Consider the following 280544-nt stretch of genomic DNA (forward strand, 5'->3'; position numbering starts at 1 on the left):
ATCACAAACATGTTTCTGTTGCCTGAAATTAGAAAAAAAGATGCTTTATTTGTTATTTTTCTCATAATCTGGTCAGTCTGACAGAGATTTATTCTATTATTCAGTAAATCAAGTTCTGAATAGAAGCTTTCAGGAGCTGGTGGGACAGCTTTCCTCTTAGCAACATAAAGACACCTGAATTTAAACACATTTGACCAGTATGTGAGAATGTAAACATGTCTCAACATGTAGACTTAGTAGCCGGAAAATAATATGTGAAACTTTTGAGCAACAGGCTAAATTAGTGTGTCAATGTCACACAAAGGTCAATATTTATAGTCTCAAACAACGCCACTGTGTCACTGGACTCTATTAAACAAAATCTCCACAGACGCCTAAAAATCCTCTCTGATCTAAAATAGACAGAATCTGCTTTCCAGAGGTGAGGTGTAATAAAGTAGGCCAAGGACTGCCACAGAAAATAGACTGAACACTGAAACTGGCCTGGATCAAATCAGGTCTTTGAGAGAAAATTAAAAAAGGAGGTTAACTAGAATCTTCGAAGTCACGGGTGTCCCCGGGGAGTAATGTGAGGAAGAGGCCCCATGTGCACTGATAGGTGCAGGAGACTCAGTAGTAGAGGTGCAGCGATCTCATCATTTTACCAGACAGGACACTGCACGCAAATGCTAGCTGGCAAATAATCACTGTGTCAATGTCAAAGAAGAGAAACTGTGGTATTCAGGGAAAAAAATTTTTACAACCTAAAAATGGCTGAAGATACACCTTGTCTGTCAGCATTTTGTTGCTAATTTAGTATTGTGGCACTGCTAATACTGTTGGCTTCTGCATTATACGTTTCTTGTGTTTACCCCACTTTTTTTAGTAACTTTTTTATAAAAGCATCTGGTAAATGATTAAAAATAAACAAAGAAAGTCATTGGCAACAGGTTTGGCCTGAGACACGATCACATATCGGAAAGTGTGTTTGTTTCAGCCGCAGGTCTAGAGTTTCACCGAACATCAGAACCTGTTTTTGTTAACCTGCAGCGTGTTGGCAGAGTTTTCAGCTGTTCAATGTAATGAGAACTGATGAGAATTAGCTGACAAGAAAAAAAACGGGAAAACCCCATCCACAAATTTAAAAAGAAGCTTATAATCACCTAAGGCTGCGTTTATTTGATGCACTAAAACAGTATATTGCAGTTTAAAATAACTGTTTTTGTTATAATCTATTTTAAAATGTAATTTATTCCTGTGTTGGCAAAGCTGAATTTTCAACAGTCATTACTCCAATCTTCAGTTCCTTCTGTTCAGGAAACATTTCTTATCAAGTTTGAAAGTAGTTGTGTTTCTTAAAGGTGCCCTAGAATTAAATATTGAATTTATATTGGCATAGTTAAATAACAAGAGTTCAGTACATGGAAAAGACATACATTGAGTTTCAAACCCCATTGCTTCCTCCTTTTTATATAAATCTCATTTGTTTAAAAGACTTCCGGAAAACACGCAGATCTCAACATAACACCGACTGTTACGTAACAGTCGGGATCATTAATATGTATGACCCCAATATTTGCATATGCCAGCTCATGTACAAGGCATTAGACAAGGAAAGGCAGTATTAACGTCTGGATCTGTGCACAGACAAGGTAAGCCAGCAAGAACAACAGCGAAAAATGGCAAATGGAGCAATAATAACTGACATGATCCATGATAGCATGATATTTTTAGTGATATTTGTAAATTGTCTTTCTAAATGTTTCATTAGCATGTTGCTAATGTACTGTTAAATGAGGTTAAAGTTACCATCGTTTCTTACTGTATTCACGGAGACAAGAGCCGTCGCTATTTTCAGGTTTAAACACTTGCAGTCTGTATAATTCATAAACACAACTTCATTCTTTATAAATCTCTCCAACAGTGTAGCATTAGCCGTTAGCCACAGAGCATAGCCTCAAACTCATACAGAATCAAACGTAAACATCAAAATAAATACTTTACTCACATAATTCGAAGCATGCATACAGCATGCATGACGAACTTCTTGTAAAGATCCATTTGAGGGTTATATCAGCTGTGTGAACTTTGTAAATGCGCTGTAATATAGTCGAGAGCTCGTGTGGCAGGGAGCACGCGATTTAAAGGGGCGGCGCTGCCAAAATCAGTGTATAGTTAATGATACTCCAAAATAGGCAGTTAAAAAAATTAATAAAAAAAAATCTATGGGGTATTTTGAGCTGAAACTTCACAGACACATTCAGGAGACACCTTAGACTTATATTACATCTTGTGAAAAAGCATTCTTGGGCACCTTTAATATTTTTGTTGAAACTGTGGCCGTTTACACCTGGTATTAAGATGCGTTTTGGTTGATCAGATAACAAGTGAACGACGCTAAACAGGGTCTAAAACGTTTTGAGCTTGTCCACTTTTGACCACTTCCAGAGTCGAAAAAGGATTTGACCGGATTGCTTTCGTAGTGTAAACGCTCGTGGTCGAATGCGTTCGAACAGCCATAAAAGACCACCTACTGACCTAATACGTAAACATTATGAGCAGCCCGCTAGTCAGATGGGATTTAACCTTTTAAGTTTGCTTTTAAGATGATAAATGTACCAAGCACAATGTTCTCTCACCATTCCCAATTTCTAACACGCACTCACAGTGTTCAGCGTGGTCTTGCGGCTATCAGAGCTGAAATGAAAACTGCTGCTCTCCGTAGGTTTTTCTGTCGTCTCCTTTCGTGTTCATACGCAAGTAGCCCGAGCTTATTTTGTTCAATAGATTGAAAGATCTGTAAAAGCTCATACTTTACCCACCCATTTACCCTCCCCTCAAAAAAAGCAGGACAGAAGTGGACAAAAGAGACGGATTAAAACACCTGGTGAGGTTTAAACAGGTATGTGTCTCCCTCCTCTACTTGTGATCCGATTGACTAAAACACATTGTAAAGGGTTAGTTCACCCAAAAATGAAAATTCTGTCATTAATTATTTACCCTCATGTCCTTGCACACCCGTAAGACCTTCGTTCATCTTCGAAACACAAATTAAGATATTTTTGATGATGAACGAAGGTCTTACGGGTGAGTGATTAATGACAGAATTTTCATTTTTGGGTGAACTAACCCTATAATACCAGGTGTAAACAGGGCCACACTATGACACTTTCAAAGCATTCTATGATAATTAAAAATTTCAAAAGAACAGAATTTATATGAAATAGAGTGAATTCCTATGAATTCCTATTAATTTTCAAACTTAGTTTTGAACGGTAAAGTAAATGTTATACTTGTTAAGACTGTAGAGAATACTGCCCCCTGCGGTTGCTGATCATCATCACATTGAACAAAATACATGAATTATAATGCGTTTTAACCATTTATTTCCCGTCTTGCGCACAAACAACAAGCAGACAGAATTGCCTTATTTGACAAATTGAAAACACAAGTACACAAGTTTCTTTCATCCAAAAGAAATCATGAAACTGCAAGACTGACCTGAATCAAAGCAAACTTGCAGTGTTTACTATGGTTAAAACTATAAATGAAACCCTGCAGTCAGAATGAAAAAGTAGCACACATATTTTACCGGTTACTTGACATGTACAGAACATACCTTAGTACGTTCAGTGCGTGATAAAACGCCCTATATTACAGCTCTACTCACCCATTAGCATAATGATCAGACTATAACTCTGATATGAAAACATTTGTACTGTAAACTAGTGTATCACTTAAGGGAGGTTAATTTTAAGTAGTTGTGGGTTTAAATTATGTTGTGAAGATAACTACAATTAGTACTAAAAGTATGGAGGAGCTGGAAGATTGTGAAGTTTGAGGAAAGGTTTGGGATTAAAAACACCAAACATCTCTTCTAATGCAATGTCAAACAGATGGGGAAAGGCTGCAGGCATGTCCAAACAAGAATGTGAAAGAAATGAAAAGCACATTTTGAGTTTGATTCCCACTTTAGTGAGCGATCATGGCACAAAAGCAGTGTATGTATTAAAACAGCTTCTTGTTACACTTTGCAAATGGAAAAAAAGCATCCTTCATCATCATATAAAACATGAAGCATTCTCAAAACTGGCTTACAGTCACACCCAGCACCACATCACACATGCTATTCAGATTTTACAGAAACATTTACAACCTGCCTGACAAGCAAAAACCAAAAATAGTTCTTTTTCCCCCACCCCATGTACTTCCTGAAGATAAACCACACAAAATATGAATTCAAACTTATGTTACATTGTTTGCTGAACCACATCAGTCTTCTGGCACAATATACACTTCAAAAGTCTGTAGGGTAGAAGGGGAAAAAAAAAAAATCACAGAGCGCTAATTACAAGTGAATGCAATCCGAAATCTTCAGTGCACATGCACACACAAAAACCCTTTAAATAGAAGAGCGTCTTGTTTAGTCTCTAAACGGAGGCAAAAGCACGTCAGTACCGTAACATCAGATGCTTCAAGTATAACAGGGTTGTATGAGGAAACGTGTAAGGCAAGAGATACACTTCTACAGCTCCAAACTACACATCTACAAAACGACAAATTGGAACTGGGCTCCTTCGGGAATCTTCTGTTGTTTCATGGCTTGAATAATATGATGTGAAATTTCAACTGCACACTTGTTGATAAAGGATCTGAAGATATTAATGTCCTATTGAAGTTAACAAAACAATGATGGTGAAACAGGAAGTAGTGCTCGGATTTCACAAAATCTATGATGGAACGATGAAGGCTGAGTGATCACTGATCTGTTGAGAATAAAGGCTATCCTTAATGGACCCTTATGTGCGCACACACACACACACACACATTACAAACTTGGTCGCTCATTGCCAGCTGGAGTGTGTATGTGCGTGTGCTGACGATAACTGCTTCCTTTCCTTCCAGATGTGTCACAACAGCACAGCATTGTGGGAGCACTGAGGAACGCAGATTAACTCCATTTAGGCTTTATGGGGTTTCCATGGCATCGGTCCACAGGCACAGGCCTATTGACCCAGTAGGGAAGAAAAGGAATAAAAGTTTTCACAGCCATGTTTTATTCTCTCAGCTTTGTATCTTTGTAACTTTAAACCAAAGAGAAAAGCAATCCATGCTTCAGCCTTACATAGAGAATCTGCTGAGAGGGTCTGGATGATAGATTATTTCCTCACACTGATGTCATCATCCTTCAGAATGAACTTCTTCCTCAATGCTTCAGATATAAGAGAGGCAGAATCTTCCTCCCTCAGTGAGGTGCATCCACGGTTATATCTAAATAAACATTAACATTATTCACTATTTATTAATAATATAAATAATAATAATGATGACAGGTTTTAAAGGGATAGTTCACCCAAAAATGAAAATTTGATGTTTATCTGCTCACCCCCAGGGCATCCAAGATGTAGGTGACTTTGTTTCTTCAATAGAACACAAATGATTTTTAACTCGAACCATTCTTTCTCAAGAACTGTCATCCTCTTCCTTCTGTCAGCCGTATAATGCGAGTGAATGGTAACACAATCTATAAGAGTCAAAAAATATGCATAGACAAATGCTAATTAAACCCTGCAGCTCATGACGACACATTGATGTCCTAAGACACGAAACGATCGGTTTGTGCGATAAACCGAACAGTATTTATATAATTTTCTACCTCTAATACACCACTATGTCCAACTGCATTCAGCATTCGCTTAGTGAGGTCTGATCGCGCTCTGACAGCGGAAGTGATGTCTAGCTCTCATTGAAGTATATGCGCGAGACATCACTGCCGTTGTCAGAGCGCGATCAGACATCACTAAGCGAATGCTGAATGCAGTTGGACATAGTGGTGTATTAGAGGTCAAAAATGATATAAATACTGTTCGGTTTATCGCACAAACCAATCGTTTCGTGTCTTAGGACATCAATGTGTCGTCATGAGCTGCAGGGTTTAATTTGCATTTGTCTATGCATATTTTTTGACTCTTATAGATTGTGTTACCATTCACTCGCATTATACGGCTGACAGACGGCAACGGTTGGAGTTAAAAATCATCATTTGTGTTCTACTGAAGAAACAAAGTCACCTACATCTTGGATGCCCTGGGGTTAAGCAGATACACATCAAATTTTAATTTTTGGGTGAACTATCCCTTTAACATGCCATCACTATTCATTAAAATAATAATTATAAATTTAACACGCAAAATTCAATTACATTTTTTATGAATGATATAAATATAAATAAAATAAGAATAGGCATTAAAACACCATTACTATTGATTTATAATAATTATTATTATGATTATTATTATAAATACAAATCAATAGTAATGGTAAAAATAATATCTATTATTATTATGATTATTAGTTACAAAACACAACAGCACCTACTATATTAAAGAATTAGTTCACTTCAGAATTCAAATTTCCTGATAATTTACTCACCCCCATGTTATCCAAGATGTTTGTCTTTCTTTCTTCAGTCGAAAAAATTTCGATTCCAGGATTTCTCTCCATATAGTGGACTTCAACGGCTACCAACGGGTTGAAAGTCCAAATTACAGTTTCAGTGCAGCTTCAAAGGGCTCTACACGATCCCAGACAAGGAATAAGGGTCTTATCTAGTGAAACGATCAGTCATTTTCTTAAAGAAACCAAAACAAGAAACAATTTATATACTTTTTAACCACAAATGCTCGTCTTGCACTAGCTCTGTGATGCGCCACTCATTACGTAATCATGTTGGAAAGTCAAATGTCAGTCATTCGCCCTACAGTGGTACTTCCGCCTACATCACGTGTGACCTTTCCAACATGATTACGTAATGCGTTATGTATTGCAGAGCTAGTGCAAGATGAGCATTTGTGGTTAAAAGTATCTAAATTTATATTTTTTTAGAAAATGACCAATCATTTTGCTAGATAAAGCCCTTTTTCCTTGGCTGGGATCATGTAGAGCCCTTTGAAACTGCAATTTGGATCTTCAACCCGTTGGTAGCCGATGAAGTCCACTATATGGAGAAAAATCTTGCAGTTTTCCTCAAAAACCATTTCTTTTCGACTGAAGAAAGACAAACATCTTGGATGACATGGGGGTGAGTAAATTATCAGGAAATTTGAATTCTGAAGTGAACTAATCCTTTAATAATAAAGAGAAAAATTTTAAGCTCTCATGGTTCAAAAGTTATTAGCATGAATGTGAGTGCAACTTCGGACAGTTGGTGGCGCTAGTGGGATTGGGTTAGAGCAGAGGTGTCCAAACTCGGTCCTGGAGGGCCACTGTCCTGCACAGTTTAAACTTGCCTCAACACACCCGCCTGGAAGTTTCTAGTATGCCTAAAAAAACCTTGGTTAGCTGGTTCAGGTGTGTCTTATTGGGGCTGGAGCTAAACTCTGCTGGACAGTGGCTCTCCAGGAGCAGGACTGGACACCCCTGGTTTAGGGACTCTAAATTTGCTATGGTAACAGATCAGACTGTCCTCTATCTGTGTGCCAAATTTCATAACTGTCATGCAAGCATTTCTATGGGCTACCATAGACTCGAGAGATGTAGTAGTAGAATAGTAGTTGTAATAATATAATATTAACACAACTTCCCATCTCATATATGGTGTAAAAAGAAAAGGCCTTTACAGAAGAATAAAAACAATTTCTGCATTGTCAGTGTTATGTTGGTGTTGAAACAGCACTCACCTGTCCTTGCTCATCTTCATGCGGTTCATATCTTTCAGGATGTCCATGACATCGGCAAAGCTTGTTGATTTTGAAAGTGACACAGTGTCTTCCTCTGGCTCCCGGAAGTCCATAGTAGGGCGATCAAGATCAAAAGTTGCAGATGCTGTCATGGAAACTGGCGGCACAGGATCAGGTACCAGCTCTGACACCTCCTCCTCTTCATCCTCTTCCTCTTCTTCTTCTTCCTCTTCTGTGACATCACTAATGACAAAGGAGGCTGTGGGAGCAGGCTGGTAAGCAGCAGTCTCAAAAGGAGCCATGGAGAAGCCCACACTAGTGTCGTCAGGGGACAGCAGGTCAGGGGTGATTGGGTTCGAATCTGATGATGAGTCAATTTTTATGATGAAGCACTACAGGTCAAAACATTTTCAAGCAAATACATCAAATTGACTACTAAATTTCTGCTGCAGCAGACAAGTCTTAATTTTGAGTCTAAAGTAGGGCTGGGCGATATATCGCATGCGATTGTCACGCGCATTTCATCAGTAAAGCCGGTTCCCTGATTACCGCTAAATCGCCATCACCTGCTTTCAAATGGAGCGGCATTTAATAGACAGAGCCGTAGTTCACCGACAAGCTACGCAATATCGCGTTCATTTTCGCAGATGAATCGCCTCCGATAATGAACGCGATATTGCGTGGCTTGTCGGTGATCTACGGCTCTGTCTATTAAATGCCGCTCCATTTGAAAGCAGGTGATGGCGATTTAGCGGTAATCAGGAAACCGGCTTTACTGATGAAATGCGCGTGACAATCGCATGCGATATATCGCCCAGCCCTAGTCTAAAGGCAAAATTCCTCTTAAGTGTTAACTTGCCAATGTCAAAAACACTAGAACCCAATAGAAACTAAAAGCTTTAGTCAAATACCGAACCTGATTCTGCAGCAACAATCTTGGCGATTTGGGCTCGGAGTCGACTCAGCTCATCTTGTAAAGCTGTGGTGCGGTTTAGAGCGGTTACACCTGGTTTCCTCAGACCCTCGACTCTCCTGCCTTCTCGTCTGAAGTTGGGCACAGACGAGTTTCTGTGCATAACCAGCAGCGGTGTTGGCCTCCACTCATGCCTCAGGGGACGTGTGTCGCTCCTGACAAACAGCAAGACAGCATTGGGATAAATTAATTATTTTAATATTATAAACTGTGGATCTAACACTAAATCCTACAAAACACCATTAAAAATGCAGTCAAATAGGAAATCCGGTGCACTATATGAAGCTACATGCACCAGCAAGACAGACTTACCTGACTCTGGCATACGTCTCCTCCTCATCATCTGCAATCCAGGCAATATCTGCCAGTGTAGGCACCAGTGGACCGTCCAGAGAGCGCATTGGAGGAAGGCCTGGGAGTTCCTGGAGAACATGCAGAAAACAGCCATACCTTTACTTTTTATCCCTGTTATGGCCCCATCTTCCACTTCTTACCTGTTGGGGGCAGTATGACCTCATCATGTGATTGGCCAGAGATGTCACTGTTAATTTTTTCAATTTATGGGTAGAGAGTTTAAAAGTTTGTAGTAATCTGCTCACCAGTGCTTCCTCTGGTGGAGCATAATTCTCCAGAGTAGTCTTTTGCTCCAATTTGTTTTCTTTTAGTTTGTTTATTATTTATCAACATTCATAACCCTATTGGGTTATTATTTTCTCTCTTTAAGTCCCTAAACATGATGTTATAGTTTTGTAATAGATGATCTTCTGCATAAATAAATAATCTTGCAATTTAAACAATTTGTTTGCATGTGACGGTCGGGAACGAGCTGGCCACGACATCTCTTATAAAGTTATTTTTGACTGATTTCATTTTTTTATACAAATATTTCCTCAATCTGAGTGGATTTTTTTTTCTTCAATATTTTATCTAAACAAACAAAAAACTGGACTTCATTCGATGAGTCTAAGTCATCATTAAAAAAAAAGTTACACCAACTTAATGGGAAAGACCCTAATGCAGAGCTTTTTTTTTAAATGTGTTGAATATATCAGCCCCAATGTTGAATATAAATACAGATATGGGACTATAAAACATTTAGAGTGCAAAAACTTGCACACCCACCCATCTACTGCAAAAATTATGCTTCAAAATGATTAAAAGATAAATATACCACATTTTAACACATAATAGTCAGATAATGTCTAAATAAATATCCAAATATATATTTCCTAAGCATAAAATCTCAAATTCTTGTGCAACGGGTGGGTGCATACTAGAACACTTCAGCCATCTACTGGCCATTACTGTCAAAACATGATTTTACTCTGACATGAAGTCATGTTATATTTCTGTTTTCAACAGATGGCTGCAATCTGGCCCAAATACATGATTAATTGTTGATTTACTTTGGCCTGGTTTCACAGACAGGGCTTAGATCAAGCCAGGATTAGATGTTAGTTCAATTAGGACATTAAAAGTAGCTTTTATAAACATGCCTTAGAAGAAGAAAAAAACATTACTGATGTGCATCTCGAGACAAAACAATGGCACTGACATATTTTAAGATCAGTTGCTTTCAGTTAAAACAGCTCATAATTTTATTGCTACTACTTCAGGGAAATTTATTTTTTTATTTATTTATTTTTTTTTAAAAGCTACACTCTTACTGTTCCTTCTCAACAAAAGTTTGACTTTTTTCCTGAAAAGCTAAGGAGGGTTAACTTACAACACTTCACTTTTCAATCTTTAACTCAACCACCTAATTATTAGTATGCATGAAAGCATATGCTTGTTTATATGAACAATTTTATTCCCATACCTGGAAACAAGCCCTGGGACCGGGTTTAAGTGGCAGTGTAGAGCCGATTCGTCTCACCACACTACGAGTTGATCCATGTGGTTTATTTTGCCAAATAGGGATTACCTCCTGAAGAGCAAGTAAACAAAAAAAACAAGTATTCTAAAAATATATAAACAGTGACAGAACATAAATAAAATGTCTCTGTTTATTTACTTACTGCTTCAGTCTCCATTTTTCTGAAAGTGTAGAAAGAAAGCACCCCAACAGCCTTGGATTGTATAGTGGTGTTTTGATTATTAATATTATAGCACACTGAACATGTTCATCTGGGATGAGGGGTTCCTATGCCTTGAAAAATGTGCAAGAAAAACATAAAATATTCTATTATTTAGGTGCAACACCACTGTAAATGCTGATCAAGAGATCATGTACAGTATAAAAGAGCACAGTGAATGATGTTTTTTTTTGCAGTTGCTGCAGACTGATTGCCTTCTTTTGTGTTAGTTTGTGTAAATCAAGTGAAAAGTAAATAGTGTGCAGTGCAAGCAAAGGTGTTTTATGACGCACAATCGCTCTACAGGATAATTATCTATATACATAACTTAAGCAATCAAAACAATAAATCAATAACTTGAACAGATAAGTACAGCAATGAAATTATAAATAAAAGTAAATAAATAAAATGGGCAATTAAATGACCAGACGATTATGGTAGATATAGTAGAGAAGAGTAACAGTGCAAATTGGGAACTTTAATAAATGCAATAAAATGTAAACAAGGTAAACAAATCAAAGTGACCCTCATTCCTTCTTTTAGCATCACAGCTAACAAACGACCTCATGATGTACTGCCGCTAATTATGCATTTAGAAAACATATAATACATACCGTGTGTGGTCAGATTAGTTCAGTTTATTTTTTCTGCACTGGTGCAGATTACTATGGTTTACTATGTGTCGTGAATGTCTGGGCTTCCTTTCTCCCTGTTCCGTTAGCCGTTTAGCTGTTAGCCAAGCGCGCCCCCGGCTAATTTTGCAAGCGGTGCATGAGTCGGAAGTGCGTTAGTAACACCGTGCTGTGATTGGTTCGAACGCTGCATATATTAACTCAGAAGGGAGTTTTAAATGCAAAATAAAAGTCATCTTGCACATAAAGTTAAAATCAAAGTACACCGCTTTGAAACGAAACGAATATATGTATATACATTTAAATAGATATTAGATTTATAGGCGTGCACAATTCTAAATACAGACGAATTTGGTTTATTTACACTACTATATACGTAATAAATAAAATAAAAGTCCCCTTGCAGATGGAAGTTAATATACCTGCTAAGCCATACTGCACTTAAACAAATGTAGATTTACAAATTCACATATATAGAGGGGGATATTTTCAGCTGGTACATTCTACAACGACATTTCGATTGTAATTGTGAATTTAAGCGAAAGTACGAGTTTAACCGAGCGGTCCTGTGCTCTTATCTAATGACTGGTGACAGATTCACTGCAGAGGCATCAAAACACATGACAGCGCATCATGCGGAGCGTCCCGATCAGCTGGACGTTATATGGGTTTATTGAAGACCAAGGTAAGATGAATGCACATATATTAGATTATTGTATTTAAAGTTTAGTGCCAAGTTTAGAGAAACAGATAAAACACCAGCACAATGAGTGGTCCATCAGTGGATACTGCTGAAGAATTTTAATCGGGACAGATAATGATGATCTATCAAGGATTCCGAAAAGATATTGTTCATTAATATTGTATATATATCTATTATTGTGGCTTCTAGACACAGAAGTGTGACATTGTGATGCATTTCGGGCCTGCAGCAGCACGTAGAAAATATCAACAATCCTCCTCTTGTGCTGTTTTGGGCCTGATTTTTGCTTCGACATTAAATGACTGAATTCTTAAAGCAGCAGTGAGCATCTGTTTTAGATGCTTTTTAAAAAATCTTAGATGAACCACATAATCACTGGACCTGGGTATTGGCTGTAATATTAGGCACAAGTAGGACAATTTGCATGAAACTGCCTATCTGTCTTTTGTTTGAAATGAATCCTGAATATTAAATGGCTGAATGTGGACCAAAAGAGTTTGTCAACAAAGCTTTATTGGCATGATTTTCAACCTTTACAAAATTGCTGAATCATATATATAGTAACTAAAGTATTAAAATAATACAGAAAATAAAATATTAGTAAATAAAGAAATACAATGAATGATAAAACTAAATAAAAAAGACAAAATATAATACAATTATATAATATTTATAGTTTATATTAAAATATATACTTTTTAATATTTATTACACATAATATTTATTGTGTGTGTGTGTAAAGTAAACCATCCATTACAGACGCCCCTTCCTCTCATATCGCAGGTTTCATGTAGAGTGCAGAGAATGCTGATGAGGATGGAGAGAAGGAAGAGGAAGAATTCCAAATGCCGACACAGCAGCGGGCGATCGTTCCATCACTGATTCCTGTACTGCAAATGTGTTAACGTTTGTTTTTTTTTGTTGTTTTTTTAACTGGTCAATTCTCAGTCTCGGCAGTGAGATCTCATGGATCACAGAGTTCAGAGAGACAAGTGCAGGGCCAGCTACTTTGGAAATGTTAAGAATAGGTAAGGTTTGGCTGTGTCTAAAGGAATAACAGATCAAAGAGAAATCATCAATGTGTAGCTTAAGCTCATAAAGAGACCTATGTCATCTTGTCTTTAGACTGGGATCAAAGCTGCCGGCTGGAATTTCACAGCCTCCAGGCTTCATTACTGCCCAATGTTCTGGTATGCTGGGGAAAAGTGTTGGTGAGGAGTGTGTCAAAGGACATCACCAAATCCGAAACCCCAAACTAAGGCAGTACTATCTAAAGGGTAAGTGAATGACCATCGACAATGATTGACAGTTAGCTTCTTATTTGTAAGGCACCTAACCACACACCTCTACAGAAATAGTGTTTAGTTATAGTGACTTTTTTTTTTAAAATATGGAAAATTAAGTTAGAAACATGAATGAAATTCAGTACTGCATAAAGGGTTTACACTACTGTTCAAAACATTTTGGGTCAGTAGGACTTTTTTTTTTTTTTTTAAGAAATTAACACATTTATTCAACAAGGATTCATTAAATTGATCAAGAAGATTGAAAACTTTGAAGTGACAGTAAAGACATTTATAGGAGTATTTGTTTCAAATAAACTTTCTATTCATCAAAGAATCCTGAAAAAAAAAAATCACCATTCTCACAAACACAACTGTTTTCAACATTGAAAATAATGTTTCTTGATCACCAAATAAGTATATTAGAATGATTTCTGAAGGAGACTGGTCAGCTTTGTCATCACAGGAATAAATTACATTTTAAAATATATTGAAATACAAAACAGTTATTTTAAATTGTAATAATATTTCACAATATTACTGATAAATGAATGCAGCCTTAGTGATACGGCAGTGTAAAGCCAATCTTGGAGTTTGTACGTACATTCAAAAAAATCCCATGTGACATTATTTAAAGGATTTGTTCACTTTAAAATGAAATTTACCCCAAGCTTTATTCACCCTCAAGCCATACTAGGTGTATATGACTTTCTTCTTTCTGATGAACACAATCAGAGATAGAGTGCACAGCATAAATGAGTACACCTCCTCTGAAACATCTGAAAGTCAGCAATTACTCAATTACTTAGAAGACATGTTAGGGTTCATTAGAGATATAATGTTCCAGCAAGCCTGCTTAATCAATTACCAAAGAAGCATGTCAAAATTATTCAGGAAAATAAGATTTTCTTATCAAGATGATACAATGTTGTGTAGCAAAAATGAGTACACCATCCTAAAAGTTACACCAGAATTTTTTTATTTCGTTTTATTTAGTAAGTTTAAGGCAATGTTTGATCAACAGGTAAGTATGTTGAACCAAAACATTTAAAGAGAAGTAATATCTTGACAATTAAAAGTGTTATAAAGCCCACTGAATCATTCTCAGACTTAATGCTGACAACAGTGGAACCACTTGGGAGATAACTGTCAGGAGACTTATTTCTTAGCACAAAAGAGGACAGTGCTACAAGAGGATTACCAAATCATTGTTTTAAGTGTGAAAATATAGCAAAAGTAACACAGAAATTCAAAAACTATGTACTTGTGACAAGGCCCCTGAAATAATCAGGCCTTCATTTAGTGATGAGGGATTTTTTTGCTACACAAAGAGCAGGAAAAATACTAAGCGAGTGTCTCAGAGCCAGCAAAAGCTATGAAAAGAGTGACTGTTTATCTCACAGAGTAAGATACAGCCTGCAGAAATGACTTGCATGGTGGTTGTTCTCACTGAAACTACAGTACCTACTGTAGCCAAAGCACAATAAAGTCAGTTAGCCATTTCCAAAGCCCATATTTACAAAATATAGATTCTGGGAATCAATACTCTGGTCTCATGAGACCAAATTAATCATTTTGGATCTAACAGCATCCAAAATGTTATGGTGTTGCTAGAGGAGGAGTACAGTGAAAAGTTCAGTGGTAGTAAAGCTCTTATATAGGAATGTATGAGTGCTGAAGCTGTGAGGGAGTTGTGCTTTATCAATGCTGTCATGAATCCCCACACCACTGTGTAATTTAATACACAAACTTGCAACAGAAGATGTTACCCTTTCCTCATTCCCTGCATTGTTGGGCATTTTTTCAACATGACAATGAGGATATGCATTCTCCCAAGTTGAAAAACCTTCTGTGGACATGTATTGCACTCAATCTTATCACTCTTGAGCATCTGTGGGGGATTCTGTGGAGACGAGTTGAGCAACACTCCCCATTAAAGATCAGGGCATTTAAAGAGCTCATCATCCAGGAGTTAAACAGGACAGATGTGACAATTTGTCATGAGCTTGTACACGGAAAAATCTTAACTGACGCGACGTCAGTTATGCTTTCTTCCTAAGTTGAATATGGAAGGCGGTCTGGCGGAAGCTAGATATTTTACTTTATAACTTTTTAAAAATGGGTATTTTTCATACACAAATGTATCGCTTCGCTTGGTCAGGATATTTATTAATATATCTCTGATTCTGTTCATCTGAAAGAAGAAAGTCATATACCTAGGATGGCTTGAGGATGAGTAAAGCTTGGGGTAATTTCCATTTTAAAGTGAATTAATCCTTTAAATTTTTGTGAATAACATACTTAGATTCAACTGTGACACAAACACTGGTTTAAAATTACAGTTTCTGCTTACTAAACATGCTCAGTGTGTTTGTAGTTAAAAAAGCTGATGAAACAAACAGAAATAAATACATCTGCTTTCACTCTAGTTACTTGAGATGCAGTTTGAACTGTTTTTGCATCTATCTTCATAGAGGCGGCATTTCCAGTCAAAGATCCAACAACAAAGACTTTGGAGTCATGCAGAAACAATGAACATGGAGTGAGTAAAGTTTTTAAGCTTATTTCCACACTCCATTGCCTTCATGTTCCTTTTGATATATGATAGAAGTCTCCATAAATATAACTGCCAGCATTGTCATACCCTGCTGTCATATACTGATAACTTTAGAACAAAGGTTACTGAAACACCCCATGCTGTCTAGTCAAGCTTTAAAATATATCTAATGAAAGCTCAAATTTGAATGGATATTTCAAGGATAACATGGAAACTTTACAGCAAGTATAATGAGAAAATGTCGACTACGAAGGCTTTGGTAACTAATATTTTATTATTTAAAATTAATTCATAAACTGAATAATAAACTAGGCTAATTTGATGACTTAGCCAAATGTTTTTGTTCTATATCTGTCTTTTCTCTCTTTTCTTTTTATCTCTTAAGTTTGATGTCCATTTAGTTTCTTGTGTGCAGTAAAGGAAATATTGTTTGAATTGTATTCCACAGAGACACCCTTGAAAATACAGTTTATAGCGTCTGTCATTTTCCAAGCTTCACCAGATGAAATGTTTTACAAGAGCATAAACAGCCCTCAGATTCTCAATTTGACTTAATTTCGTCAGTTTGTTCATTTGGAAACAAACTGACATTAGTTTGCTATTAAGTTTGCTGGGTCTAAACAGTTTCAGAATAAAATATTGTCGGGGTGCTGAACATTGGACTGTAGGTTTAAAGATAAAACTATGCAAATCATTAGATACCAGTATAAGAACAACAGACTTTTGTGTGGATTTGTGATTTACATGTTATCTACCAATATTTGCATGTCTGGAATGAAGAATTTGAGTTAGAGTTAGTTAGAGTTTGGATGAACCGACATTACACTGTGCACAGGGTTCATTGATATGTGTGACATTTATGGAACAAAAGAAGTCCACCTTTCAGTTTATGGAAAGAATAAATTAAGAAATAGAGGTCAGAATTGTTTTTACAGAGGTTTTCTTTCATGTTATCCCTATGTACTTTTAATCATGCATATTAAATAATATGTAATTCTTAATTTTATTAAACAATACCTTTCAAAAGTTTTAATATTTTTGAAAGAAGTCTCTTATGCTTACTAAAATACAGTAAAAACAGTAATGCATCTTTGTGAAAAGCTCCTAGTTTCTGGCTGCTGTGACTAAATCCGGTCATCTGATGTCACAGGACTATGAATAAGGAAATAAGGGGGTGTACAGCAGTGTGGAAGACAGGAAGGGAAATGAAACTGCTGTCAGTGTGACTATGTCTTTCCTTATGAACCACCTTAAACAGTTACCCAAGAACAAGGTCTCAACTTCTACGGCGACAGCTTCTGATCTACATCCAAGACAAGAGCAGAACCTCAATCCCGCGCTGGATATTGGTGTTGTGGGAACTGCGACTCTTGTGTCCCCTTCCACAGATGCGGAATATGACAAACTGACGGTGAGAGAGTACAACATTGTGTGTTTGCAACTTAATGCATGAGGGTGTAACTATAGTAAACAGCTTGACAAATCTCAACACAGCTAGTTTGTTGGAATAATTCATAGTTTAAGCGCTCTTTGCTGCCAGTCAAACTGTAATGTAGTGACTCTTTTACTGTTTTGTGTGATATTTATTCATCGCTCGTAGGATGTGGAGGCAGTTCCTTTACCTGATGGAAATGTGTGTCTATTGGCTCTTCCATCTGAATGCTCTCAGGGGGAGGGGCCAGCTGCAGTGTCTTGCCTCAAACTGTTCTCCCGTTACATAACAGACAGAAAGGTGACAATGTTATGTTTATGTTATGCTGTTATATATTCCCATTATATTTCATAAAATGCAGCATATTCAACTTCAGTTCTGACTCTCCATTTGGCTTGTCTCACTAGGGTGTGGTCTCTGGAATATTGCTGGTGACGTCCAGTAAGATCTTCTTTGACCCTCAGAAGTCTCACCCACTTGTTCAGGAGAATGGCTGTGAAGAATATGTATTCTCCTGCTCTGTGGATGATGTCGCCTCAGTGTCCTTCTACACAGATATCTCTCACATTCACTTCAGCAAGACCGCATACAGGTGCTTCCTACTTCACTGTTTGGATATATATATATATATATATATATATATATATATATATATATATATATATATATATATATATATACTGTATGTATGTATGTGTGTGTGTGTGTGTGTGTGTGTATATATATATATATATATATATATATATATATATATATATATATATATATATATATATATATACATACATATATATGGTTTGTATGTCTCTCTATTACAGTCTAGTGCTGTTAATATATAATATATATAACATATAAAGCAAATAGTTGAGATTAACAGAGATTAACAGAATGAAATAGTAATATGTACAAAAATGTATTACATTACAGCTGTAGTCCGTAAGTTTTGCCTCTTTGTCGCCATCTCTGTTTGAAACCTGCAATTGCAGTTATTTGCGGAATTCTCATCTTTACGTGGGTTGTGCCTCGGCACGGCTCCTCAGCGCAGATGAATCTAATGTTTGCTGTCAGTCACCACATCGGTGTGGATACTATATTTCTATATGTCATGGAAGTATGACCAAAATAAGAATTTTCACTGGAAAATGTAATTAACATGTCTGCCACTTTTGTTCTGACCAACTGAGAAAAAAGCATTACAATAAATTGCGCTGCCAATGTTGATTAAATCTAATGATCGCTTAGCTCAGATCACGTCAAACTGTGCAAATTATTATTATTGTTATGCTTTGTTCTCAAATTGTTAATGTTAACAACATAAGCAATGCGTGACTGTGTATTTAGTGTGTATTAGCTTTACCTGTAGATTTCAATTTCTGTAGCCGCTCCGCAGTCCAAAGTCTTTTGCTTTTGACTACGGGTGAATCTCCAGTTGTCACTGATGATTGTCATTTGGACCTTTTTGGATTACAATCTGCCATCAAAATGATAAGTTTAATTATTGCAGCTGCTGTGAGAAAAGGCTTGCCACCTGCAGCATCCTCCACATGCCATATAGCCTTCTAGCTGGGACTCCTTCTCTATGTAAACAGACGTGACATAATAACGCAAAGACAAACGGCTGCATGCTCGAATTTCCCGCGGAAACCCACACTGATTTTATTATAAAACATTATTACAAGCTTACCGTTGTGAATCGGGCTAAGGTAAGGAGATAGTTTTGAACACTGGCTGGTTATGTACTTGCTAAAAATTGATTTTGGATCATCTTTAACCAAAAAAAGTTATGGACTGCAGCTTTAAACATATTTAATTTTAATTTTGACAGCCCTGAAAATACATTTTGTAATATACAATGTAATTATAAAATGTAATTTATAATGTAATGTGTAATAGAGTGTGTGTGTGTGTGTGTGTGTATATATGTAAATATATATTATATACACACACACACAAATAAATAAAATATGTGACGATTTGTTGTATGCCCATCAGCACCCTCTGGGCAACTGAATTTTGGTTGTTAATTAAACAGTGCAAAAAAACTAGCCTTGCCATCATGCACTGCACATGCAGCACAGACACATTGATCTTATTTTTCTTCTAGACCTAAAAGTTGTAAGTCATCAAAGAGCAAAACACACAGCCACAAGAAAACCTGCCAGTCAGCATTAGAGGCCATTCCTGCTCCTGAGTCCTCCATTTCACATGATCTGACAGTGACTCTGGATGCTGAAGAAGAGGATGAGGTAGTTGGAGAGACTGGGGACATGGCCGAAGCTGAGAGGCAGCTGACTTTGGAGTCTGGGGGAATGCTAACAGCTGCTGCTGCTACTTTCTGTTGTGGAGGACCAGACAGTGTTCAGAGAGGAAACAAAGAATATGAACACACAGACAAATCCGAACAGCGATCAGATTTGGAAAGGCAGCTTTTAGGTAATCAAGAGTTTTACTTAAGAACTTTGACATTTAACTTCATGTACTGACAACTCGGGTAATTCACTTGGTCGTCTTTCTTCACTCATTAGGTCCTTGCACTTCTAAATCTAGTAGTGGAATAAACAGATCTCTGATGTTTGTGAGAATTCGACAAAAACTGCAGCATGGGAAGAAAAGGGTTTTCTCTAAAACTAAAATTCTTTCCAGAGACGCCTGGTTCACCATGCAGCAGGAAAGGTACTTAAACCTAGACTACATAGCCTACTTAAAATGAACAGTGAAACATGGCAGAACGTTTTAATGTTACGCTGACAATGTCATAGTGCAAGCTGCTTCATCTCACTTTCTTCTTCCTTCTCTCTTTCTGCCTGTCATTTTGTGCTGTAGCTCAGACGAGCTGTACGCTTACCTGAGCCAGCATCGACCAGACCTGTGCATCCTGGAGGGAGGTGAGGAGGACGAAGCAGAGCGTGATGAAGAGGATTTTGTGCTTCTCGATGAGGAGGAGCAGGAGGAGGAGGAGGGGTCTCCACGAGAAGGCCAGGCCGGGGAGGACTGGGAGGTCAGTTATTTATTAAATGTATGGATTATACAAATAGATTGAGAGAATACACATTAAAAGATCAGGAAAAACAATCAAACTGAAGTGAAAAGAAAAATGCCTGTTTTGGTTGGAATATGCAGGGGATGTTTCCCACTCACTTTAATGATGCTAAAACTCATCCCCTGCAATTTGCATGTGTAAATGTAGACATAGTAATTAGTTGGTCGAGCTCTTAAAAGATGAGATAATTGCTCAACCATGTTCATGGACTTGTAGTGTTGCTTCTATGATAACCAGGTCACCCACACCCTGCAGTGTCTCAATCACGGTTAAAGATCAAGATCTTGAAGCCTAAAAAACAAAACAAAAAAATCTTTCAGTTTTTTCCATACACTACCTTTCAAAAGCTTAAACTGATCAAAAGTGACAGTAAAAAACATTTATAATGTTACAAAAGATTTGTAAAATAAATGCTGATCTTTTGAACTTTCTAGTCATCAAATAATCCTGAAAAAAATGTATCACGGTTTCCACAAAAATATGAAGCAGCACAACTGTTTTCAACATTGATAATAATGTTTCTTGAGCAGCAAATCAGCGTATTAGACTAGGTGAGTTCGATTTAATGGGTTAGATAGTCAGTATTGGCTTACGCTGTACATGTGAGCAGCATGACGCATGAGTGTGATGTGAATGCAGGAGTCGGTCAATAATGAGTCGTTGTTCTGACGTAGAATATGGAAGCGCTGCACTGTGTTTACAATGTCAACAGTGTAGGAGACTGACATAGAAGAGAAGAAACTGTTGAATAAAGTCTTTATTTTTTTATTTTTTTGCGCACAAAAATTATTCTCGTCGCTTCATAACATTAAGGTTGAACCACTGTAGTCACATGGACTATTTTAACAATGTCTTTAGTGCCTTTCTGGGCCTTGAAAGATGCAATGCCGTTGCTGCCTATGTGTGGTTCAGATACCCTCAGATTTCATCAAAAATATCTTAATTTGTGTTCCGAAGATGAACAAAGGTCTTGCGGGTTTGAAACGGCATGAGGGTGAGTAATTAATGACAGAATTTTCATTTTTGGGTGAACTAAACCTTTAATGGGGTGCCACGCAGACCGATCGGTGCTTGACAAACGCAATGCATTCTGGTTAGAAAGTTTGCCTGACTTTGTGCCATCAAATTACTGCGAGAGCAAGATGAGACCAGCCGCCTCGGTCAGGTGCTACAGTTGCCTCAAATCGGCCTCATGATCTCTGATTGTGACACAGCTGTTTCATGATTGGCCGGATTCACTGAAGACAACGATCACGTGTGTTTTGTGTTAATTCTGACACATTCAGCTTAGGTGATGCTCACAAATTTGTGTTTTTATAAAAGTAAAAACTCTTTTCATGTAACCTTAATGTTATGTAATCTTTATCAAAAATAAAACTGATAAAAAAATATAGACCCACTTTATTGGTATTTAAATAGTATAGGCTTTATGCCTGTACATATATGGTGCTGTTTTAAGCAGTACATAAAGTATTGAATGAAAAGTGTTTTTGCTGCTTCATGAAAATGTTTAAAACGTCTGTGTATTGGACAAATATTGCATCTAATCTATATGTGATGTGTGATAAAGTAAGAAAACACCTCGTGAGTGTCACTACGGGAAGTAGAAAGTGTCCGACTTCACATCTTCGTTTTAAACTCCTTCCCATCTGACCGTCGGTGGAAGCCTAATATAGTTCAATTCAAACACGCTTTATGATTTCTAAAGGATCACGTGACACTGAAGACTGCAGTAAGAGCTGCTGAAAATTCAGCTTTGCCATCACAGGAATAAATTACATTTTAAAATATATTATAATAAAAAATAATCTTAAAAAAAAAAAAAAAAAAAAAAAAAATCTTACCAACCCCACTCTTTTAAAAAGTAGTTTAAGTCTTTATGTTAATATGCAATGTAAATAATTTTTAGCTTCATCTGTTATGTTTTAGATCTTGTGGTTTAGTTATTACATTTATTACATTAACCAGCCACCTTGAGTATTAAAGGGATAGTTCACCCCAAAATGAAAATTCTGTCATCATTTACTCACCCTCGAGTTGTTCCAGACATGTAAAAATATATTTGTTCTGTTGAACACAAAGGAAGATAGTTTGAAGAATGTGTTAAACTGAATAGTTTTGGGGCACCATTGACTTCCATAGTAATTTTTTTTTTCCTACTATGGAAGTTAATGGTGCCCCAAAGTGGCCTGGTTACAAACTTTCATCAAAATATCTCCCTTTGTGTTCAACAGAACAAAGACATTTATACAAGTTTGGAACAACACGAGGGTGAGTAAATGATGATAGAATTTTCATTTTTGGGTGAACTATCCCTTTAAGTCATATTTGCACAAATATGTTCGTGAATTCATTTAATATGAATAAAGATGTTGAACATTCATAAGGTTTTCACACATCTACATGGAAATGTGTATCTCTTCAGCACAGTTATGTTTGTTGGCAGTAGTGTTGTTTTGGTGGCACTGAACAGCTTTTTTTCTGTAGAGTAGAACACGGTGAACTTTATAAAAGGATTGTAGTTGGAATTTTTATTGTTAGTGTAGTGGGATAGTTAAAGATGTGTGGGCATTCACAACTCACCTGTTGTAAAAATATGTGTCTGTGTCGTACAGAAATGAATAATATTCCTAAAATAGATAGATATGACTGGTCTCTTCATCCAAGTATTTATATCTTTGTAAGAAAAAGATGTTTACAGCGCCACCAGCTGTGTCCGTCCAGCACTGCCTCCAACAACAAACACTCGCGCGCGGCAGTGACGTCATCATAGTGTCGCGCGCGTTGGCACCGCAAAGCTTCGCGCGTTCATACGTCTCAAATTTTCGTTGAAAATGAATAACTTCGAGAAAATAGTGGCGGACAAAGTCCGTCAACACAGGTACCTCTATGATCCGAAGATGCGCGATCATGCTGACATTCAAATGATTAAAGATGCATGGAAAGAGATCGCCGTCGCCACGGGAAAAGACGAGGTAGATTGTCGTAAAGCGTGGAAAAATTTAAGAGACAAGTTTGTGAGGATCAAGAAGAGGGTCTACACAAGAAACATTGAGTCAAGTCCATACACGATCATGACAGAGCTGGGATGGTTATGCCAATTTGTTAAACATCGGGAAAGAGGCCCAAATGTAAAGGTAAGAAACAATTTTTTCTATATAACTTACATAAATGAATGTATGTTGGCATCCTAGCTAGGTGCTATGCCGTTATTTTGTGGCTCGCACTGATAAAAAGTTTACCATGTTGTCTTGGAAAAAAAATTAAAATCCATGCAGCCACACCGGTTGTAAATCCGTTTTTAATTTAAAACTGGCTAGAAATGAATGAAAAATATATTGGTAGATTGTATATATGTTTGTAAAATATGTCTATTGTTCAGTACGTTTACAACGTGTGTCTTTAAGACCTAAATGTAACTATTGTTTCTTCATTAAGGATATATATAAAGTGGTCTCCGTTGAAGAACAAATGAAGACAAACAGCTTCCCAACCTCTCCGGCATCAGGAACATCAGAGACTGCAACTTCTGGCAACCCTTCTTCACCCCTGTCCCTCATGCCATCATCGCCACATCTCCCCACTCTTCCACCCTGTCCGTCACCCAAACGCAGCCCCTCGCCCTGTTCAATTTCAGCTTATCCTGTCCCAAGCATCTCATCCTGTTCCAATGCCTCACCATCTTCTACTGACATAATGCCTAAGAGAATGTCTACCACTGAAGAAGCCTTACTGAAGATACTGGAGCAGCTGGACTGGGAGAGGGAGAGGGCCATGCAGCAGGACACTGAAGATTTCAGATTTGCTGCTGTCATTGCTGACATGTTGTCAAAAATTGATCCTCAGCAGAAGCCTGAGGTTAAATTCAAGATCCATCAAGTCCTCTATGAAGCTGTGCTAAAAACCAAAACATAGACGGCATAATGTTTTAACTGAGACTATATTTATATATATAATTTCACAGATTTGTTTGTGTAGTACCTTATTGTATATTGAATAAAAATGTCAAAATTCAACTGGAGTTTGAATTTATTAATACAAAAGTTCTTGTAAAGACTATTCTGTGTATAGTCTATAATACTAAAATGGGAACACAAAATGAACATGCAGGTCAAAGAATATTGTAGATTTTCATGCAATATTAGATGAGATCCATCAGACACTGAATCTGAATTAGCAATTTGGTTTAAACCTGTCCAGTGTTTCACGTTATTAAACTAGAAACTACAGTAGTTGAACGTGCATTCATTACTGACCGGTGTCTAAAGTGCAATATAACTGGGATGAATAAGAGTCAGCATAATGGAAATGTATTGAACAGTAGTGTTTTTATACATAGCAGCGTTAAAAGTGTGTGTAAAGGTCATATTTATAGGAACAGCATATTGAATGGTTCTGTTATGTGACCTAACCCTTTAACGCAACATGATGACTTTAACATCGTTAACCACATGGCACAATATGCTGCTCTATATTTAAATAGCTGGTTAGCGTTCACTATAGCGGTTTGCAGCGTGCTTGTCAGAGTTCCTCTGAAACCCTCCACCTTCCCTAGCTCCACCTGTATAGATCTGCTATGGATAAATTTATATATACAATTTGTGCAGCAGCAGTATGCCTTACATGCTCACTGCAGCGTATCAATTTATGTATTGGCAGTAGCAAATTCCTGTACTTGACCTGCAGAAGCAGTAATAATCAACAGAAGCAGCAATATCAGCAGCAGCATAGCAGAACTGCTCAAATACATTAATATGTCATATCCATTACCATGCTAAAAATCTTCAGTTGTTACAATAGAAATGTCTTTTTGTCACTTTTGATCAACTTACTAAATAAAAGTATTAAGATCTTACTGAACCCAAACATTTGATTGGTGAGTTATACTCCTATTCCTCCTGTACAGATGGTGTCAGTGGAGGAGAGTGGGCCGAAAGCTTCTGTCTCTACTGAACCAGAAGGTTTGAGTAACATACTGAAACAGAGTGTCGTACTGGATGCCCAACAAGTTAGAGAGGTCAGTACGCATACACTTCAGATTCAGTAGACATGAACACTTATGCAGAAGTCATGCAGTTTTGGAAAATGAAGACTTGATCTCATTCTGGTGGCCCAGTGTGTTTAAAGTGGAGTAAAATACATTATATTGCCAAAGGTTTTGGGACGCCTGCCTTTACGTGCACATGAACTTTAATGACATCCCATTCTTAATCCGTAGGGTTTAATATGGAGTTGGCCCACCCTTTGCAGCTATAACAGCCTCAACTCTTCTGGGAAGGCTTTCCACAAGGTTTAGGAGTGTGTTTATGGGAATTTTTGACCATTCTTCTAGAAGCGCATTTGTGAGGTCAGGCAGTGATGTTGACTGGCTCGCAGTCTCCGCTCTAATTCATCCCAAAGGCGTTCTGTCGGGTTGAGGTCAGACCAGTCAAGTTCCTCCGCACCAAACTTGCTCATCCATGTCTTTATGGGCCTTGCTTTGTGCACTGGTGCGCAGTCATGTTGGAACAGGAAGGGGCCATCCCCAAACTGTTCCCACAAAGTTGGGAGCATGAAATTGTCCAAAATGTCTTGGTATGCTGAAGCATTAAATGTTCCTTTCACTGGAACTAAGGGTCAAGCCCAACCCCTGAAAAACAACCCCACACCATAATCCCCCCTCCACCAAACTTTACACTTGGCACAATGCAGTCAGGCAAGTACCGTTCTCCTGGCAACTGCCAAACCCAGACTCATCCATCGGATTGCCAGACAGAGAAGCGTGATTCGTCACTCCAGAGAACACGTCCCCACTGCTCTAGAGTCCAGTGGCGGTGTGCTTTACATCACTGCATCCAACTCTTTGCATTGCACTTGGTTATGTAAGGCTTGGATGCAGCTGCTCAGCAGCTGCTCAGCCATGGAAACCCATTCAATGAAGCTCTCTACACACTGTTCTTGAGCTAATCTGAAGGCCACACAAAGTTTGGAGGTCTGTAGCTATTGACTCTGCAGAAAGTTGGCGACTTCTGTGCACTGGGTGCACCTCAGCATGCGCTTCCCCCGCTCTGTAATTTTACGTGGCCTACCACTTCGTGGCTGAGTTGCTGTTGTTCCTAACTGCTTCCACTTTGTTATGATACCACTAACAGTTGAGCGTTGAATATTTAGTAGTTAGGAAATTTCACGAATGGACTTATTGCACAGGTGGCAACCTATCACAATACCACGCTTGAATTCACTGAGCTCCTGAGAGTGACAAATGTTTGTAGAAGCAGTCTGCATGCCTAGGTGCTTGAATTTATACACCTGTGGCCATGGAATTGATTGGAACACCTGAATTCAATGATTTGGAGGGGTGTCCCAATACTTTTGGCAATATAGTGTATGTAGCTTGTGTCTTCTCTCAGATCTCAAGAGAGCTGCCTCCACGTACGATCGGACGCACGTGGCAGCTGTCCTACAGCACGGACAAACATGGGGCAAGTCTCAAGACTCTTTACAGAAAGCTCAGCACTACCGACTCACCTGTGCTGATTCTCATCAAGGACCACAACCAGCAGGTCATTTATTATTTCACAGCTCTGATCAGAGTGGACATCTGAGGGTCAAGGGTCACTGTTCATTTGATTTAAAAAAAAAAAAAAAAAAAAAAAAGTACCTGCAATTCATCAATATAAGTTAAAATATTCATTCCACTTGTAATTTTGATCCAAGTTGGATGTTTTGTTTTGTACATGTGTATTGTTATTTGAGTGGTTTTAATTTTCCCTTTAGATTTTTGGAAGCTTTCTCTCACACCCTCTACATCCTAGTGATGCATTTTATGGCACTGGAGAGACATTCCTGTTCCTGTCTCACCCACGCTTTAAAGTAATTCCAATAAAGACATTTGAGTGAATTTATTATCACTGAGAGAAACAAATGGAATTCTTAATGGGATTTTCTTTTAAACACGATCTCTGACATTATTTTTGTTTCATTTAAGTGTTTCCGATGGACTGGAGAAAACTCTTTTTTCATCAAAGGGGATTTGGACTCTTTTGCCATTGGAGGAGGAAGGTACATATTAATGTTCTGCAAGATGCCTTTATAACGCAGAGCTTTATATTTCTTATCTTCAATTTTAGACTTGGTACGACTAAAACGTGCAAATGTCATTTGTAAAAGTGAACTTCATTTGTCTCTTTTCATTTCAGTGGTCACTTTGGTCTATGGGTGGATGAGAGGTTGTTCTTGGGCAGAAGCAACCCCTGTTTCACCTTTAATAACTGCAGCCTGTCCGAGACAAACGACTTCACTATTTTGGAGTTGGAAGCCTGGACATTCGGCTGACACGTGTTGTAAATAATCCAAAACATCATGATTTAGTGGGAAATATGGCCATTAAGAAATAAACTAATCATCCAGTTTACTGACACTTGTAAATGAAAGGAAAGAGATCCTGGAAACTGTGAATATTCTTCCTGAAGTGAAGTCACTGGAAGAGTTTAGCACCAGTGGATGGAAGCTCACCTGTCTTTACCATCATGATGAAAAATCTCATAGTTTCATCTCGCGATTAAGATGCATATTAATTTCAGTGTTTAAATGAGTGCACTTCATCGTACAAGATATAATGTTGTCTCAAGGTGAATTCTGGGACAGAATTACCTGAACAGTATGTGATTATACTAGTGAGGTTGATCATGTACTGTAGCATTAGTTACAGAGTGAACTTTTTTTATCCGTGTTAATTTAGGACTCAACACAAATAATCCACACCCTGACTAAATGGCACTGATTAAAGCCCTGCCTGCTGTTAGTAAGCAAAGCATCAGCTATAAACAGTGGCTTAGACATTAAACTCACAGCTACACTTTTACACATGGAAAAGGTTTCACATCACTCAAGTCAAAACAAAACCAAGACTGAAATGACTTTGGGTTAAATACCACAGACGTAAATGTCACCCAAACCTCAGAGTTGCATGTTTCATGTCTTGAGAGACTTTTGGTGTCAATTCTTTCTTAGACATTCACAAACTCTTAAGCACTCCTGTGAATGGGTTCCTAGCCTGTAGGAAAACCTTCTTCTTGTAAATAACTCTTACAAAGTTAATAACATCAAAGATATCTGTACAAACGACGGCTCTGAAAATGTCAAAACTTTAAGTATAGTCATACAAGACCAATGCAATATTTACACATGTGAAACGCAGTCACTTAGTACTGAAAGTGTTCATTAACTTGTTACCTAATAAACATAAAATTAACAATAACACTTTTATTTATAAAAAGCATGTTGTATTTATTTGACAATGGTAGAGAAACTGCATTTACACAAACCTGCTGTTATGTCATACATGCACTACCATTCAAAAGTTTGGGGTCTGTACAACTCAATTCAGCAAGGAATTGATTAAAACTAACAGTAAAGACATTTATAATGCTACAAAAGATTTCTGTTGAACTTTCTACTCAAAGAATCCTGAAAAAATGTGTCATGGTTTCTACAAAAATATTAGGCAGCATAACTGTTTTCAACAATCAACATATTAGAATGATTTCTGAAAGATCATGTGACACTGAAGACTGGAGTAAGGCCTGCTGAATATTTATCACAGAAATAAGTTACATTTTAAAATATATTAAACTAAAAAACCGTTATTTTAAATTGTAATATTTCACAATTTTATTTTTTACTATATTTTTGATCAAATAAATGCAGCCTTTGTGAACATAAGAGACTGTGTGAAAAAAAAATGACATACCAAAACTTTTGAACAGTAGTGCAAAAGTTAATTCAGCTTCAGTTGTACCATTTTGTAGACAAGACAGTGATTACTATGACAAGATACATTATAAATCTATTCTAGTGTTCGTTCCGGTTTCTACTCTGGTCTTCAGCTTAAAGGGTTCGTTCACCCAAAAATGAAAATTCTGTCATTTATTACTCACCCTCATGCCGTTCCACACCCGTAAGACCTTCATTAATCTTCAGAACACAAATTAAGACATTTTTATTGAATCTTCAGAGCGTTATGAATCTTTTGTGTCGAATCGTGATTTGGATCACGTGTCAAACCGCTGAAATCATGTGACTTTGGCGGTCCGAACCCCTGATTCATAATGCTCCGAAGCTTCCTGAAGCAGTGTTTTGAAATTGGCCATCACTATATAAGTCGTTATTTTGTTTTTTTTGGTGCACCAAAAATATTCTCGTTGCTTTATAATATTAATATTGAACCACTGTACTCACATGAACCGATTTAAATATGTTTTTAGTACATTAATGGATATTGAGAGAGGAAATGTCATTGCTGGCTATGAAGGCCTCACTAAGCCATTGAATTTCAACAAAAATATCTTAATTTGTGTTCTGAAGATTAACAAAGGGCTTATGGGTGTGGAACGCCATGAGGGTTTCATTTTTGGGTGAACTAACCCTTTAAATATGGTAGAAAAAAAAAAAACAGAAGTGAGTGCATGTGAGCTATTCGCATTTTATTTAATTTTTAAAAGAGACAAAAAAAATTGTGACGTTTCTAACTAGCCATTATGCATCTTCACCCTTAGACAAAAGTGGATTTCAGATGTAATATATCAGAGCCCATGGCAGCTTTCCTGCAGCTGTGTAGATGAGCTGAAATACAAAGGCTTTGCTTTGTGTATATTTTAGCTTAGTGCCAGTATTCTGTTGAGAGAGAAAAGCAGGCGTTGCTTCCACAGACTTAAACAACAACATCAGGCCTGGCCTCACCCAGATTGGGCTTTCAGACAAGACCATCACAAACTGCCTAATTGAGGAAGCCACAGCCAGCACTATTCTGTCTCCTACAGAACCATCTGGAATAACAAAAAATGATGCAGCAAAACATAAGTGGCTTTATGTGCAATGAAACAAAAGTATAAAAGTGGTTTTATCAGTAATAATCTATAATGCTGTTTTCACTCATTAATCTGAGCAATAGATCAGATTATTGACATTCGTCACTCAGAAAGTGTTAAATTTGCACATAAACGGCAAATTTCTATATAAAAATATGACTTAATTGAGATTGTGTATAGCTAACACCCTGGTTTCACTGGGGTGAAAAACCACATTCTTGTGACCCTAATGACAAGTGACAACATGTGTCACACTAAGGACCATGTCCAAGAAGATGTGGTCACCAGCTGCCTTCTGAATTATGAAAATACATCAGCTCCTCCGCATACCGTTCCTCAAACGTTCCTCCACGGGGGAGCAGAGCTGATATCAGCACTTCCTTTCTTTTCCCTCATATACTCCCTTCGATTCTCAGATGTGCACTGATTTTTCTGGAAACAGTCTTTAATCAGTTTTATGATTCCAGGTAAGGTCTGGCCTTTTCAAGTCCTTCCTGAAGGAAGCGGATGTATGTGGAGGTTGAGGGATCCTCAAAACCCGCTGAGAAACTGAGAGCTGGCCCCTCTTCCTCCTCAGGTTTCATGGATGTCTGGTCCAGGAAATTATTAGCATTGATGTGATGGACCTGGAGAAGTTACAGTGATATTCATCTAAGCAACTTGAACAAGAGAGGTTGGCACAGTCCGAATAAGCTGGTTAAGAAATCTAAAGCATACTCACCACAGTGCCGTTAGGCAGCGCCACCATCATCTCCACTGGAAAAGTATACATTTCCAAATGCAAACGAGCCTTTTCACTCAAATCCAGATTCTTTTTATCACCCTAAATGAAGAAAAAGCACTTAATTAGCACTGATGTATGTCTAAATTTGTAAGTTTTCATTTTGGCTTTATAACATACATCAGCTAAAAAACCCAAACTCCTCACCTGCAGATCCTCCAGCTCTTTGACTAGAGACCAGCTGCTGATGAAGCTCTGGTTGAGTAAGGCCAGAACGGGCGAACTCTCGAGGACTGTCTCTCGAAGAGTCCGCCCTGAACCTACAGGAGATAAGGAGAAACAGAAGTGTACAGAATGCAAATCAGAGAAACATCTAATATAGTTAAAAGAGCTTGAGTACTCTAGCTTTAAAACACACTCTGACCAATTATTAACATTGCCAACTAGGGATGCCCCGAAATAAAAATTATGGGCTGAAATCAAAAATTCTGGATGCACTTGGCCAAAAACTTAAACCAAAAAAGCTTTTTAAAAATTATATGAGCATATATTTTTGGCTGTTTTTACTCAACTGGCAAAAAAACGAAGATACCATTTTATGCCGGTAATTTTTGGCTGCCAAAATTTCAGTGCATCCCTAATGCTTAGCCTTATGGCCGGATTTAGCTCTTCCAGCAGTATGTATGCTTTGTTATAGCCGATTATGGGTGTCTTACCTCAGCAAGACTGGTCATCCAGGGCTCCCCAGAGCAGGATGGAGTGAACCAGCTTTTTCTCAGCATCAGCTCTGCTAAAGGCCTCACTGAATGGTAAATATGGCACCTTCCAAAGAGAAGACCCAGAATGCAATTACATTTTGAGTAAAAATTATGGGCTCAGAAAGCATTTTCATTTAGAAAATAGATACTCTTAAAAATAAAGGTTCTTTATTTGCATCTATGGTTCCATGAAAAACTTTTAAAGGTCCCGTTCTTCGTGATCCCATGTTTCAAACTTTAGTGTGTAATGTTGTTGTTAGAGTATAAATAAAATCTGTAAAATTTTAAAGCTCAAAGTTCAATGCCAGATATTTTATTTAACAGAAGTCGCCTACATCGAACGGCCAGTTTGGACTACATCCCTCTACTTCCTTCTTTAATGACGTCACTAAAACAGTTTTTTGACTAACCTCCGCCCACAGGAATACACAAGAGTTGCGTTTGTAGAGTGTGTTTGTCGCCATGTCGTCGAAACGCTGTTATTTTCATCCGCAGTCCAATCACCGGGTCTGATTCCGGCTCAAATTGATAGGGTAAAATTAAAGAGATGTTTACAATAACACTGAGCGCGTGCATCTCCACGTTATGGTAAGAGGCGTGACCTTTCCGGGCAAGGTTCGCTAAGATGCTGTCGAATCACAACACAGGAACCGCTGGCACAATCAGAACTCGTTACGTATTTCTGAAGGAGGGACTTCATAGAACAAGGAAGTCATCAGCCCGTTTTTATGACAGTGGAAACAGCGGTATACAGATAAGTAAAATTATGTGAAAAATACTGTGTTTTTTTACACGCGAAACATGAACACATGTTATATTGCACACTATAAACACAATCAAAGCTTCAAAAAAAAAAAAACACGAAAAACGGGACCTTTAACATCCATGGAACATTTCTATTGCACAAAAGGTTCTTTATAGTGGAAAAAGGTTCTTTAGATTATTAAAATTTCACTCTAAGAAACAAAAATGGTTGTTTTACGAACTGTTCACGGAATGGTTTGTAGGGTGAATTTCATGGTGACTTTAAAGAACATTCATGAAGTATTCTGCAGACTCTTAAGAACTGATTTCAGGTGTTTAAGTATGAATTTGTAATACAAAAAGAGGTTGTGGATTGTAGTAAGGGACTCACCTTTTTAAATGGGTACATTGTGACCTCCAAATGTCTTGATGCTTCTTCTCTGCTCAGCTCTGCACTCCAGACAATCTCCTCGAACACAAACTGAATGGGCTCACCTCCCTCCCGTCGGCTGTCAATCATGTTCCCTTGTTCGTCATAGATCACTGAGGGAGTGGAGGGTCCTGCTGCCTTGAGCTCCATCTGTAAACATATGGCCCATTTACTTGTATCATGTTTCAGCTAATCATGCATGCCATGATGACAGTACAAAAATGCTTTAAGCTTTGATTCATCAACGACAAGTTAAACTGATTGAAAAGCATGCAGCAAAATGTCAGTGGAAGCAGATTCAGCATTATGAATAATTATAAATCAAAACCCTCTGAACGTGTTGTGCACCATCATTAGCTCTAACCTGAGGAAGGTATCCAATATCCACCTCCATGTTACTGCTCTCGCTGGCGCCATACAGCCACTCCATGTCCACATTCAGAGTTCTGCCATATAAAAACACACACTCAACTGAGGCCGCATGATAATGGTTAAATGGATAATAATTATTTTACTCAGAAATTATTATTATTAATCATGATTTATTGTCATTTGAGATTTTTTTTTTTTACATTTCATTAGAATTATTGCACCTACACGCAAGCACAAATCAAGAGAACATCAACTCATATGCATGGGTTATTTTACCTCATCTAGTTTCCAGATTTATTATATTTATCATATGAATATAACACTCTCTCTACATTATGAAAAACTAAAACTATTCCTAAAATTAATTCAAAATTACGTTAATGTTTTTCTATAAGCATGAAAGTTTGTGGAGACTTGTTACTAATGCAAAATAATGGTAAAGTCAAATGAAAACAACTTTTTCAGGAAAAATACCCAGTAAACAAAAAACAAAACAAATGCACAGGCGATTATGCTTAATCGAGAAAAACAGAAATTGTGATGATGATTAAAATAAGATTAACGACACGGCCCTACACTCGACACCTGAAAAGTGCTTATTCTTGCAGTTAGGAATAGTGGAGGGAAGACTGACTTGTCATTTGGGACGTAGAGGTGAAACTCTCGGATATGAGAAGCATCTTTGGAGAGGATGATGTTACCAGCAAACTGCCCAGGAGTGAACCAGAATGGAAAGTTGGGAACATCATTTAGCTGGAACTCTGCATGGATTCTGTAATTAGTAACACAATACCATGAGAATCGGTTGGAGGCTCACAGTTAAAATAAAGTTAAAACAGAAGTTACAATCAGATGTTCTGTGAGTTACATACACAGTAGATTTCTACTGGATTTAAAGAAAATCCCATTTATTATGGATGACTAAAGGCTTATTCTAGCATGGCAGCGTGTTTTTATTAACTCACCTGAAAACAATGTCATAATAAAAGTCACTAGCAGCCCGTATACAAGCCACAACTCCCTGTGGAGCAAAGCGGGATTTCACAAAGGGCCGCGGGTGGAACATGCTCAACAGAGAGTGGATCAGCACCTGCAGAGAAATTAAACAATCACATCATCCATTAACTAAAGAGATCGAATCAATCTCCTTCTTGATCAAAATACCCTTTACAATGTCAGATTACCCATTACTCAACAATTTGGTTTGGATCCAATTAAAATGGTTTAGTAGGTGTGATTCAACTCAAGCATCTAAACTCACTGAACTAATTTCACAATTTTAAGGTTTATTTGTACCTCTTTGCCTCGTGGAGTGGGAGGATGATAACGGTTATTGGGAAGATAGCCAGTGAAAATGTTCAGTTCGCTGGGAACAATCCACCAAGTGTCACCCAGGGCAGATTTACTACTGGGTGGCAGGAAGACCTTGAACTGACTGGCATAAAATGTGGATGAAGGAATAGCTGGACGTTTCCAAGATCGCAGCCCACTAAGAGAGCTATGTGAAACCTGATGAGAAAAACACTGCAATGAATTTACCTTATAAACACATTTTGAGTATGTTCCTTGTAATGGGTCCACATTATATAAATTAACAAATTTAATTTTAATAATAATTAACAAATACATTTGAATAATTTCTTATTAGTTTGAATTGTTCATTTGTTCAATTGTTCATTGAATTGTTCATATAACTGGTAAAAATAATATATATATATATATATATATATATATATATATATATATATATATTTTTTTTTTTTTTTTTTAAATATATTTTTGAAATCATCACCCAGTGTTTATATCCTTGTTTAGTGACAAATGTACAAATAATGTAGTCTAATGTTAAAATTACCCCTAGAAAGCCATCTCTGCTCTTAGTCATGCTTTCCAGCAGTAACGGCTGCATTTTAGCATGCAGGGTCAGCGTCTCTCCATTTGGGTCATGTGGTATCTCCTCTTCAAACTCTGGAGGAGGTGCCACACCTTCAGGCAACAGAGATTGACATCAGGCATTACAACAATGAAAAATGCATTGCTTTAAAGTGTCATGAAACCCCCCACCCTGTTTTAACCTGGTCATTTACTCAGTTTTGATGAAGATTAAAGAAATGGGCGTGTAAAGCTGTGTAGAGGGTGGGAAGAGGGGAAAAAGCAACCAATAAAAGAGTTTTCTATAGTGATGGAGACTGACCTTGAAGCATGTCATTTCTGCTTCAATAGAATATATCTGCCTGTGAAAGGATGTTAATGCTCTGCAAGAACACAGAGAGGGCAAATAATACCTGTGAGTTTTTCTGCAATAGGTTTGAATTCCTCTGGACTGAGATAAAGGTCATGATCAGTATCCAGGGATGAGAAGAAAAAGAGTCCATCTGCTCCCAGTGCCTTCAATCCTTCCTCCTACAACAGATACATTCCAAACAGAAAAGAAACCTCAGCAATTTCACATTTGTCACACACATGCTGCTCCCATTAATGAAAAAAAATGATGGTAAAACAGGCTAATTTTGCAGTTTGTTCTTTTGAACAGTTTGTAAGAACCGATAATGTCTTCCCGTGGTCCCGGACATCCTGACATTTTATTTCTTGTTTTAATAAGATGCATTTTTTTTATTCATTGTCTATTGCAATTAAATTTCACATCCCAGCTGTTTTTACATGTTTTAATAAAATAGTATTGATTGATTTTCATATTTATTAACTTTTACATGACTTAAAGGGATAGTTCACCCAAAAATGTCAATTCTGTCATCATTTACTCACCCTCAAGTTGTTCCAAACCTGTATAGCCTAAGTTTTTTTGCACTGCTGTACACAGAAGAAGATATTTGGAAGAATGTTTTTAACCAAGAAGATCTCGCCCTCGCCGAACCATTAGAAAGCACAGCTGAATTCTTGCCCCAAGGCTACAAGACACAATGATGGCTGCGTCGATTTATTTTTAACTGAATTCCTGACATACTTTTTATGTTGTGTCTGGGTTTATTATCAGTCTAAGAAGGAGGGGAGCCTGGAGAATATGTAGGAAGCGGCACAGAATTAACAGTGATATGAGGGAAAAGGGGGGTTGGTGTTCTAACAATCTTGCCCAGCTGTGGCAATTACCCAACCCTTGTAAAACAGTGGGCAGCTGAAGCGCCAGATGTAAGTTTACGGTTCGCAAATAACAAAAGAGGACGTGGCAAAGATAGTGCAAGTCTGTACTGCAAAATCCTTTTAACAAATATTAGAAGAGGAATGTTTAAAGCTAAAACCTATTGCATTTTAGCCAACTACAAACACAACAAACAGATACATTAAGACAATCACGCAGTATCCCTCATGGCTCTGATAAGCATCCCTCCTTCACGGGTCAAACGCAATGAATCCTGAAATAAACTGGTATTAACTTACATGTCGTTTCACAAGCTGGATGTCCTGGTAATATTTAATGCAAAAGCCGATGAAAGGAACAGCAGCTATTATAAATAAACTGGAGAGCTGCTTGAAACGTGAGCGGGCGCGTCTGTTAGATGGAGTCGCGCGATCTTCATGCTCTCCAGCAGTAGTTTTATCCACGTCTGCGGCCATACTCTAATAAATGTCTCTGTCTAGTCTGTAAATCACTACTGGGCCACAAAAACAGCCCAGGGTGAAATTAAAACTCTTCAGTGAAATCACACTGACACTGTAGCCATGGGTTCGTCTCCAGTGTACGGTGAGCCGTTACATTGTAGCGGTGCTGTAGGAAATCACTCCTGCTTCTCCTACTAACTAGTGGAGCACGTCTCTCGGTCTTAAAGGGCCAGTGCGCACATTATAACTCTTTGGGTGTGTGTTCAAATCTACTGAGCTGCCTATTTACACAACATTCGGAACGTGGCAATGATGCCGAATATGCTGTCTAGATAGGCAGCTGAGTAGGTTTTGAATCACAGCATATAATGCATGACCATAATTATACGGTTCGGGGCCAAAGAATGTACTGACTCTGTCTAATACAGCTAAATATTCGAGTAATGTCCATGGTAAGGGCATTTCAACCACAGGCAGGCTAGACATGTACACTGAGTTACGTTTAGTTAATACTAAGGGAGAACAGAAGAATTAGGTCAATAATATTAGCTAGAATTAGGAAGAAAGCATTTGTGATTAGGTTAAAATTTGGTAAATTTGGATAAGGGGACAAACCATGGGGAAATTTGAGCTGTAGTGCATGGTTAAGATATCTCTGGATTACAGTCAGGACACTTTCCAAAGGGGGAAATTTGAACTGCGTTGCATAGATAAGATATCTCCGGAAGGGGGATTAGGGCTGTGTGGTGCAGTTTGAGGTGTCTTGGCAAAAGGGGAGATTGAAACTTTGTTTATCAGTTTGAAGTGCCTTAACAGGTAGCAGTCCTGTCGTGTGAGGAAGATCCATTCAGATCCACTCTGACAGACAACAACAACAACAAAAAAACACCCGAAGACTTCCTAGCTCATCCATCCAGATAGCAAAATTCTCTGTTTTTACTGTTATTTCTATTCCTTATGTTCTATTTTTATTCTTCTTCTTTATGTAAAGCACTTTGAATTACCATTGTGTATGAAATGTGCTATACAAATAAAATTGCCTTGCCTTGCCTTACATAACATACATAGAGTCCATTCCAACTGTGGTAATTCCAACAATAAAACCATAATGTAGGGTCCAACACTCTTTAATCAATACATTTCCATGTTTCTTCCATGACAGATCAGATTTTTAACAAATAATTTAGAGTTTGCTGGCATGGAATTTATTTTATATTGTTCATTTAAATGCCATTGTTCCAGAAGGGCACATAACAAATAAACTAAAACATAGTGAATAGGTGATAAATGACATTGGTGCAGTGTAACAGTGGAGAGGTTTCTAAACTACATTTGAGACAAGTCATTAATGGTTTTATCATTTTATTTCAGCTCTCTTTAGGCACATTTAATTAGTATATATACATAGTAAACATAGTGAGGCTTACAGTCCCAGAAGGTTGCTTTTTTTAAGCCGACTTTAACAACTTGATTTCACAACAGTGTATGAAAGTAGTCAGCTGTTCCAGGACTTCTCCAAAATCAAACAGGGTCTAAATTTACAGAGAATTGTCAATGAATATTCAAAAATATCAACTTATTTGAACTTGTTTCTTCCTTAACTTGTAATATAACTGACACACACACACACACACACAGATATATATATATAGTCTATATTATATATATATATATATATATATATATATAGTCTATATATATAGAGAGAGGTTTAAATGTAGTTAAATGAAGTTTTTCCATCTCCATAAGTTAATTTCAGCTCTGAAAGAGGTTAAATTGTTGGTCTGAGTCCAGACCTAATGGTTTTACTCAGAAGAGTCCATAGATAGATAGAAAGAAGTCATCTTTCAGTTCATATCCTCTTCGACCTGCTGTGTGTGAACCTCTATGTTGGTTTTGGGTGGGATGTAAGAGCCCATTCCTGCTGCCCGATCTGCCTCAGCCTGTGTATATGGCTCTTCCCTCAGCTTCTTCAATCTTATAAAAAAAAATAATAATTAGGAAGGAAGTCTGAACAACCAGGGATTCGTTATGTAGCATCATTCTAAATCTAAATGGGGAAACCCAAACATAAATTTGTTGGGTTATGAAGGTAAATGTATTTTATATATGATCCAAAGATTCAACAAAAGAGAAGAGGAAGATGTTATCAAAGCTCTGCTCACCGTTTTTTATGAACTTTGGTCTTGAAATGCTCTTTCATGGTTTTCAAATCAACAAAATATCTCCTGCAAAAAAACATTTCAGATGAAAAGCTGAATATTATGTGTGCATCTGTTGTGTTTTCAGTGGTGTTGAGGAGTGACTTACGAGCAGTGCAGACAGTAATGCTGGGCACTGCCTGTAACATCATAATCGACATCTTGCTTTAGTAACTTGGCAGCATTTGCAGGGATCATGTCTGCATGGATCTGGTCAATGTCCTTTGTCCTGCGCTTGGTCTTCCAGATCTTGGCAACACTCTTCTTTTTGTGGTTTCCTACCTGTTTGGACTTACCCATGATCTGAAAACAAGAGGAGAATATAGTCAAGTTTAGGGAGTTTTGAATTTCTTGATAAATTAATATCTTCAGCTTCTCCAAAAGACAACATCATTACACTAAAGATGTCATTACAACTCAAATCTGCCGTCTGAACCTTACCTTTCACCTGTCAACAGAAAAGATTAACTATCAAATTCCAGAACAACACATTTATTTAAAAAATAAAAAGTTACAATTTAAGCTCCAGTCTGAAAATGAGCAAAATGGAGTCTTTCCTGAAAGAGAAAATCAGTTCGTGTGACACTGATATCACTCCCAAAGAACAGTAATCATATTCAACAAAAACAAAACATCCATCCACTCAAACATGTTTACATTATTTCTATCTCGTCATAGCGCACTTTCAGCAAGTTGTCATTATGAATTATAAATCTGTAAAGCAGAAGTGAATGTGTATATTTATTACTTTACTCACGCTAACACGCAGCTGCCTCACTATACACACACGTTGGACACCCGCTAGAATAACTTCCGGGTCGACACTCGGCAGAGTGCTCGTGTAATGTGCGCGTTCACCTCTGATGGGCAGTACAGACAGCAGCACGCGACTCAAAAACAACCAGACGAAGCAGATAGTTGTTGCGTCGTTGCTATGGCGATTCTGGCGCAACCATCCGTAGTAACTTGGTGTTAAGAGTTTTTTATTAAAGCTTTTACTAAAACCAATTAAATACAGCATCATGTCTGGTAAATATATTCATAATATAGACTACTATAATATATATTCTGAATATAAATACTTGTTACTTGCTGAACAACTTAAACTTGTTTTTTGTTTGTTTGTTTTGTTTTTTGTTGTTACATATATAAAAGTCTTCTTAATTTAACTTTGCTACTTTTTTTGCAGAGACTACAACACTTAAAATCTCTTACATTTTCCCAAATGGAGACAAATATGGTGAGTTAGCTGTCAGCTTTTGATATGTCTGTGAATTTTCACTATTGTTTCATTAAGCTCATTAAGAAGATGTGTATTTGTGGTTAGAGGGCGAGTGCTCTCGTACTTCAGATGGTGTGGTAATAAGAAAAGGGTCTGGCACACAGACATCAGCCTCTGGACTTACATACACTGGGGAATGGGGCAATGATAAGGTGTGTGTGGGATATGATTTTTTTCTTCTTCTTTTAAATATTAATTAAAAATACTTAAATAAGTGAATCAGTCTAAAGCACTAAAGCTTTGTGCTGGACGAAAAGTCAGTGACATACTGGAGCTTCAGTCATCTGATCTCCTTTCACAGCCTACTATTTTTATGCATTTATATCAGTTTTGAGCGCATTACGCAGCAAACTGCATTAAATGTAAAATTATGTCTTGTTTGCTGTTGTTGTGGCCTGCAGATGAATGGCACAGGAACTCTCACACACCCGTCAGGAGCAATTTACAGTGGCCTGTTCAGAGACAACATGTATCACGGCAAAGGAACTTACACATTTCCAGATGGGACAAAATACACTGGAACCTTCAGCAACAACAGGTGATAATATATAAAATCAGTCTCAATGACAACCTGGTGTTATATGCAAACATATGCAAAGCAGGAATTGCCATTACTTTTTATTTTCATGAGAAAAGCTCAGTTTAAGTCAGAAAATAAACATTTTAAAAAAATGTTTTTGCAGATTAGACGGTGATGGGGAGTTTACAGATTCACAAGGACTTGTGTGGACTGGGAAGTTCCATAACAAAGCAGCACTGGGACTGAAGCTCAAAGTCAACATGTGACATGCACAGATATACACAGAAGCACACCATTTAAATGAATACACTTTACATTTTCTGTCCTTTTTTTGAATTAGATGGCACTCACTAAAAAGTACTGCACTGATTTAATCACTGGACCAAACTGAACTTTAAAAGATAATTACACTGAATTATTAAATAGCGAGAGTAAAATATGAGCATCTTATGAAGTGAGCATTTGAGTCAACCTAAGGCAAACACTAAGAATTAACGCCTGTGAAACACACAGCTTGCAGCCTTTAGGCATTGATGTGATCTGTTAAACAGATGAAATGACTTCAGTTCCAGCGGCATCCACCGAACATCAAGAACACAAGTTCCCACACACTGCACTTTAGAAAGAATCACTACTTTGTTTTGTGCGAGGGGTGAGAGAAATGTGATTCTCTGTGTACTGTTCGGCATTGGTGGAGCGCATCTCCAAAATACACGAGCACGCACAAGCAGCCGAGCTCATGACTGTGGTGAGAAGTCAGGAGTTGTGTAAGAGCGTGAAGCTCAATTTCCTGTCCTCTGGAGTGAGAATGTGTTTACTGTGGATCAGGAGAGCCCTGCAGTCCACTTCTAATCCTGCTTTAAATAAACCTGAAGCTCCAGTGCGTTTGATTAGACTTTAAACTGAATAACTTCTTGAGGTTTTTTATTTATTGCTTTCATTGTTTTACCTTAATTAAATCTGGTATGACTCGATGTTCACTTCTGAGTTTATGACAATAATTTTTTTTGTGGGTGTTTTTGTTCATAAGTGTAGCGGATCCTTTCCAGAGCTCATACAGAGTTCATTGTAAAATAGAAAATTGGTCTTAAAGGTTGAAGAGGAAATTGAATCGTCTGATTTTGAGCCATAAAAATGCTAACAGCCTCTCCCTTCATCAATCCACTTACTGTAAAACAAGGCCTCTTTTTGTCTTCGACTTCATCAGACTCACATGTTTCAAAGAGGAGGGGAAGAGATAGGTGGGACAGATGAGAGAGTGAGAAAGAAAGAAAAGTAATAGAAAGACAAAGTCACTGAGTCAGAGAGCTCTCATGTCATTTCTAAACATTTCTAAACATAGAAGTGACATTTCATCAGCTTGTAAAATTGTCGGTTTGAGCAAAGAAACTCTACTAGGAAGATTTTAAACCACTGAGGATCTGAAACAACAATCCTGGATTTGGACCTGGAAGACCATCAGATCATGGAGAATGGCAAAATAGAGGGTAAACAATCTTTTCTCTTGAATCTGAAGAAATGCTCAAAACTTCCATCATGCTTCTGTATTCACATAAGTAATTGATCATTAACAGTGACGTCCACTTCAGAGTTCAGGTCTCTTTCTTGTATAGGTGCATGTTTCTGTCAGCTTTTGTGTGATAAAGACTGTGTTTCTGTATGAAAGTGTATGTTTGTGTTCTTGCAGGTACAGGTAACGACATAGATGCCATAGACCTTCAGGTAATCTAAATTGATCTCTCTCTTATTTGAAAAAGATTTTAAAAATAGTGACAAAACAGATTTTCAGTTCACCACCTGTTTTAAGTACATTGTTTAAATTGCTTATTCCAATCACACACACTCGCACAGATTACTACTGTTAAGAAAGTAAAAGTCATTGAATGTCAATGAATTGCTAATAGGAAGAGTGTGACTGAACTCACATTTAGTTTGACTCTCCCTAATGCTATTGAGACTGACCTGAAGCTCCTGTTTAACCTTCATCTCTTTTTTTTCCCTTCTGACTTCTCTGGTTTCGTCTCTTAGTCTGGTGACCTCTGACTCCTTGTTTCAGATGCAGGCAATGTGGATGGAGCTAAAATCAGGAGTTGGAAGCGTGGTCGAAGATTTTTCCACCCTACGGCAAACCTACAGCCGACTGGAGGAGAAAGTCTCCACCTATCAGCAAGAAACTAATGACAAGATCCTGTCTCTCAGAAACACACTCAACACAATACAGGTTCTAACACATGTTATGTGACTTAAAACAAATGGATAAACACACTACCGTTCAAATTTTGGGTCAGTAAGATAAAGTAAAAAATAAATCAATACTTTATTTGGCAAGGATTCATTATATTGATAAAAAAAAAAAAAACACTTCTGAACTTTATATTCATCAAAGCTGAAAAAACTATCATTGTTTCTACAAAAGTGTTGAGCTGTTTTGAACACTGATAATTATAAGAAATGTTTTCTGAGTGCCAAATCAGCATATTAGAATGATTTCTGAAGGATCATGTGACACTAATGGCTAATGGTATGGTCATTTATCACAGGAATAAATTACAATATAAAATATAGAAAACATAAATTAGATAATAGTATAATACATAATAATATTTCGCAATTTAACTGTTTTTACTCTATTTTTGGTATAAAAAATGCAGCCTTATTAAGCATAAGAGTCTTAGAGACTTACATTTTTTTTTTTTTTTTAAATGTACCTATCCCTAACTTTTGAATGGTTGTGTCATTTTTACAGAATAAATTAATCTATTTTTATAAATTAAATTATAACAAAAAAATTATATTAAAATAGTTAAAATATATTGCAGTGCTTTTCTAGAATTCATTTTTTTCATGTTTTGTTTTTTCATTTAAAAATGTTGCTCATATGTTGGTTATATTGTGTGTGCAGGAAGACATGAGTACAGCTCAAACGCAGCTCTCTGAGGTCCGGAGCAACCAAAAAGACCTACAGAGGGACCTGGACCTCATGCAGAGCACACAATACAGGTCATACACAGTGTCTGTTAAATTGCTTAATATTCTTTTACAATTTATGCCACAGTATGTTAAACATCACATTAAAAGTAATATAGCAAGCTTGGCTTTCAGCCTGCATTCAAAATATAAAAACGTGCTGGATGATTGACAGGAAAGGCTCAAGGGGTTCATTGGATGGCCACGCCTCTCTGACCAGCCAAACAGAACTCAGTCTGATTCAGCATTACATCAGTAGCCTGTCAGCCAGTTCGAGTGAGTATAACAATTAAGAGACGGATGTCTAATGAATGATTTTTTTGGACTATAAACATGTCTAACAACCATGAGCTAGTTGGAAATGATTGCATGATGGTGTATAAGATTGTGTTTGTTTGGTTAGACTCTTTTCCTGAGCATGACGGTCAAAAGAAGTCTCCAGTTTGGAGGGAGAAAAAAAACAGCAGAGATCTGAAAGAACAAAACAACTCTACTATAAGTGAGTGATATACAGCTTCTATTTTGCATTTGTCTTAACAATGACTGAAGTGAAAAGAACTGAACAATGAACAAACAGTTTTGAAATCATGTCTTTTTTCAGCTCAGAGGCAGACGGCAGCGCTGGAGCTTTTGGAGTCTGAAAGAGTGTATGTGTCATATCTCTCACTCCTGTTAAAGGCCAACATCAGTTTTAACGGCTCAGAGAACATCAACCTCAAAGATAAACGGTAACTATGTATCATTCTCACACGTTTAGCGTCATCTCAGAGTCAAAAGGTGGCCAGATTTATCACAATTCATCCTACTGAAGTATGCAGATCTTCACACAAACGACTCCTGCAATTAGACAAGAACAGTGATGAACAGGGACTCTAAATTGAATTTGTCTGTTGTGAAACAGGATAGTATAAAGCAGATTTTGGTACTCCACATACACAACTACATATTTTCTTCTCTCATCTGTTGTTGATTTTAGTATTTACACATTTGATGAAGAGAATATAATGTAAAACAGTGTTTTGAGGCGCATCATGCTGATTTTCTTATTTTCTTTTTCTCTCTCTCTCTCTCTCTCTCTCTCTCTCTCAGGCCTTTTCCTCCATCTCTGCGTTTCTTGATTCAGCAGCATCTGGAACTCCTGCACCTCCTCCAGGAGAGAGTTCTTAAGAGCCACTGGCAAGGCATCATGGGAGATGTATTTTTAAGGCTTACTAGCAAAGAAGTAAAGTATTATAATGAGTGAAAATGAGCTACAGTTAAAATTCTACCTTCTCCTATAGCTCACTATGTAAGATCAAATGTGTTTCTTGCAGAGCGATTTTCTGGACCATTATGTATCGTATCTACGGGACTTGCCAGAATGTTTGACGGTTGTTAGTCTGTTTTCCTCTTCAAAATCAGGCAGCTTACTGGAGGTATGCATACATAAACTACACAATATGTTTTATATTTAATAAATACAAATATAAAAAGGCTTAACACCTAGTATTTTTGAAGATGCTGATATTTGAGGCACATAGCGGCAGATCTAATAGTATTATGTCAGAGAAATTACGTTGTTTTTATGAATGACCTTATTTTTGCTTTCATTTTTTCCAGCTGTCAGGTTGATTTAGTCATGTTAAATAATAATAACATTAATGGAATAATAATTACAAAAAAATAAAAATGATAAATTAATAAATTATTCTAATTATATTAATCAAATATTATAAATATATAGTTTAATAAATATATAATAATAAATTATGTTTATTTAATATTTACAAATTTAAATTTTATGATAATAATATATAATAATAGAACATAGAAATCATATTTTAGATAGTTTTTTTTAACTAAATCCATCCAATTTATATGTTACCACATGAAGTGCTTGTTTAGTTTACCTGGCAAAAATTTAGATGAATCTACATAGCTGTTTTCTGATTTGCTGTATGCGTTCGAATTCAGAGTGACATCACAGGGGATGAGACACGTCCATCGCTGCACTCTCTGCTTTTACAGCCTGTCCAACGTATCCCAGAATACCATACACTCCTGCAGGTAGTCAGACTCATCTTTATTGTCATACTAACAGCATTGTATATTCATATGTTGTGAATGTTTGATGAAGTGACACTTGTGAAATCACCTGGGTCGAGTATTGCTAGATAAAAACTGTCCAATCAGGAAAATGTATGCTGTATCTATGTGTCGATTTGTATGTGTTTTACAGAGTCTTCTGCAGCAGACAGAGTCAGAGCATCCAGACTATTACCTGTTACTCGTGTCTGTGCAACAACTTCGAACTTTCATGACCCAGTACAGCCATTTACTGCAACACAACCAGGAGCTCCTCACACACGGTCATGCCCTGCGTGAAAACACACATAACCTGTGTACACACCAACAGGAGCGCCCCTCACACACCCGAAAAGAGCTAAGCAGGTAAGTGCAAAAGAACAAATATGTGTGTTATTGTGTTATAAGACTTACTGGCTCTTGTTTTTCATGTCAGGTCTACAGTGAGACAGCTGTATAAAGTTGACTATGAGAAAAATTACAGCAGCAACAGTGCACAAAAGTGAGTACATAGACGCACCAACCAATATATTTTATAAAATGATCTCTCTGTGAATTTATGGGTGTTTCTTCAACTTCAGACTTTTTTTTTTACCATGTCTTCATTCATTTGGTACTTTTTAAATGCCTTTTTTTTAACCTCTTTCACAGAGCTAATATAATAATGTATATATAAGCTAATATTAAAATCTATCATAAATATATTAATTATATTTAAAACTATGATCATTTAAACAAAGAGTGAAAAATATAAACTATTGTATTGTGTATTGTATTAAAATATTTTTTTTTAAATAAAAAAAGTCTGTCCCACATTTGTGGGGTCATTTATAACACAGACAATTTTCCTGCTAAATATTCTCTCCAAAGTTAGTGAACTACTAAACAAGAGTATTGTGAGACATACACTACCTTTCAAAGGTTTAGGATTTAACATTTAACATTTTTTTTTTAAAGGAACTAATCCTTTTATTCATCAAGGATGCATTAATTTGTTTTTATTATGTTTTACATATTAAGGCTACTGTTTTTACTGTATTTTGAACCAAATAATTGCAGTCTGAATAAGCATTAGAGACTTTAATGTCTCTTTCAAAAACATAAAATAATTTTACCTATCCTAAACTTTTGAATATTAGGGTATGCATGAAATCTTGTTTCCACCAATGAATAAAATAAGGTAGTTGCCACTTTTTAATATGACAATTCTGACTTTTCTCTCGCAATTGCGACTTTTTTCTCAGAATTGTGATATATAAACAATTCTGCAATTCTGAGATATAAACTCGCAATTCTGACTAAGTTATAAAGTCAGAATTTTAAGACAAACTTGCAATTACGAGTTATAAAGTCAGAATTGTGAGATATAAACTCGAAATTGCAAGTTATAAAGTCAAAATTGAGCTTTTTTCTCATAATTGGACTTTATATCTCACAATTCTGAGAAAAAAAAAGTCAGAATTGTGAAATAAAAAGTTGCAATAAGATTTTGTATTTTTTTATTCTGGAAGAATCAAGCTTCCGTAGGTATGTTAAGAAAATAATGAGAAAAAGTGCTTGTAATTGAAGAAACATCCTTAATCATCTCCAATTTGTCTTTCTTTGTAAGTGATCCCTCTCGACGTAACAAACGCTACCCTGACTATGAAGCGGTACCCTATCGCTATGATCCAGAAATCCCATCCCCTGTCTCCTTCCTGTCCGACTCTGACTCTCGCCACAAAGCTGTCTCAGTTCCTCTGCGCAGCATTCCAGAGACGGAGGGAGCAGGATCTGCCCTCTCTGATGCACTGGGTACACTCTTTCCCTACGGAACTGGAGACTATCGCTGCTCAAGCCCGTCTCATTCCTCTGACTCCAGCATTGATATTGCCTTTGTGCGCTGTAGTCCTTCCAGTAGCCCACCTCGACAATCCCACAGTAGGGGACGAAGTGCTGGGGGTGTTGTTTATAGGCCCAACAGGACCTGTGTGTCACCTGACTCTGCAGACATTGTGAGACCACGCCCTCTACAGGCAGTGCAGAGAAAGAGCAAATCACTGAATGGCCTTCAAATGGACAGTATTGATAGCCACACCCACCAGATGAAAAACCCCACCCACCCGAGGCTGGAGCGTCAATCAAGTGGCAAATCAAGACTGAGACCCAGCAGTCCAAAACACAGATACGAGACACACACTGACACAGAGGAGCCGCCACGACTAACAAATCAAAAGGTACACATTCACACACATTTATATACTAAAGGATTATTTTATTTTCAAATGAAAATTAGCCCAAGCTTTACTCACCCTCAAGCCATCCTAGGTGTATATGACTTTATTCTTTCAGATGAACACAATCAGAGATATATTAATAAATATCCTGACGCATCCGAGCTTTATAATGGCAGTGAGCGGGATCAACGAGTATGAAGCTGAAGAAAGTGCCTCCATCCACCATAAATGCGTACTCCACACGGCTCTGGGGGGTTAATAAAGGCCTTCTGAAGCGAAGCTATACGTTTGTGTAAAAAAAATATCCATATTTAACAAGTTATGAAGTAAAATATCTAGCTTCCGCCAGACCGCCTTCTGTATTCAAGTTACGAAGAAAGTGTAAAATGGTGTTTCCGTAAGTTGAATAGGGAAGGCGTAGGATGTAGCACAAGCTTTTTGAACTGCAAGAGTTTTACACTTTCTTCGTACGTTGAATACAGAAGGCTGTCTGGCGGAAGCTAGATATTTTACTTCATAACTTGTTAAATATGGATTGTTTTTTACACAAATGCATCACTTCGCTTCAGAAGGCCTTTATTATCCCCCCGGAGCCATGTGGAGTACACGTTTATGATGGATGGATGCGAATGGAAGCTTTTTCTTCAGCTCATACTTGTTGACCCCATTCACTGCCATTATAAAGCTCAGATGCATCAGGATATTTATTAATATTTCTGTGATTATGTTCATCAGAAAGACATATACACCTAGGATGGCTTGAGGGTGAGTAAAGCTTGGGCTAATTTTCATTTGAAAGTGTACTAATCCTTTAACACTCAAACACACACTCATGCATATTAGCCATGGCAACCAACGACAAAAAGTAAAATTGTCCATAAAAATTGAGAATTAAAATGACGTTATTTGAATTATTAAGCTTTTATTTAATTGAGAGTGGGTGGAAGCTCATTTTGCTTGCTCTTCAGGATCCTAGAAGCCTGGTGTGGGAGGAGCTCAAATTGAGGGGTGTGTCTGATGACTATGACCACTCCCCCTTGAGTGAACGTGGTAGGAAAGAAGGAAAAGGATTTAGGAACTCCTTCAAAAAGCTCTTTAAGAAAAAGTAAGTTAATAAGAATATACACACGGCTTCTTTGCGTACACATACTGTACTCACATTTAAAGCTGCTGTAGGTAACTTTTGTAAAAAAAATTTTTTTACATATTTGTTAAACCTGACATTATATGAGACAGATAATCTGTGAAAAAATCAAGCTCCACTGGCTCCTCCCAGTGGTCCTATTACCATTTGCAGAAATACACCGCTCCCGGTAAGAAACAACCAATCAGAGCCAGGAGGAGTGTTTTAGCAGTGTCAATCAATCAAGCTCGCGTGCGTGCGCGCTGATCACACCCCTCTCATGCACAGTGTACTAGTGATGGGATTTATGGCTCTTTGAGGGGATCCGGATCTTCGCGATCCGTTCCTTTCAAAGAGCCGTTCAAAAGAACGGCTCTTTTGGCTCTTTTTAAATATTTAGTCAGTTTTAAGAAGCCAGCTTGGGGGCATCTCAGTTTATCCTGGAAATAATCACTGGGAGGAATGATGAGGTGAGATTTGTAGTCAAATAATTAAAACTCGGATATCACACACCAATATCTGAGTTTGAATTATTCTGAAATATTGATTATTACCTCATTTGTCATGTGTGGACTATATTCCATAGGGTTGCACAAATCCCTCTGCTTAGAGAGTGACATCACTATTTTGGATTTACCTTTAGTACAAAGTGTGTGTGTGTGTGTGTGTGTGTGTAAAGCTACGTTGACTTTTGTTATTCATACAATACCTACTCACAAATAAACATCAAAAACAAAGCCGGCTGCAATGAATTTCTGTGCAAAACAGCTTTTACTACAAACACTTCCACACAAGAACATTGTTATCACACAAGAACATTTTGATAGAAAACAAAAAATATTTAAAGTAGATAAAATTAGAATAAATAAAATGGAAATGTCTACATACTACAAACTATTACTACTGTAAACTTTGCAAATAGGACATCAGCCCCTTCAACTTCCGCTCCTACCCAATGACAGAGGAACGCAGGGTTTTTTTCCACTGGAGTACTCACGTGAAGGATGCGTGCACAACTAATAACTAATATCTGCGCTGGGTGCGCCCCTCCCCCTATAACTGTTCTGTCTCGCGGAGGAGCTCATTTGTGTGCATCTGTGTGAAACACGCATAGGAAAAAAGAACGACAGAAAGAACGGCTCCCCTCCAGCCGCGACTCGGCTCCCATCGTTCATGTTTATGAGCCGTTCAAAAGAATCGGTTCGTTCGCGAACGTCACAACTCTACAGTGTACAGCCGTTCAAATTCAAGATTACCGGTGTGCCGCAGCTTTGCTTATGGCGGACAAACAATCCAAACTGCCAATTCCTCGAGTGGCACCTGCTCATAAAATAAAGACGGGTAAACGGAAAAAGACAGATGACGATGATAAAAAAGCCAAAAAGAAAGAATTAGATAGAGCCCAAAATAAAACGAGGGTAAATATCGGAGCGACTTTTCCGAGGTGGAGGGAGCTATCCCTGCTTGATTTGTTTACTTTTTTAAGAACTACACAACTAAGATAATTTCAAAACAGGACTGACAAATTATGTATGGCGTGGTTTCTTGTAGATTTCAGGGTGGTCCTTTGCATATAACATCGTTTTATTTCGCCATAAGCAAAGCTGCGGCACACCGGTAATCTTGAATTTGAACGCCTGTACACTGTGCATGAGAGGGGTGTGATCAGCGCGCACGCGAGCTTGATTGATTGACACTGCTAAGACACTCCTCCTGGCTCTGATTGGTTGTTTCTTACCGGGAGCGGTGTATTTCTGCAAATAGCAATAGGACCACTGGGAGGAGCCAGAGGAGCTTGATTTTTTTCACAGATTATCTGTCTCATATTCTACTGTCAGGACATAATGTCAGGTTTAACAAATATGTAAAAAATATTTTTTTACAAAAGTTACCTACAGCAGCTTTAAAGCCATGATACTTTGAATATGTGTCTCAGGTCTGGTGGTGACGGAAAGGAAAAGGCAACAGTAAAAGCTGAGTGTCAGAGCAGTGGAGATCTGGAGTCCACCAAAGCCCCTCACACAGGAGACATCGACAGAGGAACTGCTGTCTAAACTGATTTGCAGTAGTCGTTCTCAACTGGTTTTGCTTCAGGGCACAGATTTTACAATGAACATCAAGGGGTCACCCAACACACTTTTTGGTCTTTAGTGTTTGGTCTCTAAATATCTATTAAATGTCAATAGTTTAATGCTTTTGACAACCAGCAATTCAAAGAACAAAACATGGTCGGCACAATGCTTATTCTAGTTGCAAGTAAACCTGTGTTTAACATGGGTTTCTTTTGTGGTTTATTACACACAAGCCATCCAAATTAGATAAATTTGTGCAAAATACTGTAGAATTTGATTGGAAGCAAAACCTTTGCAATCAGCAACAAATGGGAAGTGTTTTCTCCTCCCTCTTAGGATTGTTAGAATAGGGCTATGGTTGAGAAGCACTGTATTTCTCACAAAACACACTCAAAAGAAAATGTGCTAAAGCTGCTTGATAAAATTACTGAATGTTTCTGACATAGCACACAAAATATTTTGCATGATGAATCAATTTTCAATATAATTTTGGGAAACATCTTGCATTGTTGATTCAAGTATATACTCAAACATACAAACAAATAGGCATACTTATCCATCTCTTGTTCAGTTTATGCTGGGCTGCACTGACAGAATGCAAAACTATATCTGATAAAATGATAAACGATATAATAACTATTTAATAAGTCAATTTAACGTAATTACAATAATTACTCATAAATAAAAATGTTATAAATACATGATGTATACTTTCTAAATAAAATAAACAAATAATAAAACAATCAAATGTCACATGTATATACATTTAAATGGAACATAAATGGGAATAAAGCAAAAATAGTAATATTTTAAGATAAAATTATTCTTGAGTACAAGTGTATGTATGTATGACAACAATAACACCATTCAGTTGCATCTTTTTGCACCTTGGTTTAATGTGTTAAATCTCATAAAAGAGTTTCACATTTGAAACAAAATATTGGCTTTATACAGTCTGTAAAACTCAAATTATTTTACACTATATACAAAACATGTGCATCACATTACACAAGAGAACAATGCTGTAGTGGACATGGAGTAGTTTGACACACGCTATGTACTTAAAGCATCCAAAAATCACATTTGTGACTCTTTTAAACAAACCAAGTAAAAGGTTACTGAAGATTAGGCTCAGACATGGTTTCATTCGGGTCTTGACAAAATCAGGACCATGGACCATGTGACAAGACCAGGGTTCAAAACTGCCGTTACTCTACAGATACTCTATTTGAAGTAGTGTTTTTTTTTTCTTTATAATGGCGCATGATCTTATGTAAAGTTTATAAATGCATGTTAGAGGTAGAGACGACATGCTAAATTTGCGCATTCAGCTAAACAAAACATGATTTTGTTATTTTGAAACAAAAAAGGAACAATTAGTTTTCAGATATGACACCATAAAAACTGATGCTAGAAAGCTTCACAGACAGCTACATTCTAGAAAGAGCTCTTTTTCTGACTTCCCCTTTTATATTTACACATACTGCATTCATAAGACATTGTTATCTCTAATCGGTTTTCAGTGAGCCTGATAAATAGGTTTTTCTTTGTCTGTTATACTCTACTATTGACATCACAGCCTGTAAGTACGCACTCACTCATTAACACACACGGCACGCTGAGAAAAGCACACATGAGCAAACGTATTGTGCAAACCTTCAATAACAGTGCTTGGTAATGAAAATATGACACTTGGCTTTTCTGCATAAATAATGAAACATAAAATCTCTAAAATCACTCATTAAGTGGCTCATGATGATACTAAACATGATGCTGTTACAGTATAGGGCAGCACAGACAGTCTAAGAACATACAATTTATATCTATGTATATATATATATATATATGGTAATGGTATTGCGATCTGACACCACCTCAGTACTTTTCTGTACAGGAAATGAGGAATTAAGGATATTGCTATAGTCTAAATGAATTAGAATGAGGGGGTCATGAATGACATACTTTGTAGGATGAAAAAAAATATATTAGCTGCACTTAATTTCATCATTCAATGCTTAACTTAGTATAATATAGAAATAACTGCTCTAAGGTTCCACTGTCTGTTCCTGTGCTGTTAATAATGAAATATGGATCTAATGGGACTGGTGTGGCCACATAAATTGGCACATAAGTGAATTTTTGTGTGCAAAATACAGTCATTTAAATAGGAATTGTGATTGCCAATTTCTTGTGAGGGCAAAATATTTCCGCAAGCAGAGTTCACATCGGGTTCACATAAATGCGACCCTGGACCACAAAACCAGTCATAAGTCACATGGGTATATTTGTAGAAATAGCCAACAATACATTGCATGGGTCAAAATAACCGATTTTTCTTTTATGCTAAAATTCATTAGGATATTAAGTAAAGATCAGTGAAGATATTTTGTAAATTTATACCGTAAATATATCAAAATTTATTTTTGTGAGTGGATATGCATTGCTAAGGACTTCACTTGGACAACTTTAATACTTTGATTTTTTTGCACCCTCAGATTCCACATTTTCAAATAGTTGTATCTCGACCAATCCTAACAAACCATACATCAATGGAAAGCTTATTTATTCAGCTTTCAGATGATGTATAAATCTCAATTTAAAAAAAAAAATGGACCCTTATGACTGGTTTTGTGGTCCAGGGTCACAAATTGGCCCCATCGACCAGCAGAAAGCTGCTTCTGTGTGAGCAGTGCTTCATGCATCACTTTTATTGGACCTTTTTGCCCACAAAATTTCGCTAATGTGACTGCACTTTTGAGATAAAAAAGAGACATTATAAGATTGAATGAAGAGAAAGAGGTGAAGAAGAAAAAAACAGCGAGTTAGTTAGATATACAGGTGTTGTACTGAATTCTGTGACCCTAGTAGGCACTGTATTGAGCTAATCCTAACCCTACGGTCGCTACATTATATGTACGGTCACATAATTAAGTGGGTCACAGAATTCGATATAACACCGGTTCACACAGAGCACATATTTGTGTTCCACTGGGGTGTTTTGAAATTGTTTTTCTATGTAAACAATTGTGAACTGTATTAGTACGACACCGAGAGGAGCTGTTTACGGGACTGCGTCACTGCAGTACTGAAAGCTACGAAGCCAACGAGATGGTACAACACCTGCAAATCATGCCAGATATAAAAGCCAGGTAATTTGTTTCATCTTTTAGTAGACTGTCGTGTTTTTACATAAGTTATCTCAGTCATACAGAACTGATGGTTGTGTATCAAGGTGTCTCTGTTGAGTTTAGTTTGCACTGTGTTTGTGTATCGAAATGCATTTATAGTAAGGTTATGCAGTTTGCCAGTAGAAAAAGAAATTCCAGCCAAAAATTTTAAACCGTTACTATACCAAAGATTCAATGTATTACTGTAGAATTGGAATTTAAGTTAGTAGATTTGTTAATGTTACCATTACATGCTTTGCAAATCTATGACGGTCTACCTACGTCTGCTTGTGCTGCGTTCACACCTTGTCGTAATGGGGGTTGTGCGTAACAAACTTCCAAATTGCGAAAAACAGGTTGCATCACTTCTGGTTCAGGTCTTTTGTATGTGAATGAACGGAATGAACGCGGCGCCAGTTTCGTTTTTTTCCGTAACTTGAATAGGGAAGGCGTAGGACATTCAGCGTAAGCGTTATGAAGAATGCGGAAGCGGAAAGTACGTTCAAGGCGATATTTTGTTTATAAAGCATAAACGGTTGTATTTTTTTCGAAAATGACCGATTGATTCGCTAGATAAGACCCTTATTACTCATCTGGTATCGTTTAAAGCCCTTGAAGCTGCACTGAAACTGTAATTTTGACCTTCAATCTGTTGGTAGCCATTGAAATCCACTGTAAGGAGAAAAATCCTGGAATGTTTTCCTCAGAAACCTTCATTTCTTTTAGACTGACGAAAGAAAGACATGAACATCTTGGATGACATGGGGGTGAGTAAATTTATCAGGAAAAGTGTATTTAAAAGTGGACTAATCCTTTAAATAAAGAGCTGTTTTACTGAAGATGACTTCAGTAAAGATGACTGATATCTAAAAGTTTTTTATTTGTATTCTTACTAACATTCGGATATTAAAATTGAATAAACTGCAAACAATAAAAATAACTAACTAGGTTAGTTGATTACTTTAAAAGTCCATAGATATCGGCGTCAGTTCATACTGCTGTTGACACTTTCTCCAATAAGTGGATGCGATGAGACCTGTTTTGCTTGATAATGTGATGTTCGACAAAGCCTTTCTTTGTAATTTCGAGATCAAATCTTGATCGAAGCCGTTCACATCCTCGGACTGGGCATTATGCGGATATATGGCAATACTATTGACTAATTACAAGTTCTACAAGGACGTGAACACTTTTTACAAATTGGAATCTCGTAATTACGACATGGCGTGAACGCACCTTTGTACTAAGGTATCGATTTTGTATCAATACAAGGTTACAGGGGCTGGTATCATACTGAACCAAAAATCTGTAGTGTTTTATTTCAGCTATGTTTGTGTAAGTTTTTCTGTAGCGTTGTGTTCTGTAGTTTATAAATGAAAATGAGGTGTACAAGTCTCAGGAATTTGAACTTGGTTGCGTGCATTAAGTAGTGTGTGTTAAGGCAGTGTGTTTTCAGTAGCTGTTCTCGTGGCCTGCGAGGATGTACAGATTACTCTGAGCCGTGGGGTCTTCCGTCGGTTTGCTTTCCAACACCACCACTCTGAGAAAGACAGAGAAATTTTATGAGAACCGTTCCGACTGTGGCTCTGGTGTGGTCTAGTGTGTGTGTTGGTGAGCTCTCACCTGTCTGCACCCAGCAGCCTGTAGGTTCGTGAGTTATCAGCGATCTCCTGAGTGATCTAAAGCAGAGAACATTGGTTACCAATATATTACATACCTATTGTCTAAAGGTGCAGTTACATTTACCATTGTTCTTTGAAAATTTGTGGCAAAAATCCAGCCATTGCAATATGAATCTGCGTAATGTGAAGTTTCGCATGAGAGTTAAAAAGTTCTCTGCACAGATTTTGCTTATGCTTAAGTTGGTTACATGAATTTGCTGGATTTAACAACAGAAATTTGCTTGGTTTGATAGTAACTTAGTGCTTCTATTGTTCAATGGACAGACTTTTTTTGCCTGCAAAATTTTGCTAATGTAACCGCACCTTAAAAGCTAAGAGCACTAGCTACCAGCTATAAATGTATAATCTAGTTCTCACAGGCATATCATACCTCACTGTTTTTAAAGCTTCGCCCCTGCATTCCATGCTTCCAGAATGCCAAAACACTGTCCTGCAGACACACTTGAAAAAAGACAAATAAATTATTATTATTAATCAAAGCACACAATGACTTCTCCTCTCAGTCTTGATTTAATTAACTTGTTTAAAACTTCATTTAGTTCTTACCTATTGCCTCAATCTGGAAGTTAAAGGTAAGTTCAGTTGACAACTTCCTGTTGGATTTTAACCTGCCCTGTAAATTCACCAATTTTATACACCCTGCAAAATATAGAAACAAATTGTAATGTAGTAACATCTTCCCAGAGATGGAACTGCTGGATACAAAAAAAATCAAGAGCTTATGCAAATGCTTGTTTGAACATGAATCTGTGCTACAGGTGCTGACAAATATGGAGAGAAAAACAATCCTGTGTGATTTCAGCAACCATCATAGCTTCATCAGGTTAAATGTACATGTGATTTTATCACACTGTCTAAAACTAGCCCTTAACTGATAAAAAACATCTTTACCACACAGCTTAAAGTGGTATTGCTTTCATAAAACTATTATAATTAGAATAATCAATTTTTCCAAATGATATTGTTAATTAGTGTATATAAATACATACATATTACGAATGTACAGTGCACAGCATAAATGAGTACACCCCCTCTGAACAAATACAAAAAATGTATTTTCTTTATGATCACTAATACAAATCATGGAAAGATGGCAAAGCTAAAATTTATTAAACATATACATAATAAAAACTGAGAAATATATGTCATTAATAGCCATAAAATAAGTAAATTAGCCAATTTAGTTTAAATTAAGGATTGCAGAAATGAGTACACCCTAGATTTCATTCAACAAATGTATAATATTGTAGCACTTAGTATGCCCTCCATAATTTTGAATGTACTGCTCTGACCCTTCTTGGCACAGTGTGTACAAGTTCATGACAAATTGTCACATCTGTCCTGTTTAACTCCTGGATGATGAGCTTCTTAAATGCCCTGATCTTTAATGGGGAGTGTTGCTCAACTCGTCTCCACAGAATCCCCCACAGGTGCTCAAGAGTGATAAGATTGAGTGCAATACATGTCCACAGAAGTTTTTTCAGCTTGGGAGAATTGTCATGTTGAAAAAATGCCCAACAATGCAGGGAATGAGGAAAGGGTAACATCTTCTGTTTCAAGGTTGTGTATTAAATTACACAGTGGTGTGGGAATTCATGACAGCATTGATAAAGCACAACTCCCTCACACCTTCAGCACTCATACATTCCTATATAAGAGCTTTACTACCACTGAACTTTACTGTGGGAACCAGGCACTTCTCACTGTACTCCTCCTCTAGCAACACCATCCCATTTTGGATGCTATTGATTTATTCTCATGAGACCAGAGTATTGATTCCCAGAATCTATATTTTGTAAATATGGGCCTTGGAAATGGTTAATGACTTTATTGTGCTTTGACAGTAGGTAGTTCCAGTAAGAACAACCACCATGCAAGTCATTTCTGCAGGCTGTATCTTACTCTGTGAGATAAACAGTCACTCTTTTCATAGCTTTTGCTGGCTCTGAGACACTCGCTTGGTATTTCTCCTGCTCTTTGTGTAGCAAAAAAATCCCTCATCACTAAATGAAAGCTTAAAATGAAGGCCTGATTATTTCAGGGGCCTTGTCACAAGTACATTGTTTTTGAATTTCTGTGTTACTTTTGCTATATTTTCACACTTAAAACAATGATTTGGTAATCCTCTTCTACCACTGTCCTGATTTGTGCTAAGAAATACGTCTCCTGACAGTTCTCTCCCAAGTGCTTCCATTGTTGTCAGCATTAAGTCTGAGAATGATTCAGTGGGCTATATGACACTTTTAATTGTCAAGAAATTTTTTATAATTTTGACATGCTTCTTTGGTAATTGATTAAGCAGGCTTGCTGGAACATTATATCTCTAAAGAACCCTAACATGTCTTCTAAGTAATTGAGTAATTGCTGACTTTCAGAAGTTTCAGAGGGGGTGTACTCATTTATGCTGTGCACTGTAAATATCATGTATTTCATTATAATTGCTATTATATTTAAATAGAATTAATTATTATTTTAAATAGAAACATTATTTCATAAGTATTATTATATTTTTTATTATAATAAAAACAAATATATTTGATTTACTTACGATCTAAACACACTAGGACAGTGTCTCTCTCCAGCTGAGTCACGTGAATGACACATGTCTGAGGAGTTTCTGGAAACACATAACACAACAAGGGTTCATACAAGACCCAAGAGCAACACTCTAAAAGCTCCAAACATTTTTTAGCAATCCAAACGTTTTGAACTGAGACACAGTGAGACTCCGTGATACTGACCGGGCTCTGTGAACGCAGGGGTGGCAGCATTGGGATCAACAGTGCCAAATGTAACCACCTGATCGGGGTGGCTTCCTTTACTGACTGCCACACAAACCAGTGGATAATGCTGCTCAGGAACCACCAACATCTCAAAGACTTCTAATGGACACGGCAGGGTGAGGTCTATGCTCTGAACAGACACAAATACATAGGATTATACTAGGTAGATTCACATTATTTCTCAGTGTTATTTCTCTTTATCTCACTTACCTTTATCAACATGAAGCGCTGCATGGCTTCCACCCATTCAAATAGCATTACGCTGGACTGGAAAGCTCCACATAAGTACTTGTGACCCGTGTATGGGTTTCGCACTATAGATACACAAACAGAAGCATGTTGACTGTATTTGTGCAAAGAATATTTACTATTTATGTGCAAATACTAAAAATGTGCAGTGTTCTGACCATATATATGAATGAATCTATACTGACCTACACAGCATTTCTGACAACCCCTTGTTTCTGGTATTTTATTGGACACGGTAAACTTTCTGAAAGAAAGGCATTACCATGATAGTACTAAAATGCAAAATGATGAGATTTAATAGGATGTGCATTTAACATATATTTACATTTTTGTATAGCAATACATTGCTATACAAAAATAAAAAGATTCTAAATAGATTAGTCTGAAACATACCGTGGGATGATTTTGTCAGGGAGTTTGTGTGTTGGTATGGCAACAGGTAACTTCTGCATCTGTCGAGCTTGCTCAAAGAGCCCCGTCAGGTTGTAAGAGTACAGCTGAGATGCTTTACCTGTGGAACACACACACACATGTACATAAAATTACATTATAGTAAAGCTAAAACATTAAAATATCCTTCAAAAGCATGCAAATCTTTTCATTACTGGTTTTATCTCACCTGATATAGAAAGCAGCCAGTTGTTCATTACATACACCCATGTGCACCTCCGTGGAACCAGCTGCATGTGATTCAATGAAAATAAATATTCCATTGACACGTTATTCTCAAAATCAAAATTCAATGACTGTTCCTTGTGATTAAATAAATTATCATTACTTTTTAAAGCAAATACATAAATATTGATTATATACTTATACAAACCCGATTCCAAAAAAGTTGGGACACTGTACAAATTGTGAATAAAAAGGAATGCAATAATTTACAAATCTCAAACTTATATTTTATTCACAATAGAATATAGATAAAATATCAAATGTTGAAAGTGAGACATTCATGCCAAATATTGGCTCATTTTGGATTTCATGAAAGCTACACATTCCAAAAAAGTTGGGACAGGTAGCAATAAGAGGCCAGAAAAGTTAAATGTACATATAAGGAACAGCTGGAGGACCAATTTGCAACTTATTAGGTCAATCGGCAACATGATTGGGTATAAAAAGAGCCTCTGAGAGTGGCAGTGTCTCTCAGAAGTTAAGATGGGCAGAGGATCACCAATTCCCCCAATGCTACGGTGAAAAATAGCGGCGCAATATCAGAAAGGAGTTTCTCAGAGTATAAAGTTATCATCATCTACAGTGCATAATATCATACAAAGATTCAGAGAATCTGGAACAATCTCTGTGCATAAGGGTCAAGGCCGGAAAACCATACTGGATGCCCGTGATCTTCGGGCCCTTAGACGGCACTGCATCACATACAGGAATGCTACTGTAATGGAAATCACAACATGGGCTCAGGAATACTTCCAGAAAACATTGTTGGTGAACACAATCCACAGTGCCATTCTCTGTTGCCGTCTAAAACTCTATAGGTCAAAAAGAAGCCATATCTAAACATGATCCAGAAGAGCAGGCATTTTCTCTGGGCTAAGGCTCATTTAAAATGAACTGTGGCAAAGTGGAAAACTGTTCTGTGGTCAAACGAATCAAAATTTGAAGTTCTTTTTGGAAAACTGGGACGCCATGTCATCCGGACTAAAGAGGACAAGGACAACCCAAGTTGTTATCAGCGCTCAGTTCAGAAGCCTGCATCTCTGATGGTATGGGGTTGCATGAGTGCGTGTGGCATGGGCAGCTTACACATCTGGAAAGGCACCATCAATGCTGAAAGGTATATCCAAGTTCTAGAACAACATATGCTCCAATCCAGACGTCGTCTCTTTCAGGGAAGACCTTGCATTTTCCAACATGACAATGCCAGACCACATACTGCATCAATTACAACATCATGGCTGCGTAGAAGAAGGATCCAGGTACTGAAATGGCCAGCCTGCAGTCCAGATCTTTCACCCATAGAAAACATTTGGCGCATCAAAGAGGAAGATGCGACAAAGAAGACCTAAGACAGTTGAGCAACTAGAAGCCTGTATTAGACAAGAATGGGACAACATTCCTATTCCTAAACTTGAGCAACTTGTCTCCTCAGTCTCCAGACGTTTGCAGACTGTTATAAAAAGAAGAGGGGATGCCACATAGTGGTAAACATGGCCTTGTCCCAACTTTTTTGAGATGTGTTGATGCCATGAAATTTAAAATCAACTTATCTTTCCCTTAAAATGATACATTTTCTCAGTTTAAACATTTCATATGTCATCTAAGTTGTATTCTGAATAAAATATTGAAATTTGAAACTTCCACATCATTGCATTCTGTTTTGTGCAGTGTCCCAACTTTTTTGGAATCAGGTTTGTATATATATTTATATATTTTATATATATAAATCAATTTATATTATTATACATTTTATAAATATTGATTACATATTTTTAGCATTTTGACTATATTACACTGATGAGCCAAAACATTATGACCAGTCACAGGTGAAGCGAATATCGTTAATCATCTCCTAACAAGGCCACATATTAAGGTCTGGGTATGGGCAGGAATAAAAGGATGAAAGATTTGACAAGGGCCAAATTGTTACGGAAAGCTGACTGGGTCAGAGTATCTCTGAAACGGCAAGGCATGCGAGTTGCTCCCGATCATTAGTTTTGACAGTTTACCAACAGTGGTCTGTGGACAAACCACAAACCGGCAACAGGTAACCCAAAGCTCAGAAAATTTTAATTATGTTTATGGGAGTAATGCATCAAAACACACTCTGCTGTGTATGGGGCTGCAGCCACAGACCAATCAGAGGGCCTATGGTGACCTATATGTCCACTATCAAAAGTGCCTACAATGGGCAACGAGCGTCGAAACTGGACCTTGGAGCAGTGAAAGAAGATTTCCCAGTCCGATGAGTCCCGTTTTCTTTTACATCAGGTGTCTGCACATCAATGATTTGCTAGGAAACCCTGGGTCCGCCCATTCATGTGGATGTAAATTTGACATGTGCCCTTCATGACACCTCTTTCAGCAGGTTTAAGCGACAAACTGCACACATTGTTCAGGAATGGTTTGAGGAACATGATGAAGAGTTCAAGGTGTTGCCCCGGCCTCCAAATTCTTCTCAATTTTAATTGAGCATCTGTGGGATGTGCTGGACGAAAAAGTTTGACCTATAGTAACTCCACCTTGGATCCTACAGGACTTGAAGGATCTGAGGCTAACGTCTTGGTGCCAGATACCACAGGACACCTTCAGGGGTCTCGTGGAGACCAGGCACTGTTTCTGCCGCACATGGACGACCAACAGCATATTAGGCAGGTTATCATAATGTTTTGGCTCATTTGTGTGTATATATAAAAAAATCGTCAAGCCTGTCTAAGTTATTCCTGACCTGTTCCATGGTGCTCTCATGAATTTCATTCAGATTGAGTGTATAAATTCCTTCCTCTGCACCAAAAATCAGATACTGATCTGAAAATGAGTCACAAGAGAATCTCATAAAACTGACAAGAACCATAATTATGCTAATTATGTAAGCATTTGATTTGAGCTCTGCATGTGCTGTTTCTCACCCCTGGTGTTTGGGTTTATCCATGAACAGGCACAGTGAATCTTCAGGGGACAGCCATTAAACACTTTAGAGAAACAAGCTCCCATCTGCAGAGCAGAAAGAAAGATCAACATCATGGTAGCAGAGCTGAGTTTGAATGGTCCAAATGTAGTTGCTATGACATTTGTGTTAATCCAGGTGTGTTGATACCTTCGAAGTCTTTCAATGTTTGTGTGTATGAAAGAGATATAGCAAGAAAATGAGATGGAGAGATAAAGAGACAGGCAGAAAGAGGGAGAGTGGATGACTCACATGTACTTTAGGAGTTGGTGGGAGGCCATTACTAAGGGGTAGCTACAAAAAGAGAAACAGACAAACTCTGTAAGAGGCTATCACAGTTTACCACAGCAGCATATGCATTACATAATTGTAATTGCAAGGCAATAGCTAAAAGTCTGATCACGCTGACAAAAATATACCACATCTTTCTCATCCTGTCCGTAGAACATCAATGAAGTTTAATAAATTATTAATAATAAAGTTCGGGGTTTAGAACAATTCTAATTATACAACTCTAATTATAACCCTAAATATAATTATGTTATATTTTTGAACAAAATTAGAATAAAGAAAATATTTTAAAAAATAACTATAAGGAGATTAACCATACCTTTAGACTAGATGAGGGAAGGGAAGCCAGTTTTTCTTTTTCTCCATTCTCCTGAACAGAAACTCCATTACCTGCACATAAACACTCACATTATATCTTTCCTTTGAAAACTGAAATCACATCCAAAGAATAAAGACACGCCTACGTAAATTAGGCTCATTATAGATGCACCCATATTTAAAAAAAAAAAAAAAAAACAAGATATTTGGCTGTTTTTGGTTGCACTGTTACTGCCTGCAGAAAGCAAGTAGTTAACAGAATTTGTGCACATTTTCTATTAATGCAGTGGTAATTCATCAAATGATCAAATAATGGAGAAGAGAATCATAACTGGGCATTTATCCAGATGCACGGTTTAGTCAAGCACACTTTTTGCATTTTAAAGCGCTGATTCAGCATGGTCATGTTTGTTACCTTATTTGCATGATTCATTACGTTAATTGTTAATGAGTTGTAAAAACAACACATTCTAACTACAAAGTCACACTAAGTAGCTCTCAACTAAACTACAGTAAAGCTGCAGCTATGAATGTTGTGGGACTGAACTAATGCCAAAATGACAGTATTCAAAAGCACAAGGAACAGAGGAAGACTGGCAAGGCTGTCTACCAATCACAGGAGAGCATGCTCAAGTGGGCGGTGCTTAGCTTACTTTGCTCTTCCTGTTGTTCAGCATGAAGCCATTCCCAGAACCTATAAATCTCATCATCCCCTGCTGGCTCTGTCTGAACGTGCTCAGATGGTTTGTTACCTAGACTACTACGCCTGTGTGGGGGCAGGCGAGGAGGTGGCGGTCTTGGGGGCACACAGGAAGCAGGCCGAGCAGGAGGGGTGGAGCTTGCAGAAGCCGGACAACGTTTAATGGTCCCTTCTCCGGTATTGTCCTCTGAGACGGTACTGTTCTGTGCTGGAGACAGAACCTTCGGCTGAGAGGTAATAAAGAGAAAGAGTGCGAGTTACACATTCTGTCAAAAGTCTGCGAGACACGTGTTTTGCACTGGAAAGTGTATGTGTATCTTTTACCTTGGGTGGCAGAGGAGGTGGTACTTTAGGTCTCATGGTTGAAGTGGAGTTACAGCTGTAGGCACAGACACACAAGGGCATATTGTAATGATTTATAGTCATGCTGCTAATCAAGATGTGGTAACACAAAAAAAGGACGCAAGGACCAATGGCACAGTTTCTTTGGACAGTGGAAACGCATACAGGGATACAGTCAGATGAAGAAAGACACCATATACAATGTCAAAAAGAGTAAAGAATTATTACCGGCAAGCAAGAATGGTCATGTGGACACAAGACACACAAACATAGTGCTAAATATGCTCAAGCCTAATCTACCTAATCCAGAGAAGAGGTTAGGAATATTTTGAACTTCTTAGAGTTTACTCTTTCAGGAAACTCTAAGTAGGAGTAACACATTGTGTAATTGTCCTCAGCTTGGACTGTGAGCTTCAACCCTTCAAACTGACTGAAAATAAAAGAGTTTCTGTATGTCTTGTGCTCATCGCCAACTTATTAAACAAACCAAAACAAATGTCTGATCAAATTCCATGACTGAAATACAAATCAGAATCAACACACAACATACACAATAATTCATTCACTATAATTGATTTATAACAAGATTTTCTGAGTATAAGTGCTTGTCCCTGCTAAACTCATTGCCACAATGCTAGGGTGTTCTGGGTGGTTGCCAGGGTGTTGCTATGTGGTTGATAGGTGGTCGCTTACTATCCCAAGTCAAAAACGGCCAGGCCCCTTCTTTATGATACATGGGTTCCTTCTTCAAAGTAAATCTATAGGATTTATTTTTCTTTTGCCCATTTTATAGTCTGGCAGACAAAAATTCTAAGTCTTATAGTGTAAAAAAAAGTAATAGCACATGCAATTGTATTAAAGTAGGCATGAAACGGAAATAGTGATCGTCTCACCTATTGTGACGTATATCAGATTAATGATAATGAAGGCACATGACTAAAAAAATAATGATGTGTGCAGATAAATTGTTTATAATAAATACGGCAATATTTCATTAAAAATTCATGGTGATGTTAATATGTCCAAGGATCTAATAAAGCAAAAAGAATACTAAAGTGTCTTAGCTTACCTTAAACTCTCATTTAAATTAACTTAGAAAGACAAATACATATTTTCACAAGGGTCATGCATTTGTGCATCAGCAAGCAAACCATACACACTACAAAACAAACCGAGCACATCCTTCAAAATCACATCCGAGTTGACACTAACAGACAGGAAGTCACGAATGATCACAGGTGTTTTTGAATGATACACATCTCACATCACATCTTCCTCTCACTTACTGCAAATCATCACCTTCATCCTCCTCCTCATCCTCTAAATGTGTCACATGACCCCTGAGAGAGATGAAGAGGGTGAGGCTAAGAAGGTATAGCGGCCAGAGAAGAATGCAGAGAACACACACTCATACACACACACACACACTCAGCAGTAAGAGCTTCTCAGTGCCAAGCAGAGGAGATGAGACTGCAGAGATGATTAGTTTGACTGACCAATCAAAAGTGACAGTGGGAGGGGCAGTACCTTTGATTGAGCTCCTCAGCCACAGATTTTAATAGACTCCTGAAAAATAATGAATAAAAGAGAGAACTTGTTATATATATGTACACAAACATATTAGTATAAACTAGGGAAGCGACTAGTCAGCTAGTCATCCAACAACAAAACTAGCTGATTAGTGAGGTCAACCGGTTGTAGACTTTCTCTTATTTCTTTCTTAAAGGGTTAGTTCACCCAAAAATGAAAATTCTGTCATTTATTACTCACCCTCATGCCGTTCCACACCAGTAAGACCTTCGTTAATCTTCGGAACACAAATTAAGATATTTTAGTTGAAATCCGATGGCTTAGTGAGGCCTCCATAGGGAGCAATGACACTTCCTCTCTCAAGATCCATTAATGTACTAAAAACATATTTAAATCGGTTCATGTGAGTACAGTGGTTCAATATTAATATTATAAAGCGACGAGAATATTTTTGGTGCGCCAAAAAAACCCCAAAATAACGACTTATTTAGTGATGGCCGATTTCAAAACACTGCTTCATGAAGCATCGGAGCAAAAATGAATCAGTGTATCAAATCATGATTCGGATCGCGTGTCAAACTGCCAACAGCTGAAATCACGTGGCTTTGGCGCTCCGAACAGCAGATTCGATACACCGATTCATTTATGATCCGATGCTTCCTGAAGCAGTGTTTTGAAATCGGCCATCACTAAATAAGTCGTTATTTCGTTTTTTTTGGCGCACCAAAAATATTCTCGTCGCTTTATAATATTAATATTGAACCACTGTACTCACATGAACTGATTTAAATATGCTTTTAGTACCTTTATGGATCTTGAGAGAGGAAGTGTCCATTGCTCCCTATGGAGGCCTCACTGGATTTCAACTAAAATATCTTAATTTGAGTTCCGAAGATTAACGAAGGTCTTACGGGTGTGGAACGACATGAGGGTGAGTAATAAATGACAAAATTTTCATTTTTGGGTGAACTAACCCTTTAATTTTTTTGTTTTGTTGTTTTAAACTAGAGGTGAGTCATGATGGATGACTAGTTGACCAACAACCGACTGGTTGATTAGTGAGGCTAGCTAGTTTTAGACATTCCTTTATTTATTTATTCTCAATGTTGTTATTTTAAACTATGGATGCATAGTCAACTAGTAATCCAACAACCAACAAGTTGATCAGTCAGGTAGACAATTCTTTGTTTATTCAATTTTAGTTTTGCTATTTTAATACCACCACTGCCACATCATTTGGGACAGTCGTGGCCTAAATGTTAGAGAGTCAGGCTGATAACCCGAAGTTTGCGGGTTTGGTTCTCAATACCGATGCCCTGACCCCCAATCACTCCCCGGGCGCCACAGCAAAAATGTCTGCCCACCCCTCCTGGTGTGTGTGTCCACAATTTGCAGTGTGTCTGTGTTCACTACTCACTACTTCTAATGTGTGTGCACTAACTTGGATGGGTTAAATGCGGAGGACAAATTCTGTTACCAAAACTGGTCTTCACGTCATGTCACCAAAAAAAAAGAGATGGGTTATGATGGATGACCAGTCAACCAATTATCCAACAACCAACTAACTGAATAGTCAGATCGACTAGTTTTCAACTAGTTTTATTTATTTATTTTCACTTTTGTTAGTTTAAACTAGGGATAGGTTAAGACTAGTTATCTATTAACTGACTAGTTTATCAATGTGGTCGACTAGATTTATACTATCCCTTATTCATTCATTCATTTTTTAGATAGACACACAAATAAAGCATAAAACATACTCACTTGTTATTTCCCAGAATGCTTTGGGGCTCTAACGGTAGATCCTACATGAATCAAAAAGACAATCAGACAAGTAATCTAAACAAACAGATTAGATAACAATAAATCAATGTCATAGTGTCACAAACCATCTCATGATGCGGTTCGGTCTCCTTCCTCAGAGGTGGATCGAACCTCACCTTATCAACTAGAAGAGGGCCACACACAGACTTCAGGTTTCTGAGAATTCTTGTGTTTATTTCAGTTCGGTGAGTCAAGGGCTGCTTGACACATGACTTACAGTTAATCTCAGACAAAGTCTTTCCGTCTCGTGAGCTCCTGCTAGTTGAGCGGATTCGATGCGGAACAGACACGGGAGACTGCAAACAAAAAGACCACAGGTAAAGATTTAAAGCTTGGAAGCTAAAAAGGCTTAGTTACATACACACGTTTTCTGAATATCTGTTACAAGACCCTAATCTTTCCTCAAGACAACACCGCAAACCACTGCCGTTACGTGTTAAAACCAATAAACTCACATGCGTTCATATACACACACACTCGCATATGCACACTGCAGCATGGGTAACCGGACACACTTGTACCTGGCAGCTGGCAGAGCCAACTGTCTGCCCTCACTTAGGATCTACATCTAAAGAAACAACCAATTAGAAATCAGTGCTTCAGTTTAAAGCCCCAACATGGTTTCCCACTGGTTAAAAGGTAAAGAAAGAGACAGATATATGGAATTACCTCTGGATCAATGTCATCCTCTTCTGCATCACTGTGTGTGCTGTGGTCAGGGTTGTTGGCTTTGTCCAGTAGCTCAATGGCAAGAGTCCGGCTAAGCGGCTGGGTAACAAACGGGTGCTGCAAAAACAGAAGTGATGCAGTGGATTCAATGGAGCCAATCATATAAGTTCTCTAAAAAAGGTAGATCTTACCTGCAGTAGTCTGTCAGCTGTTGGTCTCTTCTTGGGATTTTTGGTCAAAGCCATTTTCACAAAGTGATGGAAGTTATTTGTCCTTCATCAACCAAAACAAACCAGATGAGTTTTTCACATGTAAAGAAAAGCTTTTGTGTTGTTTACCACAGAAAACAATGAAAAATGTAACTAATATTTGAATAAGTCTAAGCCATAATTTGCCATTATAGTAACAAACTTAAAATAGAGGGTGTGCAGGTAACGTCAACGTTGGCCGTTATGACTGCGGTTACATCCATTGAGTGGCATAAAGACTGAGTGGCAGCATTGGTTTTCAGCGTGAATGCCGCAAACAACACACAAAAACATCCAAAAAACGGGAAAGAGCTTTGCGATTCACTGTACAAATTGATTTGACACAAAATTGGAAGTATATTTTTACAGACTGCCGCAATTCACAGAAACATCTGCACTCCAGGCAGAGAAATGTGGATTTGCAGTTATCGTTTTGTGTAAAAATGTTGGATTTTGGGGTAAAATCATACCCTATATATTGTATTGTTATATATCGTGTTGACAGCTCATCAATTAAATATTTACCATCTTATATTCTGCATAATTGGGTGTTTTTAAATAAACACTGACAAAAACTGTACAAGTTTTAGGGCAGGACGATATGACGATATATATAACAATGATAGAAGTGATCACTCCGATTTATACCTACCTATATTGTATTTATATAAAGCGTTCACAGGCAGATTTGCTTTATGTCTTTCCCCGGCACATATAAATGTCAGGAAACACGATTCTTGGCTGCATGTCACTATCCACGGATTAGGTTTCTTTGACATGTTATAAGGAACACTTTCGAGCCCAATCTTTAGCGTAATCATTTGTTTTACTCCGTTTTCGCAGTTTCCCCTGTTAAATCCATTCATGCAGCAGGCTCTATTGCCACTCAGTCCAGCTGAGGGAGCGTGTTCCGGCGGGAAAGTGACATCAATGCATACCCTCTATTGAAATAAGACGGGTTTAAAAGCAGATACGTGAAGCTTCTCCTAATGTTAAAGGTGCCCAAGAATGCTTTTTCACAAGATATAATATAAGTCTAAGGTGTCCCCTGAATGTGTCTGTGAAGTTTCAGCTCAAAATACACCATAGATTTTTTTTAATTAATTTTTTTAACTGCCTATTTTGGGGCATCATTAACTATGCACTGATTTTTTCAGCGCGCCGCCCCTTTAATTCGCGTGCTCCCTGCCACAAGCTCTCGATTATATTACAGCACATTTACAAAGTTCACACAGCTAATATAACCCTCAAATGGATCTTTACAAGATGTTCGTCATGCATGCTGTATGCATGCTTCGAATTATGTGAGTAAAGTATTTATTTTGATGTTTATATTTGATTCTCTATGAATTTGAGGCTGTGCTCCGTGGCTAACGGCTAATGCTACACTGGAGAGATTTATAAAGAATGAAGTTGTGTTTATGAATTATACAGACTGCAAGTGTTTAAAAATGAAAATAGCGACGACTCTTGTCTCCGTGAATACAGTAAGAAACGATGGTAAATTTAACCACATTTAACAGTACATTAGCAACATGCTAACGAAACATTTAGAAAGACAATTTACAAATATCACTAAAAATATCATGCTATCATGGATCATGTCAGTTATTATTGCTCCATCTGCCATTTTCGCTGTTGTTCTTGCTTACCTAGTCTGTTGATTCACCTGTGCAGATCCAGACGTTACTGGCTGCCCTTGTCTAATGCCTTTCATAATGTTGGGAACATGAGCTGGCATATGCAAATATTGGGGCATACACCCCGACTGTTACGTAACAGTCGGTGTTATGTTGAGATCCGCGTGTTTTCCGGAAGTCTTTTAAACAAATGAGATTTACATAAGAAAGAGAAAGCAATGGAGTTTGAAACTCAATGTATGTCTTTTCCATGTACCGAACTCTTGTTATTCAACTATGCCGAGGTAAATTCAAATTTTGAATCTAGGGCACCTTTAACGCAATTTTGTGAATGACATTTTGGTTAGGAGTTACCGGCATAATATTTGTGGGAATTTAGTCCATGTAAAAAACACAACTGACATTTTGCCACAGATTCTATCAATAAAGACATTAATAATGTTACAAAAGATTTCTTATTTTCAAATTAATGCTGTTGAACTTTCTATTAAAGAATCCTGAAAAAACGTATTAGCAAATCAGCATTTCAGAATGATTTCTGATGGACACTGAAAATTCAGCTTTTGCATCACAGTAATAAATTACATATTGAAATATATTAAAATGAAAAATAGTTATTTTAAACTGAAATAATATTATTTCACAATATTACTGTTTTTATTGTATTGTTAAACAAGTCAATTAAGCATTGGTGGCCAAAACAGACTTCTTTCAAAAACATTAAAAAAATTTTGCACTTTTGAACAGTAGTGTATTTTGTTTTGTACTGTACTTTAAATACTTTATAAAACACTTACCACTTAACTTTGTCTTTCAGCTTGGGTGGTTGAAAACTGCTCTTGGTCATTAGGAAGAGTGCTCTAAAGAGGAAACACAACAGAGAGGACCAAAGTAAGACAAATGTGAAAAAGAAGGAAAAAGCTAGAGTGTCGTCATATTAAATATATATTAACTATAAAACAACATAATTCATTTAGCAGAATCTGACACCCATTGTGCAGTAATGGACTGCTCATGATGGACGTCACAGGACACACACCTCATGGGGTGCAAGTCGAACATTGGTGGCTCCAACTCTGCCAGCTCAATAGCTGTGATGCCCACGGCCCAAATATCACACAGCTGATTGTAGCCCCCTTTTCTCTCGACTGCAGCCACCTCAGGTGCCATCCTGCAGAGAAAGACATTATATACATGTGACTACTGTCGACGACTAAAATTAAACTATTTAAAAAAAAAAAGGACTTGACATACCAATATGGAGTTCCAATGAAGGACTTTCTTTTTGCTAAAGTGGCTGATATCTGAGCCGAAACTCCAAAATCAGCTGGAGAGACACAAATGGATGGTGCAAGAGAGGAATTCAGTGGTTCTGTTTAAACGAAAGCTCATTTAAAGTCGTTCATATAAAGTATTTTTTACCTAGCTTAACGTAACCATTGTCCGTCAACAGTATATTTGCGCCCTACAAAACAAGAGTGGAGCCACAGTGAGCGATTTTGAAAAATAACAAATCCTGTTCATTTGATTCAAACTAATTCACTAATGAATCATTTAGACCAATTTGTGAACCAGTTCAACCAATTCATTGAACAAAACCATTTCACCAACCAATTCACTTAAGTTTTACTCTACACAAAAGCAATTTATGGCCAATTAAATATTTTAGAGCATAACTGAATGTATTCACTATAAATATGTCCATGATTTTAAGTTCTATGACTTTTCCAAGCCTGGATAACAATTTTTTAAAATTCCCTGATATTTCCATGTTGTCAAGAATAGCATTTTCCAAAAAACACCTAATTTATCTCAGTTATTTTTGCATGTCAAGTGGGACATGAGAGATAATTATGTCAACACTGTGAGGAATGGCCTCCTTAAAATGAGATTTAATTGTATTTGAGAGCTCAGTTTGTACCTTTATATCTCTGTGGATTTTTCCTTTGTTGTGGAGATAGTAAACACCCTGACATGAACACAGAAACCCACATTACCAATTTAATCATTTAAAGTTATTATCATACATAAGTATTTTTACGATCAAGTAAATGTGTATATATATATATATATATACCTGCAGGGTCTCCCGACATACATACGCAATCTGGGATTCTGACAACGGCCCGGTAACTGTGGATAGACACACGTGTATATGAGAGAACAGCTCAAGATGATAAATGCATTATATCTCCCATTTTTCAGTAATAATAGTTACCATGGTAAATATCCTGGAGCGAACCCCCACCACAGTATTCCATGCTGATCCATAATTTATCTCTCCTGAAACAGGGATATTAAGACATCAATTATCAAGTCTTGTCAGACCATTTCTGGCCTCAACAGCTTTAAAGAAGTGCATGCTGTGTTGTGACATGTACTTCAACAGGTAATGAAAAATATCACCAAAGATAAAAAGAGTGAAACAGAATATACACTACCGTTCACAGGTTTGGGTTAGTAAGATCTTTGAATGTTTTTGAAAAGTCTCTTATGCTTGTCAAGGCTGCATTTATTTTATCATAAATAAAGTAAAAACAGTAATATTGTGAAATATGATTATTTTAAATAACTGTTTTCTAATTTAATATATTTTAAAATGTAATTTGTTCCTGTGGTGACAAAGCTGAATTTTCATGATCATTACTCAGTGTCACATGATCCTTCAGTAATCATTCTAATATGACGATTTGCTGCTAAAGTAACAATTTTTAGGATTGTTTGAGACTGAAAATCTTTTGTAACATTAGAATGTCATTTTTGATCAAATTAATGTGTCTTTGCTGAATAAAAAGTATTAATTTCTTTCAAAAAATAAACTTTTGAACGGTAGTGTTGTGCTAGCAAAACATAACAGTGTTACTTAAAGAAAAAATAAACTGCTGACATTTGATGAACAACCAGATGCCCATGTATTACATTGTACATTGTATTAAACATATTACTGAAGCCAGAGACATAAGGGCGTTTGATTGCATGTGTGTACATGTACCTGAGGTAACTGCCAAAATATGCAACAATGTTTGAATGTTTACAATCTTTCATCATAATAATCTCCTGCTGCACCACGTCAAAGTCCTCTCCTGCAAAATCAATTCACAAAATAATTCAGTGAAACATGGAAACTGATGAAAACGGAATGAAATGGAAAACTGAATTCTGTGCTAAAATGTGAACGATCAAACAGTCTGTATTCACAATGCATGCACAATCACACCATTGCAATGCATGAACACGCCATACTTGTAATATTTAACTATTCAAGTATAGATGGATAGTGATAGGGCACTCTCTACCGGTGGTTAAACAGCACTGTGTGTGCAGCAGCGCTGGGATGGCTCACCTGGTTCTAGTTTGATGACTTTGATAGCAGCCAGTTCTCCAGTGCTGACATTACGAGCCTGGAAAAGAAGAGCATTAGAGCTGTGATTCCATAAGCCCAACAGGTGTACAACAACACATTCAAGTGCTAATGCCAAATGCTAACTCACTGACCCTATGATAGTTCTGGTCATTATTATATGCATTAGCTACAATTATTACGTTCCCCCGGTTTCACAGACAAGGCTTAAAGGATTAGTCCACTTTTAAATAAAATTTTCCTGATAATTTACTCACCCCCATGTCATCCAAGATGTCCATGTCCTTCTTTCTTCAGTCGAAAAGAAATGAAGGTTTTTGATGAAAACATTCCAGGATTATTCTCCTTATAGTGGACTTCAGTGGCCTCCAAACGGTTGAAGGTCAAAATTACAGTTTCAGTGCAGCTTCAAAGGGCTTTAAACGATACCAGACGAGGAATAAGGGTCTTATCTAGCGAAACGATCTGTCATTTTTGAAAAAAATACAATTGTATATGCATTATAAACACAAAATATCACCTTGCACGTGCTTCCGCTTTCCATATTCTTCAAAAAGCTCATGCTGTATGTCCTACGCCTTCCCTATTCCACTTACGGAACGAACGCGATGCCAGTTTAGTTTTTTCCTGTAAGTTGAAGCCGTAGGACATACAGCCTAAGAGTTTTGAAGAATGCGGAAAGCGGAAGTACTTCCAAGGCGATATTTTGTGTTTATAAAGCATATACAATTGTATTTTTTTGTAAATGGCCGATCGTTTTGCTAGATAAGACCCTTATTCCTCGTCTGGTATCATTTAAAGCCCTTTGAAGCCGCACTGAAACTGTAATTTTGACCTTCAACTGTTTAGAGGCCATTGAAGTCCACTATACAGGGAGTGCAGAATTATTAGGCAAGTTGATTTTCTGATCATATTTTTTTCCCAAGCACATTTTACCAATTCCAATCCACATCAATCTTAATAACTACTATTAATATTGTTTTTAATCATTTATAAGTGATATATAATTGTTCATGAAGGCTGGAAATGAAAAATGCCTTATATTCAGGTGTGCAGAATTATTAGGCAAGTTTTCTTTTACAGGCAAAATGAGCCAAAAAAGAGATTTAACTCAGACTGAAAAGTCAAAAATTATTAAATACTGAGAAGGACGCAATACTAATGCAATACTAGAAATTGCAAAGTTAAAGCATGACCAAGGGACAGCAAAATGCTCATTGGGTCAGTGGGGTCAGACAACAACAGGTGGAAAAGAAAAGACACATGTTAACTGCAAAATAATTAAGAATTAAGGTGAAGAATTAAGTGTGAAACCATCAGGAACCCTTTAGTCTCCAGCGCCACCATTTTCCAGAGCTGCAACCTACCTGGAGTCTCCAGAAGTGCAAGGTGTTAGGATCTCAGAGACTTAGGTTAGCTAAAGAATCCTAAAAAATGACCTGCACTTGATAAGAATCACAAGCTGAAGTGTTATAAAATACATGAAGACTGGGTTTTAATAGGGCTTATAGACAGACAGATTGAGAGTGACTCCTGAAGGACCAGCACCACATCCTCTTGTACCACTGTTTGAAGAATTTATCCAGAATCTGGCAGTAAGGTGTGGGAGTTTACTTTTAGTCCATCTCTTATCCTGAAATGTCTGTCTTGCAGAGATGGACTAAAAATGATCTTCCAAAACTTACTGCCAGATTCTGGAAGATAAATTCTTCAAACAGTGGTACAAGAGGATGTGGTGCTGGTCCTTCAGGAGTCACTCTCAAGCTGTCTGTTTATAAGGCCTATAAAAACCCAGTCTTCATGTATTTTATAACACTTCAGCTTGTGATTCTTATCAAGTGCGGGTCATTTTTTAGGATTCTTTAGCTAACCTAAGTCGATCTGTTTTGATCCTGAGACCTTGCACTTCTGGAGACTCCAGGTAGGTTGCAGTTCTGGAAAATGGTGGCGCTGGAGACTAAAGGGTTCCTGATGGTTTCACACATAATTCTTAATTATTTTGCAGTTAACGTGTCTTTTCTTTTCCACCTGTTTTTGTCTGACCCCGCTGACCCAATGAGCATTTTGCTGTCCCTTGGTCATGCTTTAACTTTGCAATTTCTAGTATTGCATTAGTATTGCGTCCTTCTCATGAGTATTTAATAATTTTTGACTTTTCAGTCTGAGTTAAATCTCTTTTTTGGCTCATTTTGCCTGTAAAAGAAAACTTGCCTAATAATTCTGCACACCTGAATATAAGGCATTTTTCATTTCCAGCCTTCATGAACAATTATATATCACTTATAAATGATTAAAAACAATATTAATAGTAGTTATTAAGATTGATGTGGATTGGAATTGGTAAAATGTGCTTGGGAAAAAAATATGATCAGAAAATCAACTTGCCTAATAATTCTGCACTCCCTGTAAGGAGAATAATCCTGGAATGTTTTCATCAAAAACCTTCATTTCTGACTGACAAAAGAAAGACATGAACATCTTGGATGACATGGGGGTGAGTAAATTATCAGGAAAATTTTATTTAAAAGTGGACTAATCCTTTAAGATAGTCCTAGACTAAAATGCATGTTTGAGCTGTTTTAAATGAAAGCAACTTATACTGACATATCTTAAAAAATGTCAGTGTCATTGCTTTGTCCCAAGATGCACACCAGTAATGTTTTTTTTTTTCAAGTGTACGTTTATAAAAGATACTTAAAGTTGTCATAAAATCAAAAATGACACTATTTACTTTGTTAGTGCATATTACTAGTCTTGTGTTGAACGATTAATCTGTGCAAGTTAATACACAGAAAAAAATTGTTTGTCGTGGTAATCTTTAATCAAAATCTGAAAAGTTACGTCCGGTCTGGAATGGCGTTCCTTCTCTGATGACGTCAGTTTGACGGCTTGGGTTGAAAATGCGTAAACCACTCCCCTCTAACCATTACTCTGCTATGAGTGAGAGATGGAGAGGAGGAGCGCTAAGGTAAAACCCTGCCCTCTATTCAATATTCTGTTTCACTTGGAAATACGTCACAACACTGGAGAAAAGTTGTTTGGAACTTCCGGTTCACGCGGACTTTAAATATCCTAATTGAACTAAGGCCTAATCCTGGCTTAGGGTAAGCCCTGTCTGTGAAACTGGGCCCTCGTACAGGGTCAGACCCACATTTAAAGATCAACATCTCATTAAAAGAGAAGTGTGCAATTTCCGTCGCACTAGTTGCATCAAACAAGTTTCCAAAACATTCTACCACCGTTTGGACATACAGACAGTTCCACTTGTTGATTACTGTTGACTGTAGAAACAAAAAGCAATGTTTAAAACTATGTTGTTAAAAAATTCACTCATAATTGGAATACATATAGATCGCTCAGTCTGCACATTAAGTATTTTAACTAGTGGCTAATGCTGAAAGCAAGGTACATAAAATACAATTTAAAGGGATAGTTCACCCAAAAATAAAAATTCTGTTATCATTTACTCACCTTCAAGTTGTTCCAAACCTGTATAAACGTCTTTGTTCTGTTGAACACAAAGGAAGATATTTTGAAGAATGTGGGAAACTGAACAGTTTTGGGGCACCATTGACTTCCATAGCATTTTTTTTCCTACTATGAAAGTTAATAGTGCCCCAAATCGGCCTGGTTACAAACTTTCTTCAAAATATCTTCCTTTGTGTTCAGCAGAACAAAGAAATGTATAAGTTTGGAACAACTTGAGGGTGAGTAAATTATTTTTTCAATTTTCATTTTTGGGTTAACTATCCCTTAAATGATAACAAATGAGATTAATTTTTTTATACATTATTCAAGAAAATGTTTACTCCACAATTATTTGAGAACAGAAATTGTTTACTATCCAATAACACGTCTGATGTACTCTAGTAAACAAAGAACTACTAATAATACTCAGATAATAATACACTAACGAGAGTTAGTTGACATTGACATGTAGGTGCAACGTTACTTATAGTCAAGGGAATGTCAAAGTAAAGCGTAACCATATTAAATGTTTCTTAAGCACCAAATCAATATATTAGAATGATTTCTGAAGGATCATGTGACACTGAAGACTGGAGTAATGATGCTGAAAATTCAGCTTTGCCATCACAGGAATAAATTATAATAAAATACAAAACTGGAATATTGTTTAACTTTATCATATAAATGCAGCCTTAGTGAGCATTAAAAAAAAAACATTTAAACGCTAACATGTATGTTTATCAATTCAAGAATATTTTTCAGGATTTTCTAGAAAAACACACACACACACACACACACACACACACACACACACATTTCTCTCACAAGTTAATGCACAAACACACTCACAAAGGCTTCATCTATAAAACCGAACTGAGAGACATCTGTCTGCCAAACAGAAGTGAGGATGATGTCATCAGAGAGACACAAAGAGAACGAGAGACATTTTCCAACATTTTATCTCAGTTTTAAATGGAATTCCATTCAGCACTCCAAGTAATATGGAACAGCTGAAATGTGTGTATCGATGTTCACAGTGCTGTAATGTCTGTCATAAGTAGGACAAGGAGAACATCAAATAACTTTCACATGCACACACACTCGCACAGGGCCTCTCCGATCGCAGTGAGGCATTTCACTGTCCCGTAATAAATAAGCTCCGGGCTGTCTCTACTTTTTATTAAAATAGATAATTGATAAATCACATCAGGAGGATCAGATGTAAACAATAAAATTGAATTACATTGCAATATTCAACCAGATTTTATTACTGACAACTATAAAGGTAAGTGAATTTGTGAAATGCTCATATTTTCACACCGCTGGGTAGAGCTGAGGCCCAACTTCACGTCTACTCTCTGTTATTATTTTGCTTAGTGGTTTTGTTATTCTGGTCCTACATGTCAGATGAAACCATTCATTCTCCACCTACAACAAGGCTCTGATTGAGTAAACGTGCGTGAATTACATGGCATACACCCAACACACACTCCAACCCACACACACTGTAAAACCCCAGGAAGAGGGAACAATTACGAACAAACAGGATGGACATAGTTGTGGGCAAACACACTCACACTTGCAGTTAAAGTTCAGCCACTTCCTGTCACCAGAGGAAGTCAGACACATTTAATATTTCTTAAGAACATGATTTCACTTGCCCTCCCCCTTAGTTCCTAAACACCTTGCAACACCCCTTAGTAGTGACCATCTGCCACTGCACAGTCTCTCTGCAGCATACTGGTCTATTCTTGCCTTTGTTTATGTCACATATATCACATAAAGAGATGCAGGACTTAGGCTCTCTCTAGTGAAATAGACCTGCTAGGCCCTGTGCATTATGGAAACAAAGATCTCTAGAGCCTTTCAGAGTATTACACAATATCCGAGGCGCAAAATTGCTACAAAACACAGATACACAGTGGTCCAGCATAAACACACATCTGTTGTCTCCCGCATACACTGGTTACATTGGTCAGTTAAGTGGCTGCGTCTTAATCCTTAGTGAGCTGCCTACCTAGACAGCATTTTTGGGCACCACAGGGGCATTATGACCGTTTGGAAAGCGCATATGATGCCTAAAAATGCAGTCTATGTAGGCAGCCTGCTAGGTTCTGAGACCCAGTTGATCTATACCTTGTACACATCCCCATAGGTTCCGCTCCCGATCCTCTGGATCAGCTCAAAGTCTTCCTGTGGATTTCTTCGCGACAGATCCAAGCTTAAATTCATTGTGCAAATCGCCGTTTGCGCACTCCGGTTTATTTACGTGTTCCCGATGTCAAAAACGGGAGGGGGGTGATGATCGCAGAGACATACAGTAACGGAGAGATATGACGGTCCAGTCCCACCGAACTACAACAACATGGCCTACTATGCGCATGCGCATTGCGACTGACACACTCGCAAAGTGTCACAGCACACGTACTGAGGATAGGGAGAATTTTGTGCGTATAATAAACCAGGAGTTTGAAACCTTATTCCGCTTAATTAAAGTCATTTTAATAGATAGCAAATATTTAACCAAGTAATATATATTTTTTAAAGAAAGGTAGCACAAGCATACTTTTCCAAGCTACATATTTAAACCAAAACATGATATAGTCTATTGTTTAAAATTGAGACTAAAGAGGAACATGTCAAGGACAGTATCGTTAACTAAAGCTATTAAAATAATTTTCAGTAATTTAAATAAAGCTAAAATGTAATATTAATATTAGATGAAAAACTTAAACATACAAAAACTTAAACGAAAATTAGAAAAGTTGCCTTGGCAACTAAGTTTAACTGAAATAAACATTAAATAAAGCCGTATAGAAACGTTAAAAGCAAATGTTAAAAACAAAATATAGCAAATATAGCAAAAGCACATCAAAATTACTTAGACTAAAATGAAAATGAAAACTAAAAATATATATAAAAATAATAATACTCTAATATATAAATAGTTGCCTACTAAAATAAGAGTTTATAATGTCTAATTACTAATGATAACATCGCAATATTATAAATTATAGAGCAAACATGAGAATCTAATAAGCTGAAATATAAATTTTGCAAAATCGCCACTTTTTTGGAATTAAAAGGTTCTATCTGCATTCTGAGCAGTTTTGAGATATTGAGCTTCAAGGTTTTTGCATTCCATTTGACTTTGTAGATAGAACCTTTTTGTTTTTTCTAAATAAAAAGACCCAAAATATACACAACATAAAAATATCACATAATGTATATAAGTTGTTACAGAATAAGAATATATGTGAATAACTAAATTTTGACAAAAATGTCAGATAGAACCTTATAATTCCAAAGGTGAAGAAATATAGTTGCAATATTGAAAAACAAACAAACATTATTTTACATTGTGACATGAGCCAATGATGGACCACAATTATAGAACATAAAAGCAGCAATAGAGTTGATCAGAAGGCACTATTAGTATGCTAATAGTGCCTTCTGAACAATAGCGGGATAACGTTTTTGTAAATAATAATAATAATAATAATAACTCAAAAAAAGTCTGTCTTCATTTGAATCTCTCACATCCATACACACCACAGTTGTATTACGACTTAAATTAAAGACAATGTAAAGTAGAGTGTTAAATAGATTTTATTAGCATCTTAGTCATTTGTTGTCAATTCTGATTGTCCACAAGCATTTCAGGGTAAACTTACTTCAGTGCGAGTGTGCTTGAGTTTGTATTTTGGTGTAGATGTGTATAAATGCGTCTGTGCTGCCCAGACTAACCCTGTGTGTCCTCTGTGCTTGTAATGAGCTAATTAATAATGGTGTATTTGAGGTTTCAGAGCTCGATTTGTGAAACGTTAATGGTTTTTGGTGTGTCAGTGCTTTCATTGTGTGTGTTTGAGGGGTCAGTGTGAACATTGTTTGTGTCTGAGGAGTTTAAGTATTGGTTGTTTTTGTGAGTGCAAATTGTCTTCTTAAGCTGTGCAGAAAGCTGCAAACTCAGTAACAGAACAAGATGTCCACCAACACGAATTACCCTGCAGAAAGAAAAACACACTGACTATACAACTACAGTCCAAAAGCATAAAAAAATGGTGTAGAACCAATTCACATATGCTGAAAGAATGCACCTCTCCATCTCTCTCAGTAAGCGTGGCAGGGCAGTTGGCATGTCAGAGCTGCAGCTGAACTTCCTGCCAAATGGAATATCACAGAGCACAGCATCAACTGCTCCATCTGCAAGAGGGATCTCTGAGGAACAGAAATATATATATATATATCTTAATGAAGGAAATGAGGCTCTTTTCTTCCCAAGAAAAAGATGAAAGCCCTTATTTTAAAGCCTGTGAGTAATAGCAAACCACAGTGATCCAAACAATCTCCAAGCGACAAAACCAATTATTTCTTGTTCGAGAAGCTGTTTCACTCCGACATATATCACAATAGCAAAGAAAAGACTATCGCAACTTCCATTTCATGCTGAATTTAACAATGCAATGTGGTCAAATGCATTCCTGACTCGATCACAAAATGTTTTCTACCCTGTTTACACCTGTATTTATCGCTGTTCGCTTGTATATGTATCACCTGAGACAGATTTTAACACTAGATGTTCGCTAAACGGAGTCAGTGATGATGAAAGAGGAGAGTTTGTCCAAACCCATGGCAGAAGAACGAATTAGCTGCACTCTTCCTTCCATTCCAGATGCTTTCAAGTTCTCTGCGGCTTTCTGCAGCTGCGACGTGTCTGTATCCATGCCTAGAAATACAGCATTCTGAACACACACACACAATGCATATACAGTCAGATGTCAATTCTGTGTGTGAAGTGCTGCATGTTCAGAATGATGTGTTTACGTACTGAATACTCCTGAGCTGCTTCCAACAACACTGCTCCTACTCCACACATTGGGTCTAAAATCACACAATCATTCAGCTGTGGAGAGAAAGACAGAAAAGAGCACAAAAACTATGAAAAACAAAAAGCTGTTATTTTGTTACTTAAAGGGTTAGTTCACCCAAAAATGAAAATAATGTCATTTATTACTCACTCTCATTACGTTCCACACCCGTAAGACCTTTGTTGATCTTCGGAACACAAATTAAGATATTTTTGTTGAAATCCGATGGCTCAGTGAGGCCTTCATAAGGAGCAATGACATTTCCTCTCTCAAGATCCATAAAGGTACTAAAAACATATTTAAATCGGTTCATGTGAGTACAGTGGTTCAATATTAATATTATAAAGCGACGAGAATATTTTTGGTGCACCAAAAAAACAAAATAATTACTTATTTAGTGATGGCTGATTTCAAAACACTGCTTCAGGAAGCTTCGGAGCATTATGAATCAGTGTGTCGAATCATGATTCGGATTGTGCCAAACCGCTGAAATTACGTGACTTTGGCGCTTCAAACCGCTGATTCGACACGCTGCTTCATTATGCTCTGAAGCTTCATGAAGCAGTGTTTTGAAATCGGCCATCACTACACAAGTCATTATTTTGTTTTTTTGGCGCTCCAAAAATATTCTCGTCGCTTTATATTATTATTATTGAACCACTGTACTCACATGAACCGATTTAAATATGTTTTTAGTACCTTTATGGATCTTGAGAGAGGAAGTGTCATTGCTCCCTATGGAGGCCTCACTGAGCCATCGGATTTCAACAAAAATATCATAATTTGTGTTCTGAAGATTAACGAAGGTCTTACGGGTGTGGAACGGCATGAGGGTAAGTAATAAATGACAGAATTTTCATTTTTGGGTGAACTAACCTTTTAAAGGGATAGTTCACCCAAAATGAAAATTCTGTCATCATTTACTCACCCTCAAGTTGTTCCAAACTTGTATGAATTTCTTTCTTCTGCTGGACACAAAAGAAGATATTTTGAAGAATATGGTTGATGGGCTCCATTAACTTTCATAGTAGGAAAAAAAATACTATGGAAGTCATTGGGGACCATCAACTGTTTAGTTACCGATATTCATCAAAATATCTTCTTAAATGATGACAGAATTTTCATTTTTGTGTGAACTATACCTTTAATATTAATGTATTCATTTTGATTTTATTTAAGTGTTTATTAATCCCAGTTAATGTTAATCTCAAAAATGATTAAAATCAAATGTTGTATCTGTTAACATTAGTTAATGAACCTAAACTAACCTGAGCTAACAAAGAACATTAATGTTCATTTATGTTAACAAAAATTAATAAGTTGTAGCGAGTGTATTGCTCATTGTTAGTTAATATTAGTTAATGCATCAACAAACCATAACTAACAGAACCTTATTGTGAAGTGTTATCTTATGATTTTACAAAAGATTTCTATTCCAAATAAACACTGTTGTTTGAACTTTATTTTGAAACATACCACAAATGCCTCAAAAATATTAAGCACCACAAGTGTTTTCAACATTATTATTAATAATAAATGTTTCTTAAGCACCAAATCAGCATATTAGAATAATTTCTGAAGAATCATGTGACAATGAAGACTGGAGTAATGATGCTGAAAATTCAATTTTGCCATCACAGATATAAATTTTATATGTAAATATATTTTTGTTAAATATATTCATGAGATCATCACCCCTCAATGGTGAACCATTGAAATTTCGAAACGTTTCAAAACACTTATGACATCCTTTAATGAAATCGTGTGACTTTGGCAGTTTGATACATGCTCCGAACCACTGATTCGAAACAAAAGATTCGTAAAGATGCGAAGCTTCATGAAGCAGTGTTTTGAAATCGGCCCATCACTAGATTATTGTTGAATAAAGTTGTTATTTTGTTTTTTTGGCGCACAAAATGTATTATTGTCGCTTTATAACATTAGGTTGAACCACTGTAGTCACATGAACTGTTTTAAATACGTCTTTAGTAGCTTTCTGGGCATTGAAAGTGTAAATTATCTTGCTGTCAATGGAGGCCTCACTGAGCCATCGGATTTCATCAAAAATATCTTAATTTGTGTTCTGAAGATGAACAAAGGTCTTACAGGTGTGGAACGACATGAGGATGAGTAATTAATAACAGAACTTTCATTTTTGGGTGAACTAACCCTTTAAAATCTTACAAACCCCAAAGTTTTGAACAGTTTTTAATGTGTATTTTAATATGCTTGATATGTCATGTCAACTACCCATTTTCTTTCTTTTTTTCTTGTCAAGATAAGACCTTGCCAGGTATGAATACTTTTCCCACCCCTCACCCCAAGGAACTGGATGTACTGCTGCTGATTTAATGATTCTACCATGTGTGTGTACCATTTGCCACTTTAAAGTTCATTCTAGTTTGAATGAAACCTCACCTGTTTAGGGCAAAGAGAGGTCATGGCCCAGGCTATTGTAGAACGCAACCCGTTGTGTTTCATATAAGAACGACTGGCCAAAGGATGCCTGAAGAAACCACACACACTGAATTAGATCTTAAGTTGTTAGACTTTCAAATGTTATATGGAAAGATACTTACTTCAAAAGAGGGATGCCTACAACGCAATGGTCGTTGCTTAAATACACATTTACCTAGTTACACAAAGAGACAACCCAAACAGTAATATTTAAATACTCATAGATAACCTGAACTGTAAACATATTACTTTAAAATGGTATATGTTTTGCAGTATATGCATGCACATTTGAATGCCTGTGTTTATAAACTTATTTTCTTTTTTATTTTATTAAGTGAGTGTGTGCATACTTCAAGAACAGGCTCTTTCAGGTCCACCTTCCACCCAAGATGTTCTTTGATGGCCATCCCAATGATACGACCCAGTCTCTGAAGACACAGAGAGACACCAAGAACAATAACTATAAAGATAACTATATTAGTGTCCACACCAACTCACGATATATCGTTCGGTTTATTATAAGCACACGCTACAATTTTGTCATCTGCCACTTTAAATACTCAAGCTCTTTTAAAGCAGGATGAATTCTGACTGGATAATTCATAATAATAAATTTTGAAAAGTATAAAAATTGCACACACACACCTGAGAGGTATAAGAGCGGGCAATGACTCCACTACAGCGGCAGCTCACTCTGAAGGATGGCGTTTGCTCACGTGATTCCTTATTCGTTTCATTTTGTCTTTTTAATAAGTGTGTGCTGGAGGTAAGAGTGCGTGTGGATTCATCTGCTACAGTCAAACTCTCCTCCTCATCCTCCTCTCTCCTTCTCTTGTGTCCACGCTGCTGGCTGCCCTGAAGCTCTTCCTGTAGGGCTGTCCATGTTAAGAGGGTCTGCTTCCAAATGTCTGGATCTCCCACCACTCTCTGCTTTATAACAGCAGCAGCCTTTGCTATTTAAATAAAAGCAGTAAAATAGGTTGCCTGTAAGTATAATGTAGTAATTTGTTTTCTTATTTCATGAATATGTAAATAGGCTAATTATGCAAATGAAGGCTTCTCACAGCCTGCAGACTGGCTAAAACCAAATGTGATTTCACTAATGCAAATAAGACTTGCTCGAAGGTGAAAACCAAGTTCACTCAAATTTTCCCATGACAGAATGGGAAGAGTTTGTTTGCTGGAATCAGATTCAGAACACTGACTTCTCATTCATACTCACCTGGGTTGTTGGGAAGTGAAATGGGTTCAGCTTTGCGCAGAAGTAGAAAGAGCCTCTCTGCAGACTTGAGTTGTGTCACAGTGTGCAGATCAGCATTGCTGCAGAAGAACACTCTACCTGAAATCTGCTCCACCTGACACACACAAAAAAAAAAACACTTTATCAACATTATGGAAATGTGGAACATTGCTATAATATGCAGAGAAGCTTTAGAGTAAAATTAACTAACTTAGTTAATTATGGGCTGATGTTTGTTTGGACCTCTTTTTACTTTTATGTTCATTAGTAATCGCTTACATGATTTTAAATGGCTGTCTGATGATTACAAAAAATGGAGAATGTCAGTTTTATAGAACTTTATATACTTACTTTATGTCCTAAAATAATTGATAATCTCAATGAAATAGTGTGATAAACTCACTTGAGTAGCGCAGAGTTTGTGTTGTACCTCCTCGGCCAGCAGCTCCTCCATCCCCGCGCCTGCAGTGCAGTACAAGTGCTTCATCATCGCCGCAAAAAATGAGTTTTTATGAGCACTTTAATGAGCACCATTACAAATACAAGCAGCATGCCACTGTAAACACTACTTTACTCTTCCGGGTTCATCCGTCTGTCAAAATTAAACCTCATGCCATTAACCGACTTTCTAAATATAGAAATGATAGATATTAATCTCTGACTTTCAATATTCATTTTATTACAAGGTTTGTTGTTGTTGTTGACTTGAGCCTTAGTGTTTACCTACGTCTGTTTTCTTGTATTTTTCGCTCGAATTTTTTCTTTTTTTTTTTCTTTAACAATGCTCTTATTTCATGGAATCCTTGAATTGCAAAGTGATTTTATTTTATTTTATTGATTTTTTTTGGAAACTCCTTGTGCCTTCCTGAGTTTATTTAATTTGATATTTACGTTTCTGCTATATTGTCGCCCCGCTGTTTGTTTTTCTGCAATTTTTTAATTTTACTTTGCAATTAATGAATCTTGCCAAGACTTTTTCTTGATTTCACCAAAATATTGCAGAGTTTTATGTTATTTTCCCCTCACACGTTTAGGTGAAACGTTTACCTTGAAATATTTCTGTCAGGAAAGATTTTGAAGGTTTACAGCGCCTCTCGTGGACATAAAAAGTACCTCAGTGCATGCTGAACACAGGATGTATGCAAATCCACTCGAATAAAAACTGTTTGACAGATTTTTATTTATCGTTTCCTAACAAGTGATATAATACCTAAGCAGTTGCATTATGTGAATTTATTACAAACTTGCAAACTAGCTTAGCATTTTCTTCTGTGAAAACTTTCCATGACCATAAAAAGTACTTCTAGAATGGGAAAAAAAATGTCTGTAAGGGACAACTTTTTTTTAACAAAGATTATAAACATTAAACAAATCACATATCAAAACAAGAACAAACTAATTCAATCAGTTCTTTATTTTTTAACGTCCATTGTTTTGTTGTTGTGTTTTTGCATCCAAAAGTCCAGCAGTATTTGTCGGAATGTCCACAGAAAGGTGTGGGGGCGACATCTGTCATTCTGCTCTACTTCCTTGCCACTGCAGTCAGCTGGTCCCTGATGCGACCCAAACCGTCTATCATGGTGTCCAGTGTCTCTCTGCTCAGCTCCATTGTAATTGTGGACTCACTTGGACCGCCGCTAATGCACGGAGTGTCCTGGAGCTTCGGCAAACACATACACAGATTATTGAAAACATTATATGGACTACCAAATATTACATCAATCAAAATGAAGTTTTAAACCAATGTTTATTCTTATTCCAGATAAATAACCATTGTAAACCAATGTTTTATTGTTATCACAGATAAATATTTTTAATTAGACACATCTGGTGATCCTACATTTTAATTTAAAAATAGTCATTTTAAATAATAGCACTGATAATGTCTGCATCTTACTTTCATTTGCAACAGACAGGTTGGCACAGCCATGCGACTCAAGGAGTCCGAAGCAGTTTTCATGTCCACTCGCCACGACATATCCTCCAGCTTTGGCAATGAAACTAAGGAAACACACGTCATAACTTCACAGCTCCAAAATGGTTTCACAAGCATAAAATACCATGTCATTAAACATCTTGCAATACAATGAAAACTTGAGAAATCACACTCACTTTGACTGGACAAAGCATCATTTCTCCATGTGACACTGAAAAATTTTACACCAAAAACAGGTTACACACTTGTCTGCAGGGTAAATTATTTCCTACAGTACATTTATTTGACAAACTAAGTATCCACCTGTTTTCCAAGATAATTTTGGTGATCAGATTCTTTAGGTTTGAGTGGAATGATTCTGGGAAAATTGACAGGATCTGATCAGGAGATGTTAGATTCTGGTACACAACATGATGCGAGAGTGCGTGAAAAGCTGTCAGCAACTGTTGATAAATTAAATAAAGGATGTGTTAACACCAACAGCATTTATGTGCTTTTGTATGCTTTATAATGAACATTAACCCATTCAATCCTACCTATAACATTAGTGACCAAAATTTAATTTTTAGCTTGAAGGTTCTGAAGAGTTACTGATGTTTTTTTGTTGTTGTTTTTTTTTAAGTTATCAACTATAAATGAAGGTGAAAACCGTCTTGAAATGATGTGAATATGTTTATAAATAGTCACATGATTAAAGCTGCTTAATTCCAGTTTGTCCCCGTGAAAGATACAACGACTATGCTACATATAATGTTTAATATATACATAAACACAGTACTTGTAAAAAATGCCAGTGGTAACATTAATGACCAATAAACATTTCGAATAAATAAGTGATTTATAAAGCATTGTCACGTTAATATAATATTAATGTACGTGTATTTATTCTTTCATTTGAATATCGTACACGTACTCCCCCACAAATGCATGACAGAAAAATATATTTCATAGTTGTTTTGTTTGCTACTTTCTTTTGGCTCCAAACTCGATTTCCCACCGGTTACAATTGTAAACATAATAAAAGATATACTTTCACATTAACATACATGACATGAACCTACCTGTATTGCTTCACTATTGGACACAGAGAGAGAATGAGCAGTTTGTTCAATTGCAGACTGGCGCTTGGAGGCTCCGGCTGGGTAACTCTCTGCGCAGATCTGCCGCACAACATCTTTAGACGGAGCCTGAATCAATCATACAGAGTGGCAGAATGCACGACAATTAAATCTAATCAACAGAAACTGACAAACCGCTTATGAATAAGTAATTAAAGATATATTCCATTTCATACCTTTAACAGCAGTTGCAAAGCAGTGAATTGATCCTCTGTAAGAAAAGCCATGTTTGACTGAAAGTAGCAGTCACGTGAATTCACAACATATAAACCAGTGTCAAAATAAAAGACCCTACGTAGAAAAATACTTAAACTATAATGGTTTGTGTATAACTCATGATATATCAGTATAGGCGGTCAGTAATCAGTATATATATTAATAGGCTTTTAAAAGAACTTTGCATTCTGCATCTTTCCTTTTGTTCTCAAGTGCAAATGCTCCAGAAGGCTTTTTACTGCCTTAAAAGTACTAGAGCCCAAGTTATTGCGCAACTAGTCAGGGCTAGTCATTCGAAACAGGTTGGACTCAAGACATGGACTGAATACTTTTGACAAAGATGGTAGTGTTAAATGGATAGTTCACCAAAAATTGAAAATTGTGTCATATACTTGCCCTGATTTTCTCTTCTGCTGAACATTTTGGAAAATGTGTAACCAAACAGTTGATGGTCCCAATTGACTTCCATAAGGGGGAAAAAAAAAAAATCTCAAACTATAAGAGTAAAATTAACTGTTCGGAGGAAATAAGATCCTACAAGTTGGGAACAACTTGAGGGTGAGTAATTCTAGACAGAAGTATCCCTTTTAAAAAAAAAAAAAAAAAAAAAAAAAAAAAAAAAGGCAAATTCACAATTATAATTATGCAGTTAACATTTACCCAGCAAACTAACAGTGGCTTAACTTGCCGAGAGATCCATCAGAAGCAGGGTTTTTAAAGTGAGTCTCCAATGAACCATTTTTGTAGACCGCCATAAACCAGCTGTCATTTTAACCAGTTGTATAAACTCGTTTTCACTCGCGTATTGTCTAGTTTGTCCAGAGGCCCAGAAACATTAAATCATGACACGGTTTACCAAACTAAATATGCCATTTGAAAAGGCAGAAAGAAACAACCCACTCAAGACAATAGTTTCTATAAACATTTATTTTGAATGGCTGCAAGAACAGCTCAAACAAGGACACCATACTGTTTAAGAACGTCAGTGTATTTTGCGATCTTGCTTTCAACGTTCTTTTCTGCCTGCTTGGAGAGCTTGATGTCGGCTTTCTTCTTGGAATAGCGCAGCTTGGCCTTTTCCTTCCTCTTCTCCTCCAGGGTGGCGGTGATGGCCTGGTACTTCCAGCCAACTTCATGGGCCAATCTTCCAAGCAGGGCAAACTAGAGAAAAAGAAATCAAAGTTACAAATGCGTCACTTTATGTTGTAAAGGTCAAATACTCAAAACCCCAGAATTAAAAGTGCAGAAATCTATGGGGTTTTAAGCATTCTTGACAGGGTAAAACAATATCTGCAGCTTTTTGTCTCAGCTGGTAGTGCATGAAGTGGACTCATGGTCGTTAAACTCATACTTGCTGTGGAAAAACATCACTGACAAAAAGCGATTTCAAATATCATTAAACACTCCTAGAGACATAACTAAAGTCTCACCTTGCGTGTGGGCTTCAGACGCACAATCTTGAGAGCAGCTGGGACGACCATACGCTTTCTCTGTGGAACACAATCAGAGATGAAAAAAAGAAAAGACAAAGCCAATTTCTAACTGTAGGAGAAGAAGTCTCAGGCAGTTTCGTGTATTCTCAGTTGACACTCAAACAAGGCAGAAAAATTCATCATTGACAATATTCATCTGTGAAAAACTAAGTTGACTAAGAATAATCTACCTTGTCATAAGGAGGAGGGATGCCATCAAAGACCTTCAGCCTGTCCAGAGCGGCCTGACCCCTCTTGGTTTTATGTGGAAGCATACCTGTTCAAGAAAGTCAACATTTAATCCTCTACACATCCATTGAAGGTGTAGCTGATCACAGATTATCTGTGACATTCAAACTCAGGAGTCAGATCTGTAGTTTCATCAAACTGGGTTCAGTTTCGGGATAAGATGCTCATCATTGTTTGAAATGTTACCACAACAGCATCCAAAAAAAAAAAAAACCCTGACATCCTCACCTCTTACTGTCCTCCAGAAGATTCTGCTGGGGGCTCTGAAGTGATATGGTCCACGGGAAGGGTTGGTGTTCATCCTCTTGCGGAGGAAGGCCAAATACTTCACTGCACACACAAAACATCCCATTTAGCACCACACAATTCAATTTCACTTTGGTCAAAGTCTGTGCTTAAAACCCAACATACTTATAGGTGGCCAACAAACTTACGTTTGTTGCGGTAGAAGTTTCCAGAGATGTTGATACCTTCACACCTCACCACCACAATTTTGTGGCCTGTAAACAAAGCACAAGAATTACTACAAAAGATATGAGTAAAAAAAAAAAAAAAATAATACAGTTGAAACCTATAACTTATGCATATGACAGTCTGGGCATAATCAGATTCTTAAAGAGACAAATCAACAGTTCTTATGGATGAACTGGCTCTAAGAAAAAGAAAAAAAATTATAGTGCCCTTGTTATATGTAACGTTACATGTAGTTAATATAGCTACAATTAAACAAGGTGCAGAAAAAAAAAAACCCAAAAAAAACAAACAAAACAAAAAAACACTGAATTCTTAAAAGCATAACCATACCCAGAAGCACTTGCTTGGCCACAATAGCGGCGAGCCGACCGAGTAGATGGCCTCTGCCATCAAGGATCAGAACCTGTGAAGTAGTAAAACCAGGTTTGTTTTATTAGCATGGAGTTGACGAATAATTTTATGTTTCTATCTAAACACTGCTTTTTGTCTCAGATGGTAGTGCACGTGAAGTATTCTCATGGTCGTTAAACTCGAATACTCGACTGTGGTTGCGAACTAATCACCGACAAAAAGCACACCTGACGTTAGCCATGCGTTACCAAGCAGATTACTATGCCACCAACACTTTTTTCTATACATTTTATGGTTAAATAGTGCTATACAACAAAACGTGATCTTTGCAATGGAGCAATGCTTTCAACCCATTTGCGCCGCTTGCAGTAAACGTGTTTCAATTAATTAGTGTTAACCTAAAAGATACCAAATTAATCCATTTGTCAATTTTATACTCTCAAAACACCCTAAAATATAAGTAGTTCATTTATAGTGTACCTGAATAATGACAGCAACGCTAGTCCGGTTTTTACTGCACCACGAGTGTAACGATCACTACAGGCCTCTGACTTCCAGCAAGACATGATGCGTGATCAAATTTTTCTCCCAAAATTAGCAGTTCTACGGTTTAAAACGGATCCCAAACAACGCAAACAGGGCCATGTGATGTTACCTAAGCATTAGCCCCCAAATATCACATTCCCTCGCCGCGAAAAAGTGAGATATTTTAATACAAATCGTACCACTCGAACGCACCTTATTGAACCGGTCCGCCATGATGTGGGAAAAGAAAGACACGAGGGGCCGCCCGATGTAAAAGACAGGGGCATGGGCGGGGCTTTACGCATCATCGGAAATGACGTACCAGCCTCTCTGTTCTTCGGAGGACGTTTGTAACCTCATTATTTATTTCTGCTGCCATCAGCTGGAGCGCAAATGAGCTACAAGGGCTCTAAAATGAAAAAATGTAAACAAATTGCGTCTTGAAAATAAGAAGGGTTTTTGCCTATTTGGTCGTCTCTTTAATTTAACACACCTGATTGATTGGCTCATTAGTGACCTGAAATGGGTCGGTCAGATAGTTTAATAAAAAATAAATGCATGTTGTAGAAATAGGTTGAGAATTATTTAATTTGATAGAATTTGCTTCAATTAATTGTCTTTGTGTACCATTATTGATACCATAACACACATTCATATTTGAGACATGTTTATTGACAAGAGGAGAAACTGTACTGAATTAATACACATGATATTATTTCAGTGTTTCAATAATATGCTGTAATAAGAGATTACATCATTCAATTCTTAATAAAATAAAGCATCCACAATTATTCAGTCAAGTTTAAAACATTCTGTGTGGGCCATTTATTTATGAAATGAAATGTAATGTCTCTCAGTCATCATGTTTAAGTTTTCTGATTTTGCCCTCATGGCGACTGATCTCCTGTTGTAATCTCTCGATTTCCTTCTTGTGGTGGTCAATCTCATCCTGGTGGTGTCTTCTTAGAGCAGCTAATTGTTCTTGCTCTTTTCTCCTGTGTGTTAGAGAGGAAGAATAAGACATGAAATATCTTTTTAAAGGATTTGTTCACTTTCAAATAAAATTTTCCTGATAATTTACTCACCCCCATGTCATCCAAGATGTTCATGTCTTTCTTTCTTCAGTCGAAAAGAAATTAAGGTTTTTGATGAAAACATTCCAGGATTATTCTCCATATAGTGGACTTCAATGGAGCCCAAACGGTTGAAGGTCAAAATTACAGTTTCATTGAAGCTTCAAAGGGCTTTAAATAATACCAGATGAGGAATAAGGGTCTTATCTAGAGAAACCATCACTCATTTTCTAAAAAAAATAATTTTAATTATAAAATTATATACATTTTAACCATAAATGCTCATCTTTAACCAGCTCTCTTCTTCTCTATTTGAATTCCAGCAGTGTATACGCTGCTAAGTATATTATTGCCCTCCACAGGTCAAAGTTTGAACTATTTGTTATATACAATATGCTAGTACAAGTATATGACAATTTAGTTCAAACTTTGACCTGTGGAGGGCAGTAATACACTTAGCAGCATCTACACTGCCAGAATTCTAATAGAGAAGAAAAGAGCTGGTTAAAGATGAGCATTTATGGTTCAAATTAGGGCTGGGCGATATATCGCATGCGATTCTCACGCGCATTTCGTCAGTAAAGCCGGTTCCCTGATTACCGCTAAATCGCCATCACCTGCTTTCAAATGGTGCGCCATTTAACAGACAGAGCCGTAGTTCACTGATAAGCCACGCAAATATCGCGTTCATTATCGAAGGCGATTCATCTGCGATATGAACGTGATATTGCGTGGCTTATCAGTGATCTACGGCTCTGTCTGTTAAATGGCGCACCATTTGAAAGCAGGTGATGGCGATTTAGCGGTAATCAGGGAACCGGCTTTACTGACGAAATGCGCGTGAGAATCGCATGCGATATATCGCCCAGCCCTAGTTAAAATGTATATAATTTGTACATTTTTTTTTAGAAAATGAGCAATGACCCTTATTCCTCATCTGGTATTGTTTAAAGCCCTTTAAAGCTTCAATGAAACTGTAATTTTGACCTTCAACCATTTGGGCTCCATTGAAGTCCACTATATGGAGAAAAATCCTGGAGTGTTTTCATCAAAAACCTTAATTTCTTTTCGTCTGAAGAAAGAAAGACATAAACATCTTGGATGACATGGGGGTGAGTAAATTATCAGGAAATTTAATTTGAAAGTGAACTAATCCTTTAAGTGCAATGAAAGACTATGGAGCTTTACAACTCCACATAACAGAATCAAAGAGAGCTGATCAACCCATGTAAGCAGTAGAGAAATCTAGTGCGATAGATGAAATTCGCACTGGGATCAAGCAAAACCACTCACTTGAAGTACATCTCCTCCTCAGCGGCCTGTTTCTTGCCGAACGCACCTCCTGCCTCCCTCACCGAACCTCCACCGCCGCCTCCTTTCCCAGCACCTTTACCCAGTTCTCCTAGCTTTATCAGAGGGAAAGACAGGCACAGATTCCACAAGACAGAATTGTTTACTCAACTAGTAACTGCTCCATGGATTGACAAGCACAAAAGGCCAATATACATATGCTACTTCAGAAGTTTTGCAGTACAAAACACAGAGAATGTAGAAGTATCCTGAATGTAAACAAAAGGGGAGAAGTGACATAGCATCTGACGCACAGAAGCTTAGTGGCACATCCCTTTAATTGACATTTATTTAAAAAAAAATCACTAAATTAGGATATTTATTTAGGATTTTGTATCACAGTTACGTCAGTATAGTTGCTCATTTCATCTGTCAGTCACTATTAGTGGTGTCACAACATATACGGCGACGTGCTCCGATATAATGTCACAACTTTTGCACTTGCCACCGGATGTACCTCTAAGCACAGCGGTATATGCCATAGGCTTCAGTGCGTCAGATGTTAATACTACTACTGGACAAAAGGGTCATAACACAAGGGCAACATGAAAACGCTCTTGTTGTGTAATTGTTTAAAAATGGACGTGTGTTGACACGTTTTTACTAACGTTTTAACATAGTGTTAGGATCACGTGTACAACATTTAACGCATTTATTCAGCAAACAATTGACGAAATACATGACAATGCGTGCTGAACAGGTTTTGAAATACAGTGAAAGGCGTTTTCCCCTTTAGTAGGCCTTTTTTTTTTTTTTTTTTTAATATCTACCTGGTCAGACGACATCCTGATCTGTGTGGCCACAAACTTCCTGATATTAGGATTTAGAAACCTCGCCATTCTCTCTTCATGTGCTCATGCAAGCACTGACATGAACATGCGCGCCTCTCTCTGTAGACCCACAAACAGGAACGTACCATTATTAGCAAAATAGGTGAGCGCTGTGTATACTCACTTATATTCGCTGTTATCCAAGGGTAATTTAGAAAGAGAGTTTATTCTATTGTTGAAACTATAATAGGTAAAACAACCCGAGAGCTTACAGGATGTTTTTTTTTTTAAACACACAATGGTACAGTCGACAACTGTGGATCAAAATCGCTGTTTTTTGCCAGAGAACGCAAAAGCATTGACATTTTTTCCTCCCATCACCATGTGCTTTAGGGTCTCAAATGATTTAATGAAAATGATTTTGTACACTTAAATGGTGTGAACAGAACAATTAAAGAACCTGCTGATAAAAAAAAAACATGGATGCATAAAACAAGCTTATACTTAAAAGCTGTTGTGATGTTTTTATTCATAGTGATGCAAAAGTTTATCTTTCCAGACTATTCAGTCAATCATTCCAGATGTCATAAGACATATTCCTTGGGGAGAAGTATGAACCCACAGCCATTTCAGTCTATGGATAATTTTCATTGGGTGGGCATTTCATGGACTATTTAAGCCATTACTACTCCACTTCAATCCATTAACATGTCAAAGTAAAAGCCTTTAGAGTCCAAAATTTTGACAAGATTGCATGCTAAATTTATAAATGCAGTTTCAAGCCACCAGCAAAACTGATACGATTCAGGGTTTATAGTCTATGAGGAAATGGGGGAATGGGACTGCACATATTCTCATAGTAACACTCAGGCACAGAGAAAAAATTAACTAAGTAATAAAACAAGATTTCCAACCACTCATTAAATATTTTTAAAGTCACCTTTGCCCTTTCATGTTGCTCATATTTCACAAAAATTAATATATTTACAGAAATGCTCAAACCCGTTTTGGTCATAAAAGTAAAACGAACAAAATTTCAAAAGGGTTTCAAAAGAACTAAAATTGGAATAGACATTTTAGTCCGCCTTATTGAGCCATATACATCTGTGATTTGAACCATGTGCTTCATTATACTGCAGACAATCCTCATTCCCATTTCAGCAGACAGACATATTTTAAGTTCTCCAACTGGCATTCGGTATTAAATGTAAGAATTGGTTTTAAATGGTGCTGATGGCCCCTCTGAGATGTTTTAACCTCCTCTCTCTCACGGTCCATGTGGCTTACATTAAATCAAAGTGAAAATGCATGGAGGGGAGGGGCAATTGACAGCTAAAATGTACAATCGAATTAAAACAATCAAAATCATATCAAGAACAATTGCAAAAACACACAGGCTTAACATCTTGTACATGGAGTTGTCTGAAGCCATCTGAAAACAATTTAGACTTTTCTTCCAGGGCGATAAGCAAATGACAAAACACAAATACTTAGGAAGAGAATTAGAAATAAAAGAGAGGGAAGGAGAGAGAAATAGGCATCAATATCAGAGGGCCAACAGAGGCCGGCGGAGACCTTTTCTTGGGGGAGCGAGTGGTGAACGTGGCCCCCCCTTGCAAAGCCGTCAGTCTTGCTTGGGTCCAGTGAGGGCTCTGAGCCGCTCTAGCAGGGGAGGATGGGAGTAATGCCACATAGAGAACAGCCAATCTGCTACAGGAAAGCCCAGGTTGTCTTTATTAAGCTTGATGAGAGCGGAGTACAGCTCAGACGATCGGCCCATACCGCGCGCAAATGCGTCTGCCTGAAACTCGAACCTTCGGCTCAACACCGTCAGACAGAACGACAGCAACTGCAGCGGAAAAAGTGAAGGTGAACATGGATCACATGTATTTGATTATTCAGAAAATAAGCAGTGAGGCATCCAAAATCGCATACTCTCATGTAGATATTTATTTTGAATAAGTAAATACTTCACGACCAATAAAAAAAAAAAATTTCAATATAGTATAAATGTATGTAGTACGAATATAATGCGGATGTACTACACTCGCCATGTTTTCATTATCACATGACCTACCAGCGTCAATAGCATTGCATCATTACCATTCACAAATCCTCTCCCATTGCCTCATGGGATAGTAAAGTGTCCATCATATGCACAATTCATAATCTTGCCAGTAGTAGTAGGTCATCTAGGTACTTTTTTTGCCTACACTATTATAAGTACTGTGAATTTGGACATACTTTTTTTTTGTCACATACTATTTTTCGGGAAGTATGCAATTTTGGATGCAGCCCATGTCTTATAATGTCCTGTATGAATTATAATTTTTAAGCATAAATGTTCGCACACAGGTTAGCAAATGAGTCTGCATGTGTTTTTCAGAGAAAGGGAGGGCAGGAAAAAAGTAAGATGCGTTACCTCATTGTAAGGCGAGAAGATAAACTGAAAGATGATCATCAGCCCGATAAGAGTCGGTTGGGTGTCATGAAAACCAAATGCCATGAAGAGCTCTTTTTGCCCAATCAGCACAGCAAAAAGGAAGAAACACAGGAAGGAGTTCATCTGTAAAGAAACAAAGACATTAACATAATCAAATTATGGTCCTCTTTTTATATGCTCTTAAAAAAGCAGGAAATGGAATAAAACAAGAATTTTTGGAGAAACTGACATGGTAGAAATCAAGAATGTGCAGTGACAAAAACAATTGGTATAGAAGCTGTGAGAAATAGCACATGACCAGAATACATTTCCTTTGTGTAGCTCATTGTGTGGTGGTTGACAGATGAAGTTAACCAAAAAAAAAAAAAAAGGCACAGCCATACAGACAGCAACTCACCTGGCTGATGACAATGTTCTTGACTGTGTGGCCTAGTTTCCAATGTCCCAGTTCATGTCCAAGAACTGCCAGAACCTCAGGGTTACTGCAGCCCTGTTTCTTGTTCTAAATACAGACAGAAAAAAGTGAAAAACCCTAATATGTTGAAGCATTGAAAATAAATGCCTACAAAATGCAGCGTAAGAGACGCATGGAAATGATGCAGTAACCACTTTTTGTAATATTGTAATGGACTACTGTTTCCCCCTCCCCTCCCTCACAATACCAATCAAAAGTTTAGGGTCTGTAATATTCATCACATGTTTAAAGGTGCCCTAGAATTAAAAATTGAATTTATCTTGGCATAGTTGAATAACAAGAGTTCAGTACATGGAAATGACATACAGTGAGTCTCAAACTCCATTGTTTCCTCCTCCTTATATAAATCTCATTCGAGTCTCAACATAACACCGACTGTTACGTAACAGTCAGGGTGTACGCCCCCAAAATTTGCATATGCCAGCTCATGTTCAAAGCATTAGACAAGCCAGTATTAACGTCTGGATCTGTGCACAGCTGAATCATCAGACTAGGTAAGCAAGCAAGAACAATAGCAAAAAATGGGAGATGGAGCAATATTAACTGACATGATTCATGATAGCATGATATTTTTAGTGATATTTGTAAATTGTCTTTCTAAATGTATTGTTAGCATGTTGCTAATGTACTGTTAAATGTGGTTAAAGTTACCATCGTTTCTTACTGTATTCACGGAGACAAGAGCCGTCACTATTTTCATTATTAAACACTTGCAGTCTGTATAATTCATAAACACAACTTCATTCTTTATAAATCTCTCCAACAGTGTAGCATTAGCCGTTAGCCACGGAGCACAGCCTCAAACTCATTCAGAATCAAATGTAAACATCCAAATAAATACTTTACTCACATGATCCGATGTATGCATGCAGTATGCATGACAAACACTTTGTAAAGATCCATTTGAGGGTTATATTAGCTGTGTGAACTTTGTTTATGCTGTTAAAGGCAAGCGCAAGCTCCGTGGGCGGGGGAGTGCCAGATTTAAAGGGGCCGCACCCTGAATCGGCTCATATTTAATGATGCCCCAAAATAGGCAGTTAAAAAAATTAATAAAAAAAAATCTATGGGGTATTTTGAGCTGAAACTTCACAGACACATTCAGGGGACACCTTAGACTTATATTACATCTTGTAAAAAAACATTCGATGGCACCTTTAATACGTTGCTTATGCTCAACAAAGCTGCATTTATTTGATTAAAAATACAGCAAAAACTAATATTGTGAAATCTTATTACAATTACTCCAGTCGTCGATGTCACATGATCCTTTAGAAATCCTTCTTTTTACATACCTTCTTGTGTTCACCCATGTTTATTTCATGCTGTAATAACTGAGGTGGCTACAGTGATCTGTCATGGCATATTAATGAGCGCCAAATTTCCTGTGCATCTCCACAATACAGCATTTTATCTCATTTGTTACTGTTCTGGCTCTGACCTTTGGTTTGGACTTGCTCTCATTGACCACTGCCTCGTTCTCCTCTCCCGTTCCTGGCTCTTTCTCTCCAGATTGATTTAAAGGGGAGTAGTCCTCTAAAAGCGTGTCAAATAGCACAATGCGCTTGTTTTTGAAGAAACCATAGAAGTAAGCATTACTGTGGGAAGATCTCTTTGAACCTAGAAAAGAGTGAACAGAAATATTAGGAGAAGGGAAAAAAGAGAGCAAGATATCATGACTAAGACAATTATAGTTCTATAGAAAGCAATAAAAATGCTGTACCTTCAACTACATAGATCTTGGTGAGGGGGAAGTAGATGGACTTTGCCATGCTCTCAATCTCACTCTTCAGCTCTCCATCTGGCAGTGGAGTAAACTTATCAAACAGAGGGGCGATGTAGTCTGCGTAGATAGTCACCAGAATCTGTACACCAAAGGAGGAGGGACAGTTCAGTTCACTTTATTTTTTTCCTTACAGACAACACATGCAGCAAAAGCAGAGAAATCTGACCAGTGAGACGATGAGTGTGAAGAGCCAGGCGTAGATGAAGAAGTAATCACCGCCAATCTTGATGATGTAGAGGAGCAATGATGTCACTGGCAACAAAATACACTGAGTCACAGCAAACTTCTTCAGAGCGTCTTTCAGGAAGAAACCCAGCGTCTATAAGAAAGGGACAAATTAAAGAGATTTCAGTTTTATTCCTGCTATGACAGAAAAGATATATGTGAGCTAGACTTTATCTACCTGTTGGTTGAATCCATGCTTCTCTTCAATAACAAAAGTGTTATAGAGGCTCCAGGGAAGGCCAGTCAGAGCACTAAATAGTGTGGCCAGCATCAAGAACACCAAAGAATGGGAGATCTGAAGGTAAGAAGACCATTTGAAATAATGTAATGCCTTCTGGATAGGTTCAGAATAACATACTAGTATAAAATTCTTCTTACCGTTTCAGCAGTTTATAGTATGTACAGTATACAATCTATTTTTTTTATTATTAATAATGTGATTAGACTACAAAAAGTCAGACATTCACATAAAATGTCATTAAAATAGAAAACAACCTCTTTAGTTTTCAAGATGTTAATGTTCCCCAATTATGCCATTTTAAAAGGTCACCTGCATGCATCCAAGGTCAAAAAACACTTAACTTTCTCTTAATATACACTGAAACCTCACCTCTTTTCCTACAGTGTCTGTAACAGCTTGATCAAGGATTTAGTATCTCTAAACCACTCCTTTCCTAGAGTTGTGATTGGTCTACTACTTACAGCGCATGTCACAAATGAAACGCCTAATAATACCATATCAGAATTTCAGCTCCGGAGGCTTCCTCAGCACTTGTACAGTAACGATGGCATAATTTTTACTGTATCATTTTGAGTCCTCATCCTTTGGAAGTGCATGCGAAGTGTATTTGCTTTCGCAGTGCAGAAAACAGCTTTTTCTCAAAATGTCGACAACACAAACTCTTCCAGACATCAGCTACAACTACAGTGTTTAAGAGTGGCTTTGATTGTTTGTTTTTATTGCCATACCTGCATCTATGGCTATTTACATGACAAGATCAATGTATTTTAAAAGAAACAAATAGTAGTAACAACATACAGTAGTAATGAAAAACAACAACTAACAAACTCAGTATACCACATCATTATAACAAACATTATATAAGATTTTTAATTGTAATACTTGAATAAAAAAACAAAACAAAAAAAAAATATTTGAGATCATTCCTGTTGAAACTTTCCATTAGAGGATTTTCTGAGTAAAAACATTGCCTAATAGCATTTAAAGCAGTACAAAATATGCGCTATAGACAGGGGAATCTGACAGAAAAAAAAAAAAACCAATACATATTGGTGGTACATCACCTTTCAATAAAAACAAATGAGCAAATCTAGAATGACCAATTTGGCATTTTGTGTAAACAGTCTGGTCATGTCAACACTCAAAAAGAAAACTTGCAAAAAAATAAATAAATAAAAAAAATTATGATTGGACCGAGCTTATTATTAATGCAGTTGTCCCACTCCTATGCAAGTTTAGTATACATTTGAGATCTAATGCAGGAATTTGACACAGGCTGGCATTATGCAAATTTGTTACAAACCTAAGTAAAGTAAGGAAGTAAGACAATTTGATCTTTGAAACTTTGCAGACTGATTCACAAAAAGCAATATTACACACTACATGAAAGGTGATATTGGAAAAAGCATAATTGGGGCACTTTAACTGGACACCACTCACAAGCTACATGATGAAGTCATGTGATAATATAGGATTTATTTGAGAACAAAAAGGTACTGAACCAGCACTAGTATATTAACCAGGGTAAATTTTTCTGGCCAACATTCATAAAAACAGGCAACAGGATGAGAACATTATATATTATATTTGACAGTAAAGTTCCAGAGACTACACCTACCTCATACTCTGGACCAAAACCAAAACGAGCTGTGAGATTCCCTGACACTTTCCAAAGGAACGGAATTCCTCCTAGGAGCAGTACCAGCTACAAAATAAAAGAAGACGGAAAAAAAGAAGATGAGGAAGAGACAGATCTCACATTGGAGGCAGTTTTAAATTGGAAATTGACATTCATTTAAGCTCACCGTGCCCTCTGCCTCAGAGTAGAGTCCAGACCAGAAGCCAAAGTTGCTCTTGTCCAGCTGATAAAGGCGAGACTTTTCAAATGTTTCTGAATCCATTATCTTGCCCAGCTCAGTGGGCACATGCATTGTAGTCCTGTAGACCTTCCTCTGTGAGAGGTAAAACGCGTCTTGGTGTTTACAGGATTTAGACTAGTTGCTCTTTTTAGTACATCAAAATTCATTTGCACGAAACTCTGATAAGAGTCTATATTTTAATAATCAAAATCTGCAAATCTGAATAGAAAATCATTCATGCATAAAGTGACTGACTTTAAATGCTTTCCACAAACACAATAAGCATATGCTCACCTGTCTATAGGCGAGGTAGGCCTCCCAAACATACACCGTCCATGAGAAGACCAGGACAGCGTAAAAGATTTTGTCTTCAACTGGTAATGCAATAATTTCCTGCAGCATTATTACAGCTTGGCAGTTAACTATTTGTTGGCTCCGTTAATTAGCTCGGGCTATCCAGTAATTCAGCAGTCTGATCATTCAAGGCAACAGATAATCTTCGTACCTGTTCCGACACAATACGAGACTTGAACCTTACGAGAATGTGTATGTGTTATATCCATATATTGGAAAAACTACATGCAGCGATGCACAAATAATGATAACTCATGCTCTATCACTTCCTTTCCCATTCATGTGAAAATAGGGTGCAACTAGAAACTGTGTTCGACCGGACACAAGAGCAGAACAAAATGGGTTCCTGAACTGAATTTTTATTTGTAATTGTATGATAGTTTTGTCAATTAAAATGTACAATATACGAGCGTATGTACTGTGATAAACTGGATTTATTTTATAAAAAACTACTACAGATTAGTTGAAGAGCAACCGTGTCAGTAAAGAGCAGGCTTGCGTTGAAATCAGGTTGAAATGATACGGGATAACGTTAGTTGAAGAAAACAAATCAAGGCAAATATCACTTATGAATAGTTCCTTTTCACAATTGCATGAGCAGAACAGCTGAGAACAGGTCAAGTGAGAGAACAGTTGTTTATATTAAATTAGTATACAGTAATCAACTCTTAATGTACCAAAGTTAAAGTAAATGTATTTCCCAAATGTACTCTCTACAGTTTTTGTTGTGTCCTCCTATAATACAAAACGTCATAAAACAATTCCCCCCCACATACTCGAGATGTGACAAAAAAAATAAAAAAAAAATAAAATTAACTGGTGATTTCTTTGACATTATTGTCGTTGCTTTGCGAGACGAGACAAAAACAAAACATTGAAGAACAGCATCTTGGGAGCAGCGAGTCTGTGGCCGTGATTATCCAGAGAGTGAACTTGCTGTCTCTATAGAAACTACAAAACACTGAATAAAGTCGAGCAATGGACGAAGATCAGTCTGCTGAGGAGGTACTTAAGACAAAAAACATAATAACTAGTATGTTATAGAATTGTTATTCTGTAGTATAAATATTTTCTAGATTTGTTCTTATATACTAAACTGCGACCTTAACCATACATTACTTTCATTCACAGACTACATTTGTTGTGGACGAGATTACCACAGTTATCAAAGAAGTAAGAATTTACTACCTTAATGTGTAGGCATTGAGTCATTCCTCAACTATCAATTCAATTACTTTGATTGCATGAGTAAATATTTTGAAATGTAAATGATCAATATTTTCTTTGCAATAATCAAGTACTATGGTATTATGGGGTCTTTTGATAACAGGCTGTTGAAAGCACCATTGGAAACAGCTCTTACCAACACAGCAAAATCAACCAGTGGATGTCAAACATTGTAGAGTCAAGTCTGAACCAGCTAACTAAATTAGGAAAACCTTTCAAGTACATAGGTATGGTAACAGGCAATTTAAAAGACAGCAATACTTATGTAAACCTGTATGTTTTTCTCAAATTCACTCTTCTGTTTGTTCAACCAGTGACGTGCATCATACTGCAAAAAAATGGGGCAGGTTTGCACACTGCCAGCTCGTGTTTCTGGGACAATACTACAGATGGTAAGACATATTGTAAGACCGGGCACGTATTTCAGATTTGATTTCTTACTTTAAATAATCCATTCCAAGCATTATCGAAAAATTAAAACCAATTTTAATGACATTGACCTTTGTTTTCCCACAGGGAGCTGCACAGTACGGTGGGAGAATAAAACCATATACTGCAGTGTTAGTGTTTTTGGACTTGCCATCTGAGGATGAATATCAACATGTAGGCCCATCTCATGTTCAAAGGTTTTTGAAAGCCTCATAAACAAGCAATACTGTCCCTGTTTAATTTGTTACTTGAATAAATTCATTTTCAATTCTAAATCTGTGTGTGTCTTTTCATAGTATATATATAAAACCAACCAAACCTAACATGGATCATGTGGAGTCATTTACAGTTATGGTCTGATTTATATACAAAAGTAACAGGATATGTATTTTTGAAATCTTTTGTTCTTTTTTATTTGACCTTATTTACAGATATAAACATTCACAACTTAACAATCAAGGTACCCAATTCTGGCAGCAAAGAACCAAAATTGTATCAATGATATAAAAAATACTATGAAAGTCTCTCAAATAAAAAAGGTTGACAAGAGTTTTAACTGCCTTGTTGCCCAGCAGAAGCTTATGCTTTAGTTTCAGAGGGTAAGAGATCGAGAATGGAGGCAGAAGACTTTGGCCTCTCTAGAACCACGACAGGCTTCAAGAACTGAAGCTGTTTTATAGCTTGATCGCCACAGCCCCCTAAAGCCCTCTCCAAAATCAGACGGAGATTCTGGATAGAGGTACACTCTCCTTTAGAGATCAAGTGCCTCAGTGGGGATGACCGAAACTTGCGGCTTCGAGAGATGGGGGCTCCTCTCTGAGTGTTCTCTTTGACAGAGCAGTTCCGTCTGAAACAATCTCGGCGGCGAGGTGGATCAGGCTTGAGACAAGGATTATTAACTCCTGCAGTCCACGGCTTGTCATATTTGATCTCCTCCTCCTTCTCTTTAATGAACTTCAAGAATGAGGACTCGAAGCCCATAGGTTTGTAAGCTGCAATGTCAAAAGCTCGTGGTGCTAGACTGTGCGCTACAGGATCCTTTGGGATTGGCGAAAGAGGGACTGGCGGTGGTGGTTCAGAGAGTTCATTCTTACGTCTGAGGGGCTGCCGAGTTGGGGTGGGAACTGATATGGAAACAGTAGAAGGAATGTTAATAGATTTACTGTCTTTACCAGAGGGGTCAAATGAACCTTCATCAACAGCAATTCTGAGGGTAGAGGGTGGAGACAGGTCAAGCGGTGGAGGTCGTATAAGGGGAGGTGCCGTTAACTCCGAGTCTGATCGGTCTTTGTGACTTGGACTCGCGGAAACAGGCTCTTCAGGGTGCCCGCTTGACTTTGGGGAGCCATAGAGCAAATCTTCAGCAGCAATAAGCAAATTTCTGTCGGGGTGTGGCTCATCTGAAAACTCAATGACCTCCTGTCCCTTTGATTCAGTTTTGATCGAGTGGAGGCTCATTGGCTGTGACGGTCCACCTGGGGTCGCCGGTTCAGACTGATACTCCATTTTGAGGACACCATTTGGAATCCTTGTTAAATCAGGTATAGCAGACACAGCAGATTTCTTTTGTATAATCTCTTCTAACTGTTCAGCAGTGTAACATAATTTGTCCATATTATCAGTCCAATTTTTACGTGAAAATTTGTGAACTGTAATATAATGTCGATTTAAACTACTCAATCTCGTGACTACAGAGTCACAGTTCTGCACCATGCAAGGGAAGGCCACAGACAGGCAGCGGTCTTGGCACATCTGCAAAGCCTCCTCATGTGTTCGGAAGACAAACCGATCAAATCCTCTTTTTCGTTTGACTTTTGGTGTCTTAGGTACTTCGTCCAGCACCTCTTCTGCACTTTCTTCAATGGACTCAAAGTTCTCCTCAGACCGAGCGATTTCCTGATCCTTGAGGCAGCATCTCAAAGGTTGCTTAAGAGGCAGCTTTTGGGAATCTTGTGATGACTGGGAAGAAGGTGAGATGATCAACTTCGTTTGGCATCCACTATTTGACTCATCTTTTTTAGGTGTACTCTGGAGACGCACGACAAGGGAATCAGATGGATCACAGTGCCTATAGAACACGTGCTTTTTATAGCTCATTTTGAACTTGCTGTTCACAGAAGTAGCAGCTGGATTCAGGGGAGTCTGGTTCTGGTGAAACTGACTTGTGTGACGCAGGAGGCTGCTGTTGAGATGGTAAGACTCATTGCAGTTAGCATAGGTACACTTGAACCTTGGTATGGGCTCCTCTGATGAGGCCAACTGTCTTTTTGGTATGTTCTTAGATTTGCAGGACACTTTTGATGTAATTTTCTTTCTGTTAAAGTTGTGCTCTTTACGGTAGTGTTTAGTAAGACTAGACAAGTTGCCAAACTGCTTATCACATCCTTTGTGTTCACATGGAAAGCACAACTGTGAGCGGTTATAGTGATGCGCTAACTGAAGGTGGCCAACAAGGGCGTTCTGATTACTGAAGGCAGCACTGCAGTTTTTGTGCACGCAATGAAAGGGTTTATTGTATTTAGTGAGGATGTGGCTCAGATTCCCTTTTGCTACCAAGCGGCGGCTTCCCCTAACATCAACCGTTTCATGGTTTACATCAGCATCAGTTTCAGAAGGGACTTTTTTCTCTTTCTCTTTAGCTTTAACTTTTCCCATTTCTCCATTTTTCCTATCTAGTTTTCTTTTCCACAACTGATAATCTTGTTTTTGGCATCTCTGTTGCCAAAGATGTTTGTCTCGTCTTTGGGTTTTAATGTCATCCACCTTCAAAGATTGTGACTTCTTCTTGTTCCTCATTTTAGATGATGACAACACCGGTGCTTTATCAGCTAGCCTCTTTTTAAAAGAGCAGCTCATCTGTTCAACAACAGCTTTGTTAATGTGATGCATCTGTATATAGTGGAGCCTCAATTCTTTTTTGTTTCTGTAGCTCTTGGAGCAGAGATGGCACTTGAAAGGCTTGAATATTTGAGACTGAAACACCTCCATCTTTTTCACCTCTTCCTCAGAGTAATCATGAATCTTAATGTAGTGCTGCATTAAAGCACGACTAGTAACACTCTGGTAGTGGCATCTCTTAGCTTCACAGGTGTAAGGCTTGGTTGTGGCCTGCACAAGAAACTCGCTATGTGGTTGATTGTCATCCAAGACAGAATCTTCAGTGCTATCAGGTGTTTTGAGAGGCTCAAACGTTTGAGATTGAAACACCTCCATTTGTTGCAAGTTCTCCTCAGAGTATCCATGAATCTTAATGTAGTGCTGCTTTAAAGCACAACAGGTAACACTCTGGTAGTGGCAGCTTTTGGCTTCGCAGGTGTAAGGCTTGGTTGAGGGCTCACTTTGGGGTTTCTTCTTCTCAGAGTCTTTAATGTGGTCATGCGTTTGTGGCAATTCTGACTTGCTTGACAGCCTCTTTGAATCACTACTCGCTACATGAGATCTCACCTCTTTTTTGTTGTTCGCTGCTTTGGCAGGTGACCTTGCATTCAAGGTAGGCGTGCAAGTGCTCTGCGAATTACGCACAGCACATCTGGTGCTGGGAGAATTAAGGCTTAGTTGACTCAATCCAAGCAAGATTTCGGTTAATGCTGCACCGAGTTCCACATTTGAAAGTGTTGCATCACAATCTACGGACTCGGGAGCAGGCGAGAGATCCTTTTTGTGATTGGATTCCTCGGTAGATGACCTTTTTAGAGTCTTATCCTGGCCACTTTTATGCAATTCATTGGCTTCAGTATTAGAATGCTTTGCTTGTACTTTCTTCTTGCATAATTGATCCTCCTCATTAAACTCTCCTGGATGAGCAATTCTCAAGTGCTTCTGAAGTTCTCTTGCAGTAGTGAAAGTCCTTTCACACTTTTTTAAGCCACATGTAAACTTTCTCCCATCAAAGCAGACAGCAACACACATCAACGAGACCTTAGATTCACTGTTCGCCAAGAGCTGTGAAGTTGAACTTGAACCACCCTTTTGGACAACATTCTCTATTTCTGCCTTTGTCCTAGAACCCAAGTCACTTTCTACAACTGGGATCAAGAGTTTCCGTCTCATCTTTCTCTGTGTCTCAAAGTCTTTCTCTGTGAAAGTGATGTCATGAGTGGCCAAGTGCTGTAGAAATTCCCTGCGAGAGTAGAAAAAGTTCTTGCACCCTGGGCTGGTGCAAGTGTAAGCTGCATCGCGGAAGTGCTGTGCCTCATGGTGGTAGAGCTGCCCAAGGTCACAATAAGAGAAACTGCAGCCTTTCAACTCACAGCCGTAGGACAAATTGAACCCATGACTATGCTTATGTGCTATAAATTCATTGGTGGTGTCAAAACGGGCACCGCATCCAGTGACCACACACATGTAAGGATTATCTCCATAATGGACCCAACGGTGCTGCCGATGGTGATAGGCAGTCATGAAGGTCTTCCGGCAGAAAGTGCACTTCTCCCGGCGGTCTTTCATCTCCAGGTAATGTTTCAAATTAGGGTCTTCATTATTATGCTCATTTTTGATGTGTACACCCAAGTACTTAAAAAGTTTAAAATTCCTTGAGCAGTTAGTGGCTGGACACTGGTAAACATCACGATCCTGTAACTTAAAGTATGTATTGATGTAATCAAATGTAATATAGTCATTCTCTACTTGCTTATCAGGCACACTGGCAGCTTGCTCTAATATATGTTCTAATACAACAGGGTCATGTGTGGACTGATAGTACATGGCTAGGGAAGGGTCTAAAGGAATTTGACCAGGCTCTAGCTCATCCAAACTATCCTCCTTGAAATAATTTTGCAGGTCCACCTTCTTCTTCACTTTTTTCTTTTTCCAGTGACCCTTTGCAGGAATCTGAATGTGTTTTTTGGAGTGTGGCTCAAACTCCTTTTTACTTTTAAAATTTTGTAGACACACAGGGCATGTCCACATGTCATTTTCCATGTGTTTTCTGGCATGGTGACAGATTCGTGTCTCAACCACTTGTTTATGGCATATCTGGCAGACAAATTTATTCTTCTGATGCGTGTCGGATCTGTTAGAGACGTCTTGTGAGTCTTTTTTCTTTGAGACTTTTTGTCCCTTTTCCGTCTCCGTTTTTTCCACTGTCTGCTCTTGTTCAGTGCTGCTAAATACATTAAGCTTATATTTATTTTCTTCCTCCTTTTCAATCTCTTCATTCAAAACTGGTCCAAGATTACATAGCTCCTCGGGTGCTACTTCATCCTCTACTTCTTCTTCAGGTTCCAGCCCCAGTAATTGAATGCAGTAGCGCTTCAATGTCTTCCAGTCCCAAAATTCAGGGTCAAAGGGCCAATGTGCTTTCAGAGAAAGTAACAACTCGCAACGCAGGGAATTTGGAATAATGGCATTCTCCTCATCATATTTTTGATCAGGACGTGTGTAGAGCTCCTCAAGGACATCAAAGGCTTCCTGAGCAGGACTTAAAAGGAATTCTGTCAGCTGACAAGCTCGTATCACCTCCAGATCATCAGGGAGTAGACAGACAACAGCTTTGCAGACCATTGTTTTTGCATCTACGTCATCTTGCCTTGGAAGCCGAAGAGCCTTCACGCACAGTTCAACTGATACTGCTAGGCCAAGCTGCATTGTCTGAAAAATACAATAGACAAAAAGTCAGAAACAACTTAGTGTACATTCAAGGGATAACCAAGTAACGAGGGAGGAAACAGATCTATTCACCTCTGTCTGAATTACACGAATGAGGAATAGGAGATGGTAGATAGTCCTGGCAATGGCTGCAAACTGGAGGCACCGTTCAATAAATGATTCAAGGGACACATCAATTCTTCTCTGCAGTTTGCTCCAAAGGAGGGTTAGCTCCCTGACAGGCAAAAAAAAACAAAAAAAAAACAAACAAAAAAAAAAACAACATTAGAGAGACAAGAAATAAAAATACACCCAATCATGGCCTTCACTCCACAAGTTTACCTGTGCTAATATATTGTGCACCCTAATGTTGCACGATATACCAGTACTAAAAATACGATACCCTGCAGTAAAAACAGTATGATTCCTAATTTTATTAGCACCAATACTTTAAGAAAGAAGTGTTTAGAGCCATATTTCCCATCTTACGTTGTGTGGAGTGCTATGCTTCCACTCCCTGAGTGCCAATGTTTTTGTCTTCTCATATTAGCTTTGACACTTTAGAGCAATAAAGAAACATGCATGAATGAAAAAAATCAAGATGTGCTTGATTTTAAAATGAGTCAAGTGCAATAAACTGCCAAAAAAGAACTCAAAGTGGTTCTTGTGCTGTCTAACACATACTACATACATAAGTGTATGAAGTGCACCCGAAAGCCTCCACAGCATGCAATTCCGAATTCAGTTCTTTCACATTTATTGCGCTTAAATGGTCAAATAAACACAGAATGTCAAAATGCCCATCTTGGAAAGTATTCACGTGAACACAGTCGGTTTTGTCTTAAGCAAAGGTAAACAGAAAATCAGATGTATATCAGTATATTGGATCCGTATATTAGTTCTTAAAGTGACACCAGCCTAATAAACCTGCTGCTATAATGTTAATCAAACAACAAAAGAAAACAAGAGTCACTCACTGCTCTTGACTGAATTACTTTAAAAAAAAAAAAAAAAAATGTACAGTGAATATTATGCAGTGTTTTTTCCATATTTAATTATTCAACTTCTGTAGGATTTCTTTCTTGGATGCTACTCTTAAATAGTCTACACCTGAAAAAAAATAACGCACTATTTATTTTATCTAATATCTTTCTTATATTGTATTTGTCCTATTGTTTGTCATTTGAATTTTTGTTCTTTTATGTCAAAGACAAAATAAAATAAAAACCATTCTGATATTGTTATCGTGACATAAAGGACTTGTATCATGAAATTGAAAGATTTGTCATTGGTTAATGAATGTGATTGATAACATAATTAGCCAACATGATACTCATGCCCTCAAATATACAAATGTGATTTATTTTGTCAAGCAAACTTTTTTTTGATGAGTTTGATGAGGCAGTTGATGGCAGTAATAACTTTAATCTACTTTGGCTTGATCCTTTCATCAATGTTGCAAACATCTCTAGCTCATCTTATTTGCACTGAGATATTCAGGTATCGTATCGAGGTCATAATTTTGGTATCATGACAACACTAGTGTACACACTATGATGCAAAGTCAATGAGCTTGTTTGACTTGGAAATCTAATTTTTTCGATCGCATTTACACCTGGTATTAGCATTATCTCCAGTGATCGGTACACAAATGAACAAAGCACATATATACATGTATGTAAACACATACAAAGACAGTCCAGTGTGTTTTGGTTATAAAAGGTCCTCACCAGGAACAGTACAAGCTGTCTTGCTGTAGCTGCTGTGTAAAATATGTGGTGCACAGGATGAAGGCTGTGCTCTCATCCCCCTCAGAATCCATGTTGCAAATAATGTCCAGGACATCTTTTGCATCTATTCTAGAAATCTTATAGACAGAGGGAGAGATAGTAGAAGAGTTTATTAACAAACACATCATGAAGTTTAACGTTAATCAGAGACAATCATTAAGTAAAACTGTGTATTTTACCTCTAAAATAGCTTCCTCACTAGGCAGCTGTTGGCACAGTTGGGTGACAAAGGTCTGACGAAAAGTAGACTGGTTAGGCAGGAGGCTACAGTTAGCACAGGCTTTGTTGAGGATCAGTGCTTTCTCTACCTCCCCTACTTTTTCCAAGTGTTTGATCCGCATTTCCATAAAACCGTCTCCCTCCAAAGCAAGATATGCATTCACTGTTCCAGAGGAAGGCAATGATAAGTAAACAGCTGACTGTGTTTTAATGCAGATATCAACGTTGTTGTAAGGTCTGACTTTAGGCATCACATTCTTTATTAAAACTCCCTTAAACTGGTAAAACTGCAGATATAAGTTTTTACTTCAAACATACTGTGTAATAAAATGTCAGCCTGTCCACATGGCAGAATAAACCAAAAAATGTTCAATCAAAGAAAAAGAAATGGCATTACACTTATTGTGGGCATAATCAACTATATTGCAATAATATGGTGTTACTCACCCTCATCTGGGTCTGTGGGCTGACCAGTAAGAAGTGAGACCAGGACAGGGTTATTCCAAGCTCCACCTTCACCTGTGATGTTCAGAAGGGCATGCAAATCTGTACTGCCATACTGCAGCATGGCCTCATGGGCCGCCTGTAAAGAGTCAACCACAGAGTGAAAAATATATAATGAAAAAAGTCTATAGCATCTGCCTGCAACTAGTGTCCAGCAAACAGACACCTAATTTTAGATAAAATGCCACTATATTTTATTCTGTATTGTCTAGGGTGACTGTACTTGCTATATTGATTCCCAATGGGAAATATATGTCCCTATTTCTGTTCAATACACCAACAGTACAAGCCTGTCTTGTCTCCTTGAACACTAGCGCTGACTGTCTGAGACAGGGGTCTTCAATAGGGGGCCTGGCAATTATGGTTTGACTTAGTACAATGAAACATTTTGCAGAACTATATTAAAGTCAAACCATAATTGGAAGACTCCTTTAATATTAAATTGATGCATTCAAATAAAAATGTGAATACATTGAAATATATTAAGTATATTTTTATATATTATAGGCCTATAATATATTAAGAAGAAATGTAATGTACAAGTACAGTGAGATTCTGTACATCAATAATGATTATTTCAGTGGCTTTATGTTGTATGCATCATGAAGTATGTAAATACATAAATATGCTACTACTGTACATGCAAGTTATTTATATGTCAACCTTGAAAAGCAACACTCAACTGTATACAAGAAGTCCCTGCTATGCCTCTCTATACACAATAATGTTTTGAAAAAGGATTGCCTAATCTTCACAATGTCTTTAAGGATCCAGAAAATGTAATTTTGCCTCTTCTGTTCAGTCAAAATGTAACTTTTGATCCATCTCAAACTCAATAATTTGATCTTACCTGAACTGAACCATGGAACTGCAGCCAGGCTTCCAAAGGGATTTCATTTTGAGGCACAGACAACAACAATTCAAGGCAACTCCTGCAGATAATCACAACATATGGGCAACTCTGTCAACCTAGTTTTAATAGGTATACTCTTTTTATATGAACAGTTGAGCCCACAGATTGGACAGAATTTAAATTGTGTTTCTGAATGTTTGTGAAAAGACAAAAAGGTATTATTAATACATAAATTACGGATATTATTCAATTTTATACCATTTGTCATTTTAGATAAGTATCCTAAAAATAGCACTTACAATGCAAGTCTTTTGAGCACAAGGGCAACACTGGGGGAGTCGCCTGTGAGATGTGGCCTGGCAGCAGCAAAACAGTTGATTGACAGACAGTAAACTTCCAATAGAGGCAATCCGTGTTCCACTGAATTCCTGCTCCCAGCATAATGCATTAGAGTCTACAAGAATAACCAAAATAAACAAGATCATAAAAATAATTAAGCCATTTTAACACCACACACACAAGAGTCAAGTCCAATTTACTGCTCTTCAGAGGTCCAACAGATATTAAAACACACTAACAATAAAAGTCTGTTAAAGTGTAACCTAACCGTACATATAAATTCATGCTGTATGATCCCTTTTAACCATTTCTATGCAGATATACACTACCGTTCAAATGTTTGGGATCAGGAAGATTTTTTTTAAAGAAATTAATACTTTTATTCAGCAAGAACGCATTAAATTGATTAAAAGTGACAGTAAAGACATTTACAAGGTTACAAAAAGATTTCTACAAAAGATTTCTTAGAACTTTCTGTACATCAAAGAACCCGGAAAATGGGTTTCCACAAAAATATAAAGCAGCACAACTGTTTTCAACATAGGAAATGTTTCTTGAACCTTAATTATTCACAGTTATCGTTCCAAAAACATATGGGAGTAAGTTCAGTCAACTCAGAGTATGTTCACATGAACACACAAAGACATTCTTCAAGGGATAGTTCACCCCAAAATGTCATTTCTTACTCACCCTCAAGTGGTGAGTAAGTAATAGACCCCTTGACTTCCATAGTATTTTTTTCCTACTATGGAAGTCATTGGGTCCGTCTACTCTCTGGTTACCAACATTCTTTATTTTATGTTAAGCAGAAGAAAGAAACTCATACAGATTTGGAACCACGTGAGGGTGAGTAATGACAAAATTTTCATTTTTGGGTGAAGTATCCCATTAAGTCACCATGGAAACAGACGCTGAGAAGCGTTCTTTTATTTAATGACGATTTACATTCTTTGTCCAAATTGCCAGCATAGTTGGTTGTGAAATAAACTTTTGTTTAGTCATTTTGCTTCCACATTTGTTGTAAGGTGAGATGTATCATATGTAGTTTTATTACAGAAATACATTATATAGAAAACATCCCAATGTAAAAAAAAACAAAAACTCTTGAATGCAGATCCATGACGTGTGATTAAAATAAACATTGCTTTATGTTAAAAAAAAGTGCTTTACAATTAAAAATTAAAAAAATATATATAGAGTGTGAAATCTGCCACGCCCAGTGGAGACTCATCAATAGAGCATGCATGTGCTGAATAGCTCTGAAGTAAACTAACCTTGGAACATAACCTGTTCTAGAGCATGTTCAGAGAATAAGTTGCTATATCTTCTTCATACCCTGAAATTTATCTCAGTTTTTAGAACAAAAAGTTTAGGGTTTCTGCTTACTGCTTCATAAACTTGCCTGGGTCTGGCGCATAACCTGCTTTCGAGAATAACCCCCTGGAGTAATATTAATCACATGAATAAATTATATTTTAAAATCTATTTAAATAAAAAAAATATATATTTTAAATGTGTAATATTTCACAATATTTACTCCATTTTTATCACATTAATAAAGTCTTGGTGAGCATAAGAGCCTTCATTCAAAAGAATTAAGAAATCTTACAACCCCAAACTTTTGAATGGTAGTGTATTATGCACAAGGAACAAGACAAAGGTGGATGAGGCCTGACTTCTGCAGAGTGCTGACAAGGGTCTTTTGAGAGCCTGACTTGAACATGTTAGCACGCCGTGTCTACCGCAAACCTACAGGTCCACACAAGGGAGGATGTAAGGAGAAACCCCTGATACTACACTTCCACAGCTCTCCATCTGTGCTGGGGCGCTCTGATTGGACCTTAGGGATGAAAGTAGATGTAAATAGAGCACAGAGCAACTCTAGATAACCTCCGTGTTCCTGATATACACATTCAAACTCCCCTTTCACAAACATCAAGCCTCAAGGACGTTAAATCCCAGTTGATATCTTATTATAGAGAACAAGAATGGAAATGTCATGCCATATTTAACCTCTTCAACTAAAATTAGGAGAGTTTCCCCCTATGTAACTGGGTATAGCCCTGTTAACCAGATTCTCCCCAAAGCTTTCACTTTCATCTTGAATGAAGAAAAGCTCATAGTGGTATCAAAACTGTTTAAATAGCAAAAGCAAAACATGCATAACAATAGCAATTGGGAATTTCAGAAGCCTATAATATTGATCTCATTGGGTTCAAACTAGCATAATTGATAACCATCAACCTTTATTAAGACAAGCCTTTTCCAAAGGTTAAAGAAGTGTATTTTTACAAAAAAAAAGCTGCAGTTCAAGATGTATGGCAAGCGGGAAACTTGTTCCAACTTGTTTTCAACCAATATGTGGGTGCTCTGGTGAAAGACAGACCTCCTTCCTGCTTCACAAATATCTGCCCATGGGTTATATTTTCATTCAAATGCTGCGTTTACACCATGAAAAGTGAAAACCAGTTTAGTGATACAAATTAACAAATACCTCGAGTCTTAAGGCAGACGTGTAGTATGTGGCAGAGGACATCTGTCAGGACTGAGTCCTGCTAAAATGGTTGCCACAACAACAGTGAAGCAGAGGTAAAAAGGCAAAGCTGAGGTCTGTTAAATGTGGCCTTTAGGTTCCCAATGGGATACTGTTAATGTGCTTGTTCCAACTAAATTTCAAGTGCAGCACCAACACTGAAAGATTAGCATTATGGTGTTATGACTGACACACAACTGTGTCATTCTCTTATGCGGTTTACATTCAGTGCTTTCAGGTTCTACGTCAGAATGCTGACACATTATTGGCTGGCTCCTGTGTCAGCATCACACATGATCAGCATCTGCCAATACTACGCCGGTGTTCGGACATAGAACCTGGAAGAGCAGAATGTAAACAGTGTAAGAGAATGACACAGAAGAGAGGATATTGTTGAATAAAGTCGTTATTTTTGTTTTGTTTTTGCACACACAAAGTATTCTCGTCGCTTAATAATATTACGGTTGAACCACTGCAGTCACGTCAGCTGTTTTAACATTTCATGAAAATATCTTAATTTGTGTTCCGAAGATTAACGAAGGTCTTAATGACATGAGGGTGAGTAATTAATGACAGCATTTTAATTTTTGGGTGAACTAACCCTTTAAGAATATTCAACTCAAGCCGTCAAACTGACGTCATCAGAGAAGGAACGCCATTCCAGAGCGGAAGCAAATTTTTAGATTTTGATTAAAGATTACCACGACAACATTTTTTTTTATGTGTATTAACTTGCACTGATTATTTGTTCACCACAAGACTAGTAATGTGCGCAAAAAAGAAAATAAGGTCAATTTTGATTTCATGACAACTTTAATATAACATGACTGAAATGTGCCTCAAAATATACATAGTATTTTCATGTCAAAATATAGTTGAAATAATTGTCTATTTCAAAACGTGAAAGAACAGAGTAATAATGTTTGAATGAAAAGATCAATAAAATCTTTCAATAAACACAAATGCACACACTACCTGACTGTTAACTTTGATAGGTAGTACAAATTACTTAATTGTATATTAAAAACAATATCAAACATCATAATCAATAATAGGCCTATATTAGCCTACAATAACATTCAAGTGGGCTGGTTCCACAAAGACAACAGTGTGAATGAAAACTGAAACGAAACCCAATCATAACTAAAAACGAAAACTGAACCGAAACCCAATCATAACTAAAAATAAATCTCAGTGTGAATGCAAAGAGAACTGGGTCTCTTAAAAAAAGATATGAATTTGGACTCAAGTATTCAAACACTCTCAAGGTTTATTAGAAGTGACACGTGACAGGGGGCATCAAAGTTATTAGGGACGAGAACATGCACAAGATAAACACAACCGAGCCCCACCCCACCAATGTGCTGTACCCCAGTATAAGATATACCTGTTCAAAAAAAAACATGGAAATGCCGTTCCAGCAGGCCCTTACAGCCAAATCTCTAATACACGATTTTACATATCCACAATCGTAAAACTTATATCCGCATATACGGGGGAAGCCGTGCAACACGCTATGTACAGTATAAGCTAACAAACACAACCAAATACAGCTTACTACTAGAAAACGCCAACTTAAAGCTTGCATCGTGTCTTATTTTGCTGGTCATTTGGGCGTGCATGCCAACACAATTCGCTTGTAATAGTTTTGCGTTTGCATGGCTCACTAAGCGGCCCACGCGTTGAGAACACCTCCACGCATGGTTGGTTGCAGCCACAACTCGCATCTGGTCAGCTAACGCGAGCCGCCACAGCTCTGAAATGTTGCATATAAACAATTCGCATGCATGCACCGTTTTCGGCAGCGCGTACCTGGCAGAAGTTATTGCAATACTCCGTGGACGATTCTTCAGAAACGTCTTGCTGCCGAAGCTCGGCTTCGAGTTGCTGAAGGGTGGCTTGCAGACCCTCCATAGCGAAAAATGTGTCCTCATCGAGCAGCAGGCTGTGTCGGCCGCTCCAGTCGAGCTCCGCTTCAGCGTTCTCATCCGCCATGTTCACTGGCAGCCACGGCGCGTACGCACACATACAGTCATGTGATAGTGAAGGGCCTCCTGCTCCAGGTGGAACTGACGAGTGCAACACGCATTCTCACCGAATATGTTGATCACCCCGCTTTAAATATTTATTTTAACAAATACAAATATATGTATATGTTTCTTTTTATATTTACTTAATGACAGAGTAGGGCATGAATGGACATATTTTTCCGGGTGATTCTGAAAATGAAAAATCTATCTATTTTCATTGTTAGGTCCTCGATAATTCTTGTTTATTATATATTCTACTAGTTACTAGTAGGCTACTGATAAATGGTCATCAAAATATTTTTTTTTAGTAATAATTAACGTTAAATAAACATCAATAAGGACAAATTTGTCCTCTGTAGTGGACATTATATTTTAGTGATTTTCTCTGACATCATACATGTAACAGTTCTAAGTCTGGATGTCCTGTAAAGAGCACATTCAGGGCTTTGCAGAGATACCAAATTTTTAGAAGTTTCACTATGACAATGACAACTTAAATATGACTGAAAATCAAAATTAGCATTCTTATGGAGATATGATAATATTATGTAATTATCATTTAAATCGGATTCATTTTCAAATTGATTGTCATAAATCAACATCTCAGGAAAATTTTATGGGGTTACTAATCAAAATATGACTTTCTGTTACGAAACAGGGCATTGATTTCATGCATGACCTCTGTAGAGGACACCGGGACTTAAATCATGTTTATCAGGCATTTTAGGAGACACAACAAGTGAATAGGGAAAGAAATTACATATCAATATTCCTATTAATTATTAGATATTATTATGAAAATGTTGCCAATTATTACTCCCATTATTACAGTTCTTTTTTCATTACATGTTGCTCCAAGAACACATTAATATGCAAATTAGATATTAGTGTATAGATGCATTGTATTGAATGGGAAAATTCATGTACGACTATTTTCCCCATATATTGCATAAAGTAAAATGGTGTATATCGATTCATTCCGTTCTATCTTTCATAACATAGTTGAGATTCATCTTTATACAAAGTTTGGTTAAAAAAAAATCCTGAAGCTTAAAAATTGATTGGTGATTAAAAAAAATCCTATTGTTTTTGCCTATACATGTCATTTTATTTTTTAAACAACTTAGTCCTGGTGTCCACCACCGAGGACATAGCATAACATATAAATAAAATATAATTTTTCAAAAATGTTTTTTTCCATTTGTTTCTTATGTGAAAAATGATGTGAAAAAATTCTAAATTCAAAAAACTCTTTTTTCTGGGTCTCATGAAGATATTCTTTTACCCAGAATTTAGTACGTTTGGGACTGAATGATGGTTTATTGATAATTATAATCTTATATCAATATTAAAGAAATATTTGTTTGGTCCTTTTTTTCTTATAATGACGTGGGTAATAGGGTGTACAATTTTGAGCAATGTTATATTTTGTTAAACGGGGCATAGGTTGTACACAAAATGAAATGAGGAACACCAATTTTTTTTTTTTTTTTTGATTAAAATTACTGGTATTTTTTTTTTTTTTTTTAGCATTTTTGACAGGCAAAGTACTATTTTAAGGGGGAGGGGGATACAGACATGCATTTTAAACTAGCTATAGTATGTTAATTTCTAATAAAATATAAAGAAAACATCTAATATGTCTCACAAAAACATGGAATTAGCCTACTTTTAAAGGATATTGGACACAAAAGTGCACAGTAATCGTGCAATGCGCGGAATGTGTTTTTGATTCCAGCTATGATTTAGGCTACAGCTACAAATCTGTATTCTATCATAAGAAAGATTTATCTATCTACATTCATTGTTGTCTCGTGTCGTGTCTCTGCTCCGCACCGACAGTGGGCGATAGATCACTGTTTGTGATCTGGCAGAGTGATAATAAAGGTCCCCGGGTCTCCGGTTGCATATTGTTGGACACGGAACTCCGGATGAGCGCAGAAACTGGCAGTGAGAACCGGTTTAACTTTACCCAGACAAGACGAGACGATACTTGTCCTCTCGCTGAACAGGTTGAGAGTCCGTCATGATCATCCATAGCGGATAGGGGAAGGTAAGAATAATGTGCAGCTTTCGCTGTTGTCAAACCACTTAGATTGCACGACAGTAGCGTCTAATGGCCAATTTTGTGGCATTGTCTATGGCAGTTTTAACTTTAGCATTAGTGTTACAGCATTGTCCTTAGATATGTTGTTCTGAGGCGTTAAGTGGATTAGAAAGCACACCGGCTGATGACAGCCGTCTCGTGTCACAATGCCAAAACAGACGTGACAGCTCGTGGAAAATACTTCCTCTAGTCGAGGTGTAAGTTAAAGGAATATTTCATCTAAAAATGAAAACTGTCATATTTTTCTCACCTTCATGTTGTTTCAAACCTGTATGACTTTTTTTTCTTCACACGGAACACAAAATATGCTAGGCAGAATGTCAGTCGCAGTCACCATTCACTGTCACGGTTATGCAGAAAAGATGCAATGAAAGCAAGTAGAAAGACTCTCAGGCTGTCATCTTTTACTTTCATTGCTTCTTTTTTTGTATTGTAATACGATTACAAACAGCTCCTTTTGTGTTCCAGAGAAGAAAAAACTTCTCCAATATATAATCTATGCAGTTTTGAAATCCTTATATAATATCTGCCTGTTTATCTCTGTCTATATGAAGCAGAAGGCCGAAAACCACCTGATTTGCATTATCGTGGTATCTAGATGTTTGTGTATGGTCAGTTGTCTGCTCTGTGGCATTACCCATTGGCGATATATTTATAAACAGTCATTTAATCATTTGCCTTCTCCACATTCATACTTCGGTTCTACTTTATATAAAGTGTCTTTAACTATTATGTACATCCGTCAAAAATGTATTTGTTAAGCACATAGCACTAAATGTGTTCAAGTTGTATTGCAAAACACATTTGCTGCAATCAAGGTGGGATACAGGTAAGGTTAGGGACAGGTTTGGTGTTATGGTTAGGTTTAAAGGGGACCTATTATGCCCCATTTTACAAGATATAAAATAAGTCTCTGATGTCCCCTGAGTGTGTATGTGAAGTTTTAGCTCAAAATACCCCACAGATAATTTTTTTATAGCGTGTTAAAATTGCCACTATATGTGGTTGACCAAAAACACGCCGTTTCAGTGTGGTCCCTTTAAATGCAAATGAGCTGCTGCGCTCGGCCTAAGAGGGCGGAGCTTCAAGAGCTCATTCTCCAGTGTCAGGATTCAGTCAGGACGTGCTATAATGTCAGAAACTAATACATGCTACATGGCGATAGAATAGGTATAGTTTAGTTAAATTACGGCTATAACTCTTTGTTGTCTTCTTCCACTATATTAGTACAGGCCTGTTGTACCAGACACTGTCTGAATGATGGCCAAAACCTTACAGATGAGTTTTATGATGTTTATTGTACATCACACAAAAGATGAAGCGTCTGTAAGAGCTTAATAAAATACAGTGCAAGTGTGCACTAAAATATTATCCATAAACTCTCTCTCCCTTGCATTATCATCAACATACACAGCGAAGTACACAGAAACACTCATTACAGTAAACAAATATAAAAAGACCCTATGACTTTTCATGTGGTACTTAATAAACTGGTAAACTTTATATCCATAAATCAACTCTGATGAACTGTAATAAAGTGCTCTCTTTTATGGGGATTAAAAAAAAAGGAGTGGTTGGATTTTTATCATTATAGGGTGGTTGTGTACACACACTGCCAACACACGTTTATGTTAAAACACCATACAAAAGTGAATTTTGCATAATAGGTCCCCTTTAAGTGGTAGGAGCTGGGTTAGCAGTGTAATGATAGATGTAATTACAGAAGTTAATTAGAGACGTATGGCACAATACTACGTTATATATGGCTAAAACTATGTGGATAATCTAATAAATGGCTTTGGCTATTCTAGTGATTTCTATGAAGACAAAGCTTAACACTACACAGCAATCACCATTGTGAAAATGAAAGCAGTTCTGTCAAAAATCTGCACTATTTTACACAGCTAGTAGCTCTACAAAAACTATAATCAGGTGACAGCTGCTGGATGATTATTCTAGAACTTGAGATAACTGTTCAAAACAACACATATTTATCAATATCAATGCAATGCCCTTGATCACATTTAAGTGATCCCTAAAACACAAACTTAGATGATTCGTGTTTCAAATAATTAATGAGGTGAGAGGTCAGCTGGCAACTTTTTTTTGTCCTGTTTTACATAATTACAATGACAAAGTTATGCAAGCCAAAACCTTTAAAGTCAGCATCCCGTGAACGAGGCATGACGATCTAATGGACACTGTTAAGTAATCTGATTCTGACTGGAGGAAAAAACTAAATTAGGTCACACAGTAGCCTAACCTACATACTGTCATGGTCAGTGAGCATGTAGCAAAAACAATAAAGAGGCATGTGACGCAGAACAATACAAAGAGACTTTTATGAACACTTTGAGAATACTACACACTCACATATAACATTAACGCAAGGAAACTAGTATTTATAATCATTTCTGACAGCATGTGAAGGCACAGAGGATGGTCAATAACAGAAACAGGGAACAGGTGTGTAACTAACCAGAAAGCATGGAAACTAACTAGAACTCAGGCAGAGACAGTGACAATGAAACTAAACAGAACAGGATAATGAAACTAAACAAGACCCACACGTGACACATACGCTACCTTTCAAACATTAGGGGTGGGTTTAAATGTTTGGGTTTTTTTATGCTTTCCAAGACTGAATTTATTTGATCAAAATATAGTAAAATAGTAATATTGTGAAATATTTCTATAATTTAAAATAACAGTTTTCTATTTTAATATATTTTAAAATGTAATCATTTTTTCCTGTGAGGAGAAAAGCTGTATTTTCAGCAGCCATTACTCCAGTCTTCAGTGTCACATGATCTATCAGAAATCATCCTTCAAAAATAATATTGTTGTATTAATAATGTGTATTATTAATAACAATAATAATAAAACATTATTAATATTTTATTGTGGAAACTGATGTATATTGTTTAGGGCTCTTTGATGAATTTAAGTAATTTTTTATAATTTGTAACATTATAAATGTTTTTACCATCACTTTTGATCTATTTAATGCATCCTTGTAGAACAGGGGTGTCAAACTCATTTTAGGATGAGGGCCGGATTGGAAAAAAACAACCATGTGCGAGCTGAATTAATTTAAAAAAAAAACAACAACAACAAAATCTTTGCGCTGTCAGTTGCATTAATATTAACCATAAAACAACAAATTAATTTGCAAGAAAACTAGTACACTGCTCCTTAAAACTGCGTTTGTTTTTACAGTGAAAAAAACTATTAGATTTTTAAAATAATGCTTTATTTAATATGTTTTTATTTGTGAAGCACCTATTTTGATTTTTCATGGCAAATTCCAATTTTTTTTAGTAGCAAATTGGCTGATTCTGATACTGGTTGCAGATTTATTTGTTGTTTATTTGGTCAAAAAATATGTGTAGCTCTTTGATATTAGAGGCAAACACTGCATTTAATTCTAGGTGCCCTAGAATTAAAAATTGAATTTACCTCAGCATAGTTGAATAACAAGAGTTCAGTACATGGAAATGACATGCAGTGAGTCTTAAACACCATTGTTTCCTCCTTCTTATATAAATCTCATTTGTTTAAAAGACCTCCGACGAACAGGCGAATCTCAGAATCATGAGATTAGGTCAGCAAGCGAGGACACTAGCGAAAAATGGCAGATGGAGCAATAATAACTGACATGATCCATGATATCATGATATTTTTAGTGACATTTGTAAATTGTCTTTCTAAATGTTTTGTTAGCATGTTGCTAAATGTACTGTTAAATGTGGTTAAAGTTACCATCGTTTCTTACTGTATTCACGGAGACAAGACTGTCGTTATTTTCATTATTAAACACTTGCAGTCTGTATAATTCATAAACACAACTTCATTCTTTATAAATCTCTCCAACAGTGTGTAATGTTAGCTTTAGCCACGGAGCACTATCAAACTCATTCAGAACCAAATGTAATCATTCAAATAAACACTGTACTTACGCGATTAGACATGTTGCATGACGAACACTTTGTAAAGATCCATTTTGAGGGTTATATTAGCTGTGTGAACTTTGTTTGTGCTGTTTAAGGCAAGCGTGAGCTCCGGGGGAGGGGGAGCATGAGATTTAAAGGGGCCGCGCAGCCTGAATCGGCGCATATTTAATGATGCCCCAAAATAGGCAGTTAAAAAAATCTATGGGGTATTTTGAGCTGAAACTTCACAGACACATTCAGGGGACACCTTAGACTTATATTACATATTTTAAAAAGATGTTCTACGGCACCTTTAAATTATTGTGTAATTTCAAGATTAACAGCAAAAACAGCATGTTCTGACTTTAGGTTTGTGAAATTATGCTACATGAGACACCTGCACAAAACAAAATCAGCAGACGGACTGAATGAAAATGCAAATTCACTCTCTGCCAGTAGGTGGCGCTTCATGGAAAAGCAGTTATATATCATTTCCATAGTTACCGCTATACACAAAGCAGAGCTGCGCTTATAAATAGGCTACTACTTTATAAGGAGATAAGAGGAAAAGCCATCAACTTTTCTGAAGACAGGTTCCCTTCAGAGATACATTCATATCAACCCCAATTCAATATTTATATTATTCTTCCTATTTTTCTCGAACAGTGAGCTTGTGCATTGTACAGTATTTTCTCTGCTGGCGCGTCTGTTCTCCTCTTTGTGTCCGTTTTCAGCATGTGCCTGTGTTAACGTCCTGTTTATTGACTTTGTAAATATTTACACACTAATAAAATTTTGGGAAATTATTACAAAGCACTTTGTTTGCAAGCCCAGAATAAAGATTGACCAAAATAAAACTAAAAAACATTTGGATTTATGGACAGTTGGCTCGTGCGTTTTTTTTTTAAAAAATTTTTTATAGTCCATATCATCCCCTGGGCCAGAGTGGACAACTTTGTGGGCTGTATTCGGCCCGCAGGCTGTATGTTTGACACCCCTGTTGTAGAATGAAAGTATTAATTTCTTTACAAAAAAAATCTTACTGACCCCAAATCTTTGAACTGTAGCATACTGTGGCTTTTGTGTTTAATTTTTTGTGTTAAATTAAATTTGTAGTGAAGTTTAAAGCGCACTCTTACCTAAATGTAAACTGCACAGAAGTTCTTGGTTTCTGGAAAATCACAGTCTGAAAATTTCCCTTTACAATTCAGTTACACAAACACAAAAGTACATTGATATGAATTTGGGCCAATATAATTTGAAATATTTTGCCTACTAGCCCACATACTGGAGTATTTAGTTTGCCTCGGGCAAACAGACACGCTCACATACACACGCACACTGTGTAAACGCTGATATGTCCTCTTTGAAGGGAGTGTAAACTGATGAGGAAACCCAATCCACTTCCTTTGTGCGCTCAGACAAACAGCACGGACTCAGAGCTGGAGCCCAAACACTGAGGGACAAAAACTCCATGCATCTACTGCCTATAAAATCATTAAGAATCCAGATTTAGCCTAATCCACAATTCAAAAGGTTTTATAACTAGGAAATGACTAGGAAAGTCATGTCCAGCACAATCCACAAAACCAGTTTGGGGGATATTTGTCTACCCTCATGATCACACTGGAAAGACTGCTGAGGTGGTCACACCAGAGATTAATCAGTATATGTTTGTTTGGAAGAGAAACATTAAATGTTTATGCTAAAAATAAGGATGTTTAAAAAAGATCATTCAGAGTTTCAACCTATTTCAGGGTCTCAACAAATTTTTTTGACCAATGAATTTCCAGGAATTTTTAAGGACGTTGTAACACAGTTCGTAAGTATGGGAAGAAGGAGGCGGGAACCAGCGAACATTCAACGTAACTTTAATTCAAAATAAACAAAGAACAAAACGAAAGTAAATAAACATAAACACAAACATAATAAAATGTAAAATAAAGTCCAGGCCTGGTCCTCTCTCGTCCTTCACTGTAGTCGCTCCTCCTTTTATGCTCCCGGAGCTCCTCCGTGAGGGACTCAAGGCCGGTGCGCCTCCCAGGTGAAGCTCATTAACACTCGCGCCACCGGCCTCGCGCCGTTCCCTCACGGCTCTCGCCCGCCCTGGTCGCCACAGACGTTTTTAGTCAATATACTCTCGCAAAGAATAACCTCTTGCATAAATAGCCCCTATTTGGGTGTGAGCAAAAACACACAGTTTTTGTGTGTGCCCCTTTAAATGCAAATGAGCTGCTGCTCCCAGTCCCCTTCCCAGAAGAGGGCAGAGCTTTAACAGCTCGCGGTTTGGATACTCAACAACAACAAAACTGGAGAATCTCACATAACCAAAATGTCAGAAATTGTGAGTTGCTGTGTTCAGCCTTACATGTTCAAACCGGAGTCGGACACTAATGGAGAGACTCAAGAAGAAGTTACAACTTTTAGAATGCAACTGGACGTGGATAAATTTATGTAGCTTATGTGGAGTTAAGTTGATTCATTCAACTCATCAACTAGCATGTACCGTCATGTTAATCTTTTGTGCAAGTCCAGCAATGAACTGACCCTCGTTTGTAAAGCAGTTCGCCGTAAAATGACACACTTTACTGACTTTCTTCGGCACATTTCCTTCATAAATGAAATTCAACCACAGTGTCCTCAGTACCTCAGATGCTGGGAGTCTACAGAGACTCTTATGTTCGTTGGTACATCCAATAACAGAACATTTGTAATGTTTTTGGCGCAGACATTGTGTATCTCCAGCTGCTACAGTGAGTAAACAGAAATGGCAGACTGCTGCGGCTCACTTTGGGCGGTATCTATGCTAATAGGACAGATCGTCACCAGTCATGGGTGGGGCTTCCCCCTACTCTTAATCTGTAACTACACATTTGGAGCGACTTAAAAGTGAAAAAGTTAATTTTGCATAATAGGTCCACTTTAAGTTATTTGTAATTATTATTTTATTACAGTAATTCCACTGAAAACAGACCTTAATATTTAGTGCATCAGTAAAGGCTGGAATGATTCACACGACTTCTAAAATATGAATATATTTTAAAGGCATAATGAACTGCGTTGTTTTATTGTCTTATAATGTTTCCTGGGGTGCACTTATAAAGTTAGTATGCTTTTTACATAAAAAATTGGCATAATTTAGAAATAAAAGGCACTTTTCCTACCCTGATTTTAGCCCTCTGGTTTGAACGCTCTGTTTTAAGGGGAGTGTCTGCTGTGAGACTTCAGTGTAAACGCCCACTGCTGTGATTGGCTGACATCTTTCCATTTGAAATTCTCTATAGTTTTGCATATCAGTCACGACAAACTCGCACTGTTTGATTGACAGCTTCAGCGCACGCTGCTCCAACGATTGCAAATGGAGCTTTCTTTGATCGCTTTCTTTATATAATTTAATCACTGTTAAATAACAGATTATTTTCATCCTACTAAGAGAAACAACACAAGTTGACGTTTAGTCACTGGTTTGATTTACTGACACACCGACAAAGAACATCTGACTGTACATGAATCATTACATATCAGATCAGGCATTAGAATTAAAGGTCCCGTTTTTCGTGGTTTTTTGAAGCTTTGATTGTGTTTATAGTGTGCAATATAACATGTGTTCATGTTTCGCGTGTAAAAAAAACAGTATTTTTCACATAATTTACTTATCTGTATACCGCTGTTTCCACTGTCATAAAAACGGGCTGATGACTTCCTTGTTCTATGAAGTCCCTAGAGAAATACGTAACGAGTTCTGATTGTGCCAGCGGTTCCTGTGTTGTGATTCGACAGCAGCTTAGCGCTCCTTGCCCGGAAAGGTCACGCCTCTTACCATAGATGCACGCACTCAGTGTTATTGTAAACATGTCTTTAATTTTACCCTATCAATTTGAGCCGGAATCAGACCCGGTGATTGGACTGCGGGATGAAAATAACAGCGTTTCGACGACATGGCGACAAACACACTCTACAAACGCAACTCTTGTGTATTCCTGTGGGCGGAGGTTAGTCAAAAACTGTTTTAGTGACGTCATTAAAGAAGGAAGTAGAGGGATGTAGTCCAAACTGGCCGTTCGATGTAGGCGACTTCTGTTAAATAAAATATCTCGCTTGGCATTGAACTTTGAGCTTTAAAATTGTACAGATTTTATTTATACTCTAACAACAACATTACACACTAACTAAAGTTTGAAACATGGGATCACGAAGAACGGGACCTTTAACACAGTTACTTACATGTTGTCGCATTACTGCTGAGTCCAGGCACTACACAATATTTTGGAATCCTCAACAGCATGTTTATTGCTTGGTAGTTTGATCTGGTTTAGCACCACGTATGTTACTTAGACTACCTATTCTATTGCATGTCATGCGCGAATCTGTGGGCGGGGCTAAACAGGCAGTGATGAAGTAGGTGTTGATCTTCTTCTGCGGAGGCAGTGCTTGCTGCCCTTTGACGTCATAGATCCCCACTTTGAAAAACCTGTCGTTTGCTGGGTCTGGTGTCAATAAAAGCTTTTATTGGACTAACAAGGAAGTTTTCAGTGCTGAAACTCACAGGATATTCTTATAGTACGATGACTTCTTATATATCAAAAGCTCAAGGAAAGGTTGATTTCTTAGTTCATCACCCCTTTAAAACATTAAACATCATACAGTTGCCAACTTTGCAAATGATTACTGGGCATGATTACTCAAATGGTTACTGGGCATATGAGGATCACACACTACCAGTCACAACAACAAGCTGTTCTGAACACAACAAACTCAAGGAGAAACATACGTCTTGTGGCTAGAATACACATGACGCTACGATATGTGTTTTAAAATCAGGTCAAAAGATCAAAAAAGGCTGAAATCCTTCGGCTGGATGGAAGGAATCATAGTTTGATGCTTAAAAAAAATCAAAGCCTGTGCCCATCATACACTATGCAATTTTCTGTGAAATCTGTCAACTTAGACTGCCCAAAATCTGCAGACTGCCTCTGACTCTTGGGGGCAAAAATCTGACCAGACTGAAGGCAAGTTCTTCCACATTAGACTCAGTGTATTATTTCATTATGAATAAGAAAGGGTCCTCCCCAAACTGTTGCAACAATGATAAAAACACACCGTTCTCGATTGTATGCTGTCAGAAACTTCTATAATCGAGATACATGAACCTACTGAAACTAGTGAAAAGTGAATTTGCATATGATCACTCATTGATTTTCCTTATTGCACCAACGTTGTACTCTACACCAGGGTATTGAGTCTGTAGACAAACAGTTAAATATTAGTAGTTGTTGTTACTTTAACCATCATGCGAGACCTATCCGATCCTTTGAGGTTTGAGAACTAGTCAATAATTGGAGGTCATTTTGCTGCTTGTGGACAAGCTAAGAAGTGTTACTCTCTGCAGCTTTCTTCAAACTGTGCCCTAGATTTAGCCCATGAAAGAGGGGGGTTACATGTAAAGTGCTGGTAAATTATGAATGGGCTGCTCTCTGATCTAGCAGTGCTGACTGCTTTAGCCTGAAGCTCGTCACATGTATTTTACGTTTGTATTATTCCTGCTTTTAGTGTTCACTCATAAAATACCAAGTAGTATTTTATGAGTGAACGTATTAAATATGTATATAAATGAAAGTATTAAATATGTAGTAAATTCAGATGAGGGGAAATAAACGTGTTGGCTAAACAAAGAGAGCTGATACAGTTCAAATAATTAGAAATTTAAATGTTTTTCTTTAAATTCAAATATAAATGAAATATAAAATTCAAAACTAAATATTAGAAATAAATCACTGGTTCTAGTTAATTTGGCTGTTGTATTATTTTTCAAGGTGCAGATGTCTGTAAAATGTCTAATAATAATATCTAATAATACGCATGTCTAATAATGCTAATCAAAAGAGCTGATTATTTTGGCTAAATTGGGGTCAGTCAGGGTTATTTCATAATTTTTGCTGAATGACAGTTGAATTTTGTTCTTGACCAATAACAGGTCAAGTTTCTTTCTCGTCTCTTTTTTTCTCCAGGAGTGTGTGTGTGCATGTGGCCTCAGGTGGCGCAAGAGGACCATGGAGCCCGATGTCATCCGTCTGTACTCTTCCTCTCCCCCTCCACTGGATGAGGCTGGAGAGGAAGAAGAGGAGGATGAGTTTGGTGAGTTCGGGGGTTTTGATGGCGGAGGAGTGTCGTCCAGTTTCAGCTTCTCGGACATCGACACGCCCACAACATTCAGCCAGTCAAACGCGCTGGAGGAGTCCCCACCTGACCTATACATCAAATCCATACAGAATGTTGCTGTATCGGAGAAGAGTGGATGGGCTAACGACGAGAGAAAAATGGTAGGAGAATCTATAAGCAGTATCGAGAAAACAGAGAAGGAATTATCTGAGATTGTCACAAATGGTGTGACGTTCTTCGATCAGAAGGTGTTCTCTGCTGAACATGGTCAGAACTCTCCCTCAATACTTCCTGATGTCCGAATCAGCAGCATAGGCGATGGACAAATCCTTAGTAATGGCTACAGTGAGTCTTGTATAAATTCAGAGCTGGACAGAGCTCTTCCCTCATGCTTGCAAAGCGCCGACACTGAAGTACACTCTGGACTGGGCGTCAACGTAGTTGATGTGTTAGACAGAAACCAGTTAATTAACCAAATGGACAATCTGACAGACTCAAACAATCACTCATCCCATAAAGAAGCATCTGAACCTGGAGAGACAGAAGTGAGACTGGAGCTATGTGGCGACTCCCAGTCGTCTAGTTGTAGAGATGCACAAGAACCTGATGGTGAGCATACAGAAAGGGAGAACTTTGTTGTTTGTGGTGACGCAGGTTCTCTGGACGGGTCTGCAGACTGTGTTGACATAGCCGAAACAGAGACGGCTCCCTCTGTGGATGTGGATCTAATTTCTGACACACAGCTAAGTGGAAACATAAAAGAAATTCATGGATCATTCGCAAACACAGAGGTGGAGAAGATGAGGACATTGATTTATCCGCAGACCCCACGGCCTACGAGGATTTTGGCGATTTCAGAGATGCAGCTCAGGGTTTTGCAGACTTCAGCCGGACTGAAACTATAACCCAGGAAGGATTTCCTGAATTCGTCACGGCAATGTCCAGGTGCTCCACGGATGATGAGTTTGGTGACACGGACACCCTGAAGGACTTCAAGGAGGAAGATGAGCTGGCTGACGAAGATGAGCTGGCTGAGGAAGCAGCGGACAATGAAGGAGCTTTTTGTTCTGAGTTGCCTCCCAGCGACAGTTTTGCCGACTTTAGTTCAGCTCCACTTGGAGGAGTGGCGGTGGGAGGGCAAGACAACTGGACTGCATTTGGACCACATAAAGGCACGGAAGAGGAACAGGATTCATGGGCCGCATTTGGGGAGGAACAGAGCACTTACCTGGGTAAAGAAGAACAAGATGTTGAGACTTCAACAGCGCCCTCTAGTGGTGACCTCCAGGGTAGCACTGTGAGTCATTTTGATGTTAATCACAATTCATGTCAATTATTTTTGTTAAAATGAATTGTAGTTCAATTAATGGATTTTAGTCTAATTGAAATCAAACCATAAAATGTGTGTAAAAAGTTTAGATGAACTGCACCCTGAGTTTTCATCTCTTACAGGTTGAGTTCAGCTGCAAATTACAGCATCTCTTCAGAACTGCCTTCCCTTCAAACGTCCATTCTGAGGTCAGCGGGGTTACTGAGGTCCTGCCCCTCCACGAATTCCTGCAGGCTCAGGATCCTCAGGAGCAAAGGGATCCAAGCAGCTCTTTGGCACAGGAGTAAGAACTTAATTTGGCTACAAGCCTCTAAGATTTATTTGCACTTATTTCCAGAACATATTTGGGCTTGCTAGTATGAAAACCTATTCTTACTGTACCAAAAATATCTTTATATCTCACAATTGTGACTTTATTTGTTGTAATTGTAACTTAATATTTCACAATGTGAGTTTATTTCTTGTTTTACCCCGAGGCTGTTTCCATTAATAGGAGCTCCATGACTAATGTTTAAATATATCCTGTGTGTTTGGTTTGACTAGTTTTAGAGAAAGAACTCGGGATATGAAGGTCTTGGTTCATTTTTCTTTCTGCAGGAATTCATTGGCCTTGTGGTGCCACCTTCAGGACATCCTCGGCTCTCATGGCCTTAAATTCAAGTGGGCAGGTTCCCATAGCAACAGAATTCTTTTGGACTGCCTAGGAATCAGGAATATTGTGAGTTCTTGAAAGTACATTCCTCATAGACACGCAGTGTTGTCCATCACAGCTGGTTTCTCTCTCATGTGAAGTATATTTCTAGTCAGTAAACACTGATAAACAGACATTCACAGGGTTTAATGGTGACTAATTAGTGCTAACTTTTTTTACTATTTCTTTCTTTTTTTGATTTGACTTTTTTTGCTTTTTTCTGTCTATTTATTTTTCTTATTCCTCTGACAGTTGTTCACTGGAGACAAGCAGCAGCCAGTGATCGTGCCTATGTTTGCTGCCGGACTGGTGAGTAAAGTCCTAAGTCCTAAACCTCAAAAACATAATATTGTGAAATATTATTATAGTTTACTTACTGTTATCTATGTTAAAGGGTTAGTTCACCCAAAAATGAAAATTCTGTCATTTATTACTTACCCTCATGCTGTTCCACACCCGTAAGAACTTCGTTAATCTTCAGAACACAAATTAAGATATTTTAGTTGAAATACGATGGCTCAGTGAGGCCTCCATAGGGAGCAATGACACTTCCTCTCTCAAGATCCATAAAGGTACTAAAAACATTTAAATCAGTTCATGTGAGTACAGTGGTTCAATATTAATATTATAAAGCGACGAGAATATTTTTGGAGCGCCAAAAAAACAAAATAACGACTTATATAGTGATGGCTGATTTCAAAACACTGCTTCAAGAAGCATCGGAGCATAAATGAATCAGTGTATCAAATCTTCTGTTCGGAGCGCCAAAGTCACGTGATTTTAGCTGTTGGCAGTTTGACACGAGATCTGAATCATGATTCGACACACTGATTCATAATGCTCCGATGCTTCCTGAAGCAGTGTTTTGATATTGGCCATCACTAAATAAGTCGTTATTTAGTTTTTTTGCCGCTCCAAAAATATTCTCGTCGCTTTATAATATTAATATTGAACCACTGTACTCACATGAACTGATTTAAATGTTTTTAGTACCTTTATGGATCTTGAGAGAGGAAGTGTCATTGCTCCCTATGGAGGCCTCACTGAGCCATCGTATTTCAACTAAAATATCTTAATTTGTGTTCTGAAGATTAACGAAGTTCTTACGGGTGTGGAACAGCATGAGGGTAAGTAATAAATGACAGAATTTTCATTTTTGGGTGAACTAACCCTTTAACATATTTTAAAATTTAAGTTATTACTCTGATGGCAAAGCTGAATTTTAAGCATCATTACTCATGAGACATTACTGCTTATTTGCTGATTTCTCATTATTATCAATGTTGAAAACAGTTGTGCTGCTTAATGTTTTTATGAAAACTCTGATACAGTTTTTTTCAGGACTGTTTTATGAATATAAAGTTCAAATGAACAGCATCTTTAAATAATTTGTAACATTATAAATGTGTTTACTGCCACTTTTGATCAATTTAATGTATTTTTGCTGAATGAAAACGGTAGTATATATAATCCTCTTTTTTGTGTATGTGATTTTTGTTTTCTCAATCATCTGTCCCTTCTTCTCAGGGAATGCTGGAACCCACCAAAGAGTCTCAAAAATCTCCAGCCTCCCCTGCACTTTTCCCTTCTACTCCTGTGGAGAGTGGAAATATTCTATGCACTCAGGTGAGAAAAAGTATCTCTCTCTCTCTCTCTCTCTCTCTCTCTCTCTCTCTATATATATATATATATATATATATATATATATATATATATATATATATATATATATATATTGCCAAAAGTATGCTCCAAACCATTGAATTCAGGTGTTCCAGACACTTCCATTGCCACAGGTGTATAAAATCAAAGCACCTAGGCATACAAACTGCTTCTACAAACATTTGTGAAAGAATGGGTCGCTCTCAGGAGCTCAGTGAATTCAAGCGTGGTACCATGATATGTTGCCATCTGTGCAATAAGTCCATTCGTGAAATTTCCTCACTACTAAATAGGCCACGTAAAATTACAGAGTGGGGTCAGCGCATGCTGAGGCGCACAGTGCGCAGAAGTCGCCAACTTTCTGCAGAGTCAATAGCTACAGACCTCCAAACTTCGTGTGGCCTTCAGATTAGCTCAAGAACAGTGTGTAGAGAGCTTCATGGAATGGGTTTCCATGGCCGAGCAGCTGCATCCAAGCCTTACATCACCAAGTGCAACGCAAAGCGTTGGATGCAGTGGTGTAAAGCACACCACCACTGGACTCTAGAGTGGAGTGTTCTCTGGAGTGACGAATCACGCTTCTCTGTCTGGCAATCCGATGGACGAGTCTGGTTTGGCGGTTGCCAGGAGAACGGCACTTGCCTGACTGCATTGTGCCAAGTGTAAAGTTTGGTGGAGGGGGGATTATGGTGTGAGGTTGTTTTTCAGGGGTTGAGCTTGACCCTTAGTTCAGTGAAAGGAACACTTAATGCTTCAGCATACCAAGACATTTTGGACAATTTCATGCTCCCAACTTTGTGGGAACAGTTTGGGGATGGCTCCTTCCTGTTCCAACATGACTTCGCACCAGTGCACAAAGCAAGGTCCATAAAGACATGGATGAGCGAGTTTGGTGTGGAGGAACTTGACTGGCCTGCACAGAGTCCTGACCTCAACCTAGAACACATTTGGGATGAATTAGAGTGGAGACTGTGAGCCAGGCCTTCTCGCCAACATCACTGCCTGACCTCACAAATGCGCATGGTTGTCATTAAAGTTCATGTGTACATAAAGGCAGGCGTCCCAAAACTTTTGGCAATATAGTGTGTGAATATATATATATATATATATATATATATATATATATATATATATATATATATATATATATATATATATATATATATATATATATATATATATACACTACCGTTCAGAAGTTTGGGATCAATAAGATTTTTAATGTTTTTAAAAGAAGTTTTGTCTGCTCACCAAGGCTGCATTTATTTAATTAAAAATACATTAAAAACTGTAATATTGTGAATAATATTGTAATATTATTACAATTTAAAATCACTCTTTTTTTTTTTTTTAATTTGAAAATATTTTAAAATGTAATTTATTCTTGTGTTGCCAAAGCTGAATTTTCAACATTACTCCAGTCTTTCAGTCCTGAAAAAGAAGTACACAACTACTTTCCACCTTGATAATAATAAGAAATGTTTCTTGAGCAGCAAATCAGCATATTAGAATGATTTCTGAAGGATCATGTGACACTGAAGACTGGAGTAATGCTGAAAATTCAGCTTTGCAACACAGGAGTAAATTACTTTGTAAAATATATTCAAATAGAAAATAGTTATTTTAAATTGTAATAGTAGTTCACAATATTACTGTTTTTACTGTATTTTTAATTAAATAAATGCAGCCTTGTTGAGCAGATGAAACTTCTTTTAAAAACATTAAAAATCTTTAATCCCAAACTTTTGTCTTTAGATTTTCTGTAATTTTTGGTCATTCTGTCACTCTTAAAAGTTGATTTAAAAGTACTTTGTATGCTTGCTAAACTACGTTTGTTATACTGCAGGTGGCGCCCTCTTTGGCCCTTAGTATTGACGGTACGTCTTTTCGCCGTTCCTCCTTCTCTAGAGTTCAAGAAAAAGCCACTCGTCACTCACGGCAGAAATCCTACTCCTGATGCAGCCTCGCTTATCATCCCTGTCTGAGCACTTCTCTTCTCTCTCACGACACTTTTCTCTCCATTTTTCAAACTTCCTTTTCCCTTCACAATTCATACACCACTTAGGAAAGTTTCTCTCCTGTATGCCTGTTTTATAAGTGTTAATTTAACACTAAACTAGCATTAGCAGAACAATTTGAGAAGTAACTGTCCAAATTCTATTTATGATCCAAAGAAAAGTCAGCAAAGATACAAATCAGTTCACCTCAGTTTCCCTTTTTATATATTCGTTTGTGTTTAGAACTCTCTCCTCTTGTTCTGTGTCTGAAAGTCCAGGCCCGTGTTACTATGTTGTCCAAAACTCATATACACTGAATATGAGTAGGCTGAAGTGTACTACCTCAGATTATAAGTATGCAGCTTCATATGCAGTTATTACCTTGCCATTATATGCAAGACTTGAGATAAAGAAACTATACCCAATATTAAATACATTCTCAACCAATTTAGTCCCTGTGCACCAGCTGCTGTCTCAGGTTTGACTAAAAAAAAGAGATCTTTTTTTGGAATAGCTGACCTTACTGCTGGTACTTACTTGAAGCCATTGCATAGCACTCCTTGGCTAAAATTAAAGAGGAAATGCCACCTCATTTTCAAAGATTTACATACAGATGCTACAACTCACTGAGATGCTGTTTTAAAATTGTGAAGGTTTAAGTTAGGTGGGGATTTCTGTGATACAGTCTATATTCATGTATAATTCTGTCTTTCCTTCTTTCCTTACTGTCTCAAAACCCACTGTGACTGGCAGTGAAATATTCATTAATGCACTTTCTTAACTTGCAAACTGTGATTAAAAAAAACTTTTGCCCAATCTTAAGGGAATGTTCTGGGTTCGATACAAGTTCAGTCCATAGAATTTGTGGCATAATGTTGACAGTTACAGTTGATTACCACAGAAAATATTTTCAACTCGTCCCTTCTTTTTTCATTTTTGTTGAAAAAAGCAAAATTGTGTTTACATTTTTGTTGTGGCTAATCATATATATTTTTAAACAGTGTTTTTTAAGGTTTCCTTCTATTGCAGTTGCCTTGATATTTAGCTTTTTTTATATTGAGGGATAAGTCAATAATTTTCAGTGATAATCAGCATTATGCCACAAATGTCAAGCTTAAATTGTATGAAGAAAAATCCTTTAACCAAAATTGAGCTCTTTTTCTGGATAATAATTTTTTTCCAGTTATGTTGCACCAAATCGTTGTTAAATCTGTCAATAAATATATTAAACTACAGTATGACTATAGTTTTCTATTCTGTTTATCTCTTGCTTTCATCTCCTGTCTTATCTTTTCCTGCTTTGTCGCTCCCAAGTTCCCTGGTGTTCATCTGCCTTTTCCTTGCTTGTACATGCTGTTATACATGTACACTGTACAGTTAAAAAAAAATCATACTGACCCCAAACTTTTGAACAGTAGAGTATGTACTTCTGTTGATATATGGTGAATATCCTGAACTACTAACAACACACTAACCCTGCATGTCTTGCTGTCATTGCTGCGGCTCTCATGTGAAGCACAAGATGGTGGATTCTCAGGGCTAAATTTGGACTATTTTGGGCCTGTGGATGAATGTAGCTCAGATAGTGAAACTGACACTCCACTACCAGGTCAGAACAGAAAGGGTTAATCACGCTGAAGTGACTGGCTTGCTGTGAAACCTTTCCTTCCTTTTCCCTTGTGTCTGTGATTTCAAAATCAATTTTTAGGGAAGCTTGTCGTCTTTAGCATTTGTTGGTACTCTAGCGTTCTGTCCCTGATTTCCTCTCTCTGGACTTGCTTATGGTATCTGCCAGTGTGAGTATCTCTGTTTTTCTGCCTTTAATCTAATGCACAATTGATAGTGATTTGCTTCTCTGTGTCTGGGAAATTCTTAAAGTCTTAGTAAGAAAGTGATAGTCTTGCATGACCTTTATTTTAAGGTTTTCTACTGTTTCTGAGATCCTGCTTATGTAGTTTCACTCTCGTTACTGTCAGTATGATGAACTGTAGTTTTAAACAAAGAATGTGTGTGTCTGCATGTTTGTGTGTCTCCTTTATTTTTTTAAAAAATATTCTTCCTGTTTATTTAGGTGTTGATCCAGAGATATATGAACTGACTACAGCTAAAATTGAGAACAACACCACTGGTCGAAGCATTGCAGACGCATTTACAAAACTCATGGAGTCTATGGAGAAAACCAGAACAACGGCCAGGTTAGACATATGCATGCATGAATACACATACTTTTAGCATGCCTTAACATGTTGAGAACAAATACATGGTTACTTTATAGCTAGAGATTTAGAAAGGTTCACATTGGGGTGTGACTGTTGCAGTCTCTGAGAAAATGCTCTTTTTGTGCATGTTTGACAGGAGGCCAGAAAAAGATGAAAAGATAAGCGAAGAAGCAGCAAAGGTCATCTCTATTCTCCCTGATCTGTCTTTCATGCAGGCCAGGGTTCTAATGTTCCCCTCCGTTCTAACTCCAGCAGCCAATCATATATAAGCAAACAAGGTATCAGCCAATCACCTTTCAAAGAGTTCAAAGTCATTATGGCATCATCATTCATTTAGTTTAAAGACTGCTACAAAAAAACAGATCAAGTCATTGTTTCTTCCAGAAAAAAAAATCACATTTAAAAATTTAACCATATAAAAGCTCCCTATTTCTTCACTTGTGCTGTTATTATAGGTTTTTAATTGGATTGAATCACCACGTTATGTGTGAAAATGTTCCTGCTGATTTTTTTTCAGCAGAAAAGACACCCACCTTGTCTTTAATACACAGTATATAGATACCTTTTAGCATATTTACCTTTTATGTCTGATATATGAGTTTGTTATGATTTTATTTTTGAGTGCTGTTTGTGAAAATGTGAGTACTTTTCACTCACTGAGGTGAAATGCAGAATTGCACATTTTACTACTTGAAACCAGAGCCTGTTAATCAGTGATGGGCAACTTCAGTCCTGAGTTTAGCTCCAACCCCTGGTTGCAATATATATATATATATATTAATATGTGCTTTTCTTTTTATTTCTCTGTATTGTTTTAATTGTTACTCAGTTCAGTGCTTCCTTTAGCTGATTTATAACCATTTTATTCTCTTGTAAACTTCATTTAGTATAGTACATGTATCTTCTAACCATCCTTTCATTTTAACTGCCTTTAGTTGTTTTATTTTATTTTCCCACAACTGACAAGCATATAAGAAAAGATTATATTATCATTTAATTTTGATAACTTCAATAAGGGAACTGCATATTTCTGTGTGTCTGCTTTTTTGTCCTATTAATGTCTTGTCACTGTATTATTTTAAAGGTGAATCTTTTGCACAATCTGATATAATATGAATATGACAGCAGTGCTAATGTCTTAAAGAAAACACGGAAATTGTTTGTACTGTTCCTGTGGAAAAGACTGTATAAAGGAATTTGTGTGACTGTCTTCTGTTGTAAATTTGTATTTTGAAGTTTAACAATAAAAAAGGCAGATAAATGAGTTATTGTTCCTTTTTAGATGGTTTCATAAGATTTGCTCGGATACTGTTTGTGTTCTTTGCTAGCCAATATGACACATCTAGCTTCTCTTGTGATTTGTGTATCGGGGGAGTTGATGTTTCCAAATGTATCTATGCATTTTCTGTATACTTTTCTCCTCTTTGTACACATTTTTTCTACTATATCAGTTTATTTCTTAATATTCTTAAATAATATGTGAAATATCTTGTTCTCTCTTTCATATTTTCTGCCTTTTCTACATCTTGACATTATGTGTTATGTGTCTCTCCGTGTTTCATGCAAATAACAAACGTTTCTACTCCAGAGTGATTTCTCTCCCAGAGGGAAACGACCTAGATTGTTGCACAGATACACTAACTGCAGCTGTCAGAATGAGAGACTCTCTACTGGAGAAAAGATGCACAGGTGATTAGAAGGATTTTTGTATTCTGAATGCTATTTAAACATGACCCTTAAGTGTTTATGGATTGCTTTAAACTCTGATCTGGAGCAGAATGAGTTAACCCGTTCATCTGCGCGCACTGAACCGAGCGCTGCATCTCGAGCCCCGGTCCGGTGATCATGTCTGCTAATGGAACCGAGGTAACGCTTACCGACAGCACAGAGATGGAGCAAAGAGTGAGTTATTGTGTTTTTCTTCATTTTTATGCTTACGTTTTACACTAACAGAGCCTGCACACAATACGACACATCTGTCAATTTGCAGACGATGGGATGTACATGATTATCTGATGATGGTCTCTTTTCGAGACGTGAATCCTAGAGCAGTCATAAACTGATTTTCGACAGGCGTTTATTCGTTTTTGTTAGGTTTATATATATGTTTATGTTCTGTGGAGCGCAGAAGAAGGATTGGTCTGCTACTGCAGTGTCTCCCCATGACGCAGAAGCGGAATGTTACAGATGTCTGAGCGAATCGATCTTTTGAATCGGATCTTTTAGTTGAATCGGTTGAAACAGTTCAACCAAAACGACGGTGAAATTAAAGTAAAATTGACAGCATATTTACAGTATTTTTATTCAAACGTGCAAATGTAAATTTAATGTAAATTAAATTTAATATTGCAAATTATATTTAGGTTCTAAATTACTGTTTTATGCGCTACAGCATGGTTGCAACAAATTGAACTGGGACACATGAAACTGAATCGAACAGCCGTACATACATTGCAATAAATAGCTATTTGTGCCTCTATATGTGTGCCTCTATATATTATGACATTTAAATATGACACGCTATGGTGTTATTGTGTCAGGACATAAAATAATTTCTGAATAGTGGTTATTTAAAATGAACAGTTCAAAAGAACCGATTCGCGTGACTGAATCAGACTCTCCATCACTAAGAAGCAGCAACATAACACGTAGATTTAAAACAAAACCTTAAACCCTCATTTGTAATTGTAAGTTATTATCACTAATTAATTTATTTCTTTGAGGTGTTTGTTGCATAAGGTAGTAGAAATACGGTATTCTGACAACTCCTGCCGTTTGCTGTACCACTGCGATGGCTATTTGAACGACGTCTGAACTGTCCAATCAGAGACTTCGTTTGTGTAGCTTCTCAGAAGCTGATTGGCTTAGTGAGGACGAGGCACACGGCTCAGGAGGCGGGGCTTGTGGGTTAACTTGTGGAGGAGACAAATATCACGAGGAGCAGCAACTGTCAGCCTGCGGCCGGCGTTTACAAGCGCTGCTCATCGCTGCACCTGTCATGAAGTAAAGCTGCTGCAGAGAAGACCGTTTTCCGATCGGACAGCTGGACTGTTCATTTAATCGACGTGATTTTTCTTCAAGGATTGTAAAGCCGCCTTGGTATAAAATCTCTTTTTCTTTCTACGTTTTTCGTAGATTGGTTTTAACCGTTTAAATGGCTGTGTATAATATAGGCTATAGACAGTCATTTGAACGTACATAAAAACTTATTTCATCTTATGGTAACTAATGTTTAGTAATTTGTTGTCATTTGTCTTTAATTGTATTTTAAAGTAGAAATTAAATGTTATATGACTGATGGCTGCATGTTGGCAAGTTTTGTCTGAAGGACCCGAACGGCTCGTGAAGCTCCAGGCAGGTGCTGTGACAGGGAGGCGCTTCCTCTAAAACAATGAAGAAATTGAATACCAAACCAGTTCAGCTACTCAAAATTGCTGTGTTGTAACTAAATCGTCAGCTGACTCCCAAGTTGTCTCCATTCGAACGGTTCGTGACGGTTTTCTTTTCACACCATGACCTCAAAAACACTGAGAGCAGTTAAGTGTACATAACTTATTTTCAAAGTTTTCTCCATTTTGGACTGATGTCTCAGCCTTTTAATGAGACTTTTCTTGTTTACAATTCTCAGACAGTTACACCACCAAAGCATTTTTGAATTAAAGCCCATAAATATATTAATTTTTAAATCTTAATGATTTTTTTTTTTTAATAACATTATAATAAAACACCAGTTAACACCGATTAGTGATCAAATGTGCTCAAATCTAAGTCACCAGTCTACTTTTCTTTAGGACAGTCTTAATGCAAAGATTAGAAATCTTGATAGTATTTTTTTGGGATTAAGTGTGCAGAGATTGAGTGAGAGTGAGCGATTCTGTGAAAAGAATCAGGAGCTGGAGAGATTACAGATTACAGTGTTGATGACCCAGTTTGATCCATCGGGAAAGGGCATACTACAGAGTCAGAGCTGTTGCCAAGAAACCGTCATATTTTGTTTTGTGTTTACAAGAAATAATGCAGCGCATGTTATAGACCAGTGTTTCTCAAAAAGTGAGTCACAAGATCGTTTTGATTGGGTCGCGAAAGAGAAGGAGCCAGATGTTAAATGTAACTTTAATCGTAAAATAAACAACGAAACAAAAGGAGCGGCACTAACAGCCGACTATGCCCTGCTTCATATCACAATAACGCTAAAACTTTAATACATTAGCTTATCCATGAACAGGATTTCTGCCTGAGTCCCGTTCGATTGATTTCTGCCTGTCTATGTGAAGATGAAAACTCCCATGAATCCACGCTCATTCACGGCGTTATCGTGCTACGCCTTTGTTATTGTTTTGAATAAGTGATCTCTAGTGGGAAAACTTACATACTGTGCTTTTAGTAAACTGAGTGCCTGAGAAAAACGCGTTGTCCTGATTCAGTAGGCCTGTTGCGGTCGGATGAGATGTTATCAGTGTCATTATTCTAACGTTATTTTCATAATTTGTTAAATAAAGAGTCTCTTGCCTCAGAAAAACAAACTTTCCTGTTGCATGTGCGCACTTTTCAGTTGCATTCACAAATGCGAAGGCGTGCACTGTATATCACTTAATTATAAATAAAGCGCAAATTAAAGAAACTACAAGCATGCAGACCGAATGCAATGATTGGATGACTTTTTTGGTCCTGGGACTTCCACAGAATATATATTTACATTTTTTTTATATATATATATTTAGACCACTTTTATTATTGATTTGCTATCAGGATGTGAAGAGTGTTTCAACCAGTATAACAAAAATTGTTTAAAAAAATTTGTATGAGCCATTTTTGTGAAATAAATTTGCTTGGTTTTTAAGCAAATTTCTTATACTTTTTAAATGCTAATTAATTATATATATTATGTTCCATATTATTATGCCAGTGAAATATCAGTAGAATTTTAGTATAAAAAGCGAAACATTTCTCTTTGCGAGCTTTGGTTAGAGGTGGCTGAAATGCATCTCTATTAATCACCAGCCTGCATGGAGAGTTTTTTGGGTCTCCAGAGACACCAGCAGCTTCAAATACCTATTTGCTGCTCAACAGTGGCTTTTTAATAGCTGCCCTTTTAATACAATTCATTTGTTTGACAGAAACTTCCCTTAATAAGCCTTTATATGACTAGGTTCTTCTGTGCACTAAATCACTCACAAATCTTTTGACAGTTCAGCAATCTCTATTCAGTTTTTGCAAAATATTAGTTCTTTTTATGCCCTTTGCTGACATTTTGACGTCATTTCATGCTTTTCATCTTCAGAAAGATCTTTCTTCCTCCCTCATATTACATGAGAATTGTGACTTGCTTAATAATGTGGAACAACCACTTTAAGTAGGGTTTCCATTTTCCTAAGAAGACCTGGCAAACTATTTAACAAACCTGTCTGAGATTGATACAGTTATCTAAAAAGATATGAGAAAGAAAACAAACAATTTCTTTGAAAATCTATCTATCTATCTATCTATCTATCTAGTTGAGAACCACTGTTATAGACAACACAACAATGCTATTTTATTCATTTTACACTTTTGGTTGATGTTGTATTTGTAGCAAATGTGAATATCTCCTGCTTAATTTTTGCTTCTTTAAAAATTTTATAAAGCTGTTTTGGCTACATGGTTGTCAAAATATATATTTTGAGCTGATTTCACTGTCTTTATATGTAGAGGTTGGAGAGCAGTACTATGAAGACTGACTTGGAGACAGGGAGTTGCAGCGCTGCAATCCACTGTCATGATGTGTGTCGCTCATATGGGAAACTTAAAGTCCTCAACAGTCTCAACCTGACAGTACCTCAAGGCCAAATGTGAGTCCAGCATTTTCTCTTTCGAAATGTGTTTAGAAATCTTGCATGTTCACTATAAGCAGAAAAAAATGCCCAAATGTGACGTCACTTACATGCATTCATATGTCTCCCCTGCCTCATCCCTTAGGAATTTTGCAATAGTAGCACAACTAAACTCTAAAATACTCCATACTTTTGTTTGCTATACACACACACATATATATATATATATATATATATATATATATATATATATATATATATATATATATATATATATATATATATATATATATATATATATCAAAACTCCGTGATCTTGCATCACCTTATCTGACTTAGTCTGACTATCTGTCCTCTTATCATCTGGTTATGATCTACCACAGTGCTTATAAGTCTTATCAGAGCGTTGTTGTAAAATATTTCACAAGTGTCTTTGTTTTTTTTTTGTTCTAAAATATTTAGTTGCAATGACAGCTGTCAGATATATGTAGCTGATTCTCTGACAGAGAATCAGAATCAGAAGGAGCTTTATTATCAGGTATGGTTTACACATACAAGGAATTTGTTTTGGTGGCAGAAGCTTCAGAAGCAAATTAGGTTTGTAATTTGCTTGTTGTAATATGGTTGTAATTCAGAGCAGAAGTAGATCAAATTATGTTTGTAAACATGCATCTTTCAGAAATTCCATTCACAACATTGTGGCCGGACTGGCACAAAAAATTCTTTGAATGAGGATTTTAGAAAAAGAAAAAAAAAAGATTTGAGCCACTTTTAACTGTATAACTCTAGTCTTGTATTAATGGTGGAGTGTACTGAAAAGCATCTAGTAGATCTTTTGCTGTTCTCGGCTTGATTTCTGTCTTATTTTAGCATTTCTCACTTCCTGTTCCTAAATCCCCTCACAGACATCTGAATCACCCACATGTCTTTTGAGCATTTGAGTCTGTATTTTAGCTGCTTGTTTATAACTTTATTTCAAATGTCAAAAGATTGGAGCCTGTAAGAGTTTGTATGTTTTTGAAAGTAGTCTCTAATGCTTACCAAGGCTGCATTTATACAGTAATGCAAAAATACAGTAAAACAGTCATATTGTGAAATATTATTACAGTAATTATTATTACAGTACCTACAGTTATTGCATTTAAAATAACTGTTTTCTATTTAAATTCATTTGTAAAATGTAATTTATTCCTATGATGGCAAAGCTGAATTTTAGCAGCCATTACTCCATTCTTTGTGTCACATGACTCTAATAATCATTCTAATACGTTGATTTGGTGCTCAAGAAACATTTCTTATTATTATCAATGTTGAAAACAGCTGTGCTGCATAGTATTTTTGTGGTAACTGTAATATATTTTTTTTGCAGGATTCTTTATTGAATAGAAATAGAAACAGCATTTATTTGAAATAGAAAAAATTCTTTAAAAAAATCTTTATTTTAAAATATTACTGACTCCTGCTGGTATAATATGTTTTGACCTACTCAGTGGCGCCTATAGGATTTAAATGACTTATCACACCAGATGACTGACTGGATCTTTGGATCATTTTTTCCCTGTCTTTAGTTATGGGCTGCTGGGACCGAGTGGCTGTGGGAAGACTACGCTGTTGAAATGCATTGTGGGAACTCTGAAGATCTCTCATGGTCATATCACGGTGCTGGGGAAACCACCAGCTTTCCCAGGACATGAAGTCCCAGGAAGGATGGTGGGATACATGCCACAGGTGAGAGATGAGGAGAGACTGGTGTGTACCTGCAAAACCTAAATGATGTGAATTCTCTTGAGTCTCATATTTTTCTCTCTCTGTTTTTTCATTTTTCAGGACATTGCTCTGTACAATGAGTTCACTATCAGCAACACACTATGGTTTTACGGTCGAATTCACGGCCTTTCATCTAAAGACACAGAGGCCAGGATTAATTTCCTCATCGACTTCCTAGACCTGCCGCAGAAAAACAGCCTTGTGAGAAATCTCAGGTAGAATAACTTGTGCAATTCAACTATCTTTGCAATGATTTAGGATAGTTCACCTAGAAATGAAAATTGTGTCATTATTTCTGCATGTCGTAGAATAATCTGTGTGAGTAGCTCAATAGCTTTGCATGAGAAACAGACTGAAATTTAAGTTTTGTGTTTCACAGAAAAAAGAATTATATTTTTGGCTTTGGAATAAATGGATTTGAAATGTAATGATGCTGAGTAAACAATTACAGAATTCAGCGAGGAGGATAAAACAAGGCATCATGTGTGACCCAGTTTTCTTTGTTGACTCTCCTGACAGCAGCGTTCTCATTAGAGCTTGCCAAATGACATCATGTATTCAAAACATTTGGGAAATCCTGCATCCATTTATCTGGCCGTTCTCTTCTGAAAGTTCTCACGCTTCCTCTATAGGAGTCTTATAAGGGTCAAATGGTCATGTGACTACAGTTGGTTTTATATGGACAATTACAGCTGAATGAATATAAAAGATGGTGATCATGAAATACAGTATCTGACTCAGCTGTTGGCAGGAAAAAGATGAATTAATTGCCCAGTGATAACAGTCACACTGTTGTGTGTCCACTGGTTTATTATTTTTATTATTAGCATTATTTTAAAATGAAACAAAGTTTCTATCTACACAGAGGAGATTATCTTTCATGTGCAGCATGAGGCGTTTAGTTTGGTGCAAAAAGGCAGCAAGTCTCCTGTTGTCCTCTGGATGAAGTCTGTCTGGTTTTGTTTTCATAGCAATGAGCTGGCTCTAGGCAGGGCTCATCCATCTCAAAAGCAAGACAATGGCCCTGAAGGTCTTAGAGATCACACTAGTCTGTTAAAGTCAGTTTCTCCTTGACAGGTCCGGTTAGTTAAGATGGAGTTCTGGTAGGTCTTGTGATGCCTTGTGATTTGCTAATCACCGTTTGATTAATTAATTTTCATTTATAGCATTTTAGTGTAATAGTTGGCTGTGTTAGCAATAAAAACCATTTTCTGTGCCAAATATTGTTTATAAAAATAAATTAAATTGGCTTTGCATTTATAGTGAACACCATTCAGAGTCCGCTACTCACTAAATAAGGTCTAGGGAGCGTCAATCATTTCATGAGAAGATAACACTTTATAACTTTACATTTTATAGTTTTTGTTATTGGTTATATTTTATTGCAACATGTCCGTTTTTCTGTACTACTTGTTTGCACATTTTTACTAATAAATTATTTTAGTTTTTTTACATTTCATAACTGATCACTTGCATACATTTTTATGCACTTTGTTCAGTGGAGGCCAGCGCCGACGTGTTTCTCTCGGAGCTGCTTTGCTTCAGAACCCACAGCTTCTGATCCTGGATGAGCCCACTGTGGGAGTGGACCCTGTTCTGCGCTCCAAGTATGCACTACATAACCCCTATCTGAGTGTTCATCCATTGTTATCCTCCACAGCTTCTTCCCATTACCCTAACTAACTCTCCAATGCACTCGTTCAACTACCAGCACTACCAGTATGTCTCTTCCGTGTTTGTGGTTGTGGTTGAACCTTGTACTGCATTCTAAAAACATGACACTGTGATTGTTACTCTTTACCACTCCTTTCTTTCGCTCTCTCTCGCTCTGACATTTCATCATAATATTTTAGCTTTCATTTATGGCTGTGCCATTCCTCTTTAATTAAAGGCTTTCCCAGTATCTGTTGTTCCACTGTAGAATGAAACCTAGACCTTGAAATTCATTCATTAATTTCTTCAGTTGTTCATTTTAAATATTATGTTATTCAAGAAGCCTTTTCAAAGGCTCGCCTCAGTGCATTTGTAGTATGAAGATCTTTCACAATGCTTATTGGCAGACAAATCCCAGTCGAGTCTTTTGCATGCTTTTGTTTGATCTTTCCATGTGAGTTCATTCTGAGTTTGTGGCCTTTCTAGGATTATCCTACAGTGTATAGGCTCAGATTTCAACCCATTATAACTCATTATAAACTTTTCAAGAAAAGAAGCTTTCTGCTGCAAGTTCTCAGACAATCCCCACTTATTTTTCAGTTTGAGTAATTCATGAACAAAAGGAAGTAAAGAACATGTAGAAGGAGCAGTAGCTGTATGGGTAAAAAGAGGGTCACTGTGTCACAAACTTGCAGGTGTTAATGAAAACTACTAAAAATATATTATATTCAACCACAGACCCCTGAATGTGATATCAGTGGCTTTATTACTTACTAGAATGTTATTACTAGAATGTTTTATTGATTAGAAAAGCTGACATCCAGTGAAACATTTTGTATTAGATTTTCTATATTTTATATTTAGTTTTTTTGAAGATAAATTGGTTCATTTTTATGCTGAGATCACACAGGTTTCGGTGGGACTCTGTTGAACCCTGCTGAAATCCTCTTACACAACAGACTATGGGCCAAGCCTGTCTAAGCCTGCAACAATTTTGGGGAGCTTTGCTTTGTAAGATACTAACCTATGCATTGTGTATTATGCTAAGAGCTGTAATTTACTACATATACACTACCATTCCAAAGTTTGGGGTTGGTAAGATTTTTTAAATGTTTTTGAAAGAAGTCTCTTATGCTCACCAAGGAGATCTACTGTTTAAAGTCCCCCTGTAGACAATTTTAGCCCTTAAAACTCATCTTTGAAAACCAAAATGACATATTTAAAACTTTCTCATTTTTGTAGCTTAAAATAGCTTGAATGTAACTCTACACCCTTGCCTCATTTAATATACGCGGATCAATGAATATGCAAATTAGCCCCACCTGCGAGTGGCACAAGCTCAGAGATCCAGTTGTCAACTTACTGAGGTAAATGCTGCACAATGGTATAGCTTTTTACAACGTTGGACGGTAACGGTAATTAATATGATTAGCCTTTTGCTTGACTATGTTATCAAACAGCCAATAATGTGTTGCTAATGTTCCAAACCATGTTCCCGTTTGCCATATCAGAGTCAGTCAGCTGCCTTCTAACAATCAGTATCCTTACAAACGCTTTGGACAACTCAAAACGTCAGTGGAGAAAGGCATATCTTTCATCATAACATCGTTATATACATCATACACCTGCTATATTGCTAAATCTACATGATTTTTCATATCAACAGAAAAATATACTGGGATAACCTGGCTTCTCTCAAGACTCCCCTGCTAGTTCGCTGTAAATGATTTGCACATTGACGTGATTGGTTACTAGGTAGCTTGTGACGTCACAGACACCAGTGATTTCACTGGTGTTTTGAGACGGTCTATTTTTCACTGCAGTTTTAAGGAGAAAATACACAGCAATGGTAGTGACTTATGAATTTGCACATGGCTTGTCTTAAAGCATATTAAAATCACCACAACAACATTAAAATCTTGATTTTCACCCCAGGGGGACTTAAAAAGTTTAGGGGTCTGTAGGATTTTTAAATGTTTTTGAAAGAAGTGCTCAGCAAGGCTATATTTGATCAAAAATAGAGTAAAAACAGTAATATTGTGAAATATTATTACAATTTAAAATAACTTTTTAATATTATCTTTAAATGTAATTTATTCCTGAGATTTTCAGCAACGGGTAGTTGTAATGAGCGCACGCTGATGGAATAGCAAACAAAAAAGTCTTTAATTGTAAATCCAAACAAGGAAACATGCAGGAGATAACTTGGAAGCACAGAATAGCACAACCAGTTCAACATAAACGATACAGGACAAAGAACTAAGGAGAACTCAGGACTTATACAAACAGGATAATCAATGTAGAAACAGAACAGGTGTGGGGAACTAATTAACAACCATACAAACTAGTGGTGGGAAAATGAGAATAAAGGAAATGGGAACTAGAATTAAACGAAAACAAAACACATATGTGTAAGCGATGACAAAGCTGAATTTTCAGCATCATTACTCCAGTTTTCTGTGTCACATGATCCTTCAGAAATCATACTGATTTGCTGCTCTAGAAACATTTCTTATTATTTCAGTGTTATCAACCGTTGCACTGCTTTTTTGGAAAAAGTGATTTTGACCAATTTAATGTGGCCTTGCTGAATTTTTAATTTTTTTTGTAAACCTTACCAACACCAAACTTTTGAACTGTAGTTTCAATCATTGCATATTTTACCACATAAAAATGTTCTTGGCCTATTTCTCTCAAAGCAATTTGGGTTCAAATTTCACCTGTGTCAATTCCTGATCATGTCACATGTTAGCTTTGTGTTAACTTCTGCAGGATATGGCAGCACCTGGTAGACATTGTAAGAGGAGGACAGGTGTCCGTCATTATTACAACGCATTACATTGAGGAGGCCAGACAAGCCAATACGGTAAGATACCACCCTGAACTGACCTACAACAAAACTGTCAGAATTCACTCCCAGTCTTAGTTAAAACTGACCTTCATAGACCTCACTCCACTCCAGTTTTTTAGTGTTGACAAACCAATTTTAGCAGTTTCACTAAGGCTAAATAGTTTTTTTTATGTGAGAACATTTCAGTTTAAATATAAGGATACAGTGGTGGTCAGAATTATTGGCACCCTTGGTAAATATGATCAAAGATGACTGTAAAAATAAATCTGCATTGTTTATCCTTTTGATCTGTAATTCATAAAATTAGCAAAAATCTAACCTTTCATTGAAGGAAAAGAATTGAAAGTGGGGGGAAAATCACATTGTGAAATAAATGTTTTTCTCCAAAACACGTTGGCCACAATTATCGGCACCCTTTTATTCAATACTTTTTGCAACTTCCTTTTGCCAAGGTAACAGCTCTGAGTTTTCACCTATAATGCCTGATGAGTTTGGAGAACACCTGATAAGAGATCAGAGACCATTCCTTCATGCAGAATCTCTCCAGATCCTTCAGATTCCCAGCTCCATGTTGGTGCTTCTTCTCTTCAGTTCACTCCACTCATTTTCTTTAGGGTTCAGGTCAGGGGACTATGATGGCAATGGCAAAAGCTTCATTTTGTGCTCAGTGACACATTTTTGTGTTGGTTTTGATGTTTGTTTTGGATCATTGTCCTGATGGAAGATCCAACCACGGACCATTATTGGATTTCTAGCAGAAGCGGTCAGGTTTTGATTTTTATCTGTTAGTATTTGATAGAATCCATGATAGCCTGTATCTGAACGAGATGTCCAGGACCACCAGCAGAAAAACAGGCTCACAACATTAAAGATCCAGCAGGATATTTAACCATGGGCATGGGGTACGTTTTATCCATGTGTGCTCTTTTTTTAGTTTCATCTGACCATAGAAGCCGGTCCAGTTTGAAGTTCCAGTCGTGTCTGACAACTGAATATGCTGGAGATTGTTTCTGGATGAGAGCAGAGGATTTTTCTTGAAAACCTCCCGAACAACTTGTGGGGATGTAGGTGCTGTTTGATAATTTCTTTTTTAGGCTTTCTGAGACTCAAGACTCAACTTATCTCTGCAATTCTCCAGCTGTGATCCTTGGAGAGTCTTTGGCCACTCAAGCTTTCCTCCTCACTGCGCATTAGGACGATTCAGACACACGTCCTTTTCCAGGCAGATTTGTAACATCTTTAGTTGATTGGAACTTCTTAATTATTGCCCTGAAGGTGGAAATGGGGATTTTCTGTGCTTTAGCTATTTTCTTACAGCCACTTTCTATTTTGTGAAGCTCAACAATCTTTTGCTGCACATCAGAACTATATTCTTTGGTTTTACTCATTGTGATGAATGATTAAGGGAATTTGGCCTTGAGGTGTTTCCTCATGTTTATACTCGTGTGGAACAGGAAGTCATGGCTGGACAACTTCATGTTCATGATTACCCTGGTGTGCTAAAAAATGTAAATATGAATGGCAATATACTTCAGAGATATTTTACTCATTAAAAATTCTAGGGTGCCAACAATTATGGCCAACGTGTTTTGGAGAAAAACATTCATTTCATAATGTGACTTTCCCCCCACTTTCAATTCTTTTCCTTCAATGAAAGGTTAGATTTTTGCTAATTTTATGAATTAAAGATCAAAAGGATAAACAATGCAGATTTATTTTTACAGTCATCTTTGATCATATTTACCAAGGGTGCCAATAATTCTGACCACCACTGTATATTAAACAGAAGTGCAGGATTTAATTGAGCCATTCTGAGACTGAGACTCTGAGACAGTTGCTACATGCTGTTTGTTACTCACACCGTGACACCAAAGACACAATTATAACATGCTTATTTACAGTACAACACAGACCCAGAACAGTGATGAGAATTCCTAAATATGAGAACTATTTCTTACACAACATGACCCACCCCTTTCTCTGTTTAGCGTCTTGTCTCTCTCATTCTCTACCTCTAGGAAGTGAGATCTCAATTGTTTCTTCGGTTACACTTTATTTTACAGTGCTGTAGTTACATTGTAATTACTCAAATAAGTACTGAGTACTATTAATTAACCACATGTACTTACTATTAAGTTACAGTTAGGGTTTGGTTTAGGGTTAGTTACTTGTAATTATGCATAATTTACTGTTGCATAAAGTACATGTAGTAACGTGTAACTATGGCACTGTAAAATAAAGTGTTACCATTTCTTCTAGTCTTACTTTTGCTTTAGTCTCCAGCTTCTTAGACTTTGGCATTTCAAAAGAGACAGTGCCATAAACTGTGCTCAGGCTTGCTAAGTTGGAGATCTCACTATAGTATGAACTCAAATATTTCTCATCATATTCTTACAAGAACAAATCATCTTAGCTACGCTGTCCACATTAATTTATATCTCTGCTCCTGCTTTAAGTCAGCAATTGTTTCAGTTTTTATTTCTCCTTGAGGAAATCTGAAGGTGAATCATCTGAGACAAAGTTTATACTTGAATGAAACATGACTGATAATTTCATCAAATCTTCTAAGCTATGAAAGAGCAACTTGCGAGCAATTAAAATCTCTATTTGTTTCTCTGTAGGTGGGCTTGATGAGGAATGGTCGATTGTTAGCTGAAGGTCCCCCAGATGCTGTTATGAAGCAACACAATGCAGCAGTGAGTACTTGCACACACACAAATCTCACATTTCGGTATGATTCAGACTTATCAAATGCATCTGTGTGTGTATTAGACTTTAGAGAGTGCGTTCTTGCAACTTTGTGAGGACTTTGATCAGATGGGCACCAAACAGAGTCCGCAGGGTCATCTACTGGACAGCAGCCCATCTCCAGACAGTATGAGAGATGAGAGCAGAGAGCCCATACTGAGAAACAGCACACCAGAAAACATACCTAAATATAAAGGTACAAGAAAGAGGTAGACGTTCACTTGCTCAAAAATACTGCATGCAAAAGCTAAACTAAAACTGAAAGAGAAAGACCTAAATGTCACTGATTACATATTTTAAATAGCAAACTTTGATCACAATTAAAACTGATGCTTGCATTTGAAATGTTCTTGTGTATCCGCAGCTGACTGGAAAGTGCGAGCCAGACACATCATACCAAAATGGCGCAACATTGCAGCGTTGATGATCAAGACGATGGTTCGAATGAGAAGAATGCCAGGGTAATGATATCCTAATCAAAATATTAATTTGTATTTTTTTAATTAAACAAACAGAATAAAATGATGAACGCATGAATAATTGAATTTAAATGCAGTAACCACTAGGGGTGTCACGAGATCTCGCGAGACTAAAGTGTGACGAGATTTCTCGTCGAGGCGAAAAGTAGTCTCGTGATGTTGCCATGACAGAGTGTTAGGATGATTAGGAAAGAATATGCCACCGCTACGTTTACATTACGTCTCCACTGTCCTTTTGCTTTGTGTTTAAATAAAAAACATTTAATTAAGTTGGATAATGGTCGCCGCCGCTCCATATTTACAGAGTTACGCACGATCGTGAAAGTGAAAGTAAACGCGCGCGCACATTCAAACGCGATTTCAATACCCCGCATTTTGAAAGTGGCTCCTTGATGAATGCAAATATCTCTCAATATGAAAGCTATTTTAGGCTGGGCAGTGTAGTTGTAACCATCTCTTAGCTCTGTATCAAAGAAAAAGTTGGTCTTATTTGCACTTTGAATATTGAGAGAGTGCGATTATGGTTTCAACTTGTAAAGTGTTACCATAAAAATGAATAACAGTTTTCTCTTAATCTTATTAAGCACAAACAATAAGGTTTCATTTGTTAACATTAGTTAATGCACTGTGAACTATCATGAACTAACAATGAATGACTATTTTTATTAACTAACATAAACAAAGATTAATAAATACTGTAGCAAAGATATTGCTCATTGTTAGTTGATGTTGGTTAATATGTTAATGTTAATAAAGGAGACCTTATTGTAAAGTGTTACCATTTTCATTTATACTGTTTTTATTTCTATGATCAGTTTGTGGAAAGGAGTTCAGTTAGGAGGTCAAAAGTTGTAGAAGCTCATAAATCATGTACAGTAAGTTCTGAACTCTGAAGAGACTGAAATCATACAGAAGAGAAGTCAGTCAGTTGAGTTAGTGGCAAAACCTTTTACAGTACTTGAGTATTGTTGTCTTTTACTGCATATGATAATTCATACTCAGAAAGTAGAACTGAATGACATTCATTATAAGATGATTAGTTAAAACATTTCAAATACACCTGCAGAATATTTTTTCTAGTCATGTATTTCGCCATTGAGGATTTCTTAAAAATAGTGTGTAAAAATCTTGTCTCGTCTCATCTCGTGAACTCAATCTCGAGTCTCGTCTCGTCTCGTCTCGTGAGATACCCGTCTCGTCACACCCCTAGTAACCACCTTCCTATATGTAATATTCTGGATTACCTGATTCTGATTGGTTAGTTACAATTTTTTTGCATAATGACTGCTAAACTGACCATTGTCCCTCACAAACCATTTCTAATACTGTGCTGGTTCCTTGTATTACTTTTCAGATAATCAAAGAATTTCAATTTCAAATCAATAATTTGTGTGTGTTCTCCTTGTTTATGCTCAGGTCCCTCTGTTTCCAGTTCCTTTTGCCTGTAATTCAGATCTGTCTGATGTGCCTGTGTATTGGTGGAGACCCCAAAGGCATTGACGTGGCTGTGGTCAATAATGAAACTAGTCCCAGTGCCTACAGTAGAACATTGCTGTCCTTCCTTGACAACACAAGTGTCCACCAGGTACGCACACATTTGTTTTTGCAAAATGTACACAGAAGGATGTAGAATTTCAAGATTGTATGTGATTATAAGACTACATTTGTCACAAAAATTTTTCACAAATTCAGGACATTAAAATAGAATAGAAAATATACAGACTCTTACTCTCTCACTTCCTCTTTTCTCTAATTTCACTTCAACAAATTAACAAGTAACAAAAACAACTCTATAAAAATAGTCATCAGGAAAAACTACCTCTTTTTTCAGTGTTGCGGTTTTCCTGTATTCTTTCGGCAGGTGAACTTGTCTCATTCTAAAGCTTTTGCTGGTATCCATAATGGGGAGTACTGGGGCGTCATAGAGTTTGGGGAGAATTTCACCAGCTATCTAACCAAAAGGTGAGCTCCAGTGAATTTCAGAAGTTTGTATTGTTAAACCTGAAAGAACTTGTTTTGTTTTGTTGCTGTGAGCATCCTTTGTTTTACAATCCCGATCGTAAAACTCACCTTGGGAAAGGTGCTTATTCTCCGAGTCAATATGCAAAGCTAAAGACAAAGCTAAGACAAGCTAAAAAAGACTAGCTAAGCTCTACAGAAAAATTAGCTAATCTATACTGAAAGCTAACCTACAAAGCAAAAAATACAAAGTTATACTACAAGTTAGATAACAAAGATAGCTTGCTACATTGAAGTTCCATCATAATTTAACATTATTATTAATAAGCTGACATTTAATCGTACACGTTTATAAAAAACTATTCAGGCCATTTGACTGTTTTGACCAATTCATTGCAAATAACCAATTAAAATTTAATTTACAAATTAAACAGAAAATGTAACACTGTGGCATTTGTTAACACTACCCCACAACTTCATCAATCCAGTACCTTTGCTAGTGAAAATGTGTATGATTTTTTTATAAATATCAGCGCTATCACCTCACTGAGAAACATACCTAAACTAATAACTTTTACTTTAATCAATAAACACGAGTGTTACCCAACAATGCAAGTAGATCTAGTCTCTCTTTCTCTGTCATTATTAGAGGACTTCAGATAACTTCTTAGAGATCTTCTGAAGGTGTCACAGATGTTCTTAAATGCAAATTTAGACCCATCCTTCCTGGTAACTCCAGGGTTCACTTAAAACAAATAATCACACATGCTCAAATATCTGACACAAACACCTGTCTGAGTAGTCACAAACACTTGACTACGTCAATACACACACACCAACCCTACATCTAAACACACACACAAACTCAAGTACATGCCAACATGATTGACAAAAATGACTGCTTGTGAAACATGAAACCTGACATGAAACATCAGGCCTCTCTGGGTCATTACCTCATCAAATACCTCTATGAAGTTTTTTTTCCCTTCAGTCTAAAAACACAAGCATTCATGTAAACAAGATGACGTGTCAGATGACAATGACTGTTGTAGAGAGACTGATGAGAAGTGTGTTGGGAGAGGCACCAGGAGTGAATAAGTGTTTTTAAAGGGAGAAAAGCAGGTCCGTCTTGTCTTTCTGAGTCAGTCTGTCCATCTGGGTCTCTGACATTTTTTGCACATTTCTTTCCCAACTGGAGCACTTTAAATGTCACACACCATCTTTGCCCTTGTTACAAAAATATAACAGCTGCTTTCAATGGTAAATTTGTAAAATGACGTTTAAAGCTTTTCTGATTATATTTGCGTGTGTGTGCAGGATGTGGCAGCCCAGAGTCTCCAAAGATGTGGTTGAGGGAGGATCTGTGCATGTTTGGCTGGATCTGACCAGTGAGTTTTATTCATTTTTAGTCCAATGAACATTTATTCAGCTTTTGAACTCACGTGACCTCATATTTCTGCCACACGAAGGAGTCCTTTATGCCGTTAATTACGTCTCGGTTGAACTCATTTGTACTGATTTTGCATGCATCTGTGGACATGAAGTTGGATTCAAACATTATGAATGTTTTTATTTTGTTTTATTATAAATTATATGATTAGCTTAATTTGAGTTGGGCAAGAAGATTAAGCTAATTTTCAATATTTCAGACCGACAGGTTGCCCTAATGCTACAGAAAAAACTCCATGAGGCATTTGAGGTGAGTAAAAAATTAAAAAATGTACATTTAAGCTTTTTTCCCCATCATTCAAAGACTTTAAACTCTTTTCCTTGTTCTTTCAAAAGGCTTTTATTGAGGCCAAGCTGGGGAGTTTGTCTTACATGGTGGCTGTCCCTATAAAAGTGAGTACTACACTAATCTTTTTTTAATATTTAAGAATTTTTCAATTTCAAATCTTGTAATGTCTTATATTTCTCTCTCCATTGTGTCTTTTTCTTTTATTCCTTTATATGTGCCCTTTTGATCACTCTATCCTTTCTTTTGTATCAATATGTTTGTCTTTATAATTTTCTCTTTTTATTTCTTAAAATGACATTCTTATTTTTGTTTCATTTGGTGTTATAGTTTGAAAAACCTATATATGGCAGCGAGAACACAGATTTCACAACGTTTGTGACGCCAGGAGCCGTTTTGAGGTAAACACACAAACACACACATGCATATTACACACGTAAATACAAATATTTCCACATGTGTCCACATGCACACACCATTAATGGACACACACACTTATAGCCACTCATAAGTATTACTACAGTGTCTGATAATGCTACTGCAGTATTATGGACCTCTTTACAATGTCACCTATCTACTTTATTTTCTCTTTTCAGCATCACATTTTACTTGGCAGTGGGGTTGACCGCTCTGTCCTTTGTGTTGGAGAGAAAGGAGGGGCTGCTGGACAGGTGCTGGGTGGCAGGTGAGACAGCTCACATCCACCAGATGGCCATCATTTGACATGTTAGGGATGAATTTACTAAACAATTGTGGCACTTTTGAACAGGGCCGGAGCTAGGGTACCCAGGGCCCCGGTGCAGGTTGTTGCTGGGTGCCCTCTTTGGTTGAATTCGCGTTTTAATCGCCTTTCTCCCATCTCAATCACCTTTCTCCCCTCTAGCGACGGCTCTGTTTTTGTGTATTTCAGCATAAAAACCTGTGTCTTATTTACTAACCACCTGCAAACCTGGCAAATAAGCACAATGCCTCATGTATTTAAATTAAAAAGTAGTTTGTTGCCTCCTCCACAGTCCAACACTTAGAACCAACCTGCAGAATGAGAAATTGTGCCAATACCACTAAAATATTTGGTGTGTTTTTGCCCTGGGCACAATTAATTTTTATTGAATTCAATCCTTCCTTTTCATCCAGTTAATGAATGAGCAGTTTCAGAGATTTACCAATAGGGGGAGCTGATCACCCACAGCAACTAAAAGCATGAGCAGCAAAGGGAGTTTTAATTTTAAACACAACTTGTTAGCATTTTATAGTATGTGTTTCATGGATGTATGTGTATATATGTTTCTCTGTGTGTATTTCTCTAAAGGTGTAAGTTCTCTGGAGACCATGTTGGCTCACCTCTTCTCACAGCTGTTTGTCATCAGTGTTCAGATAATCCTTCTGCTGATCTTCATCCTGCTGGTCTTCAAAGTGAGTGTGTGTGTATATATATGTGTGTGTTTGCCAGCTATGTGTTGATCTCACATTAATGCTTTATGTGTATGTCTCAAGATTCAAGATCTTTCTGTGTGTGTGTGTGTGTGTGTGCGGGTGTGTGCGTGTGTGTGTGTTTGTGTGTGTTTGTGTGTGTAGTGTTAAATCTGTGTGTGCTGTTTATTTCTGTTTATAAGTGAAAGGGTAGTTATTTAATACTAACACATGCATATTAACACTAATACTAACATATTAATATTCCTGTCGCAAATGGCACCCTCAGCCTTTGCCGTCCTTCGAGTCTATACTTAACGCTTTTGGAAGACGTCTTTACTCTAGAAAAGGCTGCATTTATTTAATCAGAAATACAGTAAAAACAGTAATATTGTGAAATATTAGTACAATTTAAAAGAACTGTTTTGTATTTTAATATATTTTAAAAAGTAATTTATTCCTGTGATGCAAAGCTGATTTTTCAGCATCATTACTCCAGTTTTCAGTGTCACATGATCCTTCAGAAATCATTCTAAAATGCTGATTTGGTGCTCAAGAAACATTTATTATTATTATCTGTGTTGAAAAGAGTGTTGAATACATTTTTCCTTTCAGGACATTCAGGATTTTTCTTTGATGGATAGAAAGTTCAAAAGAACAGCATTTTGATATAGTTTTTAGAACAATGTAGAAAAGTCGTTACTATCACTTTTGATCAATTTATTGCATCCTTGTTTAATAAATGTATTAATTACAAAAAAATCTTACAGACCCCAAACTTTTGAATGGTAGTACACATGTATCAGTGGTGTGCCTCCTAAATTGAGGAGGAAAAGTCCTTTTTTCCCCCCATCAAAAAAAAAAAAAAAAGTTTTGTTTTTTTTACATTAATGATGTTATTGAAGTTCTATTTTTTAAAACCAAGTATAAATTTCATCAATATAGTGTTTTTTATTTCAAAATAATAACTAAAAGCATAATAATAATTTAAACAATATATTTTATTTATGAACTGATGTTCAGTTGATGTTCTTTTTAATAGTCAACTTATTTTCAGATCATTAGTCATCAAGTTTGGTAAACACAAACGCAAAGATGTTTAATTTCACCAAGCAGGTTGCTCACTATCATCATGTTTTCAGGCCTTTTCAAGTTTGATTTTGATGTGACATAAATCGGTGATATAAGTGGGTGTGTTGTTTTCTTACTTTTTAATTAGTCTTCCCATTAACAGCATCATTTTGTTTATTCAGACTGATTTGCGAATGCAGAACACTCACAAAAACAAGAGGCACGAACCAATCAGATCCAATCATAGCGCGATGAAAGCATTGCCTCCTCTCACGTGACTTTCCCCCATTCATTCTCAATTCCCCGCCACCAAATCCACTGCACACTTTATGGGGTCTGTTAAAACTGGGCTGAGGCTGAGGAGGGAGGCAAGAGAGATGCGGACTCCCGCTGAAACTTTACCTGCTGGTATCGCTATTGGACAGTGTTACTTTAGAAAAAAAGAGTGATTTATATACTTTTTATTACACACTTTGTAATACTTGCATCTTCTCATCCAATTTTTTGAGGAGGCACTACCTCCTTTGCCTCCTGGTGTGTGTATGTGTGTATACTGACATGGCTAAATCCTTCTAGATGTGTTGACCTTACAGGCTTTGGAGACTTCTATCTGCTCATGTTGATGTTCACAAGCATATCAGGACCGAGCAGGGCTGTTGTCAGGGGGATTTGGGATCTGTGAATTGTCCTGTGCTCTGTACATTTTAGAAACAGCTCTGGGACTGAGTCATATAAATATATTTATTCATAAATAATTCCTTGCTTCGCATCTCGTGATTTGTGCTTGACCACCACGGCAACAGAGGGATTGCTTTGGTAACAGATCCAGCTGTAGATTAGAGATTCTATTTCTGATGTGTAACTGTAGCAGTGAGGACGCTGCACTGACCAGCATGTGCTGTGAAATCAGCCAATAAGAGCTAAGAGCTTCACACAAGATACTCTTCACACTGGCTTAAGATTTCTGGGATTGTATCATGCCAGTATGTTCAGATCACAATCAATTTGAATCACTCTTTAAAACAACCTATTGTTAAATATTACACATATGTATTGTTTTCGCGACATAATGTTAAAATGGTATATTTGACTCCTTAGATCAGGGGTACTTCCAAAGGGCACTGGGATTGAAATATCACATCACAGCAAGTGGAGAGGCTTCCATACACACACTGTGCACTGGAATACAGGAATTCAGCTCATCGTTATTATCATCATCTTTTTTACGTCAATATCTGTCTATTCCAGATCCCTAATGAAGGATCTCTGGCTTTGGTGATCTCATTGATCGTGCTGCAGGGAGTGACCGGAATCTCCTTCGGGCTAGTCATCTCCTCTGCTATCGATGACGAGCAGTCAGCCAATCAAGCGGCTCTTGGAATCTTCTACCCCAACCTCATCATTAGCGGTACATTGTCTGATCTCACAGATGTTAAAAAATGAATCTGATGGCATAAGGTTACCCTGTGACTTATTTTACTTGGTAATATTTATATTCAATTTATCTTTAAACCTCACACACCAGTACTGATGCAGCCCTCTATTTTAAGACTGTCTGTCATTTCTCCCTTCACCTTAAAATGGTGCAGTCCAGAAAATATAATAAGAGCTATTTGAGGGCCATACTATCTGGGTGTGTCCAGAGAATTAATGGATGTGAACCACAGTTTTATTCCACAGTGAATAAAATTGTGGAGTGATAGTGGAACGAGAGTGAATGATGATTTATGGATGAGAGAAAAATGGAAAGGAAATGAGAAAAGATGATTATTGTAAAGAAATGTAAGGAAGTTCTCCTTAGTGAGGTCTTCTTTACCCTGCTTATCGGTTATAACTCACATTAACGCACCGACTAATTTGTCATTTATGATCTGCTACATATGTGCACACATAGAATATGTGATTAATGTTTTACATTATTTCCATTTGACTTTTCTCTGTTCCTCTGTCTTCCTCCTGTAGGCGTTATCTGGCCGGTTGAGTGTATCCCGTATCCTCTGCGTTATTTGAGTCTAGTCCTGCCCCAGACCTATGCATCTGAAGCCCTGCGCTGCATCATGTACAGAGGTATGATGTAAAATATAGCACCAATACCAAAATTTCAGCACCACTGAGATCATCAATGACAGTTTCGACACTACAGCATTTAAAAATTTGGTCCCACTTTATATTAAGTGGCCTTAACTACTATGTACTTACATCAAAAAATAAGTACAATGTACTTATTGGGTTCATATTGAATTGCAAGACACTTTTGCTGATATTGAGGTGGATACGGGTAAGGTTAGGGAAAGCTTTGGTGGTATGGGTAGGTTTAAGGGTAGGGGTAAGGGTTAAGGGATGGGTCAACAGTGTAATTATGAATGTAATTACAGAAATTAATTACAGACGTAATTACATGCAGGTGTTTTTAAAATATAAGTACAATGTAAAAACATGTATGTACACAATAAGTGCATTGTATCAAATGATTAATTAAAATGTAAGTACATAGTAGTTAAGGCCACTTAATATAAAGTGGGTCCAAAAATTTATTTAAAAAATAAAATATGTGAAAATATTAAAATTAAATTAAAATAATGCAATGTAGACTTAAAATATTTATTAAGTATTATGTACTTTACATTATTTTAGTTTAATAAAATAAGTATATATTTTATAACATAATTATATAAAATATTATATATTATATAAATGTATTATAATTAGGGCTGTCAATCGATTACAAATTTGTAATCTAATTAATTACATACTCTGTGATTAATTAATCTAAATTAATCGCATACATAATTTTTGCTGTGAAAGTATCAAATATTTCAATTCAAATGAATCAATGAATAATCAGCATTAGTGACATAAAAGTTCCAAAACTCTTTTATTATTATTTTCACTGTTCAAATAATGGCCATAACAATCAACAATATGACCTAATATGCTAAGGAAATAAATTCAAAAGTGCTTCACGGAGAAGATTTGATGATGTGTGCCGTAACACCAGAGGTTGCGTTAGACTTTAACTTTGTCCGTCATTTTGACGGACAGGTTCGTAAAAAATCTGTCATAATCTATTATTACCCGTCTTTTGTAATTTTCATCTTTTAATTATAATAACACATTTAATTGCTTTTATTTTTGTTCACATTTGAATTGGTAATTCACACGTGAAATTTCTCTGTACTGTACTATAGGCTACGTGTTAGCCATTAAAGAAAACGTAGTTTCATATTTACGTTTAAATAGTCCTATGTTATGTTTTAAATTCATCTATTTGATAATGAAAAGTGAATATATTGGGAGACATGGAGTGGGTCAGACATGATTTTGACCACTTCATGAACTTTTGTTTGGTAGAAAGCCTTTCTTTAAAGTGAATTTTGTTTTGTAAAAATTGTATCTTAATTTTAATCAGTGTTTCATCAACCAATTACCTGGATGTAATAAATAAGAAGCAAATATAGCAGAAAATATAATCATGACATGGAAGCGCGGGCGCGATCACTGGCATGAATGAACCGAAACTCAGCGTATAGGCTGCTTGCCTCAGAGACATGAGAAATATCTCTATAGAAAGCATGAAATATCTACTTTAACGACGTGCTAGGTCGTACCTCCGGATTAACGTTAACTCCTGGATGCTTTGCATTGATGTGTTAGCCTACTTTAGAGTGGACGAACTCCGGTGATATGCAAATTCCTTGCTGCAGACATTGCAGACAACTTTATTTTTATCAACACTTCCATCAGGCTGTTTTTTTTTTATAAGTAAATGTTCCAGACATTGATCCAGGCAGCGCCAGCGCGTTCTCGTCTCCCTCCTTCATTTTACAGGCGAATGGTGGCTAGAACGGCTCCAGGTTCAAAGATCAATACGGAATGGATTAATCTGCGTTATTTTTTTTTAACGCGTTATTTTTTCTCAGATTAATTAATCGAAATTATCGCATTATTTTAGCCCTAATTATAATATAAATAGTTTTTGAAGTAAAATACTTTAACGTTTTATTTGTTTTATTTGATAAAAGGAAAAAATAAATAAACGTATAATTTATTCATTTATAACAATGTATTATAAATATATTTATAATTATTTTTGCCAATAATTATATTTATTAATATACCTATTATTTGTAATTTTATTAATAAATAAATATTTAGTGTCAATATATTGACACTTTTTACGTTGCCACTCTGTTGGGCTATTGTCTTGGTACCAAAATACAGGTACTTTTGACAGATGGCTGTATAAAGAATGTGTACATGTAAACATCCACATGACGGATGGTGTGTAATGATTGTTGTGGTTGTTGAGTTGTATGCTTGGTACGGGTGGAGTCTTCTCACCTTTCACAATTAATGGAAACGGAGTGTCTGTAGCGTGTCTCCAGCATCGTATCACGAACCTCAAAGCCACTCTCCTACCCGCACACCTCAGAACGTCTCTTCTGTGCTGAGTTCAGCTGACACACACACAACAATCTTCTATGAAGTCCCACTCACCTAACATTTTCCCTCTGATACAAACATCTTGAGTTACAGTAGACTTCAGGACACCTGACACTCTTCTATCTCAATTATTCACAGAGCAGGAGGAGCATCTGCCTCCATTCCTAAATTAAACACACAGCATACCTATCAGGATTGCTCACAGACGGGAAAGTCTTGTTGCCACACAGTTGAAGTTCAAGTTCAAACGTATTGAAACTGATTGCCTGTACAGAGCTGAGACTGGTCATGTGACTGGAATTCTGCAGACTGTACAAACATGGCTTTCCCCTTCATTAATCTACCTGAGCCCTTTGGTTTATGATTATGACACATCAACATCGGTCGGGAACAATGGTGTTATTGTTAACTAAAACTGAAACTATTAAAATTGATATATTTAATTTATATAAAGCTTAAATAAAATATAAATATTAGATTTTAAAAAATTAACTTACCATTAATTGAATTGAATTGAATTTAAAAACAGTCCTGCAGAGCTAGACATTAGTTTAGTTCACTCAGCAGTTGCCCTAAATGCTCCCCTCTCTCATATGTAGTATTGCAAAATCTGATTCAGATGGTTCATGTAAATGAACAGATTAAAGAACAACATTATTTCCAGGAATTCACATTGATTTGTTATCTGTTGTCAGATCTTGTTACTGAGTACTGATTCTCTAATTTTGCATTCAGGCTGGGGTCTGTCCCGTATGATGGTTTGGCGAGGCTTTGCAGTCACTCTGGGCTGGAACACATTCTTCCTTATGCTAGCAACGGTCATTCTCAAGCTGAGAACATGAGAGGCTCTACCTGAGGAAAGGTGCTTCAGATTGGGTATAGTGGTGTCCGGCACGGACAAAAAATGATTGACATGTGGAATTGCCAATCTGAGCCTCTCTCTCTTTTAATATGCCATTCACCCTAAAGGACTCTAGGACCACCAGCGTGAAACTCAGGGCATTTCTCAACCTGATAAGAGAACAATTCAACAAACTATTCCAGCTTCTGTCAAGTTTACCATCCTCTGTTGACAATGTGACGTTTCACATGGGCTTCAGTCATTTTAAACATCCATCAAAGAAGAAAGAAAAGTGTTGAAGCCTGCTGTTGGAACTTTCCATACTCTCTTCTTTTTCCCCCTGGATTATATAATGCATCCTGAATTCACTGACTAGGTTCTGCATGCCTGAGTTTCTTAGGGTGCATCTCAATCAGCTCCCTAGTTCAATAGTCAAGGCACTGATCAGGGAGTCGGCCATTTTAAGGACTGTCTCAAGCATTCGCTCCCCAGAAAGTCCCACATTGCTCAGTGAAAACCAGGGACGTGTCACTATGTTCCCTTACTGGAAATAGAGCCACGAGTGTCCAAATTTGTAGTGAGTCAGGGTCCTTACCAGTGCCTGAATTTGTGCACACGATAAACTGATTCATGCCCTAGGGAGCTGATCGAGACGCACCCTTAGTGTGTGCTCCATATGCCGTTTCTGTGCCAGTAAACCTTAGATTGGATACAACCAGATATCTAAATTTCTTTGGTGAAGCCTACAATGTTGCCCACCCTCATACCCCCTCATCCTAAACAGAAAGAACACTGCTTAGCGAGGATTCTTTTCTGGGCACAGTTCACCCTTTGCATAGTACTGTTTTTGATTTTCCAAATTGCTGCTTGTTCATTGTTTTGTTTTTTATTAATGAAAAATGTTTTTAGATTAGCAGCCTGGGTGTTAATTTATCAAGTGCCATAAAGAAAATGAAGGAAGAACAACAATGTTTACATTTGAGCACATAGCAGGCCAAAGTTAAACCTGCAAGTTGAACTGAAAAGACAAGTTTAGTCTCGTATTTTAGTGCATAATATATTTGAACGACAGCATAAGCTGCATTACAATGTAAGCCATATGCTGAGTTACTCGGAATGGTGAGAATAGTTTGATGAATATTTTAGTGTGCAATATTTGAGAAGGAGAATGCATAAAGAATATTTTAAATGATTGGTTTTGGGTATAAATATTAGGTGTGTGTGTATCACTGTTCTTCTAATACAGAGGTGTCCAATCCTGCTCCTGGAGGGCCACTGTCCTGCAGAGTTTAGCTCTAACCCCAAATAAACACACAGCTAACAAAGGTCTAATTAGGCATACTAGAAAGTCAGGTGTGTTGACTAAACTTTGCTGGACACTGGTCCTCCAGGACTGAGTTTGGACACCCCTGTTCTAAGACAACCAATTTGTTATATGTTTTCATACGTTTTCCTCTTTACCTTTGAATCTTGAAGTTCATCTTTAAGATACTTGATTTATACCTTTAACTTCATTAACCAGCTCCAGGTTATGGCTTTGTTTAAGTCTCTAAACCACAGTCAGACTGAATCTGCTTAACTGAACTGAAAGACTTTGCAAAGAAATTGTTAGTGTTTATTTAAAGCAACCTTTAAATTTGGTTCCTCATCATATCAGATAATTATTTTGAATGCAAATTAAACAGGAAAATGCTACTGTTTAAAATTGTGCAAATATTTAAAAATGTTGGAACATTGTTATCCCTCACTGTAGTAATAATGACGCCCACAATAAAGGCTGGAATTTCATATGTTTTGATAGAACGTAGACTGACAGTTGATTTTAGGACTAGAGCCTTGTTGCTTCTGGATTTTCTGTGTCTGGCTCCGGTTGAGGCTTAGAGACAAATGTTTGGCAAAGGTTTGTTAAGTTCTGTGCCATTTTGAAAGGCCATTGTGTCACTTCTATACACACACAAGACCATTATTTGCTACCTCTTGAATTGTTGCATAAAAAGCCCTTATATGTGTGCACATTCACATGCTCTTGGTGTAAAATGATCTTTATGGAATTAATGATTTCTTTTTCAACAATAAACCTTTTTAATGAGATCTTCATATTTGTATAATTTCCAGCACTCACGCTTTCAGCTCTTGCATTTCCCTTTCATTACCAGTCCATTATCAAATTTCAATATTTACATTTCAAATCTCCACTGGCTTCAAAAGCTTCTTAAGATCTCTCGTAAGTTTAAGTTATTCCCGGAATATTACAGATATTTTCCTCACAGATTTCCATTGTTAATGTATCACTGTAAACACATTTCCTGTTTTGATGAACTGTGGGACCAGTCAAATGATTCATCAGTGGGATCATGGCACATCCTGATTTTGCAGAGTTGCATATTTTGTTGATCCCGGAACAACATTCCTGTCCGAAAATTTTGTCCTAACCATATTCCTAACCCTACCCATAACTTATCCCTAAAACCAGATGTAAAAGATGTTGATCCAGGAATATGTTGCACTTTGTGAAATCAGGTTCCATCTGGCTTCTAGTATTAATTGTATCTAATATGTACTTATGTGAATATGGCCGGTGAGGCAAGCGAGGTCAGGATCAGATGCATTACGTCAGGTAATCATCCAAGCTGCTGACGTAATGTTAGCCCGTAGCGCTGAACTTTCAGCTTTTGTGCAACAGGTATGGAAGATTGTGTAACGTGTTTTGAAAACAAAATAGCTAATTCCCATTGAATTGCCTCATTTCTCTGTCAGAAACCAAGGAAACTTCTAAGAACAAGTTAAAACTTCCCTCTGTTCTAGGAATGACTGGAAAAATAACCATTCTCCCATATCAGACGTCACTCATTACAGGAAATCAAACACCACACCCATTCAAAGTCATGAAATACAGCTGACTCATTACTGGAAGTCAGCTGATAAAAATAGATTGTAAAGTGTTCTTATCTGTTTGAGAAAATATTTAAAAAAAAAAAAAAAAAAAAAAAAAAAAAAACTGCAGTAAATTTTGGGCAAAATATTCAATATTCTGGTTTAATAAACATAATACATAAATTTCCCTCTCAACTTTATCATTATGCGAGAAACTTTTCATGGAACCACAGTGGTTGAATAACTATATCAAGAATGTAAACGGTATAGAAACCAGTTGTAAAATAGAAAACGGTTGTAAAACAGTGTTTGGTGTCTAAGTATAGTGTCTAAGTGACTAGATGACATCATCACCAGCAACTCACCCAGTGAAATCAAAGTCTATAAATAGATTCTTTGCCAGTGTCTCACTGCTGTGTTAGGGCAGGTTTGGATTTAGGAGGGTAAAAAAATGAAATGACTTCTGAGAGAGAATCTACTGAAGCTCATCATTATTTTATATAAAATACACTGCTCAAAAAAATTAAAGGAACACTTTGAAAACACATCAGATCTCAATGGGGAAAAATATCAAGCTGGATATATTGATATGGACTGGGTAATGTGTTAAGAACGAAAGGATGCCACATTGTTTGATGGAAATGAAAATTATCAACCTACAGATGACTAGTCCATTATCTCTAAATGGTAGTTTTATGGCCCCCACATGCTTGTATGCATGCCTGACAATGTCAGGGCATGCTCCTAATGAGATGACGGATGGTGTCCTGGTGTATTTCCTCCCAGATCTGGAACAGGGCATCACTGAGCTCCTGGGCAGCATTTCCCAAAAGCATTATAAGCTTAAGTTGATTATCCATTGCCACCAGTGGAGCTACGATGAACTTAGGCTTACGATGCTTTTGGGAAACACTACCCTGGACAGTCTGAGGTGCAACCTGGTGGCATTGGATGGGCCGAAACATAAAGTCCCAGAGGTGTTCTATTGGATTTAGGTCAGGCGAGAGTGGGGGGCATTCAGTGGTATCAATTCCTTCATCCTCCAGGATCTGCCTGCATAGTCTCGCCACATGAGGCAGGGCGTTGTCGTTCACAAGGAACACTGCACCAGCGTAGGTTCTGACAATGGGTCCAAGAATTTCATCCCGATACCTAATGGCAGTCAGCGTGACTGTAGAGGTCTGTGCGTCCCTCCATGGATATGCCTCCTCCAGCCAGTGGTGGACCTGTCAATTTTGGTGTTCAATGGCAAATACCAATCGAGCTCCACGGTGCTAGGCAGTGAGCACAGGGCACAGGGCCTCCACCTGTAAAACCATTCCTGTTTTGGGGGGGTTGTCTCATTGTTGCCCATCTAGTGCACCTGTTGTTAATTTCATTAACAGCAAAGCAGCTGAAACTCTGCTATTTAACTGACCAGGGGTGCGTTTCCCGAAAGCATCATTGGTGAACTATGGTTGCAAGTCCCATTGAACTCTACTGGTAATGACAGAACTTGCGACCATAGTTTGCTTCGGGAAACGCACCCCTGATCAATATCCCAGGAGTTTAACTGACTTGATGCTATTCTCTGATTAAAAAGTGTTCCTTTAATTTTTTGAGCATGAGACAGAACTGTACATATTCTTTATTTGCATTCTCTTTTGATTTTAAGAATTTTTAGCTGCCATTTTGAAACAAGCTCCATGCAGGTGATCTTGAATAAAGTATTTGTTATTCTTCAGATTTGTTTCTTCACATTTAAGCATTCTGTAAATATATTTTCATACATAGTTACTGTCAGGGATTATCTGTGTTTGTTTTATGTTTGTTTTCTGTGTTTGTTTCAGTTTTGGATGGTTTTATCACACGTCTTTGTTCTGTGACCTAGTTTTCAGCTACTCATTGTTTGATTATCTGTCACACCTGATGTTCTTTTCATTAATTAGTTTGCTCTTGTATTTACGCCCTGTGTTTCCTTCAGTTCATTGTTCTGTCCTCGTCAAGATTGTTCTGTTCACAGTCCTTCATGTTCTTGTGTTCTGAGGAGCTTGTTTACATGACACCGTTTTCAACTAAAAAACTAAAAACTTTGTATACATTTTGGCAGTTCATTTACATGACAACAGGGGGCCTGAAAATGCAAAGTGCAAGTTTTTGAAAACGATACCGTCATTGTCTCAATGTAAACTACAAAAATGTGGATTTCTGAAAATGTTAAAGGTGCCCTTGAATTGAAAATTGAATTTACCTTGGCATAGTTGAATAACAAGAGTTCAGTACATGGAAATGACATACAGTGAGTCTCAAACTCCATTGTTTCCTCCTTCTTATGTAAATCTCATTTGTTTAAAAGACCTCCGAAGAACAGGCGAATCTCAACATAACACCGACTGTTACACAACAGTCGAGATCATTAATATGTATGCCAATATTTGCATATGCCAGCCCATGTTCAAGGCATTACACAAGGGCAGCCAGTATTAACGTCTGGATGTGCACAGCTGAATCATCAGACTAGGTAAGCAAACAAGGACAATAGCGAAAAATGGCAGATGAAGCAATAATAACTGACATGATCCTGTTACAATACAGGATACACAATATTTGTACATTGTCTTTCTAAATGTTTCGTAAGCATGTTGCTAATGTACTGTTAAATGTGGTTTAAGTTACTATCGTTTATCACTATATTCACGGATCCATCGCTATTTTCATTTTTAAACACTTGCAGTCTGTATAATTCATAAACACAACTTCATTCTTTATAAACCTCTCCAACAGTGTGTAATGTTAGCTTTAGCCACGGAGCATAGCCTCAAACTCACTCAGAATCAAATATAAACATCCAAATAAATATTATACTCGCATGATCCGATGTATGCATGCAGCATGCGTGACGAACATTTTGTAAAGATCCATTTGAGGGTTATATTAGCTGTGTGAACTTTGTTTATGCACTGTTTTAGAGTCGTGAGCTCGGGGGCGGGGAGCGCAAGGATTTAAAGGGGCCGCAGCCTGAATCGGTGCATAGTTAATGATGCCCCAAAATAGGCAGTTAAAAAAATTAATTAAAAAAAAAATCTATGGGGTATTTTGAGCTGAAACTTCACAGACACATTCAGGGGACACCTTAGACTTATATTACATCTTGTGAAAAAACATTCTAGTGCGTCTTTAAAGCGTTATGTGCATGCGTATTTTGTGTTCAGTCTACAGGAACATAGTTTTTTTACAAAGTGAAGACTGACATGAATAACAGGCTACAGCGTATCTAGTCATGTTCGCAGATCCACTGTTAGTTAATTGTTCATAAAAAACAAAACAAAGAAAAAACCTTAGTACATCATTGTGGCGTAAACATGCCCTTAGTGTTTTGCTTCTTTGAGTTTGTTTCCAATAAAAGTAGATGCTGCATCTTGATCCTGCCAACTTTTCTTTATTTCTACACCCAGCATGTGACAGGTTACAGTCACCATGACATCCAAGACAACAATTTGGATATCTAATCCAAATTGGGCAGTTTGGATATCTAATATTTGGTTAAGCCTGAGTGTTCTGATTCAATCAAATGCTGCTGTCACACTGTTATATGTTTCTCCTCAGCTCACCTTATTCGTTCTCTGTCCAGCACAGCTTTTATGTTTTTAAGAGAGAGAATCTACTTCGGATGAGATGTAAAACCAAGGTCCTGCCTCTCTGTGGTCAATAAAAATCCCATGGCACTTCTCGTAAAGAGTAGGTATGGCCAAATTCCCTCCATTGGCCTTTATAAAACATGACCTCCTTTGAATTGGCTCTATCGCTTTCTCTTCTCCACCTATAGCCAGTGTCTTTGTGATAGCACTGGTAGTGTGTTTTGTGGCTGCCGTCGCATCAACCAAGTGGGTGCTGTACACTAGTGATGGGTGAGAAGAGACCACTGATATGACTGTAAATTGCTTTGGGTGTACAGTAAAGCACTATATAAATGCCTCATTCGTTCATTTAATCTTATCAAGGCCGCACTAAAAAGCAAATCACCTTTCAGATAAAACATTTGGCCTTTGGAGTCATTTGCAATGTTGTAGTCACCATCATATGAGGAAACAGGGACATCTTTCCTGCATTTATAAACACTGCCAGTAAAACTATCCAAAAGATAATTAGATATAAACGTAAATTTGCGTTTACCTTTTTATTTTTTATTCTGTGGCAAAAGTAAAAGAGAGTGAAAGAAAAAGAGAGTGCATCAGGTGAGAATTGTAGAAATGTAAGTGTGAGGTGTCAGCGTAGCTGCCATGGCAACATAAACACAGTCATCAGATTTAAGCAGATTTTAATCTACACCACAGCTAATGTGATATGTGTGCATGTACATGTTTGTGTGCACTGACAAACCACAACCACAGTGCAGCAAAAGTTTCTGCAAATGTGTAATGTTTGCTAGTTATTTTGTTGATCCATCTGGCTTACATTGTTTTCGGACCGTAATAAAATGATAAGTATTTCATCACATGACTTGTGCCAACATTTCACTGTTTTCACAACATTGCTATGAGCTATGAGCAGGCTTGGGCTAGAGTTGAAGGTGGATGTAAGGATACTACCAGATCATGTCTGAACAAACCGACCTGTACTGGAAACTCTTTCCCAAACGCTGAGTTATATGGCACTGTTAAATCACCTCTCTTCTGAACGTCATGGACTAGTCATAATGTGTCTGCTTTTTAAGCGCAAGGAAAGCCCCATTTCAGAAAAGGGTTGGTGACAGAGAGATTGTGTGATTGCTTTGAGTAAGTTAAGCAGTTGATGAGACATACATCTCCTTGACAGCAGAAACATGCACAATAACTAAAATATTTTCTTTTAATTTAAGTTTTTATTGCTTTTTTGAAGGTTAATCATTAACAGAAGGACAATATTACAATAATAATACAGGGTTACAGATTTCTACAGGCACATGTTGACCATGAAATAAAATAAAGTACAAGACAAAACACAAAATGGTTGTCTATTCATTTTGAGACCTTTCTGTAATATGTGTCCAGAACTATTCCCAAGGAGACAACCCCTCCTCTCTAACACCATTGACTCGATTAAGCATAGACTCATAAGATGCAATATCTACCACTGCACTGGCCCACTCTTTCAATTCTTCCAGTGTCTCATAATAATCCTACTTGCCATTGTAATACATAATAACAGAAAATACACACTTACAAACATTATTTGAGACTTGTCCCCTTATAGACACAGTTTAGGGGTTAAAGATATTTTGGAGCCATACACACTTTCATGCACTGAATGTTAGTAACACTCCTAATACAGAATTACAAAATATCAAAACATATATATATATATATATATATATATATATATATATATATATATATATGGTTTTCCTCTAGTAGCACTGTCTATATGAAATGGGCTGTGACTGTGTATCGTCACTGTGAATTAATTTAAAATTAACATTAAAATTAACCAGGATGGCTAATGATGGGCAACATTATGCATTCATAACCCATAAAGAACAATCACATAACATTCTTCCTCTTCGCTGTTATTACTCATGAAAATTGTCTAAACTTGTTTTTGTTAAAGGCGTTAGAGAAGTTCTTGATTGTTGAATCACGTTTCATTTGCCTTTCCAATAATACATTCCAAAATAAGGCAGTATTGAAAAACAGGAAACAACACAAATGTCTTTGATGACAAGTTAATCAAGGGCAACACTTGATTCAGATTTCAAAGAACTAAAATGCTACAAATAGCCTAAATAGAAATGTATAAATTCATAAACGAATAAATAAACATGCCAATAATAATAATAATATGCTGTATTTAATTAAATATATAGCCTACAATGAAATCAAGCAAATATGTATATATATGCATATAACGTTTTAAAGGTGCCCTAGAATGTTTTTTCACAAGATGTAATGTAAGTCTAAGGTGTCCCCTGAGTGTGTCTGTGAAGTTTCAGCTGAAAATACCCCATAGATGTTTTTAAATTAATTTTTTTAACTGCCTATTTTGGGGCATCATTAACTATGCACCGATTCAGGCTGCGACCCCTTTAAATCCTCGCTCTTTAAAATGTGATACAAAACAGTGATTGTTTGTGAGATTTGCTGTAAAGATACAGTACATGTGCTAGTCGACTGTCGACCTAATCCAGTAACTTTGTGTTTGGTCTTCTGACTGGCTCAGTGCTGAGAACTACATTACCCACAATTCCCCCGATCAGTGACGCGGCAGGTTTTTTCTCCGCTCATCTAGTCTCGAGCCACTACAACACAAAACACCTCCGTCTGTTTACAGTCTCTCTAGAAGCAGCGGGCGGACAACACCATTTTACAGGCATATATATATATTTTTAATTTCATTCCTCTGTTCTTCTTCCGAGCCCGAGACTGTCTGGGATCACAGCACATACAACGGCAGAAAAAAATATTTTTGTTTGAATTTAGAGGAGAAGTCTCAACACCTGCCTTTGTTAGCAAGTTAGCCTCGCGTGCCCTTATAGAAGCTCCTCATCCATTATTCTGTTTTTTATTTATTTTATTTAATAATTTATTCAGTCAGGCAGCAGTTGTAGCTAAACCTGGGCTAACGAAGCAGCTCTTTGTTCGTGCCTCGGAGAGAAAACACACCAGCACCGCCGTGAGTACCTCATATTCACTAGAAAAATAAACAACGATGCTGTTGTTTTATAAAATAGCATTTATTTCTCCTCTTATTCTGACTTGTTTTCAGCTACGTTGACTTTTATATATATATATTTTTTTTGTTTGTAAATCTTCTGGTTATCATGTTGACTTTAATCCTAATACTCATTTTAGTTAAACAATATATTGTTTTTATTTAATCATTCAGTAAATGCTCAGCTTATTTATGCCTGGTATTGTTTCAGTCTATCAAATATACTGGCATATATATGTTTTGCTTTTCTAAAAGCTAAGAATAAATATCTGTAACTGAAGTACATTTACATGTATCATTTAGCAGAGCAAGGAGGTGTCATTTAGTTATATTTATATGTTTCTCTAGGTATTCTGTGATATTTCTTTGCGTCTTGTGTTTTAGCCACTAACTTCACAACTGTTCATGCATACTCGACATGTCCAAGAATAACCTAGCAGTCAAGTCCAGTGAATGACAAGAAGCCCTCATTTTCATTTTGATGTGTTTGCATAGACAATGGAGATTTATACTAATTGAGAAAGCAGTGCACTCCATATACTTTATGGGCAGAATTTGCATTGGCTTTTGTGGGCTCGTTACAGACGTGTCATTGTTCTTTGCTGATGTATTTAAACGCTCAGAGTCATTTGCATAGGCAGACCGAGCATCTGTTCCGACCCAATGTTGCCTTTGTCCCGTTCCCGTGCTGACGTCAGGATGTCAATCACCCCCCCCCCCTTTTTTTTTGGTACCAGCCGGTGCTGTGCCACATCTGAATTATTTATTAGAACAATCAATGGATGAACATGCGTTAATTCAACATTTACTGTTATTTATGTCAACATTTACTGTACACCATTGTTTCTGCTATCACATTCATGCATGGTGATGAAATGATAAACTTGCAGCTGTCTAAAGTGTGCTGAAGTTTGGAAAACTACTTTTGTCAGGTGAATAGAGTGACTGTACACAATTTGAATGTTTCATTGTAAGCCTGCCCTGTAAAAACATGTGTAGAGTACCATTTTAATGCATTTGCATAGCTTATGATGCTTACATGACAAAGCCAAAATAATCTTTAATGATGTATAATTGTGCATTATGTAAAATTTTACATAATACATTTCCAGGGATTTATCTGAATTTTTAACTTTGTCTTTAGTTGAAATCAACTTAGTATTAGATTTGTTTAAATTTAAATTGGTTTGAAATCAAATCCAACAATAATTGTGGACAACCCCGATCTGAAGGTCCAAATCTTTTTGGATCCGTTTTGTGTGTGTGTGTGTGGTTTGAATACCTTTTGAGTGATTTCAGGTTTGTGCTATGTTAGATAAACTTTGGGCATCTTAGTTGGAGAACTTCCTGATGCTGACAATACAATGGTGTCGTTTTCTATCCTATCAGAGGTAAAGTTCCTTATTTGTGGATAAAAAGTTACTGGTGAGAGAGAATATTGTTCCTCCTGTGTTTGTTTTGCCTTGATAAATGACCAGGGATTCATTTCCAGCCTTTCCTTTAAACAAGAGCAAAGGTTACCACTCAACACTTTGGGCTTTGTATTTTTTGCTGTACTGGTGATTTGAGTATGCCGTTTGTCTTTGTGAACACGTCACCTTATGTAACGTGTATTACATGAATACCCTCAAGCAAAGAAGCCGCACTGACTCTGCTGTAGTGTAAAATGATCTCCGTCTGTATCGCTTTCAGTGTCTTCTGGTGAGACTGCTGGTCTAGGATTCATTTTTAGTAGCTGCTTCTTATCCAGTGCAGTGGCGTTAATTGCGAAAAACTGTTCCTGGATCAGCAGCACTCTAATGCTGAGCTCTGGTCTGTTTGCAGCAGATCAGATATCTGTGAAACTGTGTGATGTCTCTAAGCCGGAATTGGTTCCTGAGCCAAGTCGTCAATCTCTATTAAAGATTGCAAAATGCAGTTTAACTTTTTATTTGCTGTTTTGCTTTGATCTTCTCTCAAAGTTGTCTTGCTGTCATTATGATTAATTTTCTGGTTATTAAGCCTATGTTTGGGAATAGATCTTGCAAAGCAGTTTTAGGGAGGCATCAGAACACAGCGTTGAAGTAAATTCCTCTTAAAATATCAGTAGTCAGTGAATCTATAACTTCCACCTGCTTGTCACCATTTTTTTTTTCTCAATAATGAGAAACTCATCCAGTGTTGTGTGGGTTTCACAAATCTTTGAAGGTGATAAAACCCATGTGAAATTGTGCAAGATGTCGCCCACTTTTTGATTGATCACCGTACCTTATACGTTCCAGTGATATGCATTTGTTTGAAGAATGAGCACGGTGCTTTTTTGGAAACTGTGCCAAACGTCCGCATTGAAGTAGTGCCCCCGGAGACCTTTGACCTCTTTAACTGCTGATTGTGTATTTATTTAATTGGAACTGAGTTGTTGGCCCACGTGTACAGTACAGCATCATCTGGATCTACACAAATGCAATGTGTTTTATCAGATTAATTATTTCACAAACATAAAGATATACATTACTGTTTGGGCCAAGTAAGTTAAAAAAAGAAATTAATACTATTCAAAAAGGATTAATTAAATTGTCAAAAATGACAGACGCTTAAAATGCAAGAAAATATTTCTATTTTCAATAAGTGTGCTTTTAATAATAAAAAAATATTTCTTGAGCACCAAATCAGCATATTAAAATGATTTCTGAAGGATCGTGTGATTAAAATTCAGTTTTGCTAAATTTAAATTGTAATTCTATTTTATAGTATTACTGTTTTTGCTGTAGTTTTGATTTAAAAAAAAAAAAAAAAAATCATCCTTTGGTGAGCATAAGCTACTTCTTTCAATAATGTAAAGTCTTACAGATATAATTTTTTTTTGAATGGTTGTTTACTAATGAACATAAAGCTATATATTCTTAGTCAGGACTCTCTTTTGGCCACTTTGTTGAGTCTATACAAGATTTGAGGATGACGTATCTTGTGGAAACTAGGTCAGACAGTGGGCACCTCAGAGGAAAAGGAAGCAGGAAGAGCTCTCTCTCTTTCTCACAGGCTTGGCAGTGCTGACAGGCTACTTCAATGCTTTGAGATTGTTTGTAGTTGCAGCACCTGAAAACTGAGGAAATTTATGCATAACATATTTTAAACGGCTAGGTTAAAGTTCTGTTTACATTTTCAGTAAAGTAAACTATTCCTGGTGTTTTGTCTAAAAAGGAGGTGGCAGTAAAGACTTTTTAATCATTATTAAAAAAATCTACTTCAAATAAATGGTGCTCTTTTGAACTGTCTATTCATGAAAGAATTCAAAAAACATTTATCACAGTTGTGCAGTTTATGTGGAAACCGTTTTTAACATTGATAATAATAAAATGTTTCTTGAGCACCAAATAAGCTATTATTAGAATGATTTCTGAAGAATTATGTGACACTGAAGACTGGAGTAATGGCTTTATTTCATCACAGAAATAAATTACATTTTAAAATATATTAAAATAGTTATTTTAAATTGTATTAACATTTCACAATGCCACAGTTTTACTGTATTTTTGAACAAATAAACAATTCTTTCAAACACATTAAAAAAATCTTACCAACCCCAAACCTTTCAATATAGTAGTCAAGGTGACAGATTCAGAGAGGTAACTTGTTTGTTTGTACACACCTGTTCAGACTGTGTATGTATTTTGATAGGTAGTATGATCTCTGCTCATGTGTATCTGTTGAACTCCATTTAAATTCCGGTACAAAACCTGATTCTGATAATATTTCCTGCTGACTCTCGCTTTCTGTGCGCTTTTTTTTTTTTTTTTTTTTTTTCTTAGAGCAGCTAAATTCTGAGTGGTGTGTGAAAGATGAGACTGGTCATGTGACCTGAAGGACACACCAACCCCCATCACAGGCCTCTGTTCCCCTCAACTTCCTTTGGGGAGAGCCAGAGCTGATCACTGTGAGCTGTAAATGAGTTATTGTCATGGAGACTGAGAGGTCAGCCTCTGCCACTCAAAGCTGAGCGATGAGCTCTGGCATACAGAGTATCTGGTGCTTGCGTCATTGACGGGATTCTTTTGAAATGCTCTAAAGTATATCTAAAAAAACCCAGCTGACTGGTGTTTAAATTAGTATTAGCGTATGGACCGCTCTGAAGAATGACTTGTTTCCTGTTTAGACAACCATATCTAAAGAGCATCCCCCACTTTACTAGATCACTGGGATCATTTGACAGTTTCTTGGAAGAGTGAATTGTGTTCTACGTAAGTGTTTCTTTAGATGTGTATTTGCAAGGCTAGCCTTCGTTTCAGACATGCACACATCACCTCAAGTGCATGGAGACTCAATACCATGTGTTTCTCTGTGGTTTCATGTACATATGTGTTTGTGTCTGCATGGTTAGTTCATTGTCACCATCCAGTCTGTTTGTTTCTCTCTGGTTTCAGTTCTCATCTCAGTGAATAATTAAAAAGCTCCTGAAATTGAAGCTCAGCCACTCCTCTCCTCTCTCCTGTCCTCCGTCCATCTGTCTCTGTACTCGTTTAAGAAAGCAAGCCGTTTCACTGTGTCGCGTCCAGCTTGAGTGTTGTTCGTAACCGTTTCTTGTTCCTAGATAATTATCTTTACTTTTATATCACTTCCTCTCTCTTTCTCTGACTGTTTTTTGGTAACATTGATTTTATATTATAAGTTTGAAGTGTGCAAAGTTGTATTCAGATTCCAGTGAAAGTTACTACTCTTATGTTATACTATCTGCTTTTTAGACAGGTAGATTGCCACAGAAAAAAATAGGATGCTCACTTGCTCACGCTAAAGTCGCATCAACGCAAAAATCGCATCTCTAGACCTTGCGTTTTTTCGTTCCACTACCTTGCGTCTTTTGTTTTTAAATGCAAAAACATGTTCTCTGTGAATAGCCCCCTTTTTGTTGAAAAAACGCAAGATGTGAGCAGTAGAATGAGGAAAAAATGCAGTGTCATGGTGTTTGTTTTTTTTATATATATATATATATAATGTAAACTTATTACCTTGAGCGCTGTGTTTTTAGAATGTCATGTGCGAGAGACTACGAAAGGCAAGCAAGTGTAGTGGTTAAAGATGTCCATCTAGTGCATATTTATATAGGAAAAACAATGGATAAGTGCAGTCATAAAAGTGAATGTCATATAGCTTTGGAACTACATGAGTGTGAGAAAATGACAGAAATTTTGTCCCTTTAAGGAAACAGGCAGGTTTTGAGTCCAACTGACCCCAATTTGATGTCTTTTCCTGTGTTCAAAAGCTAGACCACAAAAATGTTGTATAGTCAACTACTTACATTAAATGTTTTATTACTGAAACTGAAGGACAGAAGGGAGTCATTATTTTGCATCTTTTAATGAGAATTTTTTGTATTGTTTCTCAATACAGAATTGCCTTTCACAATTGCATTGTATTTCGCTTTTTGTGGCAATTGTTTTGGAGCAAAGAGTCGCTCTGCATAAGAATTGTCACATCTCAAATGTTAAATATATAAATGATGTCTGTTGATAAGTTACTTTCGGTCAGCAGGTGAGATGCATGAGAGCCAATTTTTAGTACCAAAAGATACTCAGTTTTGCCTCACTTCCAGAGCCTGCATGGTATGTTCATGTGTTCCTGTGCGCGCACAAGAGGGTGGGGCATTGCAGAGGTCTCTTCCTTTGTGGTGTAATCGGTACCAGATGGAGAGGAGGGTGTGTGTGTGTGTTAATGCACACCCCTCCTTTTCCTCACCTCACAAATTAAATTGAAACACACATTCAAAGAAATCTTCGAGAGCTGGCTGGCTGAAACTGTGGTTGTATTCTTGGTGACAGACCTAAATCTGTCACCTGACCTCTGAGGCGCCCCATGCACATCTTACACTCTCAGTTTGTTTGTTGGTAAGCTTGAAGCTGAGCGCTTGTTTTCTTCTGATCCTCCATTAAGCAAACACACAGATTGAGCTGAGACTTTATAAATGCGGTTTAAGTCAGATTCCATCCTGTCTTTGTTCCTCAAAGAAAGCTTTAAGCCAATTAGGCAGCTAGCTCAGTGCTGGGTGAATGGCCTTTGAGAAGCAGTGTGTGTGTGATCCAAACGGTACTCTGGAGATTAACCAGCCTTGTGGAGTGTGTGTTATGGTCAGGTTAATTGTGTTTTCACCTTTTTAGAAACACTTTTTTTTTTAAACACTGACTGTTGATTTGCTAGTTCTCACTAGTTAATCATCACTTTCTCATACATCAGGGTTTGATTGTTGAGAATTGCCACAGACCACAGGCTTCTTTCCCACGAAGCTAATCAATTTTTGTCTGCTCTTTTCATCTTTCATTGAGTGTTGAGCAGTAGTTCAACATCCTCTTCATCGTGCCAAAACAAGAATTGGTTTGATATTTTGATTTCAATCAAAATTCTGTAATTTGCAGAAAACCCAACATGATTTTTTTGTTCAGCGGTGCATAACCTACAAAAGGAGCACATAAAAAAAAAAAGTGACGCCCACTTGCTTTTCCAAAGTGTATATGTAGGGTCAGTGGTTGTCCCTTGCCCTAGAAAAAACTGTTTTAGACGTTTCACAGCAGCATGTAGGAAACGTTTGATGTTTCTCTTGCTGCTTCAAAGGCCTGTTGTTCCTAGCTGAAATTTTTCTCAAGCTTTGATTTTTGTTTTTCAGCAAGTCTCAGGTGACTTAAAGCCACTCTTTGCCGATGTGTATGTATCTGTCTGTGGTATTTAAAGGGACAGTTTCAACCTAAAACTAAAATTGTCATTTTCTCACCCTCATCGTTCCTCATTCCAAACCTTAATTACTTTTTTTTTTTTCCTCTGTGGAACATGCACTCTAGAAATGCTGGGTTAAAAACAACCCAAGTTGGGTTAAATATGGACAACCCCTAGTGATTGGGTTGTTTTGACTCAGTGGTTGGGTTAAATGTTTGCCTAACCTGCTGGGCAGTTTTATTTAACCCAACTATTGTTTAAAAATTACTGTATTGCTTGCTTAAAATGAACCCAAAACAGGTTGGAAATTAAAAATCAAAATCAGACACATAATTACTAGAGGCAACAATAATAACCAAAAGGTGAATATTTTATTATTATTATTATTATTATTATTTTATTACATTTTATTTATTATTTATTAAACTTATTAATAAATGTTCATTTATTAAACATATTAATAGATGTAAATTTCCAAACTATTTTGGGTTCATTTTAAAGGTGCCCTAGATTATGTTTTTAAAAGATGTAGTATAAGTCTAAGGTGTCCCCTGAATGTGTCTGTGAAGTTTCAGATCAAAATACCCCATAGATTTTTTTTAATTAATTTTTTTAACTGCCTATTTTGGGGCATCATTATAAACGCGTTTACAAATATCACTAAAAATATCATGTTATCATGGATCATGTCAGTTATTATTGCTCCATCTGCCATTTTTCACTATTGTTCTTGCTTGCTTACCTAGTCTGATGGTTTGGTTGTGCACAGATCCAGACGTTAATACTGGCTGCCCTTGTCTAATGCCTTTTATAATGTTGGAAACGTGGGCTGGCATATGCAAATATTGGGGGCGTACACCCCGACTGTTACGTAACAGTCTGTATTATGTTGAGATTCGCCTGTTCTTCTGAGGTCTTTTAAACAAATGAGATTTATATAAAAAAGGAGGAAACAATGGAGTTTGAGACTCACTGTATGTCATTTCCATGTACTGAACTCTTGTTATTTAACAATGCCAAGATAAATTCAATTTTTCATTCGAGGGCACCTTTAAGTAAGCATTATGGTATTTTTTTTTAAACAATAGTTGAGTTAAATAAAACTTGGGTCAAACATTTAACCCAACCACTGGGTTAAAATAACCCAATTGCTAGGTTTGTCCATATTTAATCCAACTTGGGTTATTTTTAACCCATCATTTTTTAGAGTGTAAAAAGGTATTTGAGAAATGTCTCGCTGTTATTTTGTCAATGGTAACCAAAACTGTTTGGTTATCATCAACATTCTTCAAAATGTTGTCTTTTGTCTTTCACAGAAGAAAGCAAGCCATACAGGATTGGAATGACATGAGGGTGAGTAAATGACAAATTAAATTTTTGGGTCAACTGCCCCTAAAAAATGCTTTGTTTTCAACTTTTGATGCATCGATACTTATGGTGTTTCTTGTGCATTCTTGTGCATGCATGCAGGGCAAGCTCCTGTATATCTGATTCATCTCACCTTATCTCTTTTTCACCATCTGCGCTTTCATCTTTAGCACAAATTCTTTGTTGTGATGATGCTGTTCATCTGCCTTGGTCAACAGCGTTGTATTGATTCAAATAGTTTTCAGTGTAGCATGGTGGAGAGGTGGTGATCTGGTAAGGCCTGGTGTTCCTGCCCAGGTGGAGGTCACCTGCTTCCTTTCAGAAGTTTTACTTTGATCAAAGCACATGTGCAGCCCAGTCATTAATGGTGGAATGTTTTTGTAATGTGTTCATTAGGATTTTTTAGTCAGTCTTTGTAGTTACTTGTAAAGTGATTCATGGATTTTGTGACTTGTTCAGTATGTTGGTATTGTTTTCAGGACATTTGCACCATTCTGCATACATACCTGCTGTTCCAGAAGTTATGTTGCCTCCGTGGCAACCTTGTTTTAGCCAAATTGTACGCCAACCACAAAACAGTTTTGGTAAACAGTTTACTTTTAAGTCAGCATGAACTGGAAAATGCAGTTGTCTTTTCTTTCCTATGAAGGGCAGGAACTTCTCCATCAGGTATTGATTGGATCATTGTTTGCAAACTGCTGTGATCTCAAGTAAGCCACAGGTTGCTGGAGGGCAGGGGAGGCATTATTAAAAAAAAAATAATGATGATGTGAATGGATAAATCCCTTCCTTTATCTTTCATGGTTTCAGACTATGAGGAATATGATATGAACCCTTAATCCCAGAACATAATACCGTTACAGTTGGAACTGTAAACACGTGATGAGCGGTTTCCATTCCTCTACAAATTTTATACAGTTTAGGAACACTGATATGCTATTGTCTGCAAAGCTTGTCAGACTTTAGAGATGTGTGTGAGTTCAGGTACACAGCCTGAAGCCACTTATGTGTTCAGACAACTCCCATACAACTCATGACAACACCCTAAAAAACAACCCGCATGCATTCAGACACATACAAACAGACACAATACACAATTGAAAAAGCTCATTAGAGTCCAGCTGATTTTACTGCATTAAAAAGAGCAAATAAAACCAAACTCAGTCTGTACCAAAAGCTTAGCAATCAATAAGTCAGTTTTACATATTCAAAAGTGGGAGAAAAAGAATTTCCCATGTGCAAAAAAACCCACCAAAAACTCAGATTCAAAGGAAAGAACCGCCTTTCTGTAGGAGTTTCCCTTTTAAGAGCTCTTGTGAGAAAAAGGTGCCACCTCTGTGATTAAAATGAGAATTTTAAGACTCTAGCTGAATCACGATCGCAGGTTATAGAGTCACTTTGCTGTCAGGGGAGGTCTGAATTATAGCCTAACGGCGAGGAAAACTCCTTTCATAAGTAGGTAGGATGTGGAAGCTTAAACCGTTCCCACCAAGAAATTAAGGAGATGTATCGGTGGCATCTGTGGTCTAAAATAGATCCAAGAGTAGAGAAGGAAGTTGAAATGAGAAGTTAGAATCCAGAGGGGAGGGACACATCTGCATCCAGCATGGGCAACTGATCTGTGGGATACACAAGCACCACATGTGAGTGACGGGAGTTTGAAGTGGAGCATGTTGGGTGTGCATCTGCTTCACAGCAGAAGAACAGACGAGTGATACGCACCCGCATGGTCGACCACAGACGAATTAAAGCTGTCTGGATTTGTACACAATCATGTCAAAGGAAACTTCCAGTCTGTGTGATATTTGGCCTAACAGATCTCTAACTGCTATGAGAAATAAAATTCTGTACTATTATTTTGTGTAAATATTTTTTAAAAAATCCATTTTAAATGCCAGACGAGAATTTGGCATCACAAAATTATAATGTACAGTATGAAAAAATTAAGGACAGTTAATAATGTTTTCATTGAGCTTGTTTCAGTGCATTCTGGGATTGTGATGATGTGATGTGATGATGCCTTAGAGTTTACATTTTCTGAGTGGTGACCTCTCCTCAAACCTCATTACATCATTCACATCTACTGTGCAAACACTGCAGGATGAGTTGTTGTTAACTACAACTATTAAAATCATTTTTATTAATTGAAATGAATCTGAAATAAAATACAGTTATTAGATGAAAAACTTGTTGCCTTGGCAAGTAACCAAAATAAAATAAGTTTGAAATAATTTAAATACTAAAATACCTAACTTAAAACTTAAATAAATAGAAATATAGAAGAGCACATAACAAAATCAAAACTGAAAATATAAAAATATAAATAGATACTATATTTAGGGATGTCCCGAGCTGATCTATTTATTTATTTATTTATTTATTTATTTATTTATTTATTTATTTTTTACCGATCGGTGTCAGCTCTTCTAAGCTGTCGTGCAGGTGTCCTGTAGTAGGTGCCATTAAAAGAAAAAGAAGCAGCTCAATTTGGGTGCATGAATGAGGTCTGTTCTAGTGTGTCACACACGCATTTTCGGGCTTCCGTGTTTAGCATATCTGAGGCTCTCTTTTGTAACGAATCACTCGAAAGTAATTTATTTACAGTTATTCTGTTTATTGTGCATACAGTCTGACCATACAGTCCATTGACAGTTGATCATTGAGTCTGTTTACAAAGTCTACCATTGTAACAGATTTTTACTTCAACCAATATCTTACCTTATCCTATCATCTTACCCTATCATATCTATCTTATCTATATACTGTGTGTGGTATACTATGGCGTATAAATATATTTTCTCTAGTAATAATTATGTTGGAATTACTCTGTAGTGAAAGATGTCTTTTTTTTTTACTTTTGAGCCCCTGTCCCCGAGAAAGTCTCTGCACTGCTCTGTCTACATTGTATTGATTTTCCCCCTGTAGTCAATCATCAAACTCATAAAAATTACATATTTAAATTAAATTTTAAATTTTTGTTTCCCTGTGAAAAAATGACTTCATGCCTTTGAAATGGCTTGAATGTAACTCTACACCCACTTCATTTAAAGGTGCTCTAGATTCAAAAATTGAATTTACCTCAGCATAGTTAAATAACAAGAGTTCAGTACATGGAAAAGACATACATTGAGTCTCAAACTCCATTGTTTCCTCCTCCTTATATAAATCTCATTTGTTTAAACGACCTCCGAAGAACAGGCGAATCTCAACATAACACCGACTGTTACGTAACAGTCGGGGTGTACGCCCCAATATTTGCATAATGCCAGCCCATGTTCCCAACATTATAAAAGGCATTAGACAAGGGCAGCCAGTTAACGTCTGGATCTGTGCACAGGTGAATCAACAGACTAAGTAAGCAAGCAAGAACAATAGCAAAAAATGGCAGATGGAGCAATAATAACTGACATGATCCATGATAACATGATATTTTTAGTGATATTTGTAAATTGTCTTTCTAAATGTTTCGTTAGCATGTTGCTAATGTACTGTTAAATGTGGTTAAAGTTACCATCGTTTCTTACTGAATTCACGGAGACAAGAGAGCCGTCGCTATTTTCATTTTTAAACACTTGCAGTCTGTATAATTCATAAACACAACTTCATTCTTTATAAATCTCTCCAACAGTGTAGCATTAGCCGTTAGCCACGGAGGACAGCCTCAAATTCACTCAGAATAAAACGTTAACATCCAAATAAATACTTTACTCACATAATTCGAAGCATGCATACAGCATGCATGACGAACATCTTGTAAAGATCCATTTGAGGGTTATATTAGCTGTGTGAACTTTGTAAATGCGCTGTAATATAGTCGACAGCTCGTGTGGCAGGGAGCACGCGATTTAAAGGGGCGGCGCAGCCTAAATCAGTGCATTGTTAATGATGCCCCAAAATAGGCAGTTAAAAAAATTAATTTAAAAAAATGTATGAGGTATTTTGAACTGAAACTTCACAGACACATTCAGGAGACACCTTAGACTTAAAAAGCATTAGACTTGTGAAAAAGCATTCTTGGGCACCTTTAATATATGCAGATCAGTGAATATGCAGATTAGCACACAAGCTCAGAATCACACAATCCTGATCCACTCGATCAACTTTACTGTAGTAAACACTGCGCAATGGCAAGTGGAAATACTGGTTTAATTCAGCCATATATGTTTGAACCAAAAAATGGTTCAGAAGGAGAAGTGGAAGAGTGAATAATACAGGGTCGCCTACAAGTTGATTTATCAGAATGGTAATGTGTTTTATACATTGCTCTCTACAATATCAGACACATAATGGTAATAAATATGATTAGCTTTTTGCTTGACTACATTATCAATCAGCTAATAATGTGTTGCTAATGTTACACAAAACATTTGTTCCCGTTCATCATCTCAGTCTGTCTTCTAAAAATCAGTATCCTTAGAAATGCTTTGAACAACTTAAAATGTCAGTGGAGAAAGGTATATAGTTCATCATGACAACATAATTTACATCATATTCACCCACTATATTGCTAAATGTACCCGATATTTCATATCAACAGAAAAATATACCAGGATAACCCCCCCCCCCCTGATATCATGATATTTTTAGTGATATTTGTAAATTGTCTTTCTAAATGTTTCGTTAGCATGTTTCTAATGTACTGTTAAATGTGGTTAAATTTACCATCGTTTCTTACTGTATTCACGGAGACAAGAGCCGTCGCTATTTTCATTATTAAACACTTGCAGTCTGTATAATTCATAAACACAACTTCATTCTTTATCTCTCCAACAGTGTAGCATTAAGCTGCGCACACACTTAACGATTGTAAGGCCGATTATGAATGTAAATTGATACTTATGACTGATCACGCTCAAACGCATCCAGTCAGAGCCAGTTGCGTTCAGTCTGCGATTACAGTTGGTGTTCAAATTCCATGTGTGAGTATATAAATCGGCTCCCGTCGAAGGAAATAATCGATATGTGTGTTCAGTTCAGTCTTAGAATGTTTCAGCTAATCGTTAGGTGTGTCCCCGGCTTTAGCCGTTAGCCACGGAGCACCATCAAACTCATTCAGAATTAAATGTAAACATCCAAATAAATACTATACTTATGCGATTAGACATGCTGCATGACGAACACTTTGTAAAGATCCATTTTGAGGGTTATATTAGCTGTGCGAACTTTGTTTATGCAGTGATAGAGTCGAGAGCTCGGGAGGGGGCGGAGAGCGTGAGCAATTAAAGGGGCCGCAGCCTGAATTGGCGCATTTCTAATTATGCCTCAAAATAGGCAGTTAAAAAAATTAATTAAAAAAAAATCTATGGGGTATTTTGAGCTGCAACTTCACAGACACATTCAGGGGACACCTTAGACTTACATTACATCTTGTAAAAAAAAAAAACATTCGATGGCACCTTTAAGAATTTGCGCATGGTTTGTCTTAAAGCATATTAAAAACACCACATTTAAAAATTTGATTTTCACCACAGGGGGTCTTTAATAACTTTAATAACTTAAGGAAAATGCAAGTATCGGATCAGGACTCCTTACCGACAGATACTCAATATTCAATGACTTGGATCGGGGGCACAAAAAACTTGATCCAAATATCCCTAACTACAGTAGAATACTGGAATGGACTGGCCACTTGTTCATGGTGTTTTCCCCTGCCTTTGGACTAGGCTACTGGGATAGTCTCCAGCCCTATGACTCTTCAGAGGTCGTATAAGGAAGTGAGAGAGGGATAAATACTAAAACAACACTGTAAAATGTAATACTTGGAGTTAGGGTTAAGTATGAGTGATTTTAATGGTGAAGCTTGCTTTAAATTGAATTCAGTGGGAATCTGATTCAGCTTTATAGTGAAATCACATCATGCTTCATGCATCATCTGAAGAGTCCATATTGGAGTAAAGTTGTGGAAATGAAGACAAGCTGCTATGGTTACTGGGCCTTAAGTAATGAATATCTGTGCACACTGAAGATTTATTATAAACTGGTTAGCTGCTCTGTTCTCACAAGCACCGAAACAAAAGTTTAACTATATTCAGTACTTTTTGATTTATGAAAACCGTGGGCTGAGAGTTGTTGATATCTCAGCTCTGAAACCGTTTGTGGGTGATCAGGAGTTTATGTGTGTCTCACTCAGTCACAGTTCTGTTCAGGCTTAACGCTAAACCCGGTCTGTCTCACTCCTCATGGGGTCGGGTTATTTTTCAGGTCATACAGAGAGGCAGTGCGAGACAAATCAGGACAAAAACAGCAGGGGTGTGTGTGAAACAGGGTGTGCATCTGTCCTGTACTGTATTTTGGTACAGTTGCTGACTGTATAATAGCTCTCTGAACTAACTGTGTGTGTGTCTATCTCTTATTCTATTTCTCTCTCTCTCTCTCTCTCTCTCTCTCTCTCTCTCTCTCTCTCTCTCTCTCTCTCTCTCTATCTATTGTTATTTAGTGTCTGAGGTAAAACTGTAACCATGTGACCCTTTATGTAACTCTTTCACTTGGGTTTCATAAAATAGAAACTATTTTCTGCAGTGAGATGAGGAGATGTGCAGGTATTGAAAGTGTCAGTTATTTTACTGATTTTGTGAGGTGGTTTTGTGTGTGAAACCGAGATGAAGGAAGGAGTGAAATATCTGAGAAATCAGCACGTATGTGCGATACATAAATCTGATGACCTTACAAAACAACAATTTTTTTTTACCTCTCATTCTCCTTGTTTCCTATTGTTTTCTCTCTCTCTCACTTTGCATTACTGCAAATTACTTAAGTGGTTTTATTTAAAAAAAAAAAAAAAAAAAAAAAAAAAATGCAACATAAGAGATGTGTAAATATAGTTAGCTGGTTTGTCCTCTTAAAGGCAGGGTAGGCAAAAAAATGTATAAAAAACTTTTTTTCAAAATTTGTTTAAACTTTATTTATATATCAATACATAATTAAAATGTAAGTACTCTGAAAAAGAAAGTATAAAAATCGAGTGTCTGTAGACCTCTCACGACTGTTTTAAAGACAGCTCATTATTTCCATTCACTCCACCCCCTCCCTTCTGGGCTCCTTCCAAAGCCACGCCCCCAAAACGCATGAACGTGTGACTCCGACCACTGAGCTGGAAGACGCATTATTTACCTGAGACGAGCGGAGAGGAAGGAGCACGGCATGTAGTGACATCATGTCAGAATCACATGTAATAAACATAACTTTATAATTATGAAGATAAACAAACAAGATGTATTTTAGTACTCACTATCAAGCTAGCATATTGATATTGGTAAAGTTTAAAATATATATTTTTTGATTCGCTAACGAGCTATCTATAAGGCAAAGCTAAAAACAGGTTGCATGATACACGTTTTCCATTACCATCATTTACACTGTGATGAAGATGAATTTCGTGTAAGATTCATAACATATACGTTGTTCTACAGATCAACAGAGTAACATACACTCAAATATCAACTCACAACTGCATTGCAGACACAAAATAATAACACACACATACAACAAAGTGTGTACGACACACACAGATACAAGATAAAGACATCAGTAAACATTGGTAGAGAATATAAAAACAAAACAAAGGCGAAAAAAAAACGTGCAGGTAAACTTACAGGTGAACATGGTAAAAGAGTTAGACAGAGGGTAAAATTATGCACAATTCAACACTATAGCTATCATTATTTATCGTCTCTACTACGGCTCGCTAAGTAATGTTATGTTAGCTATATTATGCAGCTACGTGTGCTAATGACACATGCTTCATGAAAAAATAAACAAAAAAATATGTATGATCAAAATACAAAAAGAAAGATTTACCTGTCCAGCAGAAATAAAGCCATCAAGGAGTCACTTTTCAGCCCCTTGAGTTCCCTCAGTTCTCGCCATCGCTGGAAAGCCACGCCGATATTAACTCGCGTTTTATTTCTTTGTTTATCCAAAGACTTTTTGTTCATTGCCTTTTCTTGTACTGTTACTGTCTTCCTTTTTTTGCCTGGTTTGCCTTCACTAACTGCATAGGCCGATACTGTGAATTTAGCTTGCTGTTTCTCTGCCATTGTTTTGGTATTCCTAGGATCCATGCCTCTTGGATTCCCCAAATCAAACGTGCGCGCGCAAGTGGGCAGGTCATGTGTGGCAAAAGGGTGGTTGCCATGGTTGCGAGAGAGTGACAGCCGCCTAAGCCAATCCTATGTTTCGTCCCGGATGGAAATAATGAGCTGTGTTTAATACAGATTAAACGGTCTAGAGTCACTCGATTTTTATACTCTTTTTATCAGAGTTCTTACATTTTAATTATGCATGTATATATATAGAAAGTTTAAACAAATTTGGAACAAAATTTCTTACCTACCCTGCCTTTAATATTACTGGATTTTCATGCCTGAAACTAACTGATTAACAGTTGAGACAGGGTTCAAGCTCTCACCCCCCTCTCTCTCAGGGTTGTGTGTAAATGGTGTGATTTCTAAGAACAGGAAGAACTGCTGTTATTATACTTCATGGTACAATAGTGCGACAACTAAACTGGTGTAGGAAGGGATGCAAATAGTGTTGCCACTGAAAACACCTCTTTCTTTTCCTCTGTAAGCAGCATTGACTTCCTGTTCTGTGGTCACTTGTTAGTAAGAAATGCAGTTATTAGTCAAACTTCTTTTCTCACTCCAGCCATTCTGAATAAGTTTTTCTAAATAGGTTTCTTAAATGATTTGTGTACTCATAATAATGTTAAAAGCACTTTTATTCAAGTGATTACTACAGGGATAATCAAACTCTGTCATGCTAGCATGTTCCAAATTTCCTTGATGACCTCACTTCCGTTGTATTAAACAGTTCAGGAATGATATGCTATGTGGCTGCTCCAGTGGTAAGTCATTTTGTACTGCTTTTGGGTGGTGGACTCAAGGTCTAGGTTTTAAAAAGTGTAACTACTTTTAACTTGAATGCTTGCTGTGGTGTTAGAAAGCTTTAGAAAGAATCCTAGATGCGAGCGCAATGGTCAAATTTGTCATTCTAGCATGTTTACATAGAAAAACAACGGAAAAGCAGCACACCGAAATTTTGTGACTGCTTAATTTTGCAGGTCATTTTGCCCTGTTATATGAGAAGTTAACAGCTCTGGCTAACACCTGTTAGCACTTCATGTGCTGTGGATGCCATTTAGACCACATGCTTTGATGGTTTTATTAGGATTGTGTGTATGGGGCAGGTGTTGATTTTCTGTCGGTGTGAGGAATTTATCAGTGCAGTATATACATGTGGCCCATTAACACTCGTAGTCCTTGTTAAAGTATTATACAGGGATTGTATGACCACATTCTCTGCTACACCCTTAAAGTAAGTGACTTAGAGGTCCAGCAGTAACACACACATTTTAAGCCCATAGCAACAGTCTGGTATGTGGGACAGGGATCGCTGTGGGAGGATGGAGAGAGGTGTGAAAAAAAAAGACTCTTTGGATAGAGGAATGGAAGAGGGTGAGAATCCCCAGAGTTGCTGGCGTCGCTGTTTAGGGACAAAGAATGAGAAGATGGACATGAAGAGACAGAGCTCCCATATACAAATTAGCTAAGTTAAAGCCAACATGAAAAAACATCAAAATCGAAGCGTTGTAATTAATTTGATGTTCTCAATCATATTTTGAATGGTTCTTTAGTGCACATTATGAAAAACATCAATATTGAAACCTTTTACTTAAAGGATTATTTCAAAATGAAAATTAGCCTACCCCAAGCTTTACCAAAGACTATAGACCTTATTTTCCAGAGAAACAAGCGCGCCGCCATCTTTATAAAATTGTCTTTGAACTTCCGTTTTGCGGTAGCTCTGTACATTTCTATGGCATCGCTGTCAAAGAATAATTAGTTGGTTAAGTGGATTTAGGTGTTGTAGAGTTAATGAAAGTTATCATGAGCATTGTTATGTTTAAAGCAGATGTCTTAACAAATGTCAGTAGATCGGGAAGATTTTAAAACAAGCAGTTCATTCATAAATGTAATATCGCTGTGGAAATACAAACCGGAAGTCAAAAGACAACGAGCGCAACGCTGAAAAGGGGCGGGGCTACATAAGGTCTATAGAATAACACAAGACGCGTCACTCATATTGTTTTGAATGGGAGAAAGTGTAACGCGCAATATGGCGGAATAAGTCCCGCCTTCTAAATAAGAGCCAATCGCCGACTGGTAAAGTCATCGTGTCACTGCAGCGGGTGTTAGAATCACCGGTTTCTATAGAAACAGTCAGACGCGCGCCTCTGAAACATGGCAGAAGAGACGCGCATTTAGGTCTGCACATGCGCATTAGCTTGATCCAGCCTGAAAAATAGTTTTTTTTGTCATGATTCGAGCATTTAGAAATTAAATTTATGAGCCGGTTGTTGTTAGATTTCATTGGTGATTTCAAATATGAAATTTATAAGGTTGGCGAACAGTTTTGGAGAATTTGATGTTTCCCCATTCAAACAGATTGCATGATGCCCAGGATGCCCGAGAGGCGTTTCAAAGATGGCCGCCGAGTGAAATGACTTGTCTTAAAGGGACTTTGGCTTTACTCACCCTCAAGCCATCCTAGGTGTATGACTTCTGATGAACACAATTGAAGTTATATTAATAAATGTCCTGACGCAATAAATACAAATACTATTATTTACAAATAAATACACTTTCTTCGTAAGTTGAATACAGAAGGTGGTTTGGTGGAAGCTAGATATTTTACTTTCATAACTTGCTAAATATGGATATTTTTCTTACACAAACGCATCACTTCGCTTCAGAAGGCCTTTATTAACCCCCCAGAGTCATGTGGAGTAGGTTTATGATGGATGGATGCACTTTCTTGAGCTTCAAACTCGTTGGCCCCATTCACTGCCATTAAAAAGCTTAGACACGTCAGGATATTTATTAAAAAAGCTCATCATCAGTGTTCGTTGGAAAGAAGAAAGTCTTATACACTAGGATGGCTTGAGGGTGAGTAAATCTTGGGGTAATTTTCATTTTTAAGTTGAACCAATCCTTTAACACAGAGTCCTGGTCCCATTGGTTCATATTTTTCCAAAGTTTAAAAAAAATTGTTTGTTTTAATTACTCTTTAATTAAAATGTAATGATTTGCTTTTTCTCTGAAATAGCTTTCAGTTTCTGCTAGAGATGGGCATTTTTCTAAAACATTGTATTCGAATATTTGGGCTCGTAAAAAAACGAATATTCGAAGATTCATTTATTTAAATGACGTTTTTTTTTAATTCATCAAGATTTTGTAACCATTTCACAAGCTTACGATTAGGCAATATACACAACAAGCTTACATTATATTTTAAGGTTTTCTTTTAGTTCAAAACATTAAACTGTGTGTGTAAACAAAAAATATAAAGAACAATTTAAGCTCAAGCAGCGTGAACGGGAAAAACGCTAATAAAGCAGACCGCCAGTTATCCAACAAAACGTACATAATACACTCGAGTCAGAATATGGTTATCGTGTTTATATTGTTTCACATGTTCATGTTAACAATAAAAAACAATAATATCCACATGCTCGGCTGAGAAAACGGCTCTACGCTGACAGGCGTTGCAGAGACACAAAGATAACAGCATCACTTTTTTGTTTTCTGTTCGTAAATATGTCTCCCTCAACAAAACTTAAAGGAAGTTTGTCTCGAGATCATTTTGCTGTCAGATAAGTTATCTTCTCGGCTCAAGTCAGAATTGCGAGATATAAACTCGCAACTCGCAATTGAGAGATTCTGAGAGATAAACTCGCAATTGTGAGAAAAAAAGTCAGAATTGTGGGACAAGTCAGAATATATCATGCAATTGCGAGTTTATATCACGCAATTCTGATTTTATAACACAATTGTTAGGGGAAAAAAAAGTCAGAATTCTGAGATAAAAAGTCGCAATTACTGTTTTTTTTTACTGGCTTTCATACTTTCCTCATTCGATGGGTGTTTTGATTTCATGTGCTTTCTCATTATGGTGATGATATTATGATAACTCTGTCTCATTCATTCGATCAAAAGTAATTCCATTTTGTAAGATCATTTTCCAAACTTCGCAGGCAGATGACAACGTTATGTGATGATCAAATACATTTGTTAAACACGCTCCACAGCGCCACCCAGCGCATATAGTTATAACTGCGAGTTTTAGTGCTTAGGATTTATCATGGTATCACTGCATTTACGTCGAACAAAGCAACATAGTAAAATTCTAATAGTATTTTTATTTTTTGAACATTAATTACAGATCTGTTTGTGCACACCCCTAGTTTCAGATGACATCACTTAAGTTCCGTTCACACCAAGAACGATAATAACTAGGGGTGGGACAGAATATCGATATGGCGATATATCGTCATCCTTCTCTGTGCGATACGAGAATCGTATCGCTGCGCCAAATATCGATATTTTAATTAAAAAAAAATAAAGCACTATATATAGATTTCTTTGCTCAAAGCGTCCTACTTCAAGGCGGCGCTCGACACATGAATGAGGAAAAACGTGAACTTAAGTTAACTAGCCTAAGAAAAAGAGGTTATTAACAGGATGGCGGACAGCAGTGTGAGTAAAATAGATGCCCCAGCCACGTTTAAGTTCACAGTCTTGACGCACTTTTATACCATTGATGTGACAGTCGTAGACATCTTTGACGTTCTTCACCGAGCGCTTAGATATACACGGGAGCATTTGAAAGCATATATTAGGGATCCTCTGATAGACGCCTGCTTTCGAACGCTCCCGTGTATATCTAAGCGCTTGAAGAGCGTCAAAGGGTGATGTTTGCACCTGGTGACTTCATGCATTTTCTCTGATCGGATAGCTATCCGATCGTGAAAAGACCAGGTCTAAATGCCTAAATACGCATTTGAGACGGATTTAAATCCGATCGCTCAAACCACTTCAGGAGATGGTCTGGGACGCATTCCAGTCAAAACTGTCTATGCTCAGTCTAAATGCATCTGGTTGTTGAAACTACATATGTAAATTTTACTTCTCCCAAAAATACTAAAACTGAAACATGTGAGAGTCAGATATGACAACGCTACTGCATCACACATCGCCGCAGATCTCTTCAGCAAGCTGACGCGCAAACGGCCGCATATGAAAGTGAAAGTAAGTCGCAGACGCATAACACACAATTATCTTCATTAAAAGTAATGAGACCTTATACCAGTGCTGTTGCCGCTCTCTCCTATTGCAGTCTTTGATTTTGAAATTAACTGATGGTCAATAAAATGCACCTCATATTTCTTGCTTTCGGTGACGTGAACTCTATTAAATGTACATATAAGATCGGATTTATCCGTTAACCTGCACTTAACCTTTTCACGTGCATTTTGTTTTCATATTAAGACCAATATCGCGATGTATCATTATAGGATTGTCTAGCGATATATCGATTATCGCAGAATCGCTGACTCGCGATATTATCCTTATCGTGAGCCATTTATCGTGATCGTATCGTATCGTGAGGTACCCTCCGATTCCCACCCCTAATAATAACGATAACTGTTATAAACAGCTATAATAAATATATATATAATATATAGTGTGTTTATATATTGTCCTTGGTGTGAATGGCCTATTAGGCTGTTCAGGCAAACAGATAATCTTAATCCATAGCCAAATAGCTATTTAGGCATTGTTTTAGCAAATATAATACTTGATGGATAGAATCATGTTCCACCAAACATTTTATTTAATTTTTTTATTTTGCAATTTACTTTCATTTAATGTTTATTTACATTTTTTCTTTAATAAAATTTCATATTGACTTAATGTGCCATTGACAGGATGAGATATTCACTGGTTGTTTTACATGCTGTTCCTTAGTGATTCCAAATTTGGGACATCACTGATCGGATAGGACCTACCTCAGTAATACGTGCATATGCTGTCTGAATTTTCAGGGACAAAGCTTTCAAATCACGGTTTAGTGAAAAGGTCACTTTGGCCAGGTTTCACATGAAATGCAGATTGAGCTGAACTTTGCGTAAAGACCTACAGTCTCAACTCATATTGTATGGTTTCTTTTTGGTTTTGAGATTGTAAAGTTGCTCTCAGTTGAGAAAGAGAACATTTGCTAGGTGTTAAGCTGCATGAGTTTGTTTGCATTTAGCTGATCACCATCTTCCCTGTTTGTCCTTTAGATCTTGTTAGCAACGTTAATCTCATGTCTGAGAGTACATAGCATACTGTAAGTCAGGTTACAATGAGGAAATGTGGTTAAGACTGTAGAAAATGGGCCACCAAACATCACTTAAACAGTTTAAATGGTGCCTGGTGCAGTTTTATGATTCCTTCCTGTGGTTTACTAACCTAAATGATATGTCAGCTTAAAACGCACTAAAAATAGCCACTTAACAGTTTTCTTACAGGTTTCTTTCTGTTTTGTACAGTTGCAGTGATGATGAGGATGATGATGGTGATGAAGAGGAGACAGAGCTGAGAGCTGAGTGTGTGTGGTGGTGTTGCGTTCACATTGGGAGCGGAAAGAACCCCCTCCCCCACACACACTGCATCCATGTTCTCCCCCGACCAGGAAAACATCTCCACGTCGTCAACCAAAGTGCCAGTCAAATACGGAGAACTCATTGTGCTCGGGTAAGGCCTTCTGACCTTTTGACTCTGGAACAGCAGGCATCTGTCATGCCGGAGTTAATAGTTTGTAATGCTTCTAATGCTTAGTGACAACTTTGCATGTGCACGCTTGCGTTTTCTTGTGCGTTTCTGAAAAAAGTCAGCTGCCATGAGGTTTTTGGTGGTTGGTGTTGTTGTTAGTAATGTCATTGTGGGCAAAATGTGAGGGTGATGCATGTTTAAGGGAACAATGCAGCCCTCAGTTAGAAAACAAAGTGGTTTTCAATGTGGTGTTGGAGTATCAATGCACTTCATTGACTTACATCTGCAGAACAGCCTTCTATGTGATACACTGCGCTATACCATCACATGACCAACTGCCGTCTAAAATAGGTTTTTGTGTATTAACTTCTTTGATTAGATGTTCTCTGGGGTCATGGATTGGATTCGATTCTCATCCTGAAGCACATTGAGGACTCACCTCCATTATTGTGTTGAGTTACAGCTGAACTAAGTGTTGTGTTACTGCTAAACTGTGGATTTAGGTACCTTGAGTGTAGGGCTGCATGATTAATCAGAATAAAAACTAAATCATGATATGGCTTAGTGCGATTTAATTAAATAAATATATGCGATGCATGTTTTCAGGGACAGCAGTAGTGAAGCATGACACTGTGTTCTTACACAGCAGCTCGTTATCGGCCGGTTCGCATTAAATTCTGCTTCACACAAACTCCATCTCTGCATCTGCTCTGAGTTTGGGTCGCTGTAATATGCATTTGGGAACGCGACATGCGGCAAACATCTTCCCAAATTTGTAATAATAAGTGCTTATCAACAAAAGAGAAGCTTTAAGGGTTCTCTGCTTTTTTTTTTTCCCCCTTTAAAATAATAATTTGAAGGTTTAATGTTTGAAAATCTAAATCTAAAATAATATAAAATTTGTGGTGAAAGATTACAAGATTACAATGATCTTTTTTTTGTTGTTGTAATTTTTATATTTTTTAGTAGTAGTAATAATGATAAAAACAATAATGTAATAAAAAAAAAAAAATAAATAATAATAATAATAATAATAATAATAATAATTATTATTATTGCTTTTATAGTCATATTGATATAAAATTGCCAAATTGTACAGCCTTACAAACAAGCACAGCAAACCTGGATTTAAATTTTTTTTTTATTGCAGTCACAGTTTTTATCAGAAAAGTCGTTTTCGTCGTAGTTGTTCATTTTAAGCGATTAATCAACTAATCGCACATTTATTAATAAACCATATAAATTATAATTAAGAGCCTTTAATGCCTACATAGCTTAATTAGCGCTCAAGCGCACACATTAAAGCTTGCCACAGCGCACCGCCAGAAGTAATGATTATGAATGCATTGGGGAAAAACAGCAATGAGACTGCTTTAACATTTTATTGATAAACGGTGTGTTTTCTGTATTTTCGGCGACAGTGATGAAGTTGACGATCCTTTCTCGTCATCTCCGCAGTAGTGGACGCCTATGCACGTTTCATACGGATTACATAACCTGAGATGTTTTCCATTTGAATTTGTTCATTTAAGTAGGTATTTCGCTTTCTATAGATATATTTTTAATGTCTTTGAGGCAAGTTTACATGGAGTTTCGTTTTTTTTTCGTGCTCAAATTCACAGAGAGAGAAAGCCTGTTTGCTTTCATTATTTTACAAAAGCACAAAGTTTTGTTGTTATTGTGAGTGCATACAAATAAAAGTAAACTCTTCACAGATTCAAAAGATGTATTACTCTTATCTGTATGTATTTTAAGTGCAAGTGATCGCTTCCATGTTAGCTGTCATGCAGTAAGCGTGCTTTTGCACTCTGCACAAACACTTGAATAGCCCACATTTTTCTAGGTTAACTTTAAAGCGAGCGGCCATGTAAAGTTGCTACTACTTACATGTTTCAGGTGATAAGCCATATTTGAGGATGATGAATGATAGCAAGCGTTTGGATGTACTGCCCGATTACCACATAGATCAGATATTAACGATCTGTCAGTCCAAACTATGTGACTATGGCATTTCCTGTGAATTTTTTTTTCCTGCAACTAAGGGATTAATAAAATTTTGGTTGACTATGCCTCTTCTCGTTAACTAACGGTAAGTCGACTATTAGGGGGGCAGCCCTAGAAAAATCCCAATTAGTTTTCTCCCCAAATCATTTAACCCTAGCCTGGGTGCCAGCCCGAACCCCGCCCACAACATTTTTTGGACGGGAAGTTCGGTCTGGACTCGATCCATTGTCGAGTAATTATGCTCGGCTCCCAGAAGGCCGAGCCAATCAAATTGCCAGGGCGGGCTTTAATCGATGATGGACAGGCTATCTGCGGTTACGTAACCACCCACGTCATCAAAGAGCGCTTGGGTTGAATTGGTTTTCACCAATGATGACTGCAGCTGGAGAAGTAAGATGTTTAGATTCTGCTATCACGTCTGTAATAAAAGAAATCGACAGCGCATTAATTTTAAAAGACGAACAAAGAACCGCAATCAAGGCATTTGTCGATGGGAAAGATGTGTTTGCCGTCCTTCCAACGGGATTCGGCAAAAGTTTAAGTACAAGTTCAACATACGTCACTTACTGCGTTTCTCTGATTGGTTGTAGGTCTATCCAATTGAGTGCAGAGTTTTTTTTTTTTTACTGGTTCGGTTAAGACACGCCCCATAATTCAAGTGCAATGGAGCAGTATCAGACTCACATTCTGCCTTGAATATGAGTATGACGAAGTCAGGCTCTTCTGTTTTCTTCTGTTTTTAATCTTGATATAGACAAATATGAATTCTGTTGAATGTTTTTGGGAATGATATTTGTGTTACTTAAGTTCAGTTACTGAGCTTCTAGCTCTAACAGAGCTAACTCTCTTGAGCTTATAACCTACATTTGACCACACACTGTTCCATGAGTCAGTCTACTGATGAGGCGGCTCATTTTCCTTCACCACCTTGTTTTCCCTCTGCTTTTCACTCTCTCCTCCCAGCAACAGCTGACACTGAAAGACTTTCTTCATCTTCACTACTCCGGGGGGGATTTCCCTCCCTATATCTGTCGTTTCCGGAGTGTTTTCTGAAGGAATGCGTCGTAGACGAGAAATCTCAGCTGTGGAAATACTCAGCCCGGTTCTTGCGTGTGTACATGCATCATGTTTTCAATCCATGAAATTCCCTGTTCGTTCTGACTCACTGTTTTTTCCCCATGCATCAGTTCTTGAGATGATCACAGAAAAAGTCTCTGTCTTAAAGGATGCATGTATTTTATTTTTAAGTTTAGACTTACTCAAGCTGAAGATGTCACATGGTGGAAAACCCCAGATGTCTTTTACTTTTCTGATCTCCATGTAAGAGAAAGTGTAGTTTTGTGAGAGAAGGCTCAGGAGAAGAAGCACAATCGGCCAGCTTGTTTAGCCTGTTTATAGAGTACATTGCGATTTAATGTGGTTTGCCAAAATATGTTGAGAATGCACTCAACAACGTCAGTGCATGCCTTCAGCAAGCTCATGTTAAATCAATCAGAGACTTAATAAAGTTCAATGTTGTGCATTTAAAGCCCAAACCCACACAATACCAAACACACAACATTTGAACTACATCATCACATTACAGACAGTGTGTCTGTGTGCTGTTCACTTGGGCAGTGAGTAAGTGGGTGGAGGTCTGAGAAGAAACCTCCAAAGAGAAAATCACAATGCACAGCAGGTGTAGTTAATAATACTTCATGTAGTGTACATACACACTGCGCACGGATCACGGAATTTGTTTTTTAAATGCAGCTTTGATCTTTAGTGATGAATGTCCATACTACCAATTTGTAAGTGATCTGGTGTATGTCCATTGCTTCCATTAGTAATGGCAACAGAAGTGTCGGCATTACACCATGAGACCATAAATGACATTGTGGAAATGTTTCTTGGGCACCAGCATATTAGAATGATCTCTGAAGGATCATGTGACACTGAAGACTGGAGTAATAATGTTAAAAATTCAGCTTTGCATCACAGGAATAAGTTACATTTTAAAAATATAATAAAATAGTCATTTTATATAGTAAAAACATTAATATTGTTAAATATTAACAGTTTTTTTTTATCAAATAAATGAAGCCTTGGTGAGCATATGAAACTTATTTTAAAAACATTGAAAATTTTACTGATCCCAAACTTTCAGATGCACTACTATATTTACATGCTGTGTCAAAAGCATATGCCACTAATGAGTGAATTCGGACAGTTGTGGACACTACTGCACTTTGTGTTTGTTACTTGTTGTGCCCTCAATAATGAAGGAAACTACTTGAAATCCAGTTTCACCATTCAGACTGACACCTTTCCATAGATCAGATTTTAAACTGAATTTCAGACCACATATAAACACCAAATTCCATTTGACATAATGTATGTTGTTACTAACTCTGGTCATCATGGTAATCCAGTCTCTGTGGACACTGACCACCTGCACATGATTCCCCTGTTCATATTAGCCTTCATAAATGTTAACAGCCTTGTAACCTAGAAACTGCTGCCATGGGGGTTGTTAAGTTCAGTAAGTCATCACAGCTAAATATATATTTTAATGAAGAGTGGAATGGTTTTTGTGTAATTTTTGGGATTAGGTTTTAGTTCCAGATAACAACCTAAATGGTTGTTTGCTTTTCCTTAGAAAAGCATTAGATTGAATATCTGCCATACAGCTTTTGTTTGTTTCTGCTTTTGTGAGCGCTTGTGTCTGTTTTGTCCTCCACCTGTTGCCTGTGGCTGAATTGACGGTATATGTTGTGTGCAGGTGCTTTCAGTTGAACTTCTCACTCCCTCTCTTTCTGCAGGTATAATGGCTCTCTGCCCAATGGGGACCGCGGCAGAAGGAAGAGCAGGTTTGCACTCTTCAAAAGGCCCAAATCCAGCGGTGTCAAACCGAGCACTGTACACGTAGCCTGCACCCCTCAGGCAGCCAAGGTAAGCACACACATCCTCCACCCTCCAAAAGAATCAGCAGTTACAGTGTCATTTTGGTTCTGGGTAAGTTTTGAATTAAAACACTAGGTGAGTTTGAGCTGTAATAGAACAGGGTGTGTCCACTCAACACATCTGGATACTGTTGAGCTCATGAATGACCCCTCTGTGTCACAATCTCGCACATTTACACACATTAGTCACAAACGGCTCTCAGCCGGTTACCCAATAAACTTTGGAAAAAAAAGCTTTTTTTTAAGTTGTAGTCATTTAATGGTGGTTAAGTGCTGATTTCTTGGGCAGTGTCTATTTTGACTTCAGCATGCTATATTTTATCATCTCTCTTCCTGTTTCCTTAGGCCATAAGTAACAAGGATCAGCACAGTATTTCCTACACGTTGTCCCGAGTACAGACGGTGGTGGTGGAGTACACTCAAGACAGCAATACAGACATGTTTCAGGTACAATCTCACTGCTGACTGTGCTCTACTGTCCTTTTGGACTTCTTGGACTGTTTTCAAAGCGTCCATTAGTCTCACAGCCTGAATTAATGCTGTCACTAGGCAGAAAAGAGGTGTCACTATCATCTACTTTGATTGTGTATATCCTATAGTCTTCCTATAATTGTGTACAGTGATGGAAGTGTACAAATGTGTATGCAGTGTTTGATGTTTAAACTCTCTCTGCATCTCAGATTGGCCGCTCAACTGAGAGTCCTATAGATTTTGTGGTGACCGACACTGTTCCCGGGAGTCAGAGTAACTCTGACACTCAGTCAGTTCAGAGCACCATATCTCGCTTCGCATGCCGGATCATGTGTCAGCGAACGCCCCCTTACACCGCCCGCATCTATGCCGCCGGATTCGACTCCTCCAAGAACATCTTCCTAGGGGTGAGAGAGCAAGAAAGTGTAACTTGAGCTTATATGAAGACAGGGCATGAGAAACTGGCACTGCTTTTGAGCAGCGTAGACATCTGATGTTGGACCCAATATGTCCAAATCTCCAATGTAAACAGATTTGGAATCAGAATAGATTTAAATGCGCAGGTAGCATCTTTCTGAAATGGCTTATCAACTTCATGAAGGATTTGAATGTTGTATTACAGCAATATTTACTTCTGTAGAACATAAAAGAACATATTTTAAGATATTTAAGATATATCTGCAGTTTTTTTTTCTTTGTGTCCATACAGTGTTTAGTTCCCAATTTTCCTTTTTAGGTGAACTATCCTTTTAATCACTCAAATAAAATTCTTTTTTTTTTTTTTTTCCTTACAGGAGAAAGCAGCAAAGTGGAAGACATCGGATGGACAGATGGACGGTCTGACTACTAACGGTGTGTTAGTAATGCACCCTCGTCACGGTTTCACAGAGGACTCCAAACCCGGCGTTTGGAGAGAGATTTCGGTGTGCGGAAACGTGTTCACCCTGAGAGAGACGCGCTCTGCTCAGCAGCGAGGGAAAATGGTCAGTGCTCCTTTATTACACGCACATATACATATACTCATTCACCCACACAGGTTGTTGATTTAACACATTAATTTAATGAATTAGTTATGGGGAAAAATAATGCATTAAAGGTGCCCTAGATTATGTTTTTAAAAGATGTAATATAAGTCTATGGTGTCCACTGAATGTGTCTGTGAAGTTTCAGCTCAAAATACCCCATAGATTTTTTTTTTTTATTATTTTTTTTAACTGCCTATTTTGGGGCATCATTATAAACGCGCCGATTTTATGCTGCGGCCCCTTTAAATCCTGTGCTCTCCGCCCACAGAGCTCGCGCTTGCCTTAAACAGTGCCTTAACAAAGTTTACACAGCTAATATAACCCTCAAAATGGATCTTTACAAAGTGTTCGTCATGCATGCGGCATGCACGCGTCGGATTATGTGAGTATTGTATACTGTTATATTGTTTACTTCTGATTTTGAATGAGTTTGATAGTGTTCCGTGGCTAACGGCTAATGCTACACTGTTGGAGAGATTTATAAAGAATGAAGTTGTGTTTATGAATTACACAGACTGCAAGTGTTTAATAATGAAAATAGTGACGGCTCTTGTCTCCGTGAATACAGTAATAACCGATGGTAACTTTAACCACATTTAACAGTACATTAGCAACATGCTAATGAAACATTTAGAAAGACAGTTTACAAATATCACTAAAAATATCATGTTATCATGGATCATGTCAGTTATTATCGCTCCATCTGCCATTTTTCGCTATTGTTCTTGCTTGCTTACCTAGTCTGATGATTTGGTTGTGCACATCCAGACGTTAATACTGGCTGCCCTTGTCTAATGCCTTTTATAATGTTGGAAACGTGGGCTGGCATATGCAAATATTGGGGGCGTACACCCCGACTGTTACGTAACAGTCGGTGTTATGTTGAGATTCGCCTGTTCTTTGGAGGTCTTTTAAACAAATGAGATTTATATAAGAAGGAGGAAACAATGGAGTTTGAGACTCACTGTATGTCATTTCCATGTACTGAACTCTTGTTATTTAACTATGCCAAGATAAATTCAATTTTTCATTCGAGGGCACCTTTAAAATTAACGCATTTAACGCACCTGCATTCGTTTCTGAACGATTCTGCATTTTGAACGAATCAATCGGGTGAACCAACGATTCAATGGCCCATTCATAAAGAGAGCCATTTAAAGGGTTATTTCACATACATAAATACATACTCTTAACAAAAGGACTTTTTTTCTGCAAAAAATATTTTTTTATGACATAACTATGTAGGATGGCCTATTTTTCATGATTCAGTAAATTAGCGTAGTTTTTTTAAAATCTTACCACAGTTACCGAATTTAAATGGTATAGCGTAATTGCTACCAGCTGACACATTTCTACCGCCAAAAACAAGGTATAAACCATCATGCTGCCCAGTCCTATTGGATACATGTACTCTGTTTCAAATCATAAGGCCATAAATATCAGCTAGTGTTTATGAAGCAGCATTTGTGGAAGTTGTAATGCTATGTCATATGGGATTCTAAAAATTGAAGCTGTATTAAACAATCATATGGTTCCCTGCAAGATGGGACGTTGGAGCGGTCTGGTGCCATTGACCGGTTGCTCTGGGATGCTGTTGCCACAGTAACGGCCCAGGCGAGACTGTTTTGCCCTGTCCTAGGTAACACAAAGCTGTAAGATGATCTGGAGTTGATTTGTTAAGTGCGTCAAACAGGAGGCCCAATGAGAACTACCACTTTCAACACTTTCCTCCCGGGCTCTTGACAAGTAATTATCTTTAGTTGTTATCTGGACAAATATAGGCTTGTAAAGACTCCTAGATATGCATGGGGGCCATGATGTGTTTGGCCATATTGAGGAACACAAATCAAACTGCTTATGTATTCTTGGTGCACAACTCAAACACTCTCTCTGATACTCAAAGTCCAGAGGCTCAGAGGCGCCCCATTAATCTGGGTTGTCACGGGCAGAACAAACACGCTCCTGATTGCTGTTCATATCCTGCTCTTGAGGAGTCCTGCTGATGGCTCAGTGCTGGCTAAACATGGATCTAATGCTGCCTCAGTGCTGGGCAAACACTGCTCGACTGTGCTGCTGTGGAGAGACGTTCGGGTTTACTGGCTCAGAACAAATCAGGGTCAAGCCCAACGGCTCAGACTCTGGCCTGATGCTGTTGAAACAGTCAAGTAGTTCAGTAGTTAGGACATTTATCAATACATTCAGTTCTCAAGTAAGCAGATTCTAGTGATTTAAATTAGTTAAAAAAGAAGTTGTTGATTTACTTTCTTTGCTGAGCAATAATAATGCACATGTACACTACTGTGCAAAAATTAGGGGTCAGTAAGAAATCAGTACTTTTATTGAGCAAGGATGGATTAAATTTATCAAAGGTCCTGATGAATCCTGAAAAAATTAACTGCTGTTAATGTTAATATATAGCACAACTAACCGTTTTCAACATTGATGATAATAAATGTTTCTTGAGCACCAAATCAACATATTAAATTTCTCAAGGATCACGTGACACTGAAGACTGGGGTAATGGGTGCCGAAAATAATAATATAGAAAACAGATATTTTAAATTGTAATAAAATTTCACAATATTTTTTACTAATTTGCTGTATTTTTGATCAAATCAATGCAGCCTTGGTGAGTATTAGTGAAAGAGACAAAACTTTTGAACAGTAGTATAATAAATTAATTACTATTTATATATATATATATATATATATATATATATATATATATATATATATATATATATATATATATATATATATATATATACACAAAATATACACAGTCAAACCAAAAATTATTCAGTCACTAGATATCATTTTTTATAGTTTTTTTTTTTTTTTTTTACTAGTGGGTGCAGGACACAATAGTTCATTTATGTAAGTGAGGATAACAAAATAAAGTAAACTGTGACATGTTATACCCAAAAATTCTTCATACAGTGGACTATCAGTAAAATTGATTAAAAATTTGGGACCAAAAAATATTCAGACACTTTGACCTGACCATGTTTTGCTTAAGTGTTATCTGACATCATCAAGATTATTTTTTTCTGACACAGTTTAACTCTGAGATCTTGTATTTTATTACCATTTTAAACTATAATGAATAAACTGTAATAATGAATGAATTTTGACTTTTTAATTTTACTATTTTTTTATAAATTTTGACTATTTTTATATATATAATTTATACATACACACTTGCTCAAATACAAAACTGTGTCGTATTTGCACTTAAATTCAGTGACCTTCACACAACACAGCTCAGACACTGCACAATTCACACATGTGTCCATACAGCTGTGCAAGTGTGTGTGGGGTGTGGCTAATGCAGTATAGTGAAGGTCAAACTAAAGGCTGATCAAGGACGGCTCTGTGAATTATGTCGCAACCGTGAATTATGTCTCCAGGATGAATGCATGGATCATAGGGTGTGTATGTTGCACATTTATGTCTGTGTAACATCATACTGACAGACTTCCTAAGCAGTAAATGGATGGATTATTTTTTTGCTGCTTATCAAAAACGAATCATTACTGTACAGAGAGTGGTGGGGCTTTACTGCCCCCTGCAGGCACACTTTGCAGCACTACATCTACTGATAAGATCTGCCTTTGATTTGATTTAATCACACAGAATTTGTTTTAAAAGCATGAATATGGGCTCTATTTATAACTCAGTCCTTTTCTCTTTGCTCTTTTGGTATCTCTTTATCTCCGTAGGTGGACAATGAGACTCAAGAGTTGGTGGACGGCTCTTTGATCGATCTCTGTGGAGCAACTCTCTTGTGGCGTACCGCTGAGGGTCTTTCCCGTACCCCCACCGTCAAACACCTGGAGGCGCTCCGGCAAGAGCTGAATGCTGCTCGTCCTCAGTGTCCCGTGGGTTTCAACACCCTCGCCTTCCCCAGCATGCGGAGGAAGGACATCGTTGACGAGAAGCAGCCCTGGGTCTACCTAAACTGCGGCCACGTTCATGGCTACCACAACTGGGGCAACCGCGACGCAGAGCGAGACGGAAGGGAGGGCCGGGAGCGGGAATGTCCCATGTGTCGCGCTCGCGGGCCCTATGTGCCTCTGTGGCTGGGCTGTGAGGCGGGGTTTTATCTGGATGCAGCCCCTCCCACTCATGCGTTCAGCCCATGCGGCCACGTGTGCTCAGAAAAAACAGCAGCATATTGGAGTCAAATCCCTCTTCCTCACGGAACGCACACCTTCCATGCCGCGTGTCCTTTCTGCGCCCAGCAGCTCAGCGGCGAGCAGGGATACATCAGACTGATCTTCCAGGGGCCTGTGGACTAAACACACCTGCCTATGACCTTTTGCCCTACAAACCCTATTTGACAAACATTAGTCAGGTGTTTCTTTCTGTTGTTCCTATCATTTGATTTTATAAAGATGACATTTTCTGCGCTCTCAGACTGTTTTTTTTCCTTCCCTTTCTGGTTTGTAAGTGACCTTTATACTGCTTTTTCGAATACAGAGATAAACAAAAATATATATTTTCAAATAAAATGATGATAAAAGCAAAAAAATAAAAAGGAATCGACCTCTTCAGAACAGCAGAGCACATGCACACCCACGTTTAAGCATTCTGATTGGGTGGCTCTGTTCGTCATTTGAAGTGGTGGGCGTGGCCATTACAGATGGTGGCGTGTACAGTGTTTATTTGCTAACGGTAATATTCAGCATTAGAGAGGCAATACTCCTTCCGTGTATGTTTATGATGAGCTCACAGATGGGTCTATCTGTACTCCGTTCATTCAGAAACTCAAAGCATTTCACAAAGCAACTACATTTAGATTACAGATAACCATTTTCCATATATGTCTAACTTAAAAAAATACTTAACGTTTTTATTTATACACTATCAATGTTTATCAGAGATAAAAAAATTTATAGGTGTGTTTTTGGGGAGTTAAGTTCTATGTAGCTGTTTTTTGTTCTTTATTGTAAGTCTCTTCCACTTGTAGCCTTCGCTAGCATTCAGATTTTCTCTCATTTGTTCTTCGTTTATATAGGCTACATATGATTGTGTGAGTGAACCAATGAGGTCATGTTCAGAGAAATGTTTTTGCTGAACTCTAGAAAGCTCCAGAGGCCTAAAAAACCTTCACCTCCCTTTAAGCACAGGCCAAAACTACATGACCTGTCAGCGACTATGCGTTCGTCAACGAGTGTTCGCAAAAATGTGTTATGCTTAAGTGTTCGTAAAGGTCCCTGTTTTCTCTTTGAGCCTTTTCTGTGTAGATAAGTTTAGTCCCACCCTTGTTTGGATATTTTTGGGAACATTGGGAAATAATTTCCATCCTTTGTGCAAAAAGCAGCACTAACTTTTTTTTTTAACGTTTCTTATTTGCTTTTCTACTCTGGTCATACTGAGATGTAATTTGTTTTGTACCAACAGCTACTGGGAACTTGATTAAAGTTCGTTTGCTCCTTGTTCAGTTTAAAATGGATATTACAATTTTTATTATTTCTAAAATGAATGACGCTCCCCAAATGTGCAAGGAACTAAAGAATTAGTTCATGCTTAAACTACCATTCAAAGTTTTGGGGTTGGTAAGATATAAATAAATTAATACTTTTTTCAAATTGATAATTCTAAGCAATGTTTTTGAGCACCAAATCAGCATATTAGAATGATTTCTGAAGGATCATGTGACACTGAAGACTGGAGTAATGATGCTGAAAAGTAGCTACACTATCACAGGAATAAGTTACATGATAAAATAATATACTAAAACGGAAAACAATATTAGCGTATTATTGTTTTTACTGTATTTTTGATCAATAAATGCATAAGAGACTTTAAGAAATATTAAAAAGTATTAACCCCAAACATTTGAATGGTAATATTTTTTAAAAAACCCATACAGTATGACTTTCTTACTCTGGAACACAAAGGAGATGCATATAACAGCCTAAGCTTCTCTTTTCCATACAATAGAAGCAGATAGTGATGTTTTTCAGTTAATAACTTATATGTCAATCTATTCCTTACAAAGCTGTCATGACAACCCTTGTTCCCCATACACTTTCATTCGGTGGAAAAGAGCAGCTGTGACATTCTTCTAAACATCTTTTTTTTATTCTATGGAAGAAAGAAAGTTATAGATTTCGGAATGATCTTTTTTTTCTTCTATTATCCTTTCAGCTAATTTTAGGTCCCCTCAAAGAAAGAACCCTTTATGTGTATGTATATGTGTGTCTAAGTACGCTAATATATTTGAATTTGTGTAATGACGTTTTTGACTTTGATTTTACGTGCTGTCGTATGTACTGAGTGAATGTTAAATGTGCTGTACTGTGTTACGTGTAAGAATCTGGAGAGCATTCGTTGAGTCTGAAGGGTTGAGAATCTCAGGACTGTGTGAAGTGGATTCTCCGCCAGAGGAGTTCAGGCTCGGCTTCCAGAGATTGTTCAGTTCCTGCTGTTCTGAACAGCACTCAGACACGGCATACTGGTGCAGTTTTCACCTCAGGGAGTTTCCTCCATCCTGACCACCAGGGCTTGTGTTCATGAAGTATTTCAGATCCAGACAGCTGATCTGGGGTCTGTTGCGTGTGGGGAGATCTAAACCACACTCTGCTCAAAGTGCTATGAGTGACTATGAAGCTTGATCCCGCCACAGACATATTAGCCCTTCACCTGTGCACCTCTTTTTTCCCTCAAATATGAGGATGCTTCATTAGCAAAATAATTCTCCATCTCCTCCTTTGTGTTTTTTCAAGTATTAAACAAACGCACTAGATTTGTTAGACACATTTGACTGTTTAATCGCTCGTTTGTCTCTGTAGAGACGGCGTGTAAAGGGCTTTTTTTCCTTTTCATTTTCTGTTTATTTGTTTGTGTTCTTTGACACGTCTTTAGTCACTTTGGTCTAACCGGTCTGCTTGATCTTAGTGTGTGTGTGTGTGTGTGTGTGTGTGTGTAAGAGAGTTAGTGTGTCCCTGTGTTCTGAAAAATCAGAATGCATAAGACAAGTGCTGAGAATGTTTCTGATCTACCATTTTGTACCAACTTTAAACAAATAAAATCTTAAAAAGCATGTTCAGTATGTCTGGGTGTTATGTTTTTTCTCTCATGGCCGCATGAGGCCAACATAGTATCTTAACTATAAATATATACAAAAATTAGATTTTAAAATTTTCCACCTCAATATTTTTTTAAACATATAGTTCTTGAAATTTCTGAAATCACAAAATTAATTGTGGTTAATTAACCCTTTCATGTATGAATTTTGACAACCCTAAAATAAATGTTTTTCTCCATTACATGTTGGCCACAATTATTGGCACCCCTAGAAATTCTTATGAGTAAAATATCTCTAAAGTATATTCCCATTCATATTTACATTTTTTTTAGCACACCAGGGTGACTAGGAGCATGAAATTGTCCAGTTCTGATGTGCAGCAAAAGATTGTTGAGCTTCACAAAATAGAAAGTGGCTATAAGAAAAAAGCTAACGCATTGAAAATCCCCAATTCTACCATCAGGGCAATAATTAAGAAGTTCCAATCAACTAAAATGTTACAAATCTTCTTGGAAAAGGACATGTGTCTAAATCTTCCTAATGCGCGGTGAGGAGAAAAGTTTGAGAGGCCAAAGACTCTCGAAGGATCACAGCTGGAGAATTGCAGAGATTAGTTGAGTCTTGAGTCTCAGAAAGCCTAAAAAAATTATAAAACAGCACCTACATCAGCACAAGTTATTCAGGAGGGTTTCAAGAAAAATCCTCTGCTCTCATCCAGAAACAATCTCCAGCATATTCAGTTGTCAGACACCGCTGGAATTTCAAAAGGGACCTGGTTCTATGGTCAGATGAAACAAAAAAAAAAAAGCTTTTTGGCAGCAAACCCACCAGATGGGTTTGGTGCAAAAAGGGATAAAAAGTTCCCCATGCCCCATTTCAACAGCTGTATATATTTGCTGTTGAATTCCAAAGATTTCCAAAGGAGGTAACATCACTGCCTATAGTGCCAAATATGAGATGGCGGAAAGGGTATTGGAAATCAGGTTAAAAATAAACAGAAAAAGCAAAATGTTGGTTGACGTGTTATGTATATAAGATATAAAGAAATCTGAAGCTTGTGTTAAGAGAGCAAAAGTTAAGGAGGGTTGCATTAAAGAAAAAAAGCAAACATTCAATGTGTGGTATGATGATTAAACATCATCTCCATGAATATTGTTTTTTTTTTGTGATTGAGTTTGTGTGTAATAGTTAGAAGGGCAATATAACTTAAATTTACTCTATAATGAATTTTTAATTACTGATGTACTTATTGTATGGAATTGTAATTTGAACAACAAGTAAAGTACAATCAAAAATACATGTATGTCATATCTATTATTTTTTAAATGTAAAAGTGCTTCCTGTCAACATATTTCATATCACAATAAATGGCAAAAAGGCAAAAAATTAACATTTAAAGTGATACTGGTTAAAGTCCATCCACACACAGGATAGAATCAGCATCTTTTAAGTCACTGTATTAACATCTGTCATCATATGGGTGGGGGGGGGGAAACAGATTTCGACAGCTGTATATTTTGCCGTCGGATTAGACGATCGTAGATGTCATTTAGGCTGCAAGGGGACAGATAGGCTGTTCGTGGACATCACACGCAAAATAGGCTAAAAGGGGACACATAGGCACTTCGTGGACAGTGACTGTCACCCTGGCCAGCAGGCTGTAGGCTGTCCATGGACAGTATATATTTCATAATTACAGTAGTTTTATGAGGCAAAACATACTGTACATCGCACAGGAAACAGAATTTAACACACTGATGTACATTACAGCCATTAATTTTGCATTATTAGCCTTGAAATGGGCTGTCCACGGACTGCATACAGCGGCCCTGTCGGATAAGTTACATCTGGGAGTCCCGGCTGTAACTTATTTGAAAGGGTCCTGTAGGCTGGGCAGGGGGCATGCCCGTGTTGATCCCGCACCCTCAGGGGGGCTTTGGCATCATTTAGGCTGGAAGGGGACAGATAGGCTGTTTGTGGATAGCTCCTCGCCCACCCAGCAAAATAGGCTGGAAGGGGACAAATACAGGGACGTACGTGTACAGGAGGACGTGCCCAGGTCGACCCCGCCCCTCGGCAAGCTTTGCCGTCATTTAGACTGGAAGGGGACAAATAGGCCCTTCGTGAATGGCTCGCCCCTCCGTCCAATGGGAGCTTCGGGGCGGGTAACCGTTGGGGGGGGCGTATGTCACCAGGGGACACTTAGGCTTTCCGTGGACACCCACATGCCACCTATTCTGAAGCCGTCGAATACGTGCCACCCTGTGGCCAGAGCCCAAACTGCAGTTTTGCGAGGCACGTTTTGGGGCACAGGACCACATCCACAGCGCATCATTTAGGCTGTTGGAACACCCCTGAGTAAGGTCACTTCCCTAAGGGGCGTAACAGAAACATCTTGAACTTGAACCAGCAATCCCTGAACTATTCTGAAGGACACTAAGATCTAAGATGATCTGATTACACAGTGTTCCAGCTTCTCTCTTATTGCTTCATTCTTATGTAGATGATATTCAATTCACTCTCACTTTCACAACAGCCAGGACGTGCAGATTCCCTATTCATCCACTACATCCACTATTCTTTTCTGGAAATAAAGATACAAGACCATCAACCGAAACAGTGAAGGATCTTGCGTTTATTGAATGGCATCATTGATAATTTGTAATCATTTTTAATTGTATAACTCAGAAAAGTTGCTCCTTAGTATAAGTTAGTCAATCATGATTCATGAAACACATTCATGCAAATTCTCTCAAAGCGACACACTGAAGAGAGATGCCCAATCACGAGGAGATGTCTTTCCTCGTATCTCGTCTGTATTAAGAGCTAAGAGAGTTCTCTGCAGATGGAACGTTCTGGAACATACAGCAGAAAGTATTTTCCTTTTATTTCATCCAAACAACAGCATGCAATGGTTTTCCAGTGGTCGTGGTGTAAATGAAGCACTCCCTTTAAGATAACTCACAAATAACACTGGCTAGTGTGCTCTAAGGACATTTTTCTCTTCTGTTGATTTGACAATCTTCATGGATATTTGGGTTTTATTCCAAGCACAGTACGGGGAAAAAACACCAATAACTAGAGCAGGCATGATGAAAAACTCTTATAGCACCTTAGTCATTTCAATTCTATGTCAGATTACCGACCTTTGAACACATGCTGTGGACGCTCAGGAGTAGCAGTACTGCATAAAAATAACATCTTAGAGTACAAACCCCAGACATGCTGCTTCGACACACATTATTGGTTCCTGCTGCTTAATTCTCCTTGGTGTGTCTGATTTTTGAGAAGCTTTAATGTTCTCTCTGACCTTCATTCAGCTTCCTCCAGTGTTCTTTGAACTGTAAAAGTTGCATACAGATCAGAATGGTGCATTTTCAGTCTGAGACTGAGAAAAATGCAACTAAGTTAGTCCTACTTTCATCCATTAATCTTTTGTTTTTTGGAACAAAAATATAAATTTGTTTTTCAAAAGTACTGCTTACATTATCTACAGTTTTGCAAAAGACAATAAACAGAAGCGGACGAGCATTTTCAAATGCATACCGCTGATCCGGGATCCGGTTATAAATAAATTTAGCAGACGAGTGTCACGGATGGATTGACCCAATCAGAGAGAGAAACACAGACAGTGGGCAGGGCCAAGATGATTATATGATTGACATCAAACTGTAGCAGCAACGTTAGTCATCTTAGTTCTGTGTAGATATTAAATTTAGGTATTAAATCCAGATTTATGTACCATATCACATTTTTGTCAGCATGTTCTGCACAGAACCACCAAGTTTAGGTGCACATGACTCTTATTATTATTAATATGTTTGAGATAAATACAAATTTTAGCACACATTAATTGGCAGCAGTAGTTGATATAAAAGGCTGTCCCAAACACCAACTAGTTGAGTAATCAGTACATTTGGGACTTTTGATACATTTTAGGTTTTTGTAAGTTTAAATAAAGCTATCTTTTTCCAGATTCCGATAATGTAATGTTAGTCAAAAAACGGTTTGGGAAGTGATATTCAATTCAAACAAATGACATGTACCGTAATGTATTTAAAAGCTTTAAAGCTGCAGTAAAACCCCATTCTAACTTGTACAATGTGATTGGTTGTATTAATGAACATGACAGTGGCATTAGGAGGATAGAGCCTGTGGAAGCTTTGTTGTGATGGCAGCAATTATTTCCTTTGCAGGTTTAAGGCATATGAGGTGTGCTCATCTGTCCAACACACTTCATTAATGACAACTCGCCCGCACACAGTTTTGTACACGCACTGTGTGTATAAATGTCAGAGGTTCTCCTCCTCAGAGGTATTTAAGTAGCTGCTGCAGTCACTTGGCTGAATAACAAACATGTCCATCCAGTCTCTTGTGTGTCATGCGAGGTACAGTCCAACACTGATGATTGTGGTGATGATGATGATGATAATGCTGAGGGTGAAGATCATCTGGAGGAATCAAGTCCTTCAAAGCATTAGAATTATCTCTTTTTAGTCTTTGACTCTGGCGGATCTTTCTTTGCTTTTTGCGATGAGGTTGATGCGTGGGTTTTGCTCTTTTTGGGGGTGGAGTCCTGAGGTTTGGATTTGGACTGAGGCGGGCAAGGAGGTCTGGGCTGCGTTTCACTGGATGCAGGCTGTCGGCGAATGCGCTGAGGCGAGGGGCTGTCGGTGCGAGAGGAGGCGTGGCCCCGAGGGGAGGTGCTAATGCTTCGGGTGGCATTAAGAGTTAAAGTACGAGTAATGGTACGTGTGGCGGTCCGACTTCCCTGCGAGTGGGAGGGGCCTGAAGTCGGAGGACGGGGTGGAAGTGTTTTAGAGGAGCGGAGCTGAGGTTTAGGCGGCTGCTGATGGATATTTGTGTGCAGACTTGCAGACTTTTGAATCCTGGGATTGACAAAACTGTTGGTTCTGTTGGAGAGAGGAAAGAATGAGTCATATCACTCAGAGGTATTATAAGATAAGCAAAATCTGAGGTTCAGTATACACAGTTTTACCGTTCACATTAGAAATGGCAAGAAAGAAAACATATTTTATAAACGGACATTCAAAGGTAATGATGATCTTGCGAGGGACCTGTCCTAAAATATAAAGGCACCTACACTACCAGTCAAAAGTTTGGAAACATTACTATTTTAATGCCCTCATTAGGGCTGCATTTATTTCATAATAAATACAGAAAAAACAATAATATTGTGAAATATTATTACAATTTAAAATTATGGTTTTCTATTTTAATATACTTGAAAATACAATTTATTCCTGTGATGCAAAGCTGAATTTTCAGCATCATTACTCCAGTCTTCAGTGTCACATGATCCTTCAGAAATCATTGTAATATGCTGGTTTGATACTCGGTTATTATCAATGTTGAAAGCAGTTGTGTTGCTTAATATTTTTTTGGAACCTGTGATACTTTTTTTCAGGATTCATTGATGAATAAATGGTTAAAAAGAACAGCATTTAATCAAAATATAAATTTTTTCTAACAATATAAATCTTTACTATTACTTTTTATCAATTTAACACATCCGTGCTGAATAAAAGTATTAATTTCTTTCAAAAAAAAAAGAAAGAAAAAAAATTACTGACCCCACAATTTTGAACGGTAGTGTATATTGTTACAAAAGATTTCTATTTTAAATATATGCTGATATTTTTTAACTTTTTATTCATCACAGAATCCTGAAAAAGTATCACAGGTTATAAAATAATATTAAGCAGCACAATGATGCTGAAAATTCAGCTTTGATCACAGAAATAAATTATATTTTAAAGTATATTAAAATAGAAAACCATAATTTTAAATTGTAATAATATTTCACAATATTATTGTTTTTTCTGTATTTATTATGAAATAAATGCAGCCTTAATGAGCATAAGAGACTTTGTTCAAAAACATTAAAAATAGTAATGTTTCCAAACTTTTGACTGGTAGTGTATATATTTTGGATATATTTATGTACAGTATGTTTTTTTTTTTACAGTTTATATGTGTGTATAATATGTCTTTCTGTAAGTTACTATAACCCACAATTAGAGAGTACTGTTAAACCTGGAGAGAAACATAAAACTATAGCTAATACGTATTTAGTTATATATTAATCATACATTTTGGTATACATGTATTTATTTTTTATAACACTCTGATGTGACCTCCTTGACCCCAGTTTACAAAATAATGTACACTACCAGAAATGTACAGTAATGGTCAAAAGTTAGGACACACCTACTCACAAATAATTGGAAAAAAAGGGAAGGGAATTATGTACTGACAATAAAGGGTCTGGCTTAAAAACCCACAAGCAAAAACAAATATACATAATTTTCTTACATATATATTTATTTAATTTATAAAAGATTTATTTTTTGCCATTTTTGCCTTTATTATATAGTATAGTGGACCAAAAGATAGGAATCAAACTGCACTGCCCACAAGGCTATCGGCTCTGACTGATATATAAATACATATATCATAAACACATATTCATAGGCCTTTAGATGGAAAGGCTTTTAAGATCATAAGAAACTTAAATTCAGTCAAGTGTGCCCAAACATTTAACTGGTAGTATAGATTCAAATGAATCACTTCTAAATTGCAGTTCTGTTCCACCAACCTGTATTGAATGAAAGACACGGATCTCTGGGTTTGCGGGGCGGTCGTGTCTCCCAGTTGGTCAGAAGACCCGCTGATGGGTGTGACTGGCCGAGGGATTCTGCTCTTAATTCTTCCGTCTGCTCCTCTCTCTCCTCTCACAGAGTCGTCTGACTGGTGGGTTTCATCCTCAGATGCAGTGGTGGAGAGTGTCGGGGAGTGTGAGGAGGCGGAGCGAGAACGAATCAGGTGTGTTTGTTTACGCTCCAAAACAAGGCGGGCCAGCTGATGTTGTCGGCTTTTGCGAGTTCGCTGAAACTGCTCCTGACTCGTCTGTGATGACTTGTCTGAGCCCGTTTCCTCTTCCGACATAAGCACAGGAATACGGCTCCGCCTCTGTGGGAGTGGCTTTCTAGTGGGGGACTCCACCTCTGGTGGAGACATGTCCTTCTCATCCTCCACCTCTGCATCTCTGTTTTGTTCAGGAGTGAGAGATGGACACTCTTCCTGCTCCTGTTCCCTTTGCAGGTCTACTTCTGGCACAACACCTTCTGGTCCACCTTCCATTTTGGTTTCTCTTGAGACTTCTTCCTCAATAGCTGTATCATGTGGCTCAGCTAAAAACACAGTCTCTGCTTTTTCTTCAGCCTGTCTGCCATTCTCAACTTCACTTTTTTCCTTTTTCCTCTCATCCCCTTCCCTTTCCATTGTAATGCTTTCACTTTTGCTCTCCTTTTGCTCTCGTTCACTGACCACTTCCCTCTCCTCTTTCTCTGCAGCAGTCTCTTCACGCTCATTAGATATCAGCTCATCCATTCCAGGTGGCCGGTGTCTGGCTGTCATGACATTGAGATGTGACGTCTCAGCAATATGGATGAAAGTGCGTTCCACCTTGGTGAACGGCGGTGAGCAAGAACCGCTGGTGATTACGGCTGCAGATGTCATGACGATAGGCCTGGGCTCGGACTTAATAACAGAGGAGAGAGTCCCGGGTTCGGATTCATCCGGCACGGGTCGCTCTCCCTGCGGTGTCAATGCGGCCAGCGTTCCCTGCCCGTCTCCAGGTGATACCTGCCCGTTACCAGCGGACACGAGCACCAGCGTGCGTGAGCCCTCTTCCTGGTCGTGGTCCCGGTGGGCAGGTGCGAGTAGGGTAGACGCAGCACCCTCTGGGCTTCCCTCACTACTGCGAGGGCTTCCGTCACTGCCAGAACCTCCAGTCTTTGCACCCTCCTCTCTCAGATCGTCAAACATCAACACACCAGACACAAAGTCGACTCGCTTCATACGCGTCTGAGAGGAAGCCGGTGAAGGTTCAGCCACTGCGATCTCCTGTAGCAATGCAAGAAAAAGAGAAAAGAAATTAGTAAAGTAATTATAAAAGAGCTGGAGAAGTTGTGATAAAGTTGTGGTTAGGTTTTCAGTAAACGTTTACATTAATACCTGTTCCCATCATGCACAGTCTGGGTTTTTTAAAAGAATACAGTTTTAACACCATTGTCAAATGGTGAAATTAACTGAATTGTAAATTTACTAAAATTTTCATTCTAATATGCTGATTGGGTGTTGAGGAAACATTTCTTTTTATGATTTATGATGAAAACCATTGTGCTGCGTAACTATTTTTGTGCTAACTTTTTTTTTTTCAAGTTTCTTTGATGAATTGTTCAAATAAGTATTAGTATTTGAAAAACAAACATTTTGTAACACTATAAATGTTTTGATCAATTAAATGCTGCAATTTCATATACAACTTTTAATTAATTTAATGCATTATTGCTGAATAAATGTAAAAAATTTTGTTCCCGCCAAAAAAGTCTTATCAAGCTGGTATGGTAGTATATATATATATATATATATATATATATATATATATATATATATATATATATATATATGGTAGTATCTATCTATATATACAGTACAGTCCAAAAGTTTGGAACCACTAAGATTTTTAATGTTTTTAAAAGAAGTTTCGTCTGCTCACCAAGGCTACATTTATTTAATTAAAAATACAGTAAAAAACAGTAATATTGTGAAATATTATTACAATTTAAAATAACTGTGTACTATTTAAATATATTTGACAAAGTAATTTATTCCTGTGATCAAAGCTGAATTTTCAGCATCGTTACTCCAGTCTTCAGTGTCACATGATCCTTCAGAAATCATTCTAATATGCTGATTTGCTGCTCAATAAACATTTATGATTATTATCAATGTTGAAAACAGTTGTGTACTTTTTTTTTTCAGGATTCCTTGATGAATAGAAAGTTCAAAAGAACAGCATTTATCTGAAATACAAAGCTTCTGTAGCATTATACACTACCGTTCAAAAGTTTGGGGTCAGTAAGAATTTTTTTTTTTTTTTTTTTTTTTAAAGAAATTAAAGAAATGAATACTTTTATTCAGCAAGGATGCATTAAATCAATCAAAAGTGGCAGTAAAGACATTTATAATGTTACAAAAGATTAGATTTCAGATAAACACTGTTCTTTTGAACTTTCTATTCATCAAATAATCCTGAAAAAAAATATTGTACACAAATATTTTGTACAATTGTACACATTAAATGTTTCTTGAGCAGCAGATCAGCATATTAGAATGATTTCTGAAGGATCATGTGACACTGAAGACTGGAGTAACAATGCTGAAAATTCAGCTTTGATCACAGGAATAAATTACTTTGTCAAATATATTTAAATAGTACACAGTTATTTTAAATTGTAATAATATTTCACAATATTACTGTTTTTTACTGTATTTTTAATTAAATAAATGTAGCCTTGGTGAGCAGACGAAACTTCTTTTAAAAACATTAAAAATCTTAGTGGTTCCAAACTTTTGGACTGTACTGTATATATATATATATATAATCAGTTATTAGAATATATAATAATTAACCTTAATTATTTATTATATATTAACTTATATTATATATATTATATATATTAACTAAATCACCATCATTTAATCATTCAAAAATTTAACTTTTGATGAAATTAATACACCCTTGTTGAATAAAAGAATTAAATTTCTTTAAAAAAAAAAAGCTTAAACATTTTGAATGACATTTTATATATATACACAATGTATATGCATGTATGTATGTGTGTGTATATATATATATATATATATATATATATATATATATATATAGTTTTTTGGCTGTAAAATAAGACTACGGAATGTAAAAACCAAAAAAAAATTTGTTTCACATTGTGAGAGAAGAGACCACTCACTCAATCAATCAGATTATTTACTTGTGATTTGGTTGTATACAAGCTTTGCAGGATTGTCTTTTTTGAATAACATACATGGTTAAAAAGGCACAAAAGTCCATTTTACAGTGTAATTTTTTTTTTTCAAATGATTTAGCCCATTTGTGATTTCAAGTGTAGACTCAAAGACAGTGCTCAGCCAACAGTATGTACAGCGATGGATACACACAGAGCCAATGAAACAGAGGAATGTGTTAGTACAGCAGCATGTTCAGCTGTCCAAAGAGTTACGGTTTTACAAAAGCCTAAAATACATGCTTGTACATATTACAAGTCTACTATACAGTCCCTATTGCCTTTATTGCACTAGCTATTTCGTGAAAGACTCTTGCTGTTGAAGTTTGACCCTGATTCACACATGTAATGCTTCTATAAGCAGGTCTGGGATTAGCTGATGATGACTAACATTTATCAGCAATAAAAAGTCCAGCGTATGATAAAAATTTTGACTCAGAAAATTCCTTAAAATTGATTCATAACAATACTGATCTGTGAGAAGCTATCTAAACGGTTTTAGACTTTTCTCAATATGTTATTAAATAGATAAAAGAATACATTTTAACGTTTTTTTTTCTATACAAATAGTCGTTGCTAAACACTGTTGGACACTGCTCAGAGCTCAAGGGTCGTCTCTGGGGAGTTCTGACAAGCTCATATTTTGACCCAGTTAGAGACAGAGAATGTGAGAGGTCATGAATGTTGAATGGCATGAAGCAGGACTGCAATGAAAAGACATTTGGCTTGAGTGAATAATGAATTTAGCATAAAACATGGTATGACATGTAACACCACTAAGATTCAGAAGTAACAGACAACATTATTTACAGTCTCTCAGTAAAGCAGAGAAGAAATCTGTGAAACTTCCTCTAACCTTCCTCAAACTATATGTTATCTCACATTGTGAAAACCAGTACTCTTTAAATTTTTAACAGTGTGGAAACGACATTTTCTGGGCAATTATTTTCTTCATCAGAAATTTACAGAATTTAAATACCAATAAAAAGATATTTGTCATGTCAAGATTAAATCTGATAAAATGTATATAAACACTGCCTTTCAAAAGTTTGTGGTCAGTGTGGTCAGTTAATATTTTTATTCAGAAATGATGCATTAATTGATCAAAAGTGACAGTAAAGACATTTATAATGTTACAAAATATTTCAATTTTAAATAAATGCTGTTCTTTTGAACTTTTTATTCTTCAAAAATTCCTGAAAAAATGTATTACGGTTTCCACAAAAATATTAGGCAGCACAGCTCTTTTCAACATTCATAATAATAAGAGTTTCTTGAGCACCAAATCGGCATATTAGAATAATTTTTGATGGATCATGTGACACTGTGTAATGGCTGCTGAAAATTCGGCATGTCATCATATGAATAAATTACATTTTACAATATAATAAAAAACAGTTAATAATTTCACAATATTACTGTTTTTACTGTATTTTTGATCAATAAATGCAGACCTTGACTTCTTTCAAAAACATTTGAACATATCACCAACCCCAAACTTTTAAACTGTGGCATGCCCTCATTAATTAAAAATCTTTGGGATGCAGAAATCCATTTGCTAACTATTCAGTTCATTTACAGCTGAGGCTTTTGTGTACATACGTACAGTCATTCAGTCTGTGCTCATCTTTTCCGTTAGGAAGACATTTGGATCAGCTGTCTCACACAATTCAGACTACAAACTCTTCTGAACATACACATTACAGTACATTGGTGATTCCAGATAAACAGCGGTTGGGGTAAATTGCATTAAAACACCCAAAGCAAAGCAGCACAGATGGGAGCCAACTGCTATGAAAACAGAGTTCCAATATTACATAGATAATGAATGGTATCTTCATTCATGTGTTTTTTCACCACTCAGTGTTTGTTGCAGTTGGCCCAGCAAGGCAAAAGAAGATGATTCGCATATGCATCGATATCCAGCATTGAGTCATATAGCATTTCTACAGCAAGAAATTCAAGTGAAACATTAATACACTGACAAACAATCAATCTTTTGAGTTCCTCCCAACAGATATGTATATATCTCAACTAAACTGAGGCTGGAGGACTTTACAATACAGATAAAGCGATGAGTTCAATAATGTGTTAATGCTACTTTATTTTTCATAGGAAGTATCTAACACCGTGTCCTAACCAGGCACAACCAACGTGTATGTCTGTGAAAATGTGACACAATCAGCCAGTCAGAGCTAGTGTTTTAATGTTAACTAAAATTAAAACTATTCAAATTAGAAATAATGATAACTAATAGAAATAAATGTTTAAGTTGAAGTAATAAAAAACTAAAATGGAAATAAAAAATAAAGTTGAATAGAAATACTTAAAAAAATGAAAATACATAAAATTACTAAAACTTAAAATTTAAATAAAAACAGAAAATATTAAAATAAGGGCTAATTCAAAACATTAAGACTATAATAATATGTATGTATGTAAAAAATGTCAGTTTATTGCATCGAGCCTGATTACAACACAATGTGTGATCTAATTTCTATGACACCTACACTGCACTTCTGCATTCAAAAGCTTATTTATGCATTGATTAATGTGACTATTATTATTATTTTAAACATAAACACTAATGTAGAATGTCAAGTCTAGGGCCAGGTACAATAATGGCAACATTCATTTGCTGAATGATAAATTATAGTCAAGTTCAAATATCTGCATATGTGCATCAAACTGCTAATGCATGTGTGACAAAACCCAAAGAAAGAGGCTCAGACTTTCTTTTACGCTCCTATTGCCTTGAGCTCTATTGCACTTTGATATATAATAATATATTTACTGTATCTCTATTCCAGAACTTTATTAATTTCTCAACTCACTATTAGTCAAATGTCTTAACATAGAGGATGTTGTGTTTATGTCTTTCTTGCCCTCAGATAAGCACTGCTTAAGTTCACATAGAACCTAATATCGCTCTGAAAGCAATATGCATATGTTTCTGTAATACTGACATAAAATAATTATCTTTAAATATCTTTTTATAGCTAATATGGAAGACAAATGTGATATCACAATTAATCTACATGACCAAAAGTATGTAAACACACACCAAACCCACATTCATTTGTTAAGCATATAATTTTTTAAACCATGGCCATTCACCTAAAAATGTTTGGGAGGATTTTGTACGGCTGTATGCTTGAGTTTATAAACCTGAGCTGCATTTAACTCCACTTTTAGACAAAACAAGTTCATAACAGAAAAAGTAAAATATAGCTGCAAGCAGCAATTAGGGGGCCAAGCACCTCAGAGGAAAATAAGAAGAAAGGGGTCATCAAACCAACTGCAAAAATGAGTAAAAACATTTGGAGACAATTTTGAGCAAAATCGTTCAAAGCCCATAAATACAATCACTTGTATTGTGACATAATTGATTATTACTTTTGACAAATAGGTGGCGCTGACACCAATTTGATCAGGTGTGGTCAGTGTTGAGTGACAATTACACACATAAAGTTTGGTGTCAAATCTTTCCAAAGATACAGCCTCAGATGCAATCTGGAATTATGGCATCAAATTTATTGATGCGGTATATGAAAATGGTTTCGTCTTCTGACACTAAATCCATAATTAATCAAAAACTATTAGCTTTTTTTGAAATTTCATTATACTTTTTGACCACAAGGCACTGTCTTAAAACTCTTTGAGTACCTCCAGGGAATGGTGCCGATGACCATGATTTTTGGTCAAAATGGTCATAAGTTATAAGCAAAAATAGCCAATTTTCATACCTCCTGACCACTAGGTGGCACAGTGGCAAAACACTGCAAGTTATGCTTGCGATTGCAGGAGCCAAGGAATCAGAAGAAAATATAATTTTGTTTCTAGCCCTTACGATTCAAAAGTTATTAGCATAAATGTGAGTGCAACTTTTGACAGTTGGTGGCACTAGAGAGATTGAGTTAGAGACTCTAAAATTGGTGTGGTTAATGTTCAGATTGTCCTCCATCTGTGTGCCAAATTTTTTACCTTCCGGTTCTATGGGTTGCCATAAATCCAAGAGCGGAGGAGGAGGAGAAAGAAGAAGAAGAACAACAACAACACTCACGGATACAATATGTGCCTATGCACCTTTGGTGCTTGGCCCCTAATAATAAAATCAGCTCCACGGCGGATTCCAAGTGATTAAGGGCTTAGGCCATTTCATTTAAACACATTGCAAGGGTTCCGCCAGTGGTGGGCACTCATGCAGCGTAAGCAATGACATACATCCGAGAGAATGAGGGCATAAAAAAAGTGGACTTAAATGCAGCCTTGTTAGAAAAGGATGTAGCTGAAACAGCAAATTCATTAAAGGTGGTACAGAGGATGTTTTGTTTTATACATTTTTGCAATATTACTTGAAACTGTCTTTACTAACTGATGAAAGACTATTTATTAGGTGCACTGAAAGTAATAATATTAATATACATCATCTGTGCACGAGGTAGGGCCTTAAAAACATCAGCCAATCGTTTACGCGATGATTGGCCCTCTGGCTTGTCAATCACTGCCATTGTGAGAGACGTGCGCGGATTGGCCCTCTGGCTTGTCAATCACTGCCATGACGTTCCTTGTGAGAGACGCGCGGCTGCGCGCTCTAGTAACTTTCCACACTCCGCATGCAATGTTTTTGTCAGGGACAGGAGTAACAACTGCAGATTATGAGTCACCTGCGGTGAGTCCGACATAATGAATCCACGGCTTTAGGTCGCGCACACACTTAACGATTGTAAGGCCGATTATGAATGTAAATTGATACTTATGACTGATCGCGCTCAAACGCGTCCAGTCAGAGCCAGTTGCGTTCAGTCTGCGATTACAGTCGGTGTTCAAATTCCTTGTGAATGTATATAAATCTGCTTCAGGAGCAGGAAACAATCGCTGTATGTTGAGCACAGTCAGAATGTTTTAGCTAGTCGTTAAATGTGTGCCCGGCTTAATAACACAGCGAATGCCAGTGGTAAACAAACACTGAAGGAGGGGGGTTGTTCTTCCGCATGCGCTCATTTCAAAAACTCAGTCGACGAAAACATCCCCTGTACCACCTTTAAATAGAAATGTGTGTCCACATACTTTTATCCATGCAGAGCATTTAATTCAGGCCTATTACTCACACATTGGACAACTCTTTCTCTGTCTTTCTTCACTCATTTTCTCTTCTATAAACTGAAAAATGCCATAAGATCCAAGCAACTGGATTATTTTTTAGGTCCAAACCCTTTGAATCCTGTACATGCTGTATATGATTAATGTCACACTTACTCTCGGCTACACCAAAAAGAATCTCTATATTAAGAGATCCATCAGTTCACATTGCTGAGATCATATTGATGTGAATAGACTGTGCAAAAATAGCTTAGCAAGCACTAACTGTCCCTCTGCGAACACACAGCAGGTGAACGCACCCTTTTTAAGTATCTGCTTTTGACCAACATTCAACCTTGAAAACACAACACTATCCAGCCTGCATTACATCTGTCCTCTTACAGAGAATATGACGGTGTCCATGAGAATCTAAGAGGACAAAGCAATAAAAAAAAAAAAAAGATATTCTCGTCACTTTAGTCAATGTGCCCGTTCCACCAAAAAGCAGCTCTGCAAGAAACATCCTCCAAAGAGGTAAAAATGTGTTTTTGTCTTCGTGTTAATTTGTTTTTATGCTTTTCTTTTTTTCTTTTTTTTACAAAATATTTAGTGTACAGTGTCTCTATGAGTAAATACATCTTACAGCATTGTTTTGGAGAATACAATATAATACAATATAATTTCTCTTTCTCCAACTGTCCCAAGACAATTCTGTCATCATGTCATTTCAAACCTGTTTGACTTTCTTCTGTGGAACATAAAAGAAGATGTGAACAACTTGCAATGAAATACAATGTGGTCCAAAACCTCACTGACTTTTGGACATTTTTCAAAATATCTTCTTTTGAGTTCCACAACAGTCAAAGGGGTTGGAACAACATGAGGGTGAGTAAATGATAACAGAATTGTAATTTTAGAGTGGACTATCCGTTTAATTTAAAATATCCAACAAAACATTTCAGTGTAGCTAGAGAGCATCTCATATCTCGCTTATACACACACTCTCTCTCACATACACTCAAATCTCATAATCACAGACCAAGTTTATTGCCCAAGCTTCTGTAGTGATTTTTTTTTTTTTATCTATGGGCACAAAAGTGGGCACCATGCTCCTCTTCTATTAAAACGGCACCACATGTGTGCGTCTGTGTACGTTGATGGTGGGGGAATCACGTCTTGTTCATAAGTTTGGCCAGCATTTGCTGAATGTGTAGGCGTGGTAGGTTTAGTACAGAATGCCGGGCTCTGGGGTTGCCTGGCAACAGGGGCATGTGTCTGCGATGGGCGTGGCGGTGGGCGGGGCTGCTTTCAGCTGAGCGGCTGCGCTGAATGGCCGCTGCCCCGAGGGCGGGGTCGTGGGGGAAGTGCTCCGTGTCCATGGTAGCGGAGGAAAACACGTACGACGCCAGTCTTCTCAAATGGGCGGGCCTCGGGAATGAGTGATGTGGGTGTGGCCTGTCCTCCTCCAACTGAAAAAGACCAATAAGAGTGGAGGAAAAGAGGAATCAGGCTGAGGAAAAACTAAAACGCGAAGTATTGAAAAAACGTGTTTTTTGTATTTTTTATGTGTGATGTGTGACGCACACACAATAACACACCAATAAAAAACAAGAGATATATACGATACATTATATCAAATGGGTGGTACAAACACATAGATGTGCTGTAACTCGTTCAGAGGACAAGACCAGCCCACATCTGTCTGAACGCTAAAGACAGAATTGATTAAGCTTACTTGTGGGTGAATGTATGTTCTACAAGTTGTGAAAGAGCCAATGTGTGCACACAGACCCCTGGACCACCAAGGTGAACGTGATTTCATCAAGTACAACAGGTTCCTGGATCAACGTCTTTGTTGATCCTGGAACAACATTACTTCTGCACCAGTGTTATTCACCTATCATTTCCCTATGATTTTAGGGATGGGATATGGGTAGGGTTAGGTTTAGTGGTAGGGATAGAGTTAGGACTAAATTTTCGGACAGAAATGTTGTTCCAGGATCGACAAAATATGTTGATCCAGGAACATGTCTTACTTGGCAAAATCACGGTGATCATATGACCAATGAGCAAACTAAGCTTGGCTGTGAACTGTTGAGCATGATGCGCACACACACACACACACACACACACACACACACACACACACACACACACACACACACACACACACACACACACACACACACACACACACACAACCATAGAACCCTAAAACATGCAACTCAACACAAATGCATAAGCTTACATAACACACGTATATACTGTACATCTGGGGGGCGTACAAACACTCATATACAAACAATATATGGCAATTATTTTGCAATACAAGTTATCAGAAGCTTAAAAGAGCCTTTCTTGTACTGGTGATGCCATTATGTAAAAATATTCAACAGCTAGGAGCAAATGCTAGTAGTATATCATAACACTTCTGGCTTAAACAACACAACCTAAACACAAACACACACATATATATAACAGCTCCTACCTAGTAAGGGATATTTGCAGTTTCAAGTGACTTTCAAGATGTCAGAAACTTCTTAACAGAATCTTGTTTAAGTAAGGTTCAGTTTATTAAAATTAATGCATTAGGCATTATGAACAACAACACTTCTATGTTTGTACATAATAAATTAATATGTATGAGGTCAGTAAGATTTTTTTTTATCAAACATTCAGCTTTGCCATCATAGAATTAAAGTATTGTTCATTGTTAGTTCCTGTTAACTAATGTAGTTAACTAATGTTAACAAATTAAACCTTATTGTAAAGTGTTACCATATACAATCGTGCTCAAAAGTTTACATACCCCTTGCAGAATCTGCAAAATTGTAATTATTTTAACAAAATAAGAGGGATCATGCAAAATGTGTGTTATTTTTTATTTAGCACTGTCCTGAATAAGATAATTTGCATAAATAATGTTTACATATAGTCAAAAAATAGCTGAATTTATAACAATCACCCGTTCAAAAATTGACACCCTTGATTCTTAATACTGTGTGTGATTACCTGGATGATCCACAACTGTTTTTATGATTTGTGATGGTTGTTCATGAGTCTCTTGTTTGTCTTGAACAGTTAAACTGCCCAACATTCATCAGAAAAAACCTTCAGGTCCTGCAAATTCTTCAGTTTTCTTTTGCACAGTCATCTTTTGCACATTTGAACCCTTTCCAGCATTGACTGTATGCTTTTGAGATCCATCTTTTCACACTGAGGACAACTGAGGGACTCAAACACAACTATTAAAAAAGGTTCAAACATTCACTGATGCTCCAGAAGAAAACACGATGCATTAAGAGTCGGGGTGTGAAAACTTTTGAATTTGAACATCAAGATAAATTTTACTGCATTTGTTTTCCGGGAAACGTGAGTATCTTCTGTAGCTTCCGATGGGCAGTACTAAATGAAAAAGTTAGATATTTAAACAAAATAAGACAAATTTGGACATCTTCATCCTGTTCAAAAGTTTTCACCCCCCGGTTCTTAATGCATGATGTTTTCTTCTGGAGCATCAGTGAATGTTTGAACCTTTTTAAAGGATTAGTCCACTTTTAAATACACTTTTCCTGATAAATTTACTCACCCCCATGTCATCCAAGATGTTCATGTCTTTCTTTCGTCAGTCGAAAAGAAATGAAGGTTTTTGAGGAAAACATTGCAGGATTTTTCTCCTTACAGTGGATTTCAATGGCTACCAACAGATTGAAGGTCAAAATTACAGTTTCAGTGCAGCTTCAAGGGCTTTAAACGATACCAGATGAGTAATAAAGGTCTTATCTAGCGAATCGATCGGTCATTTTCGAAAAAAATACAACCGTTTATGCCGTTTATCGCCTTCAACGTACTTTCCGCTTCCGCATTCTTCATAACGCTTACGCTGAATGTTCTACGCCTTCCCTATTCTACTTACGGAACGAACGCGGCGCCAGTTTCGTTTTTTTCCGTAACTTGAATAGGGAAAATAGGGAATAGGACATTCAGCGTAAGCGTTATGAAGAATGCGGAAGCGGAAAGTACGTTCAAGGTGATATTTTGTTTATAAAGCATAAACGGTTGTATTTTTTCGAAAATGACCGATCGATTCGCTAGATAAGACCCTTATTTCTCATCTGGTATCGTTTAAAGCCCTTGAAGCTGCACTGAAACTGTAATTTTGCCTTCAATCTGTTGGTAGCCATTGAAATCCACTGTAAGGAGAAAAATCCTGGAATGTTTTCCTCAAAAACCTTCATTTCTTTTCGACTGACGAAAGAAAGACATGAACATCTTGGATGGCGTGGGGGTGAGTAAATTTATCAGGAAAAGTGTATTTAAAAGTGGACTAATCCTTTAATAGTTGTGTTTGAGTCCCTCAGTTGTCCTCAGTGTGAAAAAATCGAACTCAAAATCACACAGTCACTGCTGGAAAGGGTTCAAATATGCAAAAGATGCTGGAAAATTGAAGAATTTGCAGGACCTGAAGGTTTTTTCTGAAGAATTTTGGGCAGTTTAACTGTTCAAGACAAACAAGAGACTCATGAACAACCATCACAAATCATAAAAACAGTTGTGGATCATCCAGGTAATCACACACAGTATTAAGAATCAAGGGTATGTCAATTTTTGAATTGGTCATTTTTATAAATTCAGCTATTTTTTTGACTATATGAAAACATCTTTTATGCAAAATATCTTATTCAGCACAGTGCTAAATAAAAAATAATACACATTTTGCATGATCCCTCTTATTTTGTTAAAATAATTAACATTTTGCAGATTCTGCAAGGGGTATGTAAACTTTTGATCAATTTTGAACTGTAAAAAATAGATTTTTTTTTTTATATTTCGCAATATTTCTGTTTTTACTGTTTTTTTTTTTTTACATTACCTTATTGACCCAAAACCTCTGAACCATAGTGTATGTACAAATTAACATTAAACTTGATTAATAAATTCTGTACCAAATGCATTTACTAATGTTAATCCTTATTTTAAGTTGTTACCATTTTATTTTTGAACCAATTATTTTGTATCCGTGAATTCTGTTACCCCAGAAAATGTCATCTATGCGTTTACTCACACAGATGAAAAACAAAAAAAAACCAAACAAACACAATTCACTAATTCTTTCAACGGCAGTTATAACCATGCCAGTGTACAGACACAGATTAGCCAGGTGTTGGGTACTTAGAAGCATGTAGTCTTTCTCTAAAAGGCTTTTAAAGTCAACGTGAAATAAAAAAAAATTACCATATTTGCTTTTAATACTTTAAAGTATTCATCTTGCATGTTATTCTAAAAAAGCCTAAATAATATGCAATAAATAATAATTTGTTTTTCCTCTGATATGACATTCTATTTATCCAGTTTGCTACAGATATTTTTTTTTGTTAAATATCCTATTTTACTCAGATATGCCACATTACAGAACTAAAATGAGCTATGTACATGTTGACTTTGACGATAACAAGGACGTACTCGCAGACCACTGGAGTGTGATAAAATGCGATAAATTATATATCAAACCAGACTAGATAGGTCACCCAAAAAAATGCCTTCACGTCTTTCCAATCCAAACCCATAAGACTTTTATCCTTAATTAACACTGAGACATCAAGATAAACAAAATGTAAAAGATCCAAAAGGCTATAAAACAAAGTTAAATGAATTAAGCAGTTTAATCAAAGTCTTTTGAAAAGATATGATTGCTTTATATGATGAACAGATTTAATTTAGGCTTTTATTCACATATAAACACATATACATACTGCACATCACGTATAATAAACATGGAAGCTCATGCGTCAATCACTAGAACAAACCTCATTGGTTCTCGTGTGTGCAAGATGCATGAAAACCAATAAATTAAAATTAAAATAGATTTGTTCATCCTAAATTAAATCTGTGAAATCATATAAAGCAATTATATCTCTTTACAAGACTTGGATTAAACCACTAAATTCATATGATTTGTTTTAGTTCACCCAAAAAAAAAAAAAAAAATTTTTACTCACCCTCATGTCGTTCCACACCCGTAAGACCTTCATTCATCTTCTGAACGCAAATTAAGGTATTTTTGATTAAATCCGATGGCTCAGTGAGGCCTGCATAGACAGCAATGAAATTTCCTCTCTCAAGATCCATAAAGGTACTAAAAACATATTTAAAACAGGTAGTAGTTCTACCTTAATATTATAAAGCGACGAGAATACTTTCTGTGCGCAAAAAAAAAAAAAACATAACAAATTTTGTTTTGAAATCGGCCCATTATTATATTGTTGAAAAGTCGTTATTTTGTTTTTTTGGCGCACAAAAATATTCTTGTTGCTTTATAATATTAAGGTACAACTACTTGCATGAGGCGTTTTAAATATGTTTTTAGTACCTTTATGGATCTTGAGAGAGGAAATTTAATTGCTGTCTATGCAGGCCTCACTGAGCCATCGGATTTAATCAAAAATACCTTAATTTGTGTTCTGAAGATGAATGAAGGCCTTACGGGTGTAGAACGACATGAGGGTGAGTAATAAATGACATTATTTTCATTTTTGGGTGAACTAACCCTTTAATAACTACTTTGGATCTTAATTTGTGTTTTGAAGATTAACCAAAGACTTAAGGGTTTGGGATGACATGAGGGTGAGTAAATGATGACAGAATTTTCATTTGCGAGTTCCCTTTAATCTTTCAGAAGGCTGTTATCAGGGTGCTAACGATCATCAAACATATAAAGTGATCAGGTTCACTCGTACACGCACACGCCCACATATACACACTCTGGTGTGACTTACCGGTCCATCAGGTCCAAACGGCTCCGACTCCCTCCTTCTTGGGCAGGTATGAGGCAACGTGTGACAAGGTGAATGGATGGGGCTCGGTCCCGCCCCCTCCTCCTCTGCTACAATCATCATCCCACGTTGAGTTTTGGGTCGTACCACAGCCTCAGCTCCACCCATCCCGTGCACTCCTCCTCTCCTTCTTCTCTCCTCGTGGTCCTCAAGGGGGCGTAATTCCTCTGGTTCCTCATCTGTGGTGCCTGAGGTGGTGGGCTCTGCCCCAGGATGGAAGTCTTTCAACTCTGTTTCTTTATCAATCATCACCCACTCCCTGCTGTCAAAGTCCTCCTCTTCTGCCAGCGGGACTGAGCGGATAAAGGCATTGCTGTGGGCCTCCTGGTCACCGTCTGCAGAGACATCATGGCGGCCACCAGCAAGTCTTTCTCCCTGTCCGGCGTCTAAAGAGAGCATCTGAGCAGGCTGGGAAGAATAGACATGCCTGGATGGAGAACCCAGCATGTCCAAACGAGAGCTGCCACAAAACACATAAAGACTGAGAATCAACTAAAAAACAATACATTTAATAGTATTTAACTACAGAATACTACTGTGTAAAGGTTTGGGGTCAATAAGATTTTTTTTTTTTTTTTGGAAAGAAATGAATACTTTTATATTTAGCAAGGATGCATTACATTATGTTTAATTTAAATTGCATAAATCAAAGGTCACAGTAAAGACATTTAAAAATGCTACAGAAGATTTACATTTCCAGAATCCTGAAAAAAAGTATCACACTTTCCATAAAAAAGCAGTATAATTTCTTCTCAAAAAGCAGTTTCAATTCACAGATGCTGCCCAAATATCAGAGAAGAATGTTATGGTAAAAATTAAAACTTTACATGCTTTCTTCTCAGAAAGTAAGGAAATGCTTTCCTTACTAACAAGACACATTAGATCGAGTGACTTTAAAGGGTTAGTTCACCCAAAAATGAAAATTCTGTCATTAATGATTCACCCTTGTGTCATTCCATATCTGTAAGACCTTCGTTCAGCTTCAGAACACAAATTAAGATATTTTTAGTGACATCCAAGAGCTTTCTGTCCCTCTACTGAGATCCAACGCAGTTACCACTTTCAAGGTCCATAAAGGCATGAAAGACATCATTAAAGTTCTCCATGTGACTTCAGTGGTTTATGAAGCGATGCGAGTGCTTTGTTTGTGCAAAAAACCCATAATTTATTTTGTTATTACAAAATAATATTATCCAAAGAGTGTTCATGCAACAATGTCAGCTCTAGTGTGAACACAAAACGCATACATCGCGATGCTCTTGTGAGCACTCGCGGATGTACGGGTGAGTCTGAATACAACACGCATGTCGTGATGCTCTCTTGAACGTGCTTTGCAGATCAATATTTTCATAAATAAAGTGATACCTTAAAAGTGGTAGTTTGCATTGGATCTCTATGGAGGGACAGAAAGCTCTCAGAACTCATTAAAAAAATCTTCTTTTGTGTTCCGAAGATGAACGAAAGTCTTACGGACTTGTGGAACGACACAAGGGTAAGTAATAACAGAATTTTCATTTTTGGGTGAACTAACCTTACGCTCATACTGTCAGTTCAAATCAGATTTTTAGCATATCCGATTGAAATCTGATCAGATTTAACAAGTGTGAACAGCAAAAAAAAAAAAAAAAAAAAATCACATGACATGTGATTTTTACAAATCCTTTTTAAAGGATTAGATCACTTTCAAATTAAAACTTCCTGATAATTTACTCACCCCCATGTCATCCAAGATGTTCATGTCTTTCTTTCTTCATTCGAAAAGAAATAAAGGTTTTTGATGAAAACTTTCCAGGATTATTCTCCTTATAGTGGACTTCAATGGCCTCCAAACAGTTGAAGGTCAAAATTACAGTTTCAGTGCAGCTTCAAAGAGCTTTAAACGATACCAGACGAGGAATAAGGGTTTTATCTAGAGAAATGATCTGTCATTTTCTAAATTTTTTTAAAATTATATACTAGTGATGTGTCGTTCTCGAACGATTCGTTCATTTTGAACGAATCTTTAATGTGACTCGGGAAGAACGAGTCGTCTCGGGGGGTGATTCGTTCAGTCGCGCATGTGCAATATTCTACAGGTTCTGCTAGTAGTAGTTCACCTGATGATTCAATTGATTAGTTCATTTCATGAGTCTTTCGGGTTTTGAGTCGTTCCTTAATCACGTGACAGACCCATACACTAAACCAATGCATTCTGAGCCGGAAAGAGAATTGATTAGTTCTTTTTATGAGTCTTTCGGGTTTTTGAGTCGTTCCTTAATCACGTGACAGACCCATACACTAAACCAATGCATTCTGAGCCGGAAAGAGAATTGATTAGTTCTTTTTATGAGTCTTTCGGGTTTTTGAGTCGTTCCTTAATCACGTGACAGACCCATACACTAAACCAATGCATTCTGAGCTGGAAAGAGAATTGATTAGTTCTTTTTATGAGTCTATCGGGTTTTTGAGTCCTTCCTTAATCACGTGACAGACCCATACGCTATGCTGTGTGACCCAAGCACATTATATTTATTAGTAAATAACGTTAACTCTCCAGTTTTGTTTGAGTTTGTGTTACAACTGTTAAAGCTGAAGTTATCATAACCTTGATGTTTTAAACTAACATTAATAATTCAAATTCAAAATGTTATTTGCTTTTTAATTTAGTCATTATGTCCTTTTTGAGCAATCTTCTTATACATATATTAGACCAATATGTCAAGTCTGCCTAGGAAAAGCAATTATTATAACAGCAAACTCAAAATTGGAGTAAAAATGAACAAACTAGGCTATAAATACTTTGTATTGTAGGCTTGGATTATTATATTATTATATAGCCTAGTGTTTATTTACAGATAGACAGTCAAAAAGATAAATTAATCAATATTTTATTTATAACAGGGCTTTATTTATTTATAATAACACACCACAGATCCTCAAGAAACAGTAACAAAAACAGTGACAGAAATGTCAGAAATAGCGTATGGGTCTGTCACGTGATTAAGGAACGACTCAAAACCCGAAAGACTCATGAAGAGAACTAATCAATTCTCTTTCCGGCTCAGAATGCATTGGCTTAGTGTATGGGTCTGTCACGTGTTTAAGGAATGACTCAAAAACCCGAAAGACTCATGAAATTAACTAATCAATTCTCTTACCGGCTCAGACTGCATTGGTTTAGCATGGGACTGCCTGTCACGTCATTAAGGAATGACTTAAACCCGAAGACTTGTCAGACAAGAGGTGAGGTGAGCTTAATCAGCTTGTCATAAACTGAAGACCCAGGTAATGAATTAATCATTTCTGAATCTTATAGCATTGTAGTTTTGTATTGTTTGTAGTGGGATCAACGTTTGCATAAGTAGTAGATGTGTTGGGGAAGTAACACGTAACATTTTAATTACATTTTGCTAAAATGAACGAAATGACTCGAAAAAAGATTCGTTCATTTTGTTGAACGAGACTCAAAAGTCCGAGTCAGTAAAATGATCCGAACTTCCCATCACTATTATATACGTTTTAACCAGGTTTTAACCACAAACGCTAGTCTTGAACTAGCTCTCTTCTTCTTCTTCTCTATTAGAATTCCGGCAGTGTAGACACTGCTAAGTGTATTACTGCCCTCCACAGGTCAAAGTTTGAACTAAATTAAACTAAATATGCTTGTGCAAGTATATAACAATTAGTTCAAACTTTGACCTGTGGAGGGCAGTAATACACTTAGCAGTGTCTGGAATTCTAATAGAGAAGAAGAAGAAGAAGAACGCTAGTTCAAGATGAGCGTTTGTGGTTAAAACATATATAATTTTCAATTTTTTTAGAAAATGACAGATCATTTCACTAGATAAGACTCATTCCTCATCTGGGATCGTGTAGAGCTCTTTGAATTTTAATTTTGACCTTCAACCGTTTGGAGGCCACTGAAGTCCACTATAAGGAGAAAAATCCTGTAATGTTTTCCTCAAAAACCTTCATTTCTTTTCGACTGAAGAAAGAAGGACATGAACATCTTGGATGACATGGGGATGAGTAAATTATCAGGAAATTTTAATTTGAAAGTGGACTAATCTTTAAGCTACATTCAGAACAACAGCATGGAATAAAGCCACACATACCAGCCTCCTACATTTCTGCCACTGCCTCATAAGACACAGTAGTCAAACACAGCAGCTACACATTGTCATGTTGTAAATAAGACAACATCTATATTGCAAACCTCTCCATGTTGTGGCTGTTGTTGTTTTTGGCAAATGCCTACCAACACAATGCCCTTGCCATAAAAACCAATGCAGATATTCCAGAAAATGAAAGAGCAGCATGGACACACAAATCGGATCTGGACAGTTGCGGTACACAATGTGGATGTCAATAATTTTAGATCATATTTCATACACAAATAATTGGATTTGGACTGACAGTGTGAACGTAGCCTTAGAAAGCCATTTTAAATGTCAGCCAGAGGGATAGAGTGATAAATGTTACCGTTTATCTCCACCATCTCCTCTATCCTCTGCAGCAGACAGGCGGTCTGATTCTGGGCTGTTTACTCTTCGGTACCTTGGAGGGCGGGCCTGAGCATCTGCTTCTCCACCCCTTGCTGGGGAAACTGACCTCCCTCCTCCTGCAGGCTCCTCCCCATCCTCTGATGCTACTTGCGTCTGGGAGGAAAAGCAGTTTTGAACACTAAATTGATCTAAAATCATGTTTCAAACTAATTAGAATAAAATTAATTTGAATAATTGGGCATTATACATAAAAAAAATAGTACCTTACTGATGCTGATCCTGAGTTTGTTACGATTGAAGTCCGTTTCATCCCATCCTTCCCCAACAGGTGGGGCTGGAGCAGGTTCGCTAGGCCTGCTGGGTATCAAAGCAGGCGGGGCGTTCTCTTGGTCACTCAGGTGTTCATCTTGCAGAACATCATCAGTGTTTTCCCTCGGTAACTCACCAGGTACCGGTGTCACATTCACCACCCTAAGAGAGACAATTCAAAGCCATATCAGAATCACAGTCAAAACAGAGTCAATCCAGTTTCATTTCAGAGTCCAGAATCCCTTTCCACTGTGGAAATGGTCTGCTACTGTTGTAAGCGTGTGTACATAATCTTACCCCACGATGGCAGCAGTCTGCCGTGTGTTTTGTTGTGGTGGTGTGTGTGTGCTGGTGGGGAGGGACGTATCTGTTCCAGATTTTTCCCAGTCATATGGCTCATTTTCTGTTATCACCCTCTCTTTCATGCTGTTCTCAAATACTGACATAAGCAACTAGACCAGAAGAAGGAAAGAAATTTAGGAATTAATTTTTTCACTCAAAATAGTTGTGTGAAATAATACATTTGTAAATACTATGTGTATATATAATACAATTGAATCAATATGCTCAATAAGCTGTGTACAAACATTCAGCAGTTGGTCTGACTAACTGTATCCACTGAGGAGGTAAGGGCACAAGTGGGTTATTAGAGATGTGTGTGAAGGGTTTACCTCATAATCAGGTTTGGTGTAGTAATCTAAATCCAGCACATGGTCATAGAAGACATGAAACTCAGCAGGCATGTGTTTCAACAGCATTCTGTGCTCATAGCGCTCTTTAATCTGTCCCACTTGCTCCTGTTCATCAGACACACATTACAAACATAATTAACAACACTGAAATCTTTAAATATGTTAAACAAAAGCTCTCAAGACTGAGAAATTAACAAGGGTTAATTCACTCAATTCAGTTCCATTATCTTCATAGTCCCTGGCTAATATGAGTGTGATCTTACCTTATCTTTTATCTTTCGCCATGGTAACTGTCCAACAGTAAACTCTACCAGCATATAAAACAACGACCACAAATCATCATGACGACCCATTTCCTTTTAAGAAGAAAAAAAAGTTCTCATTGTAGCTTATTCTAGCCCAGAATCATCCACTTAGAGATTGCATAAAGCCAATAAATAAGTTCTTAGATTGGCAAACACAGCCAGTGCTCGCCATTTATGTGCGTGATATGCTTTAGACAGTCAGTGAATGGAGTGTGTTCGGTCTGTGGTCGTCCCCTCTGAAGCCGACACTACACTTACCTTGTTTTTATGAGCGTTAATCGAAGCGTAGCGTACTGTTCCTCTGAACCCAGCCACTGTCCTGGGCTAAAGCAGAACATTTAAAAGAGTCTCATAATAAGAATTCATATCACTTTCATTTTACACTTTGGTTGGAATAAGTAAATACATAATCAAAACAAAGCAAATATGGAAAGGAACGTGGAACGACAGGAATCATATATGTTTAGCTACGTTTTTATAACTTTTTGACCTTTTTGGGGATTCTTAGCCTGACTGAATACAGTTAATTGAAGACATGTACAGAAACTTTATTACATAGAGGAAGTAAATGTGTAGGATGCAGGTACGGTGAGAGACGGTACGGCAGGGGTGTGGATATGTCCAAAGGGGGTATGTTGCAGGATTCAGCATTTGAAATTTAAGGGCACAACCATTAGAGAAGAGTGTGTAATTTTCAAGATAATCTTTCCAAGATCTTAGAAAACTCACAATATGACTGTCGCTATGGTAACAGGGACAAACATCTTGCGGGGGAGCATGCGATTCAACATGAGCCAAAACAGAACTGCAAAACAAAACTGAGAAAAGTGAAACATAAAAATGAATTCAAACACACAAATAATAAAATTCATTAGTGAAAGGCAAATTAAAAAAATAATAAATAAATAGGGATGCATGATATATTTTGCACCATATCAGTTGAGATGTTTGAAATTAATCAATATATTTATTGGTATCAGTCAACACTGGATATGTAATTGTGCTTGCTCATCTCTCATGTTTTTACAATTAGGTTTGCTATTTATAAAAACTCATTTAATAACACTGTCAAATGTAATCTTAAGCAAATCTTAAAAAGAATGTCCATTTTAATATTTTACATTATAATGTGATGCCTAAATTTATTATAATTTTTTAGCCAGAAATGTAATATCAGTGCATCCCTAGAAATAACTCCGGAAACATAAAGCATCACAACTAAATATAAAAACTGCACATGCAAGAAACAAATGGGAAAAATTTGGCTTTTTAGACAAGTTTTGTGCTATTTCCACTTAATTATTATTATTTTTTTTTAAATTGAACAGTTTTTGAGCGAATACAAAGAAGGAAGGAGAAATTAAACGCAATACCTACCGGCCGCACCTCCCCAGTTGTATTAGTGTACTGTCGTGCCAAACCAAAGTCCAGCATGTAACACTTCCTACAGGTAGACGGCAATCGGCCCATGGCAAAATTAGACTAAGGATAAAAGAGAGACCAGCATCAGCTGACAGAAGCCAGGTCAATGGATTGGGAAAGAGAAGAGACGCTAACAGCGAGCCGTACAGGTTTAATGTCTCTGTGCAGGAAGCCCACAGAGTGAATGGCTTCAATGGACTCCAGGATCTGTTTCCCCAACCGTAGAGTCGTGCTCATACTGAACGTCCCTCTAGGCTGACTCCTCCTGAGATCAGCGAGATTCCTTCCCTACAGAAAGAGAGAATCATCTGCAGTTTCTTTCACACACATATAAAACTGAAGGAAAAAAATACTGTACCTGCAACTGCATGACAACGTAATTGAACTTGTCGTTTCTTCCACATCCAATAAATTTGCAAACATGGTTCTTTCCTGCACAAATACAGAAAGCAGTAATGTCACAGATACAACTTTTTTGTGTAGACTGTGGACACACACACTCACTCACACATAGGAAACAGACAGAGGTGGTGACATTTGGAATTCCAGCGTGTCCTCCATGAAGGTTATAAAGACATGTGAGAGCGAGAGAGTGGAGAAAAAGAGAGCGAGGGAGAAAAAAGTGTGGTAATCCCACTTTCCTTCAGTTCTTCACGCTCATTAATTCTACAGACTCCCAGTGGTATGCCTGAACTACAGCTGAGGCAAACTGCCTTGACAGGCATGAAAGTCACAGTGTGTGTCTGTGTGTGTTTCATATGAGCACATCTGAAAACATTATGATGGGCATATTAACAGATGAACGGTCATATATTTTTACAGATCCTGCTTGATGCCACATTATCTAAATACAAATATGTACTATACCATTCAAAAGTTTGAGTAAGATTTTTGTAATGTTTTTGAAAGAAGTCTCTTCTGCTCAGCAAGGTTGCATGTATTTGATCAAAACTACAGTAAAAACCACAAAATTGTGAAATATTATTAAAAATTCAAACTTTTTCCATTTTCATATAATTTAAAATGTAATGTATTCCTGTCAGGCAAAGTTGAATTTTCAGCTATTAGTGTCACATGATCCTTCAGAAATCATTCTAATATGTTGATTTGGTGCTCAATAATCATTTCATCAATGTTAAAATATTTTTGTGGAAACTGATTTTTTTTCAGGATTCTTTGATGAATAGAAAGTTTATCATTTATTTGATGCTTATACAAATCTTTTGTATCATTATAAATGTCTTGATCAGTTCAATGCATCCCTCCTTGCTCAATAAAAGCATTAATTAAAAAAAAAAAAAATCTAACTGACCCATACTTTTGAATAGTTACACCTCAATAGATATAAGTGGCATATGCAAGTAAAAATGAGCTTTGGCAAATACATAGAACAGTCTCGCCAACTGGCCGGTAACTTGAGAAGGAACAACATTACCACAAAATACATTGTTTATATTGAATTGCAAGAATGATAATGTGACCACTGCAGATATTATATGAACAATTAATAAAAAACAAAAACATACTGTTATGTATTCCATGGATTTGTGTTTAGTGTGTTTCGTTAACTGGACTTTTAATTTGATTTTACCCTGTTTCTGCTCCTGCTCCCTGTCCTGTATGCCATTTTTGTAGTTCTTTGTAGTTTTTCTTGTTGATTAGTTCTTTGATTGTTCCCAGGTGTGTCTTGTTTGCCAATCACCCCCTTGTGTATAATTACCCCCGTGTTTCTCATGTTTTTTTGTCGTCTGGTGTTGTCTTTAGTGGATATAGTGTGTTAGTTGTTTTCAGTTCTGTTTTGCCCCTGGTTTGGATTTACTCCGGTTTTTGCCTGTGTCTCCTGTTGCTTGGATGTTTTCATGTTATTTTGTTAATAAACTGCTATACTGCACTTGGATCCTCCTCTTCCTTGTTTCTGAAACACTCTGTGTTACACATATACAAGCTGCCTACTAAAGAAAACAGTGAAACTCAGCCCTGAATCAGAAGAAGTTTATCAAGGATACCTAAATGTTGTTTTATGACACATATGTTGAATTTTCCTTACATTAAACCACTAAAACACAAATATAAGGAACAAAATCACAAAGTGTCTTGGAGATGGATGAGAAGGATGCTGGCTCAACTCACATACAGTATGATGCTGCAAGTGACACAATGACCTTTGCTGTTTGTCAATAGCTGACTTGAATATAAAGGACACAAAATGCAAACACATTCTCTCAGTCTCCTCACCTTGTAGTTTCTTTAGCACAGCAACTTCCATCTTTAGCACTTGTTTGGGCTGTTGGGCGGATTCCACTTTAAGAGCCACATTCTCCCGTGACAACAGGTCGCAGGCCTCATATATCTCCCCGAACCCTCCACCCCCAATCTTCTTCAGCTGAATGCACAAACAATAGCAAGGTCAGTCATGGTAGAGCATTGATTTAACCTGTGTGTCATCTATCTATTCCACATGCTTTTGAGTCAGAGCTGGTCTCGCACAATATATGCTTTTAAATACAAAGGTTCCAAACGTGTTTTTCACAGTAATGCCATAAAAGAACCATTTTGAAAGAAACTTAAAAGAATAATTTTTCGAAGTGTGAAGAACATATTAATAATCTAAAGAACATTTTTCCACTATAAAGAAACGTTTGTGCAATAAAAAGGTTCCATGAATGTTAAAGCTCCTTCATGGAACCACAGATACCAATAAAGAAGCTTTATTTTCAAGAACACTATGAAAAATTCATAATTTAAATTCACAGAAAAGCTTTTGTTGATTGTAACTGGCTAAACTTGTTTTACATGCAATAAATTGTATGACAAAATTTGATTGTCTGAGTTATTTGAGCTGCTCTAATCACTGAACATATTACTAAACTCAAGAAAGATATAATTCAATTCCATGCAATTCAATTCTAGTAGCATTCACTAAACATATTGATTAAATTTGGTTTTTAACATGCTTTATCACATGAGTTATGACAGGATTAAGTTTAAGCCAGTAACGAATGAGTCAGACTCTGTTTTAAGGACTGCCACAATCCCCATCAAAGTTATTATTACAGTAAAACAGCCACAAATCATTTCTGAGGACATCTGCTTGAAGGAGAAATGCTATGAACTGGCGCACAACCAAATGGTTTGGGAGAATATTGGAGAGAAGCCAGACTGAGTTGATTTGAAAGCATCTGCTGTCATATGTGGACCATTTTGTCCTGTGCGATTAGGCTACAAAGGCAACTTTGGGCATCTTTATTCCACGAACACACTCACACTTAAATACAGACAAATGCACACTTACCACTTTCCAGCGCTCCTTCACCAAGCAGTTGGAGGGCAGGATGTCGACCTGCTCCCCCGCCCCGTTCATGTTTTCGTCGCCGTGGACAACAGGCCCTACACACTGCATCGGCTAGCCAGCACTTTACCAAACCCTGCCATTTACCTGAAACACAGTGTGCACACAACTGCTAAACTCGCATGCCAAAAAATTGCACAGTGGAGTCCAAATACAATTTTTTTTTTTTCATTATAAACTATAATTTGAGTGAAAATTTGAACAGAAAAAATGACATGGATTTGAAAACGCTTTAGTATTTGGTATATTCTCATTTTGATTATGACCATGAAACTGTGGAAAATCGTTCATATTCCTCATTCATTTTACATAATAACTTTTCTATATTTTAACATAAACTTTCTGAGTATTTCCAGGTTTAAATCCTGAAATGAAAGTAATAATACATTATAAAATAATGATGAATTGAAAATGGAAACTTAAGGAAAATCATCATCTTTAAGCTTTAAATGCAAAAATAAGTATCCACAAACCCAGCACAACTGACAACATAACAGCATCAGAATGAAGAATACAATACAGACACAAGAAGGAACACACATATGTTTCTCTGGAGGTCATTATCTGGGCTTGGGCTTTTTTCCATAATCAATGATCCACTTTTAAGGTCATACAAAGGCGTCCACTGCAAAAATGTGGTCAAAATGACATACATTTCATTCATTCAAACAGTCTTAAACCATTGTTGAACAGGCTGTTTACAACAAAAGAGAATTTTGAAATCATTAATTGTCTTAAAATTCGAAGACCCTGAACAGGAATAAAATTCTCTACAGCCTCTTGGAGATTTCTGTAATGTCTGCAGAGTATCAGGTATCCACTAGAGCTGCTCAGACACAGAGGCCCTGTCTGTCAGAACTGGACTACACCCTTAAGCACGCTCTCATTATATTACAAGCACTTATTAACCTTATAAAATGGAAACAGAGATAATTTTTGACTTGAGTCCAGTTTATATTTGCATGCTCTGTGTATGCTTAAATCCTTAAAACATTTCAGACATTTCTCTCTGTTTACCGTTATAAAACACAATCACTCTCACCTTCTAAATTGAAGCTTTTCTCTAAGGAAATCTCTAAGGAATCTCTATGCAATGGGTTATAAATGGATCTAATTAATAAAACTGAAAAGACTCTCACCTTAACCCTTCTGACACCTTCATCTGAGAAAGTTAATGCATAGCCATGTAGGTATTTTAGGGAATACCTCGTCTTATTCTCCACCCTTAACATTCAGAACAGCAAATCAGGATGGCATTTCAGTATACATAATTATTCCAATCTATTGACTTATTTTACAATACAATGAATTGCTCAAAAACACATATAAGGTAAACATACATATAAGGTAATGGGGAAATGCTTTAAAAGTCAGATAAATGTATCATTTATGCAAAGAATGTACACTAATGTTATGGAAATGTAAAGTAAAAACTAGCAGCTGTGGTTGCCAGAACTTACAAACATAAAAAAGTGATGTTACAAGCACTAAGGGAGGTCATGATGGTCATTGTATTTTACTCTCCCTAATTATATGGCATTACATCAAATGACTTTTATAGTACGCATTAAACAAGTAGTAAACATTAAGTAACAAATAAGCAACAAAAGCATGATGACCTTTCTAAATAAAATCTAAACTGAGACAGTCATGCAAGGAATTATGGAAACGCCTATTTATTTCATAAATTATTCAAAATAATAATTTTAACAATTCATTACTGCAAGAACACAAGTATAACAGAGTTATATATAATATAGAATTTCACTATAAATCATAAGATAATTCATACTTTTTACTTAAAAAAAAATTCAGTATTGTACAATAAAATTAAATATATTGTCTTTTAAAATATAGTAACTTTTTTACATTATAACTTACATTAAATACATTACATTATATAATGTTATAATGTTCAAACAAATGGTTTGAAATGTCTTTAATAGTGTTTTATGTTGTATATCTTATACACAGACACCTGGTTAAAAAAAAACTGACTTTATAATTATTAGATCAAGTGCAGGAACCAAAGGATAAACCTCAGTCGCATGGTGCAGCAGGCTCTTCACCTGTTAGCATGGAAAACTCGTAGCCTACACTTTAACTAAATGATAATGAGATTCATATTGCATAAAGCATTTGCTGACAGCACTTCATTATTCTGACTTAACTAAATGTCAGGAGCACAGGACTGCGTGGGCTCAGCCTCCTGACATCTTCAGCTTTCTCCGCAGTGCCAAAGGATCCGTCTGAACGGACCCCACCCAAACACGGTCTGGTCCAATGAGCAGCCCTGACGGCTAAGCCCCGCCCCAAACCATCCATTGATCACCGTCCATTGGGGCAATGTCTAACAATCAGCAGAACATTCCCCTGCTCGAGCCTGAAGCGAAAAGCACTTTGGGATATGTCGTTCATCAATGAGACAATAGACATAAACGGCATTGGTCATTGTCACCTCTGAAAAACTACAACTCCCACTGACAGGCCACGTGAGCTATTGACGTACAGCTGCATTATGTGGCATGTAAATGTAAATTATTCATGATTTTTCTTAAGCATAAATAATATATATAAATATGGGTGAGTTTCTATTTTTGACTCGGGCCCAAGTGTCTTAATAGTTTGTCAAGACCGTGACAGATTTTGTTTTCGCGTGCCCGGTTGGGCACCTGCGCCAGCGCAGCATCACTATTGACAAGGTGCCAACATACACGGGACAAGCTGATTTCTACTGAGCAGCGCTTTGTCCAAAAAATCACTTGGCAAACAAAAAACAATCTACTAACCTGTTCTTCTGTCGTCGGAGTAAAATCTCAAAGTGAGAGTTTAAGGAGAGCCGCATAATTCCGTTGGCGCGAGCGATGCGCCTTTCCCCCTTGTTGATGCTGCACCATTTTCAGCCTCCTCTGCTCCTCCGCTCCTGCACTGATTCAGCATCGCACGGATACTCCCACTATGCACCGCGCACATGCGTGACAGAAGACGGCTGTTGCGTAGCAACCCAAAAGGCGTGAATCCCCCTCATCTGCAGACTTCAGCCATTGAGGAAATTCCTTCAGAAACGTCTTATTATTAATAGGCCTACTAATTATAAAGAAAACAAAACAAATTATAAAGAAAACTTATCGTTGTTAAGGAAATATATGTTATGAATTTGGTTTTAAATTATGTTAGTTGAACAATGGCACAGTCTTTATCATGCTCTTGAAAGGTGATCCTGAGAAATGCCCTTCAGAATACAGAAAATAAACAATAGGAATGTTTTCTCTTCAATATGAAGAGAAAAAACATTGAATCTGGCAGTCTGTAATCATCAGGTCACCCTTATGGAAAGAAAATATATTTCCCTATATATGAATGATTACATGATTAAACAGTATATTTGAAAATATACAAAAAAATATATTGCGCAAATATATTACAATATATTGAATAATACATAAGGAATTGCCACTTTTCATATATTGAAAAATATGATTATATATTTAATAATATATCATAATGTATGTAATTTTATATTCAGTAATATACTCCATAGATTTATATGTGATTAGATATGGTACTGCATGCATAATATATTGCAGATATATTTACTCATGCAGTATAAACACATATGGTAAAATATATTATGTAACACATTTCTTATATTTTATAATTATTTACATTTTAAATGTTTCATATATTCAAGTTAGTTAACAAAAGCACACTTGCATTTACTAAAGTTTCTACCAAAGAGACTATCACTGTACTATAGCATGCACAGCCATTACTTTTTAAATAAAGTTTTTATAATCTTAATGGTGTTCAGCCAATCATAAACCTAACCACAGGCTCTACTCTTTAGCTCAATGGTAACCCCAAAAACTCACACATACCAGAAAACCTTTTAAATTCCAAAATAATACAACTTTAAACACTAACAGATCTCCCCCATATCAATATTGAGCAAAACACATGAAATAGCACTTCATTTTAACATTTACTCTCCTTTAACAGTCAGAAGCAAAGCATGCTGGGAGCTAGAAGTCTGTTGTATCCACTGATTGTAACTCATTCCATGAATGTGTGTATATATGTGTGTACAATACGTTCACATTTATATGGGAACCTGTATGTGCAATATATGTACACAATAAAGGATAAAACTTTATGAATGTAATGCTATTTTTGTCTTCATTTATATATATCAATATATAGCCATACATGGTCAATGCAAATATTGCAGTATATTGAAAAATATAAGCATTTCCCATATACTGAAATTTATTATGTAATATATCGCATTATATTTTGCAGTATATTCCCATATAATTTTGTCCCGTAAGGGCATGCTTCCACATCTATCTGATCTCAGCAAACACATGGAAAATTTACTGACAAATGAAAAATCTAATTAATGAAACATAACAATGATAGCTTAAGGGTTACACTTCTGATAACTTGGATTCTAGCTGGACTGCTGGTCAGTTTTTGGTCCAAGATGATCTATCAAGCTAAACATGATCAACAATTGCATCAAATTACATTTAAAGGTGCCGTAGAACGTCTTTTTAAAAGATGTAATATAAGTCTAAGGTGTCCCCTGATTGTGTCTGTGAAGTTTCAGCTCAAATACCCCATAGATTTTTTTGCCTATTTTGGGGAATCATTAAATATGAGCCGATTTAGGCTGCGGCCCCTTTAAATGCTCATGCTCCCCGCCCACGGAGCTTGCGCTTGCCTTAAAGAGAATAAACAAAGTTCACACAGCTAATATAACCCTCAAAATGGATCTTTACAAAGTGTTTGTCATGCAACATGTCTAATCGCATAAGTATGGTATTTATTTGGATGTTTACATATGATTCTGAATGAGTTTGAGGCTATGATGCGTGGCTAAAGCTAACATTACATACTGTTAGAGAGATTTATAAAGAATGAAGTTGTGTTTATGAATTATACAGACTGCAAGTGTTTAATAATGAAAATAACGACAGTCTTGTCTCCGTGAATACAGTAAGAAACGATGGTAACTTTAACCACATTTAACAGTACATTAGCAACATGTTAACGAAACATTTAGAAAGACAATTTACAAATATCACTAAAAATATCATGATATCATGGATCATGTCAGTTATTATCGCTCCATCTGCCATTTTTCGCTGTTGTCCTTGCTTGCTTACCTAGTCTGATGATTCAGCTGTGCACAGATCCAGACATTAATACTGACTGCCCTTGTCTAAAGCCTTGAACATGGGCTGGCATATGCAAATATTGGGGTCATCATACATATTAATGATCCCAACTGTTACGTAACAGTCGGTGTTATGTTGAGATTCGCCTGTTCGCCACAGGTCTTTTAAACAAATGAGATTTATATAAGAAGGAGGAAACAACAGTGTTTGAGACTCACTGTATGACATTTCCATGTACTGAACCAAGATAAATTCAATTTTTAATTCTAGGGCACCTTTAAATTACATCAAATATTATTTTAATGTGTTTTGGGGTTGTGGCACTACAAAAACAAACAAGGCTGAAAGCATTGCTTTTATCAGTCCTCCATAACATAGTCTATCTACCAAAAACTGGTTCACTTTTGCAGTTCACCCTATTGATGTAGCCATGTCTCTTATCTCCCTTCCTCAGACCACAGACATTACAAAAGTCAAATGATAAAAAAAAAATGCCAAAAAAATGCCTTTCCATACCAGACATATTCAACTTTTAGTTAGTGGATACGTTTTAAACTCCAGAAGATAAGTTACATATGCAATTTACCTCCTGAAATTTCTAATGGGTTTTTGGTTTCTGTGGCTAACATTTCTTGTTTTGACCCTTTTCACATACTGTGATGACGCGTTTTAACGGTCATCAATATCGTCAATCCTGCAAAGTTTTTTATATTTTCATTTTTTTAAAAACGTATGTACATTTATAAGACTATAGCCTACTTTGTATTATATTACTAGTTAGCGCTACTGTGAGGGAGTGACGGTAAAAATGACATCTTTCTCTCTTCTGACTGCCGTTATCAATCGCTCTCTATTTTTTTCCTCTTTTTTGTGAAAAGTAGCCTATCTATTGCGCACAGTCGTATTTTGGAGCAGAAGTGTTTTCTAAACAAGACCTACAACGCTTATCGTTGTGGTCGATGTAGTCTTAGGCTACTTTAGTTGGCCTACAAATTGACGTCACGCTCGCCCAGCAGGTTACCCCCAGGTCACGTGATTGCGTTCACACGCGTGTTTCCTCCTGCAGCTGCGTTCCAAACGCAACTGTGGCTGTGGCTGAACGGAGGTGAACATGGCCGATGTGTCGGAGAGGACGTTACAGGTTGCTTTAGTCGTTTCATTTGCGGCGGGTTTTGTCGCAGGCTGGCAGGCAAACAGAATGCGAAGAAAGTTCTTGGACTGGCGGAAAAAGCGGTTGCAGGACAAACTCGCAGAAACACAGAAGAAGCTAGACCTGTCATGACAGATACAAGTTATCACGCAACCGACCTGGTGAGACATGCGCCTTTCAGAATTTTAGAATAAATGGCTTACGTTGTTCGCTGTAACCGGTTTGCTCTTTCATTTTCTAGTACCTTTGGTCATCAAGGCCTTGAGTTCACAAACAGAATGAGTCTGTAGCAGCACTTCAGAGCGCTCAACAGGAACAAGCCTGGGATCAAAGACAGGCTGGAGAAAAGCAATACAACTTTCAAGGACTTTAAACACTGAGCAAAATGTTGTATTTAAAGGTGTTCCTTAATTTTTGTTAAAGCCATAAATCACACTGTTACCATGTCTGTGCTTTCTCCTTGTCTGTGGCAGTTCAAATAAATTGAAATATTTTAATAACTGTTGACTCAATATAAAAACTAATATGCACATTGTCACATTTAGCTCACTTTTGAGACATATCCAACAAATGTAAGCTGAAAAGTGAGCAACTATATTTCCTTTATTCATTGAACTGACAGAACTTCAAACCAAGAAATGTGTTACTGGGACATCTTTGCTTATTTATATTGTCTATAGCATTGAATCTCAACCTTTTTTGAGTAATGAACCTCCGTCATATTTGGAACCATCCTCAAGGACCCCAGAATAAAATTGGCTTCATTGGTATCAGTAGCTAATGCCTTTGTGACGACCAAATGCAATCAAGTATAATTTACTACTACGTTACACAGCAAAATCTCCAGAGTTAAATCAACTCTGCTCAGAGTACATATGGTCCCTCTCTAAATAGTGTTAAAATAACATTAAAGCAGAGTCAAAGTTAACGAGATAATTAAGCAATTAATTAAGTGGTGATTGTACATTAGTGATGAACACCTGCTGTTAACAAGCAGAATCACTAAAGAAAAGAGAAACACAAAACATCCTTATTAATTGCATTATTATCTCATTAACTTTAACTCTGTTTCAGTATTACTTTAACACTATTTAGAGAGGGACCAAATGTACTCTGAGCAGAGTTGATTTATTTCTAGGGATTTTAATGTGTAGTTGACTTGTTCTATATTTAGTCATTTCGTCAGTTATACATTTATTATCCTCTTCTTTTATGGGAACATGTCAAATGACAAAATAACAAAAATTCATATTCAGATATTTTATAAGGACCCCTTGGCATTATGTCAAGGACCACTAGGGGTCCATGGACTCCTGGTTGAGAAACACTGGTCTATAGAAATTTCCATGTCTTTTCCACAAGCTTGTAATATTTTATTACATAACTTTTAAGACCTGGATACAGTTCAAATTCCCTGATATTTTCAAGTTTAAAGGGAAGCTGTTCATGTAGAAACTGCATGTTAAAGTCTATAGTTTTCCTTTCACTTCATTTCCTTTAGCTAAATGGCAGAGCTGCCAGCCCACTTCAAGTTTTACAAACAAAATATTTTTGTCACATTTGTAGATTTATGTATTTAAATGTGGGTCTTAAAAGAAACCTGGGAGGTGGAAGACATTTTCAGTAAGCATATTATTTACTAGGCTACATTATTTAGGCAGAGCCATGGGTGGAGCGTGAAGTACAGCGAGCTTTCCCTCTCCTGATGTAATTTGGGTGTAATGGGTGGAGCTGGGAATTCCAACCACACCCTAACCCTACCCATAACCATAGACTGTAACTCTGTCCCTCCACCCATTATATCCATAGAGGTGGAGCTGGACTATATCATGTTCAATCCTCGACGTCCATGTGGCTCTGCAGTGATCACCATTTGTTTTTCCAGGAAACCTGTTTTACCAGATTAGACAATCACAGCAGAAGCAGGAGGTTCTGTCATAATGTAACTGTACTGCAGGAATTTTAGGTCCTCTAAGGTTTTCTGTATCACAAAACGAGTTTATAATGAATATACATGCAAAAACGACTTAGAAAATGCTTTCTGTTATCCTATTTTTATGTATTACGCTTTACCACTCACTTTACCTCACTTTAATCAGTCACCACTCCTATTTAATTAAAACAGCATACAAATCACAGATGAATCGTGGATTTGTTTAAGATATAACAACCAAAAAAATAAATTAATGACTTCTTACTCTTCAATTATATTTAACTCTTTAGCAAATAGTAGATTTTTGTTTTTATTGATTTTTAAAGGACTTAGGTATAAAAACATTAAAACGTGGTTTAGACTAGTCAAATTTCTTTTATGTATATGAAATTTAGCAGATAAAATATGTTTCAAAAATAAAATTCACAGATAAGTCTTAAGATGATTTCAACCTACATTCCCTGGTCTCTGGCGCGCAGTGATGAGGTAACAACAGCGCCGTGTAAATGTATCCTAGCAACTTTTCCGGAGCGTCTTTCATGGCGTCGCCGTTGCGTTTTGTTTCAGTAGATCTGAGCACGAGTGACTTAAAATATCGTATATGATCAAACTTGTTGTCATATTGTGTTGAAGACAAATAGAAAATGCCTCCGAAAAGGAGAGGACCACTTCAGACGGTCCAACGAGAGACGGATGACATCAAGAGAAAGGTTGATATGACCGGAGCGAATGTTTGTTCGTTTGCTAGTGCGCATTAGATTTTTTTTTTACTGTCTATGGATTTAACATTAGATGTCTACTATTGTTTGTCCTGCAGGTGGATGCTTTGGTGCAGCAGGCTGCCAAACCAGACGCGTCAGATAGGACTGAGACATTTGAGAGGTACAGAAGACTTCTATCTGTTGTTTTTCAACGTTTACATAAACTTGGTTGAATAACGAGTACTTTGATTTCTACATATATCCAAAGTGATTTGTAATGCTGTTTGTATTTCAGGTGCAAAGAGTTACAGCGCGCAGTGGAGGAAATTATGAATACTCTGAAGAAATTATCTAAAGTAATATCTCTATTCATGTCTGTGAACTTGGATTGTCAATACATCTTACACGAATTGATATATAAATATATACAGTGCTGGGTAGTAACTGATTACATGTAATCTGGATTACGTAATCAGATTCCAAAAATTAATTAATTAGGTTATATTACATTTCAAAATACTCGTAATCAGACTACAGTAGGGCTGCAACGATTAATCGCGATTAATCGTTTGCAAAATAAAAGTCTGTGTTTACGTAATATGTGTGTGTTCTGTGTATAATAATTATGTATATATAAATACACACACATACAGGTATAAAGTTTAGAAATATATGCATGTATTATAAATATATATTTATATATATTTTATATTACATATAAACATAAATATTTTATATATAAATATAAACTTTTTCTTAAATATGTACATGAATGTGTGTGTATTTATATATACATAATTATTATACACAGAACACACACATATATATTTCGTAAACACAGACTTTTATTTTGCAAACGATTAATCACGATTAATCGTTGCAGCCCTAGACTACAGTTACTATTTTATTGATTACATGTTATTCCCTCAATGGCAGTAAATTATTCCAAATTCATTGATTCTCCCCACTACTTTTTTTTTTTTGGTATTTGAAATTTTTCTTTCCAAAAAAGTCTACTGCTTATATATATTCAGAAGGTCTTCCAGGTTTGTGGAATTGCACAGACAGACCATGTGACTATCACTGAAAACTGAGACCCACACAGCATTTGATCACTGGATTTACAGAAATCATTTCACTTTTAAAAAGTTTTTTCTAAACATTGCAGCATTGCATGTCTAATCAACTCCTCATGAACACACAGAGTTTAGTCAAAAGTAATCTAAAAGTAATCAAAAAAGTAGTCAGATTACATTACCATAATTATGTAATGTAATGGATTACGTTATTAACTGCAATTTATGTCATCTAATTTGGAATCAGTACAATTTGTAAGTAATCTACCCAGCTTTGTATATATATATATACATAAATCTGTGTTTCCAGTAGAAGTGCTTAATAAATTTCATGGAGTTACATCACACAGTAGCTGCATAATTGTTATCTATAATTGCAAATTTATTTATTTTTATTCATTTATTTTAGAAATTATTAAATTATTTTATTAGAGAAATATATATATATATATATATATATATATATATATATATATATATATATATATATATATATATATATATTATTTCATGTGCAGGCAGATGAGCCGGCTCCAGTGGGGAACTATGACCAGTGTAAGAGGGACGAGGAGAAGCGTTTGTTGACTTTACATGAGCGTCTACAGTCTCTAGCTTTTCAGCTGCAGCCTCAGGATGATGAGTATGTAAACTCATCCAATAATTCTAACAGAACTTACAGCCTTTTCTTGCATTCTATTACACAAACCATTAAACCATATTTAGATTTACCTTTATGCTTCTGAGAAGTTTTTCCAAACAGTACTACAGTCTTTGTTTCCTGGCCATAGGATGGCCGGACCTAGTTCTTCCCAGACAGAACAGGAGAGCGATGAGGAAAATAGTGATGAAAAAGATGAGAGCTCTGAGGATGAAGATGCAGATGAAGAAGTGCATGATGATGATGATGATGATGATGATGCTGACAGTCATGACGAGGATACAGAAATCGGTCAAACTAGCACAGGACAGGGACCTGTTTCCTATGTTGCTATTAGTGCGTTTACAGGAGAAGAAGAAGGGGACCTCAGCATCCAAGTAATAATCTTAGTATCTTTTTTCTAGTTGCTAAATACTTGAATTTAAGTTATTTTCTTGCACTGAGAAATGTGTCTTTATTTTTTTGTGTTGTTTCAGAAAGGAGAGGTTTTGAAAGTTCTCTCTAAGAACAAGGATGGATGGTGGCTGGCTCAAAACTCAAATGGTCAAAAGGGCCTGGTGCCTAAAACCTTTCTGAAGGTCTGTATAATATCACAGACACTCAGTGAGTGTTTACATGTAATTATTTGATAGCATGTAAGGTCATATAAATGGCTCAAACAGTGTTTTTATTGTTGGGGAACACCATAAATGGTAAAGCCTGTAAAGCCTGACATATGAAATAATAGTCAGAAAAATCTAATTTGTTTGAAATGGACAACAAATTACATTTGTGTTTTTTGTTGAGTATCATATTTGATACATCAAGCATTTATGGCTCATATAGTCTGATATAGGAGAATATGGAGCTCATACTCAAGGTGGGGAAAAATAAATCAGTTTTATTCAGTAGCAAATATGTGCCTTTGGTGCAGTTGCTGATATTTGTATGGCCAAAAATAATATGCAATTTTAATAGCTTGTAATGTTAATCAATGGGATTTTTATAACTACTTCCATGAAATGCATATAAATATCATTTGTAGCTATATATCTCCCAATAATATGTCTTAGTGAGATAATATTTAAAGGTCCCGTTTTTCGTGGTTTTTTGAAGCTTTGATTGTGTTTATAGTGTGCAATATAACATGTGTTCATGTTTCGCGTATAAAAAAACGCAGTATTTTTCACATAATTTACTTATCTGTATACCGCTGTTTCCACTGTCATAAAAACGGGCTGATGACTTCCTTGTTCTATGAAGTCCCTCCTTCAGAAATACGTAACAAGTTCTGATTGTGTCAGCGGTTCCTGTGTTGTGATTCGACAGCAGCTTAGCGAATCTTCCCCGGAAAGGTCACGCCTCTTACCATAACGTGGAGATGCATGCGCTCAGTGTTATTGTAAACATGTCTTTAATTTTACCCTATCAATTTGAGCCGGAATCAGACCCGGTGATTGGACTGCGGGATGAAAATAACAGCGTTTCGACGACATGGCGACAAACACACTCTACAAACGCAACTCTTGTGTATTCCTGTGGGCGGAGGTTAGTCAAAAAACTGTTTTAGTGACGTCATTAAAGAAGGAAGTAGAGGGATGTAGTCCAAACTGGCCGTTCGATGTAGGTGACTTCTGTTAAATAAAATATCTCGCTTGGCATTGAACTTTAAGCTTTAAAATTTTACAGATTTTATTTATACTCTAACAACAAAATTACACACTACCTAAAGTTTGAAACATGGGATCACGAAGAACGGGACCTTTAAATGCTTGGCATATAAACAAGTTTATCAGCATTTTGTTTTGTCAGTTTATTTAGTGTAAATTTGGACATGAAGATTAGAGGAAAAACCGCATTTGAAATCTTATATTATTTATATTATATTATTTATTTATAATGTCTTATGGATTTTATTGAGATGTTTACATTATGCAGTTTAAGTGTATTTATATTGTACTTTTACTTTGTCTGAATCATATTCCAGAACAGTTAGGGGTTGGTGTAGCTTGTGCACTTTTATAAAAATTCTTATTAATTAAATGAAATCAAAATCAAATTAATTCAAATTTAATGCAAAACAGTTTGCAATCAGATAGCAAATCAGACTCTGTGTTTAGATAATTAACATGGATGAAGTAGATCTGTAAATGTATTTTAACTGTGCATTTTCAGATGTCTTCTCCGCAGGATAGTGAGAGAGAGAATGAAGATGAGGGGGAGAGTGAGGAGGAACCGGAGGAGTCTGACATAACGTCCAGGTGATATTCCCTCTCTCTCCACTAGATAGCAGCATTGTTTTCACATTCTGTTGTGTTTTTGTTGCATGAATGTGCTTTTTTCTTTATTAAAGAGCAGTTACTATAGCTCACAATAGTTTTGTTTCAGTTGAAAGGAATTAAACATAAGTTTGAGTTAATGCAGTCATTATTAAAGAAAATTATTAAATACTTTAATCTCTTTTCCAACTAGCAAAACATCCAACTGGAACACAATCCGGAAGGCTGTTACTGAGGTATATTCTGTTTAGATAATTACACCCTTAAAGTCAACATGAAATCAAAATGGACAATTTTTTTAAAATGGAATATTGCAGTATTTATTATAAATATTTTATCGATGCATATCATTTTTTTAAATTAATGTGCCCTTGTAATCTTTAATTAAAATAACTTACCCTTTTCTCTTCTCTGATGACGTGTTTATCGGCATGGGGGCGGGACAACCTGTCACTCACATGAGATCTCAGCATTAGCAAAACACAGTGATTCATTGAATACCCAATGTCAGAATCAAGTCACGCCCTACATTTTTTTTCTTGTTTGAGAAGCCATTTTACTCAGATATATGTCATAATAGGGAAGAAAAGTCTATCGCAACTTCCATTATTATGCCGACTTTAATAACCAAAATATTAATGCACCCATTTTTTATAATATATTATTGTGTGTTGTGTCTGCAGATAGATGCTACTGATGTGCTGTCAGCGATGGGTGCCATCCCTCCAGGCTTCAGACCTTCCACTCTCTCCAGACTCCTAGAGGAAGGTCACTATCTGTGTCTCTATATTTTGCAAAACCTATAGATGGAAGCTTAGTTACCTATAATGCAGTTTGTGTGATTTATTCTACATTATATTATAACATCTGGTAATAATTCATATTTTATAATAATCTATTATACTTGTATTATACATTGTACAGTTTGTATGTGTGTTTGTTGAGCAGGGACATCTTACAGAGCAAGTCACTTCATTCAGCCCAAGCTTAGCCAATCACAGCTCTCCTTTAAAGATCTCCATATGGACCCAGACACAGGCAAGGTAGCAGAGCTAAAAAATAAAGCCTAAAATAAGACCTGTAGCTGTAGTTTGCCCTTTTTTTTAAAGGTGCCCAAGAATGCTTTTTCACAAGATGTAATATAAGTCTAAGGTGTCCCCTGAATGTGTCTGTGAAGTTTCAGCTCAAAATACCCCATAGATTTTTTTTAATTAATTTTTTTAACTGCCTATTTTGGGGCATAATTAACTATGCACTGATTTTTCAGCGCGCCGCCCCTTTAATTCGCGTGCTCCCTGCCACACGAGCTCTCGATTATATTACAGCACATTTACAAAGTTCACACAGCTAATATAACCCTCAAATGGATCTTTACAAGATGTTTGTCATGCATGCTTCGAATTATGTGAGTAAAGTATTTATTTTGATGTTTATATTTGATTCTCTATGAGTTTGAGGCTGTGCTCCGTGGCTAACGGCTAATGCTACACTGTTGGAGAGATTTATAAAGAATGAAGTTGTGTTTATGAATTATACAGACTGCAAGTGTTTAATAATGAAAATAGCGACGGCTCTTGTCTCCGTGAATTCAGTAAGAAACGATGGTAACTTTAACCTCATTTAACAGTACATTAGCAACATGTTAACGAAACATTTAGAAAGACAATTTACAAATATCACTAAAAATATCATGTAATCATGGATCATGTCAGTTATTATTGCTTCATCTGCCATTTTCGCTGTTGTTCTTGCTTACCTAGTCTGATGATTCACCTGTGCAGATCCAGACGTTACTGGCTGCCCTTGTCTAATGCCTTTCATAATGTTGGGAACATGGGCTGGCATATGCAAATATTGGGGCGTACACCCCGACTGTTACATAACTCTTGTTATTCAACTATGCCGAGGTAAATTCAAATTGTGAATCTAGGGCACCTTTAAAAAAATAATTTTGTCAGATAAATACCTTAACTAATTAGATTTTTTGTTCTTCCCTCATATTTCAAAAAATATAACATATCTTCCTCATATTTTGATGGCTTAATCAAACTCGTCAAAGGGGTTTTTAATGACCCTACATCACTTTTGGCCACAAATGTATAAGGAATGTGTTTGTGTGTGCGTCCAGGTTCACGGGCGCCCGTCTAGAGTGAGTTTAACCCTGACCCTGTGGAGTTGTAGAATGATCCCACCCCCCGGGGTCGGGTTGCAGGTGCTCAGCAGGCACGTTCGGCTCTGTGCTTTTAACGGAACCCAGGTAACACACACACATACTGGTGGACCTATAACCAGAATGATTGCCCCTTTATGATCTTAAAAGAGAGATATTTACATACAAATGGAAAAGCTTGAGTAATGATTCTGACATCATGTGTTACTCATGTGGAACAGTAATTAGGGTGGAACCATTTGAACCAAAAAAAACAAATAACAATGCATCATGGGATTAATGGCTGGGCTGCCTGAATTAAAACAGTTTCAATCCAAAAGCATGAGTGTACAATACTTGATGGCATATTTGAGTCTTGAGTGTAAACAATTAAATCATTTTATTCCTTGGTGTCTGGGAAGTATTTGTCTTTCGCAACTCTGGATTTTTTTCTGTACACCATAAAAATTAATTCTGTTTGATTACTTATCAAGAATTTAAAATATTCTGTAGAGGTGCATGTTTATAGGAAATAAGTGGAGTATTATTGTGTAATGTCCTACATTCACTGTGCACAGTTCATCTTTTCTTTGACATTTCTGAATGAGTCAATTAAGTCATTGTAAATGGCAGAACAATTATAACGCACATTCAAAACCCTTTTGTCTTCCCAACGTTTATTGTAAACCGGTGTACATGGTTCCATTGTTTCTCTCTCTCTATCTCTCTCTCTCTCTCTTTTCCACCTGTTATGTTTACTTTAAAATCAGGTTTTGAGTAACATTCACACAGTCAGAGCCACTTACAACCCCAAGAGCCCAAAGACCTGGAGTTTTTCTCCACGGGTAAGACTAAAGTACATTTAAACACACGTAAACACGTGCCCAAAAGTCTGAGGCCACATAAAAAATATGCTATATAAAATCTAATTAAAGGTTAAAATCTTACAATCTTAAAAGATTTAACAATTTTGAAACAAAGAAATGTTGTAAATTACAATTAATAAGACATATTTAAGGTTTTGCACTACGTCTAGGTCAGTAAGCAAAGAAGTAAGTATGTGATATTGATCATGTGACTCTTTGTACAAACTGTCAGATGTTCTTGCTTCTATTGAATCACAGATGATTCACAAAATGGTTGTAAAGTTTGTGTAAAACAGGCAAAAAAGGGACAAGCCAAATACAAAACCATTCTAAAATTCATGTTAATTTTTCAGTTAAACTTTTCACTAAAATTTTTATACTGATAATATAATCTGCAATACAGTTCTGTAATCTAACAGTTTGTCATTTTGTATTTATTCCTGTATGTGTGTATTGTAGATGACTGGGATGCTTCCCTGTCTACTGGATGGAGACTGTTTTCTGCGTTGTGACTCTGAATCTCCTGATCTTGGAATTCTGTTTGAATTGGGTGTAACCTACATAAGAAATGTGAGCAGAAGTTTATTGCAAGAATCATTCTTATCATTTAAACAGTCATATGGCAGTACCACCCAACTCGATCTAACCTCAGAAAGACAAAAGAACCCGTTTCTCTTACCCTCTTAAATATTTCCATGAATACACACAACGATCTCTATTAAAGAGGCCATGTTATGCCCTTTTACAAAGTCTTGATTTTGTTTTGGGGGTCTACTAAAATAGGTTTAATGCTTGAATGTTCAAAAAACATCATTATTTTTCACAGTTTTTACATTGTTGCAGCACCTCTTCCCAGTTTGTCAGTAACTCTGTTTAGTTTCTGTCTCTATGAAGTCCCTCCTTCTGGAAAGCACATTGCTCTGATTGGTCATTTGGACCAACGAGTTGTGATTGGTCAACCGCTTTAAGTGTGAAATGTCAGAAATGTCACGCCCCTTACCACAACAGTGAGTTTTTAACACACTACTAATGCAACTCAATCTGGCATCGCCCCTTTTTTTGCTTATTCCTTTGGCGGGTATTATTTAAATGGGGGATATTATGATGTGTATGTTACCAGAAGAAAACTCAAGACTACAATCAAGGTGGTTCAAGGAGTTTAGAAACAATGCTTACTGATATAGAAAATAACTAAATTTTGAGTGGACTTTGTGCTTTGTAACTTTGCAGTCCATTTTCATGCCTAAACAGAAACATTACATACTAAAGAAAGTTGAAAGTGTAAAAAAGCTTAATAGGTTCTCTTTAAAGAGATTATTCACCCCAAAAATGAAAAAAATCTGTCATTTACTCGCCCTCACATTGTTCCAAACCTGCGTGACTTTCTTTGTTCTGCGATATTTTTAAGAACTTTGGGAACCAAACAACATTGGAGCCCATTGACTTCCATTGTATGAGCAAAAAACATTGAGACATTTCTCAAAAAGATCTTTTTTCTTTTTCTTTTTTTTCGAGTTTCACAGAAGAAAGAAAGTCAAACAGTTTTGAAACAACATGAGAGATTTTTTTTCAGTAATTCTGCTGGGGTAAAAATGTATGCGCTCTGTTTCAGTCCACAGGAGAGAGAGGAGACCTCAGCTGTGGCTGGGCATTCCTTAAACTGCTTGATGAAAGTGGAGCCCCCATTGCTCTACGGTACACACACATTCACTTATTACAATATGATTGACGCACATTAATAGTTCCATTGTTTCATTACATACTTGCTCACAAACTATACGCATGTGTGCAGGACACAAGAGCTCACTATTCATGGTGGCACACCATTTGAGAGAGACACTGATATGGATACCACATCTACCAAGAGAGGTAACATTCTCTCACAAAAATACACACACACTCTGTCACACACAAGTTATTCTCTCCTCTCCTCTCCTCTCCTCTCCTCTCCTCTCCTCTCCTCTCCTCTCCTCTCCTCTCCTCTCCTCTCTTCAGGTTATCCTACTGGTGTGTTTCAGCAGATGTTGCTGTCCAGGAAGATGCCTAAACTTGTTGTTAAGATCAAATCAGTAAACACACGCAGCAGACTGCTTCTGAAGTAAGAATGCCTTCACATTAGAGTATACATTCATGTTCAGAAGAATTTTTTATGTTTTTGATGCTCTTATGCCCACTAAGATTGCATTTATTTGATTGAAAATACAGTACAGTACAAACAGTAATATTGTGAAATATCAATATAAAATAACTTTCTATTTGAATATATTTTAAAATATTATATATATATAAATATATTATAAAATGTAATTTATTCCTGTGATTGGAAAACTGAATTTTCATCTGCCATGACTCCAGTCTTCAGTGTCACATGATCCTTCAGAAATCATTCTAATTTGCTGAAACATTTCTTATTATCATCAATGTTGAAAACAGTGCTGCTTAATAATTTTGTGGAAACCATAATAAAATTTTTTTCAGGAATTTCTGATTAATAGAAACATCAAAAGAACAGCATTTATTTGAACTAGAAATTTTTTGTAACATTATAAATGTCTTTACTATTACTTTTGATCAATTTAATGCATCCTTGCAGAATTTAAGTATTAACGTCTTTTAGAAAAATCGTACTAACCCCAAACTTTCAAACGGTAGTATGGATACTTTGATTTTTATTGCCAACTGTAGGATTTCATATTGTTTTTTTATTATTCATGAAAAAGCAACTATGTTCTTGTATCTAAATATTTCTTTTCCTAAATGTTTCATAAGTCTGCTGCCAGACACTATAGTAGGAAGTCTGTCCACAGTCCACCTCCTGGCAACATACAGGCAAATACTCGCTGATGCTCTTCTACTGGACAGAGTAACCATGTGTAATGCAGGTAACGCACACATACACATTCCGTTGGATTTACGTAGTTTTGTCTTGATGTGTATCTAAGGTTCCTGTGCCCAAGGGTCTGGCATGAAAGCAAATGTAAATGCAAAACATACATATAAATGGAAATGAGAATGTAAAAGTGAATGTAAATGACTTTAGCCTGGTTTTGTGTTCTGCATCCTAGATCTGATCTGCAGCTCAGTTCTAGCCTCCTTCCCTGATGTTCTAGATCAGCCAGACCTGATGGATGCGTTTAGGGTGAGACTGGTCACATAAACACATGTTTACTTAGCATTTACTAAATGAGAACACACCATAAACTTTTATTTTCATTTCTATATATATAAATGTAAGTATAGTAACTACAGTCTAACTTCAACCCTTTTTGCATTTTTAGAATTTATTAAAACATTATATTAAATTATTAAATTGATTTATTATTAAATATGTATTATCATTAAATATAATAATTATATGAATTAATAAGAATTACTAAATATAAATGATTTAATAAGCAGTGTTGGGGGTAACATATTACAAGTAACTGGAGTTACATAATCAGATTTCTTTTTTTAAGTAAGAAGTAAAGTACAGTGCACATGACGCGAATTTCGTCATCAGAACTGTACTTTGTACGTGCAGGTTGCACATGCGCAAACAATTTTTTTTTTTGCAGAAATTAGTTTATCCACAAGCATGTGCCCTGGGGGCGTCGATTTACAAGGTAGTCCTGCATAAACAAAACATACCGGAACGCATGCAAGCTACAGCGACAGTGGAGGCCTATATAAACTACAGATTGTGCGAAGAGGTTAGAAAAAACCCTTATTTGTACAACTCTAGCATGAAAGAATACAAATATATTTACATGTGTTGTAACTCGTGGTGAAAGATTGCTCAAAACTGTGCATGCGTCGAACGCCTGTATTTGCGTACGAGTCCAGTAAAGTATACTTTGCAAGGCTGTGCGTTCAAAACGAAGTATACCCAGGGCTTTAGAAGTGTTAAACTTTCTTCTCCTGCATCCTATTCTTGCAATCCAGAAGGCAGCACAGCTGAAAGGTTTGTTTGAGCTGCACCCTCAACTGTACAGGCACAAATTTGCATTTCCGTCAACCTGATACATTTCACTTTTAGTCTAAATTGGCCAAAAATAGAATTTTTTTTTTTTTGTTATTAAAAAAACAAACAAACAAGCAAGCCTAGTCCAGGTGAAAAAAGGGTAGCTCAAAAGTAACATAATGCATTACTTTCCATAAAAAAAGTAACTAATGCAATAAGTTACTTTTTTAGGGAGTAATGCAATATTGTAAGGCATTACTATTAAAAGTAAGTTTCCCCAACACTGGTAATAAGTAATTATTACTTATAATAATTATTATTACTTAATACTAATAGTATGTTAAATTATTAATTATTTTAAATAAAATGGAATATTAGATGTAACTATAAAATATATTATTATTTAAATTATTTTATTTATATTTTATTGATTTTCCAGTTTAGGACATAACCAAAGGCTCATTTTTTTTAAGGTTAAATTAACTTCTGAGGACAAAACTGTACCATCACATACATGGGATTATAATACGGAGTAGATGTTATAAAATGTATTAAACTTGAACCTAATTTTACAGAAATCATGGACCGAATCAGAGAGTAACCTGAGAAGATCCGATAAGGTAAAGGTGTATGTGATTGTGTGTGACACAATTGCCACAGTACTAGGATGTTCATTCATAAAGTGTTTAAAGTGTTTATTCATGCTGTTTGCATACAATGTGTTTCTGTGTCTTGCAGAGGGATATCAATGTGTTAAAGCAGATGTTTGTGAGGATTTATATGGGCAGTGTATTTCAATTGTTATACTCTGCGGAGATGCCCGCTCCCTGCTGGGCGGACGAGGAAGTGGAGTCTCAACGTGCTCGTATCATATACAGCCCTTCCCAAAAAATCGCAGTAGAAACTATGCTGTCCTCCCAATGCTCACATCAAGCCTTTGACATCACACAGGTCACCTATGACCTCATCAGCAGAGCCCAGCACTGAGTCTAGAGACTGACCTATCACATGGTCCTCCAAAAGATAAGTGTCCAATGTCAAAGGAAAATGTTAAAATTGTATTTTTTTTTTTGTCATTTTAAAATGTATTTAAATATTAAAAATACAAATAAAACAGTTTAATCTTTCACTCCCTGGCCAGAAAGCTTATTCATAGTTATGTTTATGAGGAAAGTGTGGCAAACATACTGTGAGTGTGTGTGTGTGTGTGTGTGTGTTTGTGTTTGTTTGTGTGTGTGTGTGTGTGTGTGTGAGTGAGTGTTTCCTTCTTCCATGGATTTGTAAAGCATCCCATGACTGCCTGTACCTTAAATAGTGGCCTATTTTTTAAGTGCCACACCTCCTGAGTACAACTCCTCCCTTTTTCTTTTTCTTATTGTTTCTCACACATACACATGACTGCACGGTTTAAGTACACACCCCTCCATCTTTAACAGAAGACTGTTTAAACACATGCCACTCCTATAAAACATTTTGCACACTTAGAAACTAGTTCCCATTCTCTGCGTCTGACACACTGCCTCACCCAGCCATTCCGAGGTGTGGTGTCAGATATTTACAAAGATGGAGACATGAATCAGCATTAATTGTTCTGAAAAATTATAGTATTATCACTGATGGGAAGAGGTGTCTTGCATGCCAACTGAGAGTTTTGTCTTCTTATACTGTATTATATAAGTCAGCTGCTCACACATAACATGTTTCTGAATGTATTCACAAATAGTTCTGCAACCACCATAGACAATGAGTGGACATGTTTCCCCAATATCCATGTAGAGGCTGATCAATAAGAGTCACAAAACTACTTATAATTTACAATCAGTAGCAAAACTGCAGGCAAGCTACTGTTTAACATTACAAGCTGCTAACACAAGTAGGAAATTACATGAATGTTATTAAACATGATATAATTTCAATCAGAGCAGCTAAAGAATCAGATACTGAAAATGAGCTTTTTAGCTAATGTAAATGTTAACTACATTAGCTTTTAGCTACATTAATTACTTTATTTTTAGTTGGTTAGGCCTACTCCTTGAGACTTTGATTTATTCTGCAATAAACTGCTCCAAAAACTAGTGTGCTGCCTACAGAAAGAGCATTTTAAGGTGTCATCGGCACACTTCTGATGCAAAGACTGTTCAAAAAGGTAGATAACTTAATTATGCTAATCTTTAAGATACACACTGAAGAAGGCAATTTCAGAAAGCATTGCAACAAGCTCAGGGAAAAATCTTACAAAATAGTTGAATTTATAAAAATAGTTATCTAAAATGTGATAATTTACCCAATATTTATGTGTGCTTTGTATTTAATGTTGTTAGCTTAGCAACATGCTAATGTTAGAATCCTCTAATTGTGCTTTAAGGAATAGTTTACACAAAAATGAAAATGCTGTCATCATTTATTCACCCTCATGTTATTCTAATCTTGTATGACTTACTTTTGTCTATGGAACATCTAAAACAAAAACAGTTGAAACATTCTTCAAAATATAATTTTTTTTTTAATCTTTATGTGAGTAAATGATGACAGATTTCAAACTCTTCAAAGAAAGCTTCTGACATTAAATACCAGGACAAAATTAAAAACCTGTCTGTTATATTTTCACAATACAAATACATAATCTTACATTGAAAAAGTTATGTACATGATATTACATTATATAAATAATTATGCTTTAGTCTTTCTGTGTGTGCTGAAGAAAAGTATATTACCAGGAAAGTATTTTTCCCAGTTGGTTTCTGTCTCCACACTCCCAGTGTTTATGGTGAAATAATAGAGAACTGGTCTGACGACATTCCATCTTTTAATATTAACCTGCTAGAATTCCACCCTATCCGTTAACATAGAGTTTTTTCCCCTGATAGTTCAACGCACATCCCGATCATGATTGGAAGTTACATGTGAAGGTACACCTTAAAATAATTTATTCTTCCATCCTCAATTTGTAAGACAACACAAACAGAAAAGCCTTTATTAAGTTGTCATATGACAATTGATTTCATCAGTGCATTGTTGGGGAAGACTGAGTATTTACGTGTATGCAGGTGTGTCTCGGGCCTTTCTGAAGGGGAGGGATTCCAGGGTGTTCATATTTCTCCACTGCACAGGAAACCCGAGTTAGTAAGATGACACGCCCGGGTGACCGGCTGCTGTGGTGATAGAAAAGCATTGGAGCCCAAAGTCAACACACACACACACACTGTCTGGACAGAGACGGTAGATGCTAGAGATAATCAACACTTATCTCCAAAAGTTAACACTTTCTTTTAAATAAATGTAAATGAGACTTTGTGTAAACTCATACCTTTAGTATAATACAGTCTGTATCTTTGTATAAGTGTGTTCCTGTGTTGATAGTCACTTTAGCTAAAGTCAAATATGCTTTTATTTAAAAAACCAGAAGTGTGCTTTCAGAAGTCGCCGTGGGCTCAAAATAGCATTTGATCTGTTATACCTAAAATCCCAAACCCTGTACAAGAGACATGCTAAATTACTCAACCTTTAGCGATATACAACACGGTGTATTATTTTCAGGCACAATTCCCATGGAGCAATGCTCAAGGTCACAGAGTTCGTAGGTCATCCCTACTTTGCACCATTTTTTTTAAGGTAAAAGGCATTTTTTTTTTATTTCACCAGTATTTCGATTATGCATATTATTGTGTTCTATTTTAGGGCTGAAGGATATGTAAAATTAAATGTAAACATAAACGTACAGGTCATTTTTCGCCAGGACACTATCCGTTTTTCTACAGATTTTTTTCTACAGTGTTTAACTGTATTTCTTGTTATATCCTGCAATTGGGACCTTACACCTCACAGTGTGACTTCATATCATATTTTGAATTTTATCTCACAACAGACTTACATACTTTCAAACCTGACACTCGTGGTGTAAGATGGTTAAAAAAGAAGCTCCTGTGGAATGCAGCCTATTTTAAATGAGCCTGTATCTATTCAGTGTTTTCATCTGCCACAGTAATGTATTCAAATATCTTCACAATATCTTGGTCAGCTTAATATAATTAAATCGATTCAGTGTTTTAATCGATTGACAGTCCTATTATTACACAAAAGTGATTGTGAAGCATGGCTACTAGAGAAGCAAAAGATAAACATATCGTTCATAAAAATTTCATGTCATTGTTACCTTAGGTAACCAGATCAGAAGAGAAACAAACAAGTATTGTTTGGAGCTGTGCAACACTACGAGTGTTCCCATGAGCAACCAGGTGTGTGTTTGTGTGTCTTCATCAGACATAAGATCTGCCAGCCACTCAGACAAAGGTAAGTTTCTGTAAGATCCGATCTGTCCAACACACAGCCTCTCACCCTGGGGAAAGAGAGAGAGTGTTTGTAAGTGTGTGTGTGTTTGCAGACATCTCTCTCTCTCTTGAGCCAGCTGATGTGTATCACTATTAGTTTGGGATTGCAAAAGCTAGTGAAACCTTAAATTTTATCAGTGAAACACATTATATTTACCATGCACACACACACACACACACACACACACACACACACACACACACACACACACACACACACACAGAGGCATGCTGCTCTGTTGTTAACTGAGCTCTCTGGATCTGATGGTTAAACATTCACCTTAATTGTTTCAACATAGTAAATATTTTCTACCTGAAATACCTATTCACTTTATTTGTTCTTTTTTTTCTTTTTCAACTTACTCAAGGGCTCACCTAAATGCATGCATGGTGCTCTTAATGTGTTTTCCCTCTGAGCATCACTGTAGTATACAAATCTGCCTGTGGATAACTTGCTAGTTAAAGTGCATTAAACAATCTTTTTGAATATTTTTAATAGGTGCATAGAGTCAACATAATTTTAACTGTAGAAGACTGCTACAGTAAAAACCTGTTAATTAGAAGTAAAATTAAAAGAATGGTTTTTCATTTTAATAATTATGCTGCTTCTTAGTTCCCTTTTGAATGGGATCTCGCACTGGGTCTGGAAGACCCTGTGAGGAACGCCCCCAGTGTGACCGCTGTTTGAATGCAACAATGACACTGGCCAGCGACAGCCCATGATGTCACTACTGGTGCGACACAAGTACAAAAGGGAGCCTTAAAGGATTAGTTCACTTTCATATAAAATGCTCCTGATAATTTACTCACCCCCATGTCATCCAAGATGTCCATGTCCTTCTTTCTTCAGTTGAAATGAAATTAAGGTTTTTGATGAAAACATTCCAGAATTATTCTCCTTATAGTGGACTTCAATGGACTCTACTGTTGAAGGTCAAAATTACAGTTTCAGTGCAGCTTCAAAGGGCTTTAAACGATACCAGACGAGGAGTAAGGGTCTTATCTAGCGAAACAATCTGTCATTTTCTAAAAAAATGTAAATGTATATGCTTTATATAAACAAATGATCGCCTTCCAAGTGGTTCCGCCAAAACCGCATTTTACTATTCTCCAAAAAGCTTACGCTGTATATGCCTTCCCTATTCTACTTATGGAACAAACGCAGCACCAATTCCATTTTTTTCGGTAAGTAGAATAGGGAAGGCGTAAGACATACAGCGTAAGCTTTTAGAGGTGCGAGCGATGTGAAGTTGCTCGCTGCAGGTTAGATGAGCGATATGTATTGATGCCCTCTGTGTAAGAGATGCTGGCAAGCTATCTCTCTGTGGGTAAGGCATCGACATTGAAGATTCTGGGTCTGCCATCCAAGCCTCTGTGTGTTACGTCGCGTTTGAATGGCAGAGCATACGCGGCAGCGGGTCAGGCCAAGTCTTCCTTGCACATAAATGTCGTGTTGTAAGCTTGCCAGGCCGATCTGCTGAAAGACCATGACCAGGGTCTTTCCCTGGAGGCAGTGGCCGAGCTGTGCCGCACTACTTGCTTAAGGTTGAGCTGCCTATATTGGGGTTCCTTCAGTAGAAGGCTCCCTTTGAAGTGCATTTCAGGCCTGGGGTTGAGTGGTTGTAGTTGGCACAACCCACCCCCCCGGTGTGTTGTAGAACTCTTAATAGTGGGGTTCTCCGCTCCCCGAGAAAAAGCTCATATAATTTCTTTGAGGTCACGTGTAGAGACTTTTGCTGACCAAGGAACACCAAGGAAAATATTCACTGTATGTTAGAAAACATAAATTCCATTACAAATAATAATAATAATAAAATATTGCTTCATACATTTTTTTAGTGAGATGGATGGCAGTTTTACTCTCAAATCAATTCTTAGCATCTAGTCTTTGTCGATATTTGGTTTTCAACAATGTCAGTGGAGAAAAGCCTGCCTCGCATAAGTATGTGGTTGCAAAGGGCATCAACACTTTAAGTGCTTGCTTTGACAATCCTGGATATTCCACCATTGCTGAAGCCCAGAAATCCACCAGTGACTTATTTTTAAAACGTATTTGTGTCTACCATCAGATGATAACTCCAGTAACTGTTCTTGCTCTTGAAATGAGAGATGTGGGATTGGAGAAGTGACATCAAAAGGATTCCGAATCCATGTCTAAGTTTGGTCCATAGGGGGGAAGTAAGTCTGCAGGTTTTGGCTGAGCTGGTTGAGATGTTCAATTATGAGGCCTTTGACACAATCACTTAGCACAGCTTCCTGGGATTGCAAAAATTCCGATATTAGAAGGAAGCACTCAGTGGAGATTGTAGTTATCCAGTTGGCCCAGAAAACTAGCTTTTTAATAAGTGCTTCAACATTGTCCTGGGTATTGAAAATGGTGGTACTAAGACACTGCAGACTTAAATTTCATTCAGAGAGGAAAATATGTCTGCCAAATACACTGTAAAAAATGACCGTGATTTTAACAGTAAAAGACTGTAAAAATGCTGCGGTGAAAAACTGTCAATTGGTTTACAGAAAGTTTCCTTACTATATACGGTGAATAACTGTAGTAGATCTAACGGTACATGTAATTTTACGGTAAAATACCGTTAAATTCAGTTTTTGGAAGTGAAAAATAACAATTCATTGTAAAATTTACAGTGAAAAACCGTAAATTGACATTCCCACAATTCCCTGCGTGACACTTCACATTTGATATATTTCTCTTAGTTTTTCTCATTTTTTTCTAATCAGTTATGTACATTAGGGTTTTATGTTACATCTAATGTTGTTAAATTAATGTTTATTGCATTTTTTAAATTTCATGCATGTTACCATGATGGTGTTTAGTGTGTGTGTGAATGACACTGTGTGCACCTTCTATATGTTAGTATTGTCCTTCTCAGCTTGTGAAAAAGCTGCTAGTGATGAACTTTGATTCATCATGTGACTCTTATCACCACTGTGTTTGGTGACTGTCAGTGTATTATAAAGGTACAAAACAGATATTAGTACTTCATTAGGTTGGTAAATTAACATTTATATAAGTTAATGAAATACGTTGTTTTACCGTAAATTTAACAGATTTTTTTTTTTACGTTGCTACTGTATTTTTTACGGTAAAGTTCTGGCAACCACAGCTGCCAGTTTTTTACTGTAAATTTTACTGGGATTTTTTTTTTACAGTGTATGGCAGCTTCTGATGTCGTCTTACAAGTGTGAAGACAAGTGAAATGGTTTATGAACAAAAAGTTCCTGAACTTTTATTGCATAAGTGCTAAAAATCAGTGGATTTAACAGACGAGCTTTGATGAAATTGATGATTTTCACAACGTCATTAAGTACAGACAAAAGTTCACCTGGCATGTTTTTCGTGGCTAGGGTTTCTCGGTGGATGCTGCAGCGCACTCAGGAAACTGATGGTGCAACTTTTCGGATGTCATTGATTTCGCCCTGTCTGTACCAATGCAGCGCATCAAGTCAATTTAGTTTACTCTGAAAAAGCTATCCATCAAATTAAAAACACCTTCCCCTGTTGATCACGTGGCAAGGGGACGGCAAAACATAAAATCTTCTTGGACTGTGTTCTCGAATAAATAATGGACATACACCAGAAGATTAGATAGATTCGCTACATCAGTAGACTCATTGACTTGCAGTGAGAAGAATTCACAGTTTTTTATTTTGCTTATTAGCTGGCTGAGGATGTCAGCAGATATTGAATCAATGCGACGAGCCACAGTATTGTCAGAGAGTCCAGCGTTTTGCAGCTTTCTCTCTGAGTATATAGTTTACCATGTCTTTGGCAACAGGTTAGCACAGATTTTCTCCAGTTGTGTGGGGCATGCCTCTTTTAGCTATGCGGGACCTCACCAAATATGATGCTTTCTGTGCATTTTTGGAAGCCTGAATGGGAGTGGATAATTTGTTTCTTCTTCTGCAGTTCCTGAGGGCTTGAGACTGCTGTTAGCTAAAACTGTGTCTCTGTATTTGCGTTTCTTACTTGACATTTTCTCACTCTTTAATGCAGGTCCGTTTCTCTTGACCTGCATACCTCTGTTGAGTTTCTCGGTTCCTGCCTCTTAACCCCGTTCATTATCCTCCGGGTCCGTTTGATCTTTTTTCTTCGTGGTCAGTGCACATCTCCACATAAGATGTCGATGTAGATGGCTCACCCCTATATCTCTTGATTTCTTTATAGTGCCAGTTTTTAACCAAGGTTTTTACCTAAGTTAAATACATAAAAATAAAATTTTTAAAAATTTAGACAAAGAAATGGATGACGTGGCTTCCTTTTATACTCAGTTTCCTGAGTGCACTGGTAGTGACATCATGGGCTGTCGCCAGCCAGTGTCATTGTCGCGTTTAGACACATGCTTCAGACACCGGTCATAACATCTTGTTCCCCTTCTCAGGGAACCAGGGTTACAGGTAATCGAAACATATTTTTTTGTCATCGGTTATGTACATTAGGGATTTATATTACATCATGTGTTGTTAAATGAATGTTTACCGCATTATTTTAGTGGGTTGTTACCATGATGTGTTTTGTATTTGTGTGAATGACACTGGGCACTAAGTATATATTAGTATTCACCTCAGCTTGTGGAAAAAACTACTTGTGATTCATCATGTGGCTTTCTCTTTAACACGTGTCATTACGGTGTTTGTCAGTATATGATAAAGTTACAAAATATATTTAAGTAGCAGGGTGGCCTTGTTAATTCAGCAGAAAAGGGCTGTTGGATTTACTGTTTTTTTTTTTAAACAGGTTTTTACAGGTTGGTCTGTAAATGTTTACATTTTGCTGTATTTGTTACAGAATTATTCTGGCAATCACAGCTGCTAGTTTTTTTTCTTTCCTGTAAAAACGACAGGATCCATAAAATCTCCACTAAAAAATGACATCCACTAGCCAGTAATGAAATGTATTCAGATGACCACAGAGTGTTCTAGAATTAAATATTTTGCTAAAAAAAAATTGTGTTAATGGGGTACAAAAAACATGGTTTGTTTGTACTAGACAGGGCAGAAGGTTTTAGGTTCAAATTTTGCAGTATTATTGTACATTTAAGTCAACAGATTACTCATGGAGAACTTATGTAATAATCTGGAGAAAAACAACTAATCAAGAGTATGTGCTCGAACATCATCTCGAACTGAACACTGCTACTCAGATACTCATTCACACATATACATGATTTAAAAATACACAAAGATATGCAAATCTGAAAACTTACATTCATTCAAACTCTTACTGCTGCAATTCACTCAAATTAAAGAAATACACTGATTTGGTGTGATCATGCAGAAAATAAGCAACACAAAATCTGTACTAACACATCAATTCACAAAGGTTCTTTTCTAATATGGATCCCAACATCCTCCTGTATCCAATAAAAACCACATCTCACTTCCTGCAGTTAATGATGTCATGAATCTGGCTTTGCATTATCTTGTAGCACCTGGACACCTCTTGCACTTATGCAACTTACATTATACTTTCAGTTTGTGACAATAGTTTTGGTCAAAATAGTTTCGTCAAAGTAATATTACAAAAAATTCGGAGTGGATTCCAGCTGTATGAATGTAAATACAACAGAAGGCAACTAAACATCAATTTATCATAACTGCCAATATTACAATATTGTCTCTTTGGATTTTAAAGTTAATTTATAATATATATTTTCATTTGTCTTGCTTGCAGTCAGATGTTTCTTGCAGCCCTTCATAATCTAAACATATATTTAGTGTTATGTTCAATATTAATAGATTTTTCAACTTTTTTTTACTTTTTTTACTGTAATATGTTGGTACATGCACCAACAAAATGACATTGTACTCTAAATGCATTGATGAGTAAAAATGTAACATTTCATTTCTAAAGATTCATGTTGTTGAAATACTGAGCTTGGAAAAAACATTTCTTTTCCTGAGATCTAATCTGACCAGTTTATGTCAACTCACAAAGTGTTCTATAGAATTAATATTTGAATAATGAGAAGTGCAAATATTGCAGAAAACAGGATAGGGAGGGACAGTATGGATAAGGAAAAAGTTTAAGAAGTCTCAGTTCATCTTTTACAATCTTTAGTACACACACACACACACACACACACACACACACACACACACACAATGGACTCTTCAGTGAGTGTGATTCCCAGTGGCACTAAGATTTTCACCACTATGCCTGATATTCTCTTCATCCCAGAGTTTGTATGCAACCAGTATCAAATCATGCATTCCTTTAATGATCTACAACCTAATTTATTTAATCCTCGTGGTTTTGAATTTGGATGAGTGACTGAATAGAGCTCAGGGTTAAAGGAAGAGTGTAAGAAGAGTCTGAGACATTTGCAGATGATAAATCGTTCATGGTGAAACTGCTGCTTTTTTCTTGTTAATTTCATGTGTCAGTTGAGTCAAGGCAGTTATTTCCTATAAACGTTTGGATTACCTTGGCTAATCAAACTTTATTTTGTAACACACCTCGTCACTATGAAACATTAAGAGACTTATGAGAAATGGCATGTATTGTGTTTTTGACAGCTGCTTAAGCAGATAGCTAAGAAATTGGTGTCAAGTCTCACTAGTAGCACTAAACCCTTGCAGTTGCAATGTAAGACACAAAATAGGTTTTTAATATTGAGAAAGAAATGAATTATAGTGAAATAAATTACAGTGAAATGATTTCTGACTGCAAGTTTCATTCATGAGGGAACTTGTCTGTTTATAGGGATCTTTGTGCTTTATTACGGGCCTTTTTTTAGGTCTATAGGTGCAGGGCAGAGGAAAAACAATGTTAAATGCAAATAATAAATGCAGCTAACCTTAGTTATAACTGTGCCTAGCAAAATTAACAGGCATATAAACTTTGAAAAGGGAGGAGAAAACTCTTCACATATCTTTTGTTGTTGATGTTAGAATCCATGTTTCCAATAAAAAGCTATTCTAAAATTATCTTCCATTTAGTTGAAGCCAAATTAGATGGATGCCAATACGGACGGATAACGTGACAATCCCTCATTCTTGAGAACCATGAACACACAAGAGAAAGGCAATACAATATTTAGAAACCAATGATAGACTAGACTAGAACAAATGTTTCTAAGAATAAAATGTGTCCCCTCAAGTTTAGTATTGGGTAATCACTTCATGAATTTTAGAGTTAAGATTATGGACCTGAATGAAAGAAATAATAAGATTATGAGACAATTGAATGAGACTTTTTTCAGTATTACTGTACAAGAATTTCTGCATTTTTTTTTTTTTTTTTTTTATTACTATACAATCTCCAGAGAGTTACAGCACCTACATTTTTGTGTGTGTATGAACTGCATTTTTTATGTATTTTTGAATAACCTGCTAGATCCAGACAAAAAAGAGTATCACATTATTGATGCACATATTGAAGGCAGATCATTTTCTCCCAAAGTTATCCAGTGAAAAGCTCTGGCTGCTTGATTTTGGAGCTATCAGGTGACATAATTTCATAAGAAATTCCTGCCACGCCTATTGAATTAGTTAAAAGGAAGCAGGAGTATCCTGCCTAAGCCGGATGATGAGGGCAAAGGCACTTGAATTCAATCGACTCAAATACTGTATGCAAGCTGCTGTGTGAATGGGAGAGTTTGAGATTCACATCTGTTATAAAATACTGTTTTATAAAATGTCAACCCTTTGAATGTATCCAGCAAACAGTAAACGTTCTCTGAACTTTGGCAAATGTTCTGTCAAGATACTTCCAGTAATGTTAATAGAATGTTCGTTTAAAGTTGTCTGGTCTTTAATAATGTTCTCAAAATCTTAGCACAAAAATGTTATTTATACATCGTTCATGGAACTTTTTTTCTGAAACGTTTTAGTTGGATGTTCGTCTAACATTCTTTAAACATTACATGTGTGTGAGAGTCCCACACTATGTAAGACCCGGTGACCTACCCCAGAAAAGTCATCACCAAGAAAATGTATGGACAGCCTCTCGCGAATGTCAAGAGTCGGATATGATTGAAATGATTAATGAGTGATTATGTTTGTAGTCTTACATAAATGTATACATGTTTTTATATGAGTGACTCTGTGTTCAGGTTTACTGTGTTTGTTTGTTCCAGGTGTTTGGTGGATTGGTGTGGACCCTGGTGGCCTCCACCCATGTGGTCCCAGACAATCCTCAGGGCTGGGTCATGTTTGTGTCCCTTTTCTGCTTCCTTATCACCACTCTTTGGTTCTTCATATTTATTACTGTCATAAACCAAAGCAGCATCTGGCCTGGCTTGGTAAGAAACATCAGTTCATGGTTTTACCATGTTTTTTGGACATAGTTTTGAAGACAACCATGGTAATAATTTCTGAATTCTCTGAAGTACCACAATATTATCATCTGGTACCATCACTGTACTTTTTTGTTCAAAGTTTGGTTTCTCAGACCAACATTAATTCAAATGTAGACCTAGATATTTTAATAGTTTATTAAGGGCAATGAATAATAAAGCCCTGGGCATGACATATGTTCTCACTTCTGTTCTGTCTTCTGCTCTCTTTAGGATGTTGGATATCATGCCATTGCCGCATTCTGTTATCTGAGTGCCGCAGTCTTTTTGACTTATGTCACAATCTTGATTCAAGGAGCGGGCAAGTGTACCAGCTAGACATTGCTGCTGTGGTAAGACTCATTTATCACAGATAATGAAAGTAAAATCTTTATATTACTCATTTATGCTCAAGAAGGCCACACGCTACATTAAGAGCAGGGGAGATGTAAACTTTTGAGCAGGATGATCAGTGTAAATTGTTCTTCTTATTATATATATATATATATATATATATATATATATATATATATATATATTATTATTATTATTATTATTATTATTATTATTTATTTTTTAATTATTTAGTACTGCCCTTCAGAACAAAATAATAAAAATTTACACTGATTATCCTGTTTAAAAGTTTATATCCCCTTGGCTCTTTATGTAGTCTAGTGTGTAGCCTTGAACGTTTGAATCAAATATAAATGGTCATGTGCCAGACTATTAAAGGCCTAAATGTAATAATGATTGATGTGAATTAACTGGAGCGTAGCATAAGGCATATTTCATTTGTTTACAAGTGATGGCTTTCATTGTCACATTACTGTACTGGATTCATGCAATCCTCTCTGCTCTTTGATGGAAGTCCTCTTGAACTTAAAGTGCTGTGGCTTTAAAGGTGCCCTAGAATTAAAAATTGAATTTATCTTGGCATAGTTGAATAAGAAGAGTTCAGTACATGGAAATGACATACAGTGAGTCTCAAACTCCATTGTTTCCTCCTTCTTATATAAATCTCATTTGTTTAAAAGACCTCAGAAGAACAGGCGAATCTCAACATAACACCGACTGTTACGTAACAGTCGGGGTGTACGCCCCCAATATTTGCATATGCCAGCTCATGTTCAAGGCATTACACAAGGGCAGCCAGTATTAACGTATGGATGTGCACAGCTGAATCATCAGACTAGGTAAGCAAACAAGAACAACAGCGAAAAATGGCAGATGGAGCGATAATAACTGACATGATCCATGATATGATATTTTTAGTGATATTTGTAAACTGTCTTTCTAAATGTTTCGTTAGCATGTTGCTAATGTACTGTTAAATGTGGTTAAAGTTATCATAGTTTATTACTGTATTCACGGAGACAAGAGCCGTCGTTATTTTCATTATTAAACACTTGCAGTCTGTATAATTCATAAACACAACTTCATTCTTTATAAATCTCTCCAACAGTGTAGCATTAGCTGTTAGCCACGGAGCACAGCCTCAAACTCATTCAGAATCAATGTAAACATCCAAATAAATACTATACTCACATAATCCGATGTATGCATGCAGCAGCATGCTTGACGAACATTTTGTAAAGATCCATTTTGAGGGTTATATTAGCTGTGTGAACTTTGTTTATGCTGTTAAAGGCAAGCGTGAGCTCCGGGGGCGGGGGAGTGCCAGATTTAAAGGGGCCGCAGCATGAATCGGTTCATATTTAATGATGCCCCAAAATAGGCAGTTAAAAAAATTAATTAAAAAAAATCTATGGGGTATTTTGAGCTGAAACTTCACAGACACATTCAGGGGACACCTTAGACTTATATTACATCTTGTAAAAAAATGTTCAATGGCACCTTTAAAACACTCATTCAACAATACATCACTTCCAGAAATCCTTGATGAACCAAATAACAGACTACAGATAGACTGAGATTGTATTTATGAAAGATATGCAGAAAGATATGCACAACTGATTTTTACTTATTTTTCCATTTCTGCTGTTTGACGCAATAACCAGGTCATTCTAATCTCTGAAGGTGAACAGTCTGCTTTAGGAGATTAGTATTTTTATTTTGAATTTAAATTCATTATTCATATATCATAATCATTATTCATATCAAATATTAAGTTACTTTACCTGTAAACAATGATGTTTACTTTTGAATGCACAATGGTATAAATGTCACTGCAGGATGCTGTTTTTCAAGACTTAGATGGCCAGATAGTGCCATTGTTGGTAGACCTGATATTTAAAGGGTTAGTTCACCCAAAAATGAAAATGATGTCATTAATGACTCACCCTCATTTCGTTCCAAACCTGTAAGACCTCCGTTTATCTTTGGAACACAGTTTAAGACTTTATTCAGCATTGTATTCTCTTCTGGAATCCTTTCCATTGAATTGATTCCATTGAACTGATTCCCTTGAATCCTTTCATCTGTCGGCGTTGATAATGCACTTTTACGTCGTTGTTTTTGGCGATTAGGACATCCGCGACATGCACACTTACGCGCCATTTTTAAAAATATAGCAATACCAAAATACAAACAATGTAGAATAGCTTGAATACAGCGTGCGTCTCCCTCAGACTGTAAATGAAGCTCGCTAACACGTCAGCAGCGTCTTACGTCAGCAACGTCACTGCGGAGTCGTGAACCCGGATTGACAACAGACCCGGAAGAGAACAATGCTGAATAAAGTCGTAGTTTTTGTTATTTTTGGACCAAAATGTATTTTCGATGCTTCAAAAGCTTCTAACTAACCCACTGATGTCACATGGACTACTTTGAGGATATTTTTATTACCTTTCTGGACATGGACAGTCTACCATACAAACACTTTAAATGGAGGGACAGAAAGCTCTCGGACTAAACCTAAAATATCTTAAACTGTATTCCGAAGATGAATGAAGGTCTTACGGGTTTGGAACAACATGAGGGTGAGTCATTAATGACATCAATTTCATTTTTGGGTGAACTAACCCTTTAAGAGATGACCCTATTTAGTGAGAAAGTGTGAATTTCTGCAAAAGATACCCAGGTAACAAAATGTGTTCTGTGAAAGTTTTGCTAATGCTTAAGATTTTTTTTTTTTCATGTTTTTTCTTGGTTACGTTAACATTAAGGAAACATTCCATTTTATTATTTTGCAAACATTATGGGAATGTTACCTTTGAATGTTATCTGAATTTTCTGAGACAAGAAGCAACCTTGCATGAACGATGCATAAGTAACATTTTTGTGAATTTTGAGAATATTTTTAAAGACCAGATAACTCTGAACTAAGATTCTAATAACGTTACTGGAAGAACGTTTGTTCATAATGTAATGAACATAACTTTGTTCATAACAGCAGAATAAAAAATAAAAATAAACCGATGCTAAATAATAATAAATAAATGCTAAAAATAAATCAATTTGGTATACATTTCTGAGAAATCTTAATCCATATTATTTGATAACGAGTTTTCAGGAGGTACAAAAACTGTGAGATAAAAACGAGATGTTTCCATGTTCATCCAAAACACCATCTTCAGTTGTAAAAACACAGGAAGTAACTCTTGCAAATATACACATAAGTAACATGATCCACGCACATGTAGAAGTCACATGACTACCAAATAAATGCCCAATCTGGATGACCACATTCCTTCATCAAGTGTAATGTAGTTATTTTCTTGTTCTCTGGCCTCAGGATATGTGGGTATACTCTCCACTCTGTTGCAAGAAAATACTATACTGAACCAGAGGAACAGAACAACCAAACATAAGACAGAAAACATACAACTGAACAAAGGAAACTGAGATCTTACATACACAGAGATAAACAAGGGAAGTAAATTAATAACAGGTGAACTTAATTAGGCTACCTGGCACACACAAGGAAACTAGGTCAACATACACAAGAATGGAACAGAAACCAAACAGAAGCAAACCAAAACAGAATATATACACATTACGTTATACACCCCTCTCGGAAGGCACGTTCCCGTACTGTAACAATAGTCCAACTAAGGAGGGAGGGTGGGGGATGCAGAGCAGGGCCAAGATGAAGCCAGGGTGGAACCCCCAGCAGAAGGGCAAGGACGCAGGCCCAAGGCGGAGTCAAGGGAGGGAGGAGCCTTGGCAGGCGAGACAAAGCCAGATGGAGTGGAGACCCAGGTGGAGGCAGGGGACTGTAGGGATCAGGCGATGACAATGGTCCTGGAGGGCAGGATGGAGCCACAGCAACGAGCAACCGAGGTAGAGCCAGTGTACCGGAAGGACTGAGATGAAGGCAGAACAACTGAGGACCAATGTGAAGCTGGAGCATAAGGGGTGGCCCAGAAGTCCACGGTGCAGATATAGTGACACAGACCAAGGCTGAGCGATGATTGGCTCTGCTCTGCGTCTGTGGTGGGCTCAGGCTTGTCCGTCGCTAGGGTGGTGGCTGCAGCTGGCACAGATTTCCTCTTCGCTCTTGCAGATGGTGAATGGGGTATTGTTGTGGAGGAGTACCCACCTCCACGTACTCCATAAAAGTACCTTATGCCTGGTACACATTGTACGATTTTGGGTTGTCTCAAAGTATTTGGATTGTATTAAAAGATGACCAAGCGATTACAGTGTGAGAGGTTCACAGATGGCCTTTGTCAGTCTTGCGACCTAAGATAGTCTGCGATAATTTTCTGACAGTGTCAGAAATTTAGTATGATAATCTCACAGTGTGTTTGCTGCTACGACTAACTAGCCAACAAAAATGCAACATGAAATGGTGTGTTGCAAAATAGTGCTAAAACTTAAAACTACTTACCTCAAGCTCCATTTGCAAATTTGGCATGCCAAGTTGGCCTCTTTTCCCTAGCCATGACCGCATCCATATTCTCCTCTTTTACTTCCTCCTCTTTTTTTTCAGCGCACATAAAAACCACAATTGCCAAAGTGTGTTTCATCTTCCTCTATTTGTTTACCACTAGTGCATGCTGATGACGTTTTATTCTTCTATACTAACTTGCGTTGT

The 280544-nt window shown here is 37.0% G+C and overlaps 21 protein-coding genes, 3 non-coding genes and 1 pseudogene across 35 annotated transcripts; 11 read left to right on the top strand and 14 right to left on the bottom strand.

The window, feature by feature from the left end:
- Positions 1-3348: 3348 nt before the first annotated feature.
- Positions 3349-11502, bottom strand: mtfr1l (mitochondrial fission regulator 1-like). The gene is made up of 8 exons (XM_048191094.1): positions 11321-11502; positions 10650-10780; positions 10451-10558; positions 8944-9053; positions 8575-8786; positions 7659-8019; positions 5105-5250; positions 3349-4985 (listed from the first exon to the last, which is right to left on the bottom strand). The coding sequence occupies exons 2-7, from the start codon at positions 10662-10664 to the stop codon at positions 5139-5141; spliced, it is 918 nt and encodes a 305-aa protein (XP_048047051.1). The 5' UTR covers positions 10665-10780; positions 11321-11502; the 3' UTR covers positions 3349-4985; positions 5105-5138.
- Positions 11503-11721: 219 nt separating this feature from the next.
- On the top strand, positions 11722-28592 carry si:ch211-15d5.11 (nuclear receptor coactivator 7). 2 transcript variants are annotated; one of them, XM_048191092.1, is made up of 15 exons: positions 11722-12023; positions 12825-13069; positions 13167-13318; positions 15799-15866; positions 17140-17292; positions 17482-17613; positions 17721-17905; positions 19418-19746; positions 19839-19986; positions 20137-20311; positions 25260-25370; positions 26743-26895; positions 27110-27205; positions 27321-27394; positions 27532-28592. In XM_048191092.1, exons 2-15 carry the CDS (start codon positions 13008-13010, stop codon positions 27665-27667), a joined length of 1974 nt encoding a protein of 657 aa, XP_048047049.1. In that variant the 5' UTR covers positions 11722-12023; positions 12825-13007; the 3' UTR covers positions 27668-28592. The 2 variants fall into 2 exon arrangements, with proteins under 2 accessions (XP_048047049.1, XP_048047050.1); XM_048191093.1 differs by lacking the exon at positions 26743-26895.
- Positions 22690-24369, top strand: LOC125268697. Its single transcript, XM_048191095.1, has 2 exons — positions 22690-23490; positions 23792-24369. The coding sequence occupies exons 1-2, from the start codon at positions 23188-23190 to the stop codon at positions 24266-24268; spliced, it is 780 nt and encodes a 259-aa protein (XP_048047052.1). The 5' UTR covers positions 22690-23187; the 3' UTR covers positions 24269-24369.
- A 1210-nt stretch (positions 28593-29802) lies between the features above and the next one.
- selenon (selenoprotein N) lies at positions 29803-37009 on the bottom strand. Its single transcript, XM_048191096.1, has 12 exons — positions 36623-37009; positions 35512-35629; positions 35082-35212; positions 34523-34735; positions 34192-34316; positions 33861-33998; positions 33219-33300; positions 32816-33004; positions 31639-31744; positions 31130-31242; positions 30923-31024; positions 29803-30827 (listed from the first exon to the last, which is right to left on the bottom strand). Exons 1-12 carry the CDS (start codon positions 36797-36799, stop codon positions 30657-30659), a joined length of 1665 nt encoding a protein of 554 aa, XP_048047053.1. The 5' UTR covers positions 36800-37009; the 3' UTR covers positions 29803-30656.
- Positions 37010-38129: 1120 nt separating this feature from the next.
- znf593 (zinc finger protein 593) lies at positions 38130-39887 on the bottom strand. Of its 2 annotated transcripts, none has more exons than XM_048191099.1 (4): positions 39743-39887; positions 39095-39288; positions 38950-39012; positions 38130-38761 (listed from the first exon to the last, which is right to left on the bottom strand). In XM_048191099.1, the coding sequence occupies exons 2-4, from the start codon at positions 39283-39285 to the stop codon at positions 38632-38634; spliced, it is 384 nt and encodes a 127-aa protein (XP_048047056.1). In that variant the 5' UTR covers positions 39286-39288; positions 39743-39887; the 3' UTR covers positions 38130-38631. The 2 variants fall into 2 exon arrangements, with proteins under 2 accessions (XP_048047056.1, XP_048047057.1); XM_048191100.1 differs by lacking the exon at positions 39743-39887 and adding an exon at positions 39427-39695.
- morn2 (MORN repeat containing 2) lies at positions 39873-41785 on the top strand. The gene is made up of 5 exons (XM_048191101.1): positions 39873-40014; positions 40175-40225; positions 40313-40419; positions 40669-40805; positions 40951-41785. Exons 1-5 carry the CDS (start codon positions 40008-40010, stop codon positions 41051-41053), a joined length of 405 nt encoding a protein of 134 aa, XP_048047058.1. The 5' UTR covers positions 39873-40007; the 3' UTR covers positions 41054-41785.
- A 201-nt stretch (positions 41786-41986) lies between these two features.
- Positions 41987-52048, top strand: arhgef33 (Rho guanine nucleotide exchange factor (GEF) 33). Of its 2 annotated transcripts, XM_048191098.1 has the most exons (15): positions 41987-42274; positions 42475-42509; positions 42844-43008; positions 43690-43787; positions 43930-44030; positions 44158-44253; positions 44356-44482; positions 44844-44976; positions 45068-45169; positions 45708-45800; positions 45973-46184; positions 46255-46320; positions 47428-48034; positions 49003-49139; positions 51094-52048. In XM_048191098.1, exons 1-15 carry the CDS (start codon positions 42253-42255, stop codon positions 51209-51211), a joined length of 2112 nt encoding a protein of 703 aa, XP_048047055.1. In that variant the 5' UTR covers positions 41987-42252; the 3' UTR covers positions 51212-52048. The 2 variants fall into 2 exon arrangements, with proteins under 2 accessions (XP_048047055.1, XP_048047054.1); XM_048191097.1 differs by having other exon boundaries at positions 41987-42509.
- Positions 52049-55186: 3138 nt separating this feature from the next.
- map4k3b (mitogen-activated protein kinase kinase kinase kinase 3b) lies at positions 55187-79559 on the bottom strand. 2 transcript variants are annotated; one of them, XM_048191103.1, is made up of 33 exons: positions 79260-79559; positions 73638-73695; positions 73287-73377; positions 72513-72577; positions 72372-72427; positions 72216-72263; positions 71717-71759; positions 71549-71621; positions 71334-71465; positions 71092-71154; positions 68598-68679; positions 68407-68523; positions 67955-68033; positions 67803-67861; positions 67678-67718; positions 65911-65949; positions 65670-65723; positions 64366-64420; positions 64094-64268; positions 63343-63413; positions 62985-63026; positions 62695-62779; positions 62514-62593; positions 59730-59790; positions 59504-59621; positions 59296-59354; positions 59072-59175; positions 58820-58991; positions 58627-58695; positions 56625-56717; positions 56449-56519; positions 56020-56075; positions 55187-55936 (listed from the first exon to the last, which is right to left on the bottom strand). In XM_048191103.1, exons 1-33 carry the CDS (start codon positions 79353-79355, stop codon positions 55849-55851), a joined length of 2595 nt encoding a protein of 864 aa, XP_048047060.1. In that variant the 5' UTR covers positions 79356-79559; the 3' UTR covers positions 55187-55848. The 2 variants fall into 2 exon arrangements, with proteins under 2 accessions (XP_048047060.1, XP_048047061.1); XM_048191104.1 differs by lacking the exon at positions 65670-65723 and having other exon boundaries at positions 79260-79558.
- Positions 79560-80714: 1155 nt separating this feature from the next.
- thumpd2 (THUMP domain containing 2) lies at positions 80715-86292 on the bottom strand. The gene is made up of 11 exons (XM_048191112.1): positions 86092-86292; positions 85671-85803; positions 85094-85401; positions 84799-84876; positions 84571-84623; positions 84410-84497; positions 81952-82026; positions 81751-81865; positions 81221-81341; positions 80955-81127; positions 80715-80911 (listed from the first exon to the last, which is right to left on the bottom strand). Exons 1-11 carry the CDS (start codon positions 86176-86178, stop codon positions 80799-80801), a joined length of 1344 nt encoding a protein of 447 aa, XP_048047069.1. The 5' UTR covers positions 86179-86292; the 3' UTR covers positions 80715-80798.
- A 556-nt stretch (positions 86293-86848) lies between these two features.
- commd9 (COMM domain containing 9) lies at positions 86849-89035 on the bottom strand. The gene is made up of 6 exons (XM_048191108.1): positions 88919-89035; positions 88686-88811; positions 87928-88067; positions 87801-87835; positions 87586-87689; positions 86849-87348 (listed from the first exon to the last, which is right to left on the bottom strand). The coding sequence occupies exons 1-6, from the start codon at positions 88967-88969 to the stop codon at positions 87211-87213; spliced, it is 594 nt and encodes a 197-aa protein (XP_048047065.1). The 5' UTR covers positions 88970-89035; the 3' UTR covers positions 86849-87210.
- Positions 89036-89867: 832 nt separating this feature from the next.
- On the bottom strand, positions 89868-92356 carry rpl13a (ribosomal protein L13a). The gene is made up of 7 exons (XM_048191107.1): positions 92243-92356; positions 91484-91556; positions 91114-91179; positions 90908-91009; positions 90622-90707; positions 90389-90448; positions 89868-90119 (listed from the first exon to the last, which is right to left on the bottom strand). Exons 1-7 carry the CDS (start codon positions 92261-92263, stop codon positions 89910-89912), a joined length of 618 nt encoding a protein of 205 aa, XP_048047064.1. The 5' UTR covers positions 92264-92356; the 3' UTR covers positions 89868-89909.
- LOC125269412 lies at positions 90258-90336 on the bottom strand. The gene has a single exon (XR_007185095.1). It is a non-coding gene; the product is annotated as a small nucleolar RNA Z195/SNORD33/SNORD32 family (small nucleolar RNA).
- Positions 90786-90855, bottom strand: LOC125269416. Its single transcript, XR_007185098.1, has one exon. It is a non-coding gene; the product is annotated as a small nucleolar RNA SNORD50 (small nucleolar RNA).
- Positions 91636-91723, bottom strand: LOC125269415. Its single transcript, XR_007185097.1, has one exon. It is a non-coding gene; the product is annotated as a small nucleolar RNA Z195/SNORD33/SNORD32 family (small nucleolar RNA).
- A 323-nt stretch (positions 92357-92679) lies between the features above and the next one.
- atp5if1b (ATP synthase inhibitory factor subunit 1b) lies at positions 92680-95486 on the bottom strand. Its single transcript, XM_048191111.1, has 3 exons — positions 95223-95486; positions 94396-94508; positions 92680-93024 (listed from the first exon to the last, which is right to left on the bottom strand). The coding sequence occupies exons 1-3, from the start codon at positions 95289-95291 to the stop codon at positions 92883-92885; spliced, it is 324 nt and encodes a 107-aa protein (XP_048047068.1). The 5' UTR covers positions 95292-95486; the 3' UTR covers positions 92680-92882.
- Positions 95487-95726: 240 nt separating this feature from the next.
- On the bottom strand, positions 95727-102919 carry zmpste24 (zinc metallopeptidase, STE24 homolog). The gene is made up of 10 exons (XM_048191106.1): positions 102546-102919; positions 102198-102344; positions 102011-102097; positions 100330-100446; positions 100093-100245; positions 99864-100005; positions 99582-99760; positions 98063-98167; positions 97645-97788; positions 95727-97071 (listed from the first exon to the last, which is right to left on the bottom strand). Exons 1-10 carry the CDS (start codon positions 102651-102653, stop codon positions 96847-96849), a joined length of 1407 nt encoding a protein of 468 aa, XP_048047063.1. The 5' UTR covers positions 102654-102919; the 3' UTR covers positions 95727-96846.
- A 366-nt stretch (positions 102920-103285) lies between these two features.
- On the top strand, positions 103286-104536 carry LOC125268708 (dynein light chain Tctex-type 1-like). Of its 2 annotated transcripts, none has more exons than XM_048191109.1 (5): positions 103286-103610; positions 103737-103778; positions 103936-104059; positions 104147-104236; positions 104349-104536. In XM_048191109.1, exons 1-5 carry the CDS (start codon positions 103584-103586, stop codon positions 104417-104419), a joined length of 354 nt encoding a protein of 117 aa, XP_048047066.1. In that variant the 5' UTR covers positions 103286-103583; the 3' UTR covers positions 104420-104536. The 2 variants fall into 2 exon arrangements, with proteins under 2 accessions (XP_048047066.1, XP_048047067.1); XM_048191110.1 differs by having other exon boundaries at positions 103316-103610; positions 104147-104224.
- Positions 104349-118166, bottom strand: rlf (RLF zinc finger). The gene is made up of 8 exons (XM_048191105.1): positions 117898-118166; positions 113513-113667; positions 113211-113292; positions 112304-112439; positions 111817-112019; positions 111578-111714; positions 109941-110082; positions 104349-109850 (listed from the first exon to the last, which is right to left on the bottom strand). The coding sequence occupies exons 1-8, from the start codon at positions 118111-118113 to the stop codon at positions 104841-104843; spliced, it is 6081 nt and encodes a 2026-aa protein (XP_048047062.1). The 5' UTR covers positions 118114-118166; the 3' UTR covers positions 104349-104840.
- Positions 118167-119984: 1818 nt separating this feature from the next.
- On the top strand, positions 119985-139476 carry aftphb (aftiphilin b). The gene is given in 11 exon segments (XM_048191113.1): positions 119985-120168; positions 130163-131102; positions 131105-131610; positions 131766-131926; positions 132241-132361; positions 132587-132643; positions 133862-133960; positions 135843-135873; positions 137510-137602; positions 138065-138188; positions 138349-139476. Coding segments are annotated over 10 exon segments (2223 nt in total). The 5' UTR covers positions 119985-120168; positions 130163-130204; the 3' UTR covers positions 138482-139476.
- A 141-nt stretch (positions 139477-139617) lies between these two features.
- Positions 139618-167070, top strand: abch1 (ATP-binding cassette, sub-family H, member 1). Of its 4 annotated transcripts, none has more exons than XM_048191114.1 (21): positions 139618-139901; positions 139990-140114; positions 143901-144040; positions 145591-145750; positions 145850-146004; positions 147289-147396; positions 150215-150308; positions 152915-152989; positions 153066-153237; positions 153406-153502; positions 154937-155105; positions 155382-155482; positions 156797-156867; positions 157129-157178; positions 157265-157321; positions 157545-157615; positions 157811-157899; positions 158524-158627; positions 160944-161103; positions 161658-161762; positions 164874-167070. In XM_048191114.1, the coding sequence occupies exons 2-21, from the start codon at positions 140058-140060 to the stop codon at positions 164978-164980; spliced, it is 2142 nt and encodes a 713-aa protein (XP_048047071.1). In that variant the 5' UTR covers positions 139618-139901; positions 139990-140057; the 3' UTR covers positions 164981-167070. The 4 variants fall into 4 exon arrangements, with proteins under 4 accessions (XP_048047071.1, XP_048047072.1, XP_048047074.1 ...); XM_048191115.1 differs by lacking the exons at positions 139618-139901; positions 139990-140114 and adding exons at positions 141117-141311; positions 141541-141748; XM_048191117.1 differs by lacking the exons at positions 139618-139901; positions 139990-140114 and adding exons at positions 141117-141311; positions 141541-141698.
- A 6990-nt stretch (positions 167071-174060) lies between these two features.
- peli1b (pellino E3 ubiquitin protein ligase 1b) lies at positions 174061-208022 on the top strand. Of its 3 annotated transcripts, XM_048191118.1 has the most exons (8): positions 174061-174480; positions 182514-182550; positions 196940-197144; positions 201968-202097; positions 202454-202555; positions 202789-202986; positions 203374-203562; positions 207327-208022. In XM_048191118.1, the coding sequence occupies exons 3-8, from the start codon at positions 197065-197067 to the stop codon at positions 207903-207905; spliced, it is 1278 nt and encodes a 425-aa protein (XP_048047075.1). In that variant the 5' UTR covers positions 174061-174480; positions 182514-182550; positions 196940-197064; the 3' UTR covers positions 207906-208022. The 3 variants fall into 3 exon arrangements, with proteins under 3 accessions (XP_048047075.1, XP_048047076.1, XP_048047077.1); XM_048191119.1 differs by lacking the exon at positions 182514-182550; XM_048191120.1 differs by lacking the exons at positions 174061-174480; positions 182514-182550 and adding an exon at positions 178318-178432.
- Positions 208023-213255: 5233 nt separating this feature from the next.
- ttbk1b (tau tubulin kinase 1b) lies at positions 213256-246249 on the bottom strand. Of its 2 annotated transcripts, XM_048191121.1 has the most exons (16): positions 245799-246249; positions 244149-244233; positions 242953-243096; positions 241896-242043; positions 240019-240092; positions 239808-239948; positions 239616-239720; positions 238497-238562; positions 238197-238289; positions 237913-238038; positions 237539-237693; positions 237196-237403; positions 236910-237085; positions 232392-232908; positions 217260-218569; positions 213256-215553 (listed from the first exon to the last, which is right to left on the bottom strand). In XM_048191121.1, the coding sequence occupies exons 3-16, from the start codon at positions 243058-243060 to the stop codon at positions 215124-215126; spliced, it is 3657 nt and encodes a 1218-aa protein (XP_048047078.1). In that variant the 5' UTR covers positions 243061-243096; positions 244149-244233; positions 245799-246249; the 3' UTR covers positions 213256-215123. The 2 variants fall into 2 exon arrangements, with proteins under 2 accessions (XP_048047078.1, XP_048047079.1); XM_048191122.1 differs by lacking the exon at positions 244149-244233.
- A 2954-nt stretch (positions 246250-249203) lies between these two features.
- Positions 249204-249836, top strand: LOC125268717 (mitoregulin-like). Its single transcript, XM_048191124.1, has 2 exons — positions 249204-249500; positions 249581-249836. Exon 1 carries the CDS (start codon positions 249301-249303, stop codon positions 249469-249471), a length of 171 nt encoding a protein of 56 aa, XP_048047081.1. The 5' UTR covers positions 249204-249300; the 3' UTR covers positions 249472-249500; positions 249581-249836.
- Positions 249837-251734: 1898 nt separating this feature from the next.
- On the top strand, positions 251735-264052 carry nphp1 (nephronophthisis 1). The gene is made up of 20 exons (XM_048191125.1): positions 251735-251982; positions 252090-252154; positions 252269-252329; positions 253568-253689; positions 253838-254084; positions 254184-254285; positions 255862-255947; positions 256159-256201; positions 256649-256733; positions 256914-257008; positions 258094-258222; positions 258885-258959; positions 259440-259550; positions 260593-260675; positions 260773-260849; positions 260976-261078; positions 261750-261862; positions 262046-262119; positions 263499-263543; positions 263662-264052. Exons 1-20 carry the CDS (start codon positions 251917-251919, stop codon positions 263908-263910), a joined length of 2031 nt encoding a protein of 676 aa, XP_048047082.1. The 5' UTR covers positions 251735-251916; the 3' UTR covers positions 263911-264052.
- A 9319-nt stretch (positions 264053-273371) lies between these two features.
- LOC125268159 lies at positions 273372-276422 on the top strand (annotated as a pseudogene).
- The last annotated feature ends 4122 nt before the right edge of the window (positions 276423-280544 follow it).

This window comes from Megalobrama amblycephala, linkage group LG5 (genome assembly GCF_018812025.1).
Source record: "Megalobrama amblycephala isolate DHTTF-2021 linkage group LG5, ASM1881202v1, whole genome shotgun sequence".
Taxonomy (NCBI): Eukaryota; Metazoa; Chordata; class Actinopteri; order Cypriniformes; family Xenocyprididae; genus Megalobrama; species Megalobrama amblycephala.

What these genes read in the sequence shown, in the direction of transcription:
- mtfr1l (XM_048191094.1), bottom strand. An exon ending in GAGACGTATGCCAGAGTCAG is followed by an intron (nt 8,787 to 8,943) that starts GTAAGTCTGTCT and finishes GCTGTTTGTCAG; the next exon opens with GAGCGACACACGTCCCCTGA. An exon ending in ATGAAGATGAGCAAGGACAG is followed by an intron (nt 5,251 to 7,658) that starts GTGAGTGCTGTT and finishes ATGTTTATTTAG; the next exon opens with ATATAACCGTGGATGCACCT.
- si:ch211-15d5.11 (XM_048191092.1), top strand. Translation starts at nt 13,008, where the DNA reads ATGGATCACAGAGTTCAGAGAGACAAGTGCAGGGCCAGCTACTTTGGA. An exon ending in AAGGCAGTACTATCTAAAGG is followed by an intron (nt 13,319 to 15,798) that starts GTAAGTGAATGA and finishes CTATCTTCATAG; the next exon opens with AGGCGGCATTTCCAGTCAAA. An exon ending in CGGAATATGACAAACTGACG is followed by an intron (nt 17,293 to 17,481) that starts GTGAGAGAGTAC and finishes CATCGCTCGTAG; the next exon opens with GATGTGGAGGCAGTTCCTTT.
- LOC125268697 (XM_048191095.1), top strand. Translation starts at nt 23,188, where the DNA reads ATGAATAACTTCGAGAAAATAGTGGCGGACAAAGTCCGTCAACACAGG. An exon ending in AAAGAGGCCCAAATGTAAAG is followed by an intron (nt 23,491 to 23,791) that starts GTAAGAAACAAT and finishes TTCTTCATTAAG; the next exon opens with GATATATATAAAGTGGTCTC.
- znf593 (XM_048191099.1), bottom strand. Translation starts at nt 39,285, where the DNA reads ATGGGTAAGTCCAAACAGGTAGGAAACCACAAAAAGAAGAGTGTTGCC. An exon ending in CATTACTGTCTGCACTGCTC is followed by an intron (nt 39,013 to 39,094) that starts GTAAGTCACTCC and finishes GTTTTTTTGCAG; the next exon opens with GAGATATTTTGTTGATTTGA. An exon ending in ACCAAAGTTCATAAAAAACG is followed by an intron (nt 38,762 to 38,949) that starts GTGAGCAGAGCT and finishes TTTTTTTATAAG; the next exon opens with ATTGAAGAAGCTGAGGGAAG.
- morn2 (XM_048191101.1), top strand. An exon ending in GGGAATGGGGCAATGATAAG is followed by an intron (nt 40,420 to 40,668) that starts GTGTGTGTGGGA and finishes TGTGGCCTGCAG; the next exon opens with ATGAATGGCACAGGAACTCT. An exon ending in GGAACCTTCAGCAACAACAG is followed by an intron (nt 40,806 to 40,950) that starts GTGATAATATAT and finishes ATGTTTTTGCAG; the next exon opens with ATTAGACGGTGATGGGGAGT.
- arhgef33 (XM_048191097.1), top strand. Translation starts at nt 42,447, where the DNA reads ATGAAAGTGTATGTTTGTGTTCTTGCAGGTACAGGTAACGACATAGAT. An exon ending in TAAGGCTTACTAGCAAAGAA is followed by an intron (nt 44,977 to 45,067) that starts GTAAAGTATTAT and finishes TGTTTCTTGCAG; the next exon opens with AGCGATTTTCTGGACCATTA. An exon ending in AATCAGGCAGCTTACTGGAG is followed by an intron (nt 45,170 to 45,707) that starts GTATGCATACAT and finishes GTTCGAATTCAG; the next exon opens with AGTGACATCACAGGGGATGA.
- map4k3b (XM_048191103.1), bottom strand. Translation starts at nt 79,355, where the DNA reads ATGAATTTAAGCTTGGATCTGTCGCGAAGAAATCCACAGGAAGACTTT. An exon ending in CAATGGTTACGTTAAGCTAG is followed by an intron (nt 71,622 to 71,716) that starts GTAAAAAATACT and finishes GTGTCTCTCCAG; the next exon opens with CTGATTTTGGAGTTTCGGCT. An exon ending in CAGCTGACAGACTACTGCAG is followed by an intron (nt 68,524 to 68,597) that starts GTAAGATCTACC and finishes CTGTTTTTGCAG; the next exon opens with CACCCGTTTGTTACCCAGCC.
- thumpd2 (XM_048191112.1), bottom strand. Translation starts at nt 86,178, where the DNA reads ATGATGAAGCACTTGTACTGCACTGCAGGCGCGGGGATGGAGGAGCTG. An exon ending in CCTCTCTTTGCCCTAAACAG is followed by an intron (nt 82,027 to 84,409) that starts GTGAGGTTTCAT and finishes TTCTCTCCACAG; the next exon opens with CTGAATGATTGTGTGATTTT. An exon ending in AAGCACTGACACACCAAAAA is followed by an intron (nt 80,912 to 80,954) that starts CCATTAACGTTT and finishes CCTCAAATACAC; the next exon opens with CATTATTAATTAGCTCATTA.
- commd9 (XM_048191108.1), bottom strand. Translation starts at nt 88,969, where the DNA reads ATGGCTTTTCTTACAGAGGATCAATTCACTGCTTTGCAACTGCTGTTA. An exon ending in CTTTGCAACTGCTGTTAAAG is followed by an intron (nt 88,812 to 88,918) that starts GTATGAAATGGA and finishes TGATTGATTCAG; the next exon opens with GCTCCGTCTAAAGATGTTGT. An exon ending in AAAATTATCTTGGAAAACAG is followed by an intron (nt 87,836 to 87,927) that starts GTGGATACTTAG and finishes AAAATTTTTCAG; the next exon opens with TGTCACATGGAGAAATGATG.
- rpl13a (XM_048191107.1), bottom strand. Translation starts at nt 92,263, where the DNA reads ATGGCGGACCGGTTCAATAAG. An exon ending in GGCCAAGCAAGTGCTTCTGG is followed by an intron (nt 91,180 to 91,483) that starts GTATGGTTATGC and finishes CTTTGTTTACAG; the next exon opens with GCCACAAAATTGTGGTGGTG. An exon ending in CTTCTGGAGGACAGTAAGAG is followed by an intron (nt 90,708 to 90,907) that starts GTGAGGATGTCA and finishes TTTCTTGAACAG; the next exon opens with GTATGCTTCCACATAAAACC.
- atp5if1b (XM_048191111.1), bottom strand. Translation starts at nt 95,291, where the DNA reads ATGGCGAGGTTTCTAAATCCTAATATCAGGAAGTTTGTGGCCACACAG. An exon ending in TCAGGATGTCGTCTGACCAG is followed by an intron (nt 94,509 to 95,222) that starts GTAGATATTAAA and finishes CCTCTGATAAAG; the next exon opens with CTAGGAGAACTGGGTAAAGG. An exon ending in GAGGAGGAGATGTACTTCAA is followed by an intron (nt 93,025 to 94,395) that starts GTGAGTGGTTTT and finishes TCTAACACACAG; the next exon opens with GAGAAAAGAGCAAGAACAAT.
- zmpste24 (XM_048191106.1), bottom strand. Translation starts at nt 102,653, where the DNA reads ATGCTGCAGGAAATTATTGCATTACCAGTTGAAGACAAAATCTTTTAC. An exon ending in AGCATGGATTCAACCAACAG is followed by an intron (nt 100,246 to 100,329) that starts GTAGATAAAGTC and finishes CCTTTCTTATAG; the next exon opens with ACGCTGGGTTTCTTCCTGAA. An exon ending in AGAACATTGTCATCAGCCAG is followed by an intron (nt 97,789 to 98,062) that starts GTGAGTTGCTGT and finishes GTTTCTTTACAG; the next exon opens with ATGAACTCCTTCCTGTGTTT.
- LOC125268708 (XM_048191109.1), top strand. Translation starts at nt 103,584, where the DNA reads ATGGACGAAGATCAGTCTGCTGAGGAG. An exon ending in TTACCACAGTTATCAAAGAA is followed by an intron (nt 103,779 to 103,935) that starts GTAAGAATTTAC and finishes TTTTGATAACAG; the next exon opens with GCTGTTGAAAGCACCATTGG. An exon ending in AAAACCTTTCAAGTACATAG is followed by an intron (nt 104,060 to 104,146) that starts GTATGGTAACAG and finishes TTGTTCAACCAG; the next exon opens with TGACGTGCATCATACTGCAA.
- rlf (XM_048191105.1), bottom strand. Translation starts at nt 118,113, where the DNA reads ATGTGTGCGTACGCGCCGTGGCTGCCAGTGAACATGGCGGATGAGAAC. An exon ending in GTGCTCAAAAGACTTGCATT is followed by an intron (nt 113,293 to 113,512) that starts GTAAGTGCTATT and finishes GATTATCTGCAG; the next exon opens with GAGTTGCCTTGAATTGTTGT. An exon ending in GTGAGGAAGCTATTTTAGAG is followed by an intron (nt 111,715 to 111,816) that starts GTAAAATACACA and finishes TCTGTCTATAAG; the next exon opens with ATTTCTAGAATAGATGCAAA.
- abch1 (XM_048191114.1), top strand. Translation starts at nt 140,058, where the DNA reads ATGTCTGCTAATGGAACCGAGGTAACGCTTACCGACAGCACAGAGATG. An exon ending in TGGTGGGATACATGCCACAG is followed by an intron (nt 145,751 to 145,849) that starts GTGAGAGATGAG and finishes TTCATTTTTCAG; the next exon opens with GACATTGCTCTGTACAATGA. An exon ending in ACAACACAAGTGTCCACCAG is followed by an intron (nt 155,106 to 155,381) that starts GTACGCACACAT and finishes TTCTTTCGGCAG; the next exon opens with GTGAACTTGTCTCATTCTAA.
- peli1b (XM_048191118.1), top strand. Translation starts at nt 197,065, where the DNA reads ATGTTCTCCCCCGACCAGGAAAACATCTCCACGTCGTCAACCAAAGTG. An exon ending in GCACCCCTCAGGCAGCCAAG is followed by an intron (nt 202,098 to 202,453) that starts GTAAGCACACAC and finishes CTGTTTCCTTAG; the next exon opens with GCCATAAGTAACAAGGATCA. An exon ending in CCAAGAACATCTTCCTAGGG is followed by an intron (nt 202,987 to 203,373) that starts GTGAGAGAGCAA and finishes TTTTCCTTACAG; the next exon opens with GAGAAAGCAGCAAAGTGGAA.
- ttbk1b (XM_048191122.1), bottom strand. Translation starts at nt 243,060, where the DNA reads ATGCAGTGTGTAGGGCCTGTTGTCCACGGCGACGAAAACATGAACGGG. An exon ending in CAGACTGCTGCCATCGTGGG is followed by an intron (nt 237,404 to 237,538) that starts GTAAGATTATGT and finishes TGTCTCTCTTAG; the next exon opens with GGTGGTGAATGTGACACCGG. An exon ending in CGTTTGGACCTGATGGACCG is followed by an intron (nt 218,570 to 232,391) that starts GTAAGTCACACC and finishes GCATTGCTACAG; the next exon opens with GAGATCGCAGTGGCTGAACC.
- LOC125268717 (XM_048191124.1), top strand. Translation starts at nt 249,301, where the DNA reads ATGGCCGATGTGTCGGAGAGGACGTTACAGGTTGCTTTAGTCGTTTCA.
- nphp1 (XM_048191125.1), top strand. Translation starts at nt 251,917, where the DNA reads ATGCCTCCGAAAAGGAGAGGACCACTTCAGACGGTCCAACGAGAGACG. An exon ending in AGGACTGAGACATTTGAGAG is followed by an intron (nt 252,155 to 252,268) that starts GTACAGAAGACT and finishes TTTGTATTTCAG; the next exon opens with GTGCAAAGAGTTACAGCGCG. An exon ending in GTGCTTTTAACGGAACCCAG is followed by an intron (nt 258,223 to 258,884) that starts GTAACACACACA and finishes CTTTAAAATCAG; the next exon opens with GTTTTGAGTAACATTCACAC.